Raw genomic sequence first — 288358 nt, forward strand, 5'->3', positions numbered from 1 at the left:
CGACCAGGCTTCTCTGTCCATGGGCTTCTGCAGGCAACAGTACTGGAGTGGGTTGCCATGCCTTACTCCAGGGGATCTTCCCAACCCAGGATCAAACTTAACGTCTCATGATGTTTCCTGCATTAGCAGGCAGGTTCTTTACTATTAGTGTGCCGCCTGGTGAGAGTACCTATCATGCCATTGGTCATTCTCTTTATGGGCTTCCCTGGTGGCTCAGATGGTCAGAACCCGTCTGCCAATGCAGGAGATATAAGAGAGGCAGGTTCTATCCCTGGGCCGGGAAGATCCCCTGGAGAAGGAAATGGCCACCCGCTCCAGTATTCTTGCCTGGAAAATCCCATGGACAGAGGAGCCTGGTTGGACATGACTGAACGACTAACACACACACACACACACATTAAATGCATCTGCCTCTTGTCTGTCAATGCAAAGCTCAAACTCTGTTCAGAGTCATCTCTCAAGGTTCTTCCCCTAGGGTCTTCTCTCCCTGATGGCCTCTGAGTGGAGGAGGGTTAATAGCGGGAGGAGAAGGAGTGCTGCCTCTTCTGGGCGTCTTGCTCCCGGGTCCACTGAGGTGTGGTCAGTGTCTTCTGCAGGTTTGGAGCCTTGCTCTACTGCCCCTGCTGACCGTGTTCCCCCAGTGCCTCAGATGGGGTGGTCCTGCTCTCTGCAGCTCCCCACCTGTCCCAGGCCTCTTCCAGTGGCTTCTCTGCCTCCTCTCTTTGGGGAAAAGTGGGGGGGGTAAGTCAGAGTGGGTGTCAGCTTCCACCAACTCCACGGTACCCATCTCTCCAAGCTCACCACTTTCCCTTTGACTCTGCTTGTTGGGGTGTGCTGGGGCTCTGACGGGCTATCCGAGTCCAGTCTGGAGGAGGCCTGCGTTGCTCATGTGGTTCTTTTACTTCAAGGCTCCTTCACACTGAGACCTTGTCAACTTACTGAAATTCCTGTGCCTCTGTTTTCTTTGTCTTAAAACAGGTGTGATGTAGAACCTTAATCATCTTGGCATTCTGAAGAGTAAATATAAGCACTCCGTAAATATTTGCTGTGTTAAAAATTATTCCACTCTGCTTCCACCTTGAGGATTAGAGAAGCTTTACCTCTCAGACATTTATTGATTGACTGGGCATCTCTAGGCATTTATTTCAGCAAGTGAACAAGATGGCTTTTTTAACACCATTATATTTAAATTGGGCTTCCCTGGTGGCTCAGATGGTAAAGAATCTGCCTGCAATGCAATGCAGGAGACCTGGGTTCAATCCCTGGGTCAGGAAGATCCCCTGGAAAAGGAAATGGTGACCCACTCCAGTATTCTGGCCTGGAGAATGCCATGGACAGAAGAGTCTGGCGGGCTACAGTCTATGGGGTCGCAGAGAGTTGGACATGACTGAGCAACTAACACTTTCACACTTTACATTTAGATTAAAAAGTATTTTTAAAAAATACTTATGTAGAAGCTTTTCATCTGGGCACAAAGTTATTTTAAAAATAAACTTAGGCAGAAACTTCCACTTATGGATCTGAAAGACTGAGACCTTCCTGTAGGATTCCCTGTCCTGGCAGAAACCAACTGTGAAAACTGGACGTAAAAGAATGAGATTCTAGATAGTGAGCAGAAGCCGACACACCATGCTGGCCAGGGCACGTGTGCTCACAGGGAGAGAGAGACGTGGTCTATAGAAGTAAGTTTCCATCACTGTGGCTTTTGGTCTGTGACTTGAGTGTGGACTGCCTGACTCACTCAGCAGTGTTGGGCGCGTATAGAAAAACTCACTTTTTCTGATCTGAGAAAGTATAGTGAAGCCAGGAAACTGAATGCTGGAGAGAGTAGGTGTAATCCTGAAGGAAAGAGTCAGAGCATGGATCCCCAATCTCCGTCCACAACATCTCTGCTGGACCCCAGATATATGCATGCATGGAACAGACTCAGTGCAGCTCAGCTAAAGACAAGAGATCCAGAGTGAGACTGAACTTCTGCCCAGGAAACAATTTGCACTTCAAGACCAGCCAAGAAAATTACCTGCTAAAACAAAGAAAACAACACTATCAGAGAAAATAACAGTATCCAGGATCTGTTAACACTTATAATGTCTGAGATACAGTCAAAATTATCCAACATACAGAGATCCAAGAAAATGGAACACATTCTCAAGAGAAAAGAAAATGAGTTGTGTCTGACCTGAAGATGAACCAGAGGCTGGAACTAACAGATAAGTATATTAAAGCAGCTATTATAGCAACAGTCAATGAAGTAAAACAGAACATGTTTTCAGTGAATAAGAACCTCAGCAGAGAAATGGGAGATCTCAGCAGAGAAATAAAAACAACAAAATGAGAAGCACATGAAAGTTATAGAACTGAAATTAGAGTTATGATAAAAATAGTCACTGGGAAAACTTAATAGTCAAATAGATAAGACAGAGGAAAGAGGAACTGAACTCAAAGATAAAGCAATAGAAATTTGTCCAAGGTGAAAAGCAGAAAAAAGATTGTGGAAAATGAACAATGTCTTGTTAGACTGGATAAAATAATCAAACGTATAATAGGAGTATCAGAAGGAATCGCAAAGATTTGGACATGACTGAATGACTTCACTTTATTATGAGGAGAAGAGAGAGAACAGAGCAGAAAAAAAGGACCCCGAAGAAATAACAGCTGAATGTTTTCCAAATTTGGTGAAAGTTAGAAATGTTTTGGATACAAAATGCCATGCAAACAAAACCACAATGAGCACGGAAACTCCAAGGCTAAGTTACATCGTGGTAAATTGTTAAAAGTCAAAGATAAAGAGTAAGTCTTGAATGCTGACACATGGCCTATAGAGGAATAATGATGATTAATAGCCACCTTCTCATCAGAAGCCATGAAGGACAGAAAAGAATGGAATAACCTTTTGAAAATGCAGAAAGAACAGCTGTCAACCCAGAATTGTGTATCCTTTGAAAAGTGTTGTTTAAGAATGATGGCAACTTCCCAGAACAGTGCTGTGTTCACTCAACCCTCTTTTCATAGCCTTGCTCCTGGGACCAGAGCCAGACATTGTTTCAGGGATAATCAGAAAGAGTTCTGGAACTCTCTCGAGTTTCCAGTTCTGTTGGACCTTGTGTTTATTCCCATTGTTGTGGGTGAAGGACCAAATGAACTATTCAGTACTAACTCAAAGAAGAGAAGAGATAGGACTATGTTATGTAAGTATAGGAAAGATAAAATAATGCAGTCTGCAAAGATCTCATGGTGACAGCAGTGGGGAATCACGCAAAAAATTCATTAGTGAAGGAGACCACATAATTTGATCAATAAACAAAAATGTAGCTTTTAAAAATTTTATTTATTTTTAATTGGAGGTTAATTGCTTTACACCGATGTGTTGGTTTCTGCCATACATGAACATGAATCAGCCAGAGCTATACATTTGTTCCCTCCCTCCTGAGCCTCCCTCCCACCCCTCTCAGCTGTCACAGAGCAGCAGGTTGAACTCACTGTTATACAGCAACTTCCCATTAGCTAGCTGTTTTACACAGAATAGTGTATATATTTCAGTGATACTCTCTCAATTCTCAATTTGTCCCACTCTCTCCTGCCCCCGCCGTGTCCATAAGTCTCTTCTCTATGTCTGAGTCTGTATTCCTGCCCTACAAACAGGTTCATTAGTACCATTTTTCTTGATTCCATATATATATATATATGCATTAATATATGATATTTGAAAAACATATTTTTTATTTGAATTTCTCAGTGAAGGGTAAATGGAATTGGAAGTAGAAAGAAATGCTCAGATAAGACATGCTCTCACTGATGACATCCTCACCCTCTGAGCTTGTGATCTGTTCTTTTTCTTCTTGGCATTTAATATAAATTATATAACTATAAAGATTAAGTATCAGCACTTCTCTGGCTAGCACAGTGAGCAACTCTTCTTCAGATAATAAAGGAAGACTTCACAGAAGAGAAGACATTTGATATTGGATGTCAGAGTGTGAGCATTTCCACTCAAAGGAGGGGAGGAAAGAGGAGAAATTGCTTATTGTATAGGAAAAAAAAGCACATGCAAAGCACAATACCATTTTAATTAAGCATGCTGCGCCATGAAGAAGTGTAAAAAGTCCTGCAAGTGAAGGCTTCAGGAATCATCCTCATCTCTATTCCTCACACACGGTGTTTTCCAAAAATGAGAGCAAAAAAGGCATTTTCAAATAAAAGAAAATTAAAATAATTTGTCATCAGAAGACCATGTAGCATTACAAGAAAAGCTAAAGGATATTCTTTAGACTGAAGGCAAATGATAGCAGATGGAAAGTTGGATCCTCAGGGGAGAAAAAGAAGAGCACTAGAAATGATGAATATCTGGGTGATGATGCAAAAGACCACCCTTTTCCTTCCACTCTCTTTGGAAACAATTGTCCTGTGTAAAGAGAAATGTAATTCTGTCTCAAGGGGTTGTAACATATGGAGCTGTAACAGATAGCAACCATGACTGTATTCCAGCACCTATCTATAGTGAACCCCCCACCAGTTCAGTTCAGTAGCTCAGTCATGTCTGAATCTTTGCGACGCCATGAACTGCAGCATGCCAGGCTTCCCTGTCCATCACCAACTCCCAGAGCCTACTCAAACTCATAGAACAGGCAATATACTGCACAAATCTATCCCCTATCCACTAATTGCTTTCAGTTTCCTCAGACATTCAGTTCAGTTCAGTCGCTCAGTCATGTCTGAATCTTTGCCACCCTGTGGACTACAGCATGCCAGGCCTCCCTGTCCATCACCAACTCCTGGAGTTTACTCAAACTCACGTCCATTGAGTCGGTGATGCCATCCAACTGTTTCACCCTCTGTCATCCCCTTCTCCTCCCGCTATCAATCTTTCCCAGCATAAGAGTCTTTTCCAATGAATCACCTCTTTGCATCAGGTGGCTGAAGTATTGGAGTTTCAGCTTCAACATCAGTCCTTCCAATGAACACTCAAGACTGATCTCCTTTAGGATCTCCTTGCAGTCCAAGGGACTCTCAAGAGTCTTCTCCAACACCACAGTTCAAAAGCATCAATTCTTTGGCACTCGGCTTTCTTTATAGTCCAACTCTCACACCCATACATGACTATTGGAAAAACCATAGCCTTGACTAGACAGACCTTTGTTGGCAAAATAATGTCTCTGCCTTTTAATATGCTGTCTGGGTTGGTCATAACTTTTCTTCCAAGGAGTTAGCTTCTTTAATTTAATGGCTGCAGTCACCATCTGCAGTAATTTTGAAAATAATCTGGAAAAATAGTGGAAAATTGGAAAAAATAAAAGTCAGTCACTGTTTCCAGTATTTTACCATCTATTTGTCATGAAGTGATGGGACAGGATGACATGATCTTAGTTTTCTGAGTGTTGAGCTTTAAGCCAACTTTTTCACTCTCCTCTTTCACTTTCATCAAGAGGCTCTTTAGTTCTTCTTCACTTTCTGCCATAAGGGTGGTGTCATCTGCATATCTGAGGTTATTGATATTTCTCCCGGCAATCTTGATTCCAGCTTGTCCTTCCTCCAGCCCAGCATTTTGCATGATGTACTCTGCATATAAGTTAAATAAGCAGGGTGACAATATACAGCCTTGACGTACTCCTTTCTCGATTTGGAACCAGTCTGTTGTTCCATGTCCAGTTCTAACTGTTGCTTCCTGACCTGCATACAGATTTCTCAAGGAGCAGGTCAGGTGGTCTGAGAATTTTCCACAGTTTATTGTGATCCACACAGTCAAAGGCTTTGGCATAGTCAATGAAGCAGAATAGATGTTTTTCTGGAACTCTCTTGCTTTTTTGATGATCTAGCAGATGTTGGCAATTTGATCTCTGCTTCCTCTGCCTTTTCTAAAATCAGTTTGAACATCTGGAAGTTCACGGTTCATGTATTGCTGAAGCCTGGCTTGGAGACTTTTTTAACATTACTTTATTAGCATGTGCTGCTGCTATTGCTGCTAAGTCACTTCAGTCGTGTCCGACTCTGTGTGACCCCATAGACGGAAGCCCACCAGGCTCCCCCGTCCCTGGGATTAGCATGTGAGATGAGTGCAATTGTGCAGTAGTTTGAACATTCTTTGGCATTGCCTTTCTTTGGGACTGGAATGGAAACTGACCTTTTCCAGTCCTGTGGCCACTGCTGAGTTTTCCAAGTTTGCTGGCATATTGAGTGCAGCACTTTCACAGCATCATCTTTCAGGATTTGAAATAGCTCACCTGGAATTCCATCACCTCCACTAGCTTTGTTTGTAGTGATGCTTCCTAAGGCCCACTTGACTTCACATTCCAGGATGTCTGGCTCTAGGTGAGTGATCACACCATCGTGGTTATCTGGGTCATGAGGATCTTTTTTGTATAGTTTTTCTATGTATTCTTGCCACCTCTTCTTTTTTTTTTTTTTTTTTTGGTTCTTTATTATTTTTTTTTCTTCAAAAAATTTTTTTTAAAATTTTTATTGGAGGCTAATTATTTTACAATATTATATTGGTTGGTATTGCCATAGATTGACATGAATCCACCCCGGGTGTACATGAGTTCCCCCTCCTGAACCCCCCTCCCACCTCCCTCCTCCCCTTATCCTCCCTCTGGGTCATCCCTGCATACCAGCCCTGAGCATCCTGTAACATGCATCGACCCTGAACTGGCGATTTGTTTCACATATGATAATATACATGTTTCAATGCCATTCTTCCAAACCATCCCACCCTCACCCTCTCCCACAGAGTCCCAAAGACTGTTCTATACATCTGTGTCTCTTTTGCTGTCTCGTACAAGGGTTATCATTTGCATCTTTCTAAATTCCATATATATGCGTTAGTATATTGTATTGGTGTTTTTCTTTCTGGCTTCCTTCACTCTATATAATAGGCTCTAGTTTCATCCACCTCATTAAAACTGGTTCAAATGCATTCTTTTTAATGGCTGAGTAATACTCCATTGTGTATATGTACCAAAGCTTTCTTATCCATTCGTCTGCAGATGGACATCTAGGTTGCTTCCATGTCCTGGCTATTGTAAACAGTGCTGCAATGAACATTGGAGTACATGTGTCTCTTTCAATTCTGGTTTCCTCGGTGTGTATGCCCAGCAGTGCGATTGCTGGATCATATGGTAGTTTTTTGAGGAATCTCCACACTGTTCTCCATAGTGGCTGTACTAGTTTGCATTCCCACCAACAGTGTAAGAGGGTTCCCTTCTCTCCACACCCTCTCCAGCATTTATTGCATGTAGACTTTTGGATAGCAGCCATTCTGACTGGTGTGAAATGGTATCTCATTGTGGTTTTGATTTGCATTTCTCTGATTGTGAGGGATGTTGAGCATTTTTTCATGTGTTTGTTAGCCATCTTTATGTCTTCTTTGGAGAAATGTCTGTTTAGTTCTTTGGCCCATTTTTTGATTGGGTCATTTATTTTTCTGGAATTGAGCTGCAGGAGCTGCTTGTATGTTTTGGAGTTAATCCTTTATTAGTTGCTTCATTTGCTATTATTTTCTCCCATTCTGAAGGCTGTCTTTTCACCTTGCTTATAGTTTCCTTTGCTGTGCAGAAGCTTTTGATTTTAATTAGGTCCCATTTGTTTATTTTTGCTTTTATTTCCAATATTCTGGGAGGTGGGTCTTGGAGGATCCTGCTGTGATTTATGACAGAGAGTGTTTTGCTTACCTTCTCCTCTAGGAGTTTTATAGTTTCTGGTCTTACATTTAGCTCTCTAATCCATTTTGAGTTTATTTTGGTGTATGGTGTTAGGAAGTGTTCTAGTTTCATTCTTTTACAGGTGGCTGACCAGTTTTCCCAGCACCACTTGTTAAAGAGACTGTCTTTTGTCCATTTTATATTCTTGCCTCCTTTGTCAAAGATAAGGTGTCCATATGTGCGTGGATTTATCTCTGGGCTTTCTATTTTGTTCCATTGATCTATATTTCTGTCTTTATGCCAGTACCATACTGTCTTGATGACTGTGGCTTTGTAGTAGAGCCTGAAGTCCGGCAGGTTAATTCCTCCAGTTCCATTATTCTTCTTCAAGATTGCTTTGGCTATTCGAGGTTTTTTGTATTTCCATACAAATTGTGAGATTATTTGTTCTAGTTCTGTGAAAAATATCATTGGTAGCTTGATAGGGATTGCATTGAATGTATAAATTACTTTGGGTAGTATACTCATTTTTACAATATTTATTCTTCCAATCCACGAACACGGTATATTTCTCCATCTATTAGTGTCCTCTTTGATTACTTTCACTAGTGTTTTATAGTTTTCTATGTACAAGTCTTTTGTTTCCTTAGGTAGATATATTCCTAAGTATTTAATTCTTTTCGTTGCAACAGTGAATGGAATAGTTTCCTTAATTTCTCTTTCTATTTTCTCATTATTAGTGTATAGGAATGCAAGGGATTTCCATGTGTTGATTTTATATCCTGCAACTTTACTGTATTCGTTGATTAGCTCTAGTAGTTTTCTGGTAGAGTCTTTAGGGTTTTCTGTGTAGAGGATCATGTCATCAGCAAACAGTGAAAGTTTTACTTCTTCTTTTCCAATTTGGATTCCTTTTATGTATTTTTCTGCTCTGATTGCTGTAGCCAAAACTTCCAGAACTATGTTGAATAGTAGTGGTGAGAGTGGGCACCCCTGTCTTGTTCCTGACTTTAGGGGAAATGCTTTTAGTTTTTCACCATTGAGGATAATGTTTGCTGTGGGTTTGTTATATATAGCTTTTATTATGTTGAGATATATCCCTTCTATTCCCACTTTCTGGAGGGTTTTTATCATAAATGGATGTTGAATTTTGTCGAAGGCTTTCTCTGCATCTATTGAGATAATCATATGATTTTTATTTTTCAGTTTGTTAATGTGGTGTATTACATTGATTGATTTGTGGATATTGAAGAATCCTTGCATTCCTGGGATAAAGCCCACTTGGTCATGATGTATGATCTTCTTAATGTGTTGCTGGATTCTGATTGCTAGAATTTTGTTAAAGATTTTTGCATCTATGTTCATCAGTGATATTGGCCTGTGGTTTTCTTTTTTTTGTGGGCTCTTTACCAGGTTTTGGGATTAGGGTGATGGTGGCCTCATAGAATGAGTTTGGAAGTTTCCCTTCCTCAGCCATTTTCTGGAAGAGTTTGAGTAGAATAGGTGTTAGCTCTTCTGTAAATTTTTGGTAGAACTCAGCTGTGAAGCCGTCTGGACCTGGGCTTTTGTTTGCTGGAAGATTTCTGATTACAGTCTCTAGTTCCGTGCTTGTGATGGGTTTGTTCAGATTTTCTATTTCTTCCTGGTTCAGTTTTGGAAAGTTGTACTTTTCTAGGAATTTGTCTATTTCTTCCAAGTTATTCATTTTATTGCCATATAATTGCTGATAGTATTCTCTAATAATCCTTTGTATTTCTATGTTGTCGGTTGTGATCTCTCCATTTTCATTTCTAATTTTATTGATTTGGTTCTTCTCCCTTTGTTTCTTGATGAGTTTGGCTAGTGGTTTGTCAATTTTATTTACCTTCTCAAAGAACCAGCTTTTGGTTTTGTTGATTTTTGCTATGGTCTCTTTTGTTTCTTTTGCATTTATCTCTGCCCTAATTTTTATGATTTCTTTCCTTCTACTAACCCTGGGGTTCTTCATTTCTTCCTTTTCTAGTTTCTTTAGATGTAGAGTTAGGTTATTTAAGTTGACTTTTTTCTTGTTTCTTGAGGTGTGCCTGTATTGCTATGAACTTCCCCCTTAGCACTGCTTTTACAGTGTTCCAGAGGTTTTGGGTTGTTGTGTTTTCATTTTCATTCATTTCTATGCATATTTTGATTTCTCTTTGATTTCTCCTATGATTTGTTCATTATTCAGCAGTGTGTTGTTCAGCCTCCATATGTTGGCATTTTTAATAGTTTTTCTCCCATAATTGAGATCTAATCTTACTGTATTGTGGTCAGAAAAGATGCTTGGAATGATTTCAATTTTTTTGAATTTACCAAGGCTAGATTTATGGCCCAGGATGTGATCTATCCTGGAAAAGGTTCCGTGTGCGCTTGAGAAAAAGGTGAAATTCATTGTTTTGGGGTGAAATGTCCTATAGATATCTATTAGGTCTAACTGGTCTATTGTATCATTTAAAGTTTGTGTTTCCTTGTTAATTTTCTGTTTAGTTGATCTATCCATAGATGTAAGTGGGGTATTAAAATCTCCCACTATTATTGCATTGTTGTTAATTTCCCCTTTCATACTTGTTAGTAATTGTCTTACATATTGTGGTGCTCCTATGTTGGGTGCATAAATATTTATAAATGTTATATCTTCTCTTGGATTGATCCTTTGATCATTATGTAGTTTCCTTCTTTGTCTCTTTTCACAGCCTTTGTTTTAAAGTCTATTTTATCTGATATGAGTATTGCTACTCCTGCTTTCTTTTGGTCTCTATTTGCATGGAATATCTTTTTCCAGCTGTTCACTTTCAGTCTGTGTGTGTCCCTCGTTTTGAGGTGGGTCTCTTGTAGACAACATATATGGGGTTCTTGTTTTTGTATCCATTCAGCCAGCCTTTGTCTTTTGGTTGGGGCATTCAACCCCTTTATATTTAAGGTAATTATTGATAAGTATGATCCCGTTGCCATTTTCTTTATTGCTTTGGGTTCAAGTTTATACACCCTTTCTGTGTTTCCTGTCTAGAGAAGTTCAGTTCAGTTCAGTTCAGTCGCAGTCGTGTCTGACTCTCCGCGACCCCATGAAGATCCTTTAGCATTGTTGGAGAGCTGGTTTGGTGATACTGAATTCTTTCAGCTTTTGCTTGTCTGTAAAGCTTTTGATTTCTCCTTCATATTTGAATGAGATCCTTGCTGGGTACAGTAATCTGGGCTGTAGGTTATTTTCTTTCATCACTTTAAGTATGTCTTGCCATTCCCTCCTGGCCTGAAGAGTTTCTGTTGAAAGATCAGCTGTTATCCTTATGGGAATCCCCTTGTGTGTTATTTGCTGCTTTTCCCTTGCTGCTTTTAATATTTATTCTTTGTGTTTGATCTTTGTTAATTTGATTAATATGTGTCTTGGAGTATTTCGCCTTGGGTTTATCCTGTTGGGGACTCTCTGGGTTTCTTGGACTTGGGTGATTATTTCTTTCCCCATTTTAGGGAAGTTTTCAACTATTATCTCCTCAAGTATTCTCTCATGGTCTTTCTTTTTGTCTTCTTCTTCTGGGACTCCTATGATTCTAATGTTGGAGTGTTTAACATTGTCCCAGAGGTCTCTAATATTGTCCTCATTTCTTTTAATTCGTTTTTCTTTTTTCCTCTCCGTTTCATTTATTTCTACAATTCTATCTTCTAGCTCGCTTATCCTGTCTTCTGCCTCTGTTATTCTACTGTTTGTTCCCTCCAGAGTGTTTCTGATCTCATCTATTGCATTATTCATTGTATATTGACTCTTTTTTATTTCCTCTAAGTCCTTATTAAACTTTTCTTCCATCTTCTCAATCCTTTTCTCCAGGTTATTTATCTGTAACTCCATTTTACTTTCAAGATTTTGAATAATTTTCACCATCAAAATTTGAAATTCTTTATCAGGTTCAGGTCAGTCGCTCAGTCGTGTCCGACTCTCTGCAACCCCATGAATCACAGCACGCCAGGCCTCCCTGTCCATCACCAACTCCCGGAGTACACTCAAACTCATGTCCACAGAGTCGGTGATGCCATCCAGCCATCTCATTCTCGGTCGTCCCCTTCTCCTCCCGCCCCCAACCTTTCCCAGCATCAGAGTCTTTTCCAGTGAGTCAACTCGTCGCATGAGGTGGCCAAAGTATTGCAGCTTCAGCTTTAGCATCAGTCCCTCCAATGAACACCCAGGATTGATCTCCTTCAGAATGGACTGGATGGGTCTCCTTGCAGTATAAGGGACTCTCAAGAGTCTTCTCCAACACCACAGTTCAAAAGCATTGATTCTTCGGTGATCAGCCTTCTTCACAGTCCAACTCTCACATCCATACATGACCACGGGAAAAACCATAGCCTTGACTAGACGGACCTTGGTTGGCAAAGTAATGTCTCTGCTTTTTAATATACTATCAAGGTTGGTCATAACTTTCCTTCCAAGGAGCAAGCATCTTTTAATTTCATGGCTGCAATCAGCATCTGCAGTGATTTTGGAGCCCCCAAAAATAAAGTCTGACACTGTTTCCACTGTTTTTCCATCTATTTCCCATGAAGTGATGGGACCAGATGCCATGATCTTTGTTTTCTGAATGTTGAGCTTCAAGCCAACCTTTTCACTCTCCTCTTTCACTTTCATCAAGAAGCTTTTGAGTTCCTCTTCACTTTCTGCCATAAGGGTAGTGTCATCTGCATATCTGAGGTTATTGATATTTCTCCCAGCAATCTTGATTCCAGCTTGTGCTTCTTCCAGCCCAGTGTTCCTCATGATGTACTCTGCATATAAGTTAAATAAGCAAGGTGACAATATACAACCTTGACGTACACCTTTTCCTATTTGGAACCAGTCTGTTGTTCCATGTCCAGTTCTAACTGTTGCTTCCTGACCTGCATACAGGTTTCTCAAGAGGCAGGTCAGGTGGCCTGGGATTCCCATCTCTTTCAGAATGTTCCACAGTTTATTGTGATCGACACAGTCAAAGGCTTTGGCATAGTCAATGAAGCAGAAATAGATGTTTTTCTGAAACTCTCTTGCTTTCTCCATGATCCAGCGGATGTTGGCAATTTGATCTCTGGTGCCTCTGCCTTTTCTAAAACTTGCTTGAATATCTGGGAGTTCACGGTTTACATACTGCTGAAGCCTGGCTTGGAGAATTTTGAGCATGACTTTACTAGCGTGTGAGATGAGTGCAATTGTGCGGTAGTTTGAGCATTCTTTGGCATTGCCTTTCTTTGGGATTGGAATGAAGACTGACCTCTTCCAGTCCTGTGGCCAGCGCTGAGTTTTCCAAATCTGCTGGCATATTGAGTGTAGCACTTTCACAGCATCATCTTTCAAGACTTGAAATAGCTCAACTGGAATTCCATCACCTCCACTAACTTTGTTAGTAGTGATGCTTTCTAAGGCCCACTTGACTTCACATTCCAAGATGTCTGGCTCTAGGTCAGTGATCACGTTATCGTGACTATCTTGGTCGTGAAGATCTTTTCTGTAGAGTTCTTCTGTGTATTCCTGCCACCTCTTCTTAATATCTTCTGCTTCTGTTAGGTCCATACCATTTCTGTCCTTTATCGAGCCCATCTTTGCATGAAATGTTCCCTTGGAATCTCTAATTTTCTTGAAGAGATCTCTTGTTTTTCCTATTCTGTTGTTTTCCTCTATTTCTTTGCATTGATCACTGAGGAAGTCTTTCTTATCTCTCCTTGCTATTCTTTGGAACTCTGCATTCAGATGCTTATATCTTTCCTTTTCTCCTTTGCTTTTCTCCTCTCTTCTTTTCACAGCTATTTGTAAGGCCTCCTCAGACAGCCATTTCGCTCTTTTGCATTTCTTTTCCACGGGGATGGTCTTGGTCCCTGTCTCCTGTACAATGTCACGAACCTCCGTCCAGAGTTCATCAGGCACTCTATCAATCAGATCTAGTCCCTTAAATCTATTTCTCACTTCCATTGTATAATCATAAGGGATTTGATTGAGGTCATATCTGAATGGTCTAGTGGTTTTCCCTACTTTCTTCAATTTAAGTCTGAATTTCACATTAAGGAGTTTATGATCTGAGCCACAGTCAGCTCCTGGTCTTGTTTTCACTAACTGTATACAGCTTCTCCATCTTTGGCTGCAAAGAATATAATGAATCTGATTTCAGTGTTGACCATCTGGTGATGTCCATGTGTAGAGTCTTCTCTTGTGTTGTTGGAAGAGGGTGTTTGCTATGACCAGTGCATTCTCTTGACAAAACTCTATTAGCCTTTGCCCTGCTTCATTCCATGCTCCAAGGCCAAATTTGCCAGTTACTCCAGGTGTTTCTTGACTTCCTACTTTTGCATTCCAGTCCCCTAGAATGAAAAGGACATCTTTTTTGGGTGTTAGTTCTAAAAGGTCTTGTAGGTCTTCATAGAACCAATTAACTTCAGCTTCTTCAGCATTACTGGTTGGGGCATAGGCCTGGATTACTGTAATATTGAATGGTTTGCCTTGGAAACGAACAGAAATCATACTGTCATTTTTAAGATTGCATCCAAGTACTGCTTTTCGGACTCTTTTGTTGACCATGATGGCTACTCCATTTCTTCTAAGGGATTCCTGCCCATAGGAGTAGATATAATGGTCATCCTAGTTAAATTCACCCATTCCAGTCCATTTTAATTCACTGATTCCTAGAATGTCGACGTTCACTCTTGCCATCTCCTGTTTGACCACTTCTAATTTGCCTTGATTTATGGACCTAACATTCCAGGTTCCTATGCAATATTGCTCTTTACAGCACCGGACCTTGCTTCTATCACTGGACACATCCACAACTGGGTATTGGTTTTGCTTTTGCTCCATCCCTTTATTCCTTCTATAGTTATTTCTCCACTGAGCTCCAGTAGCATACTGGGCACCTACCGACCTGGGGAATTCCTCATTCAGTATCCTATCATTTTGCCCTTTGTTACTGTTCACGGCCCCGGCGGCGCAGACGTGACGCGAGAGACGCCGGCCCCGGCGCAACGAACCACGCAAAGAGGTGCGGCCGGCTGTGAAGAGCTACCCCACGCCTGAGGCCAGGGCCGGTGGCCGAGAGGAGCTACCCCACGTCCAACAGGCGGTGGCTGCGCAGGCGCAGGAGGGCCGAGAGGAGCTACTCCACGTTCAAGGTCAGGAGGGGCGGCCTTGAGGAGATACCCCTCGTCCAAGGTAAGGTACAGCGGCTGCACTTTGTTGGAGCGGCTGTGAAGAGATTTTCCACGACCAAGGTAAGAGAAACCCAAATAAGACGGTAAGTATTGCTAGGGGGCATCAGAGGGCAGACAAACTGAAATCATAATCACAGGAAACTAGCCGATCTGATCACATGGACCACAGCCGAATGTGGTCCACTGGAGAAGGGAATGGCAAATCACTTCAGTATACTTTATCAGGTAGATTCCCTATATCTTCCTCTTTTGTTTGTGTTGGTGGGCATTTATCTTGTTCCTTTACTTGCTGGGTATTTCTCTGCCTCTTCATCTTGCTTATATTGGTTTGCTTGGTGTGGCCTTTCCCTCTTCTGGCCGTTTGTGGAGTTCTCTTTATTATGTAGTTTCCTCGCTGTGTGTGGGGTTGGATGGGTGACTTGTCAAGGTTCCCTGGTTAGGGAAGCTTGTGTCGGTGTTCTGGTTGGTGGAGCTGGATTTCTTCTCTCTGGAGTGCAATGAAGTGTCCAGTAATGAGTTATGAGATGTCCGTGGGTTTGGAGTGACTTTGGGCAGCCTGTATATTGAAGCTCAGGCCTATTTTCCTGTGTTGCTAGAGAATTTGCGTGGTTTGTCTTGCTGTGGAACTTGTTGACCCTTGGGTGTTGCTTGGTTTTAGTGTAGGTTTGGATGCGTTTGATGAGCTCCTGTAGATTAATGTTCCCTGGAGTCAGGAGTTCTCTGGTATTCTCAGGATTCGGGCTTAAGCCTGTTGCCTCTGGTTTTTGGTCTTATTCTTGGAGTAGTGTCTAGAGTTCTCTATCTGTCATTTCCAAGGTGGTTTCCTCTGTTTTATCTTCTGTTTGCTGGTCTCTTCAGTGTCTAATTTCCGCCCTGATACTAGGGGTCAGGTGGACACTTTTTAAGGCTCAGTTGCTCAGTCCTGTTCTGGGAAGGGAGGAACGCTGCAGACAAATATCTCTGGCGTCTATGGGGAGTGCTCACAGCATCTTGGCCACACCGGGTTTCCCCCGCTCTCAGTGCGTGTGTTGTCCCAGTCTACACTGCACAGGCTCTGGGTTGCTCTGCCAGGAACTGTCCGAGGCCGGCGCTGGGTTGTATGCACTTCCCAGGTCTGAGCGGCTCAAGTTCAGTTTCTTGGGTACTCCACAAAGGTGCAGACTTGGTTGGGCCTGCGTTTTGTGCTTTCCCTGGTCCAAGAAGCTCAGGTGACCAGGTGTTTGGCGAGCGTGATCGCTGTGACTTATCGCCTCCCCAGTCCCTGCCACTCGGTTTTCTGGGTGTACACCTGGGGGACCTTCTCAGGCAGATATCGACCGGCCCGAGCCCAAGAAGTCTTGATTAGCAACAAGCCTGCCTGCAGTTTGTATCGGATGCCTTTCTGGGGCCGCGGTTGCCCTCTCTGGCTCTGGCTGAGCTCCCTGCCTGTCTCAGTGGGGGATGGGGGATGGGCCGACCGCAGCCGGCTTGCTCTGCTCAGCCCTTTGTTGTGTGAGCGGGGCTGGCAGAGTCTTAGGTTAGAGCTTTCCGCCTTTTCATGGGGAAGATATCCCAGTCTGCTTTGCTATCCCGTTAGTTCTCTGAGATTGTTCTCCTGGCATTCAAGCCCAGCCCTCTCTCAAAGCAGTTCAGCCGGCTCCTCCCTGCCCAGCCCCCGCTTGCTAATGGCGTATGTAGGCATCTGTGCTGCTTCTCCACTGGGAGTTACCGTTTGGCGGGTAATCTGTGGGTTTTAATTATTTCTTTCTTTTTCCTCCTGGTTATGTGGCCCTCTGAGGTCCCAAGGCTCGCCACAGACTAGCCAGTGAGAGTGTTTCCTGGTGTTTGGAAACGTCTCTCTCTTTAAAGCCTCCCTTCCCAGGACAGAATTCTGTCCTTACCTCTTTTGTCTCTCTTTTTATCTTTTATGTTTTTTCCTACCTCCTTTCGAAGACAATGGGCTGCTTTTCTGGGTGCCTGATGTCCTCTGCCAGCATTCAGAAGTTGTTTTGTGGACTTTACTCTGCGTTCAAATGTTCTTTTGATGAATTTGTGGGGGAGAGAGTGGTCTCACCGTCCTATTCCTCCGCCATCTTGTTCCCTCTCCCTGCCACCTCTTAATATCTTCTGCTTCTGTTAGGTCCATATCATTTCTGTCCTTTATTGAGCCCATCTTTGCATGAAATGTTCCCTTGGTATCTCTAATTTTCTTGAAGAGATCTCTAGTCTTTCATATTCTATTGTTTTCCTCTATTTCTTTGCACTGATCCCCAACCAGGCACTAGCTACATCAGAGTGGTGGTTTTGCAGAGTCTCCTCATGCTCTCAGGTCATTGCATTGCCAAGAGAAATATGACAATGTACACTCCTCAAGGTGAATCCAGAAGCTGGCTCCGCTCAGACTGTAGATAAGCCATCTGGACACACAGCAGAATTACCATCTGCGTGTGCCTTCCAAGCCCTCTTTGCTGCTTGGCCATTAAGAGGAAATGAGGCCCAGGACATACTGCAGTAACACAAGCATAAAATAGTCTCATAATAGCCTTCTCCTTTGAGTGAAAACAGTTCCTTCCCTGAATGTAATGTATGTATATATGTATGTGTGTTTATGATTATGTATGTATATGTTATAGTTATATGCACACAGATTTCATTGTCCATCAGTCTAGGCTTCTTGGAAGAAAGGCTACACAGTTTATTAAAGAGCAGAGACATACTTTGCCAACAAAGTTCTGTATAGTCAAAGCTGTAGGCTTCCCTGGTGGGTCAGATGGTAAAGAATCTGCATGCAATGCAGGAGACCTGGGTTTGATCCCTGGGTTAGGAAGATCCTCTGGAGGAGGGAATGGCAACCCACTCCAGTATTCTTGCCTGGAGAATTCCATGGACAGAGAAGCCTGGTGAGTTTCAGTCCAGAAGGTCACAAAGAGTCAGATACAACTAAGTGACTAGTACTTCACTTCATGGTTTTTCCACTAGTCATGTGAGGATGTGAAAGTTGGACCATAAAGAAGGCTGAACACTGAAAAATTGATGCTTTTGAAGTGTGGTTCTGCAGAAGACTCTTTAGAGTCCCTTGAACAGCAAGGAGATCAAACCAGTCAATCCTAAAATCAACCCTGAATATTCATTCAAAGGACTGATGCTGAAGTTGAAGCTCCAATAATTTGTCCACCCGATGTGAAGAACTGACTCATTGGAAAAGACCCTGATGCTGGGAAAGATTGAGGGCAGGAGGAAAAGGGGACAACAGAGAATGAGGTGGTTGGATGGCATCACTGACTCAGTGGATGTGAGTTTGAGCAAACTTTGGGAGATAATGAAGGGCAGGGAAGCCTGGCATGCTGCAGTCCATGGAATCAAAAAGTGTTGGATATGATTGAGCAACTGAACAACAATTTTACAGGTGGGGAAACTGAGTCTTAGGACATATAAGCAATTTTCCCAAGGCTCCTGAAAGAAGTAGGAATCAAATATAGCTGACTCCAGGGCCCATGGTCTTAAAGAACTTTTTACTGCTTCAACCTGTATCACCTTTCCCCAATCTGTGTACGTAGCATATTTACTTCCTGTGGGTGGGGAGATATGACCTGACTTGGAATATATCTAGATACGCATACGTTATTATGAGAGTCTAATAAGTGTATTATATATGTGTGCAATGTATATATGCATCCTTGTGAGGTTATGCAATTTTCTATAGGGTAACTAGCTTTAAGAAGGGCTTCCCTGGTGGCTTAGACAGTAAAGAATCTGCCTGCAATGCAGGAGACCCGGGTTCAATCCCTGGGTCAGGAAGATCTCCAAGAGAAGACAATGGCAACCCACTTCAGTATTCTTGCCTGGAGAATCCCATGGACAGAGGAGCCTGGCAGGCTACACCCCTTGGGTCTCAAAGAATTGGACACGACGGAATGACTAAGCACTAGCATATGCTTTAAGACATTCTAAAAAGTAAAATACTAAAATATATTGAGAAGATAAAGTAGGCAATTTTTATTTGGAATAATTCTTGCTCCTCTTTTCACATGGACTTGGTATGGATTTCTTTTTCGGATAAAAAACTCCCAGCATATTTAAAACATTACTCTATTTACAAAATAAAACTAATATGCTTCCCCACCCAAACTGTGTAAAAATTATGTTACATCTATAACAGACTGAATAACTGCAAGAAATTATATCAACAGAGAAGGAGCTATGGCATTTAACAGGTGACTTTAAAAAATAACTGATGATTCAGTAGCATTCCTATTATTTTTGAAAGCATTTTAGACATTTTATCAAGCAGTTTCAGGGGTAATTGGTACTGTTATTATTTTTAGCAACATGGCAGAGCCTGAGTACCAATTTATGCTGCTGTCTACATGTTTGACTGTTTTCTACAGTAATGAGATTTATCTGTCCTCACAGAGGCAGCACACTGGGATTTCATTCAGGAGGAGGAGAGGAAGGCAATAACTTGCCCAGGACAAGCTTCCTACCCTATGTATCCATTCATTTACGTGCTTTTTGGAATGAAAGCACACCACATCAGACAGCTTTGTATTGTGCTGATCGAAGGATGGAATTCGGAAACTGTTTAGAATCTCCCATGCTTAAAATCTTGTTCCCAAAGTATTCCTTCTTTTCAGAGTGTCTTGGAAGATTGCCAGAAGCCCTCCAACTCAAACCTTCTCTTCCTCTAGATCAGTAGGAGGTTGACTCAAGGACACCACATCAGTATTTTTTAATGTGTACTTTAAATTTTTTTTTACTTGCTATTTACTGGGTTGATAACTTTGAACTACCTTTCAAGTTCTTTGATCCATTAGGGATAAAGTCTTCAGTCTTCACTATATGTAAGGGAAGGGTTGGGGCTTGGTGATAAAACATGACAAGTGAAGGTCTTGAGGCAAGGATCAGAAGTGCTGTGCACATGGTTGGAGGCTGGAAATGCTGGAGTTGGGAGTTCTGGTTTCTCTATCATCTATCATCTTTATCTGTCATCAATCATCCCTCTCTCTATTATCTATCTATCATCTATGTATCTAAAAGAAGTGAAAGTGTTAGTCACTCAGTTGTGTCCAACTCTTTGCGATCCCATGGACTGTAGCCTGCCAGGCTCCTCTGTCCATGGAATTCTCCAGGCAAGAATACTGGAGTGGGAAGTCATTCTCTTCTCCAGGGCATCTTCCCAACCCAAGGATTGAACCTGGGTCTCTCGCACTGCAGACAGATTCTTTACCGTCTGAGCCACGAGGAAGCTCTATGTTCTATCTATCTATTTATCATTCTCCATTATCTATCTATCTCTGTCTATCATCTGTCTGTCTGTCTACCATCTATTATCTATGTACGTGCCTACCCACCCATCTATCTATCTTTGCAGCTAGTGGCTCAGATGGATCTGGGAAAGGCATTCTTTTCAGATGTATCTCTGTACAATCAGAGTAACCTCCTGTGGTCTTTGACCCTACTTCGGGTGATTGTCAGACTACAGAACAGTACAGACGTGACTACTTACCTACAGAAGCAGAGTGAGGCTTATGTTTGATTAACGACCAGAGGAATCTAGTTGCAAACACAAATGTGAATGGTAGCAGGTGAAAGATATTAGCAAAGCCTGCATGAATTTGAATAAGATATCATCAGGAGATGGAACTTACGCGTTAACACAAAGCCTCCTTATTCTTCTTGGCATCACTATTTGGGTCACTTTACCACTGTGCCAATTTTTCTCAATGGAGCTTTTCAGAATCACACACAATTTTCAGTTCAAACAACAGAATAAGCACTGGTAATTTTCCATTTTTCATGATCACCTATAGAATGGATATTTCTTTTAGTTGAAGTGAGCTTTGTAGCTCTGTTATCTGTTTCATAATATTTGCCACATTTAATTATTATTTAGAGTTGAGTTTTTGAGAAAGAATAAAATGCTTTCAAAAACATTCCCTTCATTGTCAGTAATATGTTAAAAACAAATTGAACATATATACTGAGAAATATATTAAACATATTTTAAATGGAAAATTTCCACAGATTTAGCCATAAGCTTATTTTCTCAAAACAAAGGAAAATGTTATTATTGTTACATTTAAGTCCTGGCATTTTATCTTAAAAGAAACTAAGACCTTTCTGTGGCTACTGCTTCAGTCTGGAACCCAAGAAACTTGCTTTCTAATGTTTTCTAGAATACTTTGTTTGAACCCATGTTTATCTCTAACTAAGCTGTGGTACCACATATCATTAGTCTTTTATTGACAATACTAGGCTCTATGAAATGTGATCACTCATCAGATACACAAAACAGCAGCTTAACTGAACTGACATAGAAAACACGCAAGGAAACTACATGCCTGTTCTATTACTGATGACATTTGGAACAATAGAATTGTCAGACCCTCATGTGAATAGAGGGGCTTAATCACAGCAGAAATTAGTACACACGACAGGTGATTATGTGCTGGACACATGCCAGGACCAGCTGTGAGGCTTCACATTATTTGTAATCTCAGTAATTGCAGCTTTGGAAAAAAAATTATTGGGGAACTCAGGGTTGGAGGGGGAGAAGTAAGCAAAAACCACATACAACCCATTTATTTCCACAATAAAGTTCTTTACAAATGGGAAAAGTTCAACCCACATTATAAATTTAGGTCCATCCCCTTTCTCTCCAGTTAAACAAAAAAGCAATATAATCATGTCTTCCCTCCCTTTTTTCAAGTCCAATTTTAGTGGCTCCTTACAAATAAAATATGCCTTCTATCATTTATTTACTAATTTGAGATGGGGTTTCCTTCTAAAATTACATAGGCTACAATATCTAAAGCCACTCAGGAAAACATGGGACCTAGTTGGCATTTTCCCATGTAGAATATTCTGTTATTTAGCTATAGTAAATATCTGATTTCTTTCTGTTGGGAGTTTATACAAAGAAATAATTCTTTAACTCTGAAACTATTTGTGGAAAATGATCCAAGTGCAACCCATGATTTGGAGAATTCCAGACATGAGAAGGTGGAAAGCAAAGCAGGAACATGGAAAGAAGACAGACAACAAAGTTTTTCAAGATCAGGAAACAAAATTCCCGGTTCATGTTCTAGTTAACCTGGAACAACAAGGCAGAATGTAAAAGGCAGCTTTGTCTTAACTGTTTATCTTTAGTTTGTTTGTTTGATTGTTTTTCATGGGAATATACCCAAAACCTTTCTGTTTTCATTGTACCCATAGTTATTACTACAAATGCAATCTTTCTTTAAATGTTTTTTTTTAAAGTTTATTATTCTATTTATTTATTTATTTTTGGCTGTTCTGGGTCTTTGTTACTGCACAGGCTTTTCTCTAGTTCCAGCCAGCCAAGGCTTCTCTCTAGCCGCAGTGCATGAGCTTTTCGTTGCGTGGCTTCTCTTGTTGTGGAGCGTGGGCCCTAGTGCGGCTCAGGCTCAGTAGCTGTGGCCCGTGAGCTCTGCCAGTTGCAGCTGCTGGGCTCTAGGGCACAGGGTCAGTAGTGGTGGTGCATGGGCTTAGTTGTTCCGTGACACGCGGGGTCCTCCTGGATCAGGGATTGAAGCCGCGTATCTTCCATTGGCGGGTGGAATCTTCACCTCTGAGCCACCAGAGAGGCCCTACAAATGCAGTCTTTGCACCATAGCTTTATTTTACTTTATGTTTTGTTTTGCTTTTTGTAACTTTTAGATTTTATGATAATTTTAAACTTATCATTCCAAGAATAGTGTTCAGTTCAGTTCAGTCGCTCAGTCGTGTCCGACTCTTTGCAACCCCATGAATCACAGCACGCCAGGCCTCCCTGTCCATCACCAACTCCTGGAGTTCACTCAAACTCATGTCCATCGAGTCGGTGATGCCATCCAGGCATCTCATTCTCTGTCGTCCCCTTCCTTAACCAGTTATCCAAATTCACCAACCATTTAAATTTGTCTCATTTGATCTATCATTCTCTCACTATGTGTTTATTTATATCTGCATGTTTTTTCTGAGCCTTTGGTAATGTAAAGACATTGAGTCCTTTTGATTTCTAAATATTTCAAAGTATATTTCCCCAAAACAAGGATATTATCCTATATAATCACAGTCCAATTTTTTTAAAAAGGGGAATTTAACATTGATACATGACTGTGATCTGATCTACACAGGCAAAACTGTCAGTTATCCTAATCATGGCCTTTATAAGTAATTTTATTTTCTCATGTAGCATGTAATCCAGGATTACAAATGCCTTTTTGTCATGCTAATTTAGACTATTTTATCCCCAACAATCCATCAGCCTTTAAAAAAATCTTTTGGACATTGCCATTTTAAAGGAAAAGAGGCATTATTTTACAAACTCTTCTTCATTTTGGGTTTGGCTATTTCTCCTTCATTAGATTCCAGTAATATATATTGTCAGATATAGCACAGAAGTGATATTCTGTCTCTCTCAGTGCTTTGCAAGTGTGGAAAGCAAACTTACTAACTAGAGTTTAAGTTTTCCTTACAGGGTTTCTTTTAACATAAAATTTATATATAATGATATGCGCAAGTATTAAGTGCACAGTTTGATGCATTTAACTAATACTTACACCTGCCTAATGCTTTATCCAGAAATAGAATATCTCCATCACCTTAAAAAGTTCTGTCACATCACCTCCAGATGAATCCCCTTCCCCCTACAGAGGCAACAGTTTTTCTGACATTTTTTAGACACAAATGAGTTTTGCCTCTTCTAGAACATTCTGTAAACTGAACCACCTTTGTGTCTAGCTTCTTTCACACATAATTTTTGTGGGATTCATCCACGTTTTCCTCTGTTGGTAGTTCATTCCTTTTTGTCGTTGTTGTTATGTAGCATTTCATTGTATGATACAGCACAGAAGTTATTTACCTGCGTTTCTATGGATGAGCATTTGTCATGTTTCCAAGTTAAGGCTGTTATAAGTAAATGACTTTGAGTATGTTTGGAACAGATCATCAATTTTATTCCCTTGAGTAATATCGGGAGTGAAATTTCTAGTTGATAAGGTAGGTAACAAGGCGTGCGTGCATGCTCAGTCATGTTCAACTCTTTGCGACTCCATGGACTGTAGCCCTCCAGGTTTCTCTGTCCATGGGATTTTCCAGGCAAGAATACTGGAGTGGGTTGCCATTTTCTTCTCCAGGGGATCTTCCCAGCCCAGGAATCAAACCCTGATCTCCTACGCTGGTGACACCTGGTAAAGGTAAAGTAAAACAGGGAAGGTAAAACATTTAATTAAAATTAAGTAAGCTGCCAAACCTTTCTCCAAAAGGGCCTACAGGAATACCTCAGAAATTTTGTGGGTTCTATTCCAGACAACCACAATAAAATGAATGTCAAATTAAAGCAAGTCACATGACTGCTTTGGTTTCCTAGCTATCACAGATAAAAAGTTTACATGATACTGTAGTCTACTGAGTGTGCTTCTCTGTCCACGGGATTCTCCAGGCAAGAATACTGGGGTGGGTTGCCATTTCCTTCTCCAGGGGATCTTCCCAACCCAGGGACTGAACCCAGGTCTCCTGCACTGCAAGCAAATTGTTTACTGTCTGAGCCACCAAGGAAGCCTCTATTATTACATCATAATTTATAAAGCAATGTTTATTCTGGTGTGACTTGCTCATTCATATTCTCGACAGTGTCTTTTGATCAGCAGAATCTTAAATTTTGATGAAATACACTGTATCAATATTTCCTTCTGTGTAGAATGCTTTCTGGATCCTAAGGAATTTTGTCCTACCCTAAGTGTGGAGAAATATTTCTGTTTCCTTCTTTCTTGTTGTTCAGTCATTCAGTCGTGTCCGACTCTTTGTGACCCCATGGACTGCCGAATGCCAGGCTTCCCTGTCCTTCACCATCTCCCAGAGCTTGCTCAAACTCATGTCCATGGTGATGCCATCCAACCGTCTCACTCTCTGTTGTCCCCTTCTACTCCTGCCTTCAGTCTTTCTGAGCATCAGGGTCTTTTCTAATGAGTCATCTCTTTGCATCAGGTGGCCAAAGTTTTGGAGTTTCAGCTTCAGTATTGGTCCTTCCAATGAATATTTAGGATTGATTTCCTTTAGAATTGACTGGTTTGATCTTGCTGTCCAAGAGACTCTTAAGAGTATTCTCCAACACCACGGTTCAAAAGCCTCAATTTTTCAATGCTCAGCCTTCTTTATGATCCACTCTCACATCCTTACATGACAACTGGAAAAACCATACTTTGACTATACAGACCTTTGTTGCAAAGTAAGGTCTCTGGTTTTTAATATGCTGTCTGGGTTGGTAATAGCTTTTCTTTCAAGAAGCAAGCTTCTTTTAATTTCATGACTGCAGTCACCATCTGCAGTGATTTTGAAACCCAAGAATATACAGTCTGTCCTGTTTCCATTGTTTCCTGATCTATTTGCATGAAGTGATGGGACCGGATGCCATGATCTTCGTTTTTTGAATGTTGATCTTTAAGCCAGCTTTTTTTCACTCTCCTCTTTTACTTTCATCAAGAGGCTTTTTAGTTCCTCTTCGTTTTCTGCCATAAGGGTTGTGTCATCTGCGTATCTGAGGTTATTGATCTCTCTCTTGGCAGTCTTGATTCCAGCTTGTGCTTCATCCAGCCTGGCATTTCACATGATATACTCTGCATATAAGTTAAATTAGCAGAGTAATAATATACGGCCTTGATGTACTCCTTTCCCAATTTGGAACCAGTCTGTTGTTCCATGTCCAGTTCTAATTGTTGCTTCTTGACCTGCATATATGTTTCTCGGGAGGCAAGATTTGGTCTGTTATTCCCAAATCTTGAAGAATTTTCCCAGTTTGTTGTGATATACACAGTCAAAGACTTTAGAATAGTCAATGAAGCAGATGTTTTTTTGGAATTTTCTTGCTTTTTCTATGATCCAGTGGATGTTGGCAATTTGATCTCTGTTTCTTCTGCCTTTTCGAAATCTAACTTGAACATCTGGAAGCTCTTGGTTCACGTAAAGTTGAAACCTAGCTTGGAGAATTTTGAGCATTACTTTGCTAGCATATGAAATGAGTGCAATTGTGCAGTAGTTTGAACATTCCTTGGCATTGCCTTTCTTTGGGATTGGAATGAAAACTGACCTTTTCCAGTCCTGTGGCCACTGCTGAGTTTTCCAAATTTGCTGGCATATTGAGTGCAGCACTTTCACAGCATCATTTTTAAGGATTTGAAATAGTTCAACTGGAATTCCATCACCTCCACTAGCTTTGTTCATAGTGATGCTTCCTAAGGCCCACTTGACTTCACATTCCAGGATGTCTGGCTCTAGGTGAGTGATCACACCATTGTGATTATCTGGGTCATTAAGATCTTTTTTGTATAGTTTTTCTTTATATTTTTGCCACCTCTTCTTAATATCTTCTGTTTTGTTAGGTCTATACCATTTCTGTCCTTCATTGTGCCCATCTTTGCATGAAATGTTCCCTTGGTATCTCTAATTTTCTTGAAGAGATCTCTAGTCTTTCCCAGTCTATTGTTTTCTTCTATTTCTTTGCATTGTTCACTTAGGAAGGCTTTCTTATCTCTCCTTGCTATTCTTTGGAACTCTACATTCAGATGCTTATCTTTCTTTTCTCTTTTGCCTTTTCTTTCTCCTCTTTTCTCAGTTATTTATAAGGCCTCCTAGATGTTTCTTAAAACTTTTAGGTTTACTTTTATCTCTGTGACACAAGCTGAATTACTTTCAACCAGTTTTTTAAATCATAATTTGTTGAGAAGACTTTAATTTTCCCACCATATTAATTTGATCTCTTGGCTAAAATAATCAGTTGATCACATAAGAATGGATCTATTCCTTTAGGCTATTTATCAAACATATATCACTGCCGTGTGCTGTGCTCAGTCATGGCTTTTAAATAAGTCAAGAAAAGCAAAAAATATATGGAGAGATAGATAAAAAAAGAGCAAAAAGGAGTCTTATATATGTCCCCAATTGAGACACTCTGTTTCTTCCTGTAGAAACCTAGTTTTTAATCTGGTGTCATTTTTACCTTCCAAGTAAAGGATTTCTATTAGTATTTGATATACTGCAGGTTTGCTGGTGGAACTAGCTAAAGATGATTTTTTTCCAATGTCACTTTTTATATTTTTGCCAGACATAGTAGTCCAACCATTATTGTTTATGATGAGAAGCCAGCCATTATTTATGTCATTGCTTCCTTATGTATAACATGACAATTTTCTCTGACAGCTTTTTTTTTTTCCCCCAGATTTTCTATTTACTCTTCAGTGTTTGGCAATTTAACTAATGTGTTATGTATTTATTTCCTCCTTCCTCCCCCTATTTTCTTTCTCTTTCTTTCTTTCCGTTTTTCCCCCTCTTACTTCTGGCCTTCCTTCACTCCCTCTTCTTGAGGTCTATATCTTCTTTTCACTACATGTGAAAACCTTCTGGTCATTGTTTCATCAGCTTTGTTGTGCCCTACCTTATTCCTCTCCTTCTGTTCCAGTTTACTTATGTTAATCATTTGCCGTTGTACCACTAAGTGTTCACACTCTCTTCAATCGTTTATCTCCTTTTCTTCACATTTATCTTCAAGTTCACTAACATTTTCTTTGGCTATCTCCAGTAAGCTGATAAGCTTACACAATAAATATTTTTAATTATATACATCTTATTTTTTCTCCGCTTAAGTTTCCATTTGGTTCTCTTTTTATAGTTTCCGTTACTCTGATGGTTTTTTCCTCCTGTTAATTTATGATGATCATATTCTTCTTTAGCTCATTGATATATTTATTAGACCACATCTAAAGTCCTTGCTGGGCTTCCCCGGTGGCTTAGCAGTAAAGAATCTGCTTGCAGTGCAGGAGAGGTGGGTTCTATCCCTGGGTCAGGAAGATCCCCTGGAGAAGGAAATGGCAATCCACTCCAGTATTCTTGCCTGGGAAATCCTATGGACAGAGGAGCCTGATGGGCTACAGTCCATGGGGTTGAAAATGAGTCAGACACCACTTAGCAACTAAACAACAACAAAGTCTTTACCTTCTAATTACATCTGTGTTATCTTAAAATCTGTTACCACCACTACCTTTCTTTTAGCAGTTGTTCACATTTTTCTATTTCTTCCCCGGCTTGTAGAGTACCGGACATTTTGAGTGATAACATTGATTTGTGAAAGTAGTGATTCAGGGTACTTTGTTTGTTCTCTTATAAGTGTAGATTTTTGTTGTAGCCGCAACTTAACTAAATTAATAATATTGGAAGCAAACCTCAATCTCCAGCTCCCCTGGATTGAATAGCAGCTGAAAATGCTCAGTTATTGCAACCTTCCAGCTGTTGCTTTTCACAGGAAATCTTGGTGTTGCTCCAGTGCATATAAAGTTCAGGGTTCAGCCAAAGGTTTAGACAGAATCATATGTGGTTTTCAGGATTCCTCTGCTGTGATCCTAATTTCTGGAATTTCTTACTTATACTCTCTGCTCTCCAGCATCTCCCGAATCCATCCTCTGACTTGTTAAGCCAGTGAGACCAGATTTCTGTTCTAGTTTGTCCACCTCTTGCCACACAGACTGGGGTGTGCCCTTCAACAAAAAGTCATACGAACACAAAGTTTTATCCAGAGAAATTATTTTCTTCCAAGGACAGACCCTTCTCCAGGTTCTGTGTGCTTTTGGTCAGTCCTTACTGCCTACATATACTTATTTTTTAAAACACTTTGTCCCAAGTTTATCATTGTTGTCTGCAGATGGATTAGTTCAATAAAAAGTCCTTTGCCATTACCAGAAATGGAACTCTCCAGAGGGTAACTTCCATTATATAACCTTTAAAGATGATACTTTTGGAGGTTAAATAATGTATTCAATGAAATATATAGATAAAAATGACGTTATTACCTTTTAATGAATATGTGTCACCTATCCAATTACAAGCCCATTGAAGGCTCCCTTGGTCTTCTACTTCTTCGTGGTCTTATTCCTGTCACTAGTACTCAACCAAGGTTTTACAATAATGAAGATGCTTATATTCTTCATTATATTGCTAAAGAGTCCAAGTGAAGAGTTATATATCCAAAAAAAGAGATCTCAGTTTTGAAAACATTTTAGTTATCAGATTAGAGATTTCACAGCTCTGGTTTATGAATCAGCAAACTATGGCCCACAGACCAAATCTGGCCCAGTGCCTACTTTTGTATAGGAATTTTTATTGGAACACAGCCAAGGTCATTCATCTATGTATTGTCAATAGTTGCTTTCACACTACGATGGCAGAATTGAGTAGTTGTAACAAAGAATGCATGGTTGGCAAAGCCAAATATATATAGGATCTGCTCCTTACAGAAAAAGTGTGCTGACCTCTGCTTTAAATCAATGTGAAATAATCACCAGTACTTAAAAGAAGCAGTTCAAAGTGTGTGCTTTATTGCTTACCAATATTTTGAGAAAAATCTTGGTTTTTTTTGTCAATGTGCCAGACAAGAGACTCACTGTGGCAGGCAGTATAGTGGTCCTTTACAGAGCCCCGTGGCCTAATCCTCAGGACAGGCGAATATGGCCAAGGGAACTTTGCAGCTGTGGTTAAGGGTGTGGCCTTTAGATGGGGAGATTATTCTGGATTGTCCAGGTGGCCCCAGTATAATCAGAAGAGTCTTTAAAAGCAAGAATCTCTAATGATTGTGAAGTGATAGAGGAAGGACCAGAGAGATGTAATGTTTCTGGCTTAAAAAGGGAGGTGCTGGGGTGGGAGCTGAGCCAAGGAATTCAGGTGCCTTCTAGAAACTGTAAAAGACAAGACAATGCTCTCTCCCTTGGAGCCTCCAGGTGGTATGGGGTCCTGCTGGCACCTTATTTTAGCCCACTAAGACATGCATCAGACTTCTAACCTGTACAACTCTAAGATAATAAATGCTTGTTATTCTAAGCACTGTTTGTGGTGATTTATTGTGGCAGAAATAAAAGTAATCCATTCACATACTGCAACACACAAAGGAAAGAATTCATTTCATAATTATGGAGAAATTATACTAAAATTAGAAGTATATTAGCTAACCACAGAACACAGCAAAGGATCTCTTGCCAAATCAGCTTTATTTTTGCAACAATACAGTTTGAACAGGTACTTTTGTACCAGTTTCTGCCATCTGTGGTGTTTGAAATTATTAGAAAAAAATTCATGTGCAAAAGGAAGGCAATTCTATGGGCTTCACTGAGTTATGGTTGCCAGGGAAACCATTTTACTTGGTGATCATTATGTCCAGTATGTCTCTATTGCTTTGTGTTTAACTCCCAAAGAAGGGGCTGGCGGGGGGCAGGGGGGAGGCAGTCCATGGAAAACATTGGGAAAAAAAGGAAAACCCTGAACTTCAGTGAAAGCAAATCTGGATAACTTATTTCTATTCCCATGGAACTGAAAAAAATTAAGAAATAAATGACTTTGTTAGATTATTTGGCAAACTGAATAGAATGGGATTTATTTTTCAATAGTGAATTGGCAGAACCAAGTAAGGCCCCCAGGATTCTCTTGCTATGCCATGAAAGCCAAGGTGCAGCTCACCCATTAGCAAGCCAAGCCCTTCCCAACATTTTTTTCCCTTTGAATTGTCTTTCAATTAAGAAACATGCAAAAATGAAATGAACTTGTAGTTTTTAAGGACTCTAGGCAATACAGAGTATTGAATTCTATTCACTGTCCCTGAATCACAGACTGTTTTACACAGCCAGGGAACTGGAACCCTAGAGAGACAGGGTGCCTTCTCATTCTGTGGAACTAGAGAAAATTAAAAAGTGCTTAGGGAAGGTCTCAGGGCACCAAGGGACTGTTTCATGTGCCATGTTTTGAGGTTCAGTCACATTCTACTCTTTGCGACCCCATGAACTATAGCACGCCAAGCTTCCCTGTCCATCACCAACTCCTGGAGCTTGCTCAGACTCATGTCCATCGAGTCAGTGATGCCATCCAATCATCTCATGTTCTGTCATCCCCTTCTCCTCCTGCCTTCACTCTTTCCCAGCATCAGGGTCTTTCCCAAGAGTCACTTCCTCGCATCAGGTGGCTAAAGCATTGGAGTTTCAGCTTCAGCGTCAGTCCTTCCAATGAATATTCAGGACTGATTTTCTTTAGAATTGACTGGTTGGATAATAATTTTGAGGTTATTAACGTTCTTTTGCTTAAGAAACCTGAAGTTGACTCTAGTCTGCTTCATCACAGGAAGACAATTTCAGGTTGGTAGGTAGCAATCTGAGAAGAGAGGAGAAGCATGATAGAGGGACACAGCGACTCTTCAATAAAGACACTTAGCAAATTAGCAAAGACTCGCTCTTGAGATGCAGTCCAAGTCTCAGAACCTGAAGGATTTAACATTTGCACATCAGTTGGCAGTTGCTTTTACTTTTTGTGTGAAAACCATTTTGAAGTACATTATTGTGAGAATGATTAAATTTGAAATCATCTTGGTCAGAGAGACAGGAAGGCAAAAAAAAAAAAAAAAGACACGAAATGATGAATAAAAGAGCAAACATAAAAGAGATTTTAAAAATCCTTCTAAGGAAACTGGAGATTACATTAGTATATGTATTAATGCCTATGTTTATCCAATTAAATAAGAATTTTACTTTTCACATTATTTTTTTCTTTTTTAAAGCTCAGTGGCATTCTTGAGCTATGTTGTTGTGAAAGATGACAGAGTAAAATAAATTGATCTAATTTATATTTCAAAAAATGACAATTAATAAATATAAGAGACAAAATTTAGATTTGTACCTAGTACTAAAATGGTCTGAAAATGATGTCAGGCAGTGTAAGTGGAGACACACTAGGAATAAGATTACTTTTTTTACTGCTTAAAAAAAAAGAGAATAAAAATTGCTTAAAAGATATGACATATATAGGCACTTAAAAGTCATTTTAAAAAATGTATAGTTTTGTAGGTTCATAGTTCCCACATGAGTGTCCTTTGAGGTCTTGTTTTTTAATCGACTCTGACAACCTCTGTATTTTGTGTATTTATTTTTTAAATTAAAATTTTTTTTGATTGCCCTGGGTCTTTGCTGTGGTGCACGAGCTTCTCTAGTTGCAGCACATGCAGGCTTAGTTGCCCTGCAGCACGTGGGATCTTAGTTCCCTGATCAGGGATCGAACCTGCGTCTCCTGCCTTGGAAGGTAGATTCTTAACCACTGGACCACCAGAGAAGTCCCTAGTTGGTGTATTTAGACCATTCATGTTTATAATATTGTAAAATAATTAGCCTCAATTAAAAAAAAATAAAGTGATTATTGATTCTGATGAGAAGACTGCCGTCATCCCCATCTTTGTTTCTCTGTAGGTAAAGTGTTTTATTTTCCCTAGCTTATTTCAGGGTTTTTTCTTTCGTTTTGGTTTTCTACAGTTTAAGTTTGATGTGCCAAGGTATTGCTTTTTTGTATTTATTTTTCTGGGTGTTCTCTGAGCTTGCTGAAGTTTTGGTTTGTTTTATATCTTTAATTCTATTTGTTAAAATATTTTTTGCTCCATTTGCTCTTTCTTCTATGTTGGTTACATTTTAAAACGCTTCCGGTAATTAGATGTCCTGTTCTGTTTTACTCATTCTTTTAAGATTTTCATTTCAGTTTAGGAAATTTCTATTGACCTATCTTCATGCTCACTGGTTCTTTCTTGGGTGGCATATAGACAACCAATGAGCCCATCTAAGGCAATTTTCATTAATTACTATGTTTTTGACCTGGAGCATTTCCTTGATTCCTTCTTAGAGTTCCATTTTTCCTGCTTACATAACTATGTTATCTTGCATGTTGCCTACTTCTTTCATAAGAACCCTCCTCATATCGATCATGGTTATTTTAAATTCCCTATATGATAATGCCAGACTTGATGTCATATCTGAGTCTGGTTTTATGTTTGATTTGTACCTTCAGACTGTGTTTCTTCTGGAACTTTAGCATGTCTTATGATTTTTTGGTTGTTGAAATCTAGATGTGCTGTATCAGGTTGTGGAAACTGAGGAAATAGAACTTTTATGTGAGGTTTTATGTTAATCTAGCCAGAAGTTGGGTTATGTTTAATGTTGTTGTAGCCATAGGTGCCAGGTACTCTTTGGGCTTCCCTAAGTCCCCTTCCTTGAGGCTTCTCAGGTGGCTCAATAGTAAAGAATATTCCTATAAATACCAGAGAGTCAGAAGATGCGGGTTCAGTCCCTGCATTGGGAAGATCCTATGGAGGAGGGGCAATGTTCTGTAATCTTATAATTAAACTTTAGATTTTTGTGGGCTTGCATCTGTGGGTTAATACTTTCACAAGTGTTTCTAAAATTAAAAACAAATTCCCCTTGGGTGAGACAGGAAGACCAGAAGGGGCTGGAGTTGGGTGACTCCCTCTCAGCATCCATTAAGACAGGGCTCTGGTGATGACCTTTCCCTGGAGAGAGGACTTTTCTCGAGGAGCCCCCGACATTTCACAGTGGTGACTCCTTTTCTCCATTTGCATCATTCCTGGATCTTCACCTGGAGATCCTGCTGACATTCCTGGATTAAACTCCCTGCCCCATCAGCCTGCTAAGCAAGAGATGCAAGTTTGATCCCTGAGTCGGGAAGATCCTCTTGGGAAGGAAATGGCAAACTACTCCACTATTCTTGGCTGAAGAATCCCATGGACAGAGGAGCCTGGTGGGCTACAGTCCATGGGGTCGCAAAGAGTCAGACGTGACCAAGCACACACACACATACACACACAGTGGCTCAGGCTCATACTTGCCCAAACTATGCCTCCAATAACTTACCCAAGCTGCCATTTAACTGTTCCTACCAGCGTGTGGATCCTGCAGCTTCTGCTCAGGGCAAGTGTGACTCCCTGGATCCTCCTGTTTTTCCAGATTTCAGGGTGGTTTGCTCTGCAACTCCAGTTCTCTGATGAGTCCCAGTAAAGACATTCCTTTTCCGACATTCTGTATATTCAGAGCAGGAGTGACAAACTTCTCAGCTCATTACATGTCAGAGCTAAAACCCATCTATCTATCTATTTTGTTAAGCCTAATCTTTCATTTAAGGTTGCACTTACTGAGTAAAATTAAAAAGAAAAAAGACACTACACAGTCATTGTAACATTTTGGGGCAGGGGATATGGACTGAGTCAAAGTCACATTTTCCCATTTTCTTAGGGAAACACTGTACAGTATGAGTTGAAAAGGTTGTTCCTAAGCATTTCTCTTTTTTTCTTTTCCACTGTTCCATTGTGTGTGTTTGGTCTCTTTGTTGTTCAGCCGCTCAGTTGTATCAAACTCTTTGTGATCCCATGGTCTGCAGTAACACCAGGCTCCTCTGTCCTTCACTATTTCCCAGACCTTGCTCAGATTCATGTCCACCGAGTCAGCGATGCCATCCAACCATCTCACCCTCTGTTGCCCCCTCCCTTCTCCTCCTGCCCTCAATCTTTCCCAGTATCAGGGGGTTGGCCACACAGTTCATTCTGTTTTTCTATACCATCTTATGGGCCAACCTGATACTAGATTTCGTTCCTGTGTTCACATCACACCATTCATTCCTTCAGCTCCAGGATTCTTTCTCAAGAAGAGCCCTCTTCTGCTGTCATGGACCCTGTCAGGAGCTCAGAGAAGACAGGTTTCAATGGTCCTCTGTCAATTTGCCTTCAGAGCACCTTCACCTTTATGCCACTACCTGTACATTTTCTTCTTAAATTTGGATGGAAAAGTTTGAACAGTGAGCTCTTTAAAGACCCTGTATGCAGCTTTGAGAGTAAAGATCTCTAATCTTCACCTCAAAATGAGATTTTCATTGTGAGAAGTTTCTACTTTTTCACAAAGGTCCCAAATTTTTATGCCAAAAAAGAACCTAAAGAAATGTCACAGCCAAGAAAAAGCCTCAGTGTGACACCATTGTCCCTTTTGTGAACGTACTGTCACTTAATGCTTCAGCCCATTTCATGTCTCAGATAAACAATGTCCAACTTTTGACTTTTCATCTCTTTGTTCAGCATGGTCTGGCCCGCTGATACCAGAGAGACTTTGGCTCATTGTGGACATAATGAGTTGAAAGGAACCTGCTTATTGCAAAATCTGCCATTTCCTACAGCATAAATGAGAAATGGGGAAATCAGTAATGAAATTAACTGTATGTACATAGAATCTTGATGCTGAAGTGCTTAGCGTTAGAAATTCTTTTGAGAACTCAACTCTGAGGAAAAAGGATTTTTCTCTTATATAGTTTTAAGTATAATTCAGTTTCCATTCACTCTCTGAAGCTGACAAAAACGCATTAAAAAATGCCAGTTCCTGGACTGCACCTCAACTCCATATTTTCAAATGTTCTCGAGGCAGCTCTTTCAGCAACATACTTTAGGTCCCATAAGCCTCTATTCTGCTAAGAAAATGTGCAGAATTTGTAAATTATTATCTTCTTTCATCTTTTATGTTACGTGTGTGCTCAGTCATGTCCAACTCTTTGAGACTCCATGAACTGCAGTCCTCCAGGCTCCTCTGTCCGTGGGATTTTCCAGGCAGAAAATGGAGTGGGTTGCCATTTCCTCCTCCAGGGAATTGTCCCAATCCAGGGGTTGAACCTGCATCTCCTGCGTTGCATCTGAGTCACAAACAAGTCCTGGTATAATGTGGAAGGAAGCTATCACAATATAGATCTTTTAATTAAAGAAAAGCAGACAGCATCCAGTTGATAAATGGAAAGAAGTGGAGATTTGTTATAATATTAATGAGGTCTTCTTTGACTTTAATTATTTATTTACATCTCTTCCCCTTGAAAAGGCTTAACTAGACATGGCCTATGTAGAAACATTTAGAAATAAAACGAGTTTTCAAGTCTTCAAGATTATCCAAGAGCACAGAGAAAGAAATAGGCAAAGAATACCATCCCCACATTTACCTCTGGAGGGAAATGGAAGAGACAAAACTGCTGTAATTGGATTTTCTCCAGTACATGTCAAGAGTACTTGCTTTTGTGAAAAATGTTCATGGGCCATTAATCATAACCTAAGAACCACATCTCACCTGAAAAATGGAAGATCCTCCTTTGGCCACGGCCCAGATGAATTTCCCAAGGCATAGAACATTTCATTTTCAATTCTCCACGTGCTTATTATTGACCCAACTCTGAACATCTCTAAAAATAATTCTCATTTACTCACATGGTGAGTGCTTTCACCCTAGAACATTCTTTTCTCTGGGCTTCAATAATGCAATCACACTCTCTTTAAATGTTCCCATCAGATCTCTTGGGACCTGAAGCATCAGAAGTGGATGAGGCCCTTCAAGAATGTTCTGGTATTAAGAGCCTGAGTGCCCAGAGCCATGGGAGAATATCAGCTGGAAGATACCCTTTCCCTACCTTCTAAGGCCCCAAGAGCTGCCTGATGTTTTCTGAAGAGTTGTGCCTACCTGTTAGGCTCTCCTGGATCCTTCCAGGATGTTTATCCAACTCGACAGAGACATCATCTGAGCCGTGATGGGGAGTGTGACTATGCCCTTTATTCCATACCCCTCACAAGGAACAGGGATTGGGTAACGGCAGAGGCATTTGAACCCTCCCTTTGCAAGCCTATGTATTCTGTAAAATAGCAGCTCCTTCCAGCCACATGTTTTGTATTTTTAAAGCCACATATTTTAAGCTTGTTTCCTCAATTTTTGTCTGAGATGGTTCCAATACTCTTCAGTTCAGTTCAGTCACTTAGTAGTGTCCGACTCTTTGCGACCCCATGAACTGCAACATGCCAGGTCTCCCTGTCCATCATCAACTCCCGGAGCTTGCTCAAACTCACACCCATCGAATTGGTGATGCCATCCAATCATATCATCCTCTGTTGTCCCCTTCTCCTCCTGCCTTCAGTCTTTCCCAGCATCAGGGTCTTTTCCAGTGAGTCAGTTCTTCGCATCAAGTGACCAAAGTATTGGAGCTTCAGTTTTAGCATCAGTCCTTCCAATGAACACCCAGGACTGATCTCCTTTAGGATGGACTGGTTGGATCTCCTTGCAGTCCAAGCGACTCTCAAGAGTCTTCTCCAGCACCACAGTTCAAAAGCATCAATTCTTTGGCGCTCAGCTTTCTTTATAGTCCAACTCTCACATCCATACATGACCACTGGAAAAACCATAGCCTTGACTAGACGGACCTTGGTTGGCAAACTAGTGTCTCTGCTTTTTAAGATGCTGTCTAAGTTGGTCATAACTTTCTTTCCAAGGAGTAAGCGTCTTTAATTTCATGGAGGCAGTAACCATCTGCAGTGATTTTGGAGCCCTAAAAAATAAAGTCTTTCACTGTTTCCACTGTTTCCCCATCAATTTGCCATGAAGTGATGGGACTGGATGCCATGATCTTAGTTTTCTGAATGTTGAGCTTTAAGCCAACTTTTTCACTCTCCTCTTTCACTTTCATCAAGAGGCTCTTTAGTTCTTCTTCACTTTCTGGTGAAGGGTGGTGTCATCTGCATATCTGAGGTTATTGATATTTCTCCCAGCAATCTGGATTCCAGCTTGTGCTTCTTCCAGACTGGCATTTCACATGATGTACTCTGCATATAAGTTAAATAAGCAGGGTGACAATACACACTCTTGACGTACTTCTTTCCCTATTTGGAACCAGTCTGTTGTTCTATGTCCAGTTCTAACTGTTGCTTCTTGACCTGCATACAAATTTCTCGGGAGGCAGGTCAGGTGGTCTGGCATTCCCATCTCTTCAAGAATTTTCCAGTTTGTTGTGATCTACATAGTCAAAGACTTTGAGAATGGGTATAAAATAAATTACATGTAATATGAAAATGTATATTTTAAAGAGACTTTTACATTTTATAGTAAGCATAATTTTGTATTATCATCTTGAACTTCTAGAACTTTCCATGGCCATTTTACAATCATAAGTATTTTACAACCATCTTAATTAGTAATTCCTCCTAATAGTTTAACAAACCACTTATCTGCCTCTTGTCCTTGTGCCAACAGCATGTAGAACCAGAAATAGAAGTTTTGCCTTTAAGCTTTTTCCTTGCTGTTTATTCCTTGATACAGGAGTATCTCAATGTGTCATGTTTGCTCACAGATCATCCAAGAAAGGTTCTTCATTCCCCCTGCAGACCCATCAGGGAGGCAGTGATGAGGGAAATTTCAGGATTGACCATTTATGCTTAACTATTATCTTCACGGGCTTCTCAGGTGGTGCTAGTGGTAAAGAACCCTCATGCCAAGCAGGAAACGTTAAGAGATGAGGGTTCGATCCCTGATTTGGGAAGATCCCCTTTAGGAGAGCATGACAACCTCCTCCATTCTCTTGCCTGGAGAATCCCCATGGACAAAGGAGCCTGGCAGGCCACAGTCCATGGGGTCACAAAGGGTCGGACACAACTGAAGCAACTTAGCATGCATGCATGATCTTCACAGGAGCCTGTAAACAAAACCTTATGGGTTTCTGGCTATTTTGAATGGATTGTGCGCTGCTGGAATTTACAGTGCTTGGGTTTAAGTCTCTTGATGAGCAAGGACTAGGTGTGTGGGGCAGTCTGGCTATGCTGGTTTATACGGAGGCAGCGCACATTGTAAGACAGGAAAATACCTAGCCCCGCAGTTGGAAAAGTGATGAAATGTTGTTCCTTCAGACAAGGTTGTGTGTTTATAGCCTACGCTGTCTGTGCTCAGTGTACTTTCTCCAGATGGTACAGAGCAGAGACGGAAGTTTCTTCTCTCCAACCCAGAGAGAAGTGATCTTTCTCCTTTCTGCTTTTTAGCTTCACTACTTTATGTCAGACCAGACTTTAGCCTTGGAAGTTTCACGACCAACGTCCCTCCACGTGAGGATAGCTAACAGCACTTATTTCACTTCCCAAGCCTCCCCTACCCCCATTAAGGGAGGCATTGCTCTTTTGCGCCCAGTCTTATTTAAATGAACCTTTTAAAATCCTCAGCTGTGTAACTAATATGGATCGCAATATTGATTCCCTTGGTTTCGGCTGCAAGGGGTTTTTATGAAAAGCATCGACTCAGCTGTTCAGCTCAGCTGAGCTCCTCTGCATGCTCAAAATTCTGGGTTGCTGTAGCTGCTGAGTAGTGAAAATCAAAGAGGGTCCTTTAGTCACGGCAAGTCTATTCAGATGACCGTGGAGGTTTGAGCTCTGTGTTGTGGACGTTTTAGCCCTGTGTTGCAGAGCTGGGAAAATAAAAAGAGAAATGATTGCTTTCATCATCATGGGGTCCTGCCCCATGCTTCCTGCTCCCTCCTCCCCACCCCCAAAGCATAGGATATCTTGAGAAAAGACTTTGCCATATGTGACTTTATTATAAACACTCGGCGAGGGTGTTTATACACCTTTCCACCTTGTGACCACCATTCTCTGAGAGCCAGCTCAGCCATAAAGATGGACTACTGTGACATTCTAGGGTTCTGTCTTTCATAAATTAACTAACTTGGCTGCATCAGGTCTTAGCTGTGGCACACAGCACCTTTGTTGTGTCATATGAGATCTTTCACTGTGGCGCAAGGATTCTCTAGTTGTGAGTTGTGGCTCCCGGGCTATAGAGGGCGTGGACTTTTAGTTGCTCACTTGTATAAGAAATTTTAGTTCCCCGACCAGGGATTGAACCCACATCCTCTGCATTGCCAGGTGGATTCTTAACTACTGGACTGCCAGGGAAGTCCCTAGTGTTGTGTCTTTTTGATCAAAAATTTGATCAAAAAATTACTGATTAGCCAGGGTACAGAGATCTTGATAACCGTGATTTCACAGTGTAAATAAACAAAGAATCACCAAACCATCCACGTTTGGAATGCAGACAATAAATTCCTTAGGGTCAGAGATGGCTGAGTTTAACGAGGGTCAGTAATAGTTCAGGGGGTATTGTACATGTGTGCTAAGTTGCTTCACTTGTGTCCGACTCTTTGCAATGCTATGGATTGAAGCCTGCCAGGCTCCTCTATCCATGGGATTCTCTTGGCAAGAACAGTGGCATGGATTGCCATGCCCTTCTCTAGGGAATCTTCCCAACCCTGGGATCAGACCCGCATATTGTAGGTCTCCTGCATTGACAGGCAGATTCTTTACCACTAGAGCCACCATACCAGAGGGTTCAATAAGCATCTTTATCATTGACATCATGAGCAAGCTATTAAGTACTAGTCTTGGGACCACTAGTACTCTCTGAGAAGCCAGTAACCATTAGCCATTCTTTGGGAATCAAGCAGGGACAGTAATTTCTTCCAAAACATTAAATGAAAGTATCCTGTAGACAGTGTAATTGACTAAATGATATCGGGGCCTCTGAGAAGTCATTCAAATCACTTGGCTAAGCACTGGCCTTAGCTCCTCAGAGACTTAGCAGTAATGTAAACAATTGGTCTTGGAGAAGCTCATTTGCTTTTTCTTATTACAGAGATCACATCCTTGAATGCCAAAAGGTTTCCCACTGACAGTTCCTAATATAAGCTTCATAAAAGTCCAATCTCCGAAATGTATACACGTTTCAAAACCTACACGGAGGAAGTCATGTGCTTCATATTTACCATCGGGCTGGTGACATAGCCTGGCACAGTTAGGGCATGTCTTATCTTTATCTGGAATGTAGCGGATACTCCAACATTAGGATAATTGTTTTTAACTGGCCTAAAAACTATATCTGTACTACAGTCATTGACTCTAAATGTGAGCATTCATTGATGTGACCACAGGACAGACACTGTGGACAGTTTTACATACAGCATTTATTTTAATTGTCAGCAAACTCCAGGAGTTAGATATTATTCATTTCATTTTATAGGAAAAAAAGAAAGAGAGAAAGTTAAGTCTCTGGCCTAAGGCCACACAGCTAATAAGAGTACATCATATTTTGAATAAAAATTGATCTGATTCCAAAAGCAGGACTTTTGCACTAAAATTGTACTGTCTGATGTGGAAGCTACATGACTGATAGCCCCTAGTGGCTGCTGAGTGCTTGAATGGGGAAACCTGGCTGGTCAAATGTGCTGTATACAATGGATTCAAAGACTTAGCATGAAAAATCTATATATAGTGTGTCAGTAGTTTTATGAATTGACATTTATTCATGTTGAAATGATCATATTTTGGGTATATTAGGTTAAATAAAATGCATTATTAAAATTAATTTCATGATAATCAGGAAACTTCTATACTTCTCTACCTTCTCTCTGATGGTGCTTTATTGTGGTCAACTGAGTTTTTACTCCTCAAGACTGAATCTGAACCACCCTTTTAAAGCATATTCAAAAACCTTGGCAAGTTTTTCAGATCAGGCATCCTGCTCAGTTCAAAAAACCATAATCCTGAACTCTTGCTGTTACCACCAGGGAGACAGGCAATAAAGATCAGTGAGACACGTTTGCTTGTTTCTGACTTGGACATTCTGTCTTCAGAAGCAGCTATAACCTGATTCTGAGAGAAAAAGATACCCCCAGCACAAGGCACAACAAAAAAGCGTCACTCTCCAAATTCCTGGTCAGTTGTATATCTCTTCTGTCATTGCTTTTATTGTGCATGGGATTTGTGTTTCTTTATTCTCATGATGCAGATTTTTGCATATTGTTTATTATTGTTGATCAGATGATTTAATCTTGTTCCAAATTCAGCCACAGAGTTTGAATCCAAGACCTCTATGATAATGGATTCCCCAAGTTCCACAATGGATTATTTGTACTTGGAAAGTGAAAGTCTCTCCGTGTGTCCAACTCTTTGTGACCCTAGGGACTGTAGCCCGCCAGGCTCCTCTGTTCATGGGATTCTCCAGACAAGAATACTGGAGTAGGTAGCTATTCCCTTCTCCAGTGGATCTTTCCAACCCAGAGATTGAACCTGGGTCTTCTGCATCGCAGGCAGGTTCTTTACCATCTGAGCCACCAGGGAAGCCCCCATCTGCTAAAATCCAGGGCTAATTCATCTGCGGCGTTACAAACTTCTTTGTCTCTCTGGAAAAGTGCTAACCAAATACATGCCCAAGGATATGCAAAATAGAGGATGGAGACAAATTTTGGGGAAATCTGAAAAAGTTAGGATCATGGATTATCCTGAAATATACTCATTGTCATCATTTAAATACCTGTATTGACTGTTACATTGGGTAGCTAATGAATATCAGTGTTCTAGAAAACTTAGAAAATATAATTGCATTATCTTATTTCTGAAAATTCTTTTTCCTTGGTCTATCTCTGACACAAAGAAAATAAGTTAGCTCAAGAGATATGATAATAATAAATGCAAGACAAAAGAACTTTCATTGATTAATTTAGACAACAAATAAAAATCTGAAGGTAATTAAAGTAAAATCATAAATGCTCTCCACTCTACAATATAAGCAAGAGTCTCTAAATCCCCATTTAATTTTTTCTATCATGTAGAATATCCAGCAGCAATAAAAGAAGAAATTTTCCAGTCTCTGCTTTTGTGTACAACTTTTATATATTTTTTTCTAAACTCTGAATATCAACAATTAAACACTGTCCCCAGAGCAAATGCATATTTGCCTTAAATCCAGCAGAGCTTAAGGTTTAAAATAACCAATGGTATATGTAACAAAAATAAAACTGTAATTTATCATAATTTGTTAATAAAGATGAATAGGAAATGACTTCTTAGGAGAGAAATTTTCCATTCAAAGCAAAAGTCATGTTCTAAGATAGCCTCCCAGGCTGTGTCTACTGAAGAAAATTTCCATTGTAAATGGTTTGGCATTTTTATAGTTTAGTCTTGTTATGAGAAATGAAACTTCGGATTCTTGAGGATTTGGAGTGACAGAAATACACTGAAAGAGAATTTTCCGTGTATGCCCCTATAGTAAGAGGTGTGGGTTCGATCCCTGAGTCAGGAAGATACCCTAAAGGAGGAAATGGCAACCCAGTCCAGTGTTCTTGCCTGGAGAATCCCATGGACAGAAGAGCCTGGTGGGTATAGTCTGTGATGTCACAAAGAGTGAGACACGATTGAAGAACTGAGTATGCAAGTGTAGGAAGAGGAAGGATGAAACTTAGAGCAAAAATACCCATTTGTTTTTGATGCTAAAGTACAACCTGTAATGGGACCTACTTCTCCAGCCCCTGCCCCACCAGCTTCACAGCTCTTCCTTGTAGGATGAAAGGAGGACCATTTCTGCCTCTCAGCTTTCCTCTTTAAAAAAAAAAAAGAATTAATTTGGTTGTGCTGGGTCTTTGTTGTGGCATGTGGGGTCTATTTCCCTGTCCAGGGATCAAATCTGGGTCCTCTGCATTTGGGAAGTCAGAGTCTTAGCCACTAGACCACCAAGAAAGTCCCTTGTCTCTCAGATCACCCCTCACCCACCCAGCACTCCCACTGTATAGCCTGCCTTCCACACCGTCTCATTGCCAACATTCCCTCTTGGTTTGGAAGACTCCTCTCCTATTGACCAAACCTAATTTTTGTCAGTGCTGAATATTTCTTGCTGTTGTTCAGTTGCTCTGTCGTGTCTGACTCTTTGTGACTCCAGGCTTCCCTGTCCTTCACCATCTCCCAGAGCTCACTCAAACTCCTGTCCATTGAGTCAGTGATGCCATTCAACCATCTCGTCCTTAAACGACACCAAAAACAAACAAACAAAACTACTAGAATTCCATTAGCTAAATCTCTTCTGTATTTTGCCTCTTCACAATCCAGCTCTAAACCTGGGTATATTTTGTCCATACTTCTGAGTGTAATAATCTGGAATAATCTGTTCAAGTTTGTACCCCATTCCCCCATTTCAACTTTTATACTATTCTTTCTCTTTCCTACAGGCGAATTGAATGGACTCCCAAGCTATCTTGCAGCAAACTAAGTCTTATTATTAATATCTTTACCATTTTTCTGTTTGTATCACTCATTTTGCTTGCCTCCATCACCATCAGTAGCAGACTTTTGTCTCTGTACAGAACCCTCATGTCAATACCATCCTTTGACCCAGATCAGAGAAATTCCTGCCCTGGGCTCCATGCTTTAGAGCAGGAGTCCCCAACCCCCAGGCTACAGATCAGTACTGGCAGTGGGTGAGCAAGCAAACCTGGATTAGCCACCCTCTAACTCCCTGGTCAGTTATCTGGTCTGAGAAATTGTAGCTACAGGCGTGGGGACCTAGATCTGCCCTGATTGTGAAGAAATTCGAAGAGTGACAAGTAAGCCAGAGAATGATGACAAAGCATACCTCCCAGAGCAGTCATTTTTAGTGTGGTCTAGTGTGCGTGCATGTTTGTGCAGTTGTGTCTGACTCTTTGTGACACCATGGACTGTAGCCCACCAGGTGCCTCTGTCCATGGGATTCTCCAGGCATGAATACTGGAGTGGGTTGCCATTTCCTTCTCCAGGGGATCTAACCCTTGTCTCCTGTGTATCCTGTATTGGCAGGCGTATTCTTTACCCCTGAGCCACCTAGCCAGAGACCAATCAATACTGGTTCTGTGTTCCATAAGGCTATTGATGAATGATTGGCCTATTGATGAATATCGTACTTATTAGGGTTCTCAAAAGAAACAGAACCAATAGGATATGTATATATAAAAAGAGACTAGTTATAAGGAGTTGGATCAGATGGTTATGGAAACTGGAAAATCACAATCTGCAGGGGTGAGGCTGGCAGGCTTGGGACCCAGGAAAACTGATGAGGTTCCAGTCTGAGGGGGCCACTGGAGATCAAGGAGAGTCGATGGTGGTGATGAACCCGACAGAAGGCATTTGCTGGAGAATTCCCCCTGACATGGGAAGGCTGGTCTTTTTGCTTTCTATTCAGGCCCTCAATAGATTGGATAAGATCCATTCACATTATAGATGGCATTCTGCTTACTCAAAGTTCATTGATTTAAATAATCTCACCCCACACACCCTCCTCGTTAACATACAACATAAACATCACATCTTCTTTCTAGGATTAAATCCCAGACAGCTCAGACACCGCAGAATGAAAGTGATTTGACAGTTTCCCTCAGTGACTCATTTCGATTTACTTATTAGTTCAAATCATTCCTGCTTTTCATACCTAAATCTTCTGAAACTTCGCATGCATGGAAGTGTCATGGTGTACAAAGGACCTGATATGAAGAACAAAAGTGAGACTGCAGGTGATGCCTGGGGCAGAGTGAAGTGCTTGTGCCATCTGTAGAGTTCCGTGATGAAAGGCTCTCCATGGTTTCTGGCAGTTAACAAGTGGATATGTGGTCATTTAAGACTGATTCAGTACATTTTGCAGGGCTGGAAATTCCTGATTATTTATTCACTTTTACATGAAGAAATTCAGTAATAAACAGACTACCAACTGATGTGACCACATGGTGAGATTCATCACTGAAGAATGTCTCCTTCTGCTGCCTCCCCCTCTACCTTGGAAAGTCAAACCACCTGTTCATCATCAGTGACATGTCAGCTATAAAAATTAAATAGGGGTGGGGGGTTTAGGAGGGAGATTCAAGAAGGAGGGGACATATGTATTGTAAGAATGCGCCGCGGCAAGACAGAAAGAGCGCCAGAAGGGTGATCAAGAGGCTTTATTGGGCAATCGCTCTCGGGCAGAACTCCCAGGCGCGAGCAGGGAGGGGCGGGAGTCTGCAACTTGCTGGAAGGGAGGCGACACTTTTATACCCTGGCGACTGAGGACGAGGCAGACCCTTTCCATATAGGGTAAGGATTGGACCCTGAGGTGCTGGTTGGTCTATATGGCCTCGTGTAGGGTTTTAATTGGCCAGCGTCTTGGAACCTCTGTGTCTATCAGTCCGCCTGGCAACGGGCCGTTGATTGGTGGATGGCTGTCTCCGGGACCTTCCTCGGGACCTTCCGGCGGGGGCGCCTCTTGCTGGAGCTCTCCGTTCGGTACTCTTAGCCTGCTGTCGGCGTGATCTTTCATGTATACTTTAGCTGATTCATGTATGGCAGAAGTCAACGTAGCATTGTAAAGCAATTATCCTCCAATTAAAAATAAGTTAAAAAATTAAGTAATGCCACAAGACATAATCCATAGAAATGTGATATCTTTTAAAGCATATAGGTCTATTGCATAGATGCTAAGTGTTACTTTGTCACTGTGAAAGGATAAGACCTATAAAGTTGGGGGTCTTCCTTGCCTAGAAGAAGAGAAACAAACCCTCTCTGAGAATGCACGTTTGTATTTACATCGCCATATATGCAGGAGTTCTAGCATTAGGTTGTAAATGTCATGTACCCATGCTTAAAATCATAACCAGACATCTCAAACCAGTAACATTTAGGTGTATTGCCCCCCACATTACTGCAGGTTGAAGTGAAGTGCTACTCACTTAGTCGTGTCCAACTCTTTGCGATCCCATGGACTGAAGCCCACCAGGCTCCTCTGTCCATGAGATTCTCCAGGCAAGAATACTGGAGCGGGTTGCCATTTCCTCCTCCAGGGGATCTTCCCAACCCAGGGATCAAACCCACATCTCTTGTGGCTCCTGCATTGGCAGGCAGATTCTTTACCACTGGAGCCATCTGGGTAGCCCTCCTGTAGGTTACCCAAGGATTATTTTCTTTTTCAACCTGTAAAAATTTATTTGCCACCATTCTTTTAAAATAACACAACTTTGAAAATCCAAACAGCCTCTTAGGACTTCTAGACAGAGCTGTTTCATCTATTCTACAGTGCTGAAGGGCATCAGTGTATTTTAAATTATACTGTTAATAGAAATAATACAACATGGAATCCACCTTTGAAGTTATATCTTATCCAATGGCTAGTACACTACTGAAATACTCTCACAACTATCAAGTTGTGTTAGGCAACGTTTAGGGGGGAAATGAAAAAATAAAGTCAATTAAAACAGCTCTTCTGTTGGTACAATGGAGCAAGGGAAGTGATAAAATTACAGAGATAACAGTGTCTTAAGCCACAGACCTCGATAGAGTCATAAAAAGCAGTTTATCTGTGTACAACATCATCTTCTGTCTCTGCTTTTGATAATCCTTTTGCGTTAGAACGTAACCGTAGTATTTTCTAATATTACCTCAAAAATTGCTTTTATTTCATGTTCATGTGTTGTACAATGAGGAGCCACCTTCAGTCAGTCGCTCAGTCGTGTCTGACTCTGCAACCCCATGAACCGCAGCACGCCAGGCCTCCCTGTTCATCACCAGCTGCCGGAGTCTACCCCAACCCATGTCCATGGGGTCGGAGATGCCATCCAACCATCTCATCCTCTGTCATCCCCTTCTCCTCCTGCCCTCAATCTTTCCGAGCAACAGGGTCTTTTCAAATGAGTCAGCTCTTCGCATCAGGTGGATAAAGTATTGGAGTTTCAGCTTCAACATCAGTCCTTCCAATGAACACCCAGGACTGATCTCCTTTAGGATGGACTGGTTGGATCTCTTTGCAGTTCAAGGGACTCTCAAGAGTCTTCTCCGACATCACACATCACAGTTTAAAAGCATCAATTCTTTGGTGCTCAGTTTTCTTTATAGTCCAACTCTCACATCCATACATGACCACTGGAAAAACAATAGCCTTGACTAGATGGACCTTTGTTGACAAAGTAACGTCTCTGCTTTCAATATGCTGTCTAGGTTGGTCATAACTTTCCTTCCAAGAAGTAAGAGTCTTCTAATTTCATGGCTGCAGTCCCCATCTGGAGTGATTTTGGAGCCCAGAAAAATAAAGTCAGCCATTGTTTCCACTGTTTCCCCATCTATTTGCCATGAAGTGATGGGACCAGATGCCATGATCTTAGTTTCCTGAATGTTCAGCTTTAAGCCAACTTTTTCACTCTCCTCTTTCACTTTCATCAAGAGGCTCTTTATTTCTTCTTCTCTTTCTTCTGTAAGGGTGGTGTCATCTGCATATCTGAGGTTATTGATATTTATCCTGGCAATCTTGATTTCAGCTTGTGCTTCTTCCAGCCCAGCATTTCTCATGATGTACTCTGCATATTAATTAAATAAGCTGGGTGACAATATGGAGACTTGACGTATGCCTTCTTCTATTTGGAACCAGTCTGTTGTTCCATGTCCAGTTCTAACTGTTGCTCCCTGACCTGCATATAGGTTTCTCAAGAGGCAGGTCAGGTCGTCTGGTATTCCCATCTCTTTCAGAATTTTCCACAGTTTATTGTGATCCACACAGTCAAAGGCTTTGGCATAGTCAATAAACCAGAAATAGATGTTTTTCTGGAACTCTCTTGCTTTTTCCATGATCCAGCGGATGTTGGCAATTTAATCTCTGTTTCCTCTGCCTTTTCTAAAACCATCTTGAACATCTGGAAGTTCACGGTACATGTATTGCTAAAACCTGGCTTGGAGAATTTTAAGCATTACTTGACTAGTGTGTGAGATGAGTGCAATTGTGTGGTAGTTTGAGGATTCTTTGGCATTCCCTTTCTTTGGGATTGGAATGAAAACTGACCTTTTCCAGTCCTGTGGCCACTGCTGAGTTTTCCAAATTTTCTGGAACCATCTTAGGAAGTAAATTATAAGGAGATTTTTAAAATCTAATTTAAAGACTTTAGAATCATGTTAATCCCAGTAGAGGTCCCTTTTTTCTTTTAGATTATTTAAATTTGCAATATCAGCTAAACTCTATTTTGGAAAGTGAGCATGTTGCCTTGTTTTCTTTGTTACATATGGCTTCAGGTTACCAGGAAGATTGCTTTGTTGTTGTTGTTCAGTCACTCAGTCATGTCCGACTCTTTGTGACCCCATGGACTGCAGCATGCCGGGCTTCCCTGTCCTTCATTATCTCCCAGAGTTTGCTCAAACTCATGTCCATTGAGTCGATGATGCCATCCAACCATTTCATCCTGTCGCCCCCTTCTCCTTCTTCCCTCAGTGTTTCCCAGCATCAGGGTCTCAACTCCAATTATGCAACAATTATTGAATACAAAGCATTAAGTGTTTGGTTCAGTTCAGTAATCTTTGAGCTCGTATAGGGAGACATTAGACAGATGTGCACTAAGGTAAAAAAGTCTTGTTTCTCATCCTCAAGGAACTCCCAGTTTGGTGTCAGAGAAGTATCCATGTATGGATATTTACTGCAAGACCTGGTGTGGACAGGTTCCAAGTCCTGAATGCAGAGGTGGGGACCTAACCCAGCCCAGGTGAAAATGACGAGGCACCTGGTGAAACATCTGACTCCTGAGTTTTTGTGTTTTGTAAGTCAGCCCATGAGTGATTATGATGTCAAATTATTTCGTCAAAGCCAAAAGAACTTTTTTCTCCATTTTGAAAACATTTATTTTTAATTGAAGGATACTTGCTTTACAATGTTGTGTTGAAAACGTTTTTAAATGAAGAAAAATAAACTAGAAAAATTTTGTCTCCATTCTGAACCTCCCTTTAGTCCATTCTCCTCCATCTCTCTGAGATACAAATTTGATTTTATCTTCCTGATGAAACTCTCCTGGGTCTCCCATCGCCTGCCTGACTGATAAGGTCTCAGTCTCTCCTTCTGGCATATTCTTCTCTCACCCTCCTAACTTGCCATCCTGGCCTGTTACTCACTTTTCTTTTCCTAGATCTCCAGCCAAACTCAAACCTCACATATTTGCCAATTGCGCTAGAATGCTCCTCTGCTCTTGCATGTGTGTGCTTAGTCATGTTCGACTCCCTCAACTGTAGCCCGCCAGGCTCCTTTGTCTGTGGAATTCTCCAGACAAGAATACTGGAGTGGTTTTTCCATTTCCTTCTCCAGGGGATCTTACTGACCTAGGGATCGAACTCAGCTCTCCTGCATTCGCAGTTGGACTGTTTACCAACGGGCCACCTGGGAAGCCTCCTCTACTTTTGATGATATCCTAGTCATCTTTTAAGATCCAGTTCAGGAGTCTTCTCTTTTGTGAAAACTTTCTTAGCTTCCCAAGCAAAGTGATTTTCCTTCCTTTGTGTTATCATTGTATCTTATTCATATCTGTTATTGTAGCAATAAGTGGTGTCTTGCAATTGCTTGTTTATATATCCACACCTAGCCTCTAAGCACCTTGACAGCAAAGAAAATATCTTACGTATTTTTCTCTTCCAGGCATGTAGAAAGCAGCAAAAAAGAAACTTGTGATTCATCACAAATGATTGCTCTTTTTGCTTTATTGTAGCAATTCAGTGTCTTGCAATTATTTATTTAGTCATACACTCCAATTCCAGACTCAGTATCTTAAGGCTGAGTCTATGCCTTAAATATTTTTATCTGACTAACATATAAGATGAGTGAATAAACAGATGAGTTAATTTGGGAAACTGGCTATCAATGATAACATTCATATCTGTAATGACCATTAAATTTTCCTAATGAGAAGATACACAACATAAATACTAGATCACTTGAGAAAGACACAGCAAGAATGTTGTTGGGTGAAAGTTACCAATTAAGGTGATTGTGCAAGAATGAAATTGTGTCTCCCTCGGCCCCCCATAAAATATTAAGAAATGATGATCTGGAAGGGATATGGTACCAGATGTGCTAGAAGTAGGGCTTCCCTTGTGACTCAGTGGTAAAGAATCTGCTTTCAATAGGGAGACCTGTGTTCGATCCCTGGGTTGGAAATATCCCTTAGAAGAGGGACTTGTGACCCACCCAGTATTCTTGCCTGGGAAATCCCATGGTCAGAGGAGCCTGCTAGGCTACAGTCTATGGGGTCACAAAGAGTTGGACACCACTGAGCACTTAGCATCACCCGAGTCCTATAAAGTCAGCCCACCTTGCTGCTCATGACAATCTATAAAGGAGACTTAGAAAAACTCCAGGGGTCCCGATTTGAGAGCATTTTCCTTGCTCTCGATGCAATCCTCCTTCCTCTCACCTAGACTCAGCCCTGGGACATTTAAAGGATGCCCACAAAGCTCCAAGGCTCCAGGTTCCCATCCTCATAGGGCTCTTACCCCAGAGGGCATCCCGTTTAACAACTAGATGTCAAGTGATGAACACACTGGCTCTCCGTTCTCTCTCGTTGTGTTCACCCGCACCCATATTCTGGTTGTTCACTGATCCCATGGGCCCTCCAAGCCATTTGCAATCGATCGCATCCTTTGTGTATCCACTTCATCCATTTCCAGCTTCGAGTCCATGGTTCATCACTATAATAGATCTCTTGGATACGCTCTCAATGCCCTAGACCCTCAGGCCAAATAGCCCACAGACAGGTTTTATAAACAGTGCTGAGTTGGAACATAGCCGCCCTCCCCTTTAATTGAGATATTGTCCGCGGCTGCTTTTGCACCAAAGTGATGAGCTGAGTAGTTGTGACAGACATTGTGTGGCTGCAAAGCAAGCCATATCTAATTTCATGTCCTTGTAATCATTATAAGGAAAGGAACAAACTTCTGCACACTTAAAGGTGGACCAGAGAAGAAATGATTCCACTCTGAGAAACACTGAACTTGTAGTTCTAGCAATGACTTAATGATGTTCTACTAAAGGCCTGTTAAATCTGTACATGTTACTTTTACTTTGGGTTCTCCATTGAGGCCCTTGGGGTGAGGCTGAGATCCTTTCCCTGATTGTGTTTGTAGATACCAGAGGACTTGACCAGGGCTGGAGGAAGGAAGGACAGTTGGAGATTTGGTGAACTGACCTGCACCAAATAACGCAGTGGGGAGAATGTGGTCACTTAGGATACATGGACGTGATTCCATGCCTTATCCCAGGTCTAATGGTGATGACACTTGCTGACAGTCTGTTCCTTTTTAAAGAATGTAATTTCTCTCAAACATCCATGGGGGAGTGAAAAGCCCTTTGGAACTTCTCATTCCCATCACATTCTATTAATAATGCACAGAGGTAGACTTCCCTTTATAAGAAGCCTCTGTGGTCTTCCTTTGCCCTATAGACCAGACATCCTAAATAGTTTTCATCTTCTGCTTCTGAAAAGCATGTAATTGCATGTAACAAAAAAAGGTCCACTGATAGTTTTAATAAAATAAAAGACTTTTAATAAATACTTACTGAGCTATAACAAAAAATGACATATTCAGGTGAGAAAAAGACCAGGCATCTGAAGAAAAGCATATGTTAATTATGCACATTCAAGATTTTACTTTGAAAATAGTTAAAAAACCAACATATGCATCTGATTATCTCATATTCCTCTTCTCCAGGCAGCCCTTTGCATGCTTGCTGTGCACAGATATTTTTCACCATTGTGATTCTGACACACAAACCATCTCATCACTTCTGCATTAACAATGACACAGAGGCAGCCAGTATCAGGCCAATAGGAAATGAACTACGGTTCTGATTTTATCCCAACAGGAAAGAAGAGATGTTTATAATTTCCCAGTAGGAAATCAGATCTATTTCTCTGCATAGCTTGACAAGATGGTATGTCTTTTCCCTCTCTATTAACTTAATACCAAAATAAATGGCAACTCAGAGTTAAACGAACAGGAATAGACTGCTAATGTCAATCAAAATATATGCCAATCTCACTTCTACTGTCAGTTGCATGGAACTCAAGTTCATTACTGAAAGTATTTATAATTTTCTTTCCTCATTGTCTAAATCAGAGAAAGAGAGAAAAAAAAGGACTATGGGACTTCCCTGGTGGTGCAATGGTTAAGAATCTGCCTCCCAACGCAGGGACATGGGCTCAATCCCTGGTCAGGGAACTAAGATCCACATGCCCTGGAGCAGCTGAGTCAGTGCACCATCGCAAGTACTGAGCCTGCGGGTCTCAACTACTGAGCCCATGCTTTAGAGCCCATGCTTTAGAGCCCATGCTCTGCAACAAGAGAAGTCCCCTGGTGCCACAACTAGAGAAAAAGGCCACATGGCACAACAAAGACCCAGAGCGCCCCCCAAAATGCCAGACTACAACTTATATCACATCATTTTATTTCAAGAGTTGTCTTCTTATAATTTCCCCTAACTCTCCTCATCCAGTCGACCCCCACCACCACTTTTAGCTGGAAGGTTACATATGAAATCAGTGATACACTGCTTATATTTACCTGAAAATGCAAATATAAATCTATCTGTGTAAAAATGATCCCTTAAATCAAATTTCCAGACTCAGAAACCTCCTATTTAATGTCCGGAGCTAGTCTCAGATCCTCAGAGATACATTTTGCTGCTTTCCAAGTTGAAAAACATATTCTAGATGACTCATGCTTCAGTGCTGATTTTTCCTTAGCAACATGAAATGGGCAAGAGAAGGAGCCTGGTTTATGGACAGCAGCTCTCTGCCTGTGGGTGGGCACTGGCAAGTGCTTCCATATGCATCACACTTAAGATGCTTCTTCTAGGAGGCTTCTTATCAGAACAGTGTGTAAAGCAGTGATGCTCCCAAGGAAGTGACTGGATAAAGACAGAGCCCATAAATTGGTGCCCAAGGTTGGCCTATGCTCTTGTCAGGACATTTATGAATTCTTCCACTGACAACTTTCTTCATCTGGGGTAAGTGGTCATATGGTTTGTGGTGAGTGCAGGGAGGCAATTTAAAAATAGAGAAGAACCAATGTTAGCTTAGATGCCTGCATTGCCATCAGATATTCATTCATATCTAAAAGAAATGGGGCCAGTTATGTACATTCTTATAAATGTGTCTATCTCTTACTATATATCTATCATCTGTTAAAGAGTGCACACACCTGCAAGATTTATTACTGCAGCGTCTTTGGAGAATGCATGCTCAGTTGCTCAGTTGTATCCCACTCTTTGCAACCCTATGGACACAAAGAGGCTCCTGCCAGGCTCCTCTGACCATGGGATTTCCAAGGCAAGAATACTGGAGTGGGTTGCCATTTCCTCCTCCAGGGGATCTTCCTGACCTAGGGATCAAACTCACATCTCTTTTTGTCTCCTGCATTGGCAGGCGGGTTCTTCACCACTAGTGCCACCTGGGAAGCCCAACAGTAGTGAGGACTTAAATAGTATAGTAAGATCTAGAATCTCATACATGGATCTCTTCCTGGGAGGAGCTCCCTGAATGTGCCCACACAGTTAAAACGATGTTTTGGAAAGAGTCATTAGAATCACCTCTTCCTATTTGGTTCCATACATCAAGGGGAGGATGACGCCTACAAATAATGACTAAACTTAATGTATTATATTAAATTGCACCTATGTCTTAAATAATACCGCATTGTAGATGCCATGTGTAAATTGCTTTTCTTCTTGACCTTCTGAATTCAATATAGTAAAACCTATTGTATGTTTATTAATTAAAGTGTATTTACCTCTTAGGCACGCAAGGCTCCTAGAAGCCTCTTACTACAGGTAGAAGGAGAAGAAAGTTAAGTCAAACTTTCCAGTTGTTGTTAGGTTATCCAGTCTGATAAAGAGGTCTCAGTGAAAGCTACACCAGCACAAACAAGTCAAAAAGAGCTGCTGTCAGGTTATAACCCAGATCAGCTGACTAGCAACTCCTTGAGATTCTGGGGTTTCAAGATAGTCTTGGCCTTCTTTTCCTGGGGCCAACACTGAGAACCCTGCTATTGAAATCTGGTCTACATTCATTGGTTAGAAAAATTAAATAGTAAGTTCATTTGCTCGAGCACATGATTAAGTTATGGTAAAGCTAATGTGGTTGGAAATGATTTAATTTGAGTTTTAAAAGTAAGCTTTCTCTGTTATGTTTTTATCAAGAAAAAGAATCACTGAAGTGATAAGGTGGTAAACATAGGTGGGAAACTCATACAAAGAAGTCAACAGAACCAAGTCAGTCTGTGAGCATACGATGAGGTTAGGAATGAGCCAGTTCCCGGAAAATTGAGATTTATCACCTATAATCCAGGAATACAGAACAAAAGCTGTATTTTCTGATACAGAGTAGTGCCCACGCTGGGGTTCTGTGTGGGATTTTTTTTTTTAGTCTTAATATATGATTATTAGAGTAAAAAAGTTTTTCCCCAGAGAAATATTGGTTTAAAAAATGCTTTCAGGGACTTCCCTGGTGTTCCTGTGGTTGAGACTCCGACTTCCAATTCAGGGAGCTCAGGTTCCATACCTAGTCAGGGAACTAAGATCTCACATGGCCATGCAGCGTGGTCAAGAAGTAAAAATTAAAGATGCTTTCAGCTAACTAGATGGTCAGGCAGTTCCTAAAACAGTTGCTTTGTGCAGTGAGTGCTAATATGATGTTCTCTCTCCGGAGAGTGTACTTCTACAAAGGTGTCTCACAGAAACATTTAACACCTGACTATAATTTGTGATTAACAATTCCTATGAAAACTGGTTTGCATTACAGTAAATATATGGGCCACCCCCTTAATTAATTCTTACCACAAAATCTATAGACGATGTGATAGAGTATAGGAATTTTTTCATAGAGTCTTTTGATATGGACCATTTTTAAAGTCTTTGTTGAATTTGTTGCAATATTACTTCTGTTCTATGCCTCAGTTTTAAGGCCGTGAGGCATGTGGGATCCCAGCTCCCCGATCAGGGGTCGAACCTTCACCCCCTGCACTGGAAGGTGAAGCCCTAACCACTGGCTAGTCAGGGAAGTCCCTATATGGATGTTAAACAATCAGTTCTTGGGGTTGAGGGTTGGAGGGTTGGAGTAACTTGTAGTGTTCAGCTGTACTCTTGGTGTAAATAAACCCACCATGGCTGATTTCAGAGTACCAACACGATCCCACAGATTGTGGAGCTGGGGAGAGATGTATATTGGCCACCATTAGAGAGTGTTTCTACCATCTGGATACAAATAAAAATGAAGAAACTTTACTTAGAGGATAGAGCAGAGTAAGATGCAATTAAATATTTAGACAGTGTTGAGTTTAAAGTGTTTATACCTTTTTATAGAATATAACAACATAATATTATGTAGTAATACAAATTATGTGATTTTTAATAATGGCTATATTTAACAACTAGCTTGAAAATTTCCTAAAAATTTAACTGTTGGTTCTTGTGCACTTGTGTGAGCTGGCTCCAGTGTATCATGACTTTCAGAGCTAAGAAATATTTTTGTTAGGAACAAAGGTTTTATTTTTAAGGAATGAAAATGTATAAGCCCCTCAGTGAATGTATATTGCTGTGTCTAGATGAGTACTTTCTAGACACACTATTTCTTTTTTTTTAAGCTTTTTATTTTGTATTAGGGGATAGCCAATTAACAAATTGTGAGAGTTGGACTATAAAGAAAGCTGAGCACCGAAGAAGTGATGCCTTTGAACTGTGGTGTTGGAGAAGATGCTTGAGAATCCCTTGGACTGCAAGGAGATCCAACCAGTCAATCTTAAAGAAAATCAGTCCTGAATATTCATTGGAAGGACTGAAGCTGAAACTTCAATATTTTGGCCACCTGATGCGAAGAACTGACTCACTGGAAAAGACCCTGATGCTGGGAAAGGTTGAGGGCAGGAGGCGAAGGGGACGACAGAGGATGAGATGGTTGGATGGCATCACTGACTCGATGGACATGAATTTGAGTAAACTCTGGGAGTTGGTGATGGACAGGGAAGCCTGGTGTGCTACAGTCCATGGGGTCACAAAAAAAGTCAGACATGACTGAGTGACTGAACTGAACTGATTGTCTAAAAGTCTTTCTTCTCTGCCTTCAAGGTTTGGCTGATCCTTTGTCCCTCATATCTGACCACTGGGGCTGCTGTTCAGGGGTCTTACTGCAGCAGTTCATACTCTTTCCCAAATGTCTCCCAGGCCCTTCTGTCTTCGTATCCTTGGTCCTAACATTACTGTGAAATCAGTCATCTTCCTCCTTAACTTCCCCATCACATTCTCCAAGGGTGGGATGGATTACTCAGCCAAGGGAGTGATTATTATGGCTAAAACTTAATGTTGGTGCAAATCACCAGTCAGAATGGTTGCTATCTAAAAGTCTACATGCAATAAATGCTGGAGAGGGTGTGGAGAGAAGGGAACCCTCTTACACTGTTGGTGGGAATGCAAACTAGTACAGCCACTATGGAGAACAGTGTGGAGATTCCTCAAAAAACTGGAAATAGAACTGCCATATGATCCAGCAATCGCACTCCTGGGCATACACACCAAGGAAACCAGAATTGAAAGAGACACGTGTATTCCAATGTTCATCGCAGCACTGTTTATACTAGCCAGGACATGGAAGCAACCTAGATGTCCATCTGTAGACGAGTGGATAAGAAAGCTTTGGTACATATACACAATGGAGTATTACTCAGCCATTAAAAAGAATGCATTTGAATCACTTCTAATGAGGTGGATGAAACTAGAGCCTATTATACAGAGTGAAGTAAGCCAAAAAGAAAAACATCAATACAGTATGCTAACGCATATATATGGAATTTAAAAGATGGAAATGATAACCCTGTATGCTGCTGCTGCTGCTAAGTCACTTCAGTCGTGTCTGACTCTCTGCGACCCCATAGACAGCAGCCTACCAGGCTCCCCTGTCCCTGGGATTCTCCAGGCAAGAAGACTGGAGTGGGTTGCCATTTCCTTCTCCAATGTGTGAAAGTGAAAAGTGAAAGTGAAGTCACTCAGTCTCGTCCAACTCATAGCCATCCCATGGATTGCAGCCTACCAGGCTCCTCCATCCATGGGGTTTTCTAGGCAAGAGTACTGGAGTGGCTTGCCATTGCCTTCTCCAGATAACCCTGTGTACGAGACAGCAAAAGAGACACAGATGTATAGAACAGTCTATGGGACTCTGTGGGAGAGGGTGAGTGTGGGATGGTTTGGGAGAATGGCATTGAAACATGTATATTATCCTATGTGAAACGAATCACCAGTTCAGGGTTGATGCATGTTACAGGATGCTCGGGGCTGGTGTACGGGGTGACCCAGAGGGAGGACAGGAGGAGGAGGGAGGTCGGAGCGGGGTTCATTAGGGGGAACTCATGTACACCCAGGGCAGATTCATGTCAATGTATGGCAAAACCAACCAATATAATATTGTAAAATAATTAGCCTCCAATTAAAAAAAAAAGAAGCAGAAGAGACTAAGAGGAGATGGCAAGAACACACAGAAGACCTATACAAGAAAGTTCTTAATGACCTGGGTAACCACGATGATGTGATCATTAGCCTAGAGCCAACCATTCTGGAATGCAAAGTCAAATGGGCCTTAGGAAACATTACTCTGAACAAAGCTAATGAAATTCCCGCTGAGCTATTTCAAACCTTAAAAGACAATGCTGTGAAAGTGCTGCACTCATTATGTCAGCAAATTTGGAAAATTCAGCAGTGGCCACAGGACTGGAAAAGGTCAGTTTACAGTCTAATCCCAAAGAAAGGCAATGCCAAAGAATGTTTGAACTACAATACAATTGTGCTCATTTCACCTGCTAGCAAGGTAATGCACAAAATCCTTCAAGCTAGGCTTTAACAGTACATGAACTGAGAACTTCCAGCTTGGTTTAGAAAAGGCAGAGGAACCAGAGATCAAATTGCCAACATTTGTTGGATTGCAGAGAAAGCAAAGGAATTTCAGAAAATATTTATTTCTGTTTCACTGACTATGCTAAATACTTTGGCTGTGTGGATCACAACAAACTGGAAAATTCTTAAAAGGGTGGGAATATCAGGCCACCTTACCTGTTTCCTGAGAAAACTGTATGCAGTTCAAGAAACAGCAGAACTGGATGTGGAACAACTAACTGGTTCCAAATTGGGAAAGGAGTACATCAAGACTGTATATCGTCACCTTGCTTATTTAACTTACATGCAGGGTACATCACAAACTGAAACTGAGTTTCCTGGGAGAAATATCAACAACATCAGATATGCAGATGATGCCATTCTAATGGCAAGAAGTGAAGAGGAACTAAAAAGCCTCTTGAGGAGGGCAAAAGAGAAGAGTGAAAAAGCTGGCTGAAAACTCATCAGTTCAAATAACTAAGATCATGGCATCCAGTCCCATCATTTCATGGCAAATAGATGCAGAAAAGGAGGAAACAGTGACAGATCTTATTTTCTTGGGCTCCAAAATCAGTGTGGACAAAGAATGCTACAGTGAAATTAAAAGGAGCTTGCTATTTGGAAGGAGAGCTATGAAAAACCTAGACAGTGTATTAAAAAGCAGAGAGTATAGTCTATATAGTCAAAGATATGGTTTTTCCAATAGTCTCGTATGGATATGAGTTGGACCATAAAGAATAATGAGTGCCAAAGAACTCATGCTTTTGAATTGTGGTGCTGGAGAAGACTCGAGGATACCTTAGACTGCAAGGAAATCAAACCAGTCAATCTTAAGGGAAATCAACCCTAAATGTTCATTGGAAGGAGTGATGCTGAAGCTGAAAATTCAATACTCTGGCTACCTGATTTGAAAAGTCCACACGTTGGAAAAGACCCTGATACTGGAAAAGAATGAAGACAAAAGGAAAAGGGTGCAGCAGAGAATCAGATGACTAGATAGCATTATCAACTCAATGGACATGAATGTGAGCAAGCTCCAGGAGACATCTGAGGACAGAGGAGCCTGGAGTGCTGCAATCCATGGGGTCGCAGAGTCAAATATGACTTAGTTACTGAACAACAATACAAAGTCATAAATATTTTAATCTTCCGATTAAAAAAAAAAACACAAAAAACAACTTAATGTTGGTGCGAATCAGTGTTCACCTCTAAGGTTCACCTCTAAGGCTGAAGGCCTGTTTTCTGTTTCCACAAGGAACCTACTGTGCCTTTAGGGATGCAGGTGAAAACCCAGCATTTCTACAAACACTGCATTTCATCTTCCTAAAATGAAACTAGATAAAATATATGATATTCAAAGAGACAATTTATTACCTCAGAAAATCCCTCCTTGCAGTAGCTTTTAGTCTTAAGGTTAATATAAAATACTTGACATGATGTGTTGTATGTAGGTTTTATGGTTCCATTGCATTCTTTTCTGTGTATGTATGCTCAGTCGCTCAGTTGTGTCCAACTTTTTGAAACCCCACCAAGCTCCTCTGTCCATGGAATTTTCCAAGCAAGAATAATGCAGTAGGATGCCATTTCCTTTTCCAGGGGACCTTCCCAACCCAGGGACTGAAACCATGTCTCTTGTGTCTCCTACATTGGCAGCCAGATTCTTTAACACTCGCATCACCTGGGAAGCCCTTTCTTTTTCTAGTAGCTTTATAATAGATATTAATACCATAAAGAAAGTCATCACTAAAACATAAAGTTAATATTCATAGGTAAGACTCCTACTATTAGAAAATGGGACAAATTCAAGAGGTCTTTTGTGACTGACTTTCTGGAGTCAGGAGTCTAGATAATAGAGAAATAGGAACAACTATCAATAATATTTTAAACAAATGGAATACTAGCAAATATGGAATCGGTTTACTTGTGTCTTTAATGTTTAACTGAGTTATTTAAGAAATATTAATAATTTTAGTTCCATTTATAATTATTTAATAGGTTCTGAGAGAGATTTTTTTATTCCCAGTACTTCTTTTCTAAAAACAGGAATTGTAGTAATTTTAGGAGTAAGTATAAACCTGAATTTTGAAAGGGTCAATCATAGTTCAGGATTTGGAAGATAAAATGTTTGAGTGAGCCTGAGATTAGTGTAACACATGTGCTGCTTCAATCCTTTTTGCAATAATACCTCAGAGCAAATAAAACCAGCTGTGTAAATGAAAAATTCAAATTAAGTATGTTTCAAACAGCTGCTGGTACCGAAGAATCCATTTGCAACTCTATTCTATTCCTTCTGTTACTGAATTCAAGCAAATAGATTGTCAGTAAAACTTCATGAGTATCTAAAGTCAGAACATCTCTGATTTATGACAAACACTAATATAACCCGAAGGTTGTTATTGAGCAGAGCTAAAAGATATCAGAAAACAAGATGATAGAGATAGGTAAGTGATAGAGATGAGTAATGGGTTGTGTGTCTAAATATTCTGAATATTAAATATCATCCTTAGTAACACAGTAAACAACCCAGAATTTTAAGAATTATATACTTATTTACTGTCCATATATAGTTCACATATTGTTCACACAGTTATATGTACATGTAAAGTATTTTGATAGCTTATTTAAAATTGGCCTAAGAAATTTTATAATTGTTTTCTAGCAAAATTACAAGTTTATTCATTAATTTTAGCTAAATAATCTGACTATTACAAGTAAAGGCAGGTTAATTTAAGATTACTAAACTGCAATACTGTGGCCACCTCATGCGACGAGTTGACTCACTGGAAAAGACTCTGATGCTGGGAAAGGTTGGGGGCGGGAGGAGAAGGGGACGACAGAGAATGAGATGGCTGGATGGCATCACCGACTCTGTGGACATGAGTTTGGGTGTACTCCGGGAGTTGGTGATGGACAGGGAGGCCTGGCGTGCTGTGATTCATGGGGTCGCGGAGAGTCGGACACGACTGAGCGACTGGACTGAACTGAACTGAACTGAACTGAACTATAGTTACAGAAATGATATAATTTTCCTATGCAACAGAATTTTTGAGAGATTAGTCTGTACCCTTATCTTTGAGAAAGTCTGGGTACAAGGTCTCTCCTTGAAGGTAGATGAGCTACCTTGATGCAGGTGAGGGTTGCATGGATGCTGTCATTGGTCACAATTGGCCCCAGGCCCCTGTGAGCCAGTTTTCAGCTCACACGGAGATATACGTAGCCCATCCCGGAAAAGCTCCAGGTGTTTGCCTCCCATCAACATCCTTGAGCCACAGGCCTGAGCTAAAGGAGGTGACACACTTACTCATCTTTCTTGTGTCCCCTCCCTACTCATGCCTTGAGAAGTCTGGCTCTGGGTAGGAGATGGAGAATGAGTCAGGGTAACTTCGAGGCTCTGGATCATTCCAGCGGGAGGTCTGTGAGTTTGATGCTGCTTTTAACTTCAGGGGTTCTGAAGCAGGATGAATTGCTGAGAGGTGGGACCACACAGAAGGGAGGGCCCGAAGCCTCAGGGACCCCGGGAACCATGTCCTCCGGCAATGGGAGAAGCACTGGACCAAGCTGGGAGGGGATGGGGGCCGGCCTTCCTGCTTTATTCCCCACGGTGAGCAGAGGTGTGGGCTTGATCCTCTGGCCCTGCCCGAATAGTCACCAGATATAACGACATGAATTAATTGACAATACCTTTATCAAATAATTTGGGAAGCCACTCAGAAGAAATGAATTGCTTAGGAGGTAGCTGGGAAGACAATGTCACTGAAAAATGCAGGTAAAGCTAATGAAACTTGGACATGTCCAGTGATTTTTGAAACCAACAGGCTGAATAGTTTTAATGCACAATAAAATAAGCTATTTTGAGTGACATGGACAAAAATAAGATTCCTTTATAATGTATATTATATAAATAAACAGTGTACAAGGGATTTGCATAGATTTTCTTACCTCCTCCTGAGGAATAAGTGACTTTTTTCTTTAAAAGCCCCGATCATGCCTTCTTTCTTAACTTTTCCATGATTGTGATTTTATTAGTTCATCCAGAACAGAATTTAAATATCTAATCAAAGTGGAAAGAAGTACACACTTAAAACACTTAAATACACAATTTGCTCTTCAAAATAAAGCAAATGGCTTGGGATTCAGAAATTTTAATAAGTTCCAAGTTTTTATACTATTAGCCATCTGCTTAGGCAGCGGACAAATGAAAACCTGGGAATATGAATATATCAAATATTTATGGAAATCAAGTGATAATACACTTTTCAGAAAAAAAAATCTCTGATACTTCTAGATGAACTACACCAGGCAAATCTGCATTTTGTCATCAGGTTTGTGTGTGTTGAGGGGACATTACACACTGTTTACTTTGTTTTAGATGTAACCTATGAACACTGACGGAGAAGGCAATGGCAACCCACTCCAGTAATCTTGCCTGGAAACTCCCATGGACGGAGGAGCCTGGTGGGCTGCAGTCCATGGGGTTGCTAAGAGTTGGACACGACTGAGCAACTTCTCTTTCACTTTTCACTTTCATGCATTGGAGAGGGAAATGGCAACCCACTCCAGTGTTCTTGCCTGGAGAATCCCAGGGACGGGGGAGCCTGGTGGGCTGCCATCTCTGGGGTCGCACAGAGTCGGACACGACTGAAGTGACTTAGCAGTAGCTGCAGTATGAACACTGATGGTTCTGAGTGATCTGTTCAAAATACTGTCTCTCCCCCTTCTGTGGGAACCAGCAGGAGCAAGAGGGCATTTTCAGTTAAATATAATTTGTATTCATGAGCTCCCTGAGTCTTTCTTACTCTCTCGCTTTAGATCTTTCTCTGTGTGACAGGTTCAGAGGTTCAGTCTTGATAAGCATATGAAAGTTGGGATGTTTATTTAAACCTCTTGCCTCTGCAAAAACCCAGCCAGGATCTTTTGAGAGCAGCCTTTTTAAGGAAGTTTGCTGGCACCACTGGTTTTCTTTCACACTAGCAATCCTAGGTACATTGTCTACCTTCTGGCATTTCATCACTTCTCCTTTGAACCCTGTTAGCAAAGGAGAGAGGCAGGTACCCGAGTCAACATGCCTATTTTGAGAAAGAAAGGAAGGACTGCACTTTCAGCATTAGCTTCATGTGACGTCAACAGATGTACAGGGGTGGAGGGACAGCTGTGACCTTCTCAGATCTGAGACACTGGACTGTGATAAGATTTAAGGACACCAGGCTTTTAAGCTGTAGATTTTAGTATATGGGGTGGGGAGGGAGGTGGGAGAGGGGTTCAGGATGGGGAACACATGTACACCCATGGCTGATTCATGTCAATGTAAGGCAAAAACCACTACAATATTGTAAAGTAATTATCCTTCAATTAAAATAAATAAAAAATAACTTTAATCCTTTAGATTAAAAAAGTCTTTTCTAGCTCACATACATCATTTTATATGAATCTGTTTTGGATTTCATTCATCTAGTTGATGATAATCCCCCTACTCGGTTCTGGGTGCTGGATGAAGCACTGGGAATCCATTCATGAATGTGTGCTCCATTGCTCAGTCATGTCCGACTCTTGTGACCGTATGGACTGCAGCCCGACAGGCTCCTTTGTCCATGGGATTCTCCAGGCAAGAGTACTGGAGTGGGTTGCCATTTTCTCCTCCAGGGGATCTTCCCGACCCTGGGATAGAACCCCAGGCTCTTATGTCTCCTGCATTGCAGGCAGGTTCTTTACCACTAGAACCACCTGGGAAGCCCCCATTCACAGATAAACTTGGATAAATAGCATGGATAAATAACTAACTCAAGGAGGCACTCCCCTGGGAGAATTCTTTTTTTCCCCCTTCCATTGACTCAGTACCTTTTTCTCTGCCCCCAAGGCACCAGATTCATTATTCAACAAATATTTCTTGAACATTTCAATCATCAGGTACTGCTACCAAATGAACAGTCACGATTATAAAGCCTCAGTGACAGACAACAATACCCTTTTGTCCCTTATTCACTCATCTGCTTGTTAGGTGGGTGTTGGCTGATGGAGGCTGGCTGTGTTAAGCTTGGTTCTCAATTATGAAATGGATCTGGATTCGCTTCATTTACTTTCCATCTTCTTTAGGTTATGGGATATCCAAGGATTGGCAGAAGCACAAGAAGGGTGGGACGAAACATGGTGTTTTGCGGTCAGAGCTGGCATGCTGGCACATTCTATGAGCCAAACAAATCACATGGCCACGCTCATCCATGAGGGTGGAGGTACCTGTCTTCTTGGAGTCTGGCTGGGGAGGGAGGGGTTGAATATCTGCTGAACAATCATCTCTTCTATCACAAGAGCATACTGTGTGCCAGCCAACTATTGTGAGCTGCTAAAGAGGCAATGGCTTCCAGAGTCTGTCTTTACCCGCTACTAAATAGGCAGAGATAACGGGATTGACTAAAGACCGTGGAAGAGGGGTTTTGTGCTATTTATTGATTTATTTTTGGCTGCTCTGGGTCTTCATGGCTGTGTGGGCTTTCTCTGGTTGTGGTGAGCAGAGGCTTCTCTAGTTGCAGTGCTTGGGCTTCTCATTGTGGTGGCTCCTCTTGCTGAGGAGCATGGGCTCTAAAACACTCTGGCTTCAGTAGCTGCAGCACAGGAGCTCAGTAGTTGTGGCTCCTGGACTCTAGAGCACAGGCTCTGTAGTTACGGCGCTCAAACTTACTTTTCCCATTGCACATGGGATCTTCCCAGACCAGGGAGCAAACCCTGGTCAAACTCTTATACACTGTATCACCAGGGAAGTCCTGGTTGCTCCATTTATCAAATTTATGATCACGAACAAGATTTCTTTTATCCTCTCTGAGCCCCAATTTCCACATTTGTAAATTTTAAGTGACAATAAGGTATTATCCCAGAGGGTTCTTCTGGGGATTAAATAAATAATGCATATAAAGTTTTAAATTTAGGATCTGGTGCCATGTAAAGTAAAAGTGATAATTTCTCAGACACGTCCGACTCTAGCAATCCATGGACTGTAGGACCCATGGACTATAGCCCACCAGGCTCCTCTGTCCATGGAATTCTCCAGGCAAGAATACTGGAGCGGGTAGCCATTCTGTCCTCCAGGGGATCTTCCTGGTCCAGGGATCGAAAAACCTGGGTCTCCTGCATTGCAGGCAGATTCTTTACCATCTGAGCCATGGGCACTCTTATCATCAACACCAGGCACCCCAGGTGGTCAAGAAGAGCATCCTTGTTTCGGAGGTGCTGGGCGGTGAACTAGAGTAAGCTCTATCCTGACATTGCACATCTATCCATTTGGGTTCCTGGCATCTGTTGGCCCATCTATGTTCCCAAGGGCCCGGAGAGCTCCTTAAGGACAAGACTAACCCCTCCTTCCTAGGATTCTGCCACTCAGCTGGCACTCAATGCATGCTGATGACAAATCGCTGAAACCCAGTCCCCTCCCCACTGTGCTCCCCATAGCACCGCTGTTAAAACGGGCTGTGGTTAAGGATCTCTTTGGCTTTTTGTGTTCATTGTTGTTGCTTTCATTTCCAGTCTGTTGCAGACCAGTGTTTTATCTGCCCAGTGAGACAGAGTTCCTGATCCGATGCTTGGCTGTTGCAGCCACGTCAAGTCGCCAGAAACGTTTCTGAACGTTGACTCCTTTTTTCCGCATGTACCTGTGAACCAGCATCCTGTAGGTCCACACTGCTTCCCAGACCGACTGCTCCCCACCCCTGCCCCTCAAATAGGGCTTCTGGGTGTCAAGTGAGTTTCCTCCTGACGTCCTTGCCAAGTGAAGGATGCAGATCAGCAGATGCATCCTTCAGAGCCTTCCAGGTACTCAGGGCTAATGGGCCAAACCATCATTTATCTTGTCAGTGGCTTTCTCCCATAAGCTGTCCCTGCTGTTCTCCAGAGACCGGTTTTCCTGTAAAAATACAACAGAGGCTGCTTCAAATGCAGGTACATGAGTCTAGTGTTAAGTGAAAGAAAGTGAAAGTATTAGTCGCTCAGTCATGTCCGACTCTTTGCAACCCCATGGATTGTAGCCTGCCAGGCTCCTCTATCAGTGGGATTCTGAAAGCAAGTGAACTGCCCTTCTCCACGGGATCTTCCCAATGCAGGGATCGAACCTAGGTCTCCTTTGCAGGCAGATTCTCTACTGTCTGAACAGTAGAGTCTACTGTTAGGCCAACTCCAAACTCCAAAGAAAACTCTGGTGTGCTTCAGGGGGGCTGCCGAGAATCCTGTAGACCAGACATGCTTCCAGCCAGAGACCACGGCCACAAGGAGACGAGTCTGGCATGAGTGGTTTCAGGGGCTCCCAAGATGTCGATAAAGTTCGCTGAAAACCAAGAGCAGAGCTTCTGCCTGAGCATCAGATATTATGGGCTGTTTGGCTCCTGTCAGCTTCTGGGTTCTCAAGTCATTCCTACACAAGCTGAGTGGATCTTTGGCCTCAGACCAACCCAGGCTGGAACGTGTGTCCAAGACCCAGTGGAAGTTCCACAAAACCTCCAGCCCACTTGCTGCACCCGAGTATGACCCCCACTGCCTCTGACCACCTCTTGGCTGCTCTGTGTAGCAGGGAGGGGGTGACACAGCAGCTTGGCCCCCCCAGCCTCCAGCAGCTAGTGGAGGGGCATTTGACAAGGTCACCTCCCTCCCTCTTGTCCCCTGGGGGAGAGGAGTCTCTCTCCTTCTCCATCGGACTCTGTGTGCCTTTATCCTCTAAGGCTCAAATCTCATTCTGGACACCCCCATTCTCCCCATTCAGTAGCTCAGGGGGGCTCCCCCACTCTCCCTCTTCAAATCCTGTGCCCCTTTTCTGGGGCCTCCTCACTGTGGAAGATTGGGATAGGAAGAGTGTACATGGGTGGGAGGCATGCAGGGGTATGGATGAGTGAAAGCCAACAGGGTCCTGGTGGCTCCTGGGCACAGAAGCCTTCCAAGAAGCTGCTAATCAAGGAAGGGAGGGGATGTGGAGACAGCAGGTCCTGGTTCCACCTCAAGGAGTGTGTGCAAGAGTTCTTAGTCACTCAGTCATGTCCGAATCTTTTCGACCCCATGGACCATACCCAGCCAGGCTCCTTTGTCCATGGGGATTCTCCAAGCAAGAATACTGGAGTGCATTGCCATGCCCTCCTCCAGGGGATCTTCCCAACCCAGGGACTGAACAGCAAGTCTCTTATATCTCCTGTAGAGTTCAAATTCTTTAACCCTAATCTACCTTTCCAGCATCGTGGCAGCGGTCCTTAGGTCCTTTATATAAACTCCATCCTTCCTATAAGGCCCATCCTTCCCACCCCTGGCGCTTGTAGAGCCCCTACCTTCCAAGTCCACATGCACAAAGTCTACCCATCATTTATCCCCCTCTCATTCATGTCCTACATTAAATCTTCCTTAGTACCCCAAAGCATGACACCTTGCACACAATAGGTGTTCATTAAATGTCCCACAGTAAAGACATTTAAGCAAAACCTCCTTCCTCTTCAGGGTGGGGGCATCCTGTCATTTTGTTGTTCAGTTCAGCCCATCAAGACTTAGGTTTCTAAGTGCTAGAAGATTTTTACATATTGAGGATTTTTTGTTGTTGTTGTTGGAGATATGGCTTTGGAAAATATGGTTCAACTAGTAAATGATTCAATGAATTAATGATTTTGACCTGTTGTGGGGAGACACTGGGAGTTTTGCTTCATTTTTTATTACACTTGGAATGGTTTGCTTAGTGGAGTAGGACTTCTTTTTCCCTGTCTCAAATCTAAGATAATGTAGTCATTTTGTCAAAACATCTGACTCTGAAGGAAATTGCTTCTCTTACAACATTCAGAACAAGTTTTCAAATCACACTGCAAATGAATGGTTGCCAAGACTATGAAACAAGAGTTCAGACAGAAAGATCTATTTCCTAGAATCATAGATGAGGCAGGAACTGCCTTTTCCAGAAAGGACCCCTCCTCCCAGCATTTTTAACCATGTCTGGCGGCCAGGGTGGGACAGGAGCCCAGGTCTGCAGTATCCAGCTCTGTGCTCTCACCACTAGGCTTCCTTCCCCTTGTTGGAGCCACTCATTACCTTCCTTGTATGTTTGAGGCCTGGGAGAGGCAGCAGAAAGTAAAGACTTGGGCTGAAGCTGGATGTCCAGTGAGAGGCCCCACTCTGACACTTTCTTGCGTTGACTGTTGCCAAACCATCAACTTGCACTGAATCTACATCCTTGTTTATAATACAGGAACGAGCCTCTCCTATAATCCCTCGGTTCCTGCGTCCCTGAGCTTGTCATAAGAGCCAAATAAGAGTCTTTCCACTCCTTTTGCATCCCAGTTCCTATTCCACGTGGGCTTTATGGAGATGATGCCCTGTCCTTTCCCTGTATCTTACCAGGAATCACGTGAGGTTGGTTTGTCACAACACTGGTGATGTTAACTTGGATCTGTTGGTTAACATGGTGTCCACCACGTTCTCCACTGAAGGGTTACTATTTGTCCCTTTGTAATGAACTAGGAATTCGTGGGAGATTCTTGGACACTACATAAATCCTCCTTCCTCACGAAGCATGCATGCATCCATGAGTCTTAGCATGCATCGGTGACTCTTGCCTGAATCAATTATTGCTGTGTTGCTGGTAAAATGGTGAAATTCTAATCCATTATTACTTCCACATTCATTCATTGCCTGAATTGAACACATAAGAAAACAGTGAATAAGACTTTGGGCTTCCCAGGTGGCACTAGTGGTAAAGAACCTGTCTGCCAGTGCAGGAGACAGTGAGGTTGCCCCTCATTACTAATGTTTCTAGTCAGGTTTTTCATAGAAGCTTGACCATTGTTCCCTGTAGTCCATTCCACACCTGGGGCTGAGTAGGGGTCACCAGGCTCTGTTTGGGTTGGGGCATGATAAACCCCATATTTATTGGGTATATGCCCCTAAGCCTCTTAGACAATAAATCTCTGTGACAGTGAGAGGGATGTGACCCCAGACAAACAATATATTACCTGTTTCCAAACTAAGGTGATGGTGTTTCTGGAGTGATCGCAGGTGTATGGTGTTATGATGAGCACAGATGCTTTTCAGTAAACTGGCTGGAACTCATATATCTAAATGAGACTTAACTTCTGAGTAGTCACTGCGGGAGATGCCCTATGCATCCTCATACAGGTGTCATTTCTTAAAATACTGCAGAGCTCTGATTTTAGACTGTTTCTAAGGTTCGTTTTGAAAAATTGCCTAAGAATCATCAATGTATCATTTCAGTTCAGTTCAGTCGCTCAGTCGTGTCCGACTCTGCAACCCCATAAACTGCAGCACGCCAGGTCTCCCTGTCCATCACCAACTGCCGGAATCTACCCAAACCCATATCCATTGAGTTGGTGATGCCGTCCAACAATCTCATCCTCAGTCATCCCCATCTCCTCCTGCCCTCAATCTTTCCCAGCATCAGGGTCTTTTCAAATGAATCAGCTGTTCGTATAAGGTGGCCAAAGTATTGGAGTTTCAGCTTCAACATCAGTCCTTCCAATGAACAACACCCAGGACTGATCTCCTTTAGGACTGGTTGGATCTCCTTGCAGTCCAAGGGACTCTCAAGAGTCTTCTCCAACACCACAGATCAAAAGCATCAATTCTTCGGCACTCAGCTTTATTTATAGTCCAACTCTCACATTCATACATGACCACTGGAAAAACCATAGCCTTGACTAGACGGACCTTTGTGGACAAAGTAATGTCTCTGCTTTTTAATATGCTGTCTAGGTTGGTCATAACTTTCCTTCATTTACTCTTTATCTTTTTCTAAAATAAAAATAATAAATTTTTAAATAAAAATAAATCACTCCTATTATACTCTTTTGGTTGTTCCTCAAGATGAGTCCAATTTATAAATACAAAGGAAATGTATTCTATTTCAGGTTTGTGGGCCCAGGTTCAAGTTCACACACCAACAAGGACACTCCCTGTCTTGGAATGAGGGCCAAGGAAAGCCACCGTGCAGCTGAGCTTCAATGCTTTGGGTAGAAAGAAGACTCCTCTGTCTTGGGCATCTTGGGAGGACAGAACCCAGTAGATGAAATAATTGCATCAGACCTTTACTGAAGTTCACAAGCCTCAGTTCAGTTCAGTTCAGTCGCTCAGTCGTGTCCGACTCTCCGCGACCCCATGAATCACAGCACGCCAGGCCTCCCTGTCCATCACCAACTCCCGGAGTTCACTCAAACTCATGTCCACAGAGTCAGTGATGCCATCCAGCCATCTCATTCTCCGTCATCCCCTTCTCCTCCCGCCCCCAACCTTTCCCAGCATCAGAGTCTTTTCCAGTGAGTCAACTCGTCGCATGAGGTGGCCAAAGTATTGCAGCTTCAGCTTTAGCATCAGTCCCTCTCATGAACATCCAGGATTGATCTCCTCTAGAATGGACTGGCTGGATCTCCTTGCAGTATAAGGGACTCTCAAGAGTCTTCTCCAACACCAGTTCAAAAGCATTGATTTTTCGGCGATCAGCTTTCTTCACAGTCCAACTCTCACATCCACACATGACCACGGGAAAAACCATTGCCTTGACTAGACGGACCTTGGTTGGCAAAGTAATGTCTCTGCTTTTTAATATACTATCAAGGTTGGTCATAACTTTCCTTCCAAGGAGCAAGCGTCTTTTAATTTCATGGCTGCAATCAGCATCTGCAGTGATTTTGGAGCCCAAAAAAATAAAGTCTGACACTGTTTCCACTGTTTTCCCATCTATTTCCCATGAAGTGATGGGACCAGATGCTCTAAGACAAGACAATACACGTCTGACTCCAAAGCCAAGTGCCCTGAGCACATATGAATCAGGACCACAGCCAGGCTGAGGCCAGGATCATTACCTGACCCACTTAGACCTCCAGTGCTGGAAGTGGCCTTGGCTTGCCGTGCTCCCCGATTTTTGTCTGAATTTCTTGGGTGGGGAGGTCCTTTGCTCACTCCTTCTGTCCCTTGAAAGAGACTTTCCCTTCTCTCCCACAGGGAGCACAGCACCCCATCATCAGCATCCTTGGGTGCAGCATCTTCTACCTAATTCACGAACTCTGGTCACGTAAGAGATGCTGCCTCACACAGAGGTCAATGATGCTGGAGATACTGTGTGCTCTTTGGAGAGACAAGGCCTTTGTTTCTGCTGGTTGCAAAGTGGCTGGTGTACAGGGAACAGTCTCGGGAGGGTGTCAGCAACTCCCTGGGAAGCCTTGTGTCTTATCTGCAGTCACATCATCTTATCTGCAAGGCCTCAGGGTAGAAATGAGATCAGTGTGCCTAAAATATCGGCTCAGACAGAGCAAGCAGCAAACGAAGTCACAGGGCAGAGTCCTGTTCCCTCTATTCACACTTTCCAATCCCTAAATTACAGAGCACAACTTCTCTAATGAAAGTGGAACACACACACACACACAAAATTCATTTGATGTAAAGCCTTCTAGTGTTCACTTTCGGACAGTATCTAGAACATCACTCCATCTTGTTAGGTGGTCTTGCGGCCCCTCAGCCCTCCTGAGCTAGCGGTGAGAGATGTACACACCAAAGGTCTCGGTCCAAGAACTCTGTAAATGGGGTGGTTTTCACTCAGGGCTTCCCACACTTGGTCTGTTTTCCAGCCAACTGCCTCCTTCTACTTCAAAGTTCAGGGCCATAACAGCGTCGCACAGCTGAGCCCCAACTCTTAGTGAGCAGATATAAACGCTCATCTATTAGGTAAGGTATGGGATGCTGCAGAGTTATGATACCAAATGAGTTTTACAGAAAACTTTAAAATTCCAGGGACTTCACTCATGGTCCAGTGGTTAAGATTCCAAGCTCCCAATGGAGGGGGCCTGTGTTTGATTCCTGTTCTGGGAACGAGATCCTGGAAGCCACAACTGAAGACCCCACCTGCAGCAACTGAAAGGATCCCACATGGTGCAGCTAAGACCTGGTGTAGCCAAATAATTTTTTAGAAAACTTTATTTCGATGCTGAAGCTTTAATGTCTACATGACTGCATAGACTTTGGCTACTTGATGCAAAGAGCCGACTCAATAGAAGAGACCCTGATGCTGGGAAAGATTTGGGGTAGGATGAGAAAGGGGCAAAAGAGGATTAAGATGGTAGGATGAGCACGAGTCTGAGCAAACTCCAGGAGACAGTGAAGGACAGGGAAGCCTGGTGTGCTGCAGTCCATGGGGTTGCTCAGTAGACTGAGCGACTGAACAAGTTCACAATAGTTTACAGGTTTCGGGGGAGCCTCTCTCTATCTCTCTCCTTGGTTTTCCTCTCTCCCCTCCACTCCAACTGAAGTTCCTATTAGTGTAACAAAGCAGCACAATGGAAAACCTAATTTAAAGCAATTAAATGGTATTGGACTGCAGGCATTCTCAGTGACAGGAATGGCCATGTTCAGTTCAGAGCCTGGACGGTCTCTCTAGGTCTTTAATTAACTGCCTGTGTCTACACATCTCTATACTCCATTGGAACCACAATTATTTTTTAGGACTACTGTTATTTTTATAGATAAAGCCAAACCAGAAAGTCTTAGGAAGTCAATTTGCATTGGAATTAAAGCTGGGCAGAGCGTAAGCAAAGTGGGTTTTTCCAGATGAAGCCATACTGTGAACAGTTCCATGAGTGGGTTTTCCCATTGCCTTCTCAGTGGGAAAAGTTAAATAGACTAAAGTAACATGTAAATAACAATTTCTAACGACAAATTGAAACATGGCTGAAGACATGCCATGGGGCCGCTCTTGATTTATTGCCAGATGTTCCCTGCAATGAGTAATTGTCATTAGCGAGTGCAGAAGCAAGGCCACTTCCTCGTGGGAAAAGCGGGTGTGTGTGAGGCTGGAGGGACAGGATGGGAAGCGCTGGAGACGAGGTCCTTTGATTTGGGTGTCACAGGATGGGGGCTGAGAGTTGTGGAGAGGTGGGTGGAGCTCCAAACATGGATGCCCTGCCCTCTCCTCTGCTCACCTGTCGGACTTCTCTGGGCTCCAGACTCTCCTGGCCAGCAGCAGTCATTCTTATGTAAATGAACGAGAGAGACACTTTCCCTTGGCTAATCCTGTCCTAAAGTTGGACCCTTTGTCCTGACAATACATTCGGCCCGTCTTTCACGGAGAAGGGAATGGCAACCCACTCCAGTATTCTTGCCTGAGGAATCCCACGAACAGAGGAACCTTGCCGGCTACAGTCCATGGAGTCAAAAAGAGTCGGACACAATTGAGTGACTAACACTTTGGGCTTCCCAGGTGACCCTAGTGGTAAAGAACCCACCTGTCAATGAAGGAGACACAAGAGATGTGGGTTTGATCCCTGGGTCGGAAAGATCCCCTGGAGGAGGGCATAGCAATCCATTCTAGTATTCTTGCCTGGAGAGTCCCATGTACAGAGGAGCCTGGCGGGCTACAGTCCATAATGGTGGCAAAAGGTCTTAGCGCACACGTCCAACATGGAAGGAACGAGCACACAGGGAGGAGGAGTGGAGGCACTGGCCCGTGTTCTGCTGCACACATGAATTTAACCCTGGTACCTCCCAAGGAGGAAGCAATAGTGTGTCCACTTCACAGATGAGGAAACTGAGGCTCAGCAGATGTGAATGACTTGCTGGAGGAGGAGGAGAAGGAACTGGGATTGCTCTCCTCCAATCCCTCTGCTGCCTCCCCCTGAGATGGAGGAGGCAAGAAGGTCTGGCCAGCCAGGAGCAGGTTGGAGGGTGGGAGATGTCTCCATGGGCAGGAGCCGTGGAAGCTCGGAAGTACCCTAGCCCCATGGTCGACCTAGGTTGCTGACTTCCTGCTCTAAGAGACTTGACCCTGCGAATGTCTGCTGATCTCCATGGTTTTTCTGGTTTCTGTTGTCTTTCTTCTCCAGGTGGGGCTGGTGCCCTTTTTCAGCTCACTACAGAGCTCTGAGCTCAAACAGGAGGACCTGCTATTACATATACATACACAAACACAGATGCATATATACTGTCCATGTACACACACATACACACATATACACAGATGCATACACATATGCATATACATGTAAGTATACTATATATACATATATTTATAAATATATCTATAGTACATGTATGTATATTATGTATGAACATTAGCATAGGTTATAATATGTGGTGTTGGAGAAGACTCTTGAGAGTCCCTTGGACTGCAATGACATCAAACTAATCAATCCTAAAGGACATCAATCCTGAATATTCATTGGAAGGACGGATGCTGAAGCTGAAGCTCCAATACTTTGGCTGCTGCTGCTGCTGCTAAGTTGCTTCAGTCGTGTCCGACTCTGTGCAACCCCATAGACGGCAGCCCACCAGGCTCCCCCATCCCTGGGATTCTCCAGGCAAGAACACTGGAGTGGGTTGCCATTTCCTTCTCCAATGTGTGAAAGTGAAAAGTGAAAGTGAAGTCGCTCAGTCATGTCAGACTCGTAGCGACCCCATGGACTGCAGCCTACCAGGCTCCTCCGTCCATGGGATTTTCTAGGCAAGAGTACTGGAGTGGCTTGCCATTGCCTTCTCCAACCTGATGCAAAAAACTGACTCACTGGAAAAGACCCTGATGCTGAGAAAGATTGAAGGCAGGAAGAGAAAGGGACAACAGAGGATGAGATTGTTGGATGGTATCACTAACTCGATGGACAAAAGTTTGAGTAAGTTCTGGGAGTTGGTGATGGACAGGAAGCCTGGCATGCTGCAGCCCATGGGGTTGCAAAGAGTTGGACACGACTGAGCAACTGAACTGATAATATGCATATATCTAGTATATATATGTATGTTACCTACATATATAAGTATAGTGTGTATTCATGTATATATTGATACATACTCATGTGAAAGTGTTAGTCACTCAGTCATGTCTGACTCTTTTCGATCCCATGGTCTGTAGCCCACCAGGCTCCTCAGGCAATGGGATTCTCCAGGCAAGAATACTAGAGTAGGTAACCATTCCTTTCTCCAAAGGATTTCATCTTTCTGACCCAGGGATCAAACCCAGTTCTCCTGCATTGCAGGAAGATTCTTTACCATTTGAGCCACCAGGGAAGCCTGTATATTTAAGTAAATGTATGTTATGTATGTAAAAATAATGTGTGCCCACTATTTATGTATAAATATAATTATACACATATGTGTTATTACTTTACTATAAGATATAAAAAAGGTGTCTCTTTGAAATTATATTATTCTATGTTATTTACTTTTCTGTTACACAAATGCTGTTAATAAACAAGATAAAAATAGGACTGGCTAACGACGGCAATTGGCAGTAAGGAATTTTTTGTGTGAAGAAAATGGAATATTTTGATAATATTCTTTCTGTCACCTGACACAGCAGTTCCCTTTATTCCTTCTCCTTTTTCTTGGATTTTGAATGTCTCCAACCTGTTAGGACACCCTGGGGACACAGCAGGTGGCCCTGAAGTCAGCCCCCACAGCCCTCAACCCACCCCTCAGCTTGCTTCTGTGATCTCTGCAGATCTGAGTTGCCCAAAAAGTGGTTCCGGACTCATATACACTTAAGGAACAGTTGGCACTAAAACCATCTTTCTGAGATTAATGGCTCTGATAAAGATCCCAGAGAAACAGCTTAAGTTTGCTTAACCTGGACTTTCCCCTAAGTGGCATTTGATTTCTAGAACATTTTTCTTTCTTCGATGCTTACCACTAAATACCTAACAGGCCCTACCCGATCTCCCTTCATCCCCTTCAGCCCTGGGGGCCAGCTGCCCCAGGTGTATTTGCAGTGTCTGCAGCTGGTCTGCTTTCTCCAGGTGTCTGCAAGCTCCCCCCCTCACTTTCTTCAGTCTTTGATTACCCGACACCCTGAGTGAAGCCACTTCTAGCCCTCATCCCTGTTTTCTTCCTTCTTCCTAAGCATGCATCACTGTCTAACAGTCTACGCATCTGACTTATTTGACTTACTCTCTAAGACGACCAGAGCTCCTTACAGGTGGTTGGGGGGCTCCTGCTGTAGCTCCGGGCCTCGAGCCTAGGTCAGGGTCTGGAGCAGGAGAGTGACTCCCTGAAGGGGAATGAGGTGGAAGAGGCTGTGTACGTGCTAAGTCACTTCAGTCGTGCCCAACTCTTTGCGACCGCATGGACCGTAGCCCTCCAGGCTCCGCTCTCCATGGGATTCTCCAGACAAGAATACTGGAATGTATACATATCCCCTCCTCCAGGGGATCTTCCCGACTCAGGAATCAAACTCGAGTCTCTGCCATCTCCTGCACTGACAGGTGAGTTCTTTATCACTAGTGGCACTGGGACTGCAGGGAAGGACTAACCATATGTGTAATTACGACTGGGGAGCCCAGTGAAGGGAGCGGACACAGTGGATGGGGAGCAACCTGTTGGGAGCCTTTCTGGTCATCCACTTAGATTAGACTCCCAAAGTGATCTTGGCCTCTCTCTATCCTGCATTCATCCAACAAGCCTTAAGCACCTACACCCAGTACACATCGGACAGTTAACCAGGGAGTGGTGACCCAGTTGTGGGGAAAAAGGTAGAGGAGGGGCTTCCCTCACCCAATGGCTCAATGGTAAGAATCCACTTGCCAATGCAGGAGACATGGGTTCGATCCCTGGGTCAGGAAGATTCCCTGGAGAAGGAAATGGCAACCCACTCCAGTATTTCTGCTTGGCAGATCCCATGAGCAGAGGAGCCTGGTGGGCTACAGTCCATGGGGTCAAAGAGTCAGACATGACTGAGCATGCATGCGCTGCCTTCTCACTAAGCAAGATGTTTGCTCTCCACTTTTTTCCCCCATAAAACTGAAAGGGTGAAAAAGCAGCTCAATCACCAGGAAAAAAAGAGTTAAGAGCAAATCAGTGCTAAAGAAGAGAAGATGGTTTTTATTTCATTTTTAGCTTGAAATCAGCCTCACTCTCTGCTGGGCTGCATAGAATTTCAAATCTCTCTGAACAGACCTCCCCAAATCACTAGGGTTCTAATTTAAGAAATAACTGTGATGTAACGTGACCCTCGGCACATTTTTCTGGAATAAATTCTTTAAGAAATCCAACGTGTGCATGCATATGAACACATAATCGTTTAAGTGCAGAAAATACAAAAATCCATTTCAGCTATTAAACTGGATTTAAAAGGCATCAGGTGGTGAATTTGATGGTGAAAACAAAACCTTGGGAACCCAAAATGCTGTCTAAATCTCAGTTCACAGATTCTTTCAACTAGAGAACTCTCCGCAGATGGATGAAAATCTGTAACTTAGACATGGCGTCTTCAGGGAAGGAGGTTGGTGTTATATCAGATGCTTGTACACTGAGGTGCTCTGGGAAATTTGAAACATGGACAAAACACATCCAGCCTTTGTCCAGACCCAGTGGAGTGATTCTCCTGCAGCCACAGACAGGAGTCCCACATTCTTAAACCATGTGCTGTGTGCTAAGTCGCTTCAGTCATGTCCGACTCTGTGTGACCCTATGGACTGTACCCACCAGGCTCCTCTGTCCATGGGATTCTCCAGGCAAGAATACTGGAGTGCCATGCCCTCCTTCAGGGGATCTTCTGGATCCAGGGATTGAACCCATGTCTCTTAGTTCTGCTATATTGGCAAGCAGGTTCTTGACCACTAGCACCAGCTGTGAAGCCCTCGTAAACCATGTACAGCTGTCAATTCATTGGAAGAAAACAGAAAAAGACTCTTGTGAAATAACCACATGATCATGAAGTTACTAAATGAGTATTTCATCATTTTCCACCAAAATAAAATGCTCAGTAGTTTAAGTCCTTAAATGGTCTGGGGCTCAATAAGAGGAAAGGGATGTGACTGCAACATTCGGAAGCCTGTCTGACAGAGCTGAGTTTGTGATGCACATAAATAACTCACCTGGCTGTTCTTCCCCATCTGTTATAAAAGAGAAGAAACAACCAGGAAAGATCAAGGTTGCCTAGAAATCCTTGAACATTTCCAACTTATTTACACTTAGAAAGGCAAAACCTGCAAACTCAAGCATCCTCAGAGGTGGTACTGTGCGGGTCCCCCCCATCTTTCCTGCCCCCGTTGAAACTCCATATGTTCACAATTACCAGCCACTGTGGTTTGATTCAGTGGAGGGAGCAGTTGCACTCATGCATGGTTTGCTTTTTTTTTTTTTTTGTCTTTCCCAGTGAGCATAATTTTCAGAGAACAACAGGCTGGTGAACCCGTGACTGAGAGGTCAGCACACATACGCGGGAAGGCGGAGGTGGGAGGTATTTCTGCATCAGCTGCGCCTTGGAGACTGTTGGCCAGAAGACCTTCAATGGTTACTACAGCAGTGCTACCTACCGTATGGATTTTCATATTGTTAACTGTGAGAAGACTCTTGAGAGTCCCTTGGACTGCAAGAAGATCCAACCAGTCCATTCTAAAGGAGATCAATCCTGGGTGTTCATTGGAAGGACTGATGCGAAAGATGAAACTCCAGTACTTTGGCCATCTCATGCGACGAGTTGACTCACTGGAAAAGACTCTGATGCTAGGAGGGATTGGGGGTGGGAGGAGAAAGGGACGACAGAGAATGAGATGGCTGGATGGCATCACCGACTTGATGGAGGTGAGTTTGAGTGAACTCCGGGAGTTGGTGATGGACAGGGAGGCCTGGTGTGCTGTGATTCATGGGGTTGCAAAGAGTCAGACACAACTGAGCGACTGAACTGAACTGAAGGGTAAGTTTTGTAGTCTGGCAAAAAAAAAAAAAAAAGTATGCTACTCCTTGACCTTTGGGACAAATGAGGGGCGATAGATAAAAGTCTGTCTGCAGATTTAGAGTTTTGTTCCCCCTTCCTCCCCCACCCCAATAAGTGGAACTTCTCATTGCCTTTGTTACTGTTTGGTTTTATTTATTCATTGACTGTGTGGCATGTGGGATCTTAGTTCCCCAATCAGGGATGGAACCAGCGCCTCCTTCACTGGAGATGCGGAGTCTTATCCAGTGGATGGGCCATGGAAGTCCCTCACCGCCTTTGAACTATAGTAATTACTGAGAGGAGACATCACCTTCCTTGTAAGGTGGTTGTGCAAGAAACACTCATCAAATCCCTTTATACAGAGGGGTCCATAGTGTGAAGTCCTCTTACCTTAAATGTGCCATTTGTCATTTTCCAAAAATAAAAAGTAGGGAAAGAAAGTCTTCAACGCCAGCCCCAGTCCCCATTTGTAGCTGGACGGTGTCACTGATGGGAACAGGATGGGTGGGAGGACAGGTCGTGGGGGTGGGATTAGTGGAGGGGCATGGCAGGGATTCATGCATTCACTCCAAAGACACAGATTATTCACTGTCCTTGTGTCAGGTGCCACAACACGAAGAGCGGGTAAAAAGTGCCATGACAGGCAATAACGTAATAAATGACAGTATATCTGATTGTGGTCAGTGCCAAGAAGGGAAGAGGCTGGGATGGAGATGAACACTAAAGAGCTAAGAAGAATCCCATGAACACACTGAGTGGAAGGAAGGGCATTCTGGGGAGCTGGAAGCTGAGATCCGAATTTTAACATTTCAGAATCTTTTGTGGGGCACTAGTTAAAAAAGCAGATTCCTGGGCCTGCAGCAGAGTTTGGGAATTTACTGAGCACCTCAAGGAGTTCAAGTGGGTTCTGAGGGCACCCTGTGAGAAACAGTGTGTTAAGCCTGGCCATTTGATCCTGCCATGTGGTCTTCTATGTATGTGCTGCTATGTCTATATTGGTTGCTTTTCTTCTGAGACAATAGTCACAATGGGCTAGGTTGTGCTGCAGAAAAAAAATCAATCTCCAAACTCTTGGTTGTTTACAAGGTCAAAGTTCACCCCCTGGGTCGGGGGCAGAGGGCTCTGCTCAACCTTGTTCTCATTCAGGGTCCTGGTGACTCTGAAATTTCGCTGCTCTGAGGAATTTTATTGGCTGCCATATTTGGGGCAAGAAAAGATGGCAGATCTGGGACTTGATGTCTGAGCTGTAACTCTGGTCACTTCTACTCATGGTTCATTGGCCACAGCTAACAATGTGGGGTGTGAGAATGCAAACTACTTGTGAGCCCAGAGGAGAGGGAATGGGTACTGGAAACAGTGGCAATGTCTGCCCCGAGGAATGCAGGAGGCAGAGGCATCAGGCTGGAAAAATGGTGCCTAAGCTCTCAAGGAGTTCTGCACACCTATGGATGGTGGAGGCACTACAATAATATGAAAATAGTGGTCATCATGTCCAGAATTGCCAACATTGTCCCTAGAGAAATTTCTTAATTTCTAAAAGTATTTTATACCTGCTAGGGAGTTGGTGATGGACAGGGAGGCCTGGCGTGCTGTGGTTCATGGGGTTGCAAAGAGTCGGACACGACTGAGCGACTGAACTGAACTGAAGGGTTAATTGAAAGATAGTTCATGTATATTAGAGCTTCCCAGGTGGTGCTAGTGGTAAAGAATCTGCCTGCCAATCCAGGAGACGGAAGAGACATAGGTTTGATCCCTGGTCATTCAGTCATATCCAGCTCTTTGTGGCCCCATGGACTGTAGCCCACCAGGCTCCTCTGTCCATGGGATTCTCCAGTCAAGAATACTGGACTGGGTTGCCATTTCCTTCTCCAGTATAGTAGTATAGTAATGTATATTAACAGAGAGTCTCCTAATTGAAGTTTCTTCAAATATCTGATAATGTTTATGAGGAAAAGGATAGTGTAGGAATAACAGTCTATGCTAATCACATCATGTGATGGAATTGTTAGTGGTACTAGGTCTCCTGAGTCTGGGACATACTGGTTGGGGGGTGCCACAGGGCACTCGGCTCTAGCTCCATCTACTCTTCAACCCTGGCTGAAACCCGTCACCTCATTTCTCTGCATCTGTTTCTCCCGCCATAAAATAAGCTGGAAAGAGACAGTGGATCACTATGGTCTCTCTCAGAAGAACTGAGAAGCTTCCATCTTGATGTGGTCAGGTATGATGAGTTCTCAGTCACTCCCTGTATGAGAAATCACAAACCAAGATACACAGTGGTATTTTAAGCTTCTGAGAAATATTCTGCAAGACAGCTTACCACAGAGAAGCAAAAATGGCTCATACCAGCCTACATGCTAAAAACTCATTGTGGAATGAGTCTTAGGACATGCTTTATTAACTTGGGTTTGCATTGCACTTCTTCCACTTATTGGATGTGTGGCTTCGAGAAGTTGTTTAATCTTTAGATCTCTCAATGGCAAAATGGATTCTAATTTATTTCCAAGGTGCCTGTGAGAGTAATGAGATAATGTGACAACAGGCTTATTTTAGCTTTGCATCGAAGACATCCTGCTGGTTGCTTCATGAATGTGAAATGAATTAAATGCCCAGCTTGTGAAAGACTGTATCATTACTGTGTGGTTGGTGGCTCAGATGATAAAGAGTCTGCCTGCAATGCAGGAGACCAGGGTTTGATCCCTGGGTTGGGAAGATCCCTTGGAGGAGGGTAAGACAACACACTCCAGTATTCTTTCCTGAAGAATTCCATAGACAGAGGAGCCTGGCAGGCTATAGTCCATGGTGTTGCAAAGAGTCAGGCATGACTGAGTGACTAACACACTCTGTAGTTTTGTGTCTGCTTTGTACCCGATTCTATCAGCTTCTGACAACCTAGACTGTTGCTGGAGATTCCTTCCATTCAGAGAAAAATCCTTTTACAATTTTTTCTTTCCCCAACTAAAACGTGCTCAGGTGGCCGGTGCAGCAAATGCCCTTCAGTAACGGGTGTGGGTCCCCATCAGGCCTTGCCCGCTTTCCTGCCTGCCAGGAGAAAGAGGCGTCCAGTCATCTCTGAATTTTCACTCCTCGCACCTCATCCTGGTGCTTCCCGAACAGCTCTCAGTGCTGTCACAAAGCCCCGAGGCCAAGGGAACACACGCATCAGCTGGTTTCCTCCCACTTCACAGATGAGGGAGTGGAGGCAAACTTAGCCAGATGGGTCTCAGGTATTGAAGGAAGGGGTTCCAAAGGGCTGCGGACGTCCCTCGCCCTCTGGACTTTCCTTCTTCTGTGTTTCTGCCAAAGCAAGGGCACAAGCTAAACACCCAAGAAGCCCTCTGTGCAGCTGACTTGTTCAGAGCCAAGCCTGCAGCTGCCCAGTATCTGACCCCTGACCCAGCAGCTCTCAGACAGCAAAGGGAAAGTTGGTGGAACCTTCCATCATCCTCCAGGGCTAAGCGGACAAGGCAGTTTGGACACTTCAAAAATCATGGTGAGATGAGTTATCTTTCCTAAGTGAAGACTTTCCTTTCTTCTGGAACATCTTCTCCTGTTCATTCCTTCCCGGGGCACCTCCTGGTCAGTGTACACTATGCATCCCTGAGGCTGGGACAGGGGAGCGATGCCAAATCACCCCATCATCCAAATGTGTCTCCTGATCCTTGAATCGTGCCAGACCTTTCCCTCCACTGTTTGCCCTTCTTCAAGTCCTTGACCAAAAAACAAGGATGGGACTTCAAAACTGCTCACTCAGAGCCGAAAGAATGCGACTGTACAGCTTCATCTCTTTGAACTCAGTGGATTGAAGTCTTTAAAAAAAATTATTGGTTACCATTTGGGAAGAGTGAAATTGCTGAAAATCTGACTGTTTGAGACATGCTTGTACACACAGGCGGCAGATAAAATTATCAAGATAAACTTAAGGGTGCTTTGGTTTTTAAGTACAACACACCCAGTCTGCCTGTCCTGGTCCTGAGATGGGCTGTAAGGAGCGCAAAGCAGGAATCACAGAATCGAGTTCCAGTTTCCTTCTGTCACTTATTTCCTCTGGGATCTTGCTTAAGGAGCTTAATCTCCATGGATCTGAGGTTTATCACCTCTAAAATGGGACAGTAACTACCACCTTGGGTTCATTGTAACATTCATAACATTTATGTAAGCAGTATATGACTTAAATGTGACAGCTTAAAAGTATCAAGCCAACACTTAATGAGATCTACTATATACCCTGGGCTTCTATGCCCAATTCTGGGGCCATAGTTCACATCATAGTCATCAGAGATTTGTGAATTTATTAGGAGGTTCCACCTCTATCCTCAGGCAGAAAATAAAATATTCTGGGGAAAGTATACTGTCTCAAAATTCACAGAGAGGCACCCATGTAGTCCAGCAAAGGCTGGGGCTATGGTGGTCATGACAAAAATAATATCTAACAGGAAAAGGCAATTCTGAAACTAAAAAAAAAAAAATCTCACTGGTTGATAGCTGAGTCTACAAGGCCAAGGAGGGAAAGGAAAGCATTCCTCACAGAATGAAGAGTCCGAAGAACTCAGCAGTAGTGGTGATATTTATTAAAGTAAGTCCACAGGGACGTCCCCAGCGGTCAGATGGTTAGGACTTCATCTTCCAGGGCAGGGGTGCAGGTTTGATCCCTGGTCAGGGAACTAAGATCCCACATCCATCTAAGCCAAGAAACCGAAACATGAAGCAATACTGTAATACATTCAATAAAGACTTTAAAAATAGTCCACATTTTAAAAAACTTAAAAAGCCCAGAAATTCTTTAATCTTCCTTCTTTTAGAACAGTGGAGCCTCCTTCTCTCCATGAGTGTGGGCTGTGTTTGGTGACACTCTCCTGATGAACTGGGCATGGTGGAGGTATGTGACTTGGCTTCTTCCCTGCCCAGGTCACTCCCTCGGGGAGAGAGGGGAGCCAGCTGCCATGCTGCAAGGACTCCTGCTGATATCATGTGAGCTCTCTTAGAAGCAGTCATCCAGCCTCGGTTCAAGCCTTCAGATGATGCAGCCCTGGCTGACACCTCTCTGCAGCCTGATTAGACAGCTTGGGCCAAAACCATCTGGCTAAGCCTCGCCAGGATCCCTGATCCACAGAAACTAAGATAACAAATGCTTATTGTCTTAAGCTGCTGAATAGTGGGGAAATTTGTTAACACACTGAGTGTGTTAGTTGCTCAGTCTTGTCTGACTGTGACCCCCATGGACTGTAACCCACCAGGGTCCTCTGTCCATGGTATTTCCCAGGCAAGAATACTGGAATGGGTAGCCATTCCCTTTTTCAGGGGATCTTTCCAACCCAGGGACTGAACCCGGGTCACCTGCATTGCAGGCAGATTCTCTACTGTCTGAGCCACCATTACCACCAACAGATATAGATGGATCACTGATGCAGTGGTTAAAGTCTCCAGTGAAAACTTCAGTTTGGTTGGAGCACAGAGGCCTAGGCTTGGTGGCTAAAAGGGACACAGAATGTGAGGCCTGACAGCGAGATGCCTGACAATCTTGTTAAGAAGTTAGGATTAATCCTATTAGAAACTTTAAGGGGAAGGATGTTTTTACTTAGAAGAGTGAGTGATATGAACAGAGTTGATTATAATATCCTGGGCAAGAAATGGGATGGGTAGAGGCTGACTGGGTAGAAAGCTGTAGGAATAACAGTGCAGTCAAGAGAAGAGAGCCTGAACAGAGTCAGTGATAGAGGAGGTGGGGATGGGAGGACTGTCTTAAAATATGCTGCTTTGCAGAAAGAAACAACTAGTCTCTAGGGCCAGCTAGTGCAATCCTGCGTCACTTTGCACTGTGTGGGGGAATAAAAGTGGGCTGAACTATATTACAGCCCTATATTCTCACCAACAGTATCATCACACACACACACACTATCAATATACTTATACCCATGAGCTAAAAAAAGTGAGCATTTTGCCAAAAGGACTTCACAATTAGGAAATGGTTTACTCTTGGATTTAATGTGAAGCATTTGAAATCATCCTTTATAGAAGTTCTAATTTCAAGGACAAAAAGAAAATAAGGAATTTCCAAGTTCCACAAGAACCCAAAGCCTCACATTTGTTCATGGTGTAAAGGCCACAGACAATTAGACTGAACAATAGTGGGGTGATTTATACGTTTGTTGGAACACAGGTTAAGGTGGTTTTGAAGCACTGGAAGACTGAAACAAAATCTATAACTAAAACAGCCTAGGCAGTGATATTAAATTTGCCAAGCCCTCATCTCCCAACAACACCGGTTATTTTAGGAAAGTAATATCTATCTTTGGTATTTCAATAGCCCCAGAAAAAGATGGATATATAAATGCTAAAGCCATGAATATTTAAAATGGCTTCATTTCTATCTAAATGATGAAGGAAGAAAATTTGTGTGTATATAAAAATATTAAGCTTTCATCCTATTATCTTTAATCCATTGTACCATCACCACTCATAGCAGTATTTCAGACTCTTCTGGCAAGTAGAGTTCTAGTTGAACTAAAATTAAGAAGAGAACCAGAAAAGTTCAAAACCAGTACAGAGTCAAAGAACCAAGTCTGATTTTTGAAGGAAAATGTTGGTGAGTGTAAGAGTTGGAAATCATATTGTTTCTGAAACTTTTAAAATAATCCTTTCTTTTACTTTTACATGTTATATGGAACTTTTAAAAAATGTTAATCTTCAAATAACTTTATTCATTAAATAGCTGTTGAATACTCAATGTCCTATTAACAACAGGAGATAAGACAGGTCCACTGGGAAGAATGATACTTCACTAGAATGAAAATTCAAGTGAAAATCTAAGTTCCTTGAGGCAGACACTGTGTTGTTGACCACAGCAGTCTTGGGTCAACGGTGAGGCCTGAAAAGGGAATCACTCATCATACACCCTTTTGATAGAGGATTGAATCAATAAATGAGTGGACTACCATATAAACACATGTAACATTAATGACCCTGGGTTTGTTCAAACAAGAACAGGCTATAAATTTCAAAGGTATATCTCCACTGTCAGAAGTTGTAACAAACAATTACAACTAAAGAGTTTGGTGGAAGATGTGAAAAATCCTGATTTTAAGAAAAGATAAAAAACTGAAAGTTGTGAGCTAAGCAGCAGCAGCAGCATATTTTAGGAACCTCGATGAAACTATTTTAGCACAAAAGCACACTGATCTAAGTACAGTGAAGAATACAGCTGTTCAGAGTAATTGTGCTGTGGGGAAAATGACTTAATGAAATGCTGTTTCTTCAAGACCGTCAAAAGTCTCCTTCTGGCTCGCAGTCCAAAGCGAAACCTCTGTGGAGGGAGTGAGGGCAAAGACAAAGAGAAACCACCCCCATGAGAGCCTGCACCAGAGCTGTTTATTACAGTAACGTTTCTTTTTTCTTCTTCTTAAAAGACTTCATAAACAACTGAAGTATGTACAAAGTTTTACAGCATTTACAGCATAAAAAGTGTCCTATAAGCTGATGAAGGCTAAGGCAGTGCTGCTGGGAGCTCCAGGGCATGTCTACAAGAGCGAGGAAGCTGAGCATCCCAGGTGGACCCCTTGGCTGCTGCAGGATGACTGTCAGCTGAGGGACAGCCAACCAGACCACCTGTAGGACAGGTTATGGGGGAAGAAGCTGATATGCAGCCCGACGGATCTTCGCGTTGAAAAGCTACACAGAGTCATGTTTCAAGTTCCCTGCAGCCTCACAGGTTAACACATGTGTGAGGACATAGTCATGCTGCCCAGATCTGGTTCAGCTACCAAAGGGACTGACTTCTGAAGAGAAGGCTCTAAACTGATACGGCTGGCATTTCCATTTGTGTTCAGTGGTCTTCAGGTAGTTCCCACCACCCAAGCCCCACTCCCCTCTCCCAGATAAAACAATTACAACAAAGGGAGGGAGAAGAATCCACTTGGAGTTCTCAACCAAAAAACCAACTTAAAAAAAAAAATTCAGTATCAGCTCTAGGGTGGCCAGTTCTGTCAAATGATTGATAGTCAAAATTTCTAAATCAACCCAAATCAGATCAATAGCAACAAGCCCCTCTAACACCCAACCTCCTGATTTCATCAACTTCGTTGTATCTGATTGTCTTTCCTTGGGGTCAGTATTACACAGAACCACCAACGGTTATACACCAATTCAGACAGAGAACGAATGTGTCCCCAACCATTACTTGTGTAAATGGCAAGAGGACTGTCAATAGTAAATGACTGACATCGGATTCCCCACTTTCTTTCTCAGAAAGCCCAGCCCGGTTCTCTCTGGGATCCCTCACTATCTGTTTGATAGCAGAGCCCATTTATTTTCCCGTTTGGGTCTCACAAGTAGGCAAATAGGCTTTTATTTTTAATTTAGAAAGATGCTACTCCCAACTTAAAAGCCAGTTGATAAAACCTTTAATTAAGACACCATAGCGCGGGATATAAAAACACTAGAACCACATAAATATTGAAGAAGTTGTATACCGTTTTCCGTGTAAACAGTTTTGCCAAAGATCGAAGCCCTAAATTAGGATGTGGCCTGACACTTAGGGGCGGGTGACGCGCGACCGGCCAGGCTCTGCAGCGATGGTAGCCGAGGACGCCAGGTCAGTCCCCGTGTTGGCGGGCATGCAACTGGAAAGACATTGCACAACAAGCAACACAAAGAGAGTGGAGAAGCTCACAACACTTCAAGGAGACCTCACAACCTTCACAAGTGCCGAGGCGCGGACAGAGACCCCCCTGCCTCCCTCCGGGCGCGCTGCTGACTCTTACACGTGGGACACCTTCTGCGACTCCCTGGCCTGTTTGATGCTGTACAACCACTTGATGATGCGCGCGTTCCTCTCGATGGCGGAGATGCCGTAGGGCACCCGGTCATTGGCACTGTCATCGTTCCTAAGGTCACTGTTACTGTCCTGAGACTGTTCGCAGTCCGAGCTGATCATGCTGGCGCTGCGGAAGTTGAGCGAGATGATGTCCGAGTTGGCCCGCGCGAAGTTCTCCATGCCCAGGTTCTCCAGCTCCTCTGGATCCAGTCCGCAGTAGTTGAAGAAGCGCTCCACGTCGGCGTCCACGCGGAAATACCTGTCGCTCAGGTCCGACTTGGAGCGCTGCAGCGAGGGTCTCCGGCCCGCCCCGCCGGCCGGCTCAGCCGCCTCGTTCTCGGGGGACTTCACCGCGGCCGGGGCGGCCACCCTGGGCTTGGGGGGCAGCGGCGGGGCGGAGCTGCTGCAGGGGAGGATGGCCTTCAGGGGCCTGGCCCCGGGCCCCTGGCGGATGTCCGAGGAGCTGTGCGACACGTGCAGAAAGGCGTCAGCGGCGGCGGCAGAGGCAGGCTCGGGCGGCCGGCGGCCCACGTGCGAGCCGCCCTCCTGGGGGCTGCCCCGGCCCGGCGCGGGGCGCGCGCGCAGCGACTCGGCGAACGAGTGCCGGTGCAGCTCGGCCGCGTCGGCCCGGGGCGCCGGCCAGTTCCGCGCGCTGTGCTTGTGGCCCGAGCCCGCGCTCGAGCCTTCGGAGCTGTTGAGGATGTTCTTGAGGATCTCCAGCTTCAGCGTCTCGCGAGGCGCGCCCCCCTCGCTCTTGGCGCCGCCGCCGCCGCCGAAGCCCTTGAGCGTGGGGCTGCCGAGCGCGCGCTTGGCGGCGGGGCACACGGGGGGCTTGGCCAGCACCGCCGGCTTCACGGGCTCCTGCTTGGCGTTGATGACCTCCTGGCTCTTGACGTACTTGGCCTTGTCGGCCTCCAGCCGCTCCACGGCGCTGAGTCTCTTGGGGTTGGGCTCCGCCTGGCGGCGAAAGTAGTCGGGCCCCTTGTTGAGGATGCGCAGGGGCACGGCCGACGTGAAGGTGCCGGCGGGGCTGACCGGCTTCACCATGCTACCTGTCTGTAGGCTCTCCGTGGGCATGGCGGGCACTCTCTCTCCGGCGGCCGTGGTGGATGCTCGTGTGCGCGCCTCCGGATGCGCCGGGCAGACACATGTGCGGGCGGCACAAAGCGCAGCGGATGGTCCGGAACCGAGGGTCAGCGGCGGCGGCAGCGCCTCATCTCCCGCTCGGTCACCGCCCCGGGACTCTAATCCCCTCGCCCCCTCGCCGGCCGGTGCGGAGAGGCCACCAGCCCCCAAGTTCCTTCAATCGGGCCTCGCCGCCTCCTTTCTCCTCCCCGAAGGATGTGGGAGTCTCCTCCAGGTCTTTGTGTTCAACTGCAGGCAGAGCTGAAACACACAACAACCAACCGCGGGTTAGGATGGGCGAGTGACATCACGGCTGTAGCAACAGCGAAGCCGCGCGCCCCCGCCCCGCCGCCCCCGGGCGCCCCCGCCAGCCCGGAGGGAGGGGATCCCGGCGGCCGCACGGGGCCCAGCCGCCCGCGCCCGGCGCTCGGAGGCCGGCGCGGCTCCGGAAAAAGAGCGGCGGAGGGTTCCCACGCGCCAACTCCTCCTGGCGCCTCCCCATCCGAGAGACCCGCCTCCCGATCACGCCCGGCCCGGCACCACTTAAACCCAAATCCAGGAAACATTAGATGACAGTAGAAATGCGGGTCCGCAAAGCCCGGTTCCCAGTTCATGACGTGCCACTGGATTCCTGTGGCTCTCTTATTTGCTTCGGCTACAGTCTCGGTGACTTCTAAGATGCCCTGTTTTGCAATGAAGCAAAACTTCTGACTTCTATCACTCTAACTTTTAACAAGCACCTAACGCTTCAAAAACTTAAAATATGGCAAGAAACGACAGTAACCACAAAACGATTTTAAAAAAGTCAACATGTTTATCTTATTTTTGCTAACCAGTGTGTTTGAAAACACCATCTCCTGTAAACGGAATGTGTACTAAGTTCATCTCATTAAATACAAGTTTATTTTTAACTAAACAAGCACCAAACAGACAAGAAAACCCCTAGAAATACTTCTAGATCAACCATATAAAAAGATATTCTGATTATAAATGCTCCATAATTTTCACACAATGGGCAGAAATCAAATTTTTTGTATGTTATTTTTCCAAGTCCCCCAGAGAACTAAGAAGACAAGCTGAAGGTGTAAATCATACCTAAATAAATATGTTACTTTACAGAAAACTTGTATAACAGTTAAACATTCGTGGGTCTTATTTATGGCCTTCTGAACAACTTGACTCCCCCACCCCCCAACCAAGACCACTACAGTGAAACACTTATTAATACTCCCAAGATAAATCTTTCTACTTGAAGAGATGGGAGTAACAGACCACTTACCTGTCTCCTGAGAAACCTGCACATGAGTCAGGAAGCAACAGTTAGAACCAGACATGGGACAGTTGACTGGCTCAAAATTGGGAAAGAAATATGACAAGCCTATGAATTGTCACCCTGCTTATTTAACTTATATGCAGAGTGCATCATGTGAAATGCCCAGTTGGATGAATCACAAGCTGGAATCAAGTTTGCCAGGAGAAACATCAACAACCTCAGATATGCAAATGATACCACTCTAATGGCAGAAAGTGAAGAACTAAAGAGCCTCTTGATGAGGGACTGAGAAAGCTAGCTTGAAACTCAACATTAGAAAAAACTAAGATCATGGCATCCGGTTCCTTCACTTCATGGCAAACAAAAAGGGAAAGAGTGGAAGCAGTGACAGATTTTATTTTCTTGGGCTTCACAATCACTGCAGATGGTGACTGTAGCCATGAACTTAAAAGACACTTGTCCCTTGGAAGGAAAGCTATGACAAACCTGGACAGCACATTAAAAAGCAGAGACATCATTTTGCTGTCAAAGGTTCGTCTAGTCAAAGCTATGGTTTTTCTAGTAGTCAAGTAAGGACATGAGACTTGGACCATAAAGAAGGTTGAGAACAGAAGAATCGATGTTTTCAAAGTGTGGTGCTGGAGAAGACTCTTGAGAGTCACCTGGATTGCAAGGAGATCAAATTAGTCCATCCTAAAGACCAACCTAGATAGCATATTAAAAAGCAGAGAAATTACTTTGCCAACAAAGTCTAGTCAAGGCTATGGTTTTTCCCGTGGTCATGTATGGATGTGAGAGTTGGACTGTGAAGAAAGCTGATTGCCGAAGAATTGATGCTTTTGAACTGTGGTGCTGGAGAAGACTCTTGAGAGTCCCTTGGACTACAAGGAGATCCAACCAGTCCATTCTAAAGGAGATCAATCCTGGGTGTTCATTGGAAGGACTGATGCTAAAGCTGAAACTCCAATACTTTGACCACCTCATGCGACGAGTTGACTCACTGGAAAAAGACTCTGATGCTGGGAGGGGTTGGGGGCAGGAGGAGACAGGGACGACAGAGAATGAGATGGCTGGATGGCATCACTGACTCAATGGACATGAGTTTGAGTGAACTCTGGGAGTTGGTGATGGACAGGGAGGCCTGGCGTGCTGTGATTCATGGGGTCGCAAAGAGTTGGACACGACTGAGCAACTGAACTGAACTGAACTGAAAGGAAATCAATCCTGAATATTCATTGGAAGGAGTGATGATGAAGCTGAAGCTCTAGTACTCTGGGCATCTGAAGCAAAGAGCTGACTTATTGGAAAAGACCCTGATGCTGGGGAAGACTGAGGGCAGGAAAATGAGGCGACAGAGGGCCAGATGGTTGGATGGCATCCCCGATTCAATGGACTGAATTTGAGCAAACTCTGGGAGATAGTGGAGGACAGGGAAGCCTGGTGTACTGCAGTTACAGTACATGACTTAGCATGCTAACTACTACTTAACACATGATACAGTGTCACATTTATCTCTGCAGCCCTCTGAATACCAACGACCTCTCTGTCACTGCTGGCAGAGAATACTGATGAGCATGCGCATCAGCATTCCAAAAACTGGTTCAGACCCACTCAGCATCATTGGTTATGATTAGGAGTATTAAGAGAGTAAGTACTTAACTGACATACTGAAGCTGAAACTCCAATACTTTGGCCACTTGATTCGAAGAACTGACTCATTTGAAAAGACCCTGATGCTGGGGAAGATTGAAGGCGGGAGGAGAAGGAGATGACAGAGGATGAGATGGTTGAATGGCAACACCGACTCAATGGACATGTGTTTGAATGAACCCTGGGAGTTGGTGATGAACAGGGAGGCCTGGAGTGATGCAGTCCATGGGGTCGCAAAGAGTTGGACACGACTGAGCGATTGAACTGAACTGATTCAACTAACATCCAGTAACTAATTTACAAAATAAATAAACTGGTATTAGTATAAAAAAAATCGGACCTACCACACATCTGAGGTCAGGGGTGGCAGCCGAGAGGAGCTACCCCATGTCCTAGGAGCGGTGGCTGTGCGGGCGCAGGAGGGCCGAGAGAGCTACTACACGTTCAAGGTCATGAAGGGCGACCTCGTCCAAGGTAAGGAGCAGCAACTGCGCTTTGCTGAAGCAGCCGTGAAGAGATACCCCACGACCAAGGTAAGAGAAACCCAAATAAGATAGTAGGTGTTGTGAGAGGGCGTCAGAGGGCAGACACACTGAAACCATAATCACAGAAAGCTGGCCAATCTGACTGCATGGACCACAGCCCTGTCTAACTCAGTGAAACCAAGCCATGCCACGTGGGGCCACCCAAGACGGACGGGTCATGGTGGAGAGGTCTGACAGAATGTGGTCCACTGGAGAAGGGAATGGCAAACCATTTCAGTATTCTTGCCTTGAGAACCCCATGAACAGTATGAAAAGGTAAAATGATAGGATACTGAAAGAGGAACTCCCCAGGTCGGTAGGTGCCTAATATGCTATTGGAGATCAGTGGAGAAATAACTCCACAAAGAATGAAGGGATGGAGTCAAAGCAAAAACAATACCCAGTTGTGGATGTGACTGGTGATAGAAGCAAGGTCCAATGCTGTAAAGAGCAATATTGCATAGGAACCTGGAATGTTAGGTCCATGAATCAAGGCAAATCAGAAGTGGTCAAGCAGGAGATGGCAAGAGTGAAGGTCGACATTCTGGGAATCAGTGAACTGACATGTACTGGAATGGGTGAATTTAACTCAGATGACCATTATATCTACTCCTGTGGGCAGGAATCCCTTAGAAAAAATGGAGTAGCCATCATGGTCAACAAAAGAGTCTGAAATGCAGTACTTGGATGCAATCTCAAAAATGACAGAATGATCTCTGTTCGTTTCCAAGGCAAACCATTCAGTATCACGGTAATACAAGCCTACGCCCCAACCAGTAATGCTGAAGAAGCTGAAGTTGAATGGTTCTACGAAGACCTAAAAAACCTTTTAGAACTAACACCCAAAGAAGATGTTCTTTTCATTACAGGGGACTGGAAGTCAAGAAATACATGGAGTAACAGGCAAATTTGGCCTCGGAGTACAGAATGAAGCAGAGCAAAGGCTAATAGAGTTTTGCCAAGAGAACGCACTGGTCATAGCAAACACCCTCTTCCAACAACACAAGAGAAGACTCGACACGTGGACATCACCAGATAGTCAACACCAAAATCAGATTGATTACATTCTTTTCAGCCAAAGATGGAGAAGCTCTATAGAGTCAGCAAAAACAAGACCAGGAGCTGACTGGCTCAGATCATGAACTCCTTATTGCCAAATTCAGACTTAAATTGAAGAAAGTAGGGAAAACCACTAGACCATTCAGATATGACCTAAATCAGATCCCTTATGACTACACAGTGGAAGTGAGAAATAGATTTAAGGGACGAGATCTGATAGACAGTGCCTGATGAACTATGGACGGAGGTTCGTGACATTGTACAGGAGACAGGGATCAAGACCATCCCCATGGAAAAGAAATGCAAAAAAGTAAAATGGCTGTCTGAGGAGGCCTTACAAATAGCTGTGAAAAGAAGAGAAGTGAAAAGCAAAGGAGAAAAGGAAAAATATAAGCATCTGAATGCAGAGTTCCAAAGAATAGCAAGGAAAGATAAGAAAGTTTTCCTCAGCGATCAATGCAAGGAAATAGAGGAAAACAACAGAATGGGAAAGACTAGAGATCTCTTCAAGAAAATTAGAGATACTAAGGGAACATTTCATGGAAAGATGGGCTCGATAAAGGACAGAAATGGTATGGACCTAACAGAAGCAGAAGATATTAAGAAGAGGTGGCAAGAATACACAGAAGAACTGTACAAAAAAGATCTTCATGACCAAGATAATCACGATGGTGTGATCACTCACCTAGAGCCAGACATCCTGGAATGTGAAGTCAAGTGGGCCTTAGAAAGCATCACTAAGAACAAAGCTAGTGGAGGTGATGGAATTCCAGTTGAGCTGTTTCAAATCCTGAAAGATGATGTTGTGAAAGTGCTGCACTCAATATGCCAGCAAATTTGGAAAACTCAGCAGTGGCCACAGGACTGGAAAAGGTCAGTTTTCATTCCAATCCCAAAGAAAGGCAATGTCAAAGAATGCTCAAAACAATCACACAGTTGCACTCATCTCACATGCTAGTAAAGTCATGCTCAAAATTCTCCAAGCCAGGCTTCAGCAATACATGAACCGTGAAATTCCAGATGTTCAAGCTGGTTTTAGAAAAGGTAGAGACACCAGAGATCAAATTGCCAACATCCGCTGTATCATGAAAAAAGCAAGAGAGTTCCAGAAAAACATCTATTTCTGCTTTATTGACTATGCCAAAGCCTTTGACTGTGTGGATCACAATAAACTGTGGAAAATTCTGAAAGAGATGGAACTACCAGACCACCTGACCTGCCTCTTGAGAAACCTATATGCAGGTCAGGAAGCAACAGTTAGAACTGGACATGGAACAACAGACTGGTTCCAAATAGGAAAAGGAGTATGTCAAGGCTGCATATTGTCACCTTGCTTATTTAACTTACATGCAGAGTACATCATAAGAAATGCTGGGCTGGAAGAAGCACAAACTGGAATCAAGATTGCTGAGAGAAATATCAATAACCTCAGATATGCAGATCACACCACCCTTACAGCAGAAAGTGAAGAGGAACTCAAAAGCCTCTTGATGAAAGTGAAAGAGGAGAGTGAAAAGGTTGGCTTAAAGCTCAACATTCAGAAAACAAAGATCATGGCATCCAGTCCCATCACTTCATGGCAAATAGATGGGGAAACAGTAGAAACAGTGTCAGACTTTGTTTTTTTGGGTTCCAAAATCACTGCAGATGCTGATTGCAGCCATGAAATTAAAAGACACTTACTCCTTGGAAGGAAAGTTATGGCCAACCTAGATAGCATATTAAAAAGCAGAGACATTACTTTGCCAACAAAGGTCCGTCTAGTCAAGGCTATGGTTTTTCCAGTGGTCATGTATGGATGTGAGAATTGGACTGTGAAGAAAGCTGATCACCGAAGAATTGATGCTTTTGAACTGTGGTGTTGGAGAAGACTCTTGAGAGTCGCTTGGACTGCAAGGAGATCCAACCAGTCCATCCTAAAGGAGATCAGTCCTGGGTGTTCATTGGAAGGACTGATGCTAAAGCTGAAACCCCAATACTTTGGTCACCTGATGCTGACAGGGATTGGGGGCAGGAGGAGAAGGGGACGACAGAGGATGAGATGGGTGGATGGCATCACCGACTCGATGGACATGAGTTTGGGTAGACTCTGGGAGTTGGTGATGGACAGGGAGGCCTGGCATGCTGCGATTCATGGGGTCGCAAAGAGTTGGACATGACTGAGTGACTGAAGTGAAGTTGCTCAGTTGTGTCCGACTCTTTGCGACCCCGTGGACTGTAGCCCACCAGGCTCCTCCGTCCATGGGATTCTCCAGGCAATAATATTGGAGTAGGTTGCCATTCCCTTCTCCAAGGGATCTTCCTGACCCAGGGATTGAACCCAGGTCTCCTGCTTTGCAGACAGACGCTTTAACCTCTGAGCCACCAGGGAAGCCCAAACTGAACTGAACTATCAAATCATCTGCTCTCATGGTAAGAAAAGTAAGTGTCTATTAAAATAAGCTTCGGTGGGGGCTGATAGTTTTCCTTCGAAAACTCAGTCTCTAAGAAGACTCATCGTCATGTTTTGTTAGAGACCACTTCGGTAATCTGCAAATGGATTCACTCTAATGAAAATATTTTCCTATGCAAGATTTAAGCAGCCCCAAGGCAATTCCTCCTAATGATTTCCTTTAATTGTGTGGTGCTATTATGATACTTCAATTTAGTTTCTAAAAAACCATCTCCTCTCATGAAGATGAAGTAGGATTGTTTCTTTGAACATATTTTGAATGAAATGCCAGAGGAGTGAGGATTCCTCCTCAGAGTCTGTGGGTCCACTCATTCGCTGCCTGGGTGCGCCTCCCCCATGGAGCCAGTCCTCCTCAGACTGGGTGGGGAGCCAGAGTAGGAGCAGAGTCTGGGCTCAGAGGCAGCCCCACTGGACTGCCCCCAGGGAACCTGAGGGCCCCCAGGAGAGGTCTTGTTTCTTTTGAGCATGTGTAACATTTTCACTGCTTACCGCTGCAGCTTCCAAAACGTGTCCGTGGAAGGGACAGTGCTGGAAGGTTCAGGGACAGAGTGAAGGAGCTGACGGACATCTATGTCCATCAGCTTTGTGGCTAAGAACCACCGCACACCTCCAGCAAGTGGGTGGAGGTTTCCAGCACATACTGTTCTTATGGGAAGGTTTTTGGGTGATGGGGGCAGAGCCTGGGCCCCTTCCCCCGGGGCTTCGTCTCCTCATCTGTGACATGAGTGCTTGGGTGAGCTCCCCACTAGTCCTTCTCCCTCTAAAAGCACAAGGCTCTGAGCAGCCAAGAATGAGTGCGTGAGCAGTCACTTCAGTCATGTCCAACTCTGTGTGACCCCATGGACTGAAGCCCACCAGGCTCCTTTGTCCATGGACTCTCCAGGCAAGAATACTGGAGTGGGCTGCCATTTCCTCCTTCAGGGGATCTTTCTCACCCAGCTTTGAAACCCATGTCTCTTAAGTCTCCTGCATTGGCAGGTGGGTTCTTTACCATAGTGTCAACTGGGAAGCCCAAGAATGAGTGAGTTATTTCCAGTTTCAAAAAGGGCCTATGGGAATACTGGCCTGTGACCAGACTGTTCTATGATTCCAGCACATACTGTTCTTATGGGAAGGTTTTTCGGATGATGAGCTGCAGTTATCACATAGCGTCCACTGGCACTAGAGCTCACTCTGGCCTACACAGTAGTGTTCCTTTCTAAGCCCACCATATTTGGACTGGAACCCCCAAAATATCCACCCCAACTGACTTTCCAGAATGCCCACCTGTCCGTCCAGGGGGCTTTGGTACCATTCAAACTAAATGAGATTCATCCCTCTGCTCTCTCAGGACTGAGGTCCCAGGACTCCCAGGCTATGTTCTCGGAAGCATTCCCCAGAAAGCTTATCTTCCTTCCACCCTACCTTCCGTCTTCATGCAACAGAAACCCTGGGAATGGGTGAACAGAGGCAGACAGCCTAAGGATGGTTCCTCCTGGCACACGCAAGGGTGGGGTGGGGTGTGTGAGGGTAGCCGTTAGCAGACATAAAACCAGCCTGAGAGGTCCGCGTTAGATAAAGTTATTATTTGTAGCCAGTTTACACTCCATTTCCTTTATGTTTCTAGCCCCTCTTCTGTCTTCCCTGTCATTCCCAGTTTCCCTAATAATAGTCAACACACTGATGCTGTCTAGAGACGACTGTGGTCACAGGTGAAAAGTTTTAATTTAAACTCTTTGGGGATGGGGGAAAGCATCTTATAGGAAGCATCGAAAGCCACAGAAAAAGCTGTAGGAACTGGTTGGGTATAGGATAATGTGCTCAGTTATGTCAGTTGTGTCCAACTCTTTGTGACCCCATGGACTGTAGCTTGCCAGGCTCCTCTGTCCGTGGGGTTCTTCCGGCAAGAATACTGCAATAGGTTGTCATTTCCTTCTCCAGGGGATCTTCCCAACCCAGGGATCAAACTACGTCTCTTGTATTTCCTGCATTGGCAGGTGGATTCTTTATGACTAGCGCCACCTGGGAAGCCCCATATGGCACAAGTGATGTTTCCTACCTATTTTAGTTGACACACTGAACCTACTTCAAAAATAATGAAGGTGGCAAAGAGTGTGCCTTCTCTTAATTGTGTCATAATCCTTAATTCTGCTCTTTCACTTCTTGGTGCTTCAACAGTGCTGGCTGGCACAGAGTGGTATAGACCACCTGGTGTTTTGGAGTGCAGACTCACATTCAAGACACCCGGAAACCTGGGTGTCACACTGTGATATCACAGACGTGGACCTGTGTTCATGAGCTGTGACCAGTCACAAGACCCTCTGCTGATGGCAGGCTCATTTGAACCCTGATGTCAAGACAGGCCTGCAGGAGTGCCTGGGCACTGGTGGGAGCAGGCTCAGAGGGGGCTCTTTGCCTCTTCATCTTGTTTCAGGGGAGGAAAATTTGATCTCAGCCAAGTAGGGCTTCATCGACTAAAGTATTAATAATTATCCAGTCCCGCTTGATCCCTGGTGGAGGGCTAAGGGGACAGAATAGCAGCCTGAGGGAAACTCCCATTCACAGACCATTTTGCCTACATTCTACTCCAAATATTCATTGAGAATGTCACAAAAGCATAAAAAGAACTGGAGGAGAAAATGTCGCAGGACCAGAGCGTAGGGCTGTTCTCTGAGTCAGGGTAACGTGAACTCAACAGCAGCCCGGCCCGGGGGGCATCGTGGGCACAGCCCTCCCTGCCTGCTCCTTCCTGATGGAGAAGACTGGGGCTGGAGGGGCCACATTACCTGGGGAGGGCTGAATGGGTGCAGAGCCAGAGGGGACAGAGGACATGGGGGGAAGACGAAGTGACCCCTGCCGGCTTCAGCGACGCCTCTCAGACTGAGTGGTGCCTGTGCTTCTGGGGGTCTGCCCGGCACCCTGAGTCTGCCTCAGCAGGCTGAGGTCAACCTCAGATTCTGCCTTTCTCACCAGACCCCAGGTGGTGCCCGGGAAAGGGGAGAAGAGGAATGGGAAGGACTCTGAGTCCTGTACGGGTGAGCATCAGAGTAGGTCCTAGATACTGGCACAGAGGACGTGAGCCTGGCTTTCTGGTCTCTCACAGAATAAAAGTCTATGGTTTTGGAGGCGTGGAAACAGCCGTCCCAGCAAACTGAAACTTCTAAAACCAGAGTGGCCTGCACCCTTCTAACTTCACATCTGCCAGCTCCTCACCGGGTGGTTAGGTAAAGACCAGGATCTGAGCTGATGGATGGGATACTGGGGAGACCCAGTACACTGGTCTCAGAGCATTTACAACCTGGGGGGCAGCGAGGGATAGAAAATGAGCTGATGTCCACACAGTTTATGTGAAAAATGCATAAAGCCAAATTCCTGTAACCCAGGCCATAAAGCCAAATTCCTGTAACCCAGGCAACGTGCATCCTGTGACTCTGAGGTCAGGCAGGTCACGGTGACTGTGGCCTCTGTGGAGGGGTCTCCAGCTACAAGGCTGCCACGGGGAATGGCTTTCATTGTCGATGCAGCAAATCCAGATCTCTGAGTGATGGCTCTTTATTTTAAAATTCAATCATGGGCCACGTGCTCCTGGTAACTAAAGAGAACCAGACAGTTAACACCTAACTGATCTTTAAACTTTAGGTGAGAACAAAGTCCTGGAGATGCAGCAAGGATCCTGGGGTGGAACACAATCCCTGATTTATGAGTAGAAGCTCCTTCAGTACGTGAACACTGGTCATTTCTCATGTGTGTTATGGCAGAAGAAAGATGGAAACGGCTTTAAAGAGGGAGTCTGACTAATTCCACTCTGAGTCACCTCACATCTCGGTGTCTGGATCTCATCTATGAAAACGAAAATGTGTTGAATTCGGCGAGCTTGAAAATGCCTTCCGTTCAAACAGTCAGACAGTATATTAAAAAGCAGAGACATCACTTTACCAACAAAGGTCTGTATAGTCAAAGCCACAGTTTTCCCAGTAGTCATGTACGGATGTGAGAGCTGGATCTAGACAAGAGCACTGAAGAATTGACAGTTTCGAATTGTGGTGCTAGAGAAGACTCTCAAGAGTCCCTTGAACTGCAAGAGCAAACTAGTCAATCCTAAAGAAAATCAATCCTGAATATTCATTGGAAGGACGGATGCTGAAGCTCCAGTATTTTGGGCACCTGAAGTGAAGAGCCAACTCAATGAAAAAGACCCGGATGCTGGGAAAGATTGAAGGCAGGAGAAGAGAATGACAGAGGATGAGATGGTTGGATGGCACCACTGACTTAATGGACATGAGTTTGAGCAAGCTCTGGGAGATAGGGAAGGACCGGGAAGCCTCCGTGCTGCAGTCCATGGGGTTGCAAAGAGTTGGACACGACTTAGCGACTGAACAACAACGAATGTTCTTGGAGGCAAAGAGCAAAGCAGCAGTTTACCTTTGAGGTAAAAAGAGTCCTGGAAGAGTGACTCTTTGAGCTTCCTAAAGGTCAGATCACAAAATGTTTACAATCCAAGTAAACATGTCCCATGTTGCTTCCTGGTTTTCCAGTAACAGCATCTTAGCCTACTGACGTCCGTCGTTAAGATTCCAACTTGACTGGGGCCACCTTCATAACTGTAATCTTGGGCTTTTTCCATTTAAGAGCAGAGAAGCCTCATTGAAATAAGAATACAGTCTCCCATAACCGCGTTAACTTTTGAATTCTTTATAAATGCAAAAGAAAAGCACTCAAAATCTAATGGTGCTTACGGAACCGTGGGCTGGATTGAATCAGTCCATTAGTACCTAGTGACTGTGCAATTATGTGTAAGAGGTAAAGAAACAGGAAAGTCTTGACAATTTAGAAAAAAGATTCAAAACACACACTATGACTATTAATTGAATAATGTTGATCAGTGTGGCAGAACTGTCAGAGCGCTGCCCCACCTGCCACTTCTCGAGTCAGCAGAGGAGGAGAGGAGAACTGGACGGGGCGTTCGTCCTCAGGGCAGCTCTCCACCAAGTTCATGGTTCATCCGAGAAAACTGAAACACACCCAGTGGTCAGTGCAGAGTGCTGAGCTGCGGGGAGAGGGGTGCATGGTGACCGACCTACGGGAGTGAGAACAGGATAGACAGACTCTGCATTTCAGGCAGTGTAACCGGGGAGCCTTACAGGGTGATGGTGTATTAGCCACAGGGTCAGGTGTGTCGTTGGGAGGGAGGGGCTGTGGGGGGGGGCAGGACAGAGGGGAGCAGAGCAGCTGCAGGGAGGCTGGGGAGGGAGAGGCTCTAAGGGGTGACCCCTGGGGCACGACCTTTAGGTCTGGATGCTGTCTCTGCCCTGGAAGGGCTGAGCAGCCGTGGGCAGGTCACTTCTCCATCCAGGGTCTCAGGTTTCCCATCTCTAAAATGGGCACAGTGATACTACCTACCTACTCAGGGGATTGAGAACAAGTAAAGGCATAGAGGCTCTTCTCATCCACGTCACCCTCACGAGGCGGGTGTCTCTGGGGTTGAAGGGAAGACTGGATGATTTCAAGAGATGTTTTAAGATCTGCACTGGTCTGAGCGTGGCATTGGGTCTACAGCTAAACCACTCTGAATGTGTCCCATCGTGTCTGAACGTGGCATTAGTCTGGCTATGGAGGGTGAGGAGGGGCGGCGGAGGATGATTCTGGGCTTCCTGCTCCACTGCTGACAAGCGTCTGTGGGAAGCACACACTAGTCTAGTCTTTTCTCCTTCCCTTCTTTGCACCCCAGGCCTGAGCCCACGAGAACGGAACCAGCTGTGCTCATCCACACACCTGCCCTCCCTCTGCTGAGATGACCCTCACCAGCAGGATTTCAGGAAACTCGTCCTCTCCCTCATTCGTATCTCAGACAGCCAACGATACTGTGGTCATCACAAAATTATACTTAGAAGCAAAATGTATTCCTAAACCCAATGCTTAGTTCCATGGGTTAAAGGAAGCAATGACACTGCATTTGGAGGACCTGCCCATTTTAATATGAATATGCCATGTTTGTCACCCCCTTTTCCTTCCCCTTCCAATGCCATTCATTTTAGTAACTCCTTCTATGCCGTGACAATCACTTGTAAAGAGTGCAATAGGAGAATTATAAAACTGAAAAGATAAACAGAGGAGTAACAAAAGCATGTATCCGAAAAAGACTGAATTTGCACAAGATAAATCAAATGGAAACTAAGAAATGAGAGGCCCAGACATCTGGAAGCATTAAGTGCAAACCATCACCCTTTCGGCGGGACCTGTACTTTTTCAATTACTGAGTGACGTGCCTCCTTGCTTATCGCCTGCTGCAATTCCTCAGCTCCTGATGGCTGGATCTTCTCTCTTCTGACCTTAGCGTTGCCATCAGCAATCAGCTCCAAGCTGTAAATGAAATCATCTTCTACCAAAAACACTCTCACTCTGAATATTTTCAGAATCCATGGACTTGTCCTAATAACATTTCAGCTTTTGATTCCAGTATCCCAGTTTTTAGCTTACTCTTTCAGTTGGCTGGAGAGGGTCTTCACGTGCTACATAATAAAAGAATCCTTGCCCATGAGTTTTCATTACTTTGTTTTCACTTTCCACCTGTTGGGTTAACCATTTCTCTACCTTTCAGCAGGTCCTTTAAGCCTTGTTTCTTCTGACATCCATTTTGTGCAGCTGGAGGATAGCAACGCAGGTTGGAATACTGAAGAGATGCCAAGAGGCCAACTGCCTTCTCAGACCTTCATGGGTGTGGACCAAGGAGTAGAGCCCATCCTTATCCTTGGTCTCTCCTAGGGTGTGCTGGGCACACGGTTGGGCAGCACACACTTGCACTGGTATTTGGATCAATGTATGAAAATTAGCGGAGAAGGCAATGAAAATTAGATAGTCATGTACTGCGTTATGGCAACAGCCTCCAGGTGGCGCTGTGACCTGAGTGTGTCTGCAGGGAGGAGGGGAGAGGGTACAACTTGTTACCCAGGAGCTTTGGTGTGATGTCCGGGGTTCCCTGGTAGCTCAGCTGGTAAAAGAATCCGCCTGCAATGCAGGAGACCCCGGTTCGATTTCTGGGTTTTGAAGACCCCCTGGAGAAGGGATAGGTTACCCATTCCAGTATTCTTGGGCTTCCCTGGTGGCTCAGCTTGTAAATAATCCACCCACAATGGAATTTGGGAGACCTGGGTTTGATCCCTCCGTTGGGAGGCTACCCACTGCAGTATTTTGGCCTAGAGGATTCCATAGACTGTATAGTCCATGAGGTCGTAAAGAGTCAGACATGATTGAGCGACTTTCACTTTCACTTTGGTGTGATGTCAGGGGCAAAGAAGGAGTGGAAGACATCACCTAAGGAGCCGGTATCAGGCCGCCTTGGCTCTCTGCTTAGCACGGTGGTTTGGACCATGGCCTGTGCCCACTTCCATCTCAAACAGGCTGAGGCTGGACTCAGGACCCCTCACTCTTCCAGAAAGCCCGACACAGAGCTGATGGAGTCTGAGAGGGCTAGACACAGGGTCTGTGCTAGACCCTCCACCCCAGGACACAGTCCAGAGGAAGCTGCGTTTCCACCAGTACAAAGGGCTGTTTTCTGGGCCACACGAGCACTTGGGGAAAGGTGTTCTAGGGTTATCTTAAAAAAGAAAAAAGGTTTTTTTTGTTTTTTTATATGTGGACCATTCTTAAAGTCTTTATTAATTTGTTACAATATTGCTTCTGTTTTATATTTTGGTTTGTTGACTGCAAGGCATGTGGGATCTTAGCTCCCTAACTAGGGATCAAACCCACACCCCTTGCATTGGAAGGCGAAGTCTTAACCACTGGATCACCAGGGAAGTCCCAGTCTAGGGTTATCTTAAAAGGAACTGAGGACAGAGAGCCCTGCACTGAGGGGAGCCTGTGAGCACCCCCAGAGTTGGGAGACATGTGGCTGCCCCCCAGGGAACCCAAAAGCTCCCAAAGAGAACCAGCTCCAGGCTCCCCCACATGCGGGGACACCAGGTGACAGAGCCAAGGAGAGGACCCTGCCATCTTCACAGACCCGCATGGCCCTGCCCCCAGGTTAGAAAAGTGAAAGTGAAAGTTGCTCAGTTGTGTCCGACTCTTTGTGACCCCATGGACTGTAGCCTGCCAAGCTTCTCTGTCCATAGAATTGTCCAGGCAAGAATACTGGAGTGGGCAGCTGTTTCTCTCTCCAGGGGATATTTCCCACCCAGGGATGGAACCTGGGTCTCCCGCATTGCAGGCGGATTCTTTACTATCTGAGCCACCAGGGAATCCCAGGTTAGAAGTGACACCTAATAATGAGCTGGAAAGGGGGAAGAGGGAAAATCCACAGGTTTGTGAAGCCCCTGCCTCCACTGAGATTTCCAAGCCAACAGAAGACCTGAGCTGGGAAACAGAGGCGGCCCAAACAGGATGAGAGAGGCTGGAGGTTTTCGGTCTTTCACACCTGAAACTGATCTAAGGACTCTGAATTATTGAAGATGAACTGAAGGGGCTATGGGTGGTGTCTGAGATTTCATCCCAGAGGCGGAGGGGAGAATTCAGGGTGCATTCTTGGGGCCTCAGAAAAGAGGACACTCACTTCCCATTCATCCCTCATGAATCCAGGCCGGAGAGTAGAAAGGGTCCAGGTGGCAACTGTCGGCCTGTTGATGTCGAGCCCCTCAGTTCAGAGCCAGGTCCAGGGTTTAAGGTCAACCTCGTTTACTCCAGAGTCCGGCACTTAAGAGCTCTGTGATCCTGGGCACATTTACCGAGTTCAGTGTGCCTCAGTTTCCTCCTGATGACACGCTGACCGTAATGATGCCCACATGTCCCGGGGCTGCGGTGAGAATTCTGTGAGGGAGTGCAATGAAAGGGTCAGGTGGGGCAGCCCATCTGTTCAGGCAACACGAGCTGTTATTAAATTTCGCCCCTATGTCCACAACTTGGCACCGTCACCCCTCATCATTACATTTCAAGCTTCACGGTAACTGAATGATCTTCTGTCTTAAAACGATTCCATTGCTCTCAGGAGGTAGCGTGGGGGCTATTTCTGTCAAAGTGGGTTGACTAGGCAGTTTCTGTCTACAATGTCACTGGTGTGACCCCATTTTTATTTGTTTCAATGAAAATATGTGGTTTTAGATTTCAAAACAAATAGTTGTGTGAGTGAAACAGCCTAGAGTAAATAATAAAACCATTATTAAAAATGAAATCAAATCTAAAATTGGTAGGAGCAAAGCAGCTGGTTAAATCTCAGTCCAGAATGGAGCCTTGACTTTAATGTCATCCTCCAAGGTCACTTAGAAAACTTGTTTACAGGCTTCATTTGTGAGTCCACTCTAAAAAAGAAAATGTTATGAGTTTCTTTTAAAATGCCCTTCTCTTATTTAACACAATTAAAATGAAATCAACAATCAGAAGAAAAATTGTATTTCTGGTTCAACAGTTTTAACCAAAGGCAAAGAAAGTTTTGCTCTAACAGGGCCACCGACTTGCGTGGATGTGGGGGGCAAGGAGGTCCTGCCCTGCACCTGAGATGTCAAGAAGTCGGGGCTGCATGGAACCAGAACCAAAAATTGCTTGGAAATACAATGACTTCCTCAATAGAGAAAAAAAACAAACAAGTAATTAAAAAGCAGGGCAACTGAATTCCTAATGACAGCCCAATAGGCCTGCTGGCCTATCCACAGAAACATAAAACGATCCTATTTTCAGCCTCTTTGTCCTCTCCCAGAGGTGCTTCACGTGGTCTCTGTCCGGCCGTGAGAATATGTGAGGCACACCAAACTTTTTATGAGTGCAGAGTCCAGTGGGGCCCTGGTCCTTCCCACACCACACACCAGCACCCTCGGGTCCCAGGTTTCAGAAGACCAGTTAGTTAAGGCGAGGCTAGGCATTAGCTGAGGGGCTTCCCAGGTGGCTCAGTGGTACAGAATCCACCTGCCAATGCAGGAGACTTGGTTTGATCCCTGAGCGGGGAAGATCTCCTGGAAAAGGAAATGGCAACCCACTCCAGTATTCTTGCCCGGAGAATCTCATGGTCAGAGGAGCCTGGAAGGCAATGGACCTTGGCGTCAAAAAGAGCTGGACATGACTGAGGGACTGAGCATGTACTCAAGAGTTAACTGGCTCCCCAGTTAGGTAGACCAGGAGCACCATCTAGCAGCAGCAATGATATCTCAACAAACTCAAGTGTTGTGAACGTTAGTAGCAGCTTATGGAAACCCCGGGCTTCCCAGGAGGCACGGGGATAAAGGATCTGCCTGCAATGCAGGAGATGCAGAGACACAGGTTCGATCCCTGGGTCAGGAAGTTCCCTTGGAATAGGGCATGGCAACCCACTCCAGTATTCTTGCCTGGAGAATTTCATGGACAGAGGAGCCTGGTGGGCCACAGTCCATGGGTCGCAGAGTCGGACACAAGTGAGTGACTGAGCACACGCACACAAAGACTCCATTTCTGGGCTCATATTCATCCTCACCATCACCCGCTTATGAGGGGTCTGATCCCCCTATACCAGCAAGAGAGTAAGTCCTTGTAAACGGCACCCAGGCCAGAATCCAGGGCTGTGTGGCTCTGGGGACCCTGCATCCGGTCCTCCCACTGACATGGACTGTAGGCACGTGCACTCTGCATGTTGGGTTTTTCTTTGGCTGTAAATCTGCACATCCTCTATGACAATTGTAGCAGAGTGGCAATTCAGACAGAAACTTTCTTTGTGAAAATATTTTCAATTTCTAATGAACAGCCTTGGGGTAAAGGAAATAAATGTGTTAAATATGTGTAGAAGTACTGTGAAATAAATGAATTAAAACAGTGACACATATCAACTTGAAAGAAGAAAAAGTAAATCAGTGATTTGGGGGGAGTGGACCAAATTCACCAGGAATGTATTAGAAAAATCACTACCTAAATTATGTTTAAAAATTAACCTGTTTATAATGACCATTTCTTACTAAGCACGTGAAAGAGAAGTCGTTCAGTCGTGTCCGATTCTTTGCGACCCCATGGACTGTAGCCTACCATGCTCCTCCATCCATGGGATTTTCCAGGCAAGAGTACTGGAGTGGTTTGCCATTTCCTTCTCCAGGGCATCTTCCTGACCCAGGAATCGAACCTGCATCTCCCACATTGTAGGCAGACGCTTTACCGTCTGAGCCACCACGTATCATGTACTTAATGTAGGGACTTTCCTGGTGGCTCAGATGGTAAAGAATCTGCCTGCAATGGAGAAGACCTGGGTTCGATCCCTGGGTTGGGAAGACCCTCTGGAGGAGGGAATGGCTACCACTCCAGTAATCTTGCCTGGAAAAATTCCATGGACAGAGGAGCCTGGTGGGCTACAGCCCATGGGGTCGCAGAGAGTCAGACATGACTGAGCGACTAATACACACACATGTATTAATGTACAGAGAACTGTACGAATGTGTTTTCTAGGTTCTAAAATTCAATCCCACCAAGATCTCTAAAGCAAGTGTTATGATCCCCAGTTTACAGATGAGGAATAGGCTTCGCAGGTGACTTCTCAGTAAGGAAGAGACGCAGGAGATGCAGGTTCCATCCCTGGGTCAGGAAGATCCCCTGGAAGAGAGCATGGCAACCCTCTCCAGTATTCTTGCCTGGAGATTCCCATGGACAGAGGAGCCTGGTGGGCTACAGTCCATGGGGTTGCAAAGAGTTGGACATGACTTAGCATCTGAGCATGTGCATAGATGAGGAAACTGATGTCCAAAGACAGCAACGACGTTGTCTGAGAGACCAGGAGGCTGTGGGTCCCACACCTGATCTCTATGCCCATACCCTGGCCCATCTTCCCAGGTCACAGCATCACTCCAGCTCTCCAAAAAATAAAAAATAGAAATACATGTGATGTAATTCTAAATGGTTTACATTTAAATACTGTGAGTATATTTACATTAGGAAGCCACACTGATGATATTCTACTTCCTAAGATCTAAGACCTACTCTCTTGGCCACTCACTGCTAAGAACCAGCTTCCTTCCCCAGCAGGAAGAAGATAAGAAATCGCTTAAACTTTTTAAATCAAATAATCCTGTTACTCGCTCACGGTGTAAATGTGTATGCTGCTGCTGCTGCTGCTAAGTCACTTCAGTCGTGTCCGACTCTGTGTGACCCCATAGACGGAAGCCCACCAGGCTCCCTTCCCTGGGATTCTCCAGGCAAGAACACTGGAGTGGATTGCCATTTCCTTCTCCAATGTGTGAAAGTGGAAAGTGAAAAGTGAAAGCGAAGTCGCTCAGTCATGTCCGACCCTTAGCGACCCCATGGACTGCAGCCTACCAGGCTCCTCCATCCATGGGGTTTTCCAGGCAAGAGTACTGGAGTGGCTTGCCATTGCCTTCTCCGAAATGTGCATGCAGAGAAGGTGAAATGTTTAATAACTGAGTTCCATGCATTTCTTTCTTGACACCAGTGACTGCAGATCCACCAAAGTTAGCCAAACTCTGACGAAAATAATGAGACTGGAAAGAACAACGGGAACAGAGACCACGTTTCATTCTGTGCATGACCCGGAGCATTTGGAGAGCAAGGGGAACTTGCTTTTCACGGCCAGTTCTACCAAAGCCCCCAGTGGTACATACAGTAGGTGCCTACTAAAATGGGCACCAGCTGAATTAAAACCTAAAATGCAAAGCTTCCCTGGTGGCTCAGGTGGTAAAGAATCTTCCCCCAGTGCAGGAGACCTGGGTTCAGTCCCTGGGTTGGGAAGATTCTCTGGAGAAAGGAACCACTACCCAGTCCAGTATTCTTGCCTGGGAAACCCTGTGGACAGAGGAGCCTGGTGGATTATAGTCCATGGGGCTGCAAAGAATCAGAGATGACTGAGCAACTAACTTTCACTTCAGTAGACTAGCGAGTTCATCGTTTTGTATAGTAAAGGCTCAAAATCCCATAGACAGAGAACCAAGCAGGCTACAGTCCACGGGGTCGCAAAGAGTTGGACATGACTGAGCACGCACGTGCGCACACGCGCACACACACACACACACACACACACAATAGCCTCAGATAAAAAGCCTGGGACACGACTAAGCACACACACACACACACACACACATGATAGCTTCAGATAAAAAGCCTGGGAAGTGAACCGACTAAGCATGCGTGCGCACACACACACACACACACACACACGATAGCTTCAGATAAAAAGCCTGGGAAGTGAATCGACTAAGCACGCGCACACACACACACACACACACACACACACACGATAGCTTCAGATAAAAAGCCTGGGAAGTGAACTGACTAAACACACACACACACACACACGATAGCTTCAAATAAAAAGCCTGGGAAGTGAACCGATTAAGCACGCGCGCACGCACACACACACACACACACACACACACACACACACGATAGCTTCAGATAAAAAGCCTGGGAAGTGAACCGACTAAACACACACACACACACACACATGATAGCTTCAGATAAAAAGCCTGGGAGGTGAACCGACTAAACACACACACACACACACACACACACACACACACACGATAGCTTCAGATAAAAAGCCTGGGAGGTGAACCGACTCAACACACACACACACACACACGATAGCTTCAGATAAAAAGCCTGGGAGGTGAACCGACTAAACACACACACACACACACACACACACACACAATAGCTTCAGATAAAAAGCCTGGGAGGTGAACCTCAGGACACACTGTTTACAAATTTGAAACAACATTACAAGTGCCTTCTTCCGACTGGATATCTAGAGGCACCTGCCCAGTTGTGAACTGTTTTTTCACAACTTAGTGGGCCCACTGGAGAAGGCAATGGCAAGCCACTCCAGTACTCTTGCCTGGAAAATCCCATGGATGGAGGAGCCTGGTAGGCTGTAGTCCGTGGGGTCGCTAAGGGTCGGACACGGCTGAGCGACTTCACTTTCACTTTTCACTTTCACACATTGGAGAAGGAAATGGCAACCCACTCCAGTGTTCTTGCCTGGAGAATCCAAGGGATGGGGGAGCCTGGTGGGCTTCCGTCTATGGGGTCACACAGAGTCGGACACGACTGAAGTGACTTAGCAGCAGCAGCAGCAGCAGTGGGCCCATTAGCCCTGAACTGTGCTGAGAAAACAAATATGGTCCAAAGGGAAGTCAACACAAGGTTGAGTTTTACAGTGAAACCAGTAGGTTCACTTAAAAACAAGAGCGAGTATGGCTGATCTCGTTTGCCAAACAACACTTAGAATTATTTTCCATCTCTGGAATCGTTTTTGGTTCTGGAAAAGTTCAGCAGATGTTAGAATAACTAGTTCCTTGTCTCAAGTGTACTCAGAAAAGACAAGCAGTATTTTTTCATTAAGGATTCAGACGGAATGGTGAGACAAATACTTTTCAAGGTAAGACATGTGAGTCTAGCACCTATTTCTGCAGCACGTATTTTAATCTTTAGCACTTAACGTGTCTCAAATAAACCATTTTCAAGCCTAGAATGGCACCGAGTAAGGCTTCACCACAGTCTGTACCTGAAATGTTACTCTGGGTCCAGTGACATGGTGCTTGGGAGCGGTTGATGTGGTCATTCCACCATGCCCAGGCCCGCTCTGGCTCTGCTCCGAGCTGACCAGAATGACAGCAGCAGGCAGGTGACCAAACTGCTACGTGTTCTGCCGGTCCATCCTCACCTGCCCCCAGGATCCCCTCCTCCCGGGCATACTCTCTGATGCCTGCCTGCCCTTTCTGCTCCTTGCCCTGGCTTCTCCCAGCCCTCCTCTACCAGGGCTCTACCAGAGCCTTGCAAGCGTCCCGAAGCCCACGCAAAGCCTTTTCTGACCTTTCATTCTGTGTCCCATCCCCCGTCCTTGGTGGTCCCCTTCCAGTCCTTATTGTGGACTGGGGTAGTGCCCCTCCCCCAGCCACAGACACCTGGGGGCACTCTGTCCGCTCTGGTCCGCCCAGCGCAGCTCTGGACCATGCAGGACAGCAGAGATCAGAGTCTCCTTGTTTGACTTGTTTCCAGCACAGGATGCAATAAAGCTAAGGGACTTTCCTGGCCATCCAGTGGTTAAGAAGCTGCTTTGCAAGGCAGCGGTGCGGGCCCAGTCCCTGGTGGGGAAACTAAGATCCCACGTGCTGTGCGGTGCAACTGAAAAAAAAAAAAAAAGAATAAAAAGCTAAAACTATCAAAAAGGCTTTGCTTATACCTCCCCACCTCCCTACTCCTGCTGCCAAAACAAACAAAGCCAGCTCACTGAAAAGGCTTTCTAAGGATGATGATAATTTTAAAAAAATCTATATAAAAAGTAATCTGATAAATACCTTGAAAACTACACACAGTGCTGGATGGACAAAAACCTTTCATGAGATCTGAAAACTCTACCTTCAATATTCATTCAAATGAAATACGCTTTTCTAACACTATTCCTTCATGCTTTTCCTTTCAAATGAAACTATCTGCCTCTATCTTGATTAACTGTAAGTTTCTCATTCTTGTTTACTAAAGAAAAATGACTCATCCAAAGTGAAAAAATGGGATTTGGCTTTTAAGCTTCAGTCTCTGGCATTGTTTAAATATGTTTAGAGAGAAAAGCAGTTTTCTTTTTTTAACAAGAAAAAGAATTACTTTGCTTGGGGTGAAAGGTGGTTGCTGATGTTCAGAACTTCCAGGTGTCTGAACGGGTGTCACCACTAAACTCAAGGGGGAAAAAGCAGTGAAAGTCATTCATGGGGAACCATCCTTCTGTGACACCTCATGCCAGATAGACGGACACCTTAGAATCAACAGGTTATCACCTGTCCCACTAAGCAGGTGGGGACACCGAGGCTCAGAAGGTCTAAGTGGCTTGCCTAAAGCAGATCAGTTGAAGGAGCAACCGCAGGTCCATCTGTTTTCTAAAAGCATATGCCCTCATACAGCCCTCAACAGTTATGGAGATGTCCCAGGCTGCCAGGAGTGAAGAGCGGCTGGGTTTGGATGTGAGCCCAGAAGGAAGGAAGGGAGGAAACAGCATTAGCAGCCTCCCTCCCCACCCTCAGCCTGAAGGATGCCAGACCTCAGGCTGCTTCCAGATCACAGTCCCTGTCCTGCTTGTGGCAGATCTATGTGCCCACTGCCGGGAGAAGCTGCAGTCCACAGGACTTGCTGTGCCTGAGGTTAAAGCTGTGGAGAGGGTGGGTAAGAGGCAGGAGGATGTTCTGCAAACTCTGCAAGGAGAAGCATTCTTATAGCCCCCTAAACCCGACTGGACTGGCGTCCCTGGTGGCTCAGTCGGTAAAGAATTCGCCTGCAATGCAGGAGACACAGGTTCGATCCTGGGTCAGGAAGATTCCCTGGAGAAGGGAATGGCTACCAACTTCAGTATTCTTGCCTGGGAAATTCTGTGGACAGAGGAGCCTGGTGGGCTGCAGTCCATAGGGTCACAAAGAGTTGGACATGACTTAGCAACTAAACCACCACTACCACAAGCCCAGTTAGTAACAGTGACAATAAAAGCTCTTTGATAAAATTCTCTATGGGGCTCTCAAAGTTTCACTGCACCCTTGATGGGAGAAAATAATTATCCTAATAGCTTGCTCAGGAAATGAGAATATCTTCTGAACAACAGAAACATCACAATCTAGTCCTCACTTGATAAGATAAAAATCAGACTTCCCTGTGCTTGCCTGGTGGCCCCAGTGGTACAGAAGTTGCCTGGCAGTGCAGGAGATATAAAAGACGTGGGTTCGATCCTCAAGTCAGGAAGATCCCCTGGAGAAGGAAATGGCAACCCATTCAGTATTCTTGCCTGGAGACTCCCATGGACAGAGGAGTTTGGTGGGCTACAGTCTATGGGGGTCACGAAGTCGGACACAACTATTCATGCATGCACAGTTGCACTGCGCTTGCCTGGAGGGTTGGGCCTGAATCCTCTAGAGTGCAGAGGTGGTGGTTTAGTTGCTAGGTCTTGTCTGACTCTTTTTGACCCCGTGGACTGCAGCACACCAGGCCTCCATGTCCATCGTCAACTCCCGGAATTTGCTCAAACTCACATCCATCAAGTCAGTGATGTCATCCAACCATCTCATCCTCTGTCACTTCCTTCTCTTCCTGCCTTCTGTCTTCCCCAGCATCAGGGTCTTTTCCAATGAGTCAGTTCTTCACATCAGGTGGCCAAAGTATTGGAGCTTCAGCTTCAGTATCAGTCCTTCCAATGAATATTCAGGACTGATTTCCTTTAAGATTGACTGGTTTGATCTCCTTGTTGTCCGAGGGACTCTCAAGAGTCTTCTCCAACACCACAGTTCAAAAGCATCAATTCTTCAGTGCTCATCTTTCTTTATGGTCCAAATCTCACATCCATACATGACTACTACTGGAAATCCAAAGCTTTAACTAGAAGGACCTTTGTTGGCAAAGTGATGTCTCTGCTTTTTAATATGCTGTCTAGGTTTGTCATAGCTTTTCTTCCAAGGAGCAAGAGTCTTTTAATTCTTTCACAGCATATTTCTATACACAGAACATCCAGAGTGCTTTAAGCAGGGCACAGGCTCTGAAACTGCCCACGAGTCTACAGGCTGATGGAGGAAATCTACATAAGGAAGCTGTTTACTAGGCAGTGGGGTGATGCCCAGGAGCCAGGAAGGCGGGCTGGTGCCCGGAGGTCAGAGGCAGCCGTTACAGTTACCAGGAGCGGGATGCTCACTGGAGTCAACATGTGCCAACAGCAGCTACACTGGTGTGTAACATGTCAGCCTGGGTTTGCCATCCGTCACCCCAAGTTCTTCAGAAAACATTCAGCCAGCAACTGGAATTTAGTAACCAAGTTATGAAATTCTGCAGTCAGGACTTCATATGTCTGCAAAATGAAGGCACAGACTCCGAACTGAGAGATGCTGCCAGAAACTACTTCAGATGGGATGCCAATGTCTCCAGCTGAACATTTGGATTCATGTAATTTCCTCTTCCATTAGCTTAGAGGGGATCCGACTCTTCTGGGACATTCTTTATTGATTTCTACAGGGAGGGAATGGCATTCTTCTCTTTTGTTTAATAGCCCGAAAGGTAGATGGAGGCTTTTAAATGTTCATGTTCACATGTTTCACTCACTGTACACATGTGCTAAGCTGTGTCAGTCCTGTCCGACTCTCTGTGACTCCATGGACAATAGCTTTCCAGGCTCCTCCGTCCACGGGATTCTCCAGGCATCAACACTGGAGTGGGTTGCCATTTCCCTCTCCAGGGGATCTTCCTGACCCAGGGATTGAACCAGCATCTCTTACATCTCCTGAATTAGCAGGTGGGTTCTTTACCACTAGCACCACCTGGGAAGCCCTAAGGACCTTTACTCACTAAGGTCCCTCAGATCACTCCAACTGCTGCTTCTAGAACTCAAGGAGTTAGAGCTTTCCTGTGTTTACAAGTGTATCTAGAAAGACATTTCGATAAATGAAGCCAATATGTATAATATAAAGACCGAATTGCTCCTTTCATCAACTTACAATAGACCATTAAAATGAAATTTATCTCAGGGAGACACTGGAAAAGTGAAACCACATAAGAAACCTATTGTCTATCTCAAAAAACATCTCAGCAGCCCATTTCCGGTGATTGCAGGAAGAACCACTCTGTATTCAATTTCTCATTTCTCAATGCCAGCTTTTTACAAATATTATGATAAACACTCTAAAGTGACCTATTTCCTCTGACACCTGAGAAAAGTGATGTGTCATTCCAAAATCCATTTCTCCCACTTGCACGGGGAGTGATGATGTTTCTACAGTCAACCTGCTCTGACAGGTGGGAAAGTCTCTTCTAAGTAAAAACCTCAAGAAAAAAGTTATTCTGAAAAGGATCACATCTTCTCTTCAAGTTGGGCAATTTGGAACAGTGTTTGTCTTCGCCTCTTTAGCCTGAACCAGAGTGTTAGACTGGGAGCACTCAGGATAGACCCTGGAGGGGAACTGGGCAGTGAAGTGATGGAAGAATTACAGGGATTGTCAAAGAGCAGGATTATCTCAGAGGCACGTGTCCTGAGACCCCCAGAGGGGCAGGAACACAGGGTGCAGATCAGGTTTTGGACTCTAGGGGGTCTATGTTTGAATCCTGCTCTGTGGCCCTGGGCAAGTCAATTCCCACTTGGTGCTTCCATTTTCCCATCTGTTATGTGTGGATCATAACAGCACCCTCCTCACAGGGCGGCTATGAAGATGATGGGGGCACAGAACGGAAGGCACTCAGCCTGTGACCCAGCCCACAGAAGGCAGGCAATGAATTTTCACAGTAACATGACTGAAAGCATTGAGAGTGCCTGGTGTTACTTGAAAAATCATTTCCCTGGTCAATTCATCGTTTTCAAGTCACACAGAAATTCCAGATGTTCTTGTAAAAAAAAGAAACGCATCAAAACAGAACCTCTATCTGCAAAAAATCTTCCTGGGATTTTGCCAGGCATTGCAAATGGGGGAGGAACTGACATCTTTACTAGACTGAGTCTCCAGTTCATCAGCACGGGATGTCTCTCCAGTGATGTGGATCTTCTCTGATGGCTTTCATCTGAGTTCTAGCGTTCGGCGTACGACACCTATATGGGTTTTATTAGGTGTGCATGCGTGTGTGTTCAGTCGTGTCTGACTCTTTGCAACCCCATGGACTGTAGCCCACCAGGCTCCTCTGTCCATGGGATTCTCCAGGCAGGAATACTGGAATGTGTTGCCATTTCCTTCTCCAGGGGATCTTCCCAACCCAAGGACTGAACCCGTCTCCTGCGTTGGCAAGTGGATTCTTTACCACTGAGCCACCTGGGAAGCCCAACTTTGTTGGGTGTACACTTAAGTATTTCATTTTTTTGAGCCATTGTGAAGAGTTTTGTATTTTAAATTTTGGCCAGTTCAGGACACATCCTTATCATTTTCCACCTCTCTGGACACAAGTTACTAAGGTATAGGCTCTAATGGCTTTTCTAAGATTTAAAGAGGGTCAGAGAAGTTAATCAAAAGGTCTAATCAGAAAAATGTCTTGTGCAGTGTCATATAGAATTCCAGTCTCTATTAAAGGTAGCCTGTTAGATCTGTTTGGCTTGGAGGATGAAATTTTTCTGGTAGACAAAGCAATCCAAGAACGGATCCATTACAAGTCCACTATGCTGTGATTTCTGGAGAAGGAAATGGCAGTATTCTTGCCTGGGCAATCCCATAGATTGAAAAGCCTGGTGGGCTACAGTCCCTGGAGTCACAGAGTCAGACGCAACTTAGCGACTAAGCAACAACAATTATTACACCTGTGGCCAAGAAGACATTACTGGGGGACCCAGTCTTTTTTTTGTTTTTTAAGGGCTGAATGCTTCCATTACCAATTTCTCCAGGTTAAAATTTTATTAATTAATCAGGGACCACTCCACTGCCCCTCCCCCCCAAAAAAACCAAACTGAAATAGATAAAGAGTCTGATGCTGGGAAGGACTGGGGGCAGGAGGAGAAGGGGACGGGAGGGAATGAGATGGCTGGATGGCATCACCGACTCTGTGGACATGAGTTTGAGTGAACTCCGGGAGTTGGTGATGGACAGGGAGGCCTGGCGTGCTGTGATTCATGGGGTCGCAAAGAGTCGGACACGACTGAGCAACTGAACTGAATTGAACTGAAGGTAAAGTAGATTAACAGAGATATAAAAGAGGATATAAAATTGAAGAACATTTTCCTATATGGATACCAAATCCTCCTCATTTGTAAGGAATCAGAATAACACATTTCCCATGGAAACAGAACAAAACTGAATCCCTGTCACAAACACGATTAATTAACTTAGAAATCTGCTTTTATTCTGTCTTCCAAAGGACATTTGTATAGGAGGAAACTGTTTCTCAGAATCTATAATCAGGACAGAAACAAAACCAAGTCTGGCACAATTGACAAATTCTTTCTCAATTAATCTTGATAAAGCAGGAGTTATGTTAATAATCCAATAATTTATAATTGCTAACTGTATAAAATCTTTACCATGTCATGTGGGTGTGTTACAGAATCTAGTTTTTTCTGCAAAATGGTTTCTAAACATGGAAGCATCTTATGGGGACTATTATTAGCTTAGAAACTGACTGGCTCTAATTTGAATAACGTGAAATATGCATAAGGTAAGAGAACAAAACCCCAAAGGTTACTTTTGGTTCAAAACAGTACCGTGGCTCCTTTTATTTATCTCCTTTCGTTCCCCAGACCTTGTTAAAGGAGAAGACAGTAGTAAAAAGCTAGAAAGAGCAAGAAAAACACAAAGCAGATAGATGAGTAGTAACTAACCTAATGGGCCTGGGAAGTTATATGCTAACTGTCTGGTGGGAAATCCCAGGGAAAAGTGACTGGATTTTCCTGGCATCACCCTCCCGACCCCCGCAAAGTGGCAGGACCCCCGGAGCAGGACAGGCCCAGAGCTGGGGGTTAGAAACCAAGCTGAGAACATGGAGCTTGTGAATCTCCAAGCTCAGTACTGGCTGGCCCGAGACCCCGCTGTGACACGGCACCGAGGCTGCCCCCCACGCACCTCTGCTTGGGCCACAGGACTCTCAGGTGGGCAGAGACCAGTTGAAGGCAGGACTGACTTACACTGAAGCTCACCTCCTCCCTGAGCCCTCCCAGTGCCAGCAGTGGGTCAGAGGGTGCTTTTCAGGAGGTAGCTTATCTCCCTCTGAAAAAAATGATCAGCTTTGCCTAGGGGAGTGTGCATATGTGTGTGTATGTATGTGTGTGTGTGTATTGGGACAGGACACCTACTGATTAGCCTTGGATATGGGAGAGTGTGCGTGTGTGTGTGTATGTGTATTGGGACAGGGGACAGGGCACCTACTGATTAGCTTTGGATATGGGAGAGTGTGTGTGTGCGAGTGTGTGTTGGGATGGGGGTTGAGGCACCTGGAGAAAGCTAGCTCAGCCTGTGACCCCAGCCAGTGCTTCTCACCATCAATAACCCTCACCTTCACAAACTGAGTTGTCCACCCAATGCTCAGCAGCTCCCTTTTAAGTGTTAATGGGCAGCCAAGCACCTAACATAAAAGCCAGAGACTCAAGTAATCAAACAGAAAAAAAAAGAACTGGGAAGAAAACGAGAAATTCAAAAGACATTTGAAGAAAACTTCAAAAGGTCTAGGAAATCATCTAGAAAAAACAAGTGAGGCTATGTATCGAAGCCCTAAAATAAAAACCTTAACATTTTTTTTAAAAGAGACAAAAGCAAGAGTTGGAAATGAAATATTTAATTGAAATAAAGACTTCTTCCATAGGAGGATTGGAAGGAAAATCAAGGAAATCTTTCAGAACAAAAGTTAGAAAACAGGAAGGCAAAGATGATAAAAATGAGAGGATCCATCCAGAAGGTCCAATGGTCAAACAGTTAAAAACCCCAGGCAAAGAAAATAAAGAACGAGGGTGGGGAGAAATCATTTAAGAAATAATACTAAAAAAAGTTAGTCCGATGGAAGGTCCAGGGATCTAGAGCCAGAAAGAGCAGTCCAAAGAAAAGAGAAGCAAACAAACAAAAAAAATCCACAGTAAGAGTCCCGTCACTGTGAAAGGAAATCATCAGGATAAAGAGATCTCACAAATCAGGACACATAAGGTGCCTGAGTGCACTGGACTTCTTAAGGCAGCGCTACATCCCAGAAAACAATGGCGCAGTCTTTCCCAGGGAGGGAAAGTGCTTCTTAACCTACAATTATATGCCCAGGTATGGATGAGATGCTTAGACAGCATCGCCGACTCAATGGACTTGAATCTGAGCAAACTCTGGGAGATGGTGAAGGACAGGAAAGCCTGGCGTGCTGCAGTCCAGGGGGTCGTAAAGAGTTGGACACGACTGAGCGAATGAACACCACCACAATCCTTCTTCAAGCACAAGGACAAGAATAAAGACACTTTTCAGACACGTATGTATTTAAAAGTGGACCTCCCAGACGGTGAAGCTCACAGAGGATGTGCTTTGTCAGATGGTGGGGGTGGAGATCAACCTGGAAAGAAAACATACAGAGACCCAAGAAAAGGGCAAGCCCCGCCCCCTCCCCCCCCCCAGCAAAAACATAAAAAGCATCCAAGGGTGTTTCTTGGGTTCTGTCAATGAGAAGTACCAGCAGCTGCTGAGCAGCTCAAACAACTGGGGCTGGAGTGACCCCAGGATAAAAAGCTCCTGGAGGAGATGTGTGCGTATCGGTGAAACACTATTCAGATGCTGGAATATGTGGGACTCGGACTGCCTCTACGTGGATCAGAAAGTGACATTAAAGACAAAAGGAGGCCATGAGTAACTCAATGAAACCGGACAGTTTTTGAAAAGACATGGTTGCAGTAAACAAACTGTGTACACAGCAGAGTTTGTGGCTGTTTTTTGTGTTAGTTGCTCACACAAAGGAGTCGTGTCCAACTCCTTGAGACCCCATAGACTGTAGCCTCCAGGCTCCCTGGTCCATGGGATTCTCCAGGCAAGAATACTGGAGTGGTTGCCATTCCCTTCTCCAGGGGATCTTCCTGACGCAGGGATCCAACCTGAGTCTCCTGCATTGCAGACAGATTCTTTACCACTGTGCCACCTGGGAAGCCCCACTCTTGGGTAGATAAATCAAAATGTTAAAAGTACAGGCTGATATTCCTGTTCCTGCCATTCTGAGTTCTCCACCACTGAACCTGGGCTACAGCAAAGGGGCAGCTACTTCTGGATGCGATCAGGCAATCTGTAAGCACATGTTCTGATTCAAAAATAAATGACAGAGAAAGAAGTTACCTGTGGAAATATCAGTGCCCTTCCTGAGGCATCTGGCCTGGGATTTCTGCTGCTAGATGAGTATCAGTGGGTTATTCTCTTTTTCTTACATCCCCATCACTCTCCACCATTTAACAGTTAACAGGATAATTCAGTGGGTTATTCTCTTTTTCCTACATTTCCCATCACTCTTCACCATTAAACAGTTCAGGATAATTCAGACCAGGAGACCTAGATCAGGAAGAACAAAAAGGGAAGCACCCAGGAAAAGTGACGGCTAATGAAGATTTCCCAAAGCCATCTGGGAAGGAAGGCAGCATGCTATGTTCAGGGTGGCCTGCATAATGAGAACATATTTACAGGTGCACGGAGTTTGGTTATCTTTTGTAAATGCTCTCAGGCCACATGCCTTTCCTCCATCCTCATCCTATCAGAAACCACGTGCTCTGGCGGAAGGTGCCCTTGGAGTCAGGGACGCAAGTGTGAGAGGCAGGATGTTTTGCTCTCATGTTTGGTGACAGGACAAATGCTGACTCAATGTATATATGAACTTGGCTTAACCTTGGGCTACATTGCTCACTGGCCTCACGTCCCCGAAGCAGGTTATTTACCTACATTGAGCCTCGACTTTCTTGACAGTGAAAGAATGGGACACTTAAGATGCCTTACCAGATGCCTATGGGCTGAAAGTCAGGTAGCATGTACAGAGCACTCAGCAGAATGCTGGGCACAGTCCACACCAGAGCGTTGGGGATCAGAGCTGTGGCCACCCTCCTGCCCGAGGGCAGCCTGAAGGGTCTGTGGACAGGTCATCGGGAGGACCAGGGCCTTCAGAGTTGTCTGAACACCTTCTATGGGTTCTGCCACAAGAAGGCTACAAGGACTCACAAGAAAAGTAAGCAGTCTATTTTAGCCAATTTTTCAAAACCTTGCCAATGAGAAGCAAGTTGCTTGGTATGTTAGCTCTTCTATCCCAATGAAAAACTGACATTCTATGCTTCCCACTCAAATTCAAAGTAAGAAAAACATTAACTTTCTTTGGGCTTCCCTGGTGGCTCAAAAGAATCCACCTGCAATGCAGGAGACGCAGGTTCGATTCCTGGGTCAGGAGGATCCCCTGAAGAAGGGAATGGTTACCCTCTCCAGGATTCTTGCCTGAGAAATCCCATGGACAGAGGAGCCTGACAGGCTACAGTCCACAGGGTCACAGAGTCAGACCCAACTTAGCGACTAAACAACAACAGAACTTTCATCAGCAATGCTGTGATCATTCCTCTGTCTTGGGTGGAGTTCAGCCACCTCAAGACTTAGGCATGTGGATGGAAACGTTGTAGTTTTTGTTGACTACAGGATACCATTATCCCACTTGTTCAGAAAAATCATGAATAACATTACCTCTGAATGTTTAAAGTAATATATAAGAATAATGTCTGTAGGCAATGTTAAAATGAGAATCGAAAGATGATATTGTAAGGCTAGAAGCACAAATACGGTTGAGTGGTTTTTTTAAATGCATCATTATTATTATTATTGTTACTTGTTTTAGAATAGCAAAAGGAGATGGTGTTCCCTGGGCAGCCCAAATTCACATCTGCAGGTACAGGTATTTAAAAAGAGGCACTTTTCAAACTACACTTTAAAGGCTCAAGAGGGAACTTTCGGAGTTTTTAACCTGAATGTCTGGAAGACATTCACAACTGAAGCTGATGCAGAGTCTGCTGGTTTGCAGCTGGAAATAAGAGCACGCTGAGTTAATACCCCCTCAGTGCAGCCTCTCTGGAAGCTTCTGGGCTCCCTGTACCACGGCTGTACCTCCTCCTTGAGGACCCCCTGCTCAGAAGTAATCATTTGTGATGAAGCTTTCCACCCCAGCCAGCACTGAACCTCCCAGTGCAGACCTTCTGACACAGAGCCCTGACAAGCCACTCAGTCCTGAAACACGAGATGGCCAGTTTCTGGATGGGAAGAGCGTCTGAAATCTGAACGCCCTAGAGTGTGAGGCCGGTTTCCCTTCTCCTCGTCAGTGAGTCTCCAGACACTGATACCTGCTCTTTGGTTTTATCAAACCCACACGGCCCCCACTAGTGGGATCAGCATTTCCACAAGAGAATGAGCTCATTCATCAAAGACGTGGAAATGATGTCACAGAACAAGGTCGGTGCAGAGAGGAGGAAAGAGAAAAGGCGTATGTCCAACTAAGTCCCTCGGGATTATGGAAACGACATTATCATCAGTAAAGAGACGGATAACTGGGGAACATTTTGAAAACTTAATGACACCTGTGCACACAGGATATATACCCTGCACATCTAAGCAGCGCCCCCAGAATCTTCCTGATACTCACGTATTTGGAGGACGAGAGATTTCACAATACAGCATAAGTATTTATAAAGACAGATACTTTTTGATTTTTAAAAGGTTGTCCTGAATTTAACCTCCTTTTGTTTTCAAACAAAGCAGGAAACCTGAGTCTCTTTAATGCAGATTAAATAAGGAAACTGCAAAAAACGCCTTCTGGTTATAAAGATGGACTGTGTTTATTTTTAAATTTTATATATTTATTTATTTTTGGCTGTGCTGTGTCTTTGCTGCTGTGCCGGTTTTCTCTAGCTCTGGCAAGCAGGGGCTACTCTCCAGATGCGAGTCTTACTATGGTGGCTCCTCCTGTTTTGGAGCAAGGGCTCTAGGCATGTGGGCTTCAGTCATTATGGCTTCTGTGCTCTACAGCACAGGCTCAGTAGTTGTGGCACACAAGCTTAGTTGCTCCATGGCTTGTGGAATCCTCCTGGACCATGGATTGAACCCGTGTCTCCTGCCTTGGCAGATGGATTACCACTGAGCCACCATGGAAGCTGGGGACTGTGCTTACTAACAAGACATATTACTAGGTACGTACTACCTGCAGCAGTGATGAGACACCACCCCTGGCTTGTGTTACTGCGCCAGGCCTGCAGGAAAGGGCTTCACAGATACTCAGACGTCAACTACCGCAACACCTCTGTTAGGCAGGAGCTAGTAGGAGCCTTACTTTTATAAAAGAAGAAACCGAGGCCCCAAGATGTCAAGATGCTCGATAATTTGTCCAAGAAAATACTCACTCTCCCTTCAGCTAGAAAAAATGGAACTGGAACATGAACAGGAACACATGGGGCCACGATCACATCTGCCTGATGAAGAAACCGAGGTGCCGAGAGCTTAAGGACACCCCCAAACCTGCCTCCTAATCTCTGCAAGAGCTCCCTCTGTGCTTCTGAGGCCTCTATGCCTTTCCCCTCTCTAAGTTTCCCCCACTCTTTTCCTGAATGTTAGTCCATGGATTGTCTGGCTTCGGGGGTGAACTTGACCAAATCGCTCTTTGCTCCTGACTCCGAGTCTGGTTGCTACCAGGAAAGCACCACACATCATCCTATCGACTCTGCTCCTTTGCCTCCTGCTTCGTTAGACTCAGAGAAACGGCTGCACTTAGATTCCCTAATTGGTTTACCTACGATTGATTTTATTTTTCTTCTTAAAGGATTCTGGATGGAGCTGCACAAAAATGCTAGAAAATAAACCTGCTATAAAAGAGGCTCTGTGTGTTGAGCCATCCCCTGGGGTCCCGAGATGCATGCTTTCTGGCCTTCTTAGTTGTCTTTCTTTAGGTTGTGACGAGCTGCTAGGCTTCAAATCCTAGAGGCAGTCCCCAAATGCCACATGCGGCGCAGTAAGGAGAATCTCAATATGGTCTGGGGTGAACAAACCATTCCGGATGCATTCCAGTTCATTATATCCTGCAGCCTCTGGAATCCAGAATCACAAGCCTGAAATGGAATAAATTCAGTTCTGCCCAAGAATACGATCATTTACTTGTTTTCTTCCTGATCTCTTCCTAAGAGGCTGAATGTTCATTCATTCAACATCTCTGCATTAAATGTCATGACACATCCAAATCTCGGTGTCTTGGAGAAGGATTTTCCAGACCTCTGAAATGGGCTGATGTGTTCTACGGCTGGGTCACAAAACAACCAGAAGTGGGACAGAACACATCTGATCTGGTCTGAATTTTAGGATGGGCATATTTGCATGTTCAGTGACTGAATCGCCTCCTCCTATTAAGACATCCTGGCAAGGTTCTATGTGCTAGACAGAGAGAGAGACTCACTGGAAAGGGGATGTCTCAGCAAAGCTTGAAGGTGGTGAGGGAGAGACCACAGAGATGCTGGGGAGACTAGAGCAGAGGCCTGGAGGCAACTGTGTGGCTGGGAGGGAGAGGGGAGAAAGAAGGGCGATGGGGGCCGCAGCAGGACCACGATGCTCTTCATGCACCACGATGCTCTTCATGCAGAGCAGGCGCCACCGGAGTGAGGGCCTGGACTCAGGAGGTGGGGGGCTCTCTGATGCTCTGCTGAGAAGAGGCTTCAGGGGCCAGGACAGAAGCAGGGGCAAGCAGCTGGATGGCACAGTGACCCCAGGGTTCTGGAGCTTGGAGACAGTAGTGGGGCGGGGAGAACTGGTCCATTTCTGGATATTTATTAAAGATGGAGCCAACAGGAATACTGTAGCTTCTTTTTTCACTGTCTGTCTCCCACACTCATACTCAGTTCACTGGAGCAGCCTTTGTTCTCTGCATCTCTGGAGCCCAGAACAGTGCCTGGCACACAGGAGCCCACAGAAACCCGTTGAACCAGTGAATGAACCTGAACCTGCCCAAGTTCCAAGTGCTGCTGAGTGGCTGCACTAGGATTCCCGCCCGGGTCTGTCTCACTTCCAAGTCCCAGCTCATAATCACTATGTTGTTCTGCTTCTGCTAGAACTGCAGGCAGAACGTTACGAGGACTTGCGGGGGAATTCCTTTCTGTAGTTGTAGAGAAAATGGAAAACGATGCAGGAAAGTCACTTTAAGAGACTGGCTGGGGTGGGGCACAGGAATGGACACGAGTAAGTGGGCAATGGAATAGTTCAGAAAACAGCAGTGTTCATCCACGTGACTCACATGTTCTGAGGAAGATGGATGTCCCCAGCATTTACAGTGATACAACTCACAAATGAAAACAACAACAACAAGCATTCCACGAGAGGCACAGGTGACCCCAGAGTACTCAGCCACTCCGGAGGTCTGATGTCACTTCTTTTCTTAAAATAATTTTTATTTATTTCTGGCTGTTCTGAGTCCTTGTAGCTGTGATGTATTTTCTCTCGTTGTAGCGAGTGGGGGATACTCTCTAGTTGTGGTGCTTGGGCTTCTCATTGTGGGGGCTCCTCTTGTTCTAGAGCACAGGCTCAGTAGTCATGGCCCGCAGGCTTAGTTGCTCTGTGGCATGTGGAATCTTCCCGGACCGGGGATCGAACCTGTGTCCCCTGCATTGGCAGGTGGATTCTCAACCACTGAGCCACCAGAAAAGCCCTGATGCCACTTAAGACCGTTTTTCCTGCTGCCTGTAGTCTGAGGACAGCACAGCACGGAGTCTGGAGAGGCACCTGTGAGGTTTAGATATGGCCTCCACCTTACCAGTTAACCGTCCTTTGGCAAGAGATCAGTGCTTCAATTCCCTGTGTCTCAATCTGCTCATCAGTAAAGAGATATGACCCATCTCCTAAGGGCATGAAATCAGGGGGAAATAAACTAACATATGCAAAGTGTCTAGAAGAGACCGTGGCTCACCTGGGTTATTAACCCTTTCTGAAGGTCTGTCTCTAAGTGCCAGCAATGAATCTAACACTTTCCCCACCCTTCCAGGTAGCTAAGAAAAAACACTGCCTTTGCCGTGTGAGTCCCGGAAGAGAATCCTGGCATCCCTCTCCTGGGGTTCAAGAGGGACGAAACAGGAGTCTCGTTATCTTTACTATTGCTATTTTTTAAAAAAATGTTTTGGCCACGTCTGGTGATGTGTGGGATCCTAGTTCCCCCATCAGGGATTGAACCCTCAACCCCTGCATTGGAAGGCGAAGTCTTAACCACTGGGCCATCAGGGAAGTCCCTGGAGATTCATGATCAAGAATAGAAATCATGAAGCCAGTGTGAGGCTGGCGGGGATGAGGGGACCCTGGGGCCGGGTATGGACACATGTGGAGACAGTACCAGGATCTCTTCTGACTATTATGCTTAATTACAGCTTTCAAAGAAAGTCCTGAGAATTCTTGGAAATAGGTAATCTTATTTTCTTATCATAATAAGTGATTATTAAATATAAATCTATATGACTCCAGGACCAGCCACTATGACTTCTGGGAGAACCCTCCCAGACTGACGATACCCCTTGTCATGGAAAGGTGACCGAATCTCAGACAGAATGTATCAGGACTTCTGAGGCCACCTTACATCATGGCAATGATCTGGGAAAATGGTGTCTCCCTGTACAAATATTAGCCTTGGAGTTATTAGTCAGTCCTTCCCTTCTGAAGGGACAGGGCTGGCTCATTAAAGACCCAGAGGGCAGGCGAGAGCAAACTTATTAAGTTCATAGATTACTTCAAAGGCCGGGCAGGATGTCAGTTACTTTAAAACATAGAATACCCAAATAAAGAGGCTAGGAGTGAGTGTGTAAATGTGTAATGTGCTCAGTCATGTCCGACTCTTTGTGACCCCATGGACTGTAGCCCACCAGGCTCCTCTGCCCATAGAGTTTTCCAGGCAAGAATACTGGAGTGGGTTGTCACTTCTTCCTCTAGGGGATCTTCTCGACCCAGGGACCGAACCCGCAGTCTCTTGTATCTACCTGGCAGGTGGATTCTTTACCGTTAGTGTCACCTGGGAAGCCGAGGAGTAAGCGTGAGTCTTTAAGAAATGATGGAGAGTCACTGAGACTCTCCTCTGACATCTACCTTCTTCCGTTGCTTGCTGAGTTTTAGCCAAGACCTGAGTCCAAAGCGGCTGTGGATACAGATGCCTATGAAAGATTTGTACCCAGAGGCCCTGCTGTATTTATGAATCACTCTCCATCAGAGATCTGTTTCCTTCTTTTGCAGGAAACTTTAAAAGATCCCTGAAAGCCATAAAGCCAGATGATATTTCCTTCGGGAACGTTCTTGGGAACACACTGCTAGAAACTGTTTCCAGGTTTGATGGGAATCAGCACTCATTTGGAAGCAGGTGGGACCAGGAGGGGGCTGGGTGCCAGGAGTTGGGGCTGCAACCCCAGCAGGAGCCCGGGCTCAGGCCAGGGGGTTCTCAGCACCACCTGCTCCGAACAGTGAGGTCCCAGCAGTAAGGTGAACCCGCAGGATGCCTGTGTGTGTGGGGGTGTTATGAATGACACAAACAAATGCTCGAGGACAGACTGTGACAATCAGACTTTGGAAGTCTAGCTTACACATGGGGACTGTCAGGATTTTCCAGGCAAAAGTGAATTAGAACTTACTTGTAAGAATGACTAAGTAAGCTACCGAAGTAAAGATGCATGTGTGTGCCTGTGGTCAGTCACTCAGTTGTGTCTGACTCTTTGTGACCCCATGGACTGTAGCCCGCCAGGCTCCTCTGTCCATCAGATTTCCAGGCAAGAATACTGGAGTAGGTAGCCAGTTCCTTCTCCAGTTGTACTTCCCGACCCAAGGATCAAACCTGTGTCTCCAGAATTGCAGGCATATTCTTTATCACTAAGCCACAGGGGGAGCTCCTGAAGTGAAGATACCAATCTTAAATTTTAATATTGTCATAATTTTAAACTGTACTAAAAAACAACCCAAAAGAGAGTTATATCTTTTACTCGTGGCCTTTTGCCACGTAACTACACTGGCCTTTTGCCAGTGTAACTAATCCGAGTGATGGCTATCCAATATCCATGGCTAAATTTGATTCTTAGTTAAATAAGACACAAGTGCCTAGCATGAGGCTAGGGATGAGCCTGGCCTCAGTGAAGGGCTGAGAGGACGTGGTATTACCCCCTCAATTGGCTCCTAGAGTCAGGGAATGAGGGCCTGTGCACACTTGGGGGTCACAGAGAAGAGAAGCCCTTCCACTGACTCTCCCCATATTTATTTAAGGGTGTAAACATTTTATTTAAAGAAGCATTTGTGATGGGACCTTTCAAAAGTAGTTTATGAACTTCTATACCTGCTTATTGGAGAAGGCAATGGCAACCCACTCCAGTATTCTTGCCTGGAAAATCCTGTGGATGGAGGAGCCTGGTGGGCTTCTGTCCATAGGGTCGCACAACTGAAGCGACTTAGCATGCATGTATACCTGTTTATTGCTAATTCATGGCTATCACGTGACTACAGTACATGTAAGCAGGGTCTGTAGGTGTTAGCTTTTCCAGATGTCTGGTGCTCTCCCGAGAACCAGGCCGTTAGTTATGAACTGTCTTGTCATCATTCTTGTGTCCGGAAGTCTCCCAACTTCTTCACAATTCCTTCTTCTGATCTACTTGAATTCAAATTTTAAAAATCCACATTAACTATAAGTCAATCAGGCAGTGGAGGGACAGTTTAGGAGTGGGGAGTGTATTTTCATGGCATTATACTGATAGAGCCATTTTCTGAACATAGAATTATTTTTAAACTAATTTACGGGTAGATGAGGGATGGCTCTGGTACAACTCAACATGTATATTTAGAATGTTGCTTTCTGTTTGCAAAAAGAGATACAGAGAATGGCAAGTAAATACAAAACATAAAATCAGTTCTGCAAATATTAACAAATTCACATAATTCAGAAGTCCAATATTTTTCCTAACCTAAAATTTATGAATTGCTATTATCAAGTAACAATATCCAAACAAATCTATTTTATTGAATTAGAAGTAAAGCTATCTTCAGGAAAGTAAAGTTCCAAAATAACATTAAAAAGAGATTTTCTATTTGGCCTATTATAATTTGGAACTGATTTTCCTGGAGCATCCTGTACAGTTATTTAAAGAGGAACCTTTTATTTGAGGAACAATCACCACCAGTGTTTTCCCTCCTGTGTCATTCCTTACAGCGCTTGGCACAATTTTACAGTATTGTTCAAGTGACACATTCAAACACTTAATACATAATTGACTTTCTGTGGAAATTTTCTCAAAAACTGAAAAAGAAAAGCACTTGTTTTAATCAGATTTTCTTCCCTCTGTTGGTCTGCATTTGAAATAAAAAAGGACATTTAACACTTGGCCAATAACACAGTCCAGATCAAGTTTTGATGTAATTTTTACAGAATAAAAAGAATCCTTGGTCAGGAGCTCTGATTTATGGTAAAGAAATAAATGATAAGCTGGAATGGGGGTGAGGTTCAAGAGGGCGTGGATATACGTGTACATATAACAGATTCATTTCGCTGTACAGCAGAAATTAACATAATGTTGTAAAGCGATTATACACCAATAAAAAAAGAAATAAGAAAAATAATGCCACCAGGCAAAATACACTTGAAATACTGTTACCTTAATTTAAAACTGAATTACATTTTTATTATATATGTATCAATGTAATATTTCCAAGTGATCATTTATTATTTATTTCTTCATTGATTCTCTGATGCAGAAATTTAAATTTTAACTGTCTTAACCAGCTCCTTTCCTTTTTGTCCTCTGCAAATTAAAGTGCATAATAATGTCATAAATACATTTCATAAATAAATAAACATAAATTTTTCTTTTTTCTAATCATAGCATTTAGTACTACTTTCTGGTTTGGGGCAAATGATTCTAATAAGAACAATTCCTCCTCTAGACAGGTATGATAATACCTGCACAGAAGAGTTTCTTGAATAAATAACTCTAAACAGTCCAAATGTAACAAATGTAAGAAGATGCGTGTACTCAGTTGTGTTCAACTCTTCAAAAATCCATGGACTGTAGCCTGCCAGGCACCTCTGTCCATGGAATTTTCCAGGTTACTATACTGGAGTGGATTGCCATTCCCTCCTCCAGAGTATCTTCCTGACCCAGGGATCAAACCTGGATCTCCTGCATTGCAGGCAGACTTTTTAACGGTCTGAGACACTAGGGAAGCCCATATTAGGAAGATAGCAAATCTAATTTCTGTTAGCCTGAAATCACAGATTACTTCTTTTGGATGGACGCTTCAGACCTTTGTGGTGTCTTATATGTCAGTTTCTCAGGGAATTCTGTTTTCTCGTGCCATTTGATCACTAGTCATGGAAGAGAAGAAGCAACAGAACAAACACAGAAGTATGACATCCTGAATTTTTTATTTGCCTCTGACTCTGAGTCTCTCACTACCATAGCCTTTGAGTAAGTAAACTGAATACATTACAGTAGAATTTTTTCTTCTGGCCTGACTCACTCCCATAATAAATTAGCTGCACAGAAGGGCAGCAGGGTGTTATTAATCTAAGGTCAACCGCCACGGCCGGCTGGACTGCACTGGCTCAAAGGGCCACTCTGGCAACCCCACAACCTTCTGCTTCTGAGGCCAGCGGGCTGGCCCTCTGGCTTCCCCATCAGTGTCTGGGCACCTTGCCACTGTCCAGGATAGCTGACCTCATTTTCCTGACTGTCCTTCAACCGTGGCAGTGGGGCACACGACTGGGGAGGGGGAGAAGCCACTCGAGACACTGATAAGCGCTTGTCCCCAAATTGCCGTCATGTACCGCCTGGCCAGTGACCAGAAAAGGGGCCTGGCCAGGCTCAGTACTGCAGAAAACACTACAATCATCATTTTTGTAAGCGCCCTTCACAGAAACAGCTACTGTGTCTTTGTTTGAGACCAATAAGTAAATTTAACCCTGGGGCTTGTGAGAGTTCTATTTACAAAGCCTCTCACCAGGGCTAAACCTGAATAGCAGAAAACGATTCCTACACATTTTATGTTAATTTCATGAAACTGGATTTTAGTCTTTCTTGCTGATTCTGTTCTGACTGTGAGGCTCCTTGGGAACTGATCAAGCTTCCATTCAATCTCTCATCTGGTCCTTTGATAAACTTCATTTATAGAACGAGGGCTCTGAGCCAACCGTGGGGCTGGATGTGTAGGGTGGAGACAGAAGTGATGATAAACAGATAAGGCAGAGGATCTCACAGTCTAGTGGGGAAGACAAGAAATCAAGTAGGCGGACCACAGTCCTGTGATGTGTGGAGTGTGATGTGCTATACAAGAGGACAGTGTTGAATCCAAATGCTGCTCTTTCCTGGCAACTTCCTGAACCAGGTGGCCGCTTCCACCTCCTGCAGTGTCTGTAACAGGGTTAGAGATGGTCGCTGAGGGACTGAGATCCTGCATGTCAGGTGCCTTGGAGCAAAACAGGCACCCGATAAAAAGGAGGTACAGGGTTGGAAGAGGGCTTCCCTGGTGGCTCAGCAGTAAAGAATCTGCCTACCAATGCAGGAGATGCAGGTTCGATCTTTGGGTCCGGAAGGTCCCGTGGAGGAGGAAATGGCAGCCCACTCCAGTATTCTGAAAACCCACAGACAGAGGAGCCTGGAGGGGTACAGTCTAAGGGGCTCGCAAAGAGTCAGACATGACTTAGCGACTAAGCAACAATAACAATGAAAGGGTGAGAAGAATAAATTACTTCTGAATGGACCCAGGTGAAGAAGGTGTGAAGTTCCCGGGAAGGGCGAGGAAAAATTCCTCTGTTTTCACTGCAGTACACTGAACCACAAAGCAGGAGAAGGGGCAGGCACCCCCTGCAGAAGGAAGAGTCTGAGTCAAGTTGTAACCCATCAAAAGCCAAACCAAGGAGGGTGGGCGTTCACTGCTGATGTGGGCGGTCAGGAAGGGCCCGGTGGGAGCTGGCGGCTTCCTGGGAGAGCTGGTGTCCCCAGGAGGGGACACTATAGGCCAGGGGGCTGACAAGGACCAGCAGCCAATTTCAAGTCACCTGTTTTCCTGAAAGTGCCAGAAAGCTCACATAGGACTCCAGCAGAGCAGAGGCTTTGTGGAATTTTTCTCATCAAGTCTGAAGTGAGGGCCTGCCTGGAGGGGGCCCTGGGGTTGCCTCGGGTCCTGCACCTACTCTGAAGGTTTCCCCTCATTGGTGCTGGTTCAGGGTCGAATAGTCCACATTTCCCTATTCCTGAAATTGCCTTTGTTTACAGATTTTAGTAAATAAATAAACATCCACAATCTGAGAAGGAGGAAACGGTCTTCAAAATCACCACTTTTTAAAAAAATTTATTTAATTGGAGGCTAATTACTTTACAATATTGTAGTGGATTTTGCCATACATAGACATGAATCAGCCACAGGCACACATTTATCCCCCATCCAGAACCCCCTCCCACCTCCCTCCCCATTCCATCCCCCAGAGTCACTGCAGTGCTCTAGCCCTGAGCACCCTGTCTCACGCATGGAACCTGGACTGGCGATCCGCTTCACATATGATGATATACACGTTTCAAAGCTACCCTCTCAAATCATCCCACCCTCGCCCTCTCCCACAGAGTCCAAAAGTCTGTTCTTTACATCTGTGTCTCTTCTGCTGTTTCGCATATAGGGTCATTGTTACCATCTTCCTAAATTCCATATATATGCATTAGTATACTGTATTGGTGTTTTTCTTTCTGACTTACTTCACTCTGTATAATAGGCTCCAGTTTCATCACCTCATTAGAATGGATTCAAATGCATTCTTTTTAATGGCTGAGTAATATTCCATTGTGTGTATGTACCACAGCTTTCTTATCCATTCATCTGCTGATGGGCATTTAGGTTGCTTCCATGTCCTGGCTATTGTAAACAATGCTGTGATGAACATTGGGGTACATGTGTCTCTTTCATTCTGGTTTCCTCGGTGTGTATGCCCAGCAGTGGGATTGGTGGGTCATATGGCAGTTCTGTTTCCAGTTTTTTAAGGAATCTCCACACTGTTCTCCATAGTGGCTGTACTAGTTTGCATTCCCACCAACAGTGTAAGAGGGTTCCTTTTTCTCCGCACCCTCTCCAGCATTTATTGCTTGTAGACTTTTGGATAGCAGCAATTCTGACTGGCGTGAGATGGTACCTCATTGTGGTTTTGATTTGCATTTCTCTGATAATGAGTGATGTTGAGCATCTTTTCATGTGTTCGTTAGCCATCTGTATGTCTTCTTTGGAGAAATGTCTATTCAGTTCTTTGGCCCATTTTTTGACTGGGTTGTTTATTTTTCTGGAATTGAGCAGCAGAAGCTGCTTGTATACAAAATCACCACTTCTAATTCTTTACTGTCACCAGCAACTTTTCTTATTATTAAATATTTATTTGGCTGTGCCGGGTCTTAGTTGTGGCATGTGGGATCTAGTTCCCACATGAACTTGGGCCCACTGTATTGGGGCCAAGGAGTCTTAGCCAGTGGACCACCAGGGAAGTCCCTTAACAGCAGCTTCTTGCTGCTTCTCAAGAGAATCTTCACCTCAGGTTTAGACCAAAGTGTTTTGGAGTAAAAATTTTAATTGTTGTTCTTTATAAAGGTGATGAATATAATGAAATAAATCGCATGAAAAACTATATGAAAATCTATGTATATAAAAAATGGGGAAAGTGTTAGTTGCTCAGTCATGTCGAACTCTTTGCAACCCCTATGTACTGTAGCCCACCAGGATCCTCTGTCCATGTTTTCCAGGCAACAATACTGGAGTGGGTTGCTACTTCCTATTCCATGGGGATCTTCCCGACCCAGGGATCAAACCCAGGTCTCCTGCATTGCAGGCCGATTCTTTACCATCTGAGCCACCAGGGAAACTTGTATATACGAAGGACAGATCCATAAAGGAACAAAATCAATGAGTCGCCTTGCTGTACCACCACTTTGCTATAAGTTGCAAAAGACAACAAAGAAGTCACTCTTTCCACCCACAGATTTACTCTGTGTTTAAATCAGCTTCGTTCCCTGAACACGATTAAACCAATGTTTAAAAGCACAAACCATCCCCACCCAAGGCTTTTGGTGCCTGTATGTGGCCCAGCAGGCTGTCAGCGTGAGACCCCATGAGGACCGGCACAACGTCACAGGCATGCTGGTGGCACAGGGGACCTTCCCCAAAACTGTAATCAAGGGCCCTTTCTCCTCCAGACCATAGCACTGGATCCGACGTATTCAAACAACCCAAAGGCTCTTGCTATTATTCATGATACTAACATCTTTCAAAAGCAAACAATTTGGAGCCTTTAAATTATAGGTATTTTTTACAAGGTTGAATGATGCAAGACAGTTTTAATTATTTGAGATATTTTAAAGTCAAAACATTCTGCCTGCATACCACAAAGTACACAATGAAGCCCCACTGCTTGTTGATTGAATGAGCAAACAAGACTGCCTCTCTCACCTCCCAAGAGATGGCAAATATAAACCGTAAATCTAGTGATCAATCTGGAACTGACAGAACAACGCACTACGTATGATCCAGTGACTTGGCAGTCGGCCCATGGAGCATACCAGTGGGGCCCTCCTGTACAATGAAAACAAACAAACATTTTTAGTACAAAAATATTTCCTAAAACTACTAATTATTTCACTAAAATTACCACTAAAATGCAAGTCTCTGAATATGATTTTTTGGACTCTTTGAAAATTAAAAGTCACAAATAACAGAAAGTCAGAGAAGTGCTAGCATCACTACGGTATCTTTGACGACATGAACTGCCTTCAAAAGGCTAGGAAAATACTTGCAAATACTGATGATATTAAAATGAATGTGTGAACCAATTTTCATTAACAGGCAATCCAAATGGCAACAGGGTTTGTTTGACTATTTGTCACTACAGATGGTCCCTTGCTTTGCAAGGTTAGGACTGTCAAAAGAACCAAAGAGGCTGAAACCAGCCATGTGTGCTCAATAATCAACAGCAAAAGCGATGGTTCTCTGCCCTTTTAACAATTTTTGGCCAAAACTTTAAAGCTTTTGTTGTCGGTTATAAATGTACATGAAATGAATGCTGCAACTTAACATATTTGAATTGGCAACATAATCACCTTGAGAACTTTTTCTTTCTTTGTAAGTTTATCTAGAGCAGTTTGCATAATCCAGGCCTGCCTTCCTCATTTCATCCTACTGCTTATGAAAGGGGTGAGCATCTTTTCCATACTTGGAGAACTGTCACTCTTCTAAGTTTGGATTGGCTTCCCAACTTTAGTCCTTTGTGCTTCCAAGGTCGGAATATCTCTGAGAATTCCTTTAAAGTGACATTTCTGATGAAGTCATTTCCTCTGGGATATCTTCATTCTTGTTGTCACGGTCACTTGTCTCATCTCTCTTTGCCTGGCTTCTGTCTGCCCCTCTGGGGCATCTGGGATGGTGGCAGTGTTACCTTCCCTACAGTCAGAGCATCTTCTACAGATGTCTGATGGGATTCTCACTTCAGCAGCATCATATTCACGGCTCTGCTGCATGTCCATCTGGCTGGACCAATTCTCTTAGAAGTATCCATGTTTATAAAATGTTGCAAGTTACTACCTCAAGACAAGGAGGAAGCACAGCTCCATACTTCCTGTCTGTGGGTGAACTGACCAGTACCTGCACAGTGACCTATCAATGGCAGACTCCAAATAAAGCAATGTGACTGGTCATAGGTCAAGCTGAGCCTCTGCTGTTTACTTAGAGATTTACAGACTGAAGAGCTAGCTATAAGGTTTATAGTTCACGTAACTACAGCTAATATACTGCAGTAACTTTAAGCAATTGTGGCTGTGGCTTTAAGCAACTGGTTTTATTCAGCTAAAACATGTAACGGAAATTCACGCAGATTGGAACCATGTACATGGGGGTAGAATTCAAGTGCATCAGTTTTCTTCCAACTCCATGGGCTATGACAGAGTGTTTCCTATTTGTTTAAGCTGGGGCAGCTGTCAAGTTCCTAAGGTTTGCAAGAACATTTAGAGGTGAAAAAGACATTTGAATCTAGGAAAAATGAAACATTCTGAAAAGTAACCACCCATCAGGCAGTAGAGCTGTGATGAAACCCAGGTGTATCCAGCACCAAAACTTGTTCTCCAACCTTAGGTAACAAGAAGCCCGAAGCGATTTTATGAAAATGGCCAAAGTCTTTGAAACCATCCCCCCCCCGCCCCATCCCAGGGCACCTGGTTCTGCAAGTTACAGCTCTGGGCTGCACCCATCTGAGGAAGCTCTCATCTCCCAGGAAAGGCAAAGCAAAGACAGACTTCTCTTTCTGTACACAACGGCTAGTACAGAAATCCAGTCGATAACATGACAGTAATATTTTCTCCCAGGATGACAGACTTCTCTGAAGCACAAGTCTGATCATGTTACTCTCTTCTTGTACCTCTTTAATGGTTTTGAGGTTTCTAGTCTCAGTCCATCTTAGTTCATGAAATGACAAACGTAAGAGGCGCAGTGAGTTTGGGAAGGCAGTGGGCTTTGTGGAGGTAAGGTGGGCAGTCCTCCCAGGAAGGAGGTTGAGATACCCCCGCTAAAAACATATGGGACATAAGAACTGGCAAAAGCAGAGACTGCAATGGGAGTACCGACTAAGGCTCAACACCAGAAAGGGAGAATGGAGCCTGAAGGTGGAGGCTGAGGAGGAGAGGCTGTGAGTGACCTCTACTGATATGACCTTGGTGGAAATCAACTCATTTATGCAACAAATGTAACTAGCTTTATAGTCATATTTGCCCAAATTTTTTTCCATAACTGAAACCATGTATTCTGGTTTAAAGCAGCTGGCTACATTAAAAAAAAATAATTAGTTAATTTAGACACAATTGGAAGCAAAAGTCAGACATGAAATATATATAATTTTATGGAAGATCAAATTATGTAAACAATGGTAAGCCTCTAGTATTATAATCAAGTTATACAATAAGAAACTGGCCTGGTCAGATGGTAAAGAATCCGCCTGCGATGCAGGAGACCTGGGTTTGATCTTTGGGTTGGGAAGATCCCCTGGAGGAGGGCATGGCAACCCACTCCAGTTTTCTTGCCTGGAGAATCCCCATGGACAGAGGAGGCTGGCGGGCTACAGTCCATGGGGTTGCAAAGAGCTGGACACGACTGAGCGACTAAGTACACACACACACACACGCTGTAGATAAGGCTTCCCAGGTGGTGCGAGTGGTAAAGATTCTGCTTGCCAATGCAGGAGGTGTAAGAGAAGTGGGTCTGATCCTTGGGTTGGATCCCCTGGAGAAGGGCATAGCAACCCATTCCAGTAGTCTTACATGGAGAATCCCATGAACAGAGGAGCCTGGCGGGCCACAGTCCACAGGGTCGGACACAACTGAAGCGACTTAGCAGCATGCATGCTGTAGATTCACTCTAAAATGGAAGTGAATGGATTTGTGGGAATATCTTTGCTGCTGCATGTCATCTTTCCCAGTTCTGTGGCTCAGAGGCAGAGGAACTCACTCTGAGCTCCACTGAAGCAGTGGCAAAGTCATCTGCCATCTGCTTCTGTTAACATCCTCACTCTGCTTCAGTGTAAACACATTCTTGAAAAGCGCTGCTGAAGAAGCCAGCATTGTCGAGAGAAAGGAAAAGTAAGATGTGCTGGTCTAGAAAATAACTAAGCAGCGTTAATACAAAAGGTTTCCTTTCCTTTCAAGTTTTAGATACGGGGCCTAAGCACCACTTAAATGGAATATATTTGAGTTAGCAAACTCCAGCTTTCTGCTGTAGCGTCTACCCTGGGGAAATAAAGCACGTGGCCTGGGACTGTTAAGACAGTTACTTGGCCTCCTGGCCAGTGGGCCCAGACTTGCAGGATCAAGGAAACGGGTACCAAGAGATACAAACGCTGGTGAACCTCCAGATGCCATTTAGGACCTGGCTGTCTTGCTGCTGGTAATATAAATCCACCATGATTAAATTGAAGTGCAGCGGCACACTGTTGAGAAATCAACTCCTGAAATATGGAAAATATTAGATTTTGGAGGAAGTCAGTATACCTAGATTGGAAATGAATATAGCACTAATTAATAATATCTTGTGGTTTATTCTGACTAAATACTCATTATAGTCATGGCTACTTTGGGATTAAAATGAAATTATCACTTGATGAAAAGGTTAGAAAGATGTTTATAGTGATTTCATTGCCATTTGGGAGTAACAATTGCTGGCACAAGTTTAGACACAAATAATTTTTCTTTAAACAAGGTTAAGCTAGTATAATTAGGAATAAGTGGACCCTCAAGGTCATGAACAAGCAGACTGTTCAGTGGAGCTGGCCGGGGCAGGAACACTCAGGACTCCACTTTAAATGCAGCCAGGGGCGGATTCATGTCACTGTATGGCAAAACCAACCAATATAATATTGTAAAATAATTAGCCTCCAATAAAAATAAAAAAAAAAATAAATGCAGCCACGTTGATTGGGCTTCCCATGTGGCGCTCATAGTAAAGACCCCACCAGCCAATGGAGGAGATGTAAGAGACACAGTTCGATTTCTAGCTTGGGAAGATCCCCTGGAGGGGGAAATGGCAACTCACTCCAGTATTCTTGCCTGAAAAATCCCATAGACACAGGAGCCTGGTAGATTACAGGCTGTGGGGTCACAGAGTCAGACATGACTAAAGTGACTTAGCATGCTTGCATACTACATAAGGCAACCCTAGGAAATGAATACAAGATGTGAAACACACTCAACAGAGAACAGAATCAACATATGACACCTGAATGCTGCCCTCTGTGAAGGAGTCTACCTACCTTCACAGGCAGTAACAATCTTACGGAACTAAACTACAACCCATCCCCGTCAATTGAACTATTGACTATCTTTTCCAAAGTGACTAAGGAAACACTGGATTAAGAAATGTCATTTCGCTATGTGCTGTCTGTGAATGTGTATGTGATTGAGTACTACACAGAACCAGGAGAGAGGCTTTTCACCTTCCCTGAATTCCAAAAGACCTTCCTAGATTCTAAGTTACAAGAGAAGAGAAGGGGGAAAGGGACAGAGGTGAGGGCAAGGGAAAGGTTTAGCCAGGCAGCATTGTGGGAGCACGCTGTAGAGGCAGAAAGCCTGGACAAATTCACAAAACGTGACTGGGACGCTGAACAAAGGAGCAGCATTTTTGAACACTCAGCAAGCAGGAAGCAGGAAAGAGAATGAAGGGGTGGACGGAAATCAACACAATTTTTAAAAATGAAAATAAGCATGTAAAACGCACAGCCTTCATTAGGTCCTCCTCCATGTAATACCATATGCTACATGATAGAAAAATCACATATTAATAAATGTTATAAAAATACACACTTTTCTCAGAGTTTCAAAAACATTTAAGTACTCAAAATTACTTGTGTTTAATTTTTAAACTTATTAAATATTCATTTTAAAAGCTATATTAAAATATTTAAGTATATCACAATTAACACTACTATTAATGTATAACCTTGAATAGTTCTGCACACTCCTTTAGATGCTATTCCCAATTTAAACCAAGAAATTTGCAGGAACACAGACATTGCACACAGAAGATTCTGAACAATTAGTCACCCTGAGTAGAGACAGTCCCTCCATTAGGAAGTTGAGATTTAAAAGAGAAAGTGAGTGTCCTGGCAGGGGTTACTCTGCCTGAATGAAGTATGATTATTAATAACATCGAATGTAATACTTCTCAGATGAGACGTGTCTGTCTGTAATTTGAAAGGAATGCTTTACTTTCAATTATTATAACTATTCAAAAGTCAGATATTAATCTTGGACACATTTTTAAAAATACTGCTGCTGCTGCTGATGCTAAGTCACTTCAGTCGTGTCCGACTCTGTGTGACCCCATAGACGGCAGCCTACCAGGCTCCCCCATCCCTGGGATTCTCCAGGCAAGAACACTGGAGTGGGTTGCCATTTCCTTCTCCAATGTGTGAAAGTGAAAAGTGAAAGTGAAGTCGCTCAGTCATGTCTGACTCCTAGCGACCCCATGGACTGCAGCCTACCAGGCTGCTCCGTCCATGGGATTTTCAAGGCAAGAGTACTGGAGTGGCTTGCCATTGTCTTCTCCGATTAAAAATACTAGTAGAGAGTTAATGTTCCTGGAACTACCCAGAAGGGCTTAGAGACTAGTAAATGCGTTTCCATGGTAACAGACTGCTTCGCTGTGGAGAGACCACTTCACACATCCCTAAAACCCAGCAAGCACAAGGGCAAGACAGAGATCTGCATTTTGGCTTTTCAGGGTCACCATGCATGGGGACTTTTGGCAGGATTTTTATCTTTATGAGGATGCATACAGCATTCATACTTAGAAGCTGCCGAGGCTCCAACTGCTCCTCTTCTCCAGGGTGTGGACAACACAACGTGACAGGGGTGCTCTGATGGTCAGTGGGGGTGACAAAGTCACCCACAGATTTCCCTTTGCTTCCTGCTGTGAGTTACAGCACCTGCTTATCCAGTCTTGATGCTGAGTCCCCAGAGATAGGACCGGCTGAGCTGAAAGGAAGGACCTTCCCAACAGCCTTCAAGTAGACCAAGTGCGTGGGTGGCCACTGTCAGCAGCGGCTCCAGGCACACCAGCTGGACGGCTGAGTCATGACAGACGGCCAAGTGGTCATGAGAAGGAGGGAGCAGAGAGTGGGGATGAGGGTATGCTTACACCCCGACTGCCAGAAGATGTATGGATGCCCATGACCTGATGCAGACCATCAGCAATCCCTGAACTAGGGCATCTCCACGAGGGATGGTGCTAGAAAGAAAGGTTTCCACTTGCTTTGCTTCACCGGCAGTTCTGGCTGGAGAGGTGAGTGTGAAAACACCCCTCTCTCTTCTCTTCCGGAGCTCACTTCTAGACGGACACTGCTCAGACCCTCTGCAGAGGTCCACCCAAAGGCAGTGTTTACTTGTGGGACAAGGGTCCAACCAGACCTACAGTCACGGACCCAAGTGGAAAGCAGTCCCACTGGGACAGGACCTGTGTGTCTCGGTTTCCTCCTGATACAGGGATCTGAACCACGTGGTGAGGATCAAGTGAGAAAATCCAGGTAGAGCCTTAAAAGGAGGCAGAATGCACAGCAAGCATCCAATAAATGTCAGCTGTTGTTAGTAACTATTACTGTCCATGTTGTTAGTATTGTTAATATTTTTTAAATCAGGCTGTGTCCTCTGCCAGGCCATGTGGGGAAAAGCTCAAGTCAATCTTACATAAATGATGAGAGGAAAACACTGACTTTCTAAGAGTGTGCACAGACCTCAACCTTTTTTTTGAACAAAAGTTCACGGCAGCTGAATCTTGCTAACTGGTGACACATTTCGGGAAAAGGACACAATCATACATCAGGTGTAACAAACAAAAATTTCTAAAAGATGCCATCACAATTTTAGAAACTCTACGTTTCTAGAGTAAAAAAATTTGTTTCAACAGTATTTTACTTCTATGAAATTTTTTTTTTCTAAAAGATGATCTCCTGGTCTAAAAATAAATAAGGGCCATGAGACTTTTAAAATGAATAACTTTCACTCAGAAGTAAAAGTTATTATCAATGTCTCCATATTACACCCATTTCTCAAACTCTCTGTCATATTATTACAATGTTAGCAGGTTTACAGTGTTGCTCCAAGTGAGTGTCTTTTCAAGGTATCACGATTATTTTGGTTCTTATTTTGGTTGTAATCCATTTATCACACTGTATAGAATAACTGCTAAGTGTAATCACGAGTGCTAATAAAAATGACCAGGGAAAGAAATGTATCTTGAGTAGCCAAAGATCATGGCTTTGAGTTCAGATTCTATTATGTCTTTTTTGAGGAAGGGTAAAACCATAAAACCAAGACACCCCGAAGTAAATCAGGTCACAAAACTAAATTACTGTGAATCTAAGATACCATGTTTTGAGCACCACTGCCGAGGGAGCCAAAGCAAATATAACCCTTAAACAACGAAATAGATGCCCTACACAAAGGACCAGGTTGAGAGAGATCTCTAAGTTCTCAGAACTGTAGAAATCACAGCTTAGCCACCAATGATCTTCAAGTGATGAAATCCTTCATGATCCTTGCCTGCTGAAGTCCCCAGCTTCATAGGGACAAGGCAGGGAGGCAGCCTCCAATGGCAGCATCGGAACCACAGAGTTGATGTGAAATAAAACCACTCGTCTGTGAAGGTTTTACTTCAGCTTGTCCTTGCCCTTCACTGGAGCATTTCATTGTCATTCTAAAACCTCAGAGCTTTATTACAGAGTTTTCACCATCGCAAGGAATATTCATGGCACCAGACTCCGCCGCTGTCAGAGACAGTATTTATGTCCATGAGAAGTTAAAACTGTTGTAACAAGGGAAAATGTCACAGATTTACAAGCAATCAAATTTACAAGGCAGCGAGTGGACGTGCATGGGTTTCACCTTGGGAGCCCTCTGATCCAAGACCTAGCATGAAGGCCGAAATATCTGTCCTTCATGTTTCGGGGGACAAAATATCACTTCCTCTCCTGCAGCCCCTCCTCACACTCCAAAGAGGGGGCTGGCCAAGGACGAGGGCCTAACTCAGAACTGGCTTCACTGTTCTCAAAACTTCCACGCAAATTCCAGGGCACATGATTGATAGAGAATTGTGTTTAAACCTTTCTAAAATCTGAGAAATGGGAGAAATAGAAATTGGTTTATTAAACTAAGTGTTCATATTCATGAAAATGAACATGTTAGTGGCTCAGTCATGTCTGACTCTTTGCATCTCCATGGACTGTAGCCCGCCTGCCAGGCCCCTCTGTCCGAGGAACTCTCCAGGCAAGAATACTGGAGTGGGTTGCCACTTCCTTCTCCAGGGGAACTTCCTGACCCAAAGATCAAACCCAGGTCTCCTCACTGCAGGCAGATTCTTTACTGTCCGAGCCACCAGGGAAGCCCTATAAAAAGAAGCACGTACAGTCCCTCTCCTCAAATTTCTTCTAAGACTAAAGAGAACACATTATGGAAAGAAAGGGGACTATTTCATCGAATTCAAAAGTGAACTGTGAAGGATGGTACATTCTGTCTGGAAATGTCATTTTACTAGAGGAGTTCTAAACTAGATACATGACTTGAAGGCATCATTTGGGCCCTGAAGGGTCTGGGAATACAGCAAGTCAGTAAAATAATGAAGACAGCCATGGAGTGACTCTGGGGAGGTGAGAAAATCTGGCCTTTCATACAGACTCTCTGAATATACATATGCAGATAGTAAAATAAACGTTTTAATGGACAAACAGAAAGCTGTGATTATCCCTTACTATTAATTATGAAATTATTTGTAATCCTAGCATATTCTACCAGGTTTAAAGCAAGTGAAAGTGAAAGTGTTAATTGCTCAGTCACATTCCACCCTTTGGGACCCCATGGGCTGTAGCCTGCCAGGCTCCTCTATCCATGGGATTTTCCAAGCAAGAATACTGGAGTGGGTTATCACGTCCTCCTCCAGGGGATCTTTCTCACCCAGGGATCGAACCCACATCTCTTATGTCCCCTGTACCGGCAGGCAGATTCTTTACAGTCTGAGCCACTAGGGAAGCACAATTTTCCTACTGACAACTTATTCATGTTTATACCAATTTCATTGATTTTTCAAAAAATTGGCACTGGCCCCTAGAGACCAGAGCTTTGGGTACAGTAAGAACTTTGGGGCTCAGCTGTCTTTTAAAGCAGTTTTCAGCTGCAGAAGGTTTCCCTCAAGCTGAGATCACTGGGAGGGGACATCAATATGTAAAACAGGCAGACGCAGAGAGTCTGGGTTGAAACAGAGCCTCAAATCCCCAGTACTTGAAGAAACAGAGTTCGAAAACCACTGACGAAGGTGAAGTCATTCATTCTACGATGGACTCAGGAGGTGCTGGTCCCAGCAGAGGTCTGAGGTCTGGTCTTGGAGTCAGGATGGAGCAGGAGACAGAGGGGCTTGTGTCCTGGCTCTTCCTGCATGAGACATGCTACTCTAAAGTGTCGCCGCCTCTCAGGCATCTGCCTCCTCATTTGCAATGCTGGGATAACAGTTCCCAGCATCTGCAGCCAAACCAGGGCTGGAATCTACCTGCTCTGTTCAACTACCTGCTGTGAGAACCTCAGGAGGTGATGCATACAAGGGACTTAGCACCATGGCTGGCCCCTGGGAAGTGCTGGGTAAATGCCAGGCGCAGCCCCAGCTCCACAGTCTCCTACTTGTGCCACATCGTGTACTTCCTTACACTCGGCAGCTTTCCGTCCACTAGCACGCCCGTGTCTTCACTGAGAAATGCTCCAGCCCCGAAATGCACTCGAGAGCATCATCCTCTCTGGTCTTCAGTAGGGTCATAACCTTACTGACCTGGGAGGAGACTGGCTTCACTCTCTATGACATACCCTCAGAACCACACGACTATCCTCCTCACAGACATGGCTAAGTGCCAATAAAGTCACTACTTATTAGTTTAAAATTTAAGAATACTTCACATAGCACTTCAAAAGTAGGTTTCAATAGCACTAAAAATAAAGAGATCGATTGGATGCAAATGTCTAATTATCAAAAAGTGCTCTGAAACATAGTTGTACTTAAGATTAATAAGACACACTGCAAACACACATAATGTCAAGTGTCATTAATAAAGTACAATGAGAAACCCTAAAATGCTGCAGATCTGGCATAAAATGTCTTCTTCAATTCCTGCTTCTTAATGGGAGATTTAAGGTCAAGGGTTTATACAGTTTTTCTCAATCGTACTGAGTATCCCTTACTTGAATGCTTAGTGACTGAAGAATGTTGAGAATAAGAGAACTGCTCTCCAAGGTCCCGCATGAGGCACCTGACTCCACTCTCACTCCTGGAGGCCACCTTAGATGGGCGGCACGTCCCCCGGTGAAGTGAGCCCGGCATACAACTGACAGACACCGCCACGTGTGCAAACCAGCAGCGCTCAAGGAATGCAGTGAGGACTAAACAGCTGCACAAAAGCAGAACGCCGCACATTACATAACAGACACAGGTCCTGGGCTGCTGGCCCTGTTAACCCCCACATGGCCACAGCCTATATCTGCAGTCACGTCACATTCGTGCAGCAGCAGATGAGAAACCCACAACCACCTTCTACACTGCAGAACATCCTCAGTTCTGTTAAAGCCCACAAACTGTTCTCAGGCCTCTATCATGTTAGAGGCTGTGCTGGGTTCTAAAGACACACTGAGTTAACACAGAACTCCCACCCTCACATCTCTTATAATTTATGAGAAACTGGTAGAGGCAACTTCCTGTAACATAAACCAGATCAATAAGCGCTCTTATGTCCTCAGGTGGGCATCCCTGGTGGCTCAGTGGTAAAAGAATCTGCCTGCCAATGCAAGAGACATGGGTTTGATCCCTGGGTTGGGAAGATCCCTGGAGGAAGAAATGGCAACCCACTCCAGTATTCTTACCTGGGAAATTCCATGGATACAGGAGCCTGGTGGCCTACAGGGGTGGCAAAGAGTCAGACGAGACTTAACAACAAAGCAACAATAACAACACGTCCTCAAAGAATGAGAAAAGGACCTGCCTGCACTCACAGATCGAGGCACCATGAGTTCATGGAGTATAAGTTATGAATAGACGCAGATTTAGGGATAAGAAGGGCCTCCGTACAGGAAAGGAACGCTGATCCGGGCCCCACAGTGAGTGGGATCTTGATCCAGGTTCTACCTGAGTCTCTTGCTATCAGTGGGTCTGCTTTACCTCTTGGGAGAAGATGCTGTAATCTTCCTCTTGACCGTGCTTCCACGTGTCTATTTAGACGTCAGCTTGTTACGGACATTTAAGAACTGACAATTGCTTTTCATCTGTGTTGGTGAATAAAATTGTTAATTTCGTAGAGGGCTTCCTGGGTTGATAAATAGCTTCTTCCCTCTCCAGGAAGTTCATCAGGACACAGAACTCCACTAATGCAGCACTACCATTCAGATATGACCTCAATCAAATCCCTTATGATTATGCAGTGGAAGTGAGAAATAGATTTAAGGGACTAGATCTGATTGATAGAGTGCCTGATTAACTCTGGACGGAGGTTCGTGACATTGTACAGGAGACAGGGACCAAGACCATCCCCATGGAAAAGAAATGCAAAAGAGCGAAATGGCTGTCTGAGGAGGCCTTACAAATAGCTGTAAAAAGAAGAGAGGCGAAAAGCAAAGGAGAAAAGGAAAGATATAAGCATCTGAATGCAGAGTTCCAAAGAATAGCAAGGAGAGATAAGAAAGCCTTCCTCAGTGATCAATGCAAAGAAATAGAGGAAAACAACAGAATAGGAAAAACAAGAGACCTCTTCAAGAAAATTAGAGATTCCAAGGGAACTTTTCATGCAAAGATGGGCTCGATAAAGGACAGAAATGGTATGGACCTAACAGAAGCAGAAGATATTAAGAAGAGGTGGCAGGAATACACAGAAGAATTGTACAAAAAAGATCTTCACGACCAAGATAGTCACGATAATGTGATCACTGACCTAGAGCCAGACATCTTGGAATGTGAAGTCAAGTGGGCCTTAGAAAGCATCACTACGAACAAAGCTAGTGGTGGTGATGGAATTCCAGTTGAGCTATTTCAAGTCTTGAAAGATGATGCTGTGAAAGTGCTGCACTCAATATGCCAGCAGATTTGGAAAACTCAGCAGTGGCCACAGGACTGGAAGAGGTCAGTCTTCATTCCAATCCCAAAGAAAGGCAATGCCAAAGAATGCTCAAACTACCGCACAATTGCACTCATCTCACACGCTAGTAAAGTCATGCTCAAAATTCTCCAAGCCAGGCTTCAGCAGTATGTAAACCGTGAACTCCCAGATGTTCAAGCAGGTTTTAGAAAAGGCAGAGGCACCAGAGATCAAATTGCCAACATCCGCTGGATCATGGAGAAAGCAAGAGAGTTTCAGAAAAACATCTATTTCTGCTTCATTGACTATGCCAAAGCCTTTGACTGTGTGGATCACAATAAACTGTGGAACATTCTGAAAGAGATGGGAATCCCAGACCACCTGACCTGCCTCTTGAGAAACCTGTATGCAGGTCAGGAAGCAACAGTTAGAACCGGTCATGGAACAACAGACTGGTTCCAAATAGGAAAAGGAGTGCGTCAAGGTTGTATATTGTCACCTTGCTTATTTAACTTATATGCAGAGTACATCATGAGGAACGCTGGGCTGGAAGAAGCACAAGCTGGAATCAAGATTGCTGGGAGAAATATCAATAACCTCAGATATGCAGATGACACTACCCTTATGGCAGAAAGTGAAGAGGAACTCAAAAGCCTCTTGATGAAAGTGAAAGAGGAGAGTGAAAAGGTTGGCTTGAAGCTCAACATTCAGAAAACAAAGATCATGGCATCTGGTCCCATCACTTCATGGGAAATAGATGGAAAAACAGTGGAAACAGTGTCAGACTTTGTTTTTTTGGGCTCCAAAATCACTGCAGATGCTGATTGCAGCCATGAAATTAAAAGACGCTTGCTCCTTGGAAGGAAAGTTATGACCAACCTTGATAGTATATTAAAAAGCAGAGACATTACTTTGCCGACCAAGGTCCGTCTAGTCAAGGCAATGGTTTTTCCCGTGGTCATGTATGGATGTGAGAGTTGGACTGTGAAGAAAGCTGATCGCCGAAGAATCGATGCTTTTGAACTGTGGTGTTGGAGAAGACTCTTGAGAGTCCCTTATACTGCAAGGAGATCCAACCAGTCCATTCTAAAGGAGATCAATCCTGGATGTTCATTGGAGGGACTGATGCTAAAGCTGAAACTCCAATACTTTGGCCACCTCATGAGACGAGTTGACTCACTGGAAAAGACTCTGATGCTGGGAAAGGTTGGGGGCGGGAGGAGAAGGGGACGACGGAGAATGAGATGGCTGGATGGCATCACCGACTCTGTGGACATGAGTTTGAATGTACTCCGGGAGTTGGTGATGGACAGGGAGGCCTGGCGTGCTGTGATTCATGGGGTCGCGGAGAGTCGGACACGACTGAGCGACTGAACTGAACTGAACTGAATGCAGCAAAAACGACCTGCAGTCTCTTCTCGGATTTCAGCCCCAGCCCACGTCCTCCCAGTGTGCCATGTGGACACCAGGGGTGGTTTGTATGGCACTGCTCTTAATAAACAGCAAACAACTGAGAGCCTGGGCAGTGTTATTTATTTGTTTTTAATTGAAGGATAATTGCTTTACAATATTGTGTTGTTTTCTGCCATATATCAACATGAATCAGCCATAGATAAACCTATGGCCCCTCGCTCTTGAATCTCCCTTCCACCTCCCACTGCATCTCACCCTCCAGGCTGTCACAGGCACTGGTTTGAGCTCCCTGAGTCACACAGCGATTTCCCACTGTCTGTCTATTTTACATATGACAAAGTCTATGTTTCCACGCTACTCTTTCAATTTGTTCCACCCTCTCCTTCCCTGCCCGCCATGTCCACAGGTTTCTTCTCTATGTCTGCGTCTCCACTGCTGCCCTGCAAACTGCTTCATCAGCATCATCTTTATAGATTCCAGATATATGTGTTAATACATGATATTCGTTTTTCTCTTTCTGATTTACTTTTCACTTTCTTACTTAGAGCTTGGGAAGTCTTTGGATTAAGGGACAAATTTTATATCAATTTGCCATGGAACTTGAGAATCATATAAATACTTAAAGCAAAAGATAATTTCAAGACTACTGATAAATGTACCTGGTATATATTTAATTGTGAAGAAATTTGAATGAATGACTGGCAAAAATTCTTGAATTTTGCTCAAAAGTCTCTCTTTTTTTTTTTAACAGAAAAAGTAAGTTTTACAATGGGCCTCAAAGGAATTCCCAGACTCTGGGAGACAGGAACTGATAAGGAATTCCAGGCAAGGAAAAGCTCACAAACTCTGATGAGCAAGGTGTGTGGGAACAGGAGGACAGAGATGGACACTGATTTTAGATGAAGGTGGGTAGCCTAGTTAAGAGGTGGCTTTAACTACCAAGCTTCCCTGATAGCTTAGCTGGTAAAGAATCTGCCTGCAATGCAGGAGACCCCAGTTCGATTTCTGGGTTGGGAAGATCCTCTGGAGAATGAATAGGCTACCCACTCCAGTATTCTTGCCTGGAGACTTTCATGAACAGAGGAGCCTGACAGGCTACAGTCCATTGGGTTGCAAAGAATTGGACACGACTGAGGGATTTTCACTTTCACTCTGACATTTATAGGTAACGTCAGAGGTAACCAGAAAGAAGGGCTTCCCTGGTGACTCAGTGGTAAAGAATCCACCTGCCAATGCAGGAGACTCGGGTTTGATCCCTGGGTTAGGAAGATCCCCTGGAGGAGGAAATGGCAACTCACTCCTGTATTATTGCCTGGAAAATCCCATGGACAGGGGAGTGGGCAGATTAGGGTCCATGGGGTGGCAAGAGACTCAGATATGATTTAACGACTAAACAACAACAACCAGAAAGAAACAGGATTTTGGAACAGGAAGTAACAAGAGGAAAACAGGGCTTCAGAATTTTCTGCTTACTAAGTGGACTGGTCTTAGAGCAAAGACTAGGGCAAGCTGACAAGCAAACGGCAAAGTTAGGAATGGAGCTGTTTGGTGACAAAGAGATGACAATACCAATGCTCGGGGCACAGAGAGAGTTTGCAAGGTTTGATGCCTCTGTGGGCATATGGGGTAAAGAACCATGAGTCCCGTTGGTCCAGAGGAGGGTCCTTCCACTAACTGTCCTGGTCAAAGCTGCCTCTCTTTGACCAAGGATGTTGCTGAGCTCAACTCTAAGTCTGTATTTCGGAGCATCAGGCCCACGAGATTCAAGTAAAAGCAAGAGATCAACATTTTAGACTCAGATGAACCTACAAGAGTAAGTCTGTCCAAACACCCCAAAAAGATGAGATGCGAGAAAGAATTTTACCTCCTCTGCCAAAGAGGAGGAAGTCCCCAAAGAAGAAACTCAGATTAGGGGGATTTTCAGGTTTTCTGTTATATCTATGAACACAGTACCTAACAAAATAACAGAAATGAATATTTAATGACATCTTTTAAATTTAGTTTTTAATTGGAGGAAAATTACTTTACAGTGTTGTGTTGTTTTCTGCTGTACAACAATGCGATTCAGACATAATTATACACATATATCCCCTCCCTGTTAAGCTTCCCTCCCCTCCCCCTACCCCACCCCTCTAGGCCATCAGAGTGCCAGGCTGGGCTCCCTGTATTATATAGCAACTGCCTTTATTCTAGGTGTCTTAGTTATGTTTTGGCTGCTATATACATAATATATATGTATATTATATATGTGTCAAATGCCATGGACTGGGTGGCTTATGAACCACAAATGTTTATTTCCCATAGTCGTGGAGGCTGGACATCCAGGATCATGGGGCTAGCATGGTAGTGTTCTGGTGGGGATCTCTTCTGGGCTGCAGCCTCCCCACTATGTCCTCACATGGCAGAAGTGGTGGCGCTTCTCCTTGGAGCATTTCCTGTAGAGGGCACTAATCCCATTCAGGAGGGCCCCACCCTCAGGACTCCAGCACCGCCTGGAGGCCCCAGCTCCTAACACCATCACAGGAGCCACCCAGAGTTCAGTGTAGGAATTTGGGGAGGGACACACACACTGAGACCACAGTATTGGGCTACTGAAGAGAGACCAGCGTGGAGAGGACACTCCACTGCTCAAGGATCACATGGTCTTGAGCAGTGTCATGTGGTTTTGAACGTCAGTATTCAAAACACACAAATGCTTTCTCGATCACAGTGATGCAGCAGACCACCCAGCAGGCTGGAGAACAAGCCAGACAGGAGGGTCTGGTCACTCTGAAAGTGTCTTCCTCTCTCTCTCATGCACCTGCTCTGACGGCCTCTTTTATCACTTGACTTTTTGGCCTTTTCTCTTCTGTTATTCATTGAGGACTTGCCCTGGTTTCCAGCAAGCAAGCTCAGTCATTCAGTAATCTCCGACCCTTTTGTAACCCCATGGAATGTAGTCCATGCCAGGCTCCTTTGTCCATGGAATTTTTCAGGCAAGAATACTGAAGTGTGTTGCCATTTCCTACTCCAGGGGATCTTCTCAACCCAGGGATTGAATCTGCAAATGCTGCACTGCAGGCGAATTCTTTACCACTGAGCCTCCAGGGAAGCCCCTGGCTCCTAGGGTCTCATAATATTCTACCAGACAGCTGTGTTTTTTGGAAACTTTCCCACCCTCTTCCCCATAGCCCAATTATCCTCAACCAACCTTCCCATTCCATTTATGATTCTCTCAGGAAGCAATGATATTCAGGTCTGGAGTCCAACAGAAGAGCCAGGGTGAATCTGGGTGTTATACCCAGCGTGTGTCTAGTCACGTGGTCACCCTCTGTATGAGGTTAACCTCTTTGACTCTTGCACCCTTGTCTACACCACAAAGACTAATCTACAGGGCATGTGAAGACTGCAGGGGGGCCTGTGACCCCTGCCCCAGAGCAGGCCTTCCACAGACAACAGCCTTAACTTTGCTGCTGCTCTCTTCAGAAAAACAGTTACACTGACAATGAACTTACTTACAATGTAACAGTCATTAATAATGAACAACAAACTATGCACACAGCAACCCACAGACTATGTCTTTCATTTGATTTAAGAAAATAGCATTTTAGTTAAGTCAAATCACTTAATTGTAATTTAATAATTTAAATTGCAATCAATAGTGGCTTCTCGAACTTCATAATAAACGTGTGCTAAATCCTCACAAAAAGAATCTGTGTACTGGGGAACTTTATATAAGATTTTTAAAAGATTTTTTTATGTGGACCATTTTTAAAGTTGTTATTGAATTTATTACCATATTGCTCCTGTTTTATGTTTTTCTTTTTTTGGCCACAAGGCATGGGGGATCTTAGCTCCCTGACCAGGGATTGAACTTGTACCCCCTGCATTGGAAGGTGACGTCTCAACCACTGGGCCACCAGGGAAGTCCTGGAGTTTTATTTTAAAGAGGGGAATATCCCTGTTTCTATTCTTCTGAAAGTCTATACAATTTTTATGAGAGGAATAAAACAACTGAAATCCCAGCTGCTATTTCCAGAGGTTCTCCTCACCTCCCTCTTCTTTTCTAAAAGGCAGCGAGCCAGGTCAGGTTCTTGTTGGCGGCCAGCTCTCCCTGGCTCCAGGAGACCTGCTCAAGGTCAGCCTTGCCAGTTTTGAGGAGCCACCCGACAGGCCTGGTGGAACCTGAGCTCGGAGTCACTCGCCTGGCAGAGAGCTGATGTGGGAAAAGGCAGAAGTCAGAGAAGCTGGCATGAAAGGTAGATGAGTCATGGATAAGACCTAGATTCCTTTCTGCAGATGACCAGCTTCGTGAGACACTGAGGTGGAGCAGTGATGTGGAAAGCTAGCAGGTATGCCCGCTCAGGGCCACTTAACAAACAAACGTGCAAGGTTGTTCCTGCTGCCAGCAATCTCAGGTCCCCAGCCCTCATGCTCTAAAGCGACAAAACTCCATCCTGAGAGGTTTTGAAAAAGGCGACTTTCTGGGAGAAAACTGACTTTATCAATTACCTAAGTTTGATTAAGATAACGAGCAAGTACAACCAAAGGGACCATTGTAACTTACTTCCTGAAATTCAATCACATGAATAGTGCACAAAGGTTGGTGGCTGTGTGTCCCCAGAAAGGTGACTCACATACACATTACACAGGAGCACTGAACTTCTAGGCTGAAAACACTCAACAGTTTGACCCAAAGAACATGATAAGGTCATTTTATGCCTGCCTTTTCTTTTTTAGTTTCCTTAAAGAAGGGACCACTTTCAAAAAAAAAAAAAAGGATCCACCTGGTACTTTAAAACCTTAATAATCTTAAATGAACTCATTGAGGAGTGGTGAGAAATGTTAATGACAATAATAATACATATTCTTCATAAAGCGACTTATTTGGCATTTGTAAACTCAGAAAAGAACAAAGTTTTAACAAACTTTACACGTGAAAATAGCCTAAAACAACTGAAAACATTTGGACAATAAGACAGAAACTACGCTTTTCATAGCAATCTCTAGAGTACTTTTGTATATTTCTAGTTTAGCTAAGAGAAAACTGATACAAAAACAATTTAAAGTAACTAGAACACAATGGGAGAAGGCAGTGGCACCCCACTCCAGTACTCTTGCCTGGAAAATCCCCTGGATGGAGGAGCCTGGTGGGCTGCAGTACATGGGGTCGACTGAGCGACTTCACTTTCACTTTTCACTTTCATGCATTGAAGAAGGAAAGGGCAACCCACTCCAGTGTTCTTGCCTGGAGAAACCCAGGGATGGAGCAGCCTGGTGGACTGCCGTCTATGGGGTCGCACAGAGTCGGACACGACTGAATGAAGTGACTTAGCAGCAGCACACAATGACTCGGCATTATTTGAGAATTAGACACACAGGCCCAGAGCTAGGGCTTACAACCTGGTGACACTGTGTTAATGATTGATAGGGTTGACTCCTTTCTCATCTCCCCAATACAAGATCTGGCCAAACAGTAATACTGACAAAGCTCAAGACGATGACGTCTGTGAAGGTAACTCATTATCTCCACCAGGTAGCCTGTGAGTTCAGTCGTGTCTGACTCTTTGCAACTCTATGGACTGCAGCCCTCCAGACTTCTCTGTCCATGGGATTCTCCAGGCAAGAATACTAGAGCGTACAGCCATTTCCTCCTCCAGGAGATCTTCTCGACCCAGGGATCAAATTCACATCTCTTCCGTCTCCTACACTGGCAAGCAGGTTCTTTACCACTTGAGTCACCTGGGCGGCCAATTCCCTTACTGTCAGGAGCCAGCTGTTGGGTGGAGGGGAGGGGGTCGTGCAGGGAATCATAAGAGGGATAAAGCCGCCCCTTGTTGCTGGGGACTTGTCCTGCTTTTAGCACTTGAAAGTCCTATGTTCCAGAAAACTCTGCACTTCAGGGCAAATCACGAGGGGTGGGTTCCTAGAACAAGTGGAGTTGGGAAGACAGGCTCTGTTGGAGGCAACCTCCATAAAACCCACCTGTGAGCAGGTGCCTTTCTACGACGTGGGGGCTGGGAACAGGAGACACTGAGTTTCCTCCAGCCAAAAGGAGCCCAAGGCTTTCATGTCAGAGCTTCTCACATCTGGGATAAGGTGACATGGTGATAACATTGATGGATTTAAGGGTAGATTGCTGATACGTATAGTTGGCTTTTTCTTGAATCTCTCTTTCCACACATTGCAGAATTCCACTAGGCAGGAGCTCATTTTTATCTGTCAGCCTGAGTTAGATGCTGAGACTGCTGGAGGCCAAAACCATCTACAATAAAGTTCTGCATGATGCAATAATAAACAACTATAAAATGCATGGTATGCTGTCCAGGTAAAAAGGTGTATTACATATGAATGCTGGAAAAGAGGCTGGAGGAAGGCTGGCAATGAAACCAAAGTGCGTGGTCACTCGGGGACATGGACACTAAGGCTCAAACTTAGTGATTTCATAAGGGTTGCTTTTCACCACTTGTCAGGTCCCTGCAGACCTGTGTTAACCAGAGAGCTTCCTCTCTTTCCTAAATATTCCCAACCTCATTTGGTGATGTTGGGATCTCAGTCCTTCTGTCAAAGCAGAGGAAGGCCCTAGACACTGATCTCTGCTCACCCACTTCCTCAGCTCCGTCATGAGAAGATGCCTCTGGTTATAGGCAGCTTCCACGCTCACCATCAGGAAGGAATCTGGTAGTGGTGTGGATGTGGGACAAAGCACCCAGCAATGTCCTTTATGTTGTTGTGTTATTCTTCCGTTGCTCAGTCATGTCTGATTCTGCAACCCAATGGACTGTAGCACGCCAGGCTTCCCTGTCCTTCACCATCTCCTGGAGCTTTCTCAAACTCATGTCCATTGAGTCAGTGACGCCATCCAACCATCCTCTGCCGGCCTCTTCTCCTTTTGCCTTCAGTCTTAACCAGGATGGACACAAAGAGTCCATCCTCCAATACCGGCCCCACCCTCTCGGCCTGTCGGCTGGTTGGCATCGGGGCTCTGCCCTCTTGACGTGACCTCCCGTGGGAGGCTGTCCCGCAGAGATCTCTGTGTCCCAAACCCCAGGGCACTTGCTGCTAGCCCCACAGCATTAGGCCAGCCCGGAAGCAGCACCTCATTCCCCAAGCACATGGCGCTTCTCACCGTGCATTCAGTTCATTTTGTCTTCAAATTCAGGCACTCCTAGATATCAGGGAGATTACTAGTAACTATTAATATGACACAGCCCTTAAAAGACTGTAACTGCCAGCAGACACGTCAGCAACAACATGGAAACCCCTGAGAAAGGACGTCACCATTACTGTCATCGATATTTCTCGTCCTGCAGGACCTCAGTAGCGGGATGCCTTTTTTTTTTTTTTGCCAGATAGCAAAGCATCTGAAACCTCTGTCTCTCTGTCTTAGTGCGATACTGACATGAGTTTCAGAGAGAATCAATATCTTCTGCTCAGAATGGATCAAAACAAAGCAGTTGACTTACCTGAGAGGGGAATGAGTGTTTGCCCAGTTGTAGGCAGGAATCGCAGGGAATCCTTGCGCCCTTCAGGTACTCGCCACTGCACGAAACAACTAAAAATAGAGGCAAAAAAGAGACGGCTATTGCTTTTCCATTTGACAAAAATAGGCAGGCTATTAACTGTACACACTAGGAGAAAATGATAATTCTTTTAAAACTCGGTCAATCAACTCGAAAGAAAATAATAACAAACAGGGAGGTAAACCAAACTGTGTTAGTTCTTATATAACCAGTTCATTTACAAGTTCAGTGTTCCTGCTTTGACAACTTTTTCAAGGACATATTTAACCACAGACAGCAAGTATAAATGTGGTGGTGGTGGTTGTTTAGTCCCTAAGTCGTGTCCAGCTCTTTGCAACCCCATGGACTGTACCTCGCCAGTCTCCTATGTCCATGGGATTCTCCAGGCAAGAATATAGGGTGGGTTGCCATTTTCTTCTTCAGGGGATCTTCCCAAACAGGAGATCAAACACACATCTCCTGCACTGGCAGGTGGATTCTTTACCAATGAGCCACCAGGGAAGCCCTGAAAATCTGTCTAAATGCCATCAAATGTAAAAGGAGAGCAGAAGGCCTTAATCATAGTAAGGTCAAACAGAAGTGTTAAATTCCAAGCCCAGATTTTACAGGCTTCTCTTTAATGACCACATACAAAATAAATGATTGATGTAAATAAAAGAGCTAATTAAACAAATAAAAGAGCCAACAGGCATCCAATAGCAGATGATAACTCCCGGCAATGCAGGCAGTTCCAAAAGGAATCCCTGAATTACTAAGAGTACAACAGTAAGGAAGGTATTTTCAGATTCCTTTAAGAAGCATTTTTATTTCTTATTTATTTTCTAAAATATTTTTTCATGTGGACTATTTTTAAAGTCTTTATTGAGTCTGTTACAATACTGCTTCTGTTTTTTTATGTTTTGGTTTTTTAGTCACAAGGCATGTGGTATCTTAGCTAACTGACCAGGGATTGAACCTGCACCCCCTCCATTGTAAGGCAAAGTCTTAACCACTGGACCACTACAGAACTCCCAATGATGCATTTTTAAATTCCTGGATATATTAAAAAATTTTTTTGAATCCTACATGATATAAATCTATCGAAATAAAAATACTTTCATGCAACCATCTAGTGTGCATTCTGAGAAGCAAAAATAGGAGGAATAAAAGACATGATAGTTTCTATTTATGACATTTATTACAGACCACAGATAAGACAACAAGTGATACTGAGCGCACGCATGTGTGCTAAGTCGTTTCAGTCGTGTCTGACTCTTTGCGACCCTATGGACCGCGGCCCATCTGGCTCCTCTGTCCATGGGGTTTCGTAGGCAAGAGTACTGGAGTCGGTTGCCATACCGTCCTTCAGGGAATCTTCCCAACCCAGGGATCGAACCCATGTCTCTTTTGTCGCCTGCATCTGCAGGCAGGTTCTTTACCATTAGCGCCACCTGGGAAGCCCCTAGAAGAGGCCCAATGTCTCCAAAAACATTTTCACAGCCCAGGCAGGTTTTGGAGTGTCAACCCTGCAATATTTATCGATTGCCAATGACAGACTTCCTTCAGTGCTTTTTTTGTAAAAAAAAAAAAAAAAAAAATATTTATTATTTAATTTAGCTGTGTTGGGTCTCATTGGCTCTGTGGCATGTGGCATCTGAGTTCCCCAACCAGGGACTGAATCCAAGTTCTGTGCGTGGCAAGGCAGAGTCTCAACCCTAGGACCACCAGGGAAGTCCCTCCCTCATTGCCTCTGATCCACAGATGCCCAGGGAACCAGCCAGAAAGCCACCTGCAGGTACAACTCTGCAGCTCTTCACTTCTCGGCATCGACTGACCATACATCCTTCTTTCCACTAGAACTTTCAGACCCTGTTCACCTCAGCTTCTTTGTGGAACAACAAATTCTACATGGAAGGACTTTTCGCTTTTAATCTGATTATCATTTTTCCTACTGTGATTATAAAACTCTAAAAGAAAAAGAAAGCACCACTTATATAAGGTAATGTTTTACTTTTAAACTATTACATGTTTTATACTCTAGTTCATGCTCACAGACCTGTTTTTGATAGGTCAGAAATGTCATTCATCAATAAAGAGCTATAGAATTATAAGAACAAAATGCTAAAGTGCCTCAGACACTAATTTTTGCTTCTTTATCTCAGAAATACATATATTTCCTTTCTTGTAGTTAAAAAAACTTAAGATGTGATTCATCTGAAGATAAAAGTGCAGATTTTGTTACTTTGCAATGACATAAATAACAATTTATTTGTGCTCTATCAGAATAGAAAAATGCACCTTTAGTGTATGTTAAAAGGTCTTCTGGGATATGATAGTAAATCACTACACAATATTCATACACCGTTATATTAATGTTTACATCTGTAATAAGTTCTTCTAGACACAGAAAGTCTCAGGATCCAAACCTGAGAGTCAGCATCAGCCAGAACCACTTCCCTCGGCTTTCCGTGACGCACAGCCTAACGAGATGCTCACAGGGAGGTTCACACGGAGTACGTTTGACAACAATAATTTACTTTTAAGACAGTCAACTTCTTAGAATGCTCTAAGGCCAAGGTAATTTAGGAAGTGTTTTATGAGATTCAGAGAAGGAAAGGGGAGAGACAAGGATGGGATCCCATCAATTAATTTCTCCCCAAGTGTGGGTCCAAGCCCATCTGTGGGTAGGAGGTTACTTTCCACATCTGCACAGGGAGCAGGTCAGGCAAAGATGGAGAGGCAGGAAGGTTCTGGGCAGGTGAGGAAGAGCAAAGTCAGGAACTGGACCGTGCCCTCTGCCCTCTCTACGCAACCTGGTGAGATGTGACCAGGGGTGTGGTTTACATCATCGGGGCGTCCGAAGAGGAAGTCAGAGCTGGCTGCAGGGGGACCCCTTCACTGCCCATCTCAACAGACACAGTATCTCAAAACTGAGATGCTGGATGACAAGCAACCACAGCTAACTTATTACAGACAACACCCTATAACCATAAATGACAAACTTGCAGAATATTCCTTGTTCCTTTTTACAAAACATTATTTGGGAGAAAGAGTATGCCCCAGGAAAGGATTAGGGAGGCAACTTGCAGGGGCTGGGAGGTATGGGTGGGGAGGAAACCATGGTTAGTATTCTGAAGTTGTCCTCCACCAGAGAACACACTGAACCCCTTGAGCCAGATTATAGCTTCAATTCAAAGCAATTATTTTAACCAGATTCTTAAATGGCAACGTCTGGCTTTTCAGGAGTAGGGAGATAATTCCTGACGGCTTTCAGATACCATCAGGGTTCTCCACCGATCCCAGACGCATGGTGGCAGTCAGCCAGTCGTGTGACTGGTGACTCAATACACAAGTTTCTGTGGTCTCCACTGTCTGATACGGTGAGGACATCAATTTTTAAGTCTGGGGGCTAAACAGTGGCAAGGGGACTCTTTCCTAATAAAACAGAACTCCGCAGAGAAGCTGTACTCTAGATATGCTGAAAAGCAAACAACTGGATTGCATTTGCTTGCATCTCTTTAAGCTCAGCCTTGGCTGTTTAAATATTTTCTTCTTCCCAATGCAACATCTTTATCACAGAATTCAAGATTATTTACTGTTTGATTTGCAAAATCATGCAGGCAACCACAAAGAGAAATTTTTAAATGTTGTCAAACATCAGTCAAAGTGGCAAGAACCCCACCTTCTGTGATGTCAACTCCCCATAACAACATCCCTGTTAAACAAAGCCTGAGTCAAAAATTCTGTCTGGCACAGGCCGAATACACACCTTGCAGTGTCTCTGGAAGAATGAGATATGCAAACATCCTCTACAAGAAAGAGGCTTCATGAAAACTACAGAAGGGGAAACAAAGAGAACCCATCCAAAATGAAGGCTGCACAGATCTTTGAAGAAACAATAGAGGTTACTTCTGCTGAGACCCTGCGCTGACACCAGGAGGGCCACCGCTCTGTCCTAATTAAAGTGTGATTCTCCGAACTCTCCTCCAGGGCTCATTATTCAGGAGAGTCCGGACCCGTGCAAACAAAGTCGCCCGGGTACCAAAACGCACCTCCAGAGACACCTAGACGGATGCAGCGTTGGGCTCCCCTAAACAGCAAAGAAACCAGTAAGATTCGCTCCCCAGCACTTGCACTCTAGCATCCAGGTAAAAACAAGATTCCCACACGAAGAAGCTGGTTGTTTACCAGTTCAGCCTTCTCCCGGAGAGCATATTTGAGATGGAACGCTGGAGGGTTGCGTGATATTAACAAAAGCAAGATCAAATTAAGCAGATGACATGATGAGCACGCTTCATTTCATGCATGGCCGTGTTTTGCAGGAGAGATAAAGATGCAAAGTAATTACCATGAGCTGCAACTTTTATCCCTGAGCCCTTTAGGCAGCCGGTGACTGCCCTGCGCTCACAACAAAGACGACCGCCTTCTCCTGGGTGCCCGATTACTCCTGTAACGTTACCAGCTAAGCACCTCGGCCGTGGCCAGGACGCAGCGGAGTATTTCTGTATCCGTGTCTCCAATGCAGCATAAAGAGTTCTGTGGAAACCTATCAAACCGGCGAGCAGCACGGCTGGCAACCAATAAGGAGCGGCTGGGGCGGAATCCGGCACATGCTCTCTGAGGCTCAGCTGTCACCAGCGTTTAGCAGGCTGCTAATCTAATTATAGCTAGTTTGCTAGCACAGAGCACCGGAGCCAAGCGCAGGAGCAAATTAAATTTTAATAAATGAAACCCCGCAGACAAAATCATCTTGATTTCCTGTCACTGTGAGGATTGATGGGTCACCTTATAAACCAGAAGTGGTTTTTAAAGTGCATTCTTGTTTTTCTTCCAATCTAGAGAAACAAAGAGTGGTTAAATCAATGTATGGTATGACCAGCTTCCTTCAACTTAACAGATTCAAGAGAATATGAAAAAGAATGTGTATATATATATATAGCTATAACTGAATCACTTTGCTGTACAGTAGAAAATAACAGCACTGTAAATCAACTATACTTCAACAAAATAAATTTAAAAAAACTTATATTCCATAGAATATGAAAAAGAAGATGTTTATTTATGTATAACAACCACTTTTGTACAGTTGAAATTAACATGACACTGTAAATCAACTATACTTCAATAAAATAAATTTAAAAAATAAACTTAACAGATTCCAAAGGATATGAAAATTAAGTGTATATTTATGTATAACTGAATCTCTTTGCTATACAGTAGAAATTAACACAGCATTGCAAATCACTGTAAGTGTGTTAAGTCGCTCAGTCATGTATGACTCTCTGCAGCCCCATGGACTGCAGCCCACTAGGCTCCTCTGTCCATGGGATTCTCCAGGTAAGATTCCCTTTTCCAGGGGATCTTCCTGACCCAGGGACTGAACCCTGTCTCCTGCATTGCAGGCAGATTCTTGACCATCTGAGCCATACTTCAGTGAAATAAATTAAAAACAACAACAACAACACAACACATTTTTCAGCACAGAGGAATAAATAATAAATTCAGTAGTAGGACGATATTAGTGGTAAAGGTATAAAATTGGAGTTTTTATTTACCTTGATAAGCAATTTGCCATTTATTTGTCCTAACGTGCTAATTAGTCTCTCAATATAGCTTGAAATACCATGCAAATTTCCACCGATCCTGAAAATGTACTAATCAAGGTGTCAAAAATCATCACTTTGACTACAGTGATGAATAATAATTCAGAAGCACAAGAGATGGAAAAGGGGCACCAGAAGTCACTGTAAAATAAAAAAAATCGGGAAATATGCCCATAGCACAATTTCTTGGTAAAAATAGCTTCAGAAACTGAATCTCGCGAGAGGCATAGGAGAAAAGCATGGTTTCCAACAAACAGGCTATTGGGATCCGCTATTCCCTGCTGTGTGACATGGGGCAAGTGACTGGATGTCTCTGAGTCTCAAAGGCAATAGTGGGAAGTATCTTGCAGCATCATTGCCGGGAGCTGTAAGCACTCAGCACTCAGCGTGGACCCTGGCACACAGCGAGCTATAAATTAAGCTGTTATTCATAGCAGCTATCTTTTCACAACACCACGGTGTCTCCCTCTTTTCCTGGTACCAGACTACTCTAAAAAGGAGTATCTAAAATTCTCCAGGGCACAGCTTTGTCAGAAACATCATTTAGAAATAATCAATGGGAACAGAATCTAGAAAGATGGTACTGATGAAACAATTTGCAGGGCATAATGGAGACGCAGACATAGAGAATAGATTACGGACATGGGTGGGGAGGAAGGAGAGAGAGGGACGAACGGAGAGAGTAGCATGGAAGCATATACACTACCATATGGAAAATAGACAGCTAGTGGGAATTTGCTGTATGACTCAGGGAACTCAAACCAAGGCTCTGTAACAATCCAGAGGGGTGGAGATAGGTAGGAGGTGGGAGGGAGGTTCAAGAGAGGAGACATATTTATCTATGGATAATTCGTGTTGATGTATGGCAGAGACCAAAGCAATGCTGTAAAGCAATTGTCTTTCAATTAAAAATAAATAAATTTAAAAAAAGAAGTAATCAATGGTGACAAGCCAAGAGCAGACTTGATAGCAGACAGAACCATTACAGGTATTCACTGTACTAACAAACATTATTTCCCCTACTTCTTTTTGGATATGAACTATTCACTAACTACAGCTGATTCTATATGAACCAATCTCCCACTTCTTTTTGTTTTTTTTTTTCCCACTTCTTTTTGGATATGTATTATTCACTAACTTCAGCTAACTCTATATGAACCAATCTCAAAAGGAATTGTCGGGAAATGAGGGTTTATAATTGCATTTTGTGAATGATTTAGAATATAGATTAAATGCTATTATAAGTCTGAAAAGGGCTTCACTGGTGGCTCAGATGGCAAGGGATCTGCCTGTAATGCAGAAGACCTGGGTTCAATCCCTGGGTGGGGAAGATTCCCAGGAGAAGGGAATGGCAATCCACTCTAGTATTCTTGCTTGGAGAATCCTATGGAGAGAGGAGGCTCATGGACTGTAGTCCATGGAGTCACAAAGTTGGATATGACTGAATGACTAACCATATACATCTGAAAAAGAGTTTTCAATGGAATATAAATTGAGAAGGTTTGTAATGAGGAGACTGATTAAAGCGACACATTTATGTGAAAAGGGCTCACAGTGGAGAGGTCAGCTAGTCAAATACAACTTTTATCCATGTACCCATTTATTTGTTTTCCCTTCAAGTCATTTTTTTCTTCCAATATGTTCCTCAAAATTAACAGTCCTTCAATCATATTAATCAAATCTCTTAAAACTTCTTTTCCGTAATTCCCCCAAATCGGTATATGTTCTACCAATCCAAGTTCCAATCCAATGATAACATGCAAACTTCTCATTTCTGTAACTTTGCTGTGTTTTGGTTTTCCTTTGAAAACCTTTACAAAAAACTGACATGCTCAACCTGCCTTTAGCACATGCATAATGTTTATTAGGTATAGCAGTAGAATGTACGTGCTCAGTCATGTCTGACTCTGTGACCCCATGGACTGTAGCCTGCCAGTCTCCTCTATCCATGGGATTTCCCAGGTAAGAATATTGGAGTGGATTGCCACTTCCTTCTCCAGGGGATCTCCCGGATCCAGTGACCCAATCGGCTTTTCTTACGTCTCTGCATTGTTAGGCGGGTTCTTTACCACTAGCGCCACCTGGCATTATGAGTTGCTGTGAGGAACCAAATCCTCCCAGAGATTAATTAGTAGCTGTGGGGGAAAAAATTACTAAGGGGCACCCTTCATCCTTCCCTCTTTGGTTACCACAAACTGTATGAGAAGTAATCCAAGGGAGGAATGGCATGGCCCATAACTTTCAGAGCAAAGCACAGAGACTCCCGGTCTACATATCAAAGAGTGAAAAACTGCAGAAATGTAGACATAGATACCAACCGTGGGAAAATATGATAGACACAAACTTCTTTAAATGACTGCCCCAGGTGCTACTTCGCAGCAGCGCCCGCATGGATTATCAAAGCACCATCACCATTATCGGGAGCTAAAACTCCAAGAGGAATTGGCTTCAGTGATTTGGCCTAAGGCACAGATCCCTGGAGGCTGCCAGCATCCAGCCTGGTACCACTCTCAGGCATTCATCTGGGAATGCCAACAGCTCTGCCTTCCTCGTCATGGAACAGACTGCTGGCTCAAAAAGGGGCACTTTTAAAAAGCTGTTTGATTAATTTGTCTCATGCCTGTTTGGTGTGAGACATTAAACACACTTTGTAAGAGAAAGAAGCAATAATCCCTTCTTAGGTCTTATCTTTCAACACTGAGAGCCCATATATTAGTTCAAAACTGGGTAACAATTAACTGCTGATCCTTCTTTCTTTAATTTTGGGCTGTGCTGGATCTTCGCTGCTGTGTGAGGGCTTTTCTCTAGATGCAGCGAGCAGGGTCTGCTCTCTAGCCGTGGTGCACAGGCTTCTCTTGCTGTGGAGCACAGGCACTAGGGCGCTTGGGCTTTAGCAGTTGTGGTGCATGGTGTATGTTGCTCTGTGGCATGTGGGATCTTCCCAGACCATGAATCAGACCTGGGTCCCCTGCAGTGGCAGGCAGATTCTTAACCACTGGACCACCAGGGAAGCTCTGCTGATCATTCTTATTATCACTCTTCTGGGGGAACCTAGATCATTTTTTTCCAATGATCCTCATTTCCTAGGACTGGTGAAATAAGATGAAATGTCAGGGAGCAAGGAGACATAAGGACTCAGGAACCTGCAAGGAGGCCAGCTCTGGAGATACTGACACAAGGCTTGCTTTGCCTGGGAGGGAGCTGTCACCACATTAAGGTGCAGAAGCCCTGGGAAACCCCGTCCAACGACCTGAAACAGACTGCATCATCTCTACGCTGATGATCCAGCGCAGCTCACAGCTGCTCGGGGAGGGGCTTCCTAGGACTCACCAGCCCGGCGAGGTGGACAGCATGAGTCAGCGATGCCTGACCACAGTGCCAAGATGGTGGGGGGTCTGCCAGGGGCCCCCCTCCCCATTTCCTTGGGCCACTTGCCTGCCGTATCCCTCCAGTACAGACTTACATGGTCCCAACCTCTCCGGCCGTTTGTCACTCCAGCCTGCCCAGTGGACCACAGAGGGCAGTACTCTGGACTTTGAAATGGCTTTATCACAGGTCAGTTTTTCACTGGATCAGCGCGGGGATGCCTGTTTCCCTGAGAGTGTGCCTGCTTCTCAGGCCTCAGAGTAAGGAATCACATGGTGGAAGAAGAATAAAAAGAATCTTTTAGGTGGAGGGCCACATGAGTTTGTGCGTGCTTTAGTTGTGTCTGATGCTTTGTGACCCCATGGACTGTAGCCCACCAGGCTCCTCTGTCCATGGAATTCTCCAGGCAAGAATACTGGAGTGGGTTGCCATGTCCTCTTCCAAGGGATTTTCTCAACCCAGAGGTTGAACCCATGTCCCTTGTGTCTCTTACATTGGCAGGTGGGTTCTTGACCACTAGCGCCATAGAAAGCCCTTAAGTGTAGGGCTAACCCTCAAAAAGATTTGTTAGTCACTCAGTCATGTCCGATCCTTTGCGATCCTGTGGACTATAGCCCGCCAGGCTCCTCAGTCCATGGGATTCCCCAGGCAAGAATACTGGAATGGGTTGCCATTCCCTTACTCCAGTGGAACTTCTCAACCTAAGCATCAAACCCAGGTCTCCCACATTGCAGGAAGATTCTTTACCATCTGAACCACCATGGAAGCCCCAAAAGACTTACACGTACATAATTCACATCTGCTGTGTCTCATTCCCTCCTTCTGGCCTCTAGCACCTGGGGCCAGGGTGTGGAAGGCCCAAGTGCTGACAGCCTGGGGATTCCATTTTGCTCCTCTTTTCACTAAAGCCAAGTCAAAGCTATGGTTTTTCCAGTAGTCGTGTATGGATGTGAGAGTTGGACCATCAAGAAGGCTAAGTACCAAAGAACTGATGCTTTCAAACTGTGGTGCTGGAGAAGACTCTTGAGAGTCCTGTGGATAGCAAGGAGATCAAACCAGTCAATCCTAAAGAAAATCAGTCCTGAATATTCACTGGAAGGACTGATGCTTGAAGCTGAACCTCCAATACTTTGGTCACTTGATGCAAAGAGTTGACCCACTGGAAAAGACCCTGATGCTGGGAGAGACTGAGGGCAAGAGGAGAAGGAGATGACAGAGAATGAGATGGTTGGATGGCATTACTGACTCAATGTACATGAGTTTGAGCAAACACTGGGAGGTAATGAAAGACAGGGAGGCCTGGCATGTCGCAATCCATGGGGTCACAAAGAGTAGGACATGCCTTAGAAGCTAAACAACAGCAACAACATGGTTGTTCCTACACACACACAAAATGAATTATTATAATCCATGGATATATAATTAGATATTATTAAAATCTGATATATAATAATTATTATAATCTAATACTTAGAAGGGAAGGAAATGGCAACCCACTCCAGTATCCTTGCCTGGTGAATCCCATGGACCGAGGAGCCTGGAGGGCTATAGTCCATAGGGTCGCAAAAGAGTCGGACATAATTTAGTGACTACATAACAAACAATAATTAGATATAATAATAATACCTAGACATTATTATCTAATAAGAGCTATGAATTAGGTGGTAAAAGTTGTCCTGAGCTTAACAGCTTCCCTTCCATTCTCAGATCAAGTTTCCTGAACTCCACCAGGCATTTTTAGGATTTGAATGTGTTTTCCTCATTGGTAATCATCATGCTCCCAAAAGGACCCGGGATTAGACTCCCACTACTGACCATGGGATAATTCCTACAAAACCTTCAATTACAATGAGTGGATTAATGTCCTAAATATTAGCTCTGTCTCTTGAAGTGGAATGCCTACACATTTCAGTCAAAAGCAGTTTTCCACAGCTGTAAACAGTTCTATAAAGTATCAGTACCAGTTCTGGAATTCAATTCTATGTGTACTGTCCAAAATCAAGACATATAATCTTGCATAAGTAAGGCATGTTAATATTTTAAGGAGGAGCTTCATAGAAGAACTTTAAGTATGTATGGCATGAACGTTCATAATTATATTTTAACATGACTAACTTTGAAAGATTAGACTTTTAGCCAAACAAATGTGTAACTACAGAATATAATTTGGTATGAAATTCATTTGGGGTCTTTATGAAACTTTTAAAGTCAGTAGAGACCAAAGAATGAATTTGAGTAAACTCCAGAAGATAATGAAGGACAGGAAGCCTGGTGTGCTGCAGTGCATGGAGTTGCAAAGAGTTGGATATGACTGAGCAACTGAACAACAATAATGATACAGGTCAAAGAGTAGCTGTCTTGAAAAGGGCCACAGCAGAACCTCAGAGGTTACATCCTGAAGGATACTCCTTGGGAGAATTACATTGCTGGAATAATACCATCATATGCTTCTCACCTTCTATCTCATTATTTTTTTTATCGCAGTCTAGCCATCTTCCGGGCTTCCCAGGTGGCTCGGTGCTAAAGAACCTATCCATCAACCCAGGAGACGTGGATTCAATCCCTGGGTTGGGAAGAGTCCCTGGAGAAGGAAATAGCAACCTACTCCAGTATTCTTACCTGGAAAACCCCATGGACAGAGGAGGGCTACAGTACATGAGGTGAAGAGAGTCGGACACAACTTATTGACTAAACAACAGCCACCTTCCAGCTGGCAACCTTAGATAAGTTACTTAAGTTCCTCAGGCTTGAATTTTCTCATCTGTACCATAAGTATGATGATGCTGTGTAAATAAAATGAGTTAATATACAAAGAAAGCATGTAGGGAGTGCTCAGCATTTTGCAAACATTATTTAAGTTCTCTCCACTTGGCTGATGGCAAGATTAAAACATCCAGGCCAAATGTTATTAATGTAATTAGAAAGCTGACCCTCTTAAGAAAAAGGACTAGATAATAAAAATAAATAACCATATGCCCTTAGTACAACAGAGATGGGAAATGCTATACTGTTAAGAGTTTGTTAATAACATCTAGAAATTATGAACCTCATACAGGCATGACTTTTTTCTGGGATAATCTGAAAAAACTTCTTGAAAATTTGACAAATATGTATACATTTACCCCTGGCCACTCACTTTTGAGAAACTCATCCTAAGGAAATAGTTGGGATCATGTGCTAAATTATAAACCATTCAGGATATGTGCAAATAAAATACAAGTAAGGAATTTATCATAGTATCCTTTATTATAGAGTGAAAAGAGAAGAAAATATCATTCAACAAGAGCCGTTACATAAATGATGGTGTATAAATAAAATGAATGGAATAGAATGCAGCTATTTCAAAGCTATACTCTAGAGGAATATTTATTAAGTGGAAATACAGCTGAATATTAAGTGAGAGTTGAATCGATGGATATTATCCTACTTTGGTAAAATTATTTCTGTGTATATATGCACAGATTTCTGTGACTATATATGGAGAAAAAGTCTAGGGGCAAATGTGAGATTGAGAGTAGATTTTATCTTTGCATGGTCAACTTGCCTGAATTTTAAAATGCTTCTACTGTGCTCTTACTAATGTTGAACATAACTTATTCTTTTTTCAATTTTATTAAATTTAAATACCATTTTAATTTTTTTTTTTTTTTTTGCTGCACCACGCAGCATGTGGGATCTTAGTTCCCCGACCAGGGATCAAACCCAGGCCCCCTGAAGTGGAAGCACAGAGTCTCAACCACAGGACCACCAGGGAAGTCTTTGAGCATAAATTTTCAATTAAAACTTGATATTTTTCCCACTCCTACTCAAGAAAAAGAACAAAATGACAGGAAACAAGTTTTTAAGGAGTGGCTCCTCTAGCATCTCAGGCTCTGAGGTACCTACTGCCTCTCCAGGGTCAGTGACTCTGTTCTCCCAGCAGTTTATAGGATACAGCTCAGCTCTGCTAACCAGCTAGCAAGTAGCAGCTTCAGCAAACAGGATTCTGATGTGCCCACTGTTCCGAGCCAGAAGTCAAACCAGAAGAGTGGGAACCAAAGGTTTAGCCTGGATTGTCAATCTGTTGATGCTTATTAGGCATTAGAGCCTCAGCTGACGCTGGAGCAAGGACTCACTGCTCACTACGACTCAGATATTCCTTTCCTAAGTCATCTGGATAATTCCCTCCTTTTACCTAAAGGCGCTTATGTACTTAAAAGATATGTCCAGATTCAAATGCCTTGAAAGAAGCCAGGAAGATTCAGTGATGGAGAAAAAAGAAAAGAATTTCTTTGGATATAAAGGCAGAAATATTAGCATCACTGAAGACTGACTGGAACTCTGGCAGGTTTTGGAAGCATGGATTGCTACTCCTCCAGTGACAATTAAGTTTAAAACAAGGTAGAGCAAAGTAGGGGCCTCCCAGATAGCTCAAAAGGTCAAGAATCTGCCTGAAATGCAGGAGACCTGGGCCGATCCCTGGGTGGGAAATATCCCCTGGAGAAGGGCGTGGCAACCCACTCTAGAATTCTTGCCTGGAGAAGTCCATGGACAGAGGAGCCTGGCAGGCTCCAGTCCTTGGGGTCGCAGAGTCGGACATGACTGAGTGACTACTACTTTCACTTTCAAAGCAAAGCAGTCACCTTTCAGTATGTGCCTAAACTGACTCTATTTTTACCCTCACAGTTTAAAAAGTCTTGCAAATCACAGCTCAGTATCATTAACAGACAATGGTTCCAAGGTTTTGTTAGAAAGATATTTCCATTTATATGTGTAGATTTTAAAGGCAATTTTGTTATATCTGGGGACCAATTTTTAAAGTTCTACAATAGAAATTAAAGTGCAAATGGGATTTACTTAACAGAAATTTGCCTTGAAGCAAACTGAGCTCTGTTCTACCTATACTGTTAAGTGTGTAATTACTTGTAATGTCAAAAGTCAAGATTTTTTTCCTTACTGAAAATACTCATCCCCCACTTTCTTTTTGACTGTGAAGTTCTTCATAAATGGTGACTGGTTTTCTGAATCTAGATTCCTCTTATTTCTATATTCATACCTAGGGATCCTTTTCTAAATTTCTTTTTACAGCAAAGAATCAATTTTTCATTACGTAATCCTGTTCAAGGCAGGGATAATAATTAGGGAAACTTTTTCATTTAACAAGTGTTATTCTCCTGGAAAGGCTTCCCCAGTGGCTCAGTGGTAAAGAATCCACCTGCAATGCAGGAGACGCGAGTTCAATCCCTGGGTCGGGAAGATCCCCTGGAGGAGGAAATGGCAACCCACTCCATGGACAGAGGAGACTGGTGGGCTACAGTCCAAGGGGTCACACAGAGTTGGACATGACTGAAGCAACTGAGCACGCATGCATTTTCCTGGAAAGTTTAGCACTCAGTGATTTGAGCAGAAAAAATACTATGTTCTTCAAGAATGAGGAAGAACTTATTTGAAGAGAAAGACTCCTTTGAAAATATGACCATCCGAATAGTTTCTAAGTAAAATCGAAAATCTGTGTCACTTATTTAAGGTTCTTGCTTGGGTTAACAGTGTATGCTTTACCGACACAATAAAGGAAAATGTTGTCCCTCCAAATGGAACTGAAGAGTCTGTAAATTTCTGGTGATGTTTGAAAGTCATTTCTTCAGATGTGGGTTCTCTCTATGCAGGGCACCTTTCCTAAGCCCAGTATCAGTGTATCAGGTAGAACAAGCACCTGGAAAAGATAAGCTTCACTGCATATTACCTTTATCATGTGTATGTTATTAGCTTTGAAACTGGAAGTGATTTGAAGGACATTAATTCCCCTTAAAGGAAACTTTCTTGGGCTTCTCTTTCACTTTATTTTCAAAGTCAGATTACAAGCTAATTTAAATTTCAAGTATTCTGATTACATTCCTCTTGAATGACTGCTCCTGATCTTTGCCAAGTCAGTGTTCCCATTCAGGGCGAAGCTATTTTAACTCTACTGCAGGCAGGTCTCCTAATGAAGAGGAGAGTTTAAATTCTTCTTACGTGGACGCGCACATGATGAATGTTTTTTAACACAAAGTCTGAGTCAAGCCTACACAACTGGCTTTCTTGCACTAAATTATATAGAAGGCTTTTAAATGAATATTGCAGAAATGTTCTGCCATAGGAATAAATGGCATAAAGTTCCTGACAGATTGGTGTGAAAGCACTATAGGGGTCTACAGGGCAGCGACAGGAACTGCCCACCTGACATCTTGATGGTATTTTGCACCTTGTATAGATTAAAGAAGCTTTGGAAGTTTTAATCATCTTCCTCCAAAGGGGCAAGCATAATCTTCAAATTTGCTTTCAGTGTTGTTTAAGAACAAGAATAATTTGAATATGTGATGCTAGTTAGTACCTGGCCTTATAAAGATGGTACCTGGTGATCCTGAGAGTTGGGGGGTGGAGGAGAAGTGGGTGGTTCTTGGTTCATTTTATTTTGTCTACAATGGGCACAGCTCATCCACATGAAACAGTGGATCCTGGCTTGTCTGGGTGAGATACACAGGAAACCTTATAGGCCTTGCTCTTCCATCAGTGGGATGGATGGTCCAACTGATGAGAATCAATACTTGAGCCTATGGAGATGCTCTGGTTGAGAGCCAGGGTCCCACAGAGATGAAGAAAAGACCTTCTGCCCCAAACCCTGCCCTGGGACAGGTCAGGTGAGGAAGGAGAGAGAAGGAACGTCTTTTTGATTTGTTATTACAACTTTTCTTAAAATGTCCTTATTTTCAGCAATGGAACATATACAGAATTTTTCTATTATTTTCTTTTTGAAAAATAATTTCTGTCTTCCCCAAAGATGCTGATGCTGTGTGCCTTTTGGTAGGATCAAACAAACAAAATAAGCCTCTGTGGGGAACCAAGAAAAAGCAATCCTAAAGCACTGCTATTTTAAAAAACAGTGAGGCTCAGTCGTGTGAAATTAATTGGAATTTCAGTCAATCTACCGTTCTTCCCGATTTACTAGTTTGGGGGCTGCTCTGTAGTCTGTGCTCACTCATGCTTTCATACGTGTTTCTTTTCAGCATGACTCTGTGACCTAAATTGCAGTGAAATGGAATGTATGACACCAAATTTCTCATGTCTGAACAAACTGAAGTCATCCAACTGCAAAACACAGTCCACCTGCAAAATTCCTGTCAGTCATCCATCAGTGATATTCTGCATATGGTGGAAATGTATGCCACAGTTGCAATAAGAAAGGATCATCCACCCAGAAAAGGATGGGAAGCTACTAAAGATGCTGAAATTCCAACACTGTCATTTAAAGAGAACGAACAAGTTAGATCAACAAGGCAGAATGGAGAGAGAGCTCAGATATAGACCCATAAAATTACAACTGACTTTTCACAAAGGAACCCAGACAATTCAATGAAGGATGAAAAGCCCTTTCAACAAATGATGATGGGACAGCCAGATACCCATTTAGAAAAAATAGTAAGCTGAGATCCCTACCTCACATCGAAAATATTGACCTATAATAGCTCAGAGACTTAAAAGTTAAAAACTAAAACTATAATCCCTCTAGAAAAGGACATAAAGGAATATTTTTGCATCTTTGGGGTAGGCAAAAATTTCCTAGAGTCACAAAAAAACACTGACTGTAAAAGAAAAAAATTATCAAATGGTCTTTAAAAAGTTTTTTCAACTTCTGCTCATCTTATCAAGACACTGTGAAGAAAATGAAAAGCCAAAATGAGAGAAAATATATCCTTTACATAAATGTAAAAGAACTTTTAGCCAGAAAAAAATTGAAGAACAACTAATCAACAACAAAGGGCAATCAAAATGCTTAAAAAAGGCAAACACATGAATAAACACTTTGCCAAGAAGATACACAAAAGACCCGGGAGTATATGCAAAGATGGTCAAAGACATGAGTTATGAGAGAAATACAAATCAAACCCATAATAATACACTATTCCACAGTCACTTAACTTACTAAAAATAAAAAGACAATAGCAAATGCTGGCAAGACTACGGAAAAAACAGACCATCACACACTGCTAACAAGAAAGCCTGAATTAACCAAACACTGATCCCGATTATCCAGCAATTCCACTCAGGGGTATTATCCAAGGTAGAAGAAAATGAATATCCATAAAAAGACTCATTCAACAATGTTCATGAAACTTTACTCAAAATGTCCAACTGAAAACAATCCAAATGCTCAGTAACAGAAGAACAGATAAACAAATTGCAGTACATAATGAAATAAATATTACTCAGCTACTGATACAAAAAGGATGAACTCCAAAGACATAATGAATCTTGAAGACATGCTATGGGATGAAATGAACTAGTATGAAGGGCATTCACTGGATGATTCCATCTTTGTCAACTTAAAAACACGTAAGACTAATTTAACTGGAATCCCAGCTGAAATATTTCAAATTCTAAAAAATGATTCTGTTAAAGTTCTGTATTCAATATACCAGCAAATTTGGAAAACTCAGTAGTGGCCACAGGACTGGAAAAGGTCAATTTTCATTCCAATCTCAAAGAAAGGCAATGCCAAAGAATGCTCAAACTATGACACAATTGCACTCATCTCACAGGCTAGCAGAGTAATGCGTAAAATTCTCCAAGCCAGGATTCAATAGTATGTGAACCATGAACTTTCAGATGTTCAAGCTGGATTTAGAAAAAGCAGAAGAACCAGAGGTTAAATTGCCAACATTCATTGGAACATCGAAAAAGCAAGAAAGTTCCAGAAAAACATCTATTTCTGCTTTATTGACTATGCCAAAGCCTTTGACTGTGTGAATCACAACAAACTGTGGAAAATTCTTCAAGAGATGGGACCACTTGACCTGCCTCCTGAGAAGTCTGCAGGTCAAGAAGCAACAGTTAGAACTGGACATGGAACAACAGATGGGTTCCAAATCGAGAAAGGAGTACCTCAAGGCTGTATATTGTCACCCAGCTTATTTAACTTCTATGCAGAGTACATCATGCAAAATGCTGGGCTGGATGAAGCACAAGCTGGAATCAAGATTGCCGGGAGAAATATCAATAACCTCAGATATGCAGATGACACCACCCTTATGGCAGAAAGCGAAGAAAAACTAAAGCGCCTCTTGATGAAAGTGAAAGAGGAGAGTGAAAAGTTGGCTTAAAACTCAACATTCAGAAAACTAAGATCATGGCATCCAGTCCAATCACTTCATGGCAAATAGGTGGGGAAACAGTGGAAACAGTGGCTGAATTTATTTTGGGGGGCTCCAAAATCACTGCAGATGGTGACTGCAACCATGAAATTAAAAGATGCTTGCTCCTGGAAGAAAAGCTATGACCAATCTAGACATCATATTAAAAAGCAGAGACATTACTTTGCCAACAAAGGTCCATCTAGTCAAAGCTATGATTTTTCCAGTAGTCATGTATGGATGTGAGAGTTGGACTATAAAGAAAGGTGAGTGCCGAAGAATTGATGCTTTTGAACTGTGGTGTTGGAGAAGACTTCAGAGTCCCTAGGACTGCAAGAAGATCCAACCAGTCAATGCTAAAGGAAATCAGTCCTGAATATTCATTGGAAGGACTGATGCTGAAGCTGAAACTCCAATACTTTGGCCACATGATGCAAAGAACTGACTCATTTGAAAAGACCCTGATAATGGTAGATTAAAGGCGGGAGGAGAAGGGGACGACAGAGAATGAGATTGTTGGATGGCATTATTGACTCGATGGACATGAGTCTGAGTAAGCTCTGGGAGTTGGCTATGGACAGGGAAGCCTGGCATGCTGCTTTCCATTGGGTTGCAAAGAGCTGGACACGACTGAGCAACTGAACTGAGTTGAAGACTAATTTATGGCGACAGAATAATAACTTTTCCCAGAGTGGAAAAGGGAGTTCTGATTAGAATTTACTTCCAAAAACCCCATATTGTATTAAAAATATAGTCTTGCTACCAAGTTTTGAAAAAGGTTTATTATTGACTTGACATCCTAATGAAATTACATTTCAAATTCTTCTGAACCTTTCAATCTCTGATTTATGTATATTAATAGTGTGCTGTGTATACAACAGAGAAAATAATGATGACTCTATTCTTCATGATTTAAATGACAGTTAAAGTTTACTCATTTAATATTGTGCCTGATTGTGTGTATAATCAGTCAAGTCTGACTCTTTGCGACCCCATGGACTGTAGCCCATCTGGCTCCTCTTCCATGGAATTCTCTAGGTAAGAATACTGGAGAGGGTTGCCAATTCCTTTTCCAGGGGATCTTCCCGACCCAGGGATTGAACCCATGTCTCCTGCGTCTCCTCCACTGCAGATTCTTTACCACTGAGCCACCAGTGAAGCCCCAGGAGGTAGTAAGATGACTTTTACATCCAGTTTCACTCCCTGACTCCTCAGGTCTCACAACCAATACTGTATATTGAAACCAAACAGAAACATTTTTAAACTGAGCTGAAGTTCCAGAAAGGGAGAGAAAGATATTTTAAGTCAGGCCAAATAGTGAACAAAAATTTATAATAAGGCATAAAACTCTCTGAGATACAATAATTGAAAATATTTTCCTGGAGCACCAAGGCCCACTGTTGTAAGCCCTTGTCCTGCCTCTCTGCAGTCCCTGTCCTAGGGATGACGTGGAAGTCCCATGTGTGCTCCCGGTCCTCACATGTCCATCTCCAGTTCATCTCCTCCCCGACCTCAGGACTGCCAAGGCACACACCTCAAGGTCTCCGTGTATCTCTCCCCTCCTGCCGAGGCCCTTCCTGGTCCTCATCTGCATCAGTTTCTGTTGCCGCGTAACAAGCATCCCACCCACCTACTACAGTCTCTGTCGAGGCGTGGCTTAGCTGGGTCTCCCAAGGCTGCCCTCAAAGTGTGGTCTGGACAGCTTTCCTCTGCAAAGCTCAGGAGCCTCCTTCAAGTTCCCGTGGTTGCTGACAGAATTCAGTCCCTGGAGGATGGAGCACTGAGGCCCCAGCTTTCCTACTAATGGGAGGGCCATCCTTTTCTCCAAGACGCAGCTCACAGCTCCCTTCTCCAAGGCCAAGAGGAGAATCTCTATTGCCAAGATGGAGTCTTACACGAGATAACCTAGTAGTAACAGCAGTGTTATTCATGCCTCTCTCTGCATGCCATTAGCCCCACCCACCCAGCACAGGGGTCATCTCAGAACTCTGCCAACCATGCCCTCTAAAACGCTAGCACCCACTCCCACAACACACACATCTACTCATCTCCCTGCTTTATTTTCCTCTGTAGTACATTTAACAGTTGAAATAACAAATATTTGATATATTTATCTTCTGTATTTCAGCTTCATCTCACTGAAATGTAAGCCTCACTAGGGCAGAACGTTTGGTCTGTTTTTCTTTATTACTATATCCCCAGCCTGCAGAAGACTACCACCTGGCTCAGAGCAACTTATCAACAAATATTTATTGAATGAATAAATGATTTACTACCTAGGATTGACTGAGAAACATCAGCATCTCAACATCTCCAATTTTACTCCTAAGCACAGATTTCTGCCACCTTTTTCCACTATAGTTAGTTGCCTTACATTATAACTTTTAGTCACAAAAGATCAAGCTAAACGTTATCTTTTCCACAGTTGCAAAGCTATATAGCTGTATTTTACTTATAGTTTTATCAACCAACTCTGTGGTGAGAAAGCCACACTAAATATATGCAAAAACCACCATTTTTAAGCTTGCGTAGAAACAGATATGTTTAATGTCCGGTTCCCAGGCTCAGAGAGGACTTCTGTTTGTTTGTTTTTTAATCTTAAAAATAATCTTTGGTCAAAGAGTGGAGAAAATAGGAAGTAAAAACCAAGGTCCTTTGAACTCTGACTCCAAGAAAACCACAAGTATGTGACTAAGTCGGTGACGGAAACAAGACAGAAGTATGGTGTTTGGAGGCAGTGAACATAACCGTGAAATCTGTATCTGACTGAAGACTTTTCCTGATGTCCAAACTAAAAACCTCTTACATACAGAAGTGTGTGCTAAGTCACTCCAGTCATGTCCAACTTTGGGACCCCATGGACTCTAGTCTGCCAGGCTCCTCTGTCCATGGGATTCTGCAGGCAAGAGTACTGGAGTGGGTTGTCATTTCCTGCTCCAAGGGATCTTCCCAACCCAGGGACTGAACCTGCATCTCTCATGTCTCCTGCATTGGCAGGCAGGTTCTTTACCGCTAACACCACTGAGAAGCTCTTACATTAAGTACAGCCTCCACTAAAAGTTAACTGAATAGCACTCAGTTGATCACATGTTGGGCAGGTAGATTGTCTCTTTCATCTTGTTTAACTTTCCCTACTCTTGTTTATTTTACTAGCGACACCACTACTAATGCAATTCAAGGAATACAATAAATTTTTAAATCTCCCTTGCCAATAATAAATGAGCATTCACTCCTGCATCCCTGGCTGGTTTCTCTTCTGCCTTCTCTCCTCTAACCATGTATATGGTTTAATCTGCCTAAAATAGTGATTCTGGCAAGCCTCTCTGGTTATGAACACAGGGTGGCTCCCTACAGCCTCACTCCTCAAGTTCATGGTCCTCCCTGGGACCTCACTTGTCAAGTTCCTCACCTAGGTTAAGTTGTATCCTGGATCAGCCAGTATTCTTGCCTGGAGAATCCCATGGACAGAGGAGCCTGGCGGGCTACAGTCCATGGGGTCACAAAGAGTGGGACACAACTGAGTGACTAACACGCAAGTGCGCGCGAGCGCGCACACACACACACACTCACACAGGCCTACTCTAAAGATCATCATGTATGAGTAGGACTTCTCAGAAATGTCAGAAGAGGAACCAGCCCTTCCATGATATTTTACAAACATGATCACCAAAGGCATAATGAACATTATAATTTATTCAGGTTTCCATGATATACAGGAAAGGTGCTCATCTTTTATTCATCAAAAGAATAATTGATTATCTACTTTCCACAGTATCTTTTGTAAGTGCTTGTTGACTAGTTCCAAGAAAGGCTAAGAAATACATGCCATCTACATATTATACAAGAAAAAGTAAATATTAGAGGATATTTGCCCACAGATTTTCTTAAGAGTAACCATTAGTCACTAAAATACACATATTCTGCATTTCATTTTGCTTCTATAAGCAATCCTAATTAATTTACAGATATTTGTATCATTTCTACCCCATGCCAGGCTTCCTGCTAGGCACCACAAAAAACACAAGTCAGTCCCTGATTTCCAGTTAACCAGAGTCTGTTAAGAGAAACATGTCTATACAGAATTGAAACAAGCAATTTCAATCAGTAGGACCTTAGTAGTATGGGGTCTGCTTAAGATGCAGTGTTACCTGTGACTTATGTAATCTTGGTGCAATGGTGCTGTGCAAGCATGCTCATTCAGTCAAGTCTGACTCTTTGTGACCCCATGGACTGCAGCCCACCAGACTCCTCTGTCCATGGGATTTCTCAGGCAAGAATACTGGATCGAGTTGCTATTTCCTCCTCCATAGTATCTTCCCGAACTCAGGGATTTAAGCTGTATCTCTTGTATTTCCTGCATTGGCAGGCGAATTCTTTACCACTGAGCCATCGGGGAAGCCCACAATGATGCTGAGTTGTCAATTAAGAAAGGGTGTATTTGCATCTGTCCATCCATCCAAGACGTTCATGAGTTAAACAGAACAGCTGACTGAATTAAGGGCTGTTCTGACATTTGTTGTGTGCCTACGGACTGTGATCAACTACATGTTTCTAATGAAGGAAAACTAGCTTTTCATAAAATACATCTGTTGTTATTGTTTAGTCGCTAAGTCGTGTCCGACTCTTTGAGACCCCATGGACTGCAGCATGCCAGGCTCCTTGTCCTTCACTATCTCCTGGAGTTTGCTCAGATTCATGTCTATTGAGCCCATTGATGCCATCCAACCATCTCATCCTCTGTTGTCCCCTTCTCCCCCTACCTTCAATCTTTCCCAGCATCAGGGTCTTGTCCAATGAGTCAGCTCTTCGAATCAGATGGCCAAAGTATTGGAACTTCAGGTTCAGCATCAGGTTCTTGTCCAATGAGTCAGCTCTTCGAATCAGATGGCCAAAGTATTAGAACTTCAGGTTCAGCATCAGTCCATCCAATGAATATTCAGGGTTGATTTCCTTTTGGATGGACTGGTTTGATCTCCTTGTAGTCCAAGTGACTCTCAAGAGTCCTCTCTAGCACCACAATTTGAAAGCATTGATTCTTCAGTGCTCAGCCTTCTTTATGGTCCAGCTCTCACATCCATATATGCTGCTGCTGCTGCTGTCACTTCAGTCGTGTCCGACTCTGTGTGACCCCAGAGACGGCAGCCCACCAGGCCCCCCCGTCCCTGGGATTCTCCAGGCAAGAACACTGGAGCAGGTTGCCATTTCCTTCTCCAATGGGTGAAAGTGAAAAGTGAAAGTGAAGTCGCTCAGTCATGTCTGACTGGTAGCGACCCCACGGACTGCAGCCCACCAAGCTCCCCCGTCCATGGGATTTTCTAGGCAAGAGTACTGGAGTGGCTTGCCATTGCCTTCTCCACATCCATATATGACTACTGGAAAAACCATAGCTTTGACTACACGGACCTTTGTCAGCAAAGGGATGTCTCTGCTCTTTAATATGCTGTCTAGTTTGTCAAAGCTTTCCTTCCAAGGAGTAAGTGTCTTTTAATTTCATGGCTGCATCTATCCATTGTTTAATATGAAAGATAGCTTATAGTTCTTAATCTGTCACAATTAAGTGTACACATCTCTAATGTGATAGTCTGAGTACAACAAACTTTACCCATGCCTGGAAAGGGAACATTATTTTGTCCACTAACCTCTAAAATTCCCCAAATATAAAGTTATATTAAAACCATGCTGTCTCCCCAGAAACAGAGCATATGAGAGTTTGGGACCTAAATCAAACCAAACATTTCACCCCTGACCCAGCAACATAAAATGACAATAACTGTATTCTGGGAGGGATAGAGTGATTATAGTAGAAAATACTGAACATTACAGTTTATGAACACACACAGTATCTATTCTACCAGTCCTGCTGGGAGGAAATGAAAATCTTAATCCCCATCATTCTACCATGGTTTTTCTTAAGTGAGAAATTTCCCTGCAATAATGCTTGTCTTATTTGGCATTTATTTTTAAAAGGATGAGCTGTGACTTTTCGCACAAGCTGTTTTCAAATTCCACCACTTAAAATTATTCCTGAAAGAACTTTCCTAGGCTCAGCCGTCAGATGTTTAACATATGCTGTGCATTAGACAAAGTCAAGGATGCAAAACACAGTGCTTAGAAATCATAGGCACATAAATAATGCGGGGGTGGGATGCAGCAAAACCGACAAATCCTGACCCCAGCCCTTGAGGCATTTATACATTGGCTGTGGAGATCTTTTTAATAAATGTGCAAGACTTTAAAAAGCAATAATACATAAAGACAAGAGGACCAGGAGGGGAATACCTGGAACAGAGGATTTCTGCTGATGGGCTCCATCCCAAAAGGCAATCGGCCCACCCACCACATGGTCCCCCGGTACTCTGCTGCATAAAGTTGCACTGGGGGTAGGACGAGGCCTCTTGGATTATGAATATTGAATTTTGATTTCTTTAACTCAGCGGCTAATGAGTTAGTTTTTCCAGTAGTCATGGATGGATGTGAGAGCTGGACCATAAAGGAGGCTGAGTGCCAATGAATTGATGCTTTCCAACTGTGGTGCTAGGGAAGATTCTTGAGAGTCCCTTGGACAGCAAGGACATTGAACTGGTCAATCCTAAAGGAAATCAACTCTGAATATTCACTGGAAGGACTGATGCTGAAGCTGAAGCTCCAAAACTTTGGCCATCTGACGCAAAGAGCTGACTCACTGGAAAAGACCCTGATGCAGGAGAAGAAGGGGGCAGCAGAAGATGAGATGGTTGGATAGTATCAGTGACTCAATGGATGTAAGTTTGTGCAAACTGCAGGAGATGGTGAAGGACAGAGAAGCCTGGCATGCTGCAGTCCATGGGGTCGCAAAGAATTGGACATGCCTTAGCAACTGAACAAGCAAATTTATTCTTGAGTAAAAACAAAAGCCTAAAGGCAAGCAGCCTGTGCTGGTGAGATCTACTGAAGGAGCTCAGAGCAAGGCTTGAGGGAGATCCTGGCACAACTTTGGGGAACCTGCAGCCTTGGTCACACAGACCCACAGCCTTGCCATGGACATTGAATCTCGGTGTCTCATCTGCCTGAGGAGGTCAATGAAAGGAACAGTGACAGCTTGTATGAAGGGCATCTCAACCCAGCACTGCACTAAGCACTCCTCAGGAGCATCTCATATAATTCACATCAGAACCTTTTGAAGCAGGAGCCAGGAGAACAATCTAGAAAGAATAACAGAATGGGGCCAGCACGATAGGGTGGTTGTGAGGATTACGTGAAGATGGTGTGCTGTGATGATCAGCATTTTACAACGCATGTAGTGCTTAATAGATGGCATGTATCATCATTCCTTGGCTGACTGAGGAAAGTGGGCAGGGGATTTCAAGCAAAGGAAAAGAGCAGGGTTTGCAAAAAGCCTTCCAGATCACAAGTAGACCAGTACAGCTAGGAGGGATTCCAGGGAGGACAGCAGGAATGACTGGGACGTAAATCTGAACTCAATGTGGCTGCAACTGAGTGGGTAGCCTCTCGCATCCATAACTTTTACTCCCACGGTCCAGGGGAGTTAGGATGAGGCTCTCAAGAATGAAGGTGAGAAGAGATACTAATTTCATTGAGATCCACCCACAGGCAACACTCAAGGAAGACAGAAAAGGGAGCAGATAGGGGGCAGAGAGACTGGTCAGAGGAGGCTTCAGCAATATCTGTTACGTGGGGCATGGCTCAGATGGTAAAGATTCCACCTGCAATGCGAGAAACCTGGGTTTGATCCCTGCATCAGAAAGACCCCTGGAGAAGGGCATGGCAATTCACTCCAGTATTCTTGCCTGGAAAATCCCACAGACAGAGGCGCCTGGCAGGATACAGTCCATGGGGTCACAAAGACTTGGACACAACTGAGCGACTAATGCTGGAACAGGTAAAACAGAAAGAAAAGAACAAACATGAAAGAACAAAAATATTTAATGAGAGGATACTCTGAGGTTTTCCAAAGATGCTTCCTTGGTAATGGAGGCTCAGTGCTACTAGTAGAACAGTCAGAAGAGGATGCTGGCTTAACAGGAAGATCAGGAGTCATCCATGACATTGTGAACTTGAGCCTGGAGTGGAATGTTATTGGGTCTAGCAAGTGGTGTAAAGGTTGAGATCATCAATGGGGAAGCACAGGTGTGGGTGTGATGTTCTGGGTGTAGGTGACCCAGTGACTGAGCCTGAACCCTGGGAGAGGGCACACCTAGGTCACAGGACGTGGATGGACAGAGCAGGCAGGGAGAAGATGACAGACTCTGACCTGGGAGGACCGAAAATCAGTCACGAGGTCCTGAGGGCAGGGAAAAGGAAAGAACCGAGCATGTCCCTGATTTATACATCAAATCAAGAGCTGCTGCTGCTGCTAGGTCACTTCAGTCGTGTCCGACTCTGTGTGACCCCATGGACTGCAGCCTACCAGGCTCCTCCGTCCATGGGATTTTCCAGGCAAGAGTACTGGAGTGGCTTGCCATTGCCTTCTCCACAAATCAAGAGCAGAGAGAGAGAAGACAAAACTGAAGCAGAGCTGGGGAAGCGGGAAGTGGGGGAGGAGGAGGAGGATGACCACAGACAGGATGGGTCTTGAAGGGGAAACTGTCATGAGAGTCAGGGCATCAGGGCTCAGAAGGCGAGAAAAGTGAAATTAATACCGAATCTTATGTCAATCAATGTCAACATTGCCTTCAAAATAAAAAATATATATATTCAGCACCACTAAAATCATCCCCACCAAACCTGCACTAAAGGAACACTCAAGGCTTCTATTTTTATCCTCAAACTATGAACAGAAAATTTTCCTGAAAAGAACTTGCAGGTGCTTCTGAAAGAGTCTAAGTTAGAGAAAAACCACTGCAAAATATTGTTTATTAAACAATTCACTGCTGATTGACTCTGTGATAATGAACTAGGTTCAAGAACTGGAGAGCCTCAGGCTGGCTTGAAGGATTATTAGGCAAGTATTCAGAATCAACACTGAATTTCAACAGTGCAGATGTAATCCAAGGAATGTGAATCCATTAAGCTTTTATGCTAATAACTGTTCAGGAGAAGTTGAAAGAGAGGTTAAAGAAAGAAACTGAAGTTTAAGTCTTCCTTTGACATTAAAACGATTTCTGTTCAAAATTCTCAAATCGGTCGCCTAGCACACTAACCTCCTACGTGAAGAACCTATTTTTAAAGACACTAAAATCTCAATATTCATTACACACATTAAATAGTTTCTCAAGTTTTACAAGAGAGCAGTCATTCAGCAAAACAAGTATAAACCTTACAGAGACAGACTTCCTCCATTACTGTTTGATAGGAAATGACCTCTTCAAATCCTTACTGAGCATCTTGCCTGATTAATGTTAGTTTTGAAAGAAGAGAGAGAAGGAAAAGAGGATAAGAACTATAATCCCGTGAGGTCTCTCTCTGGTTAACCGCATCCCAGGTTCCGCAGCCTCCAGGTACAAGGCTAGGCGATGGGGAGAGGGGAAAACTGCAGCCTCCAGATCCAGCCACATATGGTTACAGCCCATGAATACACTCCCTGGTCCTCACACCTCACTATAAGCAACCTACTCAAACACAGAATACAGAAACCATGATGCCAACAACCAGGTCATTAACACTGACCTCTTCTCTACAGGGTGACATTAACAGCAAAGTCACCACTTGGAATCCTACAGAATGTTTACGTATCCGCTCCCCCAAAATGTAAAGTAGTTCATTCTTCTTGCACAGTTTCATAGGAGAGGAAATCTATCGAGTCTCCATTTGCCACCTGATCAAGTTCATGCATGGAACACTATTTCAGGATTGTCTGAAAATGCTCCCTGCACCAGTATTTTCTCTTCGTAACTTGCTTTGAAAGTATGTTGACATGATGGCTGTCGTCACAGCTTTAGAAATCTGAATAGGCTCCTTGGTTCAAGCTGTGAGATCTAAGACCCAACATATTCTTCCTGTCATGTATAAAGTCACCTGGCAATGTGTGTTCAACTGGACCACTATCAACCCAGGAAACGGTGACCCATAGCCATCCTCAGGCAGAATGGCACAGTCGAGCATAAGCATGGGGACAGAGAGTTTAAAACTCACAACTAATGCTTGCCTGACTTGGCATCAATCACTCTTCTACAAAAGTGAATGTGGGGACTTCCCTGGTAGTCCAGTGGTTAAGAATCCATCTTCCAAAGCAGGGAACACGGGTTCAATCCCTGGTCAGGGATCTAAATCCCACAAGCCATGGGGCAACTAAGACCCAATGCAGTCAAATAAATAAAGAAATTAGCTATTTTTTAAAAAAGTGAAAGTGAGCAGATAATACAGGCTGAAGACTAAGAAATGGCAAAATGTACACAAAGATTTCCTTCTTCAAATCCTTAATCTATGGGGTTCCTCAAGATGAACCAAAAGGGAATAAATTATATATGTAGAAGTGGTACTAAGACATCCTGGTTTTCTGATTCCTTAAAGGGTAACTTGCACTTAGTGAGAGTTTTTTGGTATATACAGTATAACAGGAAGAACACAATACATGGGATGAGGCTGTAGGTTATACTGGACAGTTAATGCCTGGGCCCCTACAAACTTTGCTTCAGTTTTCTCATCTATGAAGTGGGCACTCCAGAACTGCCACAGAACAGCAAATCACTTCTGAGAATCTAGAAGACTGAGTTGCTGCTGCTGCTGCTAAGTCACTTTAGTCGTGTCCGACTCTGTGTGACCCCATAGACGGAAGCCCACCAGGCTCCCCCATCCCTGGGATTCTCCAGGCAAGAACAATGGAGTGGGTTGCCATTTCATTCTCCAATGTGTGAAAGTGAAAAGTGAAGTCGCTCAGTCATGTCCGACTCTTTGTGACCCCATGGACTGTAGCCTGCCAGGCTCTTCTGTCCATGGAACTCTCCAGGCCAGAATACTGGAGTGGGTAGCGCTTCCCTTCTCCAGGTATCTTCCCGACCCAGGGATCAAACCCAGGTCTCCGGCATTGCAGGCAGATGCTTTACCAGCTGTTGTGTATTTATATACAGTAAGGACTGGTTCTGACAATTTCATTGCAGAAAATATGAAAATCCAGCTATAGTTCATCTGATAATGCTAAATTTGGTCATCATGCCTAGTAAAGGATGGAATCCATGCCCCCTGCATTGGAAGCAGAGTCTGTTTTTTTTATTGGAGCATAATTGCTTTATAATGTTACGTTAGTTTCTGTTGTACAAACATGTGAATCATCTTTATGTACACATACAGCCCCTCCCTTTACAGCCTTCCTCCCACCCCCATCTCATCCCTCTAGGTCATCACAGAGCATGAAGCTGAACTCCCTGTGCTACAGAGCAGCTTTCCACTAGCTAGCTATTTCACACATGCTAGTGTACGTGCCAATGTGGGAGCTTGGAGTCATGACCACTAGACCACCAGGGAAGACCTTGGTGTGACAATCTTAATATAATTCCTCTAAATAAGATGAAAAGAATCCTTGGTTTGTGTGTTCCACTACTGCAATAGTTCACACAGGTGGCGAGTGAACTGTAATCAATAGAAGCAGCTGGAATTGCATTACAAGGCCTCACATGCAATACAGCCGTTCATGGAAACATGAGAGACCCAGGTCTTCTGAGCATAGAGGGCACCCGGGCAGGGGAGCAAGCAGGTCAGTCCATTCACTGGAGCATCCACTTGGGGTCGGGCACTGCTCCAGACCCTTGGCACAGAGCTATCACAAACACACAGAACTCCCCACCTGCCTGGAACTTACCACCTCCCAGCTCTACCTGTCAACTTTCTAAATGAAGAGCGACGCAGCAGCCAGGGAGAGTATGATCACGTCGTCAGAGACGGGGACACACTGCAGCCATGAGGATGTGACACACCCAGGGCCACTCAGAGTGGCTGAGAGAACACAATTCCATGGACAAAAAACAAGGTCCTCCTGTGGGACACAGGGAACTCTGTTCAACATCCTGTGATAAACCATAGTGGAAAAGAACATGAACAAGAATGTACACATATGCATAACTGAATCGTGTATATAGCAGAAACTGACACAACATTTAAATCAACTCTATGTGTGCATGTGCTCAGTCACTTCAGCCGTGTCCGAGTCTTTGCGACCCCATGGACTGTAGCCCACCAGGCTCCTCTGTCCATAGGATTCTCCAGGCAAGAACACTCGAGTGGGTTTCCATGCCCTTCTCCAGGGGATCTTCCTGACCCAGGGATCGAACCAGAGTCCCTGACATCTCCTGCATTGGCAAGTGGGTTCTTTACTCCTTGCGCTATCTGGGAAGCCCCAAATCAACTAATTGTCAATAAAAAAAGTTACCACCAACATATGGGAAAAGAACACGTTAAAAAGAGAGACAGAGAACGTAGCACTAGTGCCCTGAACCACACATGTGGTTGATGCAGTGATAGGCTTCCTCCTGGAATAAACATGGCAACAGTCAGCCCACTGCACACAGACCTGTACTCACCCACTTACTGTCAGATGATGATTAATGCCACTTCACTAATTTTTAAAGCAACTCTTCAACAGACTATTAAACTCAGACTTCCAATGAATTAAAGCTGCCTTTTTTAAAAAAGCTTTTATTTCAGCCATTAACTCATTATTTCCTAAAACTAAATCACATACAAACTTGTTGATCAGTAAATTGCTAAGTCGTGTCTGATTCTTTGTGACCCTGTGGACTGCAGCACGCCAGGCTTCCTTGTCCTTCACCATCTCCCAGACTCTGCTCAAACTCATGTCCACTGAGTCGGTGATGCCATCCAGTCATTTCATCCTCTGCTGCCCCCTTCTCCTCCTGCCCTTGATCTTTCCCAGCATCAGGGTCTTTTCTAACGAGTAGACTCTTCTCATCAGGTGGGCAAAGTGCTGGAGCTTTAGCTTGAGCATCAGTCCTTCCAATGAATATTCAGGGTTGATTTCCTTTAGGATGGACTGGTTTGATCTCCTTGCTGTCCAAATGAACATGTTATCCATTCTATTTAATGCTGAACATTTAATTGATAAAGCAGTTTGCAGGCTTTGTTTCAATTCATCCACACGGTCTTTTGTCCCTGTTTTATGAGAATTTCCAAGCGCTGCCAGATTTTAACCAGAACCAGCACTTTCCTAAAGAGTATCCATGAATCCCCAATTCCAAAGCGTGAGTGAGTTTTGTTGGCCTGCAGCTACACGACAGCCAAAATATTTCAAACTGGCTTTTATTTTGTGACTCTATTGCATAAGGTCTATAATTTCCAAAATTACTGAGCCGATTATTTTGTAAGTATAATATCCACAGCCTGGCCAACTCCATCTACTTTAGAAATGAGCACAGGGACTTACTTTGATCCTTCTGGTGCAGTCCCAGCAGTTTTATTCTCCGAGTAGCTGTGGCTTTCATATAGGAGTTTTAGCATATGGAAGTTTGATACATAAAATATTGATTTTTTTCATTCATATACTTTTAACTGAAAGGGAGCTTTGATGTACTCAGGTGAGCTTATAAAGCATGAACTCTTATCATAGGTACCGTATACTCATTCACTGTATAGTCATGAAAGTTTTTTTTTTTAGAGTATAATTGCTTGACAATGTTATGTTAGTTTCTGCTGTACAACAGTGTGAATCATCCATATGTATACGTACATGTCCTCACTCTAGAGCCTCTCTCCCACCACGCTCCCATCCCATCCGTCTATGTCACTGCTGAGCACCGAGCTGCTAATAGCCGCTTCCCACTAGCTAGCTATTTCACACATGGCAGTATGCATGTCAGTGCTGCCGTCTCACTTCCTTCTACCCTCTCTTTCCCCTCCTGTATCGACAAGTCTGTTGTCTATGTCCACGTCTCTATAAACCAGGCTATCAATCAGTTTACAAAGGGCGAGGCAGCCGGTGGGACAGGCTGCAATGTACTATACACCCTGGGAGAGGTCATGGGCACAGTGGTCCATGTGAGTGGTGCCCAGCACCACATGCCATTCACTCTGGTAAGTGCACGTAGTGTCTCTGAGCGCAGGGAAGTCTCCATGTGTGCCCACGCTGCTGCAGCAAGTAACCCCCAAGTATCACAGACAGGACTTCAAGCAAACCCGCCAAATCTGTGTCAGTACCAGACCAAGGGCTATCACATTCACTGGTCCACAAGCCTTCCAGGAAAGTGTACATGTATGTTCACACAATCAAACCAAAATACAAATCAGGCAGTATGTTACTTTTTTGGAGGGACAGTGCCGCATGTCTTTGAGAATGAAATTCTAGAGCCAGTCTGACTGGGTTCAAATCCTATTTCACTACTTCCTAGCTGCGCAACCCTGGACAAGCTATCTCATCTCCTTATGTCTCAGTTTCTTCATCTGTAAAATGGAGACAACTCAACCCAGAGATGTGATGAAGAGTAAATGAGGTGATACATGTAAAGTACCTAGAACAGGGCCCGACAATATAACCACGATTCAACCATTCAGATGTGGTGCAATATTGTATAGTATTATTGTTTTGGTAAGAAAATCAAAGCTGAAAGAGACTGAATAGCTTGTCGTGGGTTTTTGAATTCGTCAGTGATTTATTCCAGAATGAAAATGAAATTTATGAGAGCTTCCCTGAGACCAACTTTCTGAAAAGGTAAAGCCCACAACGTGAAGTCACACATGGGCCTGAAAAGCAAATTCCTGTGCGCGTCCAGGCTCTGATGATGACATGGGGTGTCCCTCACTGGCCACCTGAGCTGATGTTGACTAGTTGCCTCTCCTTGTGGGGAGGGGAACACCCAGTGGACAAACAAGCCCAGTGTACACAATCAGCCACCGACAAGACTTCAAATCTTAGAAGAGAATCAGTGTCAAAAAGCCCTGGCATCTCGCCCGGGTGAGGGGCCTCCTGCTTTCATTCATGTTCTTTAAATATCAACCAATCCCCACTGCATTCCGCTCCCACCTTGGAAAATCATCTCACTCATTTCAGTGCAAACAGTGTCCCTGCCTAGTGCCCAGAGGGAGCCAGGCTATTTCCACAATGTGAAGTGAGACAGCTAGAAATCAGAAAAGAGCTGTGTATGTTAATAAGCAGGTGCTTTTTATCTACTTCAAATTCCCAACAAGGGTCCAGGGAGAGCTGATAACTGATTTGGATGCAGATTACAGCTCTGAGATAATGGAAAACAACATCCACGGGAAAGCAGGTCTTCCCCAGCACCTCCATCCAGTGCAGGAGAAAGGCGTGGTCCTGCCTACAGAACTGCACACAGGCCTTGTGCACACAGTCCAGCTGTTCCAAAGTCGTCCAGAGCACTCGCGTCTTAGACTGCTCTCCAGGGTCTGTGTGAACATCACCCAGCTATGGGGAGGGCTTCCCCGGTCATCTGGTGCTTAAGAACCCTGCCAATGCAGGGGACACAGGTTTGATCCCTGGTCCGGGAAGATATCACATGATGCTGGGCAACTAAGCCCATGCACCATAACTGCTGAGCTTGTGCTCTAGAGCCCGGGAGCTGCAACTACCGAAGCCCTCACAGCCTGGAGCCTGTGCTCTGCAACAAGAAAAACCACCGCAGTGAGAAGCCCAAGCCCCCAACAATGAGAAACCCTGGCTCACTGCAAATAGAGAAAGCCTGTGCCTAGCAATGGAGACCCAGCACAGCCAAAAATAAAGAAATAAATTTAAAATATGAAATGATACAGGGAGACTACACTGGGCAAAACTTAAGTCCGTATATCAAAAAGTCCAGGTAAACCAAAGTCTGAAGAAGCCAGGTATGCTGTATAAGACAATCTGTGTAAAAGGCAGCCAAACCCCAAAAGGGTCACACAGCATCATCTCTGAGTGACATCAACATCTCACCCACAATTCCCATCACTGTTGCATTGAGCTGGAAAAGCAGGGAAAAGCACCCAAACCCTGTTTTTCAACAGCTTAATACAAATGCATATGTTCTATTTTTAAATCAATGAACATCTATGATTCTCAAATGTCTTCATCATGAATGTAATTAGTATAATATTCTGGATCAAGCATATAGTACAGTACGTGAAAAGTAGGAATAACATTATTTTCAGTCTAAATACCTGTTCTTACTCACTGCATGATTATGAGTCCAATCAGAAATGATGTCTTTATAGCTGATTCACTTTGCTGTACAGCAGAAACTGATAGAACACTGTAAAGCAGTTATACTCCAATAAAAATTCACTTAAGAATGTGTTGTATTTACATAAACTTATTTCTAATACATCTGTAATAAACTTTCAATATTTATCTAAAACTAAAAAAAACACTATGTCTTATGGAAACAGAGAAATCGGAAGCAATCTCTCTTCAAGATAAATGTGAGGAAACAAAGGCTTGGAGACGTTACATGGCTTATCTGAGGCCAAATCCTGCCAAGGACTCAAGCTGACCTCTGCTTATTCCACACGAGACGGACCCAGGTACCAGGAAATAAGTTTAATCTTGAGCGCTTCTCCCTGGCTTACTGCAGAAGCTAGCTGTCAACCATGCGGTCAAGTCACAAAAGGACTGCAGACTCCTGCAACGGAAACTGAGAGGGGGCTGGTATATACACTGGTTTAGGAACGTCCTCATTTACCAGACGGGTCATTCCAGCCAGTGTTGTCCTTCCTCTGCCAAAACCCTGACGCCACATGTTTGTGACAGCCGGTGACCACCACGATGAGTGAATTTCACCCCCAGGGTAATGCCCTCAGCTCCCTTTCCTGGCGCACACCTGCTGGGACTTCCTCGGACCATGCCCCTCCCCCGCCAGACCCCAAACAGGCAGAAGCAACAGAACAATGACAAGTCAGTATGGGGGAGGAGGAGGCACCGTATCCTGAAAGAACACTTGCAAACATGTGGTTGAAATGTCACCATCAATGAAGTGTCAGGGAACACCGAAATCCTTAATCATGACAGGACGTTTTGAGTATGGGGGAAAGGATAAAAAAGAAGAGTGGGAAACAGTGCCACGTTTCAGATCAAAAGGGTAGTCCTGTTTTTTTACTAAAATTATCATTTTCACTTAATATTTTTTTCACGTGGTTACATTATTATGCTGTGCCTTAGAAAAAAGATTTTCCCATTTCTAAACCCTTCTTTAAAAGCAAAACAAAACAAAAAAAGCATGTGCGTTTGCCACTAAAGGGTTTCCCTGGTGGCTCAGCTGGTAAAGGATCTACCTGCAATGCAGGGAACCCGGGTTCAATCTCTGGGTTGGGAAGATCCCTTGGAAAAGGGAACGGCTACCTACTCCAGTATTCTGGCCTCCATGGAGTGTATAGTTCATGGGTTCTCAAAGAGTCAGACACGACTGAGCGACTTTCACTATTTTGTCACTAAAATTTATTTTACTAATAAACCCTAAGCCAACAAAGTTGCTGAAACAAGGATGATGGAGAAAGGAAAAGTTGTAAGTGGACATTTACAGCCTAATTAAAACTGAGCTTACCAAACGCTGGTCTTGATCTGGGGAAGACCCTCGAGGACCCATGGCCCAGGAACACCTGGTCTGGTCTGTTAAGTGTGTGCATATGAGTCACTCTTTAACAGTGTTATTTTGGCTACTGGTAAAATGAAATGCTCACGGGAAAACAGACTGCTTTTGCTTGACAGACAGTCAATAAATTGCCACAGAACACAGATGAATTTGCTTTGGGGACAGTAATTTGTGCACTTCTCAAGAGCAGGGGGCCTGTTTTCCCACATGGTACCATGGATGCCAGGACATATGTGTTAAGTGAACTGTTAAAGAGCAAATGCAACCACGTGGCCACTTAGGACACTCCTGGATACCAGTTCTGCTCCCAGAACCCCAGGTGAAGCACAGCTGTCCTTTACTGGGGAGTGTACCAAAGGCTGACCACATTCAATATGAGTTTTTTAAAGTCTTCGTTGAATTTCTTTCAATACTGTTTCTATTTTATGTTTTGATTTTTTGGCCACTAGGCATGTGGGATTTTAGCTTCCCTGATCAGGGATGGAACCTGCATCCCCTGCATTGGAAGGTGACGTCTTAACTACTGAACCGCTGGGGAAGTCTCTCAGTACGATTTAATACACTAATTATTAGTACTTTCTGTAAATATTTTAATTACATGAAGAATATCTGTATTCTTATAATAGAAAAGGATATCTTTGCTGAATTCTTATAAATATATTAAATGAAAGTAATTGTCAAAAGGTCTCAATTTTCTCCTCTGTAAAAAAAGGAATTAAACTTGCACCATCTTCATCTTAAACATTTCAGGATTTCATATGGAAAGTACAACACAGTTCTGAGAAAAGACCACAGACACCGGTGATGTCCTAGGGTTGATGGGGAGTGATGGTGGCACCTGATCCAGGGTGAGCAATACTGAGATTCACTGCAGCATTATTTACAATAGCCAGGACATGCAAGCAGCTTAGATGGCCACTGACAGATGAATGGATAAGGAAGCTGTGGTACACACACACAATAGAAAATAATTCCGCCATAAAAAAGAATGAGTCAGTTGAACTGAGGTGGATAAACCCAGAAGCCTGTTATACAAAGTGAAGTAAGTCAGAGAGGGAAAAACATCATATATTAATGCATATATATGGAATCTGGAAAAACGGTACTGACGAACCTATTTGCAGGGCGGGTATAGACGCAGACATAGAGAACAGACTTGTGGACACAGCAGAGGGGAGGAGAAGGTGGGACGAATTCAGAGAGTAGCACTTAAGTGTATATATTATCATATGTAAAACAGACAGCAAGTGGGAAGCTGCTGTATAGCACAGAGAGTTCAGCTCAAATCTCTGCGATGAACTAGAGGAGTGGCATGGGAGAGGTAGGAGGGAGGTCCAAGAGCGAGGGGAGATATGTATACTTAAGGCTGACTCATGTTGGTGTAGCAGAAACTAACACAACATTGTACCTCCATTATCCTCCAATTAAAAATAAATTTAAGGAAAAAAAATTAAGTGAGAAAAGGCTAGGACACATTTATACGCCATCAGCAATTACTCATGAGAGAAGAATGACACGTTTTTTCAATAGGTGCAATTATCCTCCTACAAGGACCTTTTGAAGACTAAGAAACACAAACTGGGTGACTTACTAGGTCAGAACAATCTAGAATTCACTGGGTCCCCTACAGCCTGCATCACTGCTTGCGTCACGTTCTGGTGATGCTTATCTGCTCAGACAGAAGCCAAAGAAGGGAGAGGTTCTCTGAAATGACGTGCAAACTACAGGGTGGACACAGGGGACGAAAACAAAGATAACAAGGCTTGGTGGCCCTGAACAACAGTGAGAAAGAGAAAAATAAATGTCTGCTTTCTAACTCTAAAACTCAGAAAACAAGTCAGAAAACATGGCTCAGACAGCACTCACTGAAAAGAGATGCTAGTAAAAAAATTTAGAAGAATGTAAACAGCACTCCTCCTTAAAATGGAACTTCATTTTTATGATTGAAGTGTGCACCCTGAATTTGAAACATTTTCAGTCCATAAAGGACACAAATTTTCCTTTAGAGAAGAAAAGCCAAATTACACAGTTGTGTACAAAAACCAGAAAAAGTGCTAAGTATTGTGTTTTTGTTTTTTTTAACAAGGTAGCATATGTACCAATTAGAATCACTTATTGCAGATATCAGGCTTTGCAGAAGGTTAATCAGAGCCTAGGATTAGAGACCAAACTGGAAATATTTTTTAACATACTTGTACCTTTATGCCATGAATACATAGGAGGTCTATCAATTAACTTAACGATCTCAAAAATTCCTCAAATCCCAAAACCTACCATCGGCTGTTTTTCTCCTTTAACTAAACAATAAAACAAGGTAAAAAAAAAAAATAAGTAAAAGTATGTGCTCAGTCTTGTCTGACTCTTTGCCACTCCAGGGACTGTGGCGCACCAGGCTCCTCTGTCCATGGGACTTCCTAGGCAAGAATATTGCAATCATAGTTGTCATTTCCTTCTCTAGGAGATCTTTCCGACCCAGGGATTGAACCCGAGTCTCTTGCAGCTCCTGTATTGGCAGGCGGATTCTTTAACACTGAGCTACCTGGGAAACCCAAGGAAAAGTATGGTTGGATATCAATCGGAGAAATCCAGTCTAGAAAAATCTAAGTGAATATTACAGAATCTTAAAGAGACAGGTCACTCAGTACGAATTCTTAGGCAGTAAAGGGTTTGAAGAACTGAGTATCATTAAATATTGAAACATATTCCTGCTTAAATGGTTTGCTCTTAGGCGGTACTCAGGTCAGATCAATGCCAAAAGCGAATAAGAAAGGAAACTCAATGAGAGTTGAAACCAAAGGTCACCTCTGCAGGGGATGAACCCACTCTCTCCGTTTGGAGCAACAACTCAACTTCTCTGTGATTTGCAGAAACTTTCCCAAGGAACTGCTACAAATTTTGAGAAGTAGCTATATTATTTTTACTTGTTTAATATCAGGACCAATCATAACTTATGTGCAACCATGTAACCAAGTCAAATTTTTTAAGTTATGCAAATTAAAAAAAAAAACACACACAGCCAGCATAATTGTTGATTGGTCTCTTACTCGTGTCCAGCTCTTTGCGACTCCATGGACTGTAGCCCACCGGGCTCTTCAGTCCATGTGATTCTCCAGGCAAGAATACTGGAGTGGGTTGCCATTTCCTTCTCCAGGAGATCTTCCTGACCCAGGGACCAAATCTGCATCTCCTGCTCAACAAGCAGATTCTTTACCACTGAGCCACCTGGGAGGCCCCATTTTAGGGGCACCACCTCAGTTAATGGTTACAGTAACCATGAGAAATAGGTATTATCACCTCTGTTCTGCAGAAGACAATAGAACAGAAGCTCTAACATGGATAATACATCTCCCGTGCACCAGCCTACACAGCAACTCATCCTTCGATGCTCACAAGGAGCCTATGATGTGGGCACTGCCTGTATCCTGATGTGACAAGTGAAGAAACTGAGACACAGAAAGTGAACAGCTTTCCAACATCATGCACATCGTACCTGGCTGAGTCCAGATGCTGACCCAGAGCCCACTGTCAACAAAGCCACCAGCCCCAGGAAGTTCTGGCTCTGTCCACCTATGAGAAGAGCTCCAACAGCAGATGGGAGGGAACCAGAGCTGGGCTGCCCAGAGCTGGAGCCCATCCACCCATAAGGCAACTCATAAATCTAACTGGGGACCGTCTCAAGTTTCCTAGAAGAACTCACAGTCAGGAGAATACGCCTTGCCTCAAAGCTGGCACTCCTCCACGGTCCCCGGAGCATCTGACCAGCGTACACGGCATCCCATGGGATACAGGCAAGTGCCCACATTCCAGGATAAAGAGCCCGGGTAGGGACGATGCCTGATGTCCATCCAACACTCATCAATCACTTAGTGCCTACAGCCATCCAGGTGCCGGACTATAAGAGGCTCTCTTGGTCACTGAGTGGAACAGGCCAGGGACTCCCCTCAGCTGCTGACAATGCATGGAGATAGACAGACACCCGGGAGAACAGTGGAGCAAGGGCTGTGGAATCGTGGCCAGTTGCTTTCAAATATTCAGTTGAGGGGGGCGTCAAGTGGGGATGGGATAGAGTCAGAGGGTATTTGAGAAGGCGACTGAGGCTGAAGAAGGAGGCAGGGGTGGGTGTCTCAGAAGCAAGATGAAGCCCTTGCACTCTAGGAGGGAGGCAGAAAGTCAGGTGAGGGCAGTCCCACCAGGAGGGAGACGGCTGGCTCCTTAAGGACAGACAGAGGTGCCAAGCAGAGATGCAACAATGTCTCCAGAACCAGGCTGGCGGGGGTGTACCACGAAGGAGGATTTCAGCCAAGGGAGGAGCTCGCTGTTCCCACCCAGCATCCGGGATAAGGATGCTCACCCTGGTCGGCAGCACTTGAGTCCAGGTTCTCCCCGGAATCCTGGCGCAACTAATGTATTATCAAGGCAAGATGGGGTGGGTAAACATCAGTTTGGCTACTAACTGAGGGCAGAAGCCACCAAAATGAATAGGCACAAGGGAGCACCCAGCTCACAGAACCCTCCATCTGCATTAGCAAGGGCCATGAACAAGAAAGAAAGAAGGCGTGGCGATCAGCAGAAATTACAAAACCACCTTTTCCCACAGAATCTTACCTGTTGGATTAGGGCACTCATTACAGACTAAGCACGTTTACTAACAACATGAGTCTATGCAGAGAGGAAAGTGATTAAAGCGTGTGCACCCAAAGTTAGCTGGTGTTATCTCCAGGCTTTGGGAGAGACCAGTCACATTCTACGTTATGGATCGGGGCCATTTAAATTTTTTGCATGATAGGTGTTCTGTCAGTGATTGGAAAAAATACACCAGGTCTCACACCAAGTGAGAGTGTTTACAAATTCATCTGTCAGGTGACAGTCCACTGATGCTACTTTCTTCATCTCCATGAGGGACTGAGCCTCGAAAAGCCCCAGAATTTGCAGAAAAAGCAACTGTAAGCCAACATCCGGGCAGCTCAAAGAGAGCCGGGGAAGTGCACACGTTTCAGGGCCCGGTGGCTGGAGAGGGAGCGCTCTGAGCACAGCCAGAAGCAAGGACTGCCTCTCTCTCAGACCTGCCAGCACAGAGCTGGGGACAGGTCCTTTTCAGGGGCTGTCCCTCCCACTCCTGCCAGTGACCCTACAGGACAGACTCCACACACTCGTTTGTTGAGTGAATACGTGTGAAGAAGGGAGAGGAAGGAGAAGTGAAGGAGGAGACAGAGAGAGAAGACAAGGAGGGATTGGGTGGTGGTGGGCGGGGTGGGGGTGGTGAGGGGGCAGGGACAGGAGGAAGATGGTGGGGAAACAGGAAAGGACGCCCAAATTCTGCTCAACAGATAAAGAGCTGCCATTACTTTATAATCATCAGATGTACACATGAATTTAATAACAGTTTTTAACATGTATTACCTTTTACTTCCTTTCCAGGCTGCAGAGTCTTGTTAGCTTCCAATTCAAGAGTCAGAAAGAACAGGAGAGGCGCCCTGGATGTCCAACTGAAGACAGCTAAAATAAAAGAGCAGAGACGATTATGATTATTCTGGAGAAGAAAAGTGATTAGTTTTTGAAGTATCATTAAAGAGAAACTAATTTTCACCATGTAACAGAGAGTGTGTATTTCCTAATCTACCTGGGAAAAATCTGGGTCCAAAGCCTCTTTCTTATAGAGCTGCTCAATTTGGGAAAAAGGCAAAGGTCAACTATAAGGTGGGCTTTGCTTGTGCCCTTAATGGAAAACAACTTAAAGAGCCTGTGGGCTGCCACTAGCCTGGAGATCCCCGTGAGCCTCTCTCTGCCTCATTCCAAGCCCAGCATCCCCAGCAGGACACAGCATCCTTGTAATTCACAAAACCGAGCAGGAAATGATGTCGCCTCCTCACAAGAAACTGCATAACCGGGGAGGAGAGAGAGATGTTTGCACTGCAGAAACTCTGTTAATGTTTGCAAGGGAATAAAATATTACAAGTCAGCATTTCCTCTTATCTTGTCCTCCAAACGCAGTTCCTACCAGAGCTCACAAACACGTGCCTCATTGTCCTGGGTTTTCTTTATTCTCCTGATGCAAGGTCAGCTCTTGGAGGCAACACTACCCCAATTTTTGAGTATTTCATTTTTAGGAAGGAAATAATTAACACTGACTGGGCATGTACTCAGGTCCAGAAACAATATGACTCCACTTTACAAACGTGGAAAGAAACTGAGGCTTTTTGGAGGAAAGTCGTGTTCTTAGGTCTGCTGTTTAGTCACTAAGTCATGTCTGACTCTTTTGCAACCCCATGGACTACAGCCCACCAGGCTCCTCTGTCGATGGGATTTCCCAGGCAAGAATACATGGAGTGGGTTGCCATTTCTGTAAATGTTCTTACTCTATTTGGAGACACTTGGATGAATCATGAAAGTGACTGTTATGTGGACATCTAGCAGCTCAAGAAAATGTGATGGAAAACTTAACCATCTTTTCCTCTAGCATCTGCTTTCGTCTGGTGCCGTCAGCCCAGCTAACGACATCTTTGTTTACTTGACAGTGGGAGCCAGCCAACAGGGAAGAAAGATGCTCTGTCAGAGATACCTTTTTTACTGAGATTTATTCCATGTTTTGCACGGGTACAGGAGTAATCAACAGTATGATTTTTTAAGGAGGCACTTGGGACTTCAACAGATGATGCCTGAGAACCACTTCATTAAGGTGGACGCCAGTTTCCCCACTATCATTAGTTCCTTTCTAGAGCAATATGTAGTGAACAATGTGCCAGGAGTTCATGAGTAAGGCTGCAAATCTTGACCTAGATTTTGAATAGCTTCAAAAAAAGTAAAAAGCAAGCCTGAAAATGTCTATTTCAATAACTAACACTGATAATTCCCATCTCACATTCAAAACTTTCAAAATAATCTACTTTCCCATTGTCTCACTACTCAACAAGAACATAAAGTCAGAATTAGCACTAAATTAAAATAGAAACATAAACTCCAAGTTCTATGGGGTTTTTGATTCTTTACTGCATGCAGTTTAAGATCTTATTTTATTTGCTTGATGAAATATAAGGGACACCAAAAATTCAAATGAATAAAATCACAAACATTTATGAGGGCATTAGAGAAATTTTAATCCAAAACACCTTTGGGCCCAATTTGAATTGACTGTGACCCATAATAACAAAGTAAAAAGTTTTGCATTTTACTATTTCGAAAACAGGCTTTTGTTTTGTTCTAATATTGTATCAAAAATTCCTTTTCGTCTTTATCATTATTTTTACCTTTTCCTTCTCTTACTTTGGAAGAGAGAAAGTAATAAAGAGTAACAAAGAGAAAGCAATAAAGACAGAAAAGCCATGCAATTATGACTGGAATGAGGAGGATGAAGAACTGCAAGGCTGGAATTATTTTCAAGTTGTCATGTGACCTCAAAACCATCGTAATAAAAATAATTCACAGCACAAGTCTTTCAACTGACTCATTTCAGAGCAGAGGAAAGCCCAGAGTGGCCAAGTGACCTCTCCAAAGTCACACAGCAAAGCTGGTCCTAGATCTCAGATCTGCTAGGTGCCAATCCAGTGCTCTCAGTTCAGTTCAGTCGCTCAGTCGTGTCCGACTCTTTGCGACCCCATGAATCACTGCACACCAGGCCTCCCTGTCCATCAATAACTCCCGGAGCTCACTCAAACTCATGTCCATCGAGTCGGTGATGCCATCCAGCCATCTCATTCTCTGTCGTCCCCTTGCTCTATCAGATCATAAATTCCAAAAGCAACTCCCCATGAGCTCACAATTCCATCGGCTTTTCCACTCATTCATTATCCTACATAGCATGGACACCTCTTGATGAATCAACTCAACTTTATATTAATACAAGTGTTAGTTGCTCAGTCGTGTGCGACTCTTTGAGACCCCATGGACTGTAACCTGTCAAGCTCCTCTGTTCATAGGATTTCCCAGGCAAGAATACTGGAGTGGGTTGCCATTTCCTTCTTCAGGGGATCTTCCCAATCCAGGGATAGAAACCCCTGTCTCCTGCATTGACAGGAAGATTCTTTACTGTCTGAGCCACCAGGGAATCCCATATTAATATAAAACATGGCTCACAGTGATCAAGAACATATTCTGCCTTTGATCCACAGATACAGCTAGAATAAACCACTGAAGGCCATGAAATACTCTTAGGTTGTCTAACCTAGAAACATCTACTCTAAAAACAGAATTACTGGACTTCCTTGGTGGTCCAGTGGTTAAGAATCCATCTGGCAACGCAGGGGACATTTGACACAGTTTTGATCTGTGGTCCAGGAAGACCCCAAGGAAACTAAGCCTGCGGGCCACAACTTGAGAGTAGCCTCTGCTCACCCCAACTAGAGAAACACCACACGTAGCAACAGAGACTGAGCACAGTCAAAAGTAATTAAATTAATTATTTTACAAAATAAAAATAGAATTACCCTGTCTTATTCATAGTCCCTTGGACTGCAAGGAGATCAAATCAGTCCATCCTTAAGGAAATCAACCCTGAATATTCATCGGAAGGACTGATGTTGAAGCTGAAGCTCCAATATTTGGCCACCTGATGTGAAGAGCCGACTCACTGGAAAAGACCCTGATGCTGGGGAAGATTGAGGGCAAAAGGAGAAAGAGAGAACAGAGGACGAGATGCTTGGATGATATGCTCTGGGAGATGGAGGAGGACAGAGCAACCTGGTGTGCTACAGTCCACGGGGTCACAAGAAGTGAGACACAACTTAGCGATCGAACAACAACAACTCATAGCCAAATCACAATCACAGTTTCGCTACAATACTTTTTTCCAAGTAGATTTTATAGCTACCCATCACTTCATGGGAAATAGACGGGGAAACAGTGGAATCAGTGGCTGACTCTATTTTTCTGGGCTCTAAAATCACTGCAGATGCTGACTGCAGCCATGAAATTAAAAGACGCTTACTCCTTGGAAGGAAAGTTATGACCAACCTAGACAGCATATTAAAAAGCAGAGACATTACTTTGCCAATCAAGGTCTGTCAAGTTAAGGCTATGGTTTTTCCAGTGGTCATGTATGGGTGTGAGAGTTGGACTGTGAAGAAAGCTGATCACCGAAGAATTGATGCTTCTGAACTGTGGTGTTGGAGAAGACTCTTGAGAGTCCCTTGGACTGCAAGGAGATCCAACCAGTCCATTCTAAAGGAGATCAGTCCTGGGTGTTCATTGGAAGGACTGATGCTGAAGCTGAAACTCCAATACTCTGGCCACCTCATGGGAAGAACTGACTCATTGGAAAAGACCCTGATGCTGGGAGGGACTGGGGGCAGGAGGAGAAGGGGATGACAGAGGATGAGATGGCTGGATGGCATCATGGACTCGATGGACATGAGTTTGGGTAAACTCCGGGAGTTGATGATGGACAGGGAGGCCTGGTGTGCTGTGATTCATGGGGTCGCAAAGAGTCGGACACGACTGAGTGACTGAACTGAACTGATCAAGCAAAATCTCGGTATTCTAAAGCTTACAGAAGCAGTTTTTAAAGTAAGGATTTCAAACTAATTTACTACTACATCCATCAGTTTAGAAGATCTCTTGTTCTCTAAAACTGGTGTCATTCAAGAGCATGTAACCTACCTTGGTCAGAAGCTTATCATCACCAACAGTCACTTGTTGACTCCCCAGTAATTTGCACTGAACAGCAGTGGGTGCAGGGGAACCAGGAAGCGGGAGAGGATGTTGTGCCCACTGCAGAGTGTCCACTGGGATCACTAGGGTGCCCTCACAGTGGTAGGGGAGTCAAGGTTTGCCTGTAATGGATGGATATGTGTGCATGTGTGTTTAGCGGCATAATTAATACTTTCACAAGTTGTTTCCCCAGAGATGATGAGTCGACAGAGTCAGTAAAAAGTACATGGAGCAAAGCAAGGCAAGGTAAATTAAAACAAGCCAAGAGATGACAGGCAGTTCCTGCTATACATGCCCCAAAAAAGAAAAAAAAAAAAAATGGTGTAGGAAACAAAATATCCATTAAAGAGATTCCTTTCCTGAAAATATGTCAGCAACAAAATACTTCCTTTATAATTCTCTACATTACCTCATTAATGGTATCAAAACTCAGAGAAAGACAACATAAAAAAAAAAAAAAGACAGAGGACTTACCTGGTGGTTCAGTGGTAAGAATCTACCTTTCATTGCAGGGGACATGGGTTTGATCCCTGGTGAGGAACTAAGATCCCATATTCCCCTGGGCAATTAAGCCTGGAACCACAACTACCGAAGCCCTCATGCTCGAGAGCCCATTCTCCTCCAACAAGAGAAGGGTCTGCAGGGAGAGGCCCACAGCTTCTCTTCACAACCAAAAAAAGCACAGATGTAGCAATGAAGATCCAGCACAACCAAAAAAAAAAATAGGATCTGAACACAACTTTCAACAAAGAAAACCAACGCCAAGGAAGCACAAGAGCTCTGCTACATAATTAGTCAGTAGGAAATGCAAACTAAAACCTCAATGAGATGCCGCTGTATACTCATGAGAATGGCTAAAGTTACAAGGATAAAAAAATCAAGTGTTTTGCATGGAAATGGAGCAACTGGGAGTCTCACACAATGTGTTTGTATGGGGATGGGGGTATTAGTCGCTCAGTTGTATTCGACTCTTTTGTGACACTATGGACTGTTGCCCACCAGGCTCCTCTGTTCATAGGGATTCTCCAGGCAAGAATACTGGAGTGGGTTGTCATTCCCTTCTCCAGAGATCTTCCCAACCCAGGAACTGAACTTGCATCTCTCCTGCGTTGCAGGCAGATTCTTTACTGTCTGAGCCACCGGGGAAGCCCTGCTGCTGCTGCTGCTGCTAAGTCACTTCAGTCGGTTCCAACTCTGTGCGACTCCATAGAGGGCAGCCCACCAGGCTCCCCCGTCCCTGGGATTCTCCAGGCAAGAATACAGGAGTGGGTTGCCATTTCCTTCTCCAATGCATGAAAGTGAAAAGTGAAAGTGAAGTCACTCAGTCGTGTCCGACTCCCAGTGACCCCATGGATTGCAGCCTACCAGGCTCCTCCATCCATGGGATTTTCCAGGCAAGAATACTGGAGTGGGGTGCCATTGCCTTCTCCATTCTTAAGCATAGGTATTCCCTAAAATTTTGTCCTTAGCTATTGTCTATACCTTTTGCCCAGATCATCTTATATATCTGCAGTTTTTCTGTGTTAATGAACTCCAAATTCCTATAACTTGGTTTGACTCTTCAGGTGATTCCTACCACCACCTAAAATTCCCATGTCTACACCCAGTTGTCATTTTCCACTCTCCTTTTCAACTTTTTTTTCATTCACACAGTAATGAATGGTTTTTCCTATCTCTTCCTTTGCCTCCTCCTTATATACCCAATCACCTGTCAAGTTCTGTGATCCCACCTTCAAAATCTCTTGGCATCTGCCTGCTTCTCACTTTCATAAATTAAGTTTCCATCACTTCTTACTTGGTCAGCTATAGAGGTCAATCTGCAGTCAAATTAGTATTTTTTAAGGCAATTTGCATCATGTTATTCTCATGTTAAAATAATTTCAAGAGTCCTTCACTTTCTGCCTCTTCCCCATCAGTGAACATTAGACACTGCATTCAAATTAGGGCAAATGCCCCATCACCTTGGAGCTACAGAATATAAAGGTGGTGACTCCCTAAGGAGTCCAGGCAGTCGAAGCTGGACTACAGCACTGGAACCAAAATATTTACCTGATGGAGACTCTTAAGTATTCTTCCATCAGCTGAGTTCAATCCTGCTTTCACGCCTTCACTAACCATGCGACCTTGAGTGAGTAAACCTCTCAGAGGCCAGATTTCCTGGTCTGGAGATGGAGATAACTACAGCCAGGACCTCACATGTCATCTTGAAGATTAAATGCCAAGAGATTGCAAAGGAAGTAGCTAAGGAGGCGTTCACTCACTGGACAGGGCCTGGTAGTTGAGCTACCTCCTTCTGCCCACTTTTCATCAACAAATGTAAACAGTACCTACTTTGGAGTAAGATGTTTCAGTAAAAATGTGTGAAGATGCCAGACACATAGGAGTGACTAGATTATGAATCACTGATTTCTAAACATTCTGGAAAATTGACTTGTATTTTCCAAAAGGCAGGCTTATACAGCTAGAAACATCTTCTTGAGGTTCAAACTAAAAAAGACCATAATCACCTCACTGTCAGGCTCCTCACATGCTGTGAACTCACCTTAAAAAGAGGGCTTTCACGTGTTCCAATAATTAATTTCTTTGGACTGAGATGAAATAGATCTATTTCTCTAGACTTGACAAAAAAAGAAGCATATGAAAAGTTTCATTAAATTCACTCAGATGTGTTCTGTCCACTGATTTTCTACATATAGTAACACTTAGCAAGCCCACAAATATCTAAGATAGAATTTTCTGAAGAATGTCACAATGTAAAATGTTTCCTCTAATGTCAATGTCACAAAAATATTTTTAAAGATAAATGCACCTAGTTTCAAATAATATATTAAAAAAAAAGTTGCCCATCTCAACTGTTCATTCTTCAGTTCAGTTCAGCTCAGTCGCTCAGTCGTGTCTGACTCTTTGCGACCCCATGAATCACAGCACACCAGGCCTCCCTGTCCATCATCAACTCCTGGAGTTCACTCAAACTCAAACTCACGTCCATCGAGTCGGTGATGCCTTCCAGCCTAGCACAGTTATTAATTGTTTGCAATCCAATTATATACATGGTCATTTTCCAAGGTTTTGATGATTCTGAGTCAGTAGCTGGAAATGAACTTCCCTGGTGGCTCAGATGGAAAGTGCAACGCGGGAGACCCAGGTTTTATCCCTGGGTCGTGAAGCTCTCCTGGAGAAGGAAATGGCTACCCACTCCAGTATTCTTGCCTGGAGAATTCCATGGACAGGAGCCTGGCAGGCAGTCTATGGGGACACAAAGAGTTGGACACAACTGAGCGTCTAACACACACAGCTGGAAATAATAGCTCATTTAGAAGAGATTAATAAAATAACAAAACAAATAGAATTTATAGTGTTTCCCTGACTAAGCACTAGCCGAGATGGTGGGACGGTGATTTAGACGCATGAACGTGAATATAAGCCAGAATGATCTTGACATATTCTGTGGGACTGATATGCTAATCTGGGAAGAAGGAACAGAGGAGCTTCCTTCCTTCAAAAATTTTAAACTTGAACAACACCAGAGATTTTCCAAATCCAAAATAAACTAAGAGAGATTTTCTTTTTGTTCAACACAGTTCTTCCAAAGTCACTGTATTTACAATCTCACTTGATTTACAAAAATAAACTCAAACTGGATTAAAGACCTAAATATAAGATCGGAAACCATAAAACTCCTGGAAGACAACGAAAGCAAAACACTCTTTGACATGACTTGTAGCAATATTTTCTTGTATCTGTCTCCTCCGGCAAAGGAAATAAAAGCAAAAATAAACAATTGGGCCTAATTAAATTTAAAAGCTTGTGCACAGCAAAGGAAACCATCGACAAAACAAAAAGGCAACTTCCTGAATGGGAGGTAATATTTGCAAATGATATAACTGATAAGGGGTTAATATCTAAAATACATAAGGAGTTCACACAACTCAGTATCAAAATAACAAACAACACAAACAGTGGGCAGAGGATGTGAATGAATAAGTATTTTCCCAAAGAAGACACACAGGTGGCCAACAGGCACATGAAAAGGTGCTCACCATCACTAATCATCAGAGAGAAACAAAGCAAAACCACAGTAAGCTATTACCCCACACCTGTCAGAATGACTGCCATCAAACAGACCATAAATAACAAAAGTTGCTCAGGATGTAGAGAAAAAGAAAGGCTTGTTCACTGCTGGTGGGAATGTAAACTGGTTCAGCCACTGTGGAAGACAGTGTGAAGGTTCCTCAAAACACTGAAAAAAACAAATTACTCTGTACTTCTTCATCAAGCAGAACCTATTGTAGAAAACATGCATTTTGTAGTTACTCAAATTTTTATGTGCAAAATCTCTTGCTAACCTACATTATGAAAAATATTTCTGTCAAGAAAAAAAACAGGGATAAGGAACCCATTAAAACCTAAGATAGGAAGCATTTATCTTTTCTGGAGGCTGATATTTAAATTTTCTTTCATTTTTTTCTACTATGATAAAATACACAATACACAAAATTTGCCCTCTTAACTGTCTTTAAGTGTACAGTTCAGTGGTATTAAATACATCACAATGCTGTACACATCACCACCATCCATCTTCAGAACACTTTTTATCTTGTAGAACTGTAACTCCAGACCCATTAAACAGTAACTCCCCATTCCCCCTTTCCCAGCCCCTGGCAACCACCATTCTAATTTCTGTCTCCACGATTTGCCTGGGTATTTCGTATGAGTGGACTCATACTATATGTTTTTATGTGATGGGCTTATTCCAATTAGCATAATGTCCTCAAGGTTCATCCATGCTGTAGCATATGTCAGAGTTTCTTCCCTTTTTAAGACTAAATAGTACTGCATTGTGTATCAACCACATTCATCATTTGATGCACACGAACTGCCTCCACATTTTAGCAGTTGTGAATACTGCTGCTATGAACATGGGTGCTTTGAAACGAAGATCTCTTCTAGACCTTGCTACTGCTACTGCTAAGTCACTTCAGTCGTGTCCGACTCTGTGTGACCCCATAGACGGAAGCCCACCAGGCTCCCACGTCCCTGGGATTCTCCAGGCAAGAACACTGGAGTGGGTTGCCATTTCCTTCTAGACCTTGCTTTGGATTATTTTGGGCATATACTCAGAAGTGGAATTACTGGGTCATATGATAATTCTACTTCTATAAATTTTAATTTTTAAATGACTATCTATTAAATAAGTCACTATGTTCCTTGAAAACCCAAAATAGAAGTTATGTAATACTATTTAAATAATCCTAGTATATCATGCCAAGAAATTATGTCAACAAATTTCTGTTTTCTGCTTTGATTATAAACTGGCAAACTTCCATCCTCCTGGGCATCTATAAATACCAAGTAAGAGATAGTGTTGATGAGATTCAAATCTCCTCATTTTTTTTTCCTTAAAAAATTAGTCTACACAATATAGTCAATGTTGGACTACAGGAGCTCCAAGAATCACCTAAGTTGTTTGAAAGGCACACACTCCTTATGTTCATTGAGAATGTGGGCACAGTTTTCCCACATTATTTTTTGTTTGATCCTTAGGAGAACAGACCTGTTTCACAACCCTGAGGTTTGGACTCTCTGATCTAGGTGAGAAATATAACTGGAGTCTCCTTCAAGGGCTTTCCAGAGTAGGTGGCAATGATTTCAGGCCAACGGATCTCTACTTTCAGCTTCGTCTTAAAAAAAAAAGTGCTATTGTTCTCAATAAGCATGTGGAGAACAGCACCAACAACAATGGTATTTTCTGCTCCTCTACAAAAATTCATCATGATGTTAATAAAATGTAATCTACTGGGCACCTTTTTGTTAACACTTAAACACAAGCTTTATTGAGGCATCATGTTTTATAGTTTTACACTTTTTTAATTGTGGGAAAATATGTACAACACAGAATTTACAATTGTAACTGTTTTTAAAGATATGGTTCCGTGACATTAGGTACCTTCGCACTGTTGTGTGACCATCACCACCAAACATTTCCAGACTGCTTCATCTCAAAAAACTGAAATTGTGTACCCATTAAGTATTAAAGTCCGTTCCCCTCTCTCCCTGTGTGTCTGCTTAGTCGTGTCTGACTCTTTGCAACCCCGTGGACAGTATAGCCCGTCAGGCTCCTCTGTCCATGGGATTCTCCAGGCAAGAATACTAGCCTGGGTTGTCATTTCCTTCTCCAGGAGATCTTCCTGACCCAGGGATGGAACCTGGTCTCCTGCAGTGCAGGAAGATTCTTTACCGTCTGAGCCACCAGGAGTCCCTCTCTCCTCTGCCCCCAACAACCACTACTCTACTCTCTTCTCTTTCTAGGAATCTGCCTCCTCTAAGTACTTCCTGTGAGCAGGAGGATGCAGTAGAGGTCCTTTTCTGACTGGCTAACTCCACTCATCACCATGTCCTCTGGGTTCATTCAGGGGGTAGCAGGTGTCTACTGGGCACTTCTTACTTTTCAAGTCACAGGAAAACGGCCTTCAGGATGGAAATGTACAGCCAGGTACTTCTCACTCAGCAAGGCCACAAAAATGGAGGGGCTAAATATACATTGAGCTTCCTAGTGACTCAATGGTAAAATACACACCTGCCGATGCAGAAGCTGTGGGTTTGATCCCTGGGTAGGGAAGATCCCATGGAGGAGGAAATGGCAACCCATTCCAGTATTCTTGCCTGGGAAATCTCATGGACAGAGAAGCCTGGCAGGCAACAGTTCACGGGTTCACAGGAGTCGGACGTGACTTAGTGACTAATAAACAAAAAAAAAGGTATACATCACTGTGTTTACAACAGAAAGAGCCTGACTGCACTGGCCACCTCCAGAAAAACGAGCATCACCAGCCCTGCAGAAAGCTGCTCTCAGTCCCTCCCGAAAGCTGCTCTCAGTCCCTCCCTCCCTGGTACACCCCTGAAACTGTCAGTGCTGTCCCCCTAGCATGTGAGCTAGGAGAGGTATGAGCCAGGCTAGTGGCATGTCTCTAAAATAAGTCAGGGTGCAATTTCGTGGAGGATTTAACTTTTTATATTCAATGTCTCCTGTAGGCTATTAATATCTTTAGAGCTTTGGGAAATTAACATCAGTAAAAAGGACTGGCATGGAAAGATTGATACTATGAGTAAACATCAAATTAATGGCTCTATTACATTTAAGGCAGTTCTGTTCTCTTAACGGTAATACTAAATTGCATGGTAAGAAGTATAGCTTGCTCCATAAAACAGAGCATTACTGTATGATCTTTTGTAGCACTTCTTTTTGGCTGTTTGGCTCTTTTATGTAAGCCTTACTTTTCAGCTAAATTGAATGTTTCACAAACAGTCTTTGAATTCTTTTAAGTCTATCATGTTCTACTCTCAAATCAATGTCCATGATAAAGTAGATGTTAGATAACATATTACTGGTTGAGCAAGAAGTGATTGATAAAACAACCTAACACATAAAAAATAAATTGATTCATCATCAAAGAAGCGTTTGAACCACGTAGTATTTATAACTTGGTGGTTAAAGGTGTCTGTTTTACAGTCAAACCATCCAAATTTGGATCTCAGTTCTGCTTGGGGTTGTTTTGAATTAAATGGCAATACATTTTGACACCAGTGATTTGGAACCTGAAAGATGGTAAATAATCAAACACCTTTCAGCCATTAATACTAGGAATGCCACTGCAATGGACGGAATGTCTTCCCTCAAAATTAATATGCTGAAATCTTGAACCCCAATGTGATGGTACTGGGAGGTGGTCAAGTCACAAGGATGGGGCCCTCAGGAACAGGACTAGTGCCCTTACAAAAGAGACCCCAGAGAGCTTCCTTGCACCTTCTGCCAAGCAAGAACTCAGAAAAAAGAAGAGTGCTGTCATGAACCAGAAGCTAGCCCTCATGGTACATGGAATCTGCCTACACCTTGACCTTGGACTTCACAGTCCTCAGACCTATGATAAATAGATCTATTCTATTTCTTACTGTCTGAGGAGCCCCTCAAAGCAACCACAAAGCTATGAATGCACTTTATCTCTGAATCTTTAACTCTTACTGTTCTCTGACCTACATTTGATTAGTCAGTTTCATAAAGGAAAAGGAGTTTTGTCTCAGGGCAAGTTTGAGAGAACAATGCTTGATTTTACTTTTTATTCCCTTTCAGATATCTTGTTCTGTTGGCAGGTATCAGTAACCAGGGGCAGCTCATTTGAATAGCACAAGTATCACAGATTCCAATCTTGGGAAAAGGAAAAATTAGAAGAATGTCACTCATATACTCAACTGGGCACTGATCACCTGCCAGTGCTTTCCAGTCAATCCAGGGCCAGAGGGCAAGGAAACTCACTGACTGACTTCTCAGTTTCAGGCATTTACTTTAAAAATGCATATATATGGGTTCCTCTGGTGGCTCAGTGGTAAAGAATCCACCCACCAACGCAGGAGACACAGGAGATGTGGATTTGATCCCTGGAAGAAGGAAATGACAACCCACTCCAGTATTCTTGCCTGGAAAATTCCATGGACAGAAGAGCCTGGTGGGCTACAGTCCACAGGGCCACAAAGAGTTGGTCACGACTGAGCATACACACACACACTATTGATACAATGTATAAGATAGATAACTAATGAGAACCTGCTATAAGGACAGAGAATTCTACTAAATGCTCTAAAGTTAGTTAAAGTTAAGTTGCTCAGTTGTGTCCAACTCTTTGCAACCCCGTGGACTGTAGCCCACCAGGCTCCTCCATCCATGGGATTCTCCAGGCAAGAATACTGGAGTGGGTTGCCATTTCCTTCTCCAGGGGATCTTCCCGACCCAAGGATTGAACCCAGGTCTCCCACTTTACAGGCAGATGCTTTAACCTCTGAGCCACCAGGGAATAGGAAGGAAATCCAAGGAAGAGGGGATATATATATGTGTGTGGCTGAGTCACTTTTCTGTACAACAGAAACTAACACAACACTGAAAACAACTATACTCCAATAAAAATTAATATTAAAAAAAGGAGGAGCCTGTACTCTCCAAGAAGTGAAACAAACAAAATATTATACTTCAATCTACTATTTCATGACTCCTGGAATACAATTTTTTTAATTATAAAATATATAAAGAAATAGGAAACTGTGATCCATAATTAAGAATGAACAGTTAAGAAAAAGAGAATCTCTACTCCATTAATGAAATGAGTAGTTGGGGACTTAAACTATAATAAATATGTTAAAGAATTTATAGGAAAATAAGTATATAATGTGAGAAGAGATTGGTTATTTTAGGACAGAATAGAAACTCTAAATTAGAACTAAATAAAAACCCAGGGCTAAAAATACAAGATTTGAAATAAATTTACTGAGTGGGCTTGCTAATTGGAAACAGGTCAGTAACCTTACATTCTCCAAATTAAACAGAAAAAGAACAGGAAAAAAAGAACTAAGTATTAATGATTTAAGAATTAGTATTATTTACTGAGATAACAAGTACAATAACTAGAGAAAAGAGAACAATAGGATTAAAATATTTCAAGAAATATGAATCAGTTCAGTTCAGTCGCTCAGTCGTGTCCGACTCTTTGCGACCCCATGAATCACAGCACGCCAGGCCTCCCTGTCCATCACCAACTCCCGGAGTTCACTCAAACTCATGTCCATTGAGTCGGTGATGCCATCCAGCCATCTCATTCTCTGTCTTCCCCGTCTCCTCCCACCTCCAATCCCTCCCAACATCAGACTCTTTTCCAGTGAGTCAACTCGTCGCATGAGGTGGCCAAAGTATTGGAGTTTCAGCTTTAGCATCAGTCCTTCCAATGAACACCCAGGATTGATCTCCTTTAGAATGAATAAAATGTACCAAATTTGAAAAAGTCGTCCCACCAAGCCAAGCAGCTCAATAAATCCCAAACAGGTAAATACCAGGAAAACTAGACCCATCTATATGATAGTCCAACTGCTAAAAATAAAACATAGAAACAACTTCTAAAAAACAAGGAGAAGAGAAAAGGCACACAGCAGAACAAACATAATGATGCTCAACTTCTCATCAGGGCCCAGGAAAACATAGTGGAACAGCAGAGGGACTTGCCAGGTGGTCCAGTGGTTAGGACTTCACCTTCCAATGCAAGGTTGTGGGCTTGATCCCTGGTCAGGGAAATAAGATCCTTCATGCCTCATGGCCAAAAAAAAAAAACACAAAAGATAAAACAGAAGCAGTACTGTAACAAATTCAATAAAGACTTCAAAAATTGTTCACATAAAAAAAGAATCTTTAAAACACGAGGAATGGAATAGCATAGCTAAAGTGCTAAGAGGAAAAATAACACTGCCAATCTAGAATCCTATATGTGGCAGAATTTTCCCTCACAAATGGAGGCAAATGAAATAAGTTTCCAGTTAAACGAAAGCTGAACACTCTGTTCCTAGCAGACCCAGACCCACACTGCACTAAATGACAGAGAAAGTCCTTCAAGTCAGGTTGAAGGGAAATAGTACCAAATGGAAAAACTGAAAAATACAGGGAGGGATGATGAGCACAGAAAAGATAAATGTGGGGATAAATGTTTTTAAAAGTATCTTTTTAAAAAAAAATTTTAATAAGTTACAAGTGTAACTCAGACTTTAGCTCCATTCTGAGAGATCTGAATGTCCACTTCTTACTCCACCTTGATCTCCATCAGAAAGAGCTTGCACTCCCAAGAAGTGAAACAAAATATTCTTTAAAAAGGTATCGGGCTATAAAGCAATGTATAATAATATGCATGCGTGCCTGTGTGCTAAGTCGCTTCAGTCATGTCTGACTCTTTGCGACCCTATGGACGGTAGCATGCCAGGCTCCTCTGTCCATAGGACTCTCCAGACAAGAATACTGGAGTGGGTTGCCAAGCCCTCCTCTAGGGGATCTTCCCCACCCAGGGATAGAAGCTGTGTCTTTTATATCTCCTGCATTGGCAGGTGGGTTCTTTATCACTGAACCACCTGGGAAGCCCACATAATAATACACATAGAAGTAAAATATATAACAAGCCCACAAAGGATGGGAAGAAGGCAAATGGACTCAGTCCCTCAACCTGGTCCTGCCCATCTGGCTAGCAGTTCTATCCGAATCTCTCCCCTCCCAGCTTCCCACGGCCAGCCCATCCCTTCACCTACCAACACCCACCTTTCCCCAAGAGGAAGGAAGAAGGGACTGCACCCAGGTGGGACCCTCTTCAGGGAAGCCTCCTTGGGCGTGTCGCCTCTCCCCACGCGCTGCACCTGTGTGTCTGCTCATGGCATCCACATTTCCTGGGGGCCCAGAAGCTGGCGCCTGGTACATCCTGGCACCAGGAGGCATCTCAGGACAAACTCCCTGGAGTTGGGCAGCGAGCCAGTCTGAGACACTGAAGGATCACCCTTCTGGTGCTTCCCTGGACAAGAAGCTGACCTCTAACCAAAACAAAGAGCACCGGGAAAGGCCCCTGGGGAGGGTGAACTGAGCTCCCCCTAACCCACCTGCAGCAGCAGCAACCCACCTGCCACCCACCCTGGATGCAGTTCCTCTAGGTGACTGCGGTCCTAGCAAACCCTGACTGCAGCCTCCGAGACTCTTGAACTCCCAGAGAAATGCAACAGGGAGAAACCTTTATCCTTTGGGGCCACTGGTTATGCAACAGTGGACAACACAGACTGCATGTCAACTCCCAGTGTTCTTTGTGCCCAGTGCAATCATTTATCTAAAAGTATCTATTTCATAGATAAAAAGATCATCAAAAAGGCATAGAGAATACCTGTTCTGGTTCTCTCTGGCCCCACTCACCAAAGAGAAGGCGGATAGCTCAAATTCTAAAATTGTTTAAAAGATACCCTAGTTTCTATTTTGTGAGGTATTTAGATTAAATGGGTCAACTATATAATTAAACCATAAAAATAGAATGAATTGAATGATATAATAAGAAATAGTTCAACTTTCTGTGAGTCAAATTTATTTCCAAATGGGACTTATTTTAATTATAGAATACACATTTTACTAGATGATACTTTAAATCCTTGTAACTTGGAAAAAAAAAAACAAGTTTTAGCTCACTGAGGGCAATTTTACTTAAGGACCTAAGAGTAAATTTAGAAACTACCTTCACTCTATTCATTTAAATTTAATCAATTTAATAGCATCTAACTGACTTTTGTTGAAATAAGAAAAAGTGTTCCAAGAATGTAAACTTTATGTACTCGAAAACAGTTTTTAAAAAGAGCCAAGCTGTCTAAAAGGAGGAACAGCATTAACTCAGCTAAAAAAATTAAAAGCCCCCAAATATGGCACTTCCCAGGTGGTGCTAGTGGTAAAGAACCCCCCTGTCAATGCAAGAGACAAAAAAGACCCGAAGGTTTGATCCCTGGGTCAGGAAGATCCCCTGGAGGAAGAAATGGCAACCCACCCCTAGTATTCTTGCCTGGAGAATCCCCATGGACAGAGGAGCCTGGCGAGCTACAGTCCATGGGTTTGCAAAGAGTTGGACATGACTAACTGACTTAGCATGCAAGACAAGGATGTTATTTCAGAAAAACGTTTTTAAAATCTAAGGCAATAAGTACATTTTCATGGCCCAGAGTCTTGATGCTAATTAACAAAGACATCTTATACTGAATACATTTTAAAATATTTTATGAAAGCTGAATATGTTCAAGAACAGATTTCCATTATAATCATAAATAAAATATGAAGATCATAGTTTTGCTTTCGAAGGCCTTAAAATGTTTACTAAATGGCACCCCCAAAAGGAAATCATAACTGAATTGATATTTTAACTATGAAAATGCACACAGACTAAAGACAAATGCAAAATGCTTAGAGGAGAACATACACGTCCACAGCTTATTAAACAGCAGTGTTATATTAAAAATTATCCACTTTGTTTCAGATTCATGGTGAGAAAGTTAGAGCCTGTGACACACAGGTCAACTCCCCCACCCCAGGGACAGCTTTTATAACCCTTTCTGTCTTCGCAGGACTTTCCCTACAAGACACCCAACCTCAATCACCAACCCTCCAGGACCCTTCAGAGTTGTGTGGTGCCTGCAGAATCTCAAATGAAGTACCTTGCAACCTTTAGATTAAATGCTTCAGGTAGTATGTATGTGTGTATCTGTGTGTCTGTGAGCATGCTCAGTTGCTCAGCCATATGTAACTCTTTGCAACCCAACGGAGTATGTAGTCCGCCAGGCTCCTCTGTCCATGGGATTTCCCAGGCAAGAATACTGGAATGGGTTGCCATGCCCTCCTCCAGGGGATCTTCCCAACCCAGGGATCAAACCCAAATCTCTAGTGTCTCTTGCATTGGCAGGCGGATTCTTTACCACTGAGTCACCTGGGAAGGCCCTCAGGTATTATATCATTTGATTTTTTAAAAATGCTACTATTAAAGGAATTTGGAATCTAAAACACACTCGTTAACTGAATCCACAAATCGCATGTTTTCCTTTCCTATAACTGAGATGAACACTGGGAAGCCACCATTGGCTTTGAAAACTGTGCAATTGACTGATACTATCGACTGAATTGACTGAGGTCTTCATTCATTTTGCCCAAGCAGGATTTCCTATTTATATATATTTTTCTACTTGTATTTTTTATAATTCATGGTTTTCAAAAGTTAACAGATTTTGACATTATTTAGTACACTGAACTTAATCGTGATGAAATTATATTAGCCAAAATAGAATACCCAAACCTTTGAATAGTCACTTGTGATTATCACAGGTTCTCAACTAAGAATTGCTAAGGAAACACTCAATGCAAAACAATTTAATTCACTAAAGATATCAAGGTAGTATTAAAATTTTTTTCAATGTTATTTATTTACTCACAAAAGAAAAAAAGAGGACTTTGCCCAGATCAGTGGTTCAATAACAGCAGGGACTGTGTTAAAAATGCAAATTCTCAGGGACTTCCCTGGTGGTCCAGTGGCTAATACTCCATGCTCCCAATGCAGAGGGCCTGGGTTCAATCCCTGGTCAGGGAACTAGATCCCACATGTTGCAACTAAGACCCTGTGCAGATAAAATAAATAAAAATAGTTTGTTTTTTTTTTAATGCAAATTCTCAGGCCTTCCAAAACCCAGTGAATCAGAAACTCTGGGAAGAGACCAGCAACTATTTAACCCGCCAGGCGACTGATGAACTAGAGTCTGAGAATCATGGCCCAGATGCAGGGCTCCTAAAGCCACCTCTGCATCACTGTCACCCTGGAGACCACCTGGGCAGCCCCCCCCTCCCAGTTTCCACTTGGATGCTCCAGAATCCCAGGTGTGCTAACGGGTTCCACGGTGTGGACCACTGGAGCCGGTGACCCCAAAGGGCCTTTCAAGGAAGAACTGTGACACCAAGTTCACCCTGAGAGCTCCCATTCTGCCTGACCCTCTGCCAAGCCAGACAGAAGACAAAAGTGTCGCCCTGCAGACAGGAGGCCAGGATCTCAATTCACAGATACTCCCATCCCCAAGAGACACAGGGCCTGGCCTCCTTTCTAGCCGTTAACAAATGCCCCAGGACTGAAGGCTGGCCACTTTGTTCCACTCCTTCTCCACTCACAGGCATTTATCAGTTTATCTTGGTGTTAGAGAGAGGTATGACCTTGTTTTCTAACAATGATGCACCCCTGAGACGGGGCCCTGAAAAGATTCTGTTAAATCTACCAGCGAGCTGACTCTGAGCTTCTGAGCAGGAGACAACGGATGCAAGATGAGAAGTAAAAAAAAAGAAAGAAAAGATGGAACTGGAAATGGCAACCACAAAGGCACGTTATGGGTGAGGTGGACACGAGTCAGGGTTGAAACACTCTGGGCTCAGCGTGGGGGACAGTGCACTGACTGTCCATAACCCCTTCTGGACCTCTGCTTGCCTGACCCACCAACAGCCCCTCGAGGCTTGGTGGGGGGACAAGGGGGACAGAGGGACACCCCAGGGTAGACTGGACCCCAGGACATCTTGGGAGAAGCCACGGGCAGAGATCTCCAGCTGGGAAGACAAGGGTGGGGAGGCTGACTCCATCCTGCCAGCCCGGGTTGGGTGGGAGTGGTGAACAGCATGACCCCAGGAAAGGGGAGCCCAGGCCAGGAGGGCAGTGGGGGCCTCTCTGACTGCTCAGAGTTGAGGCAGCCACCCTGGCTCCCCAAGTACAGGCACTAGATCAGCTCTTCCCCTTGCCAGCACCTCAAATAGGCCATCTCAGCTCCGGACAACCATGTTACATGGAACCGTAGTAATACCACCCTGCACGCTGTTCTGAAAAAGAAATGAGGTAACCCCAGGAGACCCTGAGCAGCTCTCCACAGGCACAGGAGCCCAGAGGCCTGCCTGCTGGGTACTGCGACCACCCAAATATGCCCAGAGAGCACCTTGCTCATGGCCCAGAAATCTAATCAAACCCCTCTTTGAGATATTCTACCCAAGAGATAACTAAATTGTAAAAATTCCACCTCATCCCCCTTTACATAGGACTCAACAAGTCTTGTAATTTTGAACAGAAAAAAAGTAACCTCTAATTTTTTTCCTCATCTACAAAAAATACATAAATCGGAAAGCTGCTCATCATTGATCTAAGTATTTAATATGAAAGCTTTGATAAGGTCAAATATAAAACTCCTAACTTCCCAAGGTAAAGAGTTCAAAAAACCAACTTCTAAACCAAACATTAAGAAAGCCTCTAGTTTTACTTTAAATCGGCCTTCTTTCCCCAAAAGATGCGAGATACCTTTAAGAAAAAAGAAAATAAAATCAGAGACAAACAGAAAATTTAAAACTTCAGGACTTAGAGAAAATTAGAGCATAGAAACAGGGCAAAATACAGAAGAAACCAGCCATAAATTCCTTCTAAGTTGCTAGCTTAGTTGAGCTTCATTTTTGCCTAAAGTTTATTGATTGTCATCAAATTATTTGTCTTTTGTGTTTTTGACAAATCTGTAAGCATGTAAAGTGTAGAGCACAGCGGGTAATAACGCAGGACATACTGACAACACCTCCACCAAAATACAGGCAGCGATGTCATATGGCTGCTTCCGGAATATCTTGCAACCCAGGTGAAGAGCAGGAGAGACAGGGGGACTGCTGCCTCAGGAAAGTGATTCAAGCAGAGTCTAAGATAACTCCATGCCACCCGAATGTGGCCTGCACCCGCTTCCCACACACGTGGAATATCAAAGGTGAGGGAAGCAGGGCCATGGATGGGCTACATCAACTCTGAAAAGAATTTCCCACAAGCCTCTTAGATTGCTAACAGCTCAGGAGATCCATGCATGCGTGCATACTCAGTTACCCAGTCATGTGACTGAGTGACTCTCTGCGACCCCATGGACTGTAGCCCACCAGGCTCCTCAGTCCATGGGATTCCCCAGGCAAGAATACTGGAACAGGTTGCCATTTCTTACTCCAAGGGAACTTTCTGACCCAGAGATCGAATCGGTCTCTTATGTCTCCTGTCATTGGAAGGTGGATTCTGGGAAGGCCCAGAAGGTCCATAATTTTCAACTAAAGTTCAAAAAGCCTGACCAGATGCAGAATCATCCACTCCTATGTGGATGCAGCCAAATAGGGACCCAGTGGGCAAAGCCAGAATGATCTTTCAAAAACAATAACTTGAAGGTCACTCTAGAGGTCAGGGACGATGTATCATTAGTCCTCACTCCCATCACCCAGTCAGCATGGTGCCTGGGCAAACACACCCTCCACACACGTGATGGACGAATGAGCTGCCGACCACGGCTGGCGTGGGTAACCTTTTTCAGACCACCCAAACCTGACTAAACTCGACCTCTTCACAAATGACTCTCATTTATGAAACAAGCACTACTGGGAAGCATGAGAGCATCTCCCAGCCTGTTCTCAACACAACCATCAACAAAAGTTCTTCTGGGAACTGAGTTCAACCAGCCACAGAGGCAGCCACAGCATTAAAACAACTTCATGCTCCCTAAATTGTCCTCAAGCTTATCGGAGAACTCGTCTGATCTTCTAGCCTCGTAACCTTACAAAAAACAAACGAGGTTCACTTGGCATGATCTGTTCTTAGCAAAACTATCTCGCCTTTAGTTCTCACTACTTCCTTTCCTATCTGCTCCACACTATGCTGTAGGAGGCTGCCAAGGATGTGAAGGCAAAGCCATGAATCGTAGCGTCTAGAATGGCATCCTCCCAGGAAAGTGCAATGCAAGTCGCAAATGCTAACCGTGTATGTTCTTTTAAATTTTCCTGAGGGTAACATGCTAAGTCGTTTCAGTCATGTTCCACTCTATGACCCTAAGGACTGTAGCTCGCCAGGCTCCTCTGTCCATGGGATTCTCTAGGTAAGAATACTGGAGTGGGTTGCCATTTCCTTCTCCAGGGGATCTTTCTGACCCAGGGATTGAACCTGTGTCTCTTATGTCTCCTGCATTAGCACGCAGGTTCTTTACCACCAGCGCCACTTCTTGTGGCTATAGCAAAACTTAAAGAAAAAACAGTTGAAATCATTTTGATAATCTATTTTATTTATAAACTTGATAATATACTTTAATAATACTATATTATCAATCCAAAACAGGTAAAATTATTTTGACAATATATTTTATTTATAAGCTTGATAATATATTTTAACAATAATATATTATCTGTCCAAAATAGTATCACATAAACATGTAATATAAAAAATTACTCATGAATTATTTTACATGTTTTTTCCAAGAAAATCTTCAAAATGTGATATTTTATGCTTTGAGGATATCACAATTCAGGCCAGCCACCAAGCCAGTACCCAGAAGTCATGTGTGACCAGCAGTCAACACACTGGACAGTGCAGGGCTCGGATCTCTTGGCATTTTCTGAAGAATCAGGGCATTTAATTCTGGCACCTCTTGTCTTCTCCATTATCTCTCAGGATATTATCAATAGTGGTATCTTCATCCTATCTTCAAACTTCCCCTGCACCAGAGAGGCCCTTGGCCTTGATCTTGAGATGCAAACCATCCTCAGGGCAGCAGAGTGGACTTGGACACAAGCAGATACTCACATGAAGCTGTGAGATACAATTCCTGTCCCTCCATTGAATCCTACAGTAGTGATAAGGCAAAGACATACTTCTATGCCTTTGCACTCAAGTTACTTGGGCTTCCGAGGTAGCTCAGCAGTGAAGAACCTGCCTGCCAAGGCAGGAGACCCAAGAGATTTGGGTTCGGTTCCTGGGTTGGGAAGATCTTCCTTGGAGAAGGAAATGGTAACACACTCCAGTATTCTTGCCAGGAAATCCCATGGACAGAGGAGCCTGGCAGGCTGCAGTCTATACAGTGGCAAAGAGTCAGACATGACTGAGTGCGCATGCGTGCATTCAAGTTACTTGAACAACACAAAAGGTGTGATTGTTTATTCTGTTCTTTTTACTTAGACCACATGAGGTCAAGGAAAATAACTAAAGATCAGGCATAACAGAGCCTTTTAGGATGATCAGGAAGGCATAAAGCAGAGAGAGGAAGCAGCAGATGCAGTGCCAGGCAAAGCCCAGGGAAGTGGCTGCAGAGGCCCCAGGGCCAAGGCAGGGCAGCCCTGGATGGTGGGTTAACAAGACCTTGTCCTGGGCACTTGAGTGGGGCCTGGGGTGGCCAGGCAATGTGACAAGCCGGTGACACAGCTGATTCAGAGGGAGCACAGTGGAGGCAGGAAAGGGAAGATGGTGGAGGCGGGGCTATCAGTCAGAGAGGAAAAGAGGACCAAGGTCTGAGCTGTGGGGGAAGGCACACCAGGAGCAGGGGAGATGATCTCAGAGTCAGGTGGAGGGGAAAACCCAGAGACGATGTCAGAGGGGACTAGGGTCCTCACTGCAGGATCAGCGATGGTGAGCTCCAAGCCTCAGCTGGCAGGAACATGGGCTGAGGAACACTGGCCAGACTTCTGCTCTCAGTCCGGAGGCCTCTCCTGCTCAACTCACGGGGGACTCCGGTCAGCCGCACCCTCAGCTCAGATGCAGTGGGGGGCAGGAGATGGAGGGGAGAAGTCACCCCTTCCCAAAGGCGAGCTTTTCGTGGCTCTCACACAGTCGTTTCAATAGATCACAAAGCATTAAACATCTATGAGCACAGACAAAAGCTGTCTTGCTTACTACTAGGTTTGCTATTTTAGGTTTCAGGAATTTACCCTCTTAACAGTAGAGGGAAGTTTCTTAAGGGAGCTTTGCTACTTTTCAAACTGCAAGAAAAAAAACAGCTTTTGATACAATATTCCCTCGGTATTTCTTTTTGTTCAAAGAGGGGATGGAGGGGTCAAAAAGTAACAGTGAAAAAAAAAAAGGGACAAAGCTTTACTTTTTTCTCTTGTAAAGACGAATCTGTGCTTTGTGGATGCTGCATCCCCCATGCCAAGTGAGCAACACTGTGATGCATGTGACCCAGTCACATGGACACTTTTCATGAGGACAACAGGGCATTTCAGATGATGGACACGGCTGGAAGAGGTCACGTCAGTTCTCCCACGATGGGCAGGAACTTGGAGGCAAAACTAGGGAAAGGAAGTTCTGAGAGACGGCTGAGATGAAGATGAAGCTCTACGGGAGGTGGCCCAGAGGCTCAGAGCCACCAGAGCTTCAAGTAAGACAGGTGAAATCCACCCCACCAAGGAGCATCACGGTCCCTGTTAAACAGCAGGCACTCAAGCACACAAGAGTATGGGGGCCACACCACTGGATTCCAAGGGCTACGAAGAAATGGAAGTGGTGTCAGTCACTATTGACACCACTAGTTACCACATCAGTCGCGCCTGACTCTTTGTAACCCCATGAACTGTCGCCAGCCAGGCTCCTCTGTCCATGGGATTTTCCAGGCAAGAATACACCCAAGCCAGGTGATGCCTGGAGCTCACCATCACCCCAATCCTGCAGTGAGGACCCCAGACCCCTCTGACATCCTCTCTGGGTCTCCCCCTCTATCTGATTCTGAAATATCTCTCCTGCTCCTGTGTGCCTTCCCCCACAGCTCAGGTCTGAGTCCGCTCTTCCTCTCCAGCTGATATCCCTGCCTGGGCCTTCTTCCCTTTCCTGCCTCCACTACGCTTCCTTCTCCAGTGGATCCCAGGTCTTCCCGATCCTGGGATTGAACCCACATCTCTTGTGTCTCCTGCATTGGCAGGCGGGTTCTTTACCCCAGCACCACCTGGGAGGCAGTTACTACATCAGTTGGCCAAAATCTGAGCACTGGTTTTGGAAAACAGCTCAGTAAGGCCTGGCATCCATGTCCCAATGGTGAAACATGGAAGGAGAAAAGATTTTAGCTCTATTTACCTTTGGCCTCAGCCAGTTTCATCTAAGGGGGTTAGGATTCTAGACAAAACTCTTGTCTAGAGTTTAATAAAGACCCAAAAATCAACTTACTGGAACCTGTTAAGGCCACACCACCTGATTCCAAGGGCTACCCACCACAGTCAAGGTTCCCAGGCTTGGTGGTCGTTTCTAGTCTCAAACCAACTCATGAGCCAGACAGGAGCAGATAAGGAACCTCAGGAAAGCCCAGACCATTCTAAATGAGTCGATCTAAATGTGAGCTCTGGGAGAAATGAGTACGTTTTGGGTATATGCGACTGATCAGTTGTTGCCCTCCCCAGTGTAGGTGGCCTCATCTCATCAGTGGAGGACCTGAATCCCACAAGGCGGGTGAGGTGATGAGATCTCTCTGTACCTGGCTGAGCTGAGACTCAATCTCCCCCGACCCTCCCACTGGGGCTGACCCCTTGTCTCTGCTGTGTTTCCTGCTGCAAATGAAATATTCTGGGACTTCTCAGCCTGCAAAACCACCAAGAGCCAATTTGTTACAATAAACTTCCTTGAGATCAAGATAGAGATCCTGTTGGTTCTGCTTCTGTGGAGAACCCAGACCAACACAAGGCATATGTGAATAGTCAATACTATCCAGTAAAATGAAAAACCCAAAGTAATGTGAAGGCCCTTAAGACTTAAATACAGCACAGGGAACTTCATTCAATGTCGTGTGGCAGCCCGGATGGGAGGGGAGATTGGGGGAGAATGGACACATGCATATGGACGGCTGCGTTCCTTTGCTGTTCACCTGAAACCATCACAACACTGTTAGTCAGCTATATTCCAGTGCAAAAAAAAAAGTTTAAAAAAATTTTAAATAAAATCAGAAAGGTAAATTTCAGTAATAATCATGCAAGTCTGGGGGCAGGAGAATTGTTCATCTAACTGAGAGCACCCCTTTCTCCTGTCCTCAAGTATAGGATATTGTTCCATTTTAAGCCACTGAGGGAGAAGGGCTTTATATTTTAAACTGCAAGCTAACAGACTCTCTTTTTCTCATCTAAATAAATACATAAATAAAATGTAGATCCTTAAGTATTCCTGAGACAAAATGTATAAGAACATGTAATAACGTCTTGGTTTGCTTAATTAAAAGGCCTTAGAGCGTGGTCTCTTGATCATGAACTCAACTCACTTCAACACCTTTTGGGAAAGAGCCAGAGAAACTACAGAGCTTTTCAACAGCTGAATGCTTCGCGCTGAGATTCTACTAGAAAAGGCACATGGAAATAGCAATGGGGGATTAACAACCAAAGAGATTCAGATGTGTGCCTGTGGATTCTGAAAGGAAAAACTCCTGTGGGAGAAATCCAATAAGCACACCTGGTCAGGTGAGCTGGAACACTTCACGCTGCGGTGAGGGCAGGGTGGCTCCTTCCTGGGGGAACGTGGCTGCTGCAAAGCTCACACTGAGCATGGGGATTACAGCTGGAGAAGTGTAACCCCACTCAGACTACCTGCCATGCATAGGACTCCGGGGGCTTCCCAGGTGGCCCAGTGGTAAAGAATCTGTCTGCCAATGCAGGAAACATAGGAGAAACGGGTTTGATCTCTGGGTCAGGAAGATCCCCTGGAGGAGGAAATGGCAACCCACTCCAGTATTCTTGATTGGGAAATCCCTGCAACAGAGGAGTCTGGTGGGCTACAATCCATGGGGTCACAAAGAGTCAGACATGACTGAGCACACACACACCCATGCATGGGACTCCCATCACTTGTATGGAAAATTCACTTAAAACCAAATTCCAAGGACTTCCCTGACGGTCCAGGGATAAGAATCTGCCTTGCAAGCCAAGGGATACCAGTTTGATCCCTAGACTGGGAAGGTTCCACATGCCGTGGAGCAATGAAGCCCGTGTGCCACAACAACTGAGCCTGTGCTCTAGAGCCCGAGAACTGCAACTTCTGAGCCTGCAGCTATGGCAGGCTCTAGGCTCGGCAACGAGAGAAACCACCACAGTGAGAAGTCTGCACACCACAACTAGAGGAAGCGCACACAGCAACGAAGACCCACCACACCAAAAAAAAAAAAAAGCATTCCAAACAATGCAGGTGGACTGTATACATCCTCCAGCATGACCTAACAGAATATTTCAACTTCCCACAAAAGACAGATTTTATATGACTCTGTAATACTCCCCCCTACAAAAGTTGTAAATATAAATTCACTAACAAGGATTAGAAAAATAATTTCTGTTAAATTAAAGAACTAAGTTATGAGACAGCCAGTCTATCCCCTGAAAGATGGTGGCCACTTTGATGAAAAACTGTAAGGCTGGTTAGACACCGAGTCTTGTGGTAGGTTACAACAAAGCCCACAGGAGCTGGGAAGAGCACCCAGGACAAGTCGAACTCCAGACCACCACAAGGATTTTTCTTCTTCCTTCAAGGTCACTGAACAGGAACAAAACTCACCAGGAAGAAAAAACGTCTGATTCTTAAAATTACAACGTTCCAATCTGTGATCATCTGAATGAGCACTGGCCAGGGATAGACTAAACGGATTTTAAAAATCCCCAACTCATAGTCAAGTGTACAGAGAACGTCCCAACTCACCTTGTTCTAACTATGTAGTCAAAACAGAAGCGCTGTCAAGGGTCACTGGTACCTCCCAACACCACTGAGTTCCCAGTTTTCAACTGTCCATTTCTGATGGAAACGGTGGCCCCCTGGGAGCCAGGGGTTGGAAGACGATTAACAGTTTTCATGTCGGTGAGTAAACAGGCTCACCCATCTAGGATGGTTGGAGGGTTTGCACGAGAATTTGAAAATGCATCCTTGAATATTATGTGCTAAATTTCACCCAAAGACTACAGTAAACAAGCAAGCACTGGGAAAGACGAAAGCCTAGAGAAGAACACATCAATATTCTAATTTCCAAAATTATTTCCTTTTCAAAAAAATACAAAAACATAGCATCAAAGTCAGTGAAACGACAAAAGCCATTACAATGGATACAGCATCAAAAGTAACAAAATATGACTTAGAAATGGGAGGAATAACCCATGATCCAGAGGGCTGACCGGGCAGGTTCACCAGGCTGCCAGCTCCACCCCGATGCCAATGCCAGCTTCCTAGGGGGCAGAGCAGTGTGACATGTGACAGCCGGGGTCCTTGTGTAGCAGGCACACTTCCCCACCACATTTCCTTGTGTGTTTTATAGAAGGAGATGTGTGCCTATAAGCTGGTATATCAGGTATTAGGTAATCAGCCTCGTGTGACATTTGCTGGAAGATGAAGCAGGTGACACCCTCTGAAATGCAAAACCACAAGCAGTCCCACAGTCCCAAGAAACCTGTATTTCCAGATAGAAATTTTCCCTCTTTCCCAACCTCCATCCCCAAAGTCCTCTCTGAAGGCTGGCTTGGAGCCTGCTTGCTGGATCCCAGAATTCTACCGCTGGTCTGGAAGGCCCATCATCGCAGCCGAAAAAAAAGTCAGAGAAGAGCCCTGCTGTCCTTTGGGTCCCAGGGAAGGACCCGTTGTCAGCAGTGTCACCTGCACAGCCAGTAGGTAAATAAGCCACGTCCCAGGCCCTGAGGACACAGCAGTCCTTGCAACAGTGACCTGCTCAACCCGGAGAAACACACTTATAACAACAACAACACATACACAACTTCCCTTAGGAATGAGGTGAAGAAAACAGCACAAGACTGGGGGCCAGAGAGTGGCTGGAGAAAGAGGGACCTTAGCTTCAGCAAGCAGTTGGGGTGAGTCTCTCAAAAAGAGACTTTCACGCTGTGACTTGTGTAATGAGAACACTCAAGACAGATGCAGGGACAGATGACATCCAAGAGATGGGTAACCCCCGACACCAACCAAGTTCCATGGAGAGCTGGCTACTCTGCCAGCACCATCCTCCTTAAACCCCACAATGATCCCCTGAAGTGGGTCCCGCAGTTTCTCATCTGATAAGATCAGGAAACTGAGGTTCCCGAAGCCTGAGGAACCTGCTCAGCCCATAGAGCCAATCTTTAAACCCACACCAGCTCCAGAAGCAAGGCGCCCTCTCCCAGCCTCTCAGGCACCCACTTACTGGTTTGCTGGCTGACAATTATTTGGCCTGGTTATCCAAGCCCTCACCCCGCCCTGCTCCCACTGACAGAGAGAAACGAAGCTCAGAGCTCCCAGGGGACGTGCCACCCACTCAATGAGCACACAGTGTCTGTGTGTCCCCCTGAGCCTGGCAGATCCAGATTGTCCCAGTTCCCTTGATTCTCTGACATCCACAGTCTGCAGTCCACCTGCAGGAACATTATCTGCAAATGCCTTCTCACGCGGTTGTGAAGCAGCAGAAAGACACTTATAGGGGGCAGTTTTCTACACTAGCTTCCAACCCAGAGGTAGGAGATCCCACTACACAGTCCTTCCCCCCAGATCCTCCCAAATAACAGAATTCAACTCATATTACGCAGGCGCAAATAAAACAGAAACACAAACCAGCAGGCTCTCTCAGCCTGGTCTCCAGAAAAGACCAGATTTCACCAAATCTAAGGCACCTCTATTTTCCAGTGTTGAAATATGAAATGAGGATTCACGTCACAGTGGGTCCTTACAGGCAGAGCTTAATGGGAAGTTTGCTTTCTTCCTCAGTGGTGTACACAGCAATGACACATCTTAAGAGCAATACTATGTCAAAGTGTTAATCGTTCAGTCATGTCCGACTGGTTGCGACCTGGTGGACTGTAGCCCACCAGGCTCCTCTGTCCATGGGATTCTCCAAGCAAGAATACTGGAGTGGATAGCCATTCCCTTCTCCAGGGGATCTTCCCAACCCAGGAATTGAACCCCGGTCTACCGTGCTACAGGCGGATTACCATCTGAGCCACCAGGGAGTAGCGTGTCAGGTGAGCAGAAATTCAACATACCTCCTCTGCTTTCCTTCCAGTCCAGCTGGTACTGGTCACCACAAGGTGGGCACACTGAGCCACCAACCTGCAAATGAGAGCCTGCCCCCCTCCCCAAGTCACACCCTCCAGCAGGACCCACTATACATAGAATAAACAGAAACTCCCCCCTCCCTCACCCTGGGGCTTCAAGGAAGGCCCTGCTCACCTGGCTCCTCTGCTACTGTCCCCTGTTCCTCACAAAGGCCACAGGGCCTCTGCACAGGCTATCTATCCTCTTGGCCCAGAGACCTTCCAGAGGTTGCCTCCTTTTCCTAACATAATGTCTCCACTCAATCAGCCTCCGTGAGGTCCTCTGATAAGAATGCTACCCTCAGTCTTGACTACAATTATTACTGCTTCAAATTAGCTTTCACTTACTTGTTTACTTCATCTATTTTGTCCCAATTTACACCCGAATCCCTCAATGAAGCAGGGACCTTGTCTTTCCTGGGCACTATTTATCTCCAGGACCTGGCACACAAAGAACCCTCTATAAATATCTGTTTAATATAGCAATCGTAATTGAAGAAATTACTAAACTACATTATTTCACATAATTACTTTATTTTCATTACCTTCCAGTCAATGGACCAAAAAAAAAAAAAAAAATGCTGTCAAGAAGAGCTATTTTGAAAGAAATCAGTGATTCTTCCTGAAAAAGACAAAAAAGATGAAAGCAACTTCTAACAGGGCCCTGAGGGGGGAAAAATGCTTTGCATGACAACCTAACTACTCCAAAATTTCCCATATGCTTCCGAACTGTAATTTTAAAAGCTTTACCTGGAAATGGACAATTTCAAAACCCACTGATCTTGCTCTGATGTATAAAACACTGCACAGAATTCTTATAATTTTTCTAGAAATTTGTCTGCCAAATGACGTATTGTTTCCTTGGGCTGAGTTGTCACCTTTGAACTTCTCCCTAAAGTGTTTACAATGTTCAAATTCCATCTTTAGTGCCAGTTCCACTTTAGAATTGTTTAATCATACTGGGAAAAGGAAGCAATTTGCTTCACCTACTAATTATTCCTTTAAAAAAAAATAAAAACAAGTCTCATGTCTTTAAATGCTGTATTCTTATGTGATTATCCTTAGGGGACTCAAACTACAAAAAGTGAAAAATGTGAAAATCACTCCCAGGCCCTTCTCACAAGCAGGAGGGAATCAAACATGTCAGAATAGGAGAGAAGATATATGATTTAACTTCAAGAATTTTGTACCACATAAAGACAGTCCAGAAACAAACTTGGGTTTAAAAACAATGAAAGTGTATTCTGCAATACATTTCCTTGCTGGTATCTAATGACTTGAACTAATTGTTTGGACCATCACATCTACAGACAACAAAACGCTAAATTTCTTACTACTGTTCACCAAAATCTTTCATACAAGTCACTCCATAACTTATCCCAACAAAATTTAGAATCAATACTACATTTATGTGTACGCATGTGTGCGTAGTTGTCTCTGACTCTTTCAGACCCCATGGACTGTAGCCCGCCAGGCTCTTCTGTCCATGAGATTTCCCAGGCAAGAATATCGAAGTGGGTTGCCATTTCCTTCTCCAGGTGATCTTCCCGACCCAGGGATCGAACCTACTTGCACTGGCAGGTGGATTCTTTACCACTGAGCCACCAGACACCTGGGTTAAAACTGCAGCTTTGCTTCTCCAGAGCTCCATGACTCAGCCAGGTCACTTAGTCTCACCTGAAGCAAGGAGATAACAGCAAGGACCCTGTGCTGCAGGAGTTTAGAGAATGCAGCGTCATTTGCCTGGGACTCGGCCAGTCCCCAAGCTGGCCAGAGAGATAATCCTCATTACAATCCAGAACCCCCTTGTTCCTGCGCTACCTCCTCTGCTCGGTGCTGTACTAAGTGGAGTGAATATATTTTTCGTGGATGAGTCATGGCTTTGCAGAGCTCCAGAGGCTTCAGTCTGAATTTCAATTCTTGCAGCACTGTATGGAATGGCAGAATGATGGTAAAAACCAGAATACACGAGAATTCATCCCAGTAAGTGGCTGTCTTAAAGTCAAGAAGTGAGTAGGTTTCTTATTTGTTTTTCTCTCCTAGGAGTTGAGTGTTGAGGAAAAAAAGAAAAAAGCCCAGGTTTGCTGAGAGATCCTCTAGGCTCAGAATGATCAATCTTCCTCTGTTAGGAGAAAAGAAGAGTCTAGGGTATAGTCAACTAAATCACATTTTGGACAACAATGTTTGTCTTAACACCTGGGATACCTGGAATTATTCTTAACACCTGGAATTTTTCAGAGAGAAAAATTTGGCCAATAGTCGTAAAAAGCTGAAAATGCAAAGAACAAACTTTTCTTAAAAGTCTATTCCTAAGAAGATTGTTAGAAGGTATCAGTGCACTAAGAGTGTATTTTGGGGAGAGGACGAGAAACAAAACTGAGAAAGGAATCCTTCCTCCAATTCCACTGGATCACACATGTCAGTCCACCAGCACCAGTCACAGCACCATCTACTGCCACATGGTCCCCACAGCAGCCCAGCTCTGCAGGGCCCCACGATTAACATTGAGCCTTGGCTTAGCTAAGAAAACTGTTTAGGAATGAAAAAGATGTCACTTCAAAGTTAAAAGTGATGAGTAGGGGGGAAACCTCAAAATGAGGGTTAACTCCTAATAATCTTTTCAAATATCTAGGTAACAAACATCATCTTTCTGTTACAGACACATGATCATTAAGCCACTTTAATTTTTCTTTGCTAGTTACACTATACACTCTGCAGATTTTAAAGCACAGATAAGAATTATGTGTTCTGGCTGATATTTATCTTTTATTACCTTTTGACACAATGCGAACCACCTAACTGCTGTGCTAGCAGCCACAAGGAATTGAAAGTATGATTCTAAACCTACAGAACAAGGGGGTTCAGGATGGGTCTCAGAGCCCAGGTTTCTCCTAATGTCTAAGCTTCTCCCTAGACAAGGAGGCCCTTAAGGATAATGAGGTCTTGTGAAGTGTTCCTGCATATGAGCAGGTGCAGAACTGTGTTCTCCTTCTGAGATCTGCTATATCTCATGTATAAGAACACACACAACAGCCTGTCTGTCATAAGCAAAACAACAACCCAACCTCAATTCTGATCTAAAACTAAACCGCAGACGTAAAACAGACCATAAATTAAAAGGTAGGGGATTAAAACAAAACAACCATTTTCCATAGAGAAAAAAACATATGGACTGATAATAAAAATTATAAATAAAACCAGTTGACACTTCCCTAGCACCATGTCCCGGAGGGCACGATGCTAAGCTCTTTACAGATTATCAGGCTGTCAAAATACCATCTATGGTAATGGCACAGATTAAATACCATAGGGCAAGTCGATGGCGTGTTAACTCGAGGAATAAGGCTGGCTTACTATTAACTCACCCTTATGTCAGAATAACTGTACTTAATAAACAGTTCATTGGAATGACTAGGAGTGGTGACGTCGCAAAATAAGCACAAGTTAATTCGGGTATTTTCCATGGAACGACTCTAAGTGTAAATTGGGAGGAAAAGGCTAAATAAGTAACTTGAGCTCCAACAGGGGAAATGAAGAAAATGGGAGTCGTTTACAGTCATTTACTATTTATACTGCAAAAAATGCTTACTCTACTATCCGCCTCCTCAAAATCAGACCAGCGCGCAGCCCTGACCATACCAGCCACACAGTGTTGTCACAGATGTTTGCCAGGTTGTGAATAGGACGTGGCCGGCAGGAAAAACGCAGTTAGCTCCTATCTCCCGCGGGAAAGAAAGCCTGCTTACTTTTTGTGGCTCAATAAAGCTGAACACCAACTCTGAAGGGTTAAAAAACCGGGCATCAGGTGCTCGCTTTCCGCTCTGCAGAGGGATTTGAGCTCACGGCGAAGTTCCCTCGCTTCCCTCCCCGGCCTGCACCCCGCACGGAGAGAGAGCTGTCACCACCCGGGTCCCCACCACCATCAGCAGAGCCCCCGGACTAGGCAGCGCGCTCGGCGGCCGTGCTCCCAGCTCCGCGGGGTGATGGGGCGCCAGCGCGCCAGGGGTCACTTAATTTCATTTCAGATCTGAACGCTTTCAAAGAAAGTCCAGACAATTGAGACCACGGATGGGGCCCGAGGGGGTCCCCCAAAACAAACTTTCGGGGCCTCGGAATCTGCATAACTTGCAGGAATCCCCAGCCCACGAGGAAAAAAGACCGATACTCGCAAAGTACTCAGGACCAGAGATGAGAGGCCGCGCGAGGGGGCCCTGGCCGAGGGGGTCCCGGGCGGAGCCCCTACCCTCGCGCCCAGCTCGCCGGGGCCCCGCTCCGGCCTCCCGCCAACCCCCGGCGCGCGGCGAGCTCGCGGCCCGGAACGCCAGCCGGGGTCGGTCCGGGCCACGCGGCCCGCGCGCCCCGTTGAACCGAGACCCAGGCCGGGCGGGAGCTGCAGGGGCGGACCCGGCTGCTCGGCGGCCACGCGCAGCTTCGGCGTTGTGCGCGATCGGGGCGCGGCGCTGCCCCCCAACTCGGCCCCCGGCCCAGCCTTACCTCGGCCGCGCTCCCCTGTGCGGCTCAAGCCGGGCACCGGGCTCCGGGGACGGCGGGGTGAAGGAGTCGAGGACCGCGAGGGACGGGTGCCGGGCCGCCGGGGCCACAGGAGGGCAGAGCGAGGGACCGGGAAGGCCGCGGGGTCCGGGGCGCTAGGCAGCGGGGAGCCGAGCTGGCGGCAGCCGCGGCGGCTCGGTCTGAGCTGAGTGGGAGGGCTCCGGCTGCCCGCGCCGGGGAGCGAGGGAGGGAACTTGGAGCGAGTTGCCGCGGCCGGGAGCGCGTGTCCCCGCCGGAGTGCACGCCCCCGAGCGCCCCGCCCCCGGGCCCACCCCTCCCGCAACCTCCCCTTCTAGCCCCTCCCCCAGATCGTCCCCACCCCTCACTCCCATCGCACCCCCCCGCCCCGCCTCCAAAGCGCTCCCACATTGGCCCCCCACTCCCTCCGGGTTGGAGAAGCGCTGGATCTTAACTGCCAGGAAACCCCAAACCTGGAGCCTGTTCTGTGAATGTGAGAACTCGCCAGTCCACCTACCTAGATGTCGGTGCCTGACAACATTCTCTATTGACTAACTTTCATCTATTCAGATACACCCTCTCAGTATTTGTAAACTAAATTTCTGAAGACTTTTTTGTTTGTTGGTTGGTTGGTTGGTTTTGTTTTGCTTTTTGAATTTTTTAATTTAATTTTTATTTGAGTATAGTTGCATCTCCTGTGTCTCCTGCATTGGCAGGTGGATTCTTTCCCACTGAGCCACCTGGGAAGACCTCAAAACATAGTTTCTTCATAATGTTGTATCAGTTTCTGCTCTACAGCAAAGTGAATCAGCTATAGTTGAGTGAACTCCGGGAGTTGCTGATGGACAGGGAGGCCTGGCGTGCTGTGATTCATGGGGTCGCGGAGAGTCGGACATGACTGAGCGACTGAAGTGAACTGAACTGAAGTGATAATAAATCTCCTCTTTTTTGGATTTCCTTCCCATATAGGTCACCACAAAGCACTGAGTAGAGTTCCCTGCGCTGTACAGTCGGTTCTCCTTAGTTATCTATTTTATGCAAACTATCAGTAATGTGTATATGTCAATCCAGTCTCCCAATTCATTTCACCCACCCTTTTCCCCTTTGGTATCCATACTTTTGTTTTCTACATCTGCGTCTTTGTCTCTGCTTAGTAAATAAGATCATCCATACCATTTTTTTAGGTTCCACATGCATGCTGAAGGTATTTTTGAGACTCCAAAAATGATTTGAAGAAGACATTAGAGAATATAGGAAAAAAATCTTCGGGTACCATGTACCACCCCTAGAGTATGGACCAGCTGATGTTTAGAAATAAAGTAATTGTTTCCGGGTGCATCCTTATTTATCTCATAATGCATGGTTTGGTAATGCTTTCTCTTTTGATTTGCTTAATAACTTGGTTAGGGTTTTGAGGGTTTTATTGTTTTAGGAAGATTAAACACATCCTAGTTTAGCGTTTACTCTTGGGAATGCTAAAAGAGAAAATCTGTATTTATCAAAATGGTTGATTTTGAATGAGATATGAGTTCACAACATAATTACTTCTCTAAAATGTGTAGCAAAATTTTATTTTATATCTTTAGCACATTTGAAATTCAGTTGCATTCATCCTGTTTTCTCAGAAGGATCATCTATATTTGAATTATGTGACTCTTGTTTCATGCAAGTTCAGAAATTATCAAATAAAGAAAACTCAGGCTCCCATAATAAGTCTTTGGCTTTTTACAAGAGAACCATTTTAAGAAAGTGACATGATACTGGGTTTTCAATACAACTTTCCTCTGGCATACTAATATATTCCATGTGATCACAGATTATGTTGTGGTCTCCATTAACTCCAAAGTCATGTAACAGTAGAATGAAGTTATTTTTCATCCTTCTCATAGCAAATGGAACCAACCTTTCTGACTCCGAAGAAGTCTATTAAACAAAACAAAAAAAATCTCTTTACCTCAGCCTCTTCCTTTTGGGAATTGCTTCCTGCCTTTGCATATGACACACCTCCACCAACATTGCAGGAGCACATGACCCAGGTCTGTCAATCAGAGTGCATCTCATCCCTGGCACAAAGTGGAGGGGGGCTGACACATGTTCTAATGAGTGGGGTGGTCCTTTTTCTGAACTGATGTGGCAGCTTCTGAGACCATGCCATGGAAACCTGCAGCAGCTGGAGAAAACCTATTAGAGAAGAAAACTACCTGAGCCAGGGAAGCTAGAGTCCTGACAACGGTAACAAGCCCCTCCGGGCAGCAATGCAGGAGATAGAAGTTCGATCTCTGGGCCGGCAAGATCCCCTGGAGAAAGAAATGGCAACCCACTCCAATATTCTTGCCTGGAGGATCCCATGGACAGAGGAGCCTGCAGGCTACAGTACATGGGGCTGTGAAGAGTCAGACACAACTGAGTGACTAACACACTAATGACATCTTCACTTAATCATCTACTAACACTTTAACTTTTCACGGGCAGCCATCTCTGAAACCAGTTAGAACTGCTGGATGTCTGAGGAAATGCACCAATAAATTGTCTTTTTAGCTTATTTTATTTTGAGCTACGTTGCTTTCCAAAATACTCACTTAAAAATCCATAAACAATTCCCATAAGACCTAGGCTCTGAAAATCAGGAATGTAGCCAAACAGTGCAGCTTCCTTGTCACTTAAATGGCCTTCATAATAGAGTGGATGACAAGACAGTCACTTATCAGGAAGGCTTGCCTTGAGACAGGACTAAGGGTGTCATTTAGGGCATTATTGTTGCCCAGGGTAGATCCCATATTTTCACTTTGTCCTTCCCCAAAGCAAAAATTAATAAAAGACGTGGTTAGAAAACGAGAGAGAAGATAGCAACACCTCAAAACTAGAATATCCCAGTAAATGTTTTTGTCTTAATTATCCCAATAACAGGTGCCTTCATAATCCCCAGTATTTGCTGATATAAAACATTTCTTTTCTGGACTCGCAATTGTAGGGTCTACTACAGACTCTGGGGGACTGCTGACTTTGGTTCATCATGCTGGAATTATATTGATCAGGAGAAGTGGGCTGTTGGCCTGTGCTTGGAATTCTTTTGTCTCAGAGAGATTCTTGTCTTTAAAAGTAGATAAAAGTATTCGACTAGTTACCCTACGAGCATTCACACACTAGTCAGAGGGTTGCTTAGCCATTACTCACAGATCCCGTGAATGATAAGAGTGTTGGTGGTGAGGGAGTGGGCTACATGCACCCAAAGGCATTGCTTTGAAGCTCTGATTCCAAGGGTATTTTCTTATGGGAATTCTGATCCTTATTCAGAGTTTTCACCAGTCTTTCTTCACATGGGTACGTACCCAATTATGTGCACAACCAGTGACATGTTATGTATAAAAGCCTGTAAGCCAAATAGTAATACATCATAAACAGATCTGAGCCCCAGAAAAGAACAGTACAAGGAGGTGAACCATCTCCAGAATCGTAATAGGGTAGCTTAGGAAGAAAAGAAAGAGTAGTTCTGAAATCCTGGTCCACCTCTGAATGACATTTATTCAAATGATTGGCTATGATTCCCCGGTGAAAATGTCAATCAAATATCCAGAGTTTTCCCACGTCCATACATCAGATCTATGTGATGTCAGTGCCATTTCCTTGCCCAAGAGCACTGTAACATCTCTCAGTTTACCAGGGATCCAACAACCCCATCTGTCCGGAACCCATTCCAGGAACAGGGCATACATCACTGCTTTTCAGACCCTAAAACAGAATCTCTTAAGTGCCCCTAAGGCACCACCTCTCTGGTCTGGGGGGAAGAGGGATAGACTTGTTTATTAAAAAAAATCCCCCAGGAGATTGTGATGTTGAGCCAGGGTGAAGGTAAATAAGTTCTGTGAATACCTGCTCTTAATTCCATAGGAAAAGACTCCTTAGATTTAGGATTATATGTAAAATTACAGTTATTGATTGAACAAGCTTGATTTTTCTTTTCCTCTGAACTGCCGAAGTTATAGAAAAAGCACTGAGGGATGCTCCTTAGGAGGAGGAGGATTTACTAGAAGGAATCAGGCTGAAAAAGCACAGCTCATGGCAAGCCGGAGATAAGAGAATCTCTAAGTAGAAAAAAAGCACCACCAGTTGCTATGGGAAGAGGTGACTCCCCCACAGGCAACAGCCAGGGGTTATCTTTATTGCACATTTCACAGTTTATTACATGTTCATGCTAATGATCAATGACTTAAAACAGTTGAGTTATGTCCAGTGAGTACTGAGTCACATCATTTAATACTAGTAATAGCTCTCATTTATTGTGTACCAGGTCTGTGCTTCCCAGGTGGTGCTAGTGGTAAAGAACCCACCTGCCAAAGCAGGAGACTTAAGAGACATGGGTTCAATCCCTGGGTCAGGAAGGTCCCCTGGAGGATGGCAGGGCAATCCACTCAGTGTTTTGGTCTGGAGAATCCCATGGACAGAGGAGCCTGGAGGGCTATAGTCCATGGGGTTGCAAAGATTTGGGCACAACTGAAATGACTCAGCCTGCAGGCACAGATCTGTGCTAGGCAGTATACATGCCTCATTTCCAGTCATCACAATGGCCCTAAACATAAATATTGTGATCCCCATTTTATTAAGAAGAAACTCAGGCCCAGGGGAGGTGAGTGAGGTATCCAAGGTTGTGGAGTTAGTAATTAGGGAATTTAAAGGCTGGTTCACAGGGTGCCAAAACCTACGAATCTTTTACTCTAAATCAACCTTGCCTATGAGTCATATGAATTACCTGCCCAATAATACAGTCCTTAACCATGTGAGCTATTTAAATTTAAAAATTAGATGGAAGGAAGGCTTCAGTTTCTCAGCGCCACTAGCCACTTTTCAAGTGCCATTAGCCACATGGTGGAGGCACAGAGAAAAAACATTTCTCTCATCATCCTAGAACGTCTTGTTAGTAGTGACGCTTCATGTTTGTTTTATCAGTGAAAGCAGTGTTCTCTGTGATTAGATTTTTCAAGTAAGCTATTCCAACTTTATGTTAACTATTTGGATGGGATGTTTTCTAAATGATGTCATACGTTCATGTGCCTGTGTCTTGTTTTGTTTGGGCTGCTACAACACAAATGCCATAGACTGAGTTACTTATAAACCACAGAAATTTATTTTCTCACAGTGTTGGAGGCCAGGAAGTCCAAGGTAAAGGCAGCCCCTGACGTGGTGTCCCGTGAGAGCCCAGCTGCTCCTTGTGTCCTCCGATGGCACAAGGGAAGGGACAGGGAGCTCTTTGGGGGTCTTTTTTTTTATGAGGGCACTAACCCCACTCCTGAGAGCCCCACTCCCATGACCTAATCACCTCCAAGGCCTCACCTACTAATATCACCACTTTGAGGGCGGGGAGCATGATTTCAATGTATGAATTTGAGGGATACACAGACATAGCAGCCTGACTTAATTAGCAGAGCACATGGAACTAAAGGCCTGTTTGAGGTATTCTGGGCAGGGCGCCCACCTCAGTGGACCCAAATGGCCTGCCCCAAGCCCATACTTCTATCTCCACGGGCCCTTCTGCTCCCACCCTCACTCCTCATTTTTCTCAGACTGTCTGCTTACCTTTGACTACATTCTAGTGCTGTGATGTTCTGCCCTCAGCCTGCTTGTGCTCATGCATTCTTCCTATGGATTTTTTTCCCCAGTTCTATATCTCCAGCTACCATTGATTTGCCTGTAACTGCAGAATTTTCATCTCTAACTCCCACCCCATTTTCTGATCCTCAGGGAAGTTCTCTTTCTAGCCTTTTACTGGACTGGTACTTCTCACACTGCTCTGTCTCTGGACCAGCAGCATCTGTGAATTGTTGCTGCTGCTCTAAGACAAGACGAGTTTAGAAGATAGAAGTCTGTGGATACACACATCTAGCAATTTGTTTTTTCAATATTTGTTTATTTGGCTGTGCCAGGTCTTTTACTTGTGGCATGGGAACTCTTAGTTGCAGGATGTGGGATCTAGCTCTCAGGGATGGAACCCGGGGCCCCTGCATTGCGATCTTGGAGTCTTAGCCACAGATCACAAGGGAAGTCCCATTTCTAGCAATCTGACATTGCTAGGACATGGTGTTGTATTCTGTGCTGCTGCTAAGTCACTTCAGTTGTGTCCGACTCTTTGTGACCCCAGGGATTGTAGCCCTCCAGGTTCCTCTGTTCATGGACTTCTCTAGGCAAGCTTACTGGAAGGGGTAGCCATCCCCTTTTCCAGGGGATCTTCTCAACCCAGGGCTTGAGCCCAGGTCTCCTGCATTGCAGGTAGATTCTTTACTGTCTGAGCTACCAGGGAAGCCCCTGGTAGCATTATAGTATGTACATAAATACCAGACTACCATGAATTGGACATTTCAAACAAACAAATACTGTACCTGACTCCCCTCAGTTGTCTCTGGGGCCCCTAACACTCTTTTCCTACACTGTCAATAATATTATTATCCCCCAAGCATGAGTCAGGATCCAGGCAGGCAGGAAACAGGGATGTGAATACAGGGAACCACTCACAAAAATGCTGGAGAAGCTGAAAGGACAAACACGGGAAGGTGAGTCAATCTAGATTTTAGCAGGAGGCGGAAACTCTCCCATGAAGGATGCAGATGAAGGAGAAGTAGGTGTTATTTGCCTCTGAGATTTGGAGCTGTTGAACTGATCCGTTACCAGAAATAACAAGGATTGCCCCCAGGAGCTGAGACTGCTTAGGACACGCAGATGTTGTCAGTTTAATTGAACTGAATTGAATTGATTTTCCTATTCTGTTATTCACACCGAACACATATAAAAATTTCCTGAGGAAGTCTAGATTGCCAAATATCATCTATAACCAATTAGTGATGGAGAGGGTTTGAATCTGTTCAGGTCCTTTCCATCTGTGAAACATCTAGGCTTCAGTACTGAGATGTTGTGCCCACTTCTATGAAATAAATGAACTCTTATTTTCATCTAGCTCAGGACTCCCAATTGCTTCAAGATTTTAAACTATTTCTAAAGGGTTAAGCCATCAGAATTTGCTTGCGCAGTACGTGACATATTAGGCTAATATACATGCCCTGTGTGTTCTCATAGACTGGGTAAAATAATGTACTAAGGATAGTTTTTAAAGTATTTGTGACAACTGTGAGCTTAGAATGTTTAGCTACTTCCATAATAGAAACATCATCCATCTATTTTGTATAGAGCTCACGAATTCTTATTTTCCCCAGAATAAAAAAATCAGAGGTGACACAAATAATTGGAATCTCTAATTTCATTCCAGCCTCTTCCTAATCAAATATTAAATCAGTTCATTAGTAGCCAGAAAAAAATGAACTAATTTGGATTTTTCTCCTCCTTTATACCATTATACCATAGAGTGTCTAACGAGCAAAATAGATAAGCCAGAGAGAATAAGGAGAAAAGGACAAGTCAGGAAACATGAGGTCCCTGAACCACAGATGGTAACGATGCTTAATCACCAATTTCTCTTTAAAACACAGGTAAGTAGCTACACAGACTTCTGAGTCTTTAGGGTTCAATGTATATTTTTCCCCTGAACTCTTTAAAGCGGATGTTCTGGATTCTCCGTGTTTGATAAAGATATACTCAGAATTTCATGGAGGCATTCTATTTTTCAGTTACCTGGTGTTACAGGATGAGCAATGCTATTTCTGACATTTGTCAAAATCAGTTGCAAATGATCGGGAGGTTTTAACAAAATGTCAGAATGCCTTTTAGCTCCTCCACCTACTCATCCTTCCCTCAGTCATCTGTTACAGAATCTCTCATTGTCAATATTTTCACTCATGCACCTAGCCATCCACTTCTTCAGTTCAATTCAGTCACTCAGTCATGTCCGAATCTTTGCGACCCCATGAATCACAGCACGCCAGGCCTCCCTGTCCATCACCAACTCCCGGTGTTCACTCAAACTCATGTCCATCGAGTTGGTGATGCCATCCAGCCATCTCATTCTCTGTTGTCCCTGTCTCTTCCCGCCCCTAATCTTTCCCAGCATCAGAGTCTTTTCCAGTGAGTCAACTCGTCGCATGCGGTGGCCAAAGTATTGGAGTTTCAGCTTTAGCATCAGTCCTTCCAATGAAAACCCAGGATTGACCTCCTTTAGAATGGACTGTTTGGATCTCCTTGCAGTCCAAGGGACTCTCAAGAGTCGTTTCCAGCACCACAGTTCAAAAGCATCAATTCTTCGGCGCTCAGCTTTCTTCACAGTCCAACTCTCACATCCATACATCACCACGGGAAAAACCATAGCCTTGACTAGATGGACCTTGGTTGGCAAAGTAATGTCTCTGCTTTTTAATATACTATCAAGGTTGGTCATAACTTTCCTTCCAAGGAGTAAGCGTCTTTTAATTTCATGGCTGCAGTCAGCATCTGCAGTGATTTTGGAGCCCAAAAAAATAAAGTCTGACACTGTTTCCACTGTTTCCCCATCTATTTCCCATGAAGTGATGGGACCAGATGCCATGATCTTTGTTTTCTGAATGTTGAGCTTTAAGCCAACCTTTTCACTCTCCTCTTTCACTTTCATCAAGAGGCCTTTGAGTTCCTCTTCACTTTCTGCCATAAGTGTGGTGTCATCTGCATATCTGAGGTTATTGATATTTCTCCCGGCAATCTTGATTCCAGCTTGTGCTTCTTTCAGCCCAGCGTTCCTCATGAGGTACTCTGCATATAAGTTAAATAAGCAGGGTGACAATATACAGCCTTGACATTCTTACCTGCCCTCAATACAGCACAATAACTTCCCCTGTTTACTTTCACAACCAGTTAGATGTGTTCTTTGTCACCTTTTCTGTGACTCTTCTTCCTTTCCCAAAATTGGTAAAAATCAATCTTTCGAGCAGCAGCTCAGTGATTCCAACTTGTTTTATTTACTTACAAATTCCACATATCCTTAATTTTCTGCTCATTTCCCCACCAGTGGCCAAGACTTCGAAGGAGATATTTTTGGAGGACATCAACACTTGCAAATTGCCAGCCAGTCTGTCACAAGAGAGGGACGAGGTAGAGGAATGGAGGCAGGGAGGTTGGGAAAAAACAAAATGGGATGACCAAAGGAGTGTCTCTACTCCCTATTTCACCATTCCACCCAGTCGACCAAGCTCTGTCTGACTCAGCTGACATACAGAAAAACTAAATCATAGTCTATTTAGGTAGCTTTTGGAACAACAAATCAACATAGGTTGCCATTCTGGTGCTTCTGATAGAAGTATGGATCCTGGAGAAGGCCATGGAAATGCACTCCAGTATTCTTGCCTGGAGAATCCCCATGGACAGAGAAGCTTGGCAGACTGCAGTCCATGGAGTTGCAAAAAGTCAGACATGACTGAGCAACTAAGCATTCACACATTTAAAGTTTCTACCTACTACCTTGAATAAAACTCTCAACTAACTTCCCTGGTGTCTCAGAGGGTAAATAGTCTGTCTCTAACGTGGGACACCCGGGTTTGATCCTTGGGTTGGGAAGATCCCCTGGAGAAGGAAATGGCAATAGAAGTATGGACTTTTGTAGTAGCATCAGCTACAAAAATGTCCATGTGTGATTATGGGGTTTTATCAGTTTGCACTTGTCTTCCTCTGATAGCCTGTACTCCCTATTTAGATGTGGACTGACTGTGTTAATCGTTCAGTTGTGTCTGACTGTGACCCCATGGACTGTAGCCTGACAGGCTCCGTTGTCCATGGAATTTTCCAGGCAACAATACTGGAGTGGGTTGCCATTTTCTTCTCCAGGGGATCTTCCCAACCCAAGGATCGAACCCGGGTGTCCCGCATTAGAGGCAGACTATTTACCGTCTGAGACACCAGGGAAGTTAATTGAGAGTTTTATTCAAGGTAGTAGGTAGAAACTTTAAATGTGTATGTTCTTAGTTGCTCAGTCATGTCCAGCTCTTTGCAATCCCATGGACTGCAATCTGTCAGGCTTCTCTGTCCATGAGGATTCTCCAGGCAAGAATACTGGAGTGAGTTGCCATGCCCTCCTTCAGGGGATCTTCCTGACCCAGCGATCAAACCCAGGTCTCCCACATTGCAGGTAGATTCTTTACTGTCTGAGCCATCAGGGAAGCCCAGAAACTTTAAATACCAGCACAATTTTCTCACAGTCATAAAGCAAAATAATTGCTTATGAATTTTAGATTGGCTGGATTCCCAAACTCCTAATCAACATCTTAAGCATGCTCTTCTTGGAAGGTCTTCCTGAGTTAAACTGGATTCACTGTATATATCTCAGAACTCAAATCTCACTACATGTTCATGAGCTGTCCTGTTCAACTGATGGTAGTTGAGTGGCTCCTCATTACTTAACCTCTCCAGACTGTAAGCTACATGAGAACAGGGGATGGAGCTGACCTTCCATCCTGCCCCAGGTGAAATTTCTCATACTGCTTAGCAAAAGCAGAGGCAGCTGACAGAACTTCATCAGACACTCACTGAGATAAACAGATGATCTGATCATGGCATAATCATAATGTCACTTTATATTCATCAACTTCCAGTCCCCAGAAAGTCTGGACACCGCAGCACTTCCTGCACATTCCCGAGCACGGGAAGTGCTGTCCTGTTGGAGAAGTCCCAGCTCTAAGCATAGCTACCAAGAGCAGCAGGGCATCTTTCCCACCTGGTAACACCCACCAGAATCCAGGGTAGAATGAGACCTGGACATTCCAGAAGCATCTGACCCTTAAAAAGATCCACAAAGTCACACTTAGGAATATGAATCACAAAATATTCTGGTTAATCTTCTACGAATGCAAGTGCTGCAGGAGATGCAGGTTTGACCCCTGGGTCGGTAAGATCCCCTGGAGGAGGAAATGGCAACCCACTGCAGTTTTCTTGTCTGGAGAATCCCATGGACAGAGGAGCCTGGAGTTACAATCCATGGGGTCTCAGACGTGACTGTGGCTGAGCACATACACACGTATTGTCCATAAGCTTCTAATATCCTATGTGTACACTAGCATGTATCAGTATCTATCTGCCTGTCTCTATGTGTACCTGTATTAATAATTTCACTAAGAAAACCTTTGCTGTTCTTTTTTAAAATTTTTATTTATCTGACTGCACGAGGTCTTAGTTATGGCACATGGGATCTTCAATCCTGGTTGTGACATGAGAACTCTTTAGTTGCGGCCTGTGGGACCTAGTTCCCTGGCCAGAGATAGAACCTAGGCCCCCTGCAGTGGGAGTGTGGAGTCTCAGCTGCTGGAGCACCAGGAGAAGTCTCAGTCTTTGCTATTTTTAATGAGAGAATCTTTTAAACAAGGACACAACTACTTAAATGTAGACGCTTATTGTATTTTAAAGGGCATTTTAATAAACCTTTGCATGAGGACTAGATTGGTATGTACAGGTTTTCATCTTCTACCCTGTCCCACTAGAATAAAGCAGTTACATAACTTATGGAGATGCACCCTGTCAACAGTTGTGTTCTGTTGTAACAAAGTTTTATTATAATAACCACACACTAAACTGTAGAATATTCATTGTGCATATGATATAGACAGGCTGTGAGGGGTCATAGCAAATTATAAGATGTGATTTCCATCCATGAGTAATTTTCAACTACTTTAAGCAACATAATACACCCATGAAAAAAACTCAGCAGATGAACAGGCCAAGTAAATATAATGCAAGATCAGTTTCAAATAAATTCAAACAGATGCTTTATAGAGAAATCAGATGGAGGAAGATTATAAAAGTTTCTTCAAGGAAGTAAAATTTTAATAGGACTTTATATCATGGGATGATTACAAAGAGGAGCGTAGGATTTTTCTCATAGAGAAATTACAATTATAATTTAAATAAGGCATAAATTAGAAAAAAATTGATAACTTCTCTGAAGAGACTATGGTAGACAGATTTATTAGAGATTTATTAAAAGAGTTAGTTTGCACTGTTCCTTTATCTCTAACTTTAATATAGAATATTATTGTTGAGTATCTTTGACCTCTATTGATCAACATGATTAAATGATAAAATAAGACTTTATAATGTACAAATAAAGATAAGATTAGTTGAAGTATACAGTATTATGAATCATAATTATATGATTTCATATTCAACAAATTTTTATATAAAACAGATGTTTTAAAATTGTACATACAACTGTGAGCATTTGGAATAAGAAGACGTTTTGCTTATGCTTTTGAAGTCATCTTAATTTTATAATCAGGTTAGAATGCCTAAATCAGAATATTACAGACACAGGAATTTTTTAAGCTCCCGTAAATTCTCAAGATTGGAAAGAAAAATAAAGCAGTAGATCTTGAAGAGAAGTAGATCTCAAGACTAAATACAAAAGAAGTGTTTCTTTTTCTTGTTAGTGAAATTGATGACACTACTGAAAGTGTCAGAAACTAAACCAAATATTTTGATGATTTTAATTATTTTATTTTATTTTAACATTTTTTGGTTTTGATGTGGACCATTTAAAAAAATCTTTATTGAATTTGTTATAATACTGCTTCTGTTTTATGTTTTGGTTTTTTGGCTGCAAATCCTGTGGAATCTTAGTGCCCCGATCTGGAATTGAGCCCACACCCCCTGCACTGGAATGAGAATTCTTAACCTCTAGACTGCCAGGAGAGGCCCTGAAATAATTTTTAAATAGTTCATATTGAACAATGTTATACATGTAACAGAAAATTCTATATACAGTGTACACATTAATTTTCCCCCACCCAATAATAGCTGAGAAATGTTATCTAGAATAGAAAAGTTGAAAATTTCCTGTTGTAAGCAAGTCTAATATATTTATATCTCAGAATTCTTCCTTTTGTCTTTCTCGATGGGCAAGTCTTACTTATTCCATATATTCCTATGCATAAATGACTTCACTAAACCTAAAGGCATTTCCCCCTGACATTTATGGGATTGGAACGTTTTTAGTGAAGGCTTTTAGTAAAGGTAGAGCCAGCAGAAACATACTTTTTGAAGATAGCAATGGTTTCTTTAAGCAAGTAGACATTAATTATTCAGAAAAGATTTCAGCATATTATGTGTTTATCATAAAATATTTCCAAGAAAGAATAAACTGTCTAAGTCACACGATACAACTACCCCCCATACAATGAAGCACTTACTGTATTTTTCCACACACTGAGGTGAACCACATAATGTACAAGGAGTGGAATGACTCTGGCCACAAATATGCCTGCATATTTCCAGCTTCTGTTCCTTTTAATTTACTTGGGTTTCTTTCCTTACAGTGATAAGAAAAGCTTCAAAACTCTTAAAAGAGATGATAAGAATAATATTTTATGCAAGAGAAATTTCAGGTATGTATAAGGTTATTTGGAAGGCAACAAGTATGAAGTGTCTTCGGTGCTTCTTCAAACAACAAATCCTTCCAATCATTTATAACAATATGACCAACCAAAGAGGAAAGAATCTAAAACATTTATATGCTGAAGGTAATTGTTGTCTGATTGTACATAAGTAGAGTTACAAAACTCACCAAGCAAGATGAGACCTTAGTGGTTATACACTTGACAAACCAGAAACATAAATTACATGATATTGTTTTTACAGTAGTAAGTCAGAATTAAGAGGAAGGCAGTCAAGGAAAATGCTGAAAGTCTGGGTGCCTCATAAAAAGAGTTCATTCACTCATTTATTCATTTGTTTTTTCAACCAACATAGAGGGCAAAGTTTCTGTCTCTGATAATACAACAGGAAGCAAGTAGGCAAAGTTTTTGTACTGTATTCTCAGGGGAAACAAAAATCTTCAAATAATATGATAATAAACATGTAAGATAATTTCAGGTGATGGTGAGTGTGTTTGTTTCAAAGAGCAGAAAAATCTAGTGGCTATGAAGGTGTGGAGTTGATGGTCATGTCTTCAAGAAGGTCTACAAGGGGAAATGGCGTTTGAGCTAAGACCTAAGGCAGTAGAGGGGCTTCCCTGGTGACTCAGTGGTAAAGAATCCACCTGCACTGTAAGAGCTGTGGGTTTGATCCTTGGGTCAGGAAGATCTCTTGGAGGAGGGCATCGCAACCCACTCCAGTATTCTTGCCTGGAGAATTTCATGGACAGAAGAGCCTCACGGGCTACAGTCCATAATATCACAAAGAGCTGGACATGACTATGCACAGCATAGTTCAGAGTTTGGGATGGACATGTACACACTGCTATGTTTAAAATGGATAACCAATAAGGACCTACTGTATAGTACAAGGAACTCTGCTCAATGCTGTGTGGCAGCCTGGATGGGACGGGAGTTTGGGGGAGAATGGATACATGTGTATGTATGGCTGAGTCCCTTTGCTGTTCACTTGAAACTACCATGACATTGTTAATTGGCTATGCTCCAATACAAAATAAAAAGTTAAAAAAAAAGAAAAGAGTTGATTTTGAGCAGGGATCTGAATGACACACTGAAGCCAGCCAAGTGAGTGTAACATTTCTGGCAAGGAGAAAACCAGTGTAAAGGCCATAATATAAGAATTAAGTCAGCATGTTTGAAGAATAAAAAGAAAATTGATGTAGGCTTATTTTAAAAAAATAAAATCTCTAATAATTGAATCTAATGGTCTACTCTGCCACCATTTTTGCTTCTGTTTTGAACTCTGGTTTACTGTCAAAACTGCTTTATCTTCCAGCTTGATATCATTTCGTAAATTTAATCGACTTATATTCTATTTTCACTGATGCTATTGCTAATAATTTGAATAGGACCAAACCAAGTAAAACCCAAAGAAAGAATCAATTCAAAATCCTATTTCAGGATAACATCCGTTAATTAGTGGGTCCATTTTGGGGAGGGATTCACAAATTTACATGACTATACATTTCCTCATGTTGCCATTATTAATAATTATAATAAATATAACTACCACTTAAGAGCAGTTAATAATACACAAAGGCATGAAGTTAAATTTTACATAGTCCTCTAAACAATCTTCAAAGTATTGTGCATAAAAGAAACCTGGGCCAAAGAGAGGTTAAATGAATTAATTGCTTGAGGACCACAACATGATATGTGTGTTAGTCATTAAGTCGTGTCTGATTCTGCGACCCCATGGACTGTAGCCCACCAGGCTCCTCTGTCCACAGGATTCTCCAGGCAAGAATACTGGAGTGGGTTGCCAATGCCCTTCTCCCACAACATGAAACAGAACAGTTAGTTCCCAGTTGTATAGGTGAGTGGCATTGCATGCAGCAGAATATCCCAGCGTTCAATGAAAAGAGTTACTTCTTCCCCAGGGGCTGATTTTCCTTGAGATTATCTTGTCCTGGGTCATATTAACAAGGCCGTATATATTCTGATAATTCTTAGGCTAGATCTCTATTGTCAGCTCACTCTTTACCTAGAATTTGCCTTCCCTTTTTTCTCATCTCTTAGTTATCTACATATTTTTCTAGGACTCAGTGATTATTATCTCATCTTTACAACTTCTCTTTCCACTACTCTAACAATACCCCTACCCCCAAACCTAGACTAGGCTAGCATGAGAACTGACCACTACTTCTTTTCTGATAAACTTTATTGAGATACAGTGACCACCACTTCTTCTAAGCTCATTCAGGAAGAGCATGTGTCTTTCCGTTTCCAATCCTTTCTCCTTTGTTCCATGGTCCACACTGCAGTCAGGGAGACTTCTACGAATTTTTGGTGCTTGTTGTTTAGTCGCTGAGTTGTGTCCGGCTACTCTAGTGACATCAGTCTTGGGAAATAGATGGAAAAACAGTGGAAACAGTGTCAGACTATTTTTTGGGGGCTCCAAAATCACTGCAGATGCTGACTGCAGCCATGAAATTAAAAGACGCTTACTCCTTGGAAGGAAAGTTATGATCAACCTTGATAATATATTAAAAAGCAGAGACATTACTTTGCCAACAAAGGTCCGTCTAGTCAAGGCTATGGTTTTTCCCGTCGTCATGTATGGATGTGAGAGTTGGACTGTGAAGAAAGCTGGTCGCCAAAGAATTGATGCTTTTGAACTGTGGTGTTGGAGAAGACTCTTGAGAGTCCCTTATACTGCAAGGAGATCCAACCAGTCCATTCTAAAGGAGATCAATCCTGGGTGTTCATTGGAGGGACTGATGCTAAAGCTGAAACTCCAATACTTTGGCCACCTCATGCGACGAGTTGACTCACTGGAAAAGACTCTGATGCTGGGAAGGGTTGGGGACGGGAGGAGAAGGGGACGACCGAGGATGAGATGGCTGGATGGCATCACTGACTCTGTGGACATGAGTTTGAGTGAATTGCGGGAGTTGGTGATGGACAGGGAGGCCTGGCGTGCTGTGATTCATGGGGTCGCAGAGAGTCAGACACGACTGAGCGACTGAACTGAACTGAAAACCTCTTTGATGACTCTCTATTATTTTCAGCATAAAATGTCCAAACTACCCAGGCTGGCATGCTCTAGAGGTTATGGTGAGTCAATAACTTCTAGAATTTGTGGGCAGGATTGGTCAATAGTTCTTCCTCTTCAGTCTTCTGGCATCTTTCCCCTTTTCCTCAATTTCTAAAATATTATATGCTAGAAGGTGTAAAATAGGATTTGCTTGGTCTTTCAAAAATTTGGAAATGTGAGCCTGGGTCAGGATGATGGTAAGACAAGGTGAGTTGCCTGGTGTACAAGATTTAAGGAGGTTCTGGCTCTCAGGATGGTGCAAATGCCAACCGCGAGGGGAAGGGGAGAGAGGACAGGCCTGTGAATGGGCACATAAATGTGCATCTGTATGTGAGTGCTCATAAAGGGTGATCTTAGAGGGGAGGGGTTTAATAATCAGGTGAAGAGGACAGCCCATTCTGTAGACACCAGTCAGGCTCATTCTCCAACCCCTACTTTCATCACCCGGTGGGCCCGTGAACAAAATGGCCCTAGTGGTAGGGATGGAAGTTCTGCCTGGGCTCAGCAACAAGGACTTTTGTTCACCAATACTGGCGTGACTACAGCCATTGTGAGTATCCAACCTGTGGCAGATTGCCCATGTTCATCATCCAGCTACCTGGTGGCAGGTTGATTCCTCGAAGTACATCCATCACGGAAGGGGCAGGGCTTTATTCTCATCTCAGTAGGCACTTACTCTGGATACAGATTTGCCTTCTCTGCCCGCAGTGCTTCTGTCAAAACCACTATCCATGAACCTACAGAATGCCTTTTCCCCATCATGGTGTTTCACAGAACATTGTGTTGCAGGGAAAAGCCAATTCTGACTTCAAGTTGGAGCTGTTCCTTTGACTTGCTTTCCGTTGCTTTTGTTATTATAATCATACAGAATGGACTGCCTCAAAGAATCCTGCCCCTCTTACAGACTGTTAAACTAAAGTGCCTTTGTTTAGAACCCTGTCCACCTGTAGATGGCAGGAAGGAAGAAAAGAACACATCTCCTGCCTGAGGCTTGCATTCTAGGAGATGTTTGCGAGATCAATGAATGGCCTTTTTACTTTGTTTCCTCATCTCCCTGCTCATCTCTGATCTAGGAAAGAATCTGGCAGTAGTGTGCTGTCATCTTAAAGAGGTACTCCTTGCCTCAATACCTCCTCTCTGATTCATTGCCCTGTCATAGAGTGAGCAGAGTGAGCTTGGACTCCATAACAACTACATCTGATAAGGAATTTGCTTATCAGATGCAGTGCTCTTCTGGGCCCTGGCTCACAGAATTCACTGGTTTTACTATGTCCCCACCATCCTGAAGCACCTTGTGAACTGGTCTTTTGAAGACTTACCTCATAGCATCAGTTATATATTATAGCAGTACTTTGGGGAGCTGGGGAAATTTCCTCTAGGATGCAGTGTAAATTCCTAATCAATTGTTCCTCCGATACCCAGGATTCAGGCATTCAGGAATCAGAGATTGGAAATGTCTGACTTGTGGTGATCCATGAGAAAAATATGCACTTCCTGTTTCTTCAAATGTAGACTCTTTATATGGAAATGGAAATTCCAAAGGGAGAAATCCTGGCATCAGGGGAAACAAAAGTAATTCCACTAAACCAGAAATTGAGACTGTCACCTGGCCACTTTGTGATGCTCTAGCCAGCGAAGCAACAGGCAAAGAAGGTAGTTACTACACTGGCTGGAATGATTAATCATGACCACAAGGAATAATTGGGTTCTACTCCACAGAGGGGGTAAGGAGGAGCGTGTCTGTAATGTAGACAGTCCCCTGGGGCACTTAGTACTTTTCTGTCTTCAGAGTTAAGTCAGTGGAAACTACAGAAACCCAATTCAGGCAAGATTTCTAGTGACCAGACCATTCAGAAGTGAAGGTTTGGGTCACACGGGAGCGCAGGCACCACCAGTGGTGCATAACCTGGATGCGAAGGGAACTTTGGCTGATAGTAGAACTTGTTAAAATTAATACAAGTGGTAAAGAACCCGCCTGCCAACACAGGAGACTTAAGAGATTTGGGTTCGATCCCTGGGTCAGGAAGATCCCCTGGAGAAGGAAATGGCAACCCACTCCAGTATTCTTGTCTGGAGAATCCCATGGACAGAGGAGCCTGGCGAGCTACAGTCCATGGTATAGCTGAAGCGACTTAGCACTCACAGTAGAAGAACTTATGTAATTGCCAGCTATGACCATGTACTATTTAGAGAACTGAGTATTGTGATAGTTGAGCATTTTCCCTTAATTGAATACAATTATTTGTATTAACCAATATTTTTTTCTTCTCCTTTCCCAATATCCTAACGTAATGGTAGTTTACTTTATAGCTCAGTATTTACATTACTTACATAGCAAATAAGGAGTGGAAGTCATCTGGAAGAAGACTGGTGATTAAGAAGAGGATTGACATGAGATAAAGGAGGATTTTTGCATTCATTTTTGGGTAAAAGATTACCCTGCTTTTGTTGTATGTCTCATGTTCAGTAGAAATATAACTTTGCTATCATTTCTGTTTGGAAATTAATCGTGGCTTAAAGACATGTGTATGGCAAGTGAACAAGGTGTGGTTTTATAATGTGTCAACTCGTCCAGGTTGAATTGTTTCCCAGAACTCCCTTCCCTGAATATTTCCAGTCTGGGTGGGCCACAAGAGATATTTTTGTGCAGGATTTGGAATGCAAAAGTAAGGAAGCAGCCATTTTGTATGACAAATCTTGGATGATAGAAATGTTCATTATCTTGATTGTGTGATGATTTCAAGGGTTATACATATGTCAAAACTGATCCAATTGCGCATTTTAATATGTGATATTTAATATGTTTCAATGATGCAACAATAAAGTTATGAAAAAAATCTATACCTGGAGAGGAGGCTAGCAAAATTTCGGATGCTTTGCAGACATTTGCACTAAACACTGTGTGATTTTTTTTACTCTTTCTTCTAAAGCATTTCCCTCTCCTTGGGTGACTCCTTCTCTCTCAGTCCCACCATGGTGACAGAGACATGTGATCCAAGCCATGCTGGTCATGTTACTGTCTCTGCTGTCACCGAGATGTGCCTTTACCCCAAGCCAAGCCTCTCGGTGTCCTTCAAGATGAAAATGGAGCTGGCCAGGAAGACACCGCTCTCCTGTTAAAACCCTTGGGATGAGCCCAGGGCTGGGGAAGCTTGTCTTCCCTGTATGTGGAGTTGTCTGACTGTACTTAGGACAAAGCTTAGGTGGAGAGAGGAAAGATGAAGAAAGGGGCAGAGACAAGAGGGCTGGGGTCGGGGCGGAAGGAGACTGGAAGACAGGGAAGGGAGGAAAGATGCAATGAGAGGAAGAGGGAAGGATGGGAGGGAGGAAAGATGGTTAGATGTGGTATCAGGCCCCCAGGAACCAGCTTTACCTCTGCCCTTTCTAGACCGTAGACATCTGAGCCAATAAACTTCCCTCTGGCTTCACTATGATTCAGGTTTCTGTCATTGCCAACAGAAAGAGTCCTGACTGATGCAGTATTTATTTAGTACCTTTCTTTTAGGCTGAGGTGAGAGGTGAGATTTGTATTATTCTCTTCCAACCACTGCCTTCTCGTTGCTTTAAAAGTACCTCTTTTTGGTCCAGGCTGGGTACACAAAGGACAAGATTTCCTTAGCATACATTTCTTTTGAGGTCTTTTCTCTCTTCTCTTGCCTTTAATGTTCTTTTTTTTTTTCCTCTTAAAGTTTGTTTGCCTTCTGTGATGCCCTCTGTACTTTGTACTTGAAGTTTCAGTTTCTGGTGGGTGGGAGGGATGGACGTTTAAAATGAATGAAGCAGTAGAAATCAGCATTTTTGCTTCTCCCAACCATGCTTTACTGGTTTGAGTGTAGGGTGAACAATTATTCATTTTCTTAGCTGAGCCTTAATAGTAGTGAGTAAGAGACTGCCCTAGAATATTGGCATATCATGTTCTGTCATTCTTAGTTTAAAATGCAGATACAGGGACTTCCCTAGTGGTCCAGTGGTTAAGACTTCACCTTCCAGTGCAGGAGTTGAGAGTTTGATCCCTGGTCAAGGAGTTAAGATACCACACGCATTGGGGCCAAAAACACAAAACAGAAAAACAGAAGCAATATTGTAACAAATTCAATAAAGACTTTAAAAAGATGATCCACATTAAAAAAACTGATGAAATGAAGATATACAATTTCATGCTATTTTTTTTGGTGGGTATTATCTTGGGATATGCATGGAGATTTGGGAAGAGATGAGCCAAGTAGTGCTTGGGCCCTTCCTTGTTCACTGAGAAGCCTGGCAACTTGGCCTTTTAACATATGAGTTACTCCCTATTTCTGTTGGATTTGTAATGCTTCCCTGGTGGCTCAGGGGTAGAGACTCCACCTGCAATGCAAGAGATGCAGGTTCGATCCTGGCATTGGGAAGATCCCCTGGAGAAGGAAATGGCAACCCACTCCAGTGTTCTTGCCTGGAGAATCCCATGGACAGAGCAGCCTGGTGGGCTACAGTTCTACAGTACACAGGGTTGCAAAGAGTCGGACACAACTGAGCACAAATAAGTGAAGTTTTTTTTGATGGTGAAATGTCAGTTGCCCTATGGGGATAAAGGAGAGATATTTCTGGAAAAAAAGAAAAACAGCCCAGAATCACCCCAAGGAAAGTATATATTCAGTCTATCAATTCTGTGGTGTTCTTGCTTCTGAAAAGTCAGAGGGCAAAGCACAGAGGAATAATATTTTATGAGACTCTGAGCGTGGGGTGGGGGATCCCCTGATAGCTCAGTTGGTAAAGAATCCGCCTGCAATGCAGGAGACCCTGATTCAATTCCTGGGTCAAGAAGATCTGCTGGAGATGGGATAGGCTACCTACTCCAGTTTTCTTGGGCTTCCTCTGTGGCTCAGCTGGTAAAGAATCCACCTGCAATGCGGGAGACCTGGGTTCAACCCCTGGGTTGGAAAGATCCTCTGGAGAAGGGAAAGACTACCCACTCCTGTATTCTGGCCTGGAGAATTCCATGGACTGTGTAGTCCATGGGGTCGCAAAGCGTCGGACATGGCTGAGCGACTGTCACTTTCACTGGGAGTAGGGGCCCCCATCTCAGCAACAGAAAGCCTATGGAAACCTTCCCAGACTAGACTTGGAGGGTCCTCTCCATTTTTGCTTCTCAGATGCTTCTTGCTGGTCAGTGACTTCCCGTGACAGTACTAGCTAGGGAGCCAAGTTGTGGTCAGACAGAGGCTGAGAGGTTGGCAGAAAAGTCAACTTGCTCCTGGGATATTTATATTTAGGGGCTTAATATATTTTTTCCCAAGAAGTTCCTGGCTTTATAATTGGATGGTCACAGTAAGACAGTATTCTTATCTGAGTTTAGAATTGTTGGAGACGTGTTGTCCCTGTTCTATATGGTATTTCTGTAAGTCTTATGCATGTGTGCTTAGTCACTTAAGTCATGTCTGACTCTTTGCAACCTTTTAGACTGTAGCCCACCAGGCTTCTCTGTCCACGGGATTTTCCAGACAAGAATACTGGAGTGGGTTCCATGCCCTCCTCCAGAGGATCTTTCCAACCCAGGGATTAAACTTGGGTCTCCTGCATTGCAGGCAGTTGCTCTACACTGAGCCACCTGGGAAACCTGAAAGTCTTATATATCTCCTTAAAAGGAGCAAATGGACTCAATTTGGGGCAAAGGAGCCTACAGATGGTGCTTGCAGAGCTCAGTTGGGCAGAACATGCAGTGAAAACTGGTTCTAAAAACCTTGCTGACACCGCACCGACCACAGGGCTCTGAGAATCACACTAGAATTCCACCCATGATCTTAAAACTCATTAAAAAAAGAAATTATATCATAAAATTTGAAGTCAGAATAGTTGTGATAAGTGCTGCAATATTTCTTCCTTATATTCTGTCAGAAAAAAATCTGCTTTTCATAATGGACGTTTAGTTAATTGCCCTGCTGCTGGCTGGCTCGCTTTGTCTTTATCATATTATGCATCTCTTATTTATGCCCAGAAAGATGATCCCGAAAGAGTGGATTTCTAAATGAACAGTATTTACACTCTTGGATTCAGGATGTGGAAGAATGCACAGCAAACTTTTACTCTTTGTTACTTCTCCTTATTTCCATATGCCTTTCAACTAGAGGGTGAAAATAAAACTTAATGATTAATAATCTATGTGGAACTTCTTAAAATTTTGAACATTGCTGCATAAAATACATTAAGAGGTAGTTAAATTCAGGTCAACAAGATAGAAATCTTCTCAGACCTCTCAAATAATTATAGGTAAATTTACTAGGGAATTTTGAATATAAATTTTAATTGGTTTAGTAATGTTTCCAGTCACTATTATGTAACCTAAAAATTATACAGTACCTTGCTGATGTTTTATAAAGCTATTATTGATATGATTTATTTGTGAAATAAAGTGAGAAAACTGTACTGCTAATCTTCATGACTCAGTCATAAATCTTTACTCTTTTGCAATAAAATGCATTTCCAATTACACTGAATATACTTTCCATGGCATTTTAGTCTCTTGGGCTTTGACCACTCCACGTTCTTAAGGTCATGATATATGTTCCCAAATGAACCAGATGTTCTTTAGAGTCTGAAATAGAAGATCTCATTAAAATGGGTATGTGTATGTGTGCATGTGTGTGTGTTCTGCTATATTTAGAGCAATTTATTTTTTTCAAACAGTATAGATGCCAAGGATTGCCCATTATTTATTTATTTATTTAAGCAGTTAGCCCTGGACAAAATAACCGTGAGCAAGTCAAACTCATCACATCTGGGGACTATGCCAATAATGTTGAACAAAGGTGCTTCCTCGGTCTTGGCCTTATGTGCTTTCAAACATTCAGCAACCTACATTGTGAGCTGGATTTAATTTACTTGGTAGAACTTGTGAAAATACTACAAGAGAAACAAGATATTCTCTGCATTCAGAGTTAACAATGGAGCAATACAAAAAGTCCAACACATGAGGAAAAACATCAGTCAGTTCAGTTGCTCAATTGTGTCCAGCTCTTTGTGATCCCATGGAAATCAGAATGCCAGGCTTCCCTGTCCATTACCAACTCCCAGAGCTTGCTCAAATGCATGTCCATCGAGTCAGTGATGCCATGCAACCATCTCATCCTCTGTTGTCCCCTTCTCCTCCTGCCTTCAATCTTTCCCAGCATCAGGGTCTTTTCCAATGATTCAATTCTTCACATCAGGTGGCCAAAGTATTGGCGCTTCAGCTTCAACATCAGTCCTTCCAACGAACACTCAGGACTGCTCTCCTTTAGGCTAGACTGGTTTGATCTCCTTGCAGTCCAAGGGACTCTCAAGAGTCTTCTCCAACACCACAGTTCAAAAGCATCAATTCTTCAGTGTTCAGCTTTCTTTATGGTTCAGTTCTTGCATCATAAAACTATAGCTTTGACTAGATGGACCTTTGTTGACAAAGTAATGTCTCTGCTTTTTAGAATGCTGTCTAGGTTGGTCATAGCTTTTCTTCCAAGGAGCAAGTGTCTTTTAATTTCATGGCTGCAGTCACCATTGGCAGTGATTTTGAAACACAAGAAAATAAAGTCACGGTTTCCATTTTTTCCCCATCTATTTGCCATGAATTGATGGGACCAGATGCCATAATCTTCACTTTTTGAATGCTGAGTTTTAAGCCAGCTTTTTCACTCTCCTCTTTCACTTTCATCAAGAGGCTCTTTAGTTATTCACTTTCTGCCATAAGGGTGGTGTCATCTGCATGTGTGAGGTTATTGATATTTCTCCTTGTGCTTCACAGCTTGCATTTCACATGATGTAATCTGCATGGGGTCGCAAAGAGTCGGACACGACTGAGCGACTGAACTGAACTGAACTGAATCTGCATATAAGTTAAATAAGCAGGGTGACAATATACAGCCTTGGTGTACTTCTTTTCAACTTGGAACCAGTCTGTTGTTCCATGTCTAAAACCATAAGGATGTTTAAAGAAAGATGTGCCAATGAAAAAGAATTCAAGAAACTTCACTAAGATTATTTGTATTTAGAAATTATTTTTAAATAGAAATATATGTAAAATATCAGTATTACCCACTGTTTGAGTTACCTCCTTAAAGATACATTTGTGGTTGTTAATAGCAGTGAAACATAGGTTGGATCAAAACACATTTGTATATAGTTATTTCTTTTATAGAGTGCATATCATCTTAAGAATTAATATTAAGATTCATAATGAAGTCTCACCACTTCAAAGAGGTGAAATCCTAATTAAAAATAACATTGTAACTCTTCTTGAATTGACATGAGTTTGAGCAAGCTCTGGGAGATGGTGAAGGATAGGGAAGCTTGGCATGTTGTAGTCCATGGGGTCACAAAGAGTTGGATACGACTGAGCAACTGAACAACAACTTTGTTAATGAGAAAAATCTTTTTTAGTTCTCCAGAATGTATTGATTTTGAGAATACTTACTGATACCTATGTATCAGCCAAACTTTAAGGAATAGAATTCTTTCATTCATTTAAAAATATTTATGACAGCTTATTATGTGACAGGCATTCTTCTCGGTGTAGATGACACACGAATGAACAAAACACACATCTCTGCCTCTGGGGTGCATTGTTCAAGGATGAGGAAGAGGGCAGGAAACCGAATAAAAAGTAACGTGGTCCTTGGAGGGGATGGTTGCTGTGAGGAGGCATAGAGCAGGGGAGGAGGACAGGGAGGACCAGGGGCGAGGCCACCGAGACCTGAAGGAAGTGAGGAGCTGCCCAGAAGGTACCCAGCCCCAAAGCTTCCTGGGGAGGAGGCACTGCAGGAGTCAGAGCCAAATGGAAGGAGTGCCATGTTCAAGGTCCAGGGAGAGCAGAGTCATGGGAGCAGGTGATGTAGGGGTAGAGAACTCGATGTCAGGAAGGTCAATGGGGCAGGAGGGGCAGCCCAGGAGGCCTGGGGCCTCAGAGACCAGGGCAGGACCTTGGCTTTTATTCTAGATAAGATGGGAAGTCTTCCAGCAGGAGAGAGTCACGACAATGATCTGAACTGTATTTTAATAGAATCACTCTGATTAACTTCTTTTTTCCTTTAAATTTTAAATCAAAAAGTTTAATTAATTTTATATATTAAATGTTAATGATATTATGCATTTATTGCTGGATCATATATTAATTTTACTTTTAATTATTTTGAAGAAATTCCATACTGTTTTCCATAGTGGCTGTACCAATTTACATTCCTACCAACAGTGCATGAGGGCTACCTTTTCTCTCATCCTCACTGACACTTATATGAATGTTTTTTAAAATTTGCATTTCCTTGGTGATTAGTGATACTGATGCTAAAGCTGAAACTCCAATACTTTGGCCACCTCATGCGACGAGTTGACTCACTGGAAAAGACTCTGATGCTGAGAAGGATTGGGGGCGGGAGGAGAAGGGGACGACAGAGAATGAGATGGCTGGATGGCATCACTGACTCGATGGAAATGAGTTTGGGTGAACTCCGGGAGTTGGTGATGGACAGGGAAGCCTGGCGTGCTGTGATTCATGGGGTCGCAAAGAGTCGGACACGACTGAGCGACTGAACTGAACTGAACTGAACTGAACTGAAGCACATTTTCATTTACCTGCTGGCTCTGTGTGGCTTCTTTGGAAATGTTTCTATTCAGGTTTTTGTCCATTTTTCACTCAGATTATTTGCTTTTTGTTTGCTATTGGCTTGTATATTAATTTCCTTATATATTTTGTGTATTAATCCCTTATCAAATATTCAGTTTGCAAATACTTTCTGCCACTCTGTAAGTTGCCTTTCCATTTTGCTGATGATTTACTCTGCTCTTGCAGAAACTTTTTAGTTCAATACAGTCCTGTTTATTTTTCTTTTGTTTCCTGTGCTTTTGATATCATATCCAAAACACAGTCTTTTCTAAGACCAGTGTCAAGGAGCTATTCCCCAGTGTTTTCTTTTTAGGCGTTTTATAGTTTCAGGTCTTACATTTAAGTCTTTAATTCATTTCAAATTAATTTTTCTAAGTGGTATAAGATGGAGGTCCAGTTTCATTATATTGCATGTGGATATCCAGTTTTCCCAACAGCATTTCTCAGAGAGATTTTTTTTTTTCTTGCTTGTGCATTTTTGGCACTTTTATCAAAGATTAGTTGATTCCATGTGTTCTTTTTTTTTTTAAAATAGAATACTGTTCTATTTTGGTGCTAATATCAGTCTTTTTTTTTGTAGAAAACTTACTGTTGTCAAACGTGTGTGTGTGTGTGTATATATATATATATATATATATATGTGTGTGTGTGTATATATATATATACGTATATATATGTCCATGAGGATTCTCCAGGCAAAAATACTGAAGTGGGTAGCCATTCCCTTCTCCAGGGGATCTTCCCAACCCACAGATCGAACCCAGGTCTCCTGCATTGCAGGCAGATTCTACCTTCTGAGTGATCAGCAAAGCCCATCAGTCAGTATACCAGTACTTTATTACCTACTGGTGTAAAAATACAGAATTCCAACATAAAGAATTTTTTATCAACAAATATTTTAATACTTACATACATTTGTGCTACATCAGATTAAAAGCTTCACTCTGAAGACTCCTTGATATGGCTGTTCACAATCCTTTACAAAAGTCAAGCAAATGAGACATTACACTTTATTGCAGTGCATTACATTCTGTGACATTCCGCATGGGCTTCATCAAGCACAAATTAGCATTTCTCTCCAGGCACAAGTTCCCTTTATGAGAAATGTGAGTACGTGGATTTATTACTGACTCAGAGTCATCAGAATTTAAGGTCTGTTAAGAGTGCATTTCGGGCCCTTTCTGGTGGGAATTAAAAAATAGGAAGCTAGAGCTGGGAAATAGAATAAGGAATAATATGAATCATAAAATAAGAAAAGTAAGGAAACATCTGCAGGGTATTTGCCTCTAGGTCAGGTACCCTTGCTCTATCACTCCTGTGGATTCTTCCTGGCTTGACTAATTTTTTTTTTTTTTAACAGCTTTGTGCTCAGTCATTCAGTCATGTTCAATCCCCTGAACTGTAGCCCACCAGGCTCCTTTGTCCATAGGATTCTCCAGGCAAGAATACTGGAATGGGTCACCATTTCCTCCTCCAGGAGATCTCCACCCAGTGATTGAACCTGGGTCTCCTGCATTGGAAGGTGTATTCTTTACCACTGAGCCACCAGGAAAGTCCAGCTTTATTGAGATGTGATTTGCACACCATACCATTAATGCATTTTACGTGTAAAACTCAAGGAAAGTTTTTAGTGGTGTCGCAGGACTGGGCCTGATTTTTCACCCCCACATCCCACTTGGCTCCTTTCTTTAACCCAAATTCTCCAAACCTGTTCCAACTCCGTTCTTTCTCCTTTGAGTAACTCGCTTAATAGCATCATCCACACTGTTCAATCAAGCAAGGAGGCCCAGGTTAAGTAAATGGCATGTTTCTCTTCTTGCCCAGAGAGAAAAATCCAGTTGATTCTCTCTCCGAAGTGTCTCTCAATTCTCTTCTTTGAAACCCACTCAGGTCTGAGCCATGTTTCAGGCCTCCCTGAATTCTCGCATGAATTGATGTGAAGGCTGCCATGTGATTTTCCACCGGCAGACCCTTACCGGTTTTCATTGACTCATGTCCTGGACTCCCTGAGCCCAAATCTGTTCATCTTTCTCTTGTGTCTCTCAGCAACTATGAGGTCAGTGGAGATACTTGCTGCTTACCTGGGACCTTTACCATCTGGCTTCAGTCCACACTTCCCATTGCAGTTCCTACCCCTTTCCTGGTCATCCATTCTAAAATTTCTACCACGCTTCTAAACTACAAGGCATCAGTGTATTTAGGTATATGGGCTTTCTTGTACATATTTATCTTTGCACCAAGATTACTCCTTTCCTCTCTTTGCTCTGTTTCCTGCCTGGGGGAATTCTTCCATATCCTTCATACACCAAACATGACACCAGCTTGGTGAAACCTTTCTTTTGAATACTTAAGATTGTGGGCTCAGATGTTCCAAGCTGCTACTGCACTCTGCAAAAACCTCTTTTTCTGTGTGGATGTTAAACTGCAATAAGCTGGTTAGTGTCTCTTTCAACTGTTGGGGGAAGTTCAAGACCAGGGACTGCCCTGTCTAACTCAGGTCCTGCCATTCTGAATTCATGGAAAGGCTTGATATGTGATGCTGAGTGAAAGAAAGTCATTGTTCTCTTCAAGGTCATCTTCAGTACAGTCAATGTCACAGTGATTTCCCTGGAGGTCCAGTGGTTAAGACTCCATGCTTCCAATGCTGGGAGCATGGGTTTGATCCCAGGTCAGGGAACTAAGGCTTCACTGGTGGCTCAGATGGTAAAGAATCTGTCTGCAGTATGGGAGACTTGAGTTCAATCCCTGGGTTGGGAAGATGCCCTGGAGAAGGGATTGGTAACCTACTCTAGTATTTTTGCCTGGAGAATTCCATGGACAGAGGAGTCTGGCTACAGTCCATGGGGTTGCAGCAAGTCAGACATGACTGAGTGACTTTCACACACACACTCTTAGGGAACTAAGATCCTACATGCTGCAGGGCCACAAAAGAAAAAATAAATCACTGTCACATTTTTTTTAGAAACTGGCCAGGTGACATCTTCGGTACTGATCTGGTTTGGAATTTTTATCTCTATGCTGATTTCTCACCATTTTTTTTCTTTTTCTTTTTTTTTTCTTCTGGCTGTGCAACATGGTTTGTGGGATCTTAGTTCCCCAACCAGGGATCAAACCTGGGCCCTCAGAAAGGAGAATACAGAGTCCTAACTACTGGACTGCCTGGAAATTCCCTTTTCTCATTTCTTCAATATTTAAGAATATTCTTCCCATTAGGCAGAAAGAGGGACAGCTGGTCCCTTTTTCAGACCGAGCTCGTTTAAAACTAGCCTGGTAGGAGAGAAGAAGCCATGTGTCCCTTCTCTGGACTCCCAGCCCCATGGAGTTCAGTTATCCTTTGAATACAGGAAATCAGTGAGAATGGGGTGGACGGAAAAAGAAGCTGGAAGGTAAGACTAAAAATAAAGAGAACTTTTAGCGAATTTATTGAAGGTTTGGGATGAATAGAGATGAAGAAGGAAGAGTGATACGCTGTGAATGGCATTAGATTTTGAGCATTAATCATAGTTTAAAAATCCATTCCTCAGTAAAATGCTTAGAATGTAACAACCAGATGGTATATTTTGCTTTTCACGATTTTTACCATTTACATTCATGCTGGTTTTATGAGGAGTTGTTTGACTTTTAGTGATTCCGATTTCCGATCGAGGACTGTGGGTGACGTGATTTAGGGTATCACCCGCCACCCGTGTGCCTGGGGAGAGACTCCTCACATAGCATCTCCATCCCAGGTGGCGTAGTTTTTTCTTTTTTTCCCCCACCACAGGATCCTTTCTAACCCTTTCTCCCCTGTCCTGGGGAGGAAACTGACAAGAACCTCAAGGGCAGCCAATCTATAATCTCTGACTGTAGCTCTACTTCAAAAAGATAAGTTGGGGCAATCAGACTTTTGTGTCTTGGAGTAAGGCACTCCAAAAGAAATTGCCAAAAGCTACTCAGAGATGAATGGAGTTATTAGCCATTCAAACCCAAGCCATAAGTGAATGTGAAGAAAAGCACACAGAGCATAGATAAACAGAGACGTATACATTGTTGTTGTCCAATCACTCAGTTGTGTCCAACTCTTTGCTACCCCATGGACTGCAACAGACCAGGCTTCCCTGTCCTTCACTATCTCCCAGAGTTTGCTCAGACTCATGTCCATTGAGTTGGTGATGCCATCCAATCATCTCATCCTCTGCTGCCCTCTTCTCCTTTTGCCTTCAATCTTTCCCCACATCAAAGTCTTTTCCTTTGAGTTGGCCTTTCACATCAGGTGGCCAGGGGATTGGAGCTTCAGCAACAGTTCTTCCTGTGAATATTCAGGGCTGATTTCCTTTAGTATTAACTAGTTTGAATAAGTGATATTAAGAATACAAAGCAGCCAAAAGAGAAAACTCAGTTTATTAGATTTTCAGGGCAGGAAAGACCTACATTTGGAAACACATCAGTATAGCAGCAGATCTATATCTATCCATATATATGTATCATGTTGGGTGAATGAACAGGGTTTTGACTAGCTCAAACAGAAGTGGGAAGATTATGGCAGGACCTATCAGAGAAGGAAAAAAGTTCCATTGTCCCCAGACTGAACTGAGGGTGTGTCACCATGCTTACCATTCTAATTTGTCTCAGCGTACCCAAGTGGCGCAGTGGTAAAGAATACAGCTGTCAATGCAGGAGATTGTGAATTCGATCCTTGGGTGAGGAAGATCCCCTGGAGTAGGAAAAGGCAACCCACTCCAGTATTCTTGCCTGGAGAATCCCATGGACAGAGGAGCCTGGAGGGCTACAGTACAGGGGATCCCAAAGAGTAGGACATGACTGAGGACCATAGTACTAGTACAGTGTATTTAGTTTGTTTTTATAGCCCCTAATGTGGTTTTTGGACTGCAAGGAGATCCAACCAGTCCATTCTAAAGGAGATCAATCCTGGGTGTTCATTGGAAGGACTGATGCTAAAGCTGAAACTCCAATACTTTGGCCACCTCATGCGACGAGTTGACTCACTGGAAAAGACTCTGATGCTGGGAAGGATTGGGGGTGGGAGGAGAGGGTATGACAGAGAATGAGATGGCTGGATGGCATCACCAACTCGATGGACATGAGTTTGAGTGAATTCTGGGAGTTGGTGATGGACAGGGAAGCCTGGCGTGCTGTGATTCATGGGGTCGCAAAGAGTCGGACACGACTGAGCGACTGAACTGAACTGAACTGAATGTGGTTTTAAAGACTAAGTTCTCAAGGGCCTTAACTTTATAGAATAAGGCTTTTCAATATATGTCCTTTATGCTGATATGACTGAACAGAACAAGGTTTATTAATGTGCTACTCTTATAACTTATTAACTAGAGAAATTTCTACAAATTTACACAGCATACACATGTGCCTGTACTACCTTGCCCTTAAGTGCATAACTTTATCAAAGTATTAACGAATCATGAATATGCTGTTAAAGAATGGACATCAAACAATAATGACCCACAAAAGCAAGTTACTATTTGTTTCTCCAGTCATAAATGAGAATAGACATTCACAAGTGCATGCTTGTGGCTACTGTTGCTCTTGATTTAACATAACCTATTGGATCTGCATGGTGGTGGAGTTATAAGAAACTATTTCATAAACTCTACAACTATGTCTGAATTCTGACTATGATGGGGCCCATAATGGAGGTCAGTCAGCCCACTTGGAGGTCATTCATCATTTCCTTATTTCCCAGAGGCAGTTCTGAAATAGAGAAATTTGTAAGGACCCTGCTCAAGTGGAACTTTAGCTATAATCAGGGAATCACAGAAGCACCAAAATTGCACTGAGCTGCACAAAGTTTTCTGGGAAAGATTTGTAGGTTCACATTTGCAGAGTATGTTCATGGCATCCTTGTATGAGATCACATTTAGGACATATCCCTATATTTGAATTCCAAGTTTTCACCAGACTATCTTAATGACTTTTCAAGTTGAAAATATTGTTTTGTAGACATTAATCAGGCTGTTGGCTTCCCAGGTAGCACTAGTGGTAAAGAACCCTCCTGCCAATGCAGGAAATAAGAGATGCGAGTTCGATCCCTGGGTCAGGAAGATCCCCTGGAGGAGGGCATGGCAACACACTCCAGTATTCTTCCCTGGGGAATCCCATGGACAGAGGAGCCTGGTGGGCTACAGCTTAGGGTCACAAAGAGTTGGACATGACTGAAGCAACTTAACACACACACGTGCAATCAGGCTGTATTGTTGGTATCCATTTTTAAAAAAAATTGCATCATCTTTAAATGCATTAGATTCAAAATTTGTGAAAAATGACTCTGGAGGGGAATTTTAAACTTTAACCTCACCACAAAATGTTTGGTCTGTAAGAGGAAGTGTCATGACGACTTTGTCATTATCTACTTTCAGTAGGTTTGGAAATAACATTCAGATATGAAAATCAAGATTAAGTCCTAAGAATGCATTATAATCCAGGAAAACTTCTTTCTTCTTTCAGTTCAGTCCAGTTCAGTTTGGTCGCTCAGTCATGTCTGACTTGCGACCTTATGGACTGTAGCACACAAGGATTCCCTGTCCATCACCAACTCCCAGAGCTTGCTCAAACTCATGTCCACTGAGTCAGTGATGCCATCAAACCATCTTCTCCTCTGTCATCCCCTTCTCCTCCTACCTTCAGTCCTTCCGAGCATCAGGGTCTTTTTCGAGGAGTCAGTTCTTTGTATCAGGTGGCCCAAGTATTGGAGTTTCAGCTTCAGCATCAGTCCTTCAAATGAATATTCAGGATTAATTTCCTTTAGGATTGACTGGTTTGATCTCCTTGCTGTCCAAGGGACTCTCAAGAGTCTTCTCCAACACCACAGTTCAAAAGCATCAATTCAACTTCCTTTATAGTCCAATTTTCAACTTTTTTTTTACATAGAAATATTTTCTTCTTTACAACTCTTTTACAACAACTTCTTTACAGCTCTCAACTTTCTTCTTTACATAGATATATTGACTTGAAGGTGAGCACAATAACAATTATAGAAATGAAGTTAAGCATTGCAATCTGATATATTCAATTTCTCCTGAATTTAATGATGTTTCATAGACACTAAGAGTATTTTCATAAGTGGATTCTTCTTAGCTAAGAACTAGTACATCAACATTTCTGCAAAGAAATCCCTTGAAAATATCTTTTTTTCTCTTATTTGAGTGTAACTCAAGATCTCTCAACTTATTTTTCTTTTCTACTAAATGATTGGAATGTAAACAGAAGAGAAACATATGTTTAACTTACTGATACTTCAAGTGAAGAGTAATTATTAACATCATTAGACAAAATGGCATCAACTTTGTGAGAAAGCAAATTATTGTATTACCTCCTCGATCTAATTAAGAAATCCAAATTATTTTTTTAAAAGGCAGGATTTGAGACAAAAGAATTTTCTGTCAGTGAAAATTCATAAATTTGATTCAATGCCATTTTGGAGACCCGCTAAGAATAGGAGAGTTCTGATTTGAACATTTTCCAAGTTCAACCGTGCCTGACTTGGTTCCTTGGGGTGAGGAAGTTATTGCTAGATGCATTCCTGAAGATGTGTAGTAAACGATATTCCCTCAGAACTTTCCAAGTCCTAAGTTATGAGTCCATGTGGGAGTTGGGACATGGCCAAGGGTGCTTGTGTGGAGGGGATGATTCTGTGTGCAGATAAACATTGGCAGAAGCTACCAGTTCTGTGCAGTGACAAGGTTGAGTGTGTTCCGCCATTTTTCACTGAGAGTAATTTCCTTGCAGCAGAATGAGCTGCAGAAGCAGCTCTGTTTCCTGGAAAGAGGGTGGGAGCAATGGTCTTTCTGTTCAAAGAGCGGACTAGAGAAAAAAAGGGAGGATAAGAGAAGAAGCAGGAGGAGTCCTATGAGCTCTCCTCACTGAGTCTGGAGAAGGCAGGGTGAGTTCCTTGGGGTTCTTATGAGAAGGAGACTCTGAGGCCCCGATGGAAATTTATAATGACTAATTTAGAAACAAAATACAGTAAGTCCCCTACAAATGAACTTTCAAGTTGCAAAGTTTAAAAAATGTGGACCTGCGCTTGCATGTCCAATCGTGTGAGTTAGTTCATGTGTCTGGCATACAATGTCACGTGTGTGCATTCTCGACAAAGGGTTGTGCTTTTGTGTACTTTAGTGGAGTAGTACAGTATCTTTATTTCAAGCCCAGGAGGGACCCAAGCATCACTGGATCATTTTTTCAGAAGGGAAGGTAGATTTGAAACCAGTAAAGAGCCAGAACCTGTGCCATCGAGGTCAGGCATTGGTGGTATTTCAGCTGTCCTCCGTCTCGTATTGCTGATGACCCTTCAGCTCTACCATCTCCCGCCTCCTCCCCCGCCTCCAGTCACTTACTATTCTTGCCCGTTTACTCAATGCCAGCTCCTGTATGCCAGCTATTGTACTATACAGCTGTACTATTCAAAGTACTGTACTGTAACATTAACATTTTTGGTGTGTGTATGTTTGTTTTTTCTGTATTATTTGCATGAGACGTAAACCTATTACAGTATAATATCGTATAGCTGATTGTGTTATTTGGATACATAGGCTAAATTTGTTGGACTTAAGAACAAATTGGACTTATGAACATGCTCTGGAAAAGGAACTCATTTGTATGTAGGAAACTTATTGTATGTAGACTTGGGACAAAGTTGGTCAGAGGAGGAACCAAAGGACAAGAAGAAGGAAAACAGAAAGAGAAATGGAGAAAACCCTGAATGGCCATTTCAGCACATGCCAGGCACAAACTAAGAGTCGAGTCTCAGAAAATTTCACTTCAAATAAAGAAATCAAAGGAAGGGAAAAAATCAGACAATCTCTAGAAAAATTTCCATCAAGTTTCAAATTTATGTACCTTCCTCCTCCCCACCCCCAGCCTTTATCTTAAATTCAAGAGGAATGCATCCTTTCCTTGATGATCTTTTCCAGAATTAAGTACTTTAAAAAATGGTAGATTAAAGAGAGTTGCAAAGGTCTAGGATTCATCAACTGTAGATCTAAGAAAGTAGGGTTTTTCTTTGTTTTCACAAACAACTGTCTTCCATTTTTCAGTTTGGATCCTGTTTAAAAAGGTGCAAAGAATTATAGTAAGAGTTTTTCCACGAATTGTTCTCGCTTGGTACAACATAGGAGATCTTAGAGAGTTAGGGGGGGAAAAGAAAGGCAGATTAAAGCTCCCTCCCATAACTTAGTTTCTGCTTTTAAAAATCAAGTTTTGAGAGGATGTATAGAGGAAGAACTCCAGTAGAACAGTGGTCCCCAACCGTTTGGGCACCAGGAGCTGGCGTCTTGGAAGACAAGTTTTCATGGACTGGAGGAGGCAGAGGATGGTTCCAGGGTAATTCAACTGCATTACATTTATTGTGTACTTTATGTCTAGTATTATTACATCAGCCCCACCTCAGATCATCAGGCATTAGATCATGGAGACTGGGGACACCTGCAGCAAAGGACCAGCTTGGAAATATTTTGTATTTTCAAAATAGGTGGAAACCTGGGTAAACAATGGTTTCCTTTCTTCCTGTGTTAAAAATTGTGTCCACATACATGTGTATGTGTGGCTGAGGCCCTTCCCTGTTCACCATAAACTATCAAAACATTGTTTGTTAATTGGCTATACCCCAATATAAAATAAAAAGAAAGAAATTGCATCTTTGAACCATAGTAGGTACTTGTTTAAATTGAAGAAAAATAAGGAAAACCACTGGACTATTCAGGTTTGACCTAAACCAAACCCCTTATGATTATACAGTGGAAGTGGCAAATAGATTCAAGGGATTAGATCTGAGAGTGACTGAAGAACTACGAACAGAGGTTCATGACATTGTACAGCAGTCAGTGATCAAGACCACCCCCATGAAAAAGAAATGCCAAAAGGCAAAATGGCTGTCTGAGGAGGTCTTACAAACAGCTGAGAAAAAAGAAACTAAAGGCAAAGGAGAAAAGGAAAGACATACCCATCTGAATGCAGAGTTCCAAAGAATAGTAAGGAGAGATAAGAAAGCCTTCTTCAGTGATCAGTGCAAAGAAATAGAGGAAAACAATAGAATGGAAAAGAATAGAGATCTCTTCAAGAAAATTAGAGATACCAAGGGAACATTTCATGCAAAGATGGGCACAAAAGGACAGAAATAGTATGGACCTAACAGAAGCAGGGGCTTCCCTGGTGGCTCAGAGGTTAATGCGTCTGCCTCAAATGCGGAAGACCCGAGTTCGATCCCTGGGTCGGGAAGATCCCCTGGAGAAGGAAACGGTAACCCACTCCAGTATTCTTGCCTGGAGAATCCCATGGATGGAGAAGCCTGGTTAGGCTACAGTCCACGGGGTCGCAAAGAGTCGGACACGACTGAGTGACGGAACGGAATGGAACAGAAGCAGAAGATATTAAGAAGAGGTGGCAAGAATACACAGAAGAACTATGCAAAAAAGATCTTCATGATCCAGATGACCACAGTGGTGTGATTATTCACCTAGAGCCAGACATCTTGGAATGTGAAGTCAAGTGGGTCGTAGGAAGCCTCACTATGAACGAAGCTAGTGGAGGAGATGGAATTCCAGGTGAGCTATTTCAAATCCTAAAAGATGATGTTGTGAAAGTGCTGCACTCAACATGCCAGCAAATTTAAAAGACTCAGCAGTGGTCACAAGATTGGAAAATGTCAGTTTTCATTGCAATCCCAAAGAAAAGCAATGCCAAAGAATGTTCAAACTACTGCAAAATTGCACTCATCTCACACGCTAGCAAAGTAATGCTCAAAATTCTCCAAGCCAGGCTTCAATAGTACGTGAACCAAGAACTTCCAGATGTTCACGCTGGATTTAGAAAAGGGAGAGGAACCAGAGATCAAGTTGCCAACATCTGTAAGATCATAGAAAAGTCAAGAGAGTTCCAGAGAAACATCTACTTCTGGTTTATTGCCTACACCAAAGCCTTTGACTGTGTAGATCACAACAAACTGGAAAATTCTGAAAGAGATGGGAATACCAGACCACCTGACCTGCCTCCTGAGAAATCTGTATGCAGGTCAAGAAGCAACAGTTAGAACCGGACATGGAACAATGGACTGGTTCCAAACTGGGAAAGGAATACATCAAGGCTATATATTGTCACCTTGCTTATTTAACTTCTATGCAGAGTACATCATGTGAAATGCTAGGCTGGATGAAGCTCAGTTGGAATCAAGATTGCCTGGAGAAATATCAATAACCTCAGATATGCAGATGACACCACCCTTATGGCAGAAAGTGAAGAACTAAAGAGCCTCTTGGTGAAAGTGAAAGAGAGTGAAAAAGTTGGCTTAAAGCTCAACATTCAAAAAATGAAGATCATGGCATCTGGTTCCATCACTTCATGGCAAATAGGTGGGGAAAAAATGGAAACAGTGATAGATTTTATTTTGGTGGGTTCCAAAATCACTGCAGATGGTGACTGCAGCCATGAAATTAGATAAGAATCTATGACCAACCTAGACAGCATATTAAGAAGCAGAGACATTACTTTGCTTACAAAGGTCTGTCTAGTCAAAGCTATGGTTTTTCCAGTAGTCATGTATGGATGTGAGAGTTGGACCATAAAGAAAGCGCAGCACTGAAGAATTGATGCTTTTGAACTGTGGTGTTGTAGAAGACTCTTGAGAGTCCCTTGGACTACAGGGAGACCAAACCAGTCAACCCTAGAGGAAATCAGTCCTGAATATTCACTGGAAGGACTGATGCTGGAGCTGAAGCTCCAATACTTTGGCCACCTGATGTAAAGAGCTGACACATTGCAAAAGACCCTGATGCTGGGAAATATTGAAGGCAGGAGGAGAAGGGGATGACAGAGGATTAGATGGTTTGATGGCATCACCGACTCAATGGACAGGAGTTTGAGTAAGCTCTGGGAGTTGGTAAAGGACAGGGAATCCTTGTGTGCTGCAGTCCATGGGGTCACAAAGAGTCGGACTGAATTGAGGTACTAGATGCTCAACAGACATATCTGACCTTCTAGAAGGTGCTGTGAACTTGGGGTGGACCCCACCTCAGCCAGACACCCACTATGTGCTGACTCCATGCAGCACTTAGAGGACATTTGGCAGCACCTGAATTCATTCATTGCCTACTGACAAAATTGTTCAAGTGGGTTGACTGGTCCGCAAGCAGAACCAAGAAATTCTCAGCGAGCAGGGTCACTGGCTGTTTCCAAAAGCTAGACCCTAAGACAGATTGTCACCAGAGCCCAGAGGCTCTTCAGCTGTATCCAAGCTTTCCTGTCCCAGTAACAGGTGCCAATCAACCCCAGAATAATTACTTATTATACACTCAGGATGAAGACATCAATTTGATGAAAATGAAAATGGTGCATTTAAGCTGTCAACCTATCAAGCCTATTTGTCTCATTACCTTTAATGAAAAAACTCAGATAGCCTTTAGTTTTCTCAGGAATACATGAATTATAGTATTTCAAAAGCATAATTTTATTTTTATTTCACAAGAAAAACTGTTAAAGAACAACTTACCTTGTTTCACATTCTACCTCCAATAAATAGATTCAGATCAAAATAGAAAAGTTGGTAAATAATGCATATATTTTTAAAGTTTTACTTTCATGTAATGACATCCTAATCCATCTTGAGAGCTAGCCTTATTGTGAACCTGCTGTACAGAACTACCAAGGAAACATTTTGGTCAGCAAAAATGCAGTTAAAATTTTTTTTTATATTAAAATTTATAAGAGTTTGTATTTCTCTCCTTTTTTAGAATAAATGAATTTCCTATTCTTGTGTAAATGAAGATGCTGATTAGGAAATATTTAATTAATAAAGCCATAGATTGCAGGCAAAATGGCAGTTTTCAGAAGAAGGGATAGAGTCTTCAGTCTTCTACTTAATTAAGAATTGATGAGGGTAATCTCACTGATCACACTTAATGACGGCATGTTCCTTCTATGCAGACAAAGGAGCACTGAGCTGAAAAGGGAAGGACTCACACCAAGTCTCAAAGAGCCTAGTGAGCACTGTTTAACTTACTTACTCCCGCTCTTGCCTGTTTTGTTGATAATAGAAAGGGTGTGTTAAAAAGCCTGAAACAGGGCAAACAAAGGAACGAAAGGAGACTTGTATTTTTCAAACCTTTGAATTGTGCTATATCTCTCTCCCATTTACCCTCTGTTCAGCCCTGAAGACCTATTCACGGCAACTACCCTGGTGATTCAGACAGTAGAGAATCTGCCAGCAGTGCAGAAGGTGTGGGTTCAATCCCTGGGTCAGGAAGATCCCCTGGAGGAGGGCATGGCAACCCGCTCCAGTATTCTTGCCTGGAGAATCCCATGGACAGAGGAGCCAGGTGGGCTACAGTCCCTGAATGCTCGTGCGCAATAGGATTCAAGGGTTTATTTCCCCATCAAAGACCCCCTTCCTCCTTTATCGATGCTCTTTTCAAATACTGAACATGACAGTGACCTTTTGAGGTCTGCAGCATTTCCAACACCACAGTATTTTCCCATTAGAATGAAATCAGTTTCATCCTTTTCAATAAGAACTAAAGTAATTGAAAATGATTTAGCAAGTGATCTACATTTGCAAGGATAGGAGTCCTTACAGAGATGACTGTATTTCCTTGTCTTCCTTCTACACAAAAGTAAACATTCCGAATCCGGAAGGCGGAACATTATGTTGGAGGAGACACAGAATCAATACAGCCACGCCCACTGGTGAAGCCTGTGTCTGTGCGTCTCAGGCACTGGGACTGGAGTGGCCACAGCTCAGGGCTTATCACAGCTCTCAGTCCTGTCTGCATCAGGGGCTCAGCACCACCAGGATCTTGTCCCCTCTGTGGTGCTCCCTACACCATCCTGGGAACAGAAAGAAGTACACCTGGGCAGGGGTGCACGTCTCCTGATTACATTCTCTGAACGTGGCACCTTTTCAGCAATTCTCTGATATGATTTGCTGACATCATGGTTAAAAGATTGTGATTAAAAAACAACGACAACACTAGAGGAAGCCCTGGGAAACGAGATGGTAAGACATATAGGAACCTCTGCCAGCTTGTTGCCTTGTGTCTGGCTGGCTTCCTGGTGTGTTAGAGGTTCACTTCCTCTGCCTGGGAATCCACCCATTGTCCCTGATGCAATCTATCAGGACTGTCACCTCGGCACAGGGGAGCCTCCTGTGCTGTGCAGGACGGACTAGATACTTCCTTTATCTTCTCTTGGAGGAGGCACATGCCAAAGGCCTGTGCTGCAATTACAGGCTGCTCTGCCTGCCAGAGGAATGGGGAAGTAAGAGGATTAAGTATCACCGAACTTTCTAGATGGGGGAGGGAATGTCTCTCAGGATCGAACAGCAATAGCAACAGCTAAGGAGGAAAAAACAAAAAGATTTCACAAAGTGAAGGGACCAGGAGGATGGAACTGCACAAGTGATTCTCCTTGTGCTGGGGGTAGGGGGATCCTCTTATTGGCAGGAAGCAGGCTCAGGGCCCAGGAAGGGCAATGGCCCTGCTCTGGGAGGAGGTTGTCATGGCAACCAGGGACCTCCTCCAGGGATTGTTACCTGCATGGATCTTACAGGGAAGATAGCAGTGGTGGTGGTTTGGTCGCTAAGTCTGACTCTTTGTGACCCCATGGACCAAACTCCTCTGTCACTGGGATTTCCATTTCCTTCTCCAGGGGATCTTCCTGACCCAGGGATCGGACCTGAGTCTCCTGCATTAGCAAGTGGATTCTTTATCACTGAGCCACCAGGGATGCCCCACAAGGAAGGAGGGCTTGTCAACTCAGTTCAAACACCTGAAATTTGGAGTGGGAGGAGAAAAGACACCTGGCAAAGACCACACCTGAGTCAGGCTCCTCTGAACTCTTTTTCCTCTAGGTTGTCTTGAGACCAAGAGTAAGAATCCGGCTAAGTCAGTTCAGTGAGAATCCACTACCCTTGTATCTGATAAAATTCCAGTGATATGTGATCCCCTGGGTCTGCCTTCTGCAGCACTACAGTCAGGATGGTTTAGCTAGAGGCCCCTTCACTCTGGATTCTCACCCTGCTTCTTGGCTGTAAATCCCCACTTTTCCTTGTTGCCGTTGGAGTTGAGCCTAGTTCTAAACTGAGATTTCTTTTCCTCCCTTGCAATAGTTCCTGTGTAAAATCATTTTTTAAAAATCATTTTAGTTTCTCCCCATTTCTGATTTTTCATTGAGCTAGAAAAACTAGGTGGAGGACAGTAGTTAAGAAAATGAACATTGACAGAGAAAGCTCTGAATGATTCTCAAGAGACAGCAGGCCAGGGAATAGGTATGGATAGAAACCAAAATGAATGTAACATTTCAATTCAGTTCACCAGGTATGAGGGGGTGCTGGGCTCAGGAGAGAGCTGGATTAAGGGAGTTAAGAGATGAATGAGCCTGTCCTTGCTCTCATGCAAAGATAAGAAAATTACTCTGTTGTCGGAGAAAAGTATATATGTGGCCATTTTCCTTTTTTAATGAATAGATACTTTTAAGCTTTTTTTTCCACTGACATTATATATAGTAATAGAAATATGAGATGACATAGAAGAGCAAAATAAAGGGAGTAAAAATCACCCATAATTCCTCCACCTAAGTATATATGTACTTCTAAATATTTTTTTCTTCTGTATGTATACTTTTGGGCTTTCCAGGTGGCTCTAGTGGTAAAGAAGCCATCTGCCAATGCAGGAGACTTGGGTTGGCTCCCTGGTTCAGGAAGATCCCCTGGAGGAGAAAATGGCAACCCACTCCAGTATTCTTGCTGGGAAATTCCATGGACAGAGGAGCCTGGCAAAGAGGTGGACATGACGGGAAGTGCGTGTGTGTGTGCGCGTACACACACACACACACGCACACACACACACACATTTAATATGTGTTATCAATACCCTGAAGCAGGGGTTGGCAAACTTCATCTATAAAAGCCAAGAAGTAAGTGTTGTAGGCTTTACAGATAATATGCTCTCAGTTGCAACTATTCAACTCAAACAATATGTAGACAGATGAGCTCCCATAAAACAATCTACAAAAACAGGCAGCAGGCCAGGTTGAGGCCATGGCTGTAGTTTGCAAACAGGTGACTTAAATGAAGACAAAGAATGTGGTTATCAGATGTGCAGAGAACACAGAGCTGTGAGGGATCTATACTATTTTGATCGAGCGGAGTGCTGGACGCATATAAAATAGTAGCTCTCATTGTTATAATCATTTCTACTGTGTGATTGAGTTTTAAAATTACCTTGGAAGCATTAAAAGTGAGCAGAAAGCACAAGACTAAAATATGAATGTATTCAAGGCTACTTTTTTTCCCCCAAGGAATATCAGTTCAGTTCAGTTCAGTTCAGTCGTTCAGTTGTGTCCGACTCTTTGCGACCCCATGAATCACAGCACGCCAGGCCTCTCTGTCCATCACCAACTTTCGAAGTTCACTCAAACTCATGTCCACTGAGTCGGTGATGCCATCCAGCCATCTCATTCTCTGTCGTCCCCTTCTCCTCCCGCCCCCAATCCTTCCCAGCATCAGAGTCTTTTCCAGTGAGTCAACTCATCGCATGAGGTGGCCAAAGTATTGGAGTTTCAGCTTTAGCATCAGTCCTTCCAATGAACACCCAGGATTGATCTCCTTTAGAATGGACTGGTTGGATCTCCTTGCAGTCTAAGGGACTCTCAAGAGTCTTCTCCAATACCACAGTTCAAAAGCATCAATTCTTCAGCGATCAGCTTTCTTCACAGTCCAACTCTCACATCCATACATGACCACGGGAAAAACCATAGCCTTGACTAGATGGACCTTTGTTGGCAAAGTAATGTCTCTGCTTTTTAATATACTATCTAGGTTGGTCATAACTTTCCTTCCAAGGAGTAAGCATCTTTTAATTTCATGGCTGCAATCAGCATCTGCAGTGATTTTGGAGCCCAAAAAAATAAAATCTGACACTGTTTCCACTGTTTCCCCATCTATTTCCCATGAAGTGATGGGACCAGATGCCATGATCTTTGTTTTCTGAATATATTGGAATGTATAAAATATGGAAACACTTTCCATGAGAGAAGTTCATATGACAAAGCCTATGAGTAGTTTCAATTAAGATGGCAAATTAGAGGACTTCCCTGGTGGTCCAGTGATGAGGAATCGGCCTGCCAATGCAGAAGACACAGCTTTGATCCCTGGTCCTAGAAGATTCTACATGCCCAGGGGCAGCTTAGCTCACATGCTGCAACTGCTGAAACCCATACCTTAGAGCCTGTGCTCTGCAACTGGAAAGAAGCCCCCACTCGCTGCAACTAGAGAAAACCTGTGGGCAGCAACTAAGACCCAGTGCAGCCAAAAATAAATAAATAATAAAAAAATTTTTAAAGTTACCCCCTTAAAAAAAGATGGCGAATTAGACACACTTATTTATCCATGCACGTGCCAAGTCCACAGTTACTTGGATTATTTAAATATATATGTATATATTTAAGCATATATATATTCTGTCAGGAGCAAGGAAAAGGGAGAAAAGAGGACAGCTGGAAAGCTAGAAAACAGACAGATGAATGGTTACTGGTCCAGTGGACTTGACTTAAGAAAGTTGAATCTCAGCTGGTCTTAGGAAACCTGGGAAGCATCTGATCTTGGCTGGATAAAATCCTCAAGGCTGAGAGTTTGAAGCATCAAGTGCCCTGGAAGATGGATGAGAGGGGAGCTAGAATCTGAAAGAAGAATTTTTAAGAAATTGGTACACCCAGTTTTGTCCTCCTTTGGGAAAGGCTGAATGTTAGTCTCTGGGGCAGGTGAACTCCTGAATCTCTGGCTGACCCGGAGCACTCTTGATAGAGCTGAAAGCTGGGATTCTCTATTGCAAACAGGAGGATTATGTGACAGTGTGCACATATCGACAGTGAGATCCCCTTACCACCAAGTCTTCTTCCCCTGGCTAGACCCAGGATGCTGGCCTCTTCATTCTGGGCATGATGCTAAAAATGTGGTCTCTGTGGACCAGTGCCCAATAGAAACTTAAAGAGAAGTTTTGGGAGAAGTAGAAAAGAAAAGCTTTACTGCTTTGCCAGGCAAAGGGGAACACAGAGGACTCATGCCCTCAAAAACTGTGTATCCCAACCTGGAAAGATTGGTGAGGAGTTTGATAACAATGGGCTTCCCATGTGGTACAGTGGTAAAGAATCTGCCTGCCAAGGCAGGAGATGCATGAGACACAGTGTAGGTCCCTGGGTTGAGAAGATCCCCTGGAGGAGGAAATGGCAACCCATTCCAGTATTCTTGCCTGGAGAACCCCATGGACAGAGGAGCCTGGCAGGCTGCAGTCCATAGGGTTAAAAAGTTGGACACGACTGGGCTCACATTCTCACAAAGAGCTCAAAGATACTGTTCTGTGTATCCCTTGAGGTAGGACTAGGACCTGCCCCAAGGCTGTCTTGTTCCTTGGCTGTTCCTACCTTGTTTCTGCATCCTCTCCCTTCCCTGATTAGCGGTTGTTCAAATCTGCCCTTCGGATCTCAGGGAAGGGATGGAGGTTGGATTCAGTTCCCTACAAACAAGAAATGGGGGACTTGGTGAAGCTTCCAGGCCCAGGAGCCCCACAGGGTCTCACTTGGTTTTAGGCAGAGATTACAAAATTCTTCTCTGTCAAGCCAAATAACCCTAGGAAAAAAGATCTAAAGGTATGAACATTGGAACTTCTCCAACTAGTTGGTTCATTCAGATGGCCCTACAGTGACACCCATAATTGACAAGCCCTGTCCACTTTTGTAGAGCTTCCAATCAGCTTTTTGGTACTCAGCCAAGAATCACAGAAAATAAGAGATCAAAACAAGAGCAGGGAAAGCAAGCAGTTTGGAAGAAACAAAGACAATAAAAAAAAAGAAGGAAAATGTAAAAAAAGTAAAATGAAACTGAATTGTCAGAGAGATAAGGGCAGCCATTTCATTGATGAGCTAAGAATGGGGTGTTACCAAAAAAAGAGCATTTGCAGATCACAATAAGTGCTCTTGGAAGTTAAAATTATAATAGCAGAGATGGAAACCTCAATAGAATGTTTGGGAGATGAAGCTGAACAAAATTATCAAAAAGCAGAGCAAAAGACAAAGTATGGATAGAAAAGATAAGGAGATTAAGACTCTTCTGAAAGTTTCAGCATTTCAATAAGAGAGGTCTCAGGGAAAAAGACATGATAATAGAGGCAGGAAAATTACTAAAGAAGGGATTCAAGACTCTTCCAAAACTGAAGAACTCAAGACTACATGCAGAAATTCAAGAATCTAACTGATAGCAGACTTATTAATTGCAGCACTGGAATGGGGAAAGAGCAGAGCAATGCTTTCCAAACTCTGTAGGGAAATAATTTCAGCTTTGATACTTAGAGAAACCATCAATTAAGTGAAAAGGTAGAATAAAGACTATGGGGACATTTGAAATCTTAAAAGAAATGACTTTCCATGAAGCTCTGTTTAGCAAGCTACACAGGGATGTGTTCCACCAAAATATGGGAGGAAACATTTCAAGAAGGAGGATGTCATTGGATCCAGGACACAGAGCAACACAAAAGAGAAATAAAAGGAATACCCAGTATGACAAAAGATGTCTGAGTGAGCAGCTACGTCTGAGAAGAGACGGTTAGGAGCTCTGAGAAAGATTTCTTTAAAAAAAAAAAAATTGTTAACCTGATCAATAGAGAATGCATTGAAAGAATTGAGAGGAAGTTTATACAATGGAGGATGAGTTTGGGGGTTTATGTGACTGGGGAAGATAAGAACATAGAAAACCAAGCAAACAAACAAACAAAAATGATTAACTCCAAGGTCAACACAAAGGCTTTCTCAGTGATGAATACTACATGACTCAGCTGTGTTGTGTTCTTGTCATGGTTATGTGAACACCAAATGTTTATAAACCAAAACTGTGATCTTGTGCGGGCGGGAGGACAGGAATGCCCATGTGTGTCATAGTGAAAAGAGATACATCTTTACCTTTGGTGGTGGGAAGTTGATAGATAAACATTCAAATGACAAGATGAAGCCACAGACACCTGCTGTTAGAATAGGGAGGCACGTACCATAAGAGACAGCAGAAAGAGTTGTAGTTGTTATATCTGGGGACTGGAAGATACGGGAATGACAGAGCCTGGTACTTGCTTTTCTTCTAACGGCTTTGACAAGTCTACTTGACTCTTCATGCTGTTCAACGACTTTGATTTTAAAAGCCTTAGTTTAAAAAGATGTGATTTTAATTCAGCTGACCTTGTATTTCACTTGACCATTCTCATTTCTTCTCCTTCTTCTTTTTAAAAAATATTTATTTATTTACTTGACTATGCCAGGTCTTAGTTGCAGCATGTGAACTCTTGGTTGCAGCATGTCAGATCTAGTTCCCTGACCAGGAATCGAGCCTGGGTTCCCTGCATCAGAAGCGCAGAGTCTTAGCCGCTGGGCTGCCAAGGAAATCCCTCCCCTTTCTTTTTTCACAGAGTCCTATGGTTGCTTCTACAAAGGCTATACAAAACTACCTGCACACAGACTCCGTGTAGAATTCAAGTCCCCAGAATCCACAGCACACTCAGAGTATTATGTCCACGAGGTCTACTATATTTTTATTTTTGATAATATTTAAATTACAAAATAGGACAATGCACATATCATTATAGAAAAAATGCAGAGATGACAAAGAGGAAGAAGACAAAAATTAACCATATTAAACTCCGGGTTTTCCTGGTGGCTCAGATGGTAAAGAATCTGCCTGCAATGCAGGAGAACCAGGTTTGATTCCTGGGTTGGCAAGATGCCCTGGAGAAGGAAATGACAACCCACTCCAGTATTCTTGCCTAGAGAATCCCATGGACAGAGGAGCCTGGCAGGGTACAATCCTTGGTGTCGCAAAAAGTTGGACACGACTGAGTGACTTTCATTTCCCTTCACTTCAGTCCTCTGGAAATGATCTTAATAGTTCATTAAAAGCCTTCTCAGATTTTCTAAAAATGTAATCATACAGATTTGTATCTTATTTTTTTATATTCAGCAAAAAAAAATCATGATTTCTTTTCTATCAATACATACACACATCATAAACAACTCAGTTTAACTTTGGATGTTTAATTTACTTGGATATTTAATTTTTTTTTTTGGCCTGTTATATCATTACTGCATTAAAGGGTTAAGACTTCACCTTCCAATGCAGGCAGTTCAGGTTCAATCCCTGGTTGGGGAGTTTAAGATTCCATATGTCTCTTGGCCAAAAAACCAAAACATAAAAAACCCCAGAAGCAATATTGTAACATATTCAATAAAGACTTTAAAAATGATTCACATAAAAAAAATCTTAAAAAACAAAAAGAAACAGAACACTGCTGATACTCCAAAATGTCCTGTAAACCCAGCCCAAGGCCTTCTGAATCACACCTCCATTCTTTCTCAAGAAGTAAGTGCTTTGGTGACTTTTATAATAACTGTTTACTGGCTTTTCCTTATAATTACATTATCTATATATGCACCCCTAAACAAGATAGATTTTGAATCTATAAGCATTTATATGAATGGAAATATATCTTACTTATTTTACTAAGTATTCTTTTCGTAAGTTTCAAACATATTTTTGCGTAGAATTGTAGGTTACTCATTTTATTATTTTAATAATTTTTTCAAAAGAGGGGCATTCACAATATAGCATACAGAAATTAATGAAATGGATGATAAGATGAATCTAAACTGTTTCACATAAAGAAATGATAAAGTTTAAACTCAGATAAACCATCTAGGGAAACAGGAGAAGTCACTTCATTCAGATGAAAGTGTGAAAGTGTTAGTCGCTCAATCTTGTACTACTCTTTGTGACCCATGGGATCACAAAGAGTAGCCCATCAGGCTCCTCTGCCCATGGGATTCTTTGGTAAAGAATACTGGAGTGGGTAGCCATTTCCTTCTCCAGAGGGTCTTTCCAACCCAGGGATCGAACCTGGGTCTCCCACATTGCAGGCAGATTCTTTCCCATTGAGCCACCAGGGGAGATCCTCATATAGGTGAGTTTCCACAGAAAACAAAGGTGTGAATGAATTCTCATCAGGTCCTAAAGAAACCACAGTCAGATTCCACTTAAATATAAAAATCACATTTCTAACAATTCAAGTAATCGAAACTAGAAATATGTGGCTTTGGGGATGGCAAATTTCCTGTTCTGGAAGTGTTTGTGCAGAGGCCCAGGATGGCTGGAAGATGGAAGTTACAGATGGAACCCCTGCCTTGGGTGGAAATTGGATTAGACAACAAGGAAGGCCCCTTTCAACTTCAAAACTCTTCTCCTCTGTGACCTCTCCAGGTATTGGAGGTGACCCTGAAGACCTGGTGACCCAATGCACAGAGAGTTCCTACTATCCAAAGCACCGGTGAGCAGCTGTTTTCAGTTTCCACTGTTGACAGACCAAGAGGAAATGGCCTTTGGTTGCTGTAGTGGAAATGTCAGAGGAGCAGAAACATGAACCCTGAGAGTCTGACACAACAGAGTAATTGGGGAGATTTTTGAGAAAGATTGACATTGTCTTTCTGGGATATTTTAGGCATCAGACACCTAGAGGCTATGTACCAAGATCTTTCCCCATTGCACATAGAATGTGAAACAGTGGGAAGAAGATGGGACGAATTGAAAGTAGCACTGAAACATGTAGATTACCATATGTAAAATAGCCAGTGGAAATTTGATGCATGACGCAGGGAGTTCAAATCTGGTGCTCTGTGATAACCTCTAGAGGTGGGGTGAATTGGGAGGTGTGAGGAAGATTCAGGAGGGAGGGGACACATGTATACTTATGGCTGGTTCATGTTGATATATGGCAGAAACTGATAAAATATTGTAAAGCAATTATCGTCCAAGTAAAAAGAAATAAATTTAAAAAATCTGAAGCAAAATGTAATTATGATGTTGAAATTATTTTAATAGGCAGTTTTATTGAGAGTAAAAAATTCTAGAAATTAATATACATATTCATATACTTCATATCATTCAATTCAATTGGTACATTTACTTATCATAAAGGGAAGTTGTAGAAAGCAGCCTACTCTCTGGTCAAAGCATCTTTTTATTAGAATTACAACTAAATTCCTAGTTTCAGTGTATTTATTGCTAATAGATACCACAGCTAGTAAGTTGGAAAATGCAGAATGACATGTAAAAAAAACGAAAACATACAGGCATTCTTTTTTCTTTTAAAGAGTTACTAGGTTTTTCTTTTCTTTTTAATTTTTTTTTAACTGTGCCATGTGGCATGTGGGATCCTATTTCCCTGACCAGGTCTCGAACCCGTGCCCCCTGCAGTGGAAGTGCAGAGCCCCAACCACTGAACCACCAGGGAAATCCAATAAGCATTCTGAACTGTTGGCTAACTTCTGGTCAAGGAACCATTTTCATGTTTACACTTTGAGGGTCAACAATTCAGTCCTCCGGTCATTCAGTCAAATGTTAATTTAGCTACTCCTGTGAAAGGACTTTTCAGATGGACTTAAGGTTACTAATCAGCTAACCTTAAAATAGGGAGATTATCTGGGTTTATGGATTTGTACTCAGTGTAATCCCATGAAATCTTAAATGACAAAGAGGAAGGCAGAGGGTCAGAGTTGAGGGCAGGGGGCAGATGAGAGAGATTCCAAGTGGGTGAGGGACCTTTGAGGGCTTTCAGATGGAGGAAGGAGGCTGTGAGCTTCAGAGCGTGGGGTGGCCCTTAGACACCCACAGACTTCAGTGCTACAGCCAACACCTGAGTGAGCCTGGGAGCAAATTCATCTCTTGAACCTCTGAAAAATAACACAGCTCCCTGGACACCTTGACTTACGCTCTGTGAAACCTGGAGCTGAGAAACCAACTAAGCCCACTGGGGCTTGTGACCTACCTACAGAGTGATGATAAATGTGTATCCTTTAAATTCCTGGTGATTTGTTCAGACAGCAAGAGAAAACTAAGATAAAGAATTGCACAGAAATTTAACAATGTTTCAACCCTGTATATAAGAACCAAGATGCAAAAAGAAAAAAAAAAAAGAAAAGAAAAGGAACTAAGAATGTTACTTTTTTTCTGAGAACACATATCCACAGCCACCTGGAGTGGCAACTTTTCTGTCAGGACTGGAGTAAACCAGGACTTTGGTTTAGTCCCTAGATTTCCCTGGTGTCTCAGACAGGAAGGAATCTGCCTGCAACTCGGGAGACCTGGGTTAGGTCCCTGGGTTGGGAAGATCCCCAGGAGAAGGAAATGGCTACCTACTCCAGTTTTCTTGCTTGGAGAATCCCATGGATAGAGGAGCCTGGTGGGCTACAGTCCACGGGGTCGCAAAGAGTCGGACACAACTGAGCGACTAACATTTTGGGGTGGTCCCAGCCCTGCATTGCTGGCAAAAGGCAGGTTGCCCAGAATGTTTATTCCAGGCTGCAGGAGACTCCTAGAATGGAATTAATATGATACTAAGTCTTTTTTTTTTTTTTTTTAACATTTACTTATTTATTTGACTGCATCAGGTATTAGTTGTAGCACACAAGATCTTTGTCATGCCATGTGGGATCTTTCCTTGCAGTCCAGGGACGCTCTTGTTGTAGAATGCAGGCTTTGATGCTCGGTGGCACATGGGATCTTAAGTTCCCCAACCAGGTTTGGAACCCCACATCCTCTGCATTTCAAGGCAGATTCTTACCCCTGGACCACCAGGGAAGTCCCTGGTACTAAGTCCTAACATTCAAAATAACTTTGCATTTTATGAGGCTCCTCCGTCCATGGGATTTTCCAGGCAAGAGTACTGGAGTGGGTTGCCATTGCCTTCTCCATTTATGAGGCTGCTGCTGCTGCTAAGTCACTTCAGTCGTGTCCGACTCTGTGTGACCCTACAGACGGAAGCCCACCAGGCTCCCCCGTCCCTGGGATTCTCCAGGCAAGAACACTGGAGTGGGTTGCCATTTCCTTCTCCAATGTGTGAAAAGTGAAAGTGAAGTCGCTCAGTCGAGTCCGACCCTTAGCGACCCCACGGACTGCAGCCTACCAGGCTCCTCCTTCCATGGGATTTTCTAGGCAAGAGTACTGGAGTGGCTTGCCATTGCCTTCTCCATTTATGAGGCTAAATAGGTTTAAATCTTTATATACACAGACACCCTAAAAGAATAAATTGTTACGGATGTGGAGGAGACTTTAGGGAACTTTCCATGACTGATTTTGGGTGGTTGGTCAAATGAAAGGACTAAGCAACTAACACACACTGTTATGGTTAATTTCTGAAAGGTTGAGAATTCAAATAGGAAGAGTCAGTCTTTGTCTTGCATGCCAAGCTGCTGGGATTTGTGCAACAAAACACAGGAAAGAGAGGCAAGAGTGAATTTCAGAGCCGGGAGAATTCAGGGAAGTCTTCCTAGAGGAAGTGGCATTTAGCTAGATATCCCCAGGATTCTCAAAGAAATGGAAGCCATGGGTGAGAAGATGGGTCGTTCAGAGTAACACAGACCTCTGGGCTTCCTGGACTCTGGCACTGAGCCTACAATTGCTGATTTCACTTAACTTTGAGCAAGCGATGAACAACAAAGCATGCTTTCTCAGTAACCTACATCAGGGCACAGCCCTTGTGTTGACTCCCAATGGCATCATTATTATTCCATGACAATATTAGAGCTTTAAGTGATCATTTAACACTTGCCTTAGTTTTTACAGCTGACCAATTTTATTAGTCTAGGCGATTGCCTGCACCTGTTTCAACAGTCAAGTGGACTTTTTGCTTTACTAAACGAACTCAATTCTGAGCAAAGTTTTAACAATGCACCTATTTTAAGAAGCAAACAGAAAAATTTGGGTTGTGCCTTCTGTACCATAGACGCTATTGTGGACTTGTATGTCAGAATGTAGTCATGAACGCCTTAATTGTGCAATTTTTTTTCTCTTCTGTTTTGGCTCATTGTAATGGATCTGGGTGGTGGGTCACTGTTGTCATCTTGTTCTTCTCTACACTGTGTCACAGCCCTTGTCATTATTTAATTCTTAATTTATCAGTGTTTTTTTTTTTTTTTTCTAACTGAAGTGTTGATTTACAATGTTGTGCAACTTTCAGGTGTGCAGCAAAGTGATTCAGGTTTTTCAGATTCTTTTCCATTAGGTTTTTACAAGAGTTTGGATATAGTTCCCTGTGCTGTACAGTAAAGTCCTTGTTTATTTATATATAGTTTAGTCACTCAGTCGTGTCTGATTCTTTGCGACCCCATGGACTGTAGACTACCAGGCTCCTCTCTCCACAGGATTTTCCAAGCAAGAGTATTGGAGTGGATTGCCATTTCCTTCTCCAGAGGATCTTCCTGACCCAGGGATTAAACCCAGGTCTCCCACATTGTAGGCAGACGCTTTACCATCTGAGCCACCAGGGAAATCCTTTATTTATATATACAGTGCTGCTGCTGCTGCTAAGTCGCTTCAGTCGTGTCTGACTCTGTGCGACCCCATAGACGGCAGCCCACCAGGCTCCGCCGTCCCTGGGATTCTCCAGGCAAGAACACTGGACTGGGTTGCCATTTCCTTCTCCAATGTGTGAAAGTGAAAAGTGAAAGTGAAGTCACTCAGTCGTGTCCGACTCTTAGCGACCCCATGGACTGCAGCCCACCAGGCTCCTCTGTCCATGAGATTTTCTAAGCAAGAGTACCGGAGTGGATTGCCATTGCCTTCTCAGTATATATACAGTTTGGGATGAATAGATAAAGAGTGTATATCTATTCATCCCAAACTTCTAATTTGTTCATTCCCCCCCCGTTTGGAAACCGTGAATTTGTTTGCTAGGTTTGTTTGCTATCAGAGTGTTTTTGGTTGGAAACTTCTCTCACCCACAACATCTTGGATGTCTTAATGACTAATTTACTTTTCATAGTCCATGGACTCTTCAGACACCAAAAATTCTATTTAACTGGTTTTAGCTAGAGTCTGTTGACACAGATGATTTCAAAGTGATTTATACTTCAATTCCTTAATCCTCAGTATTCATATGAGATTAATGATAAATGAAATGATAATGGTGAAATTTATGAGGCTAATGGATATTAAAAATTTTAAATATGTATAAGAAAACAAGTATCTTTGAGCTAAAACTTATGTTGGAGATATTTGAATCCCCTTTTGTGTGTTTTGTTTTTTGTGGGGGTTAATGCTAAGAATTACCACCCCCAAAAAATCACATTTTATTACCAAGGGATAAAAGTGCTGTCAAATTATTATATTGATGGTCCTAACTCAAAGCTTCAAAGAGGTTTCTAAATTAAGTGTTAATACTAAGATACTGAGCACATGCTCAGGCACTGTGTTTAGTCACTGAGTCGTGTCCAACTCTTTGCAACCCCATGGACTGGAGCCCACCAGGGTCCTCTGTCCATAGGATTTCCCAGGCAAGAATACTGGAGTGGGCTGCTATTTCCTTCTCCAGGGTATCTTCCCGACCTAGCGTTGGAAACTGCATCTCTTGTGTCTTCTGCATTGTCAGGCAGATTCTTTATCACTGAGCCATTCTTTACTAGGAAGCCCCAGTCCTGGAGAAGGAAATATCCAATATTCTTGCTTAACAGAGGAACTACAGTCCATGGGGTTGTAAAAGAGTCAGGCATGACTGAATAAAATAACAGGCACTGTGTTAGAAACTCCTATAATAGAGTTCAGGGAGCAGTGGTTCCCATCTTCCTTTCATTAAGTTGTGCTAAGGTAGACTGATGAAAAGGGGCCAGGCTCAAAGCTACAGATTTTGGAAATGTTGGGGAAAAACAGCACTAAGGTTAAAATTGTGTGCAGAAAGTTTAAACTCACTGCTGTACCTGAAACTCCAATAATTTGGCCACCTGAGGGGAAGAACTGACTCATTAGAAAAGACCCTGATGCTGGGAAAGATTGAAGGCAGGAGAAGAAGGGGATTGCAGAGGATGAGATGGTTGACGGCATCACCAACTCGAAGGACGTGAGTTTGAGCAAGCTCTGGGAGTTGGTGATGGACAGGGAAGCCTGGCATGCTGCAGTCCATGGGGTTGCAAAGAGTCAGACACAACTGAGTGACTGAACTGAACTGATCTTTAAAAGACATTCCCATCAATTACTTGGTTTTGTTGATTTTGGATTTTTCCCTTTTAGTTTCTAAGGCTGGTAAAAATGTAACTGACTACCGAGAGAGACAAGTTCTAATTACCATTCTATTTCTGTGTCGTAATTAGTTTTTATTAATTTTTCTCTTCAGATCTGGGATGCTATGTGCAATAATGAGCATGTCTTAGTACATGTGGGTTTTCATTCTATATTTTTAATAATACAGCTATAGTGTTGGGGAAAATAGACTCCCCAGTAAAGCTGAAAGATCGCAAAGCTACTTTGTTCCTTCTAACCTCCCTTTTTCTCTGTCCTTGAACTATATTTTATGATCATCAGTATTTCAACATTGAAGTTAAAGAGATTACATATCTACTGTTGCCCACCAAATCATTGTTTATACTTAAAATATCTTTACCCTGGAAGATTAGCTCTTCTTTCTAAAGTGTTGTCCCTTTTTTTCTTGCCACTAATGTAACCAAGAAATATTGTTGTTTATTTGCTAAGTCTCTTTGAGACCCCATGGACTGTAGCCCACCAGGCTTCTCTGTCCATGGGATTTCCCAGGGAAGAATACTGGAGTGGGTTGCCATTTCCTTCTCCAGACAATCTTCCCAACCCAGGGATTGAACCCACGTCTCTTGGATTGCAGACAGATTCTTTACTGCTGAGACACCAGGGAAGCCATGACAAAGAATGAATCACTCTAATTGGAAAAATGTAAACAACCCCTAAGTACTAGACCAGGCATTCAAGGAGATATCATTTATCTCTAATATGTTTTTTTAAAGTGGTATTTGCTGTTCCAAACAGTCTTGTTATCAGAACATTACTCAAGTCTGGTCACTCATTATCAGTTTTTCAACATCAGCCTTAAACAGATGGGACCACATGTCCTACCCCAAAGGCAGGCTCATTCTGGTCTAGTTCATCATCAAAACCAGCTCAAACACAGCTGTCAAGGGCATTTATTCCCCAAATGCTGGTAAACCGGAGATATCAGACTTATTGAGATTTGAAGATCACGCACTAAGTGTATTGTATTCAGTAACCACACACACAATAGGAGAGTGTTGGGGCTGTTTCGCTGGTTTCAGGAGTGAATCAAACGAAGCTGATGTTAGACTAGAGAGCATTCCATTATGGCTGCCTTAAAGCCCAAAGCTTTAAAGGGTTGACTTTGCCAAGGAAAGAAAGTGATATAGGCAGGCAAATAAACTGTGTAGGCATCTCAGCCCCCGATCCAGTCTCTCTCTCTCTTTTTTTGGCTTGTTTTGATTTCTTTGGCCACACTGCATGTCATGTAGGATCTTAGTTCCCCCAACCAGGGCTGAAACCTGGGTCCCCTGCATTGGAAGCAGTCTTAGCCACTGGACCACCATGGAAGTCCCAGAGACAATCTCTCCTTTATCTCTCCGTGGGGAATTCAGCCCTGCCCTGGAGAGGTTCACCATCTAGTGTGGGCGGCGAGACCAACACGGAAAGAGGTGACTGCCTGACATGGACTGAACAGAGAAGGCATTTTTCCTTCCCTAGAAAGTGTAGCCCAGGAACCAGAAAGAAAGCCTTTCTCTTCTCTCCCAGAGGCTGACCTACAAGGCATGTGATTTAGTTGATAGTCATAACTAGAAGGAGCAGACTGATAGAAATTACATATGAACCATACCTCTCATCCACTCAACTGTGCTGAAACGCGAATACTATTGCAAGAATTAAGATGGGTATTGAGTGTGTATGTGCTCACGTTGCTTAATTTACTCTTATCTTTCTAACACCTGGCATATAGAAAATTTCTTATTTTCATTTTTATGGCAGCCAAAGAAGGAAAGAAAAATTGTTTTAGAAGCACTTTTAGAAGGGTATACGACAAATTATTTCCTGAGGCATAATATTCAAACTGGCAGTTGGGCTGATGCAATGCTGAATTCTGAACTAATTTCTCTTTTAGGGTCCCATTTACAGACTGAATTAGGCTCATAGTTGGATAGTGGCAGGAAGTACAGCTTGAAAGTTGCAGTCAAATTAAGTAACAGTGGGCAGGTGAGTTATTTAGAATACTCTAGGAAAGATCCCCTGGAGAAGGGAATGGCAACCCACTCCAGTATTCTTTCCTGGGAAATCCCATGGATAGAGGAGCCTGGGGGTCTACAGTCCAAGGGGTTGCAAAAGAGTTGGACATAACTTAGCAACTAAACAAAAGCCATATATATTATTATCATAAATGCTTCTGCCAATTCACGAATTGGCTAATGATTGGCCTCCTCCAGGAAGCTCTGCTCACTAATGTTCCGGCTCCTGGTCCACAAGTACATGATCATGTTCTGGTACTTTGTGTTTCCCTCTTTCCACTCTGCCCTGGGCTCTTGGTTTTCATGAGTTTACTTAGGACTGTGATGCTAGACTAGATCAGAACTTGAAAACTAGGTCAGCTTCCATTTCTTTGATTAATTCAGTAGCACAAAGCATTGTGTGCTAATTAATTCTCACTTTAAAGAATCCTAATTTTTAATTTTAAAAATATTTATTTATTTATTTGGCTGTGCCAGTCTTAGTTGTGGCATATGGGATCTAGTTTCCTGACCAGGGATTGAACCTGGGCCCCCAGCACTGGGAGCATGGGGTGTTAGCCACTGGACCACCAGGGAAGTCCCTTAAACAATCCTAATTTTTAAAAAGATTTAGGAATTTATGGTTGCCGGGGGGAAGGGAGAGTTAGGGAATTTGGGAAGGTCACGTACACCCTGCTAGGTCATGTACATAATAGCACATGGCACTCTGCTCAACGTTATGTGGCAGCCTGAATGGGAGGGGGTTTGGGGAAAATGGATATGTGTATATGTATGGCTGAGTCCTTCCACTGTTCACCTGAAACTATCACAACATTGACTTTACCCTGATACAAAATAAAAAGTCTAAAGTTTGAAAAGCAAGTAAACAAAAATTCTTATATTACCATTTTCCTGAGAAAATTGCTTTCTTTAAAAAAATGAGAATAATTTAAATTCCCTAATTTTCAGTAACAGACAATGGCACTGTCCAAAATGATGAAGTATTGTAGTCTCTTGGAACCAGGATCAAAGCTTTGAATAAAGCCAATTGTAATTTCCAATCCAGTATGAGCTGCATAAAAAGAACCAGAGGACTTTTAATTTACAGTAAGGAGGAGACATTGGCTTGGTGATTCAGTGAAATAAGCATCAAAAAGTTGAGTGTTTCAGAGAATAAAGTCTGTCAGTTCCTGGATTTGACAAACTAGTTGGCAAAAATTCAAATGGGTTAGTTACAGAGTTGTTGCTGTTCAGTTGCTGTATCATGTCAAACCCTTTTAGATCCCGTGGACTGCAGCACGCCAGGCTCTTCTGTCCTTCACTATTCCCCAGAGTTTGCTCAGATTCATGTCCATCGAGTCGGTGATGTCATCCAACCATCTCATCCTCTACTGCCTCCTCCTCCTGCCCTCGATCTTTCCTAACACCAGGGTCTTTTCCAGTGAGTCAGCTCTTCACATCAGGTGAGCAAAGTACTAGAGCTTTGGCTTCAACATCAGTCCTTTCAGTGAATATTCAGGGTTGATTTCCTTTAGGATTAACCACTGGACCACCACGAAAATCCAAGAATCACAGGCATTTTTAACTCCATGAGTGTGCTCAGTATTAAGTTTATAATTTAAGTTTGAATGGTACTTTTTAATAGAATACTGAATTAGTGTCATTATTAAACAAATAAATGCACTCATTTTATTAAAGCATATTTATGAGTATGAATAATGAATGATATTAATCTTTAATAACTCACATGATAGGTTACTAATACAGAGCCTTTAGTAAATTAAAAACACTTTTGCATGGACATTGCACTTCCCTGAGAGCCTTTCGTGGTCCACTAGTTGGCCCTTCACGACTGGCAGTTGCCCTCCCGGTTCTACTTTGGGAAGTTCTGCTTTGGGTAATATAATCGTTTCTCCTCTCATCCTGGTCAATCAGAATGTAGTGGTTATAAACCAAGTGGTGTTCTTCTTACTGTTTCTGTCGAGTCCTTTCTCAGGTAGTTTCCATTGTTCTGTGGCAGCTTATTGGTGTAATTTCAAGCTGGCTTACTAACCCCATGGCTTGGGTAAATAAGCCGGCAATGTTTTCAAGATCTCCTCTGTTCTATTTGTAAGACTAAGAACCTAAATACTTTGGGTTCTTAATGTATATCACAGCCTGCAGTACACAGGCTTGGTGTTCTGTGTTCTTTATCTCATTTAATCCTCATAGTAATACTACAAGACCAACATTTATGCTCCTGATATTAAAGGAGAGTAAACTGAAGCTGAAATTGGTTAAAATAACTTGGTCAGTGTCATGTAAACAGCAGGAGATGGAGTCAGAGAAGGAACCTAGGTTTACCTGACTCTAAGACCCAGTCACTCTGTATAGACCATACCTCCTGTTAAAGATGTAAACTTGATGACCCCTAGTTCAATATGAGAGTGGTGAGGTTATTCCCAGGAAGAGGTAACCCAAGAAAGAGAAATGGCTGGAGGCAAAATCGAAGAAAGAGAGCTAGTAACCTTAGTTTAAAGCATGATGAGTTTGGGGTGATGAATAAGCATCCAAATAAAAAGCTACTCTGGAATATTACTTCTATACACCAATTTTCAAGTAATGTATCTCAAGATAATAGCAATATTCATTGACAGTCACTATCAAGAGATGTTGCATAACTTTGTGTTAAGATCCTAAGCGGGGAGTAAGTATATCAAGAAGCGTTTTCTTTTCTTGTCAGACAGACTTAATTTGCAATTATCTACAAGGAATATATGCCTACTCCCTCCCTCTTTGCTTTTCTGCTGGCCGCTCTTTCTACGTTGGCTTCTTCTACTTACATCTGAGGTATTTACTGCTATGTTAACTCACCCAGGCTTTGAAGGTTTTATTCAAATCTAGGAAAGATGTAGAACTGATTAGATGGGCTATTCTAATCTGAAAAGAACCAAGGGAGTCAGAAGAGAGATGCAGTTCAGGCTATAAGAAAATAAGCCGACTGGAGAAATTTTCAGATTAAATCTAATTCAACATTATTGAGGAAAAAAACCCAATGGGGACATAATTCATCA

The 288358-nt window shown here is 43.4% G+C and overlaps 2 protein-coding genes across 2 annotated transcripts; both read right to left on the minus strand.

Annotated features, from left to right (window-relative positions):
* Positions 1–83208: 83208 nt before the first annotated feature.
* FAM110B (family with sequence similarity 110 member B) lies at positions 83209–88486 on the minus strand. Its single transcript, XM_055432004.2, has one exon. The coding sequence runs from the start codon at positions 88483–88485 to the stop codon at positions 87352–87354; it is 1134 nt and encodes a 377-aa protein (XP_055287979.1). The 5' UTR covers position 88486; the 3' UTR covers positions 83209–87351.
* A 174-nt stretch (positions 88487–88660) lies between these two features.
* Positions 88661–230616, minus strand: LOC129560012 (uncharacterized). Its single transcript, XM_055431973.2, has 5 exons — positions 230536–230616; positions 229241–229589; positions 195325–195420; positions 154315–154403; positions 88661–88794 (listed from the first exon to the last, which is right to left on the minus strand). Exons 1-5 carry the CDS (start codon positions 230614–230616, stop codon positions 88711–88713), a joined length of 699 nt encoding a protein of 232 aa, XP_055287948.2. The 3' UTR covers positions 88661–88710.
* Between the last annotated feature and the right edge of the window lie 57742 nt (positions 230617–288358).

The sequence above is a fragment of the Moschus berezovskii genome, chromosome 16 (assembly GCF_049115385.1).
Source record: "Moschus berezovskii isolate FMDL1 chromosome 16, NW_MosBer_1.0, whole genome shotgun sequence".
Lineage (NCBI taxonomy): Eukaryota > Metazoa > Chordata > Mammalia > Artiodactyla > Moschidae > Moschus > Moschus berezovskii.

Excerpts from the sequence above, each read along its gene's own strand:
- FAM110B (XM_055432004.2), bottom strand. The coding sequence starts at position 88,485 with ATGCCCACGGAGAGCCTACAGACAGGTAGCATGGTGAAGCCGGTCAGC.
- LOC129560012 (XM_055431973.2), bottom strand. The coding sequence starts at position 230,616 with ATGCATTATGAGATAAATAAGGATGCACCCGGAAACAATTACTTTATT. Across the intron at positions 229,590-230,535 it reads TGGTCCATACTCTAGGGGTG|AAGGGGAGGTTGCGGGAGGG; the intron begins GTACATGGTACC and ends GGGAGGGGCTAG. Across the intron at positions 154,404-195,324 it reads GCCTGGAAAGGAAGTAAAAG|TTGTTTCGTGCAGTGGCGAG; the intron begins GTAATACATGTT and ends CTCTATTTTTAG.